Source organism: Sminthopsis crassicaudata, chromosome 3 (assembly GCF_048593235.1).
Source record: "Sminthopsis crassicaudata isolate SCR6 chromosome 3, ASM4859323v1, whole genome shotgun sequence".
NCBI lineage: Eukaryota > Metazoa > Chordata > Mammalia > Dasyuromorphia > Dasyuridae > Sminthopsis > Sminthopsis crassicaudata.
The window spans coordinates 300,031,971-300,320,328 of NC_133619.1; the positions used below are offsets into that span (position 1 = coordinate 300,031,971).

The window sequence follows — 288,358 nt, forward strand, 5'->3', positions numbered from 1 at the left end:
GAGACCTGATATAATGTCCTGGTTTATTTTCCTGGTAAGCCTTACTTTGCTCATCTGTTAAATGGGAATAATCCTACTTTCCCAGCTTCACAAAGGCCATGGTGAGCACCCAATGAATGACCTTACCTGGCACATCCATGATATTAACAAAACTTTCTTCCCTTTCTCTGTGCCTTACCTAGTCTTCCCTTTCAAGTCCTGATTTCTTTGACTCTCCAAGCCCAGAAGAAGATAAAGAGGAGCACACTTCCCTTGCACACAGAGGAATAGACGTGTCCAAGAAGACGGCAAAAGACTGTTACCATATCACAGGTAGGGGTACAAGCACGTGTGAGGTGCCCTTGGGTCCCTGTTCTCTCACTCTAACGACAAATTAGGGGATGCTCAGATAGCATCGATTGGTTTAATCATTAAGACAGAGGACATCTCAGAGAAATGTTATTGACTCCTTGGAAGCTTTAGTCATAATAGGTAGGTGCCATCTGGTTAGAATTCCTGAGATTTCTAAGTTCAATATTTGTTTTCACACAATTTCCTCCTGTACCCTTTCCAAGCCTCAAAAAACTACAATCTAGCAGCTCCTAAAATAAATACATAAAATGCTGTGCCTTCCTTTTTGCTTCTTTCCCAGGAGACCTAATAGTCCCTCATGCACAAATATTTGTCAGGTCATGAAGTATTTTTGGAAAGGTCTGCCTTTAAATTAGTGTACGGGGTTCTCATAGGAGGCAGCTTGGACAAATAATGAATAGAGAGAGCTGACCTTAGTCATGAAGATCTTGGTTTGGGCCTTGTTTTTGACATTTACTAGCTATGTAACCATGGGAAATTAGCTTAACCACTCAGTGCCTTCAAATAATTAATTATGCTAGAGATTTCAGAGAATTTGCTCATCTGCCTTGGGAGGGATATTTTCCTCACAGACAACTAATTCCATCTTCTGATCAATAAAGTCACAGGTCTGGGCCAAAAGGGGAGCAGACTGTTAAAAGAAAACAAATAATATTCCCATGAAAGGAAAGAGTGACCTATTGAAGGGCGGATTTTAGGTATTTTAAGTTTTAACATTTTATTTCTGTGGTCCTCTTTAAATATCCATTTCTAAGATGGTGTGAGCAATTTAAAATAATGGTCAGTAAGAAATAAGGGAAGCCAGATGTAGCGCCTTTGTATGATGAATAGGGTTTGTGTATAACTAATATGACCTTACAGCTCAGCTGATCTTTGATCCAGCATCATTGGCCTCCTGGCTGTTCCTCACAACACACTCCATAACATGACGTTTCGTATTTTGGCTCTTAGCATTTTAAATGGTTATTTCTCATCCCTGAAATGCTTGTCCTCCTCATCTCTGCTTCCTAACTTCCCAACTAAAATCCATTCTTCCACAGGAAGCCTCTCCTGGTCTCCCTTAATTGTTGTGCCTTCCCTCTGTTGATTATTTCCTGTTTATTCTGTGTATGGCTTGTTTGTACATAGTTTATTGCATGTTGTCTCCCTCATTAGATTGAGTTTCTCAAGAGCAGGGAGTATCTTTTGCCTTTCTTTCTATCCCTAGTTTAGCACAGTGTCTGGCACATAGCAAGCTCTTAGTAAATGTTTATTGACTGACTAGAGAGCATCTGGAATATCTTCCAACCATTCTGGCATTCCTGGGAACATGAACCAAGATAAAAAATAAAATGTTTACTTATTAAAATAGAATCAAGACATCTCCTACGTTTATTAGAAATTTAATTACGAGCATACATGTTGAGACATTTGTGAGAGAAATATAAAAGAAATGAACATTTCCAAGGGATTTTCATTTTTTGCACTTTCCAGGATTGTGGTACGTGAATCTTTTAAAATAGTTGCAATCTAATGTAATGTGCATTACCCTGAAAATAATGTAGGCAGTTAGCACTCATGATATGCCAAACACTGTGTTAAGTGCTGGGGCCACAAGGAAAGCAAAGATCCTCCCTGCTTTTGAGGAGCTCACATGCTGATGAGGGAGACAACATGGGAAAAGAAGTCTATATAGTTATATATAGGCATTGAGGTAACCAGGGACTAGGAAAGGTCTTCTTGCAGAAAATAGGATTTTACATGGGTTTTGAAGGAAGCCTGGGAAGCTGAGTAGAAGGCGGGAGAACCTTCCAGGTGTGGGGGGCAGCTAAGGTGGAGAATTCTGTGTAAGGTACAGCAGAGGTGACTGTCACTGGATTGCTGGGGACGTCTGAAAAACAGGGAATGCTTTGCAAATTTGCATGTCAAACAGATAAAGAGGCTTGTAATTTATTGCAAGTATCATGTCAGGGTTCCTTTAAATAATAAATCTAATACAGGATTCAGTTTTCTCATCCCATCCACCAATTGTCTATTACTTTAAACAAGGTAAGCTAGTCAGAAAGCTTCTGTAGCTTTCAAGTGAGCCGTTAGTGACATCTAGTGGTGGGGTCGGCCACCAGTTTTCTTCCATAAATATGGTGTGTTTTTATTTACTGTGGTCTCTGAGAGAGTTTGCATAACGGACAGCCCGGTGGGAAAGGGCAGAGGCCCGAGCAGGCTGGCAGCTCATCAGTGGGTCTCGTTCCTGTCTCCCACAGGTATCCGACAACAAAGCCTCCTTGCCTCCAAAACCTGGGGGGATGGCTGCTGTTGGGAGCAGCACACAAACTGCCCTCTCCTCCTCCTCCTCGTCTTCCCTTCACTCAGCGTCTTTGGGAACAGCGAGTCACCGGTCCAACTCCCCTTCCCTGTTCAGCATCGAAGGAAAGCCAAAGACTGAGCAGTTGAGCTATGGTCAGTCAGCTGTGGAAGAGCTTAGGACACAAGTGAAAGAGTTGAGGACCATCATTGAAACAATGAAGGACCAGCAAAAGTGAGTGTTAACAGGAGTTATCTAATTCTTCTTTTCAGGGGTTTGCTTGTAATCTTGTGTGGGGGGGGGGGTTTCTTCCCTAGAAAGCAAAACCTTAAATTACAAATCATCCCACACTTAGATAAGGTACTGAATCTGAATTGGCTGGTGGCTTAGTATATCCCAAAACTCTGAAAAAATTCCAGACTCTCTTTGAATGGTGTAGAAGGTGGTCTCCAGGCTGGAATGAGCTTTTAGGGATGCCAGACCAAAGGATACCCACAAAGTCCCTTAGATTGACAAGTGGGGTTAGCAGGAAGTGTTCCCCCAAAGCAAGACTTTCTGAACTCTTTTCAGTTCCAGATTGGAGAGTTCCCAGACTTACAAAGGGCAGGGGAACCTTCAAATTATCAGCACTGTCGTACAGTTCGATGACAAGAAGTCTCTGGGGTCCACTCCATTCTGTGCTTGACTGTAGTGTGGTATTTGAAGCCCTACCGTATCTTCCCAGCCTCTGGCTACCCTCATTACAAGCCGTAGAAGAAGTAGAGGAGGAACAGACAAATGCTAAGGCAGTATTTTTATAGTCTAGGTCTTCTCTAGGACATTCCTTCATATCCTCTCAGCTTTTCTGGGGCAGAGATTGAGACAATGGGGATGGGAGGTAGTGGGTAGGACTTAAATATCTTAAAATTAATATTGAAATAATCAGAAAACTTTTAATTGAGTTCATACTCTATGTAGAGTTATTTTTCTATTAGTACTATAAAATAATTTTTATATTATTATTCATAATAATTCATTATAAAAAATAATTTTAAAAGTAATTGGGGCATTGTCTGTTCTCTCAATGAATTTACAATCTAATTGGAAAAAGCAAGACATGAATAGTAAGAAGTAATACTGCCTACAGTATCTTCTCTACTATAATGAATCCCATAAGGGATTCATTATAGTACGTAACTATCTTCCTCATATACCATTTTTATCTTTCAGTCAAGAACTCAAAATGGCTCTCTCTCCTCTATCCAAACTCCTCCCCTGTCCTTCATGGTGCATCATCAGTATTGTGTTTCAGTATTTCTTATCAAAATCCTTATACTCCAGATCATACCCTTTTCAGTTCACTGCGTATGCTGGTCTTCATGTTCCTGCTTTTTCTCATATTGTTCTTCCTGTCTAAAGTGCTTCCTACCTTTTCCTCTGTGGATCAATGCTCAGTTCTTCCATCAAGAACTGGATCAATAAGCATCTCTTCCAAGAAGCATTTTTTTAAAAACCCTAATATCTCAGTATTGCTTTTTATTGCATAGCCCTGTATATTCTTTTTTGTTTTTAATTTTTTTATTATAGCATTTCATTTTGAAGATATATGCATGGATAATTAGCCCTGTATATTTTTATAGCTGGGTTGTGTTTCTTATATGTTTATCTCATCATCTAAATGCATGGAAAACAATTACTTCACTTCTTTTTTGTATCCTCCAACATCTAATATAATATGGGGTATCCAATAAATGCTTAAGGCATATATCCGTTCCAATTTAACAATTCTTTTTCAATATTATTACTTTATTTACAAAGCAATACAGGGTATTTAGGGATACAAAGATGACAATAAAAAAACATCACCTCTCCTTAGGGAGCTTACATTCTACTGAGGGAACATGACATGTTCAGAGACAAGAAAATACAAAAATATTTTTGATAATGGCCAAAAGGCAATGGCAGCAGCAGATTTACATTATATTTATCGGCAAAGATAGCTATTGTGGGCATATCTTTGGTAAAGTCGATATATACATTTTTGGGGAGCAGATTTAGCAACCATTAAATAATACGACTTAGATATATGCAATTTCTTTGTGTGTGTACGTGTTTTCATCTTACACATTTTTCTTATGTTTTTTTTTTTTTTTTTTTTTTTTTTTTTTTTTTTTTTTGAAGAATAAGAGAACTAACAATTGCAGGATCAGGAAATAAATACTTTATACAGAAAGTGAGACCTAAGCTGAACCCTAAAGGAATGTAGGGGTTCCAAAAGGGAAGACTGAGTGAATTCCTGACTATATATAGATGATTAAATGCAAAATCAACTAATTTGTTGAGCAGTTGGAGAAGACTTGTTTTACTTACTATCAATCAGCAATCATTTATTAAGCACCTACCTGTGCCAGGCACTGTGCTGGGTATAAAAAAAAAAAAGGCAAAAGACAGTCCCTCCTCTCAAAGAGCTTATAATCTAATAAGCTAGGGTAGAGATGGACATGGTGTATATTCAAATGTATAGTACCACTAAAGGAACCTGTTTCTTAGGGAATATTATCTTGATTCCATGTGGAGATTTACCAAGCACATTCGAAATAAGACTAATGCCCAGAGGGGGCATTTTAGCTCCCAAAGCAATTGTTAACCCTCAAAAACAGGGCAGCTAGGAGGCATAAGGGATAGAGCGATCAGCTTGGAGTTAACAAGGCCTGAGTGCAGATCTGGCCTCAGACACTGCCTAGCTGTGTGACCCTGGCTGAGTCACTTAACTCTGTCTGCCTCAGTTTCCTCATCTGTAAAATGAGCTAGAAGAGGAATTGGTAAACAAGAAAACTCCAAATGAGGGCACAAAGAATCAGCTGACTAAAACAACTCAAGAACAACAAACTTTTGCAGTCAACTGTGATTATAAACCATTTGAATTAACTCTGTGGTTTTATGGAATGGTTTTGTGTCTTCACAAAATCTGTTACTATTTTTATTATCTTGGGGTTAATATAAGTTTGATTTTGGCTTTCATCTTTAAGTAGAGATGCTAGAATATAAACAAGGGCATTAAAAAAAGAAAATAAGAAAAACTTGTAAGATGAAAATACGTGCAAACACACAAAAATTGCACATATATCTAAGTCCTATTATTTAATAGTTGCTAAATCTACTCCCCAAAAATGTATATATTGACCTTACCAAAGATATGCCCATAATAGCCATCTTTGACTATAAGTATAAGGTGAATCTGCTGCTGTCTTTGCCTTTAACTTCCAGGTTTTAGTCTTTGTGTCTGTTTGAATGTTGGTTATTGTGGTTCTGCTCCCCTTGTTCTTCGTCACTCCTCACTCTGATTTCTTCATGCTCATCTTTTCTTATGGCCCAATAATAGTCTATCAATGTATATAACTTAATCTGTTCTGCCATTCCCCAGTTAATAGATCCATGGTTTTTTTCTCTTCTCAACAGTATTACTAGGAGTATTTATGTTACAGATAAGGATCCTCCCCTTCCTGTTTTAATACTGTTGAGGTATAATCCTAGTGGTGAAACCTATGAAAATGAGTGAATGAGCGTGCATATTTGTGTAACTCTCATTGCATAATTCCATATTATTTTCCTAAAAGACTGGAAAGCATCAGTGATATAATAGTGTTCTTAGTTTTTAACTATATTTGTGCCAATCTGGATTGAATTTTGCTGTATTTTTATCTTTGAAGTGAGATAAACACTTAGGCTTATTTTAATCAGTATTTATGATTATGAAAAAAATAGGGTATTTTCATGAGCTTTTGGATAGTTGAATTTATTTTCCCAAAGGTTGTCTATTTGTGTGCATGGACACCTTGTTCAATTTAAAGACTCTTGGTCTAATAATACTCTTATAATACTTAATAAGGGACTATGTGAGAATCAATTAAATGCCACCAATAAAACTTTTAAAAATTAAAAAAATCTATGAGAAGAAAAAACTGTAGCTGTGAAACAACATATCTTTTCAAATAAATATATTTTAATTAATACTAAATAGCAATTTGGTAAATATGTTATCAAAGTTATAGCACAAGGACATGAGGAAGTTGCTCTTGGTTATGTCATTTAAACTTAACCAAGAAAAACAAAATGTATCATTTCTTTGTAAAATATTATAAATTAGGGAGAATTTAAAACATTACAGAGCAAAAGAAATAATTCAATTTAAATAGTCGAGCTTCTCTTTAAAAACCCCATTTCCTTTCCATTTTCAGAAGAGAAATTAAGCAGTTATTGTCTGAATTGGATGAAGAAAAGAAGATTCGTCTTCGATTACAGGTGCGTGGTAGCACTTTCTGTGGGTGGACTTTAGGGACACATTTGGGGAAGTAAAAACTGGGAGCTAAGCAAGGTGGACTCCAATTGCAGCTGCTGCTAGGTGATGTTGAGCAAATCACTGACATCTTTCAGACTAAGTTTTTTTCATCGATAAAATGACAGGGTCAGGCTATCTAATTTCTCAGTTTCCTTTCAGTTCTAAAGTTCTTTGCATTTGGACAAAGACTAGTCCCAGGATTTTTATTTGAAAAGGAATTGTTCTTTCTGTCTAAACTAGAAAACATTTTACTGATGCCAGTTTAATTTAATTTTTTATTTTTGCTGAGGCAGTTGGGGTTAAGTGACTTGTCCAGGGTCACACAGCTAGGAAGTGTGAAGTGTCTGAGGCTAGATTTGAACTCAGGCCCTCCTGACTTCAGGGCCGGTGTTCTATCCACTGCGCCACCTAATTGCCCCAAACCTACATTTTGATGCTAGGGGCAGCTAGGTGGCGCAGTGGATAGAACACCGGCCCTGAATTCAGGAGGACCCGAGTTCAAATATGGTCTCAGACACTTCACACTTCCTAGCTGTGTGACCCTGGGCAAGTCACTTAACCCCAATTGTTTTACATGTATATGTATATATGTGTGTATGTATGTCTGTGTGTGTGTGTGTGTATACATATACATATACACATATATAGATAGATATAGATAAATAGATATCTATATCTATTGTTTTTATCAATTTTTTTAGGCTTTCAGTTTTCATTTTATTCATATACTAATAGGAATTATCTTTAAAAATTTCCCCAGGTTTTGACCATAAATCATAAATATTTCCCCTAGCCCAAAGTTGAGAAGCACTTTTTAAGTGTCTGCAGCAAATCAGGCATTGAGCTAAGCCCTGGGGATATATTAGAAGGAGGGAAAGGATCTTTGCTCTGAGCTAGCTCACAGTTTAATAGGGGAAGCAATATGTAAACAACTATATGCAAATCACACATAAATAGGATAAATTAGAGATTATTAACAGGGAAGGTACTTCTGGTATTAAGTGTAGCATCAGGGGAGATGAGGCAGCAAGGTGATCCAGGAGATTGAGCGCCAGACCTGGGGTTGGTTCAAATCTGACCTCAGACACTTAGCAACTGTGCAATTCTGGGACAGTGACTTAACTACTGTCTTCCTCAACTTTCTGCTCTTTAAAATGGGGATAATCCCAGAGTTCTTGGAAGGATAAAATGAGAGAATCCAGTTAGCTAGGTGGCGCAGTGAATAGAATGCTGTGCCGGAATCAAGCTTTGAATTCAAATCTGACCTCAGATGCTTCACCTCTGTCTGCTTCAATTCACTCATCTGTTAAATGAGGATAATAATAGCACCTATCTCCTAGAGTTGTTGTTGCAGGGATCAAATGATATATATATATATATATATATATATATATTTTTTTTTTTTTTTTTTTTATTTAATAATATAAATTTGTTGTTGTTGTTCAATTATTTCACTCATGTCTGACTCTATGACCCCATTTGGGGATTTTCTTGGTAAAGATACCTGAGTGCTTTGCCATTTCCTTCTCCAGATCATTTTACAAATGAGGAAACTGAGGTAAATAAGGTTAATTGAATTGCCCAGGGTCACACAGCTAATAAATGTCTGAGGCTAGATTTGTCAGGTCTTCCTGACTTCAGGTCCTGCATTTTTATCAACTTCACTATCTAATTGCCCCAATACTATAAATATATGATATTTTTGTTATTATTATTATATAGTAATATGTAATATATGTGTATTATTAATATATATTATTATTTTAAGAACTTCTCTTTCAAAAGTTGGATTTTTCACTGAGACTTTATTTTCACACAATTAATTTGATTCCTTTTTTTTTTTTTTGGTAGATGGAAGTTAATGATATAAAGAAAGTTCTTCAATCAAAGTGAATTCTTGATAGATGAAATGTTGCATTATTCATCATGAATCTGAGACTCAGATTTCTGCCCCAGCCAAAATAACTTTGTGCCAAATGATTTAAGGTTTGCCTCGACATTTCCCTGTTTGAAGGATTAGCACAAAAAGTTTTGAATAGCACAACACAAAATTCCATCCTAGAGGAAAGACTTACCCGTGGTGTGGTTGTGACTTAAAACTGAGTGGATTGTGCTAACAGCTTCTCTACTTCAAGACCACAAGTGAAATGAAAACTCAGGCAGTTTAGTCCATAGTGGTACTATTTTGATGATATTTTCCATAAATAAAATGTATTTCAGATTATTGGTTTACAAGCTTTATAATTTTATGATTTTTTTAAACGTCTTTTGTCACAAATTCCTATAATGTTTGTACTACATATAGTTAGGATGAATGTTTACTGTTCTTTTTGCTTTGAATAGAAAACAGCCTAATTTTAATTTTTGTCTTATAGTTTAAGATTCTCTTACATATGCAATTTTATGCCCCTAAACAAACTATCACCTTGGAGAGAAATTTTAGCTTATGTATAATATTGTATTTAAAAAAAAAAAAAAAGGATAATCTGGTCTTTGTAATGATCTGTGCCTTCTTTTCACCACCCTCTTGGTTGGAGCTGTTTTGATCCAACTACCATGATTATAATCCATTACGTAAGTCCACAAGAGGCCCTTCTCTTAATAGATAGCTCCTCTCAAGTAGCCAAAGGTCCCTGGAGGTGGCTATGTATTTGAGAGTGCTGTGTCTTACCAGCTGTGTCTTTTTAAGCTGTCCTGGGTTTGGGTTGTTCAAGAAACCAGAAAATTCATCTCTGCTTGTTTTTTCATTAGCCAAGTTAAATTCCTGCCTCCTTTCCTTGCACCTTTTGAGTGAACAGAATATGCATTGCTATAGCAAAAATAAATAAAAGGAAAAATGCAAATAAAAACAAGGGGGAAAAAGTTGTATTTTTTCACGCACAAAATTCTCTGTTGTGTGTTATCATTTAAACTGCATCTATGTATTGCCTCTTGCCTTTGCACCTCTGTAAATCCGACGTCACATAGGTTGAATGGAATTGGGGGAGGGGGGGGGAAAGGAGGGTATGTGTAACTACATTGTAGCAGCTGCTAGTTCTTTCCTGCTTTTATGGATTACTTTTTTTTTTCCTTTGAAAGGAAACTAATGTTTTCTTGTCTGCTTTATCTGTATAGTGGATGAATTGTTTGGCCCCAGAAGATGCCTCTGTTTCCTCATTTTTAATGATATTTGAATATAAGGGTCTGTACTGCAAGAAATATCTATATCTATAGATATATACATGCATATATATGTATATGTATGTATGTATGTGTATGTGTGAATTGGGGAGGGGGGTCTCAATTGCCTTGGAATTAAATGCTGCTTTGTCTTTTTCCTGAGTTTTATATGGAAATTACTCAATACTGATAGTTTTGCACAATCACAAAGAGTGAGAATTGATAGTACTTTACAAAACTCTCCCATAATTTAATTAATGATCATATAAAACATCACAAGTAGATCTTTCTTGCTTTTTTCTCCTTGCCTCACTTCCTTCATCCTTCCTCCACATAAATATCAATTGGTGCTCACCCATTTTGGCATTTTTCTTCCCAAAGAGAATTTCCTTGTATGCTTAGCATTCCATCTCCATGAGAGTCCCCATTAATATAGTTTCATATATGTTCATCTCCAAATTCATCTAAATAGCTCAGAGGAGTGGCTGAAACCCTCCTTATATGGGTCCCTGGGAATGTGATTTTTAAAGAATTTTCAAAGTTAATTGCTAATTTCTATAAAGGCTTTTGCTGTCTGTTATATAAAAAGAGAGAGTGTAGGAGGTTGGGAAGGAGATGTTGGTCGAAGGAAGGAGAAAGGGATGGGGAAGATACACTGAATTATATATTCTTTCACATACTTTTGGAATACTGCTTAGCACCCACCCATGGCTGAATAGCTGCTGTTCACTCTTTATAAAATGAACCTCACTTGATATGTAAGGAAAAGCTTGGAAGTGTCATTTTGGCAAAATCTCTGCATTCAGCATGGACTGATCAGGCATCTCTGAACACCAATTTTTTTTTTTTTTTGGCTTCATTTTATAAGATTGTACTTAGGAGTGTTAAGTATTGTGCTTTGTAAAGAAGATTATTAAAATGAGATTTTGTGAAATTATTTTTGTTCCAAGTTTTCATGGTTCAAAAGGAATGATTTTGGGCTGGATGTAGGCTATTTATCTTCACTCTACATTTTATTATTTTAACAGAACATGATTTTGAAAGCACACACAGTACACCCTCTTAATCTCTGCTCTTCTTTGAGAACTCAAATGATTCATTAAAACCTGTGAATATGAAAATACATTTTTAGAAATTTTCATTTTTATATTTAAAGATAAACAAAATACAAATGATTTGTGAATTCTTTTTTGAGTGGTAATAATTAAATATTATTTGAAGAATTGCATAAAATTACTTTTATTCAAAAACAGTCTACTAAGAGGCATATTGGAATATGTAATTATTTTTTTCTGTTGTGACAGCCAATCTCAATCATTGGATTTTGCATCACATAGAACAGAGAATGAGGCCTTATTGTTTCTTTTCAGAACCAACTTCTTTATGAGAAAACCACATAGTGTGTACTTTGAGTATTATCAAAATTGTACAATAATAGCTCTTAGGTTATGCATTCAAAGCCCTTTGGTATATTCTTCTGGCATTACTGAAATAGCTTTCACATTCAACTTTGTCTGGGCCAATCATTTTAGCACTCATTTAAAAGTCAAGTTGTTTCAGCTTCAAGAGCACCGTATGAGAAGATTTCCATTTTTAATGGGTACAAATAGGGCTGGCAAAAAGCAGCTGACCTTGTGAAGGAGGAACTTGACAGCATCTTCTGAGTTCCTAACACACAGCAGGTAAGTCTGGAGGCTGGGATGGAGCATGATAGTGCCAACAAATCCTGGAACCAACGAAACTTGTAAAACTAGAATTGGATCTACTGCCAACTCTTGGCTATAATTAGGTCCAAGAAAAGAAAATGTCTTTCCAGAATTATTAGTCTCCATCCAACTATAGATCACAGTCCTTTGTGCCTTTGGATCACCTTTGTTAGTTTTTGTGCACCAAAAAAAAAAAATCCCCTAGTGTTCAGTCTTTTGGAGTAGAGTCTCTTGAGATTTATCTAGCCTGGTTCTTAGACAATAGACAGAGTCCTTCACCAACACATACTTTAAGTTTTTACATCTTAGTGAGAACCCCTCCCCCAAAGTTTTCACTAGTAGCCCCTAAACATGATGAGATAGTGTTGAGTAGAAACTTAATGAAGTTTTACTTTGATTATTAATAATTAAGAACAAAGTTTCATTCATGAAATTGTGAAAAGGTTAGTCTTCTAATCAAAGACATTATAAATTTGCCAAGAAAATAATCATTATTTCATATCTTAATAATATTCCTCTAAAACAGGGGTTATTAACATGGGATCCAATGAGCATCCTCCCCCCCCCAACAGAGGATCAGTGGATAGATTTCAAGGAGATCATGAACTTGGATAGGAAAAACATTATTTTAATTTACAGTAACTTTTTTTTTTTTTTGCTTATAATTCAACAGAGCCATTTGTTAAGAGAAATCATGCTGCTTATATATTTTAAAACCATGTTATTATGACCAACTGTTTTCTATGATCTAACTCTCTGAAACAATGCTGTTAGTTTCTGGAGACTTCATTTTGTGTAAAGTTCACAATGCCTCAGTAATTGTGCCAGGACTTTATGTTTTCTCATGATTTCAAGCTTAAATGCATCTTTTTTAATCTTAGGAGGAGGGACACATCCCAATGATCAAAGTCCTTAGCTTCCTGGGAGTTCTCTACATCTCCCCCTTTTTTGTTTATTGAGGTGCTCTCAAGTCTTGAAGTCTAAGATCCTGCCTGTGGACATTGTCCGCAATTCTTTTAACAATAATCAAAAAACAGCTTATCAGAGTAAGTTCCCAGATACAAAAATACATAAGTTAAATTACAGCAAATTGCATTAGCTTCTTAACTGAATCAATTTAGCCTTTTCTTCAACTAGGAATATAGGCTACAACATTCTGAGAAGAGAGTCTATAATCTTTACCATTCTGCCAAGGAAGTCTATGATACCCATAAAAAAGGTGGAAGGCCTCTAACTAAAAAAGGAACAGGCCAAATGAAAAATATTATGTATTTTTTCCCTCGATTTATAGAATCTCTCATGCACTCAATTTCAGAGAATGATGAATTGATTACAAGTAGGAAGTAATGTAGAAACAGGGAAGTGATTGCAACTCTATGGGATTAATAAGGGAAGGCTTTCTGGAAAAATTGAGTTTTGTAAGAAAGTACATGAATCCAAAGAGAAGATTGGATTCAGTCTAAAGATTTATCCATCTGGGAGATAAGCTTTGCATTAGGAACAGTTGATGTGGAATAGGAAGAACTATAGCAGGATACAATTAGGATGCTAAAATGAGGGTGCTTGCCCAGTTTGTAAAGCAATGGGTGAAAGCACATAATAAGGGGTTTAAATTTTATGAATTTAAGTCATAAAGAAAAACACTTTTCCATTCTGTGAATGGATATATTTACAAATCTCTCCTCCATCTTCACTACTAGACCATTAGAACTGAAAGATCAAAAGATTTCATCCATGGGTCATTGTTGGAGTTGTGAACTGATCCAATCATTTTACTAAGCAGTTTGGAATTGTGTGTATCATTTGATCCAGCTGCTAGTTCTATATCCCAAAGATATCCAACAAAAGTGGGGGGAAGACTTTTATGCACAAATATATATGCATGTATATATATATATATATTTTTTTTTGTTTGTTAGTGGCTAAGAATTTGAAATCAAAGGGATGCCCCATCAACTGGGGAATGGCTAAACAAACTGTGGTATACGGTTTTTGTATGGAATGTTACTGTGCTATAAATGACGAGCAGAGTTCACAAAAACCCTGGAAAGTCTTGTCTGAAGTGATACATAGTGAAGTGAACAGAACCAGGAGAACATTGTACATAGTAACAGCAATGTTGTTCGATGAAGAACTGTGAATGACTTAGCTATTCTCAGCAATACAGTGATCCAACACAGGACTAATGATGAAGCATACTGTCCTTCCCCAGAGAAAAAACTGATTGCTGTTTGAGTACAACCTGAAACATGCTATTTTTCACTTTTTCCCTTTTATTTGAGTCTTGTAGGAAATTACTAATATGGAAATGTTTTACAAGTGTTTGCACTTGTATAACTTATATCTGGTTGCTTACTGTCTCAGGAAGGGGTAGAATTTGAAACTCAAAACTTAAAAAACTTTTAAAATTGGAGGGAAAAACAAATTAATCCACATTCTTTGTGCTATAATTGATATGATGCAGAGGGAATAAATTAATTGAACTGTGACTGGATGTTTTCCAGCCCTGGCTATACTGCATGGATTCACTCATTGGTTAAGTTACTCAGTATTCCATTTCCAGAGCTCCTTAGCCCAAGAATAGTACCAAATACTGAAGTGTGCTTCATTCCATGGAAAGTTTTATTGCAATGCAAGAAAAAAAAATCAGGTGAGGTGTGTGCCCTAAACATAATTAAAGCACATAGTTAGAACTAACTCCAAAGTACTGGCTCATCTGCCACATCCCTCTTAACATTGCTGATAATGTTGGCTGAGGACCCAGTGTTTGCCACTGAAGACTCGTCACTCAAATTCTGGGTGACGACTCAGCAGCAGGTGCAGATGAAAGTTAGTTCTCTGAGAGCATTTTCATCTCAGCCTCTGTGCTGTTTTAGAAGTTAAAGTAGCCTCCTAAGGTTCTATTTTTCTTTTTTATCAAAGGACCAGGAATTCAGCAAATACAAACTCAGTTTTTCTAGACAAAATAGTTGTTTGTCACCTTCCTGGAGCCTGGAAAGCTTGTCTACTATCCATGGTACTAGGAAGGCTAGCACAATTGGGGCTCTTCCCCTACTCACTTCCTATGGGAAGGTCAGCAACAGACACCCAGGAGAATGTGAAGGTTGTGGTGTAATAGGCAAGTCCTGTTAATACTGTGAAGAAAACCCATTTGACAGAGTGGATGCATTGTGTCAGAAGTAATCTGACTGTGAGTAGATAGAGTGCCAGGCCTGAAATTAGACAGATAGTTGTTCAAATATGATCTCAGACACTTAACTAGCTGTGTGACCCCCAGCAAGTCCTCCTGTTTGCCTCAGTTTCCTCATCTGTAAAATGAGCTAGAGAAGAAAATGGCATATAATTCTGCTTACCTAGAAAACCTTACAAAGGGTCACAAAGAGTTGGACATGACTGAAACGACTGAACAACAAAGAGCAAGTCATTAACCTATTAGATTCCTCTTCTATGAAATGGGGTAATAATAGAACCTGTCTCTTAGGGTTTGTTGTGAGAACCAAATGAGATAAAATGTGTAAAGGTGTGTAGCACAGTGCCTGGCACATAATAAACATTATATAAATGATAGATGTTACTGTGATCATCATCCCTACTAGCTGTAAAGTCATGTAACCTCTCTTGGCCACAGTTCTTTTTCTTTTTTTTAATCATTCCCATGTTATCTCATTTTTAATCTCCCTTTCCACTACCTACTTCCCTGCTACCTACAGACATGCCCGTGTCTCCCTCATTTGCTTTATCCATCCCCACTAGGTACCAGCATATATTTCTTTTCCCTTTTGTGACTAAACTCCTTGAGAAGCCCTCCACTTAACTTTTCTCTCACTCTCCTTAACTCTACAATTTGACATCCAAGGACATCATTCAACTGAAATTGCTCTCTCCAAAGACCTAATAGTCTTTTATCAATCCTCACCCTTCTTGATCTCTCCACAGCCTTGGACAGTGAATATCTTTCTGCAAGTTCCCACACTGTGTTTGGGTCAGACTGCTGCTGGACTGCACCCAGTCAGCTAACTAGAAAGTTCTGTTAATTCAACGTGGCAGACTTTGGGATTTCTCTTGTGTATCTGGGATTTCTGCCTTCGTTATGAAGGATAGACTAGTTGCTAGAAGTGAAGCCATGCCTTGTGTTTGGGGTCTGAGCCATGCTGCTATTACTGGCTTTTTAATGTTTTACTTTCTCCAGGCCATCCCTACCAGAAAACGCTAACCCAGAGTGCAGTTCCCTTTTCCAGGCCACCCTGTATCTGGGTGTAACTCAGGAGAGTGGATGACAAATCTGCCAGTTTGCACCTGCCTCCCTTTCAGTGACCTGGCTTCTGGGGCTGACCCATCTCAATCTGGGAACTTCTCTTGTGCTGGTGCTCACTCTCTCCCTGGGCACTGGGGCACTTTATTTGTGCTTCTGGCCAGACTTTCCCAGATCCAAAGACCTGCTTCCCTGTGCCAAAATGGGCTGGATAAATGATTGACTGTGACTTTTTCTGGAACAGGGTGTGATCTTGATGCATTTTCTAGAGTTGTTTAGGAAACTATGTGAAAGCAAGATTATTGCTTTCTCCTTCTTGGCTGCCCACACCCACATCATTCCACTTCCAAGAATGAAGACATTTCCCCCTACATCAGACCTAAATTTATCTCTTGCCTCTACTTCTGCTCTCAGAAAGGCAAGCAGAACACATGTAATCCCTCTTCTATGTGATTCCTCTTCAAATACTTGAAGATATCTGTCATCATCTTCCATACTTATCTGCTGTCCTGCCACCACCCAAATCTCCTCTATTACATGAAACCATAATTCTTCCGATCAATCCGCATTTGACATGAACTTGAGACTCTTTACAAATTTGATTGCCCTCCCCTGGAAGTTTTTCAAGCTATCAGTAACCTTCCTAAATTATGTCACCCAGAATTGAACATATTCCCAATACGTTCTGACCAGGACAGAGTGTGGCAGACAGACTTAAATAATAGCTTCTGGAAACTTTGCCTTTCTTCACTTTAAAAGTGCATTGCCTTTCTTGACAGCTTCATCACATTCTTCACTCTCTTGACCTTATAATCTATTTATCCCCTTGGATCTTTTTCAGACAAACTTCTTAGCTATGTCTCCCTCATCTTGTCCTGATGAAGCAGATTTTTTTGAATCCAAGTGTAAGACTTTACATTTATTGCTATTAAATTTTATCTTAATTTCACCAGGTCTTCTGGGTTATCAAAATTTTTCTGTATCCTATCATACAGTGTGTTAATTAAGACCTTGCAACTTTGAGTCATCTGCAGATCTGATAAATTCAATGTGTCTGCCTTTATCCAAAACATTGATAAATTTGTTTCACCAAGCACAGATTTCTAATCTGGATATATTTTTCCCAGTAAACATAAAGTCAATTAATTCCTATTCTTTAGGTCTGACCACTTAATCAGTCCTAAATCTACATAACTGTCCAATTATTGAGTCCCATCTCTCCATTGTGTCCTTAAAAATAACATGAGAATCTTTGTTGGCTAGGCATCAGGTCATGTAGTGGATAGAATGTTAGGTCTGGAGTCAGAAAGATTTGAGTTCCAATGCAACCTCAGATACCATATGGTCAAGTCACGGAACTGTTTGCCTCAGTTTTCTCATCTGTGGAAATGAGGATGAGAGTAGCACTTATCTCAGAGGGTTACTGTGAGGATCAAATGAAATAATAATTATCAAGTGTTAGCACAGTATCTGGCACATAGTAAACACTGTATAAATGTCAGCTGCCATCATTATCATCTTATTCTTAGTTAAAATATTCTTATTATTCTTAGTTAAATTCTTAGTTTATTATTATTTTTCTCATTCTTAGTTAAAATTATTTTTACTAAATTTATTTTGTTAAATTAATGCAGGTAAACTATTAAACTAGGCAAATTAATCTAAGTATCTCCATTGTTTTCTTGATGTAACAGGAGGTTACTGGGTTACATACAGTAAGTACATGAGCAGGGAGGCAGAAATACAGTGGCTGTGGGCACTTGCAGAAGGAGGGAGCTCTTGGTTTGCAATTCCTGATTAGAGAGGAGAGCTCAAGTGAAGCTAGAGTCACCATCCCTCTTAGCCTAAGATTAGTGCTTACATTAATACTTCTGAGTAAAATAAAAAGAAGAATCAGAAAAAAAGAAAAAATTCAATCATAGAATCATAATTACTATAGAAAGAGGGAAGATAGGAGTTCATCTTCAGAGGAGTATAGTGAAGTAAAAAAAAAAAAAAAAAAAAAAAAAGCCTCCTCTATCCCAAAGAGTAATGTTAAATGGCTTCCTGACCAGAAAAAAATTTATAAAACTTTAAAAAGACTTCAAAAATCAAATGAGATTAGGGATTTTTTAAAACCATACAAGGAAAACAAGAAGATTAAGAAAAAAATTGATAGTCTTAAAGAAGAAAATAATTCTTTGAAAATTAGAAATGGTCAAGGGGATCAATAAAGCTCTAAGATACCAAGGAATAACAAAACAAAATATGAAGAATGAGGCTGATGATTGTGCAATTCTATCTCACTTAAATCCAATTCTTCTGCAAGTCAAAACATCACTCAATGATGTCATTGATACTCTTCACAGCTGAAGAATAACAGCAACAGCCTTGTACATAATAGGCACTCAGTAAATCTTTGTTGATTTATGAGCTAACATATGTAAAGCATTTGGGAAATTTAAAGTACCTTATGATGTCAGTCATTATCATTTTTCTCATTATTGACAGCATAGTGTAGTGGGTAGAAACGTTGCTTCACATGTAGGAGGACCTGAATTTAAGCTGTGCTTTTGATATATATTCAATAAATGACCCTGGGCAAGTCACAGCCTCTCAGTGCCCCCAGAAAAATCTCCAAGACTCCTCCTATCTACACTGGTAAAGGGACTTTCCTCATGGGTAATTCTCTGCATCAGTGAGATCATAGATTTAAGTCAGGGATTGGCAAATGACTACCTGAAGTCCAAATCCAGCTGGCCACCTGTTTTGTTTGACAGTAAGCTGAGAATGGTTTTTACATTTTAAAATAAAGTTTTACTGAATTTAAAAATATCAAAAACCAAAATGGGCAAAGGACTGTATTTGGCCCTCAAACTAAAGTTTGCTGATTCCTAACATGAATTAAATTATTATCAACAACAGCAATTTTTATTTATTTATTGTTAGTAAATCAATTAAGTAAAATTTTAATTAATTATAAGTCTGAGAAACAATGATATTATTATGACCATTGTTTATTATTTGTTATAAAGGAAGAAGAAAGTTGGGGCAGATAAGAAAGTGTGGCTAGTTTCATTCAAACCATCACCACCATGGAAATCACAAGAAAAAACTTGTGTCAGAGTAATGGCAAGTCATCTTCCTTACTGGTACATATTTATTTGCTTATTAAGTTGAAACTCCTTTGTCTTACATTCAATACCCTCCACTATTTGACATCACCTATTTTTTCCAGGCTCATTTCATATTACTCCCTGCCATGCAATTGATATGCTAGCCAAAAAGGACGTTATTCTCTTTCCCTTGAACCTACCTTGCAATTTCCCACGTCTGTGCCCTTTCACATGTTGCTCTCTGTTCTTCTTTCCCCTCCCCTCTTTATTTGTTGAATTCCTATATATCCTTTAAAATCTAAATCAACTTGTTGCTCCTGAAGCCTCTCCTGATCCTTCCTGTAGGCAATGACTATAATCCCAACAGGCTACACATAATATTTTGTTTTGCAAGCTTCCTATGAAACCTATCATGTAATAATGAGAGTTATTAGTTAATTGTGTATTATTTATTAGTCTGTAAACTTCATGAGGGCATTTATTGATGATGTTTTAGCTTTGTATTTTTCTTAGCTAAATCATTGTTTTGCACACAAGAGACATTCATAAAAGTTTTTTAAAGTATAAATAAGTATGTTTATATGGATATATGTGTTTATATAGCTGTATCTTATAGATATTTATATATATATTTACATCTGTAGACATAGATATAGATATCCCTATAGGAAAGATAACAAATGACTAACTGTGGTCACCAATATTTAGTGAACATTAATTATTTTTATTATTCACATTAATAATAATTTTGACAACTCAGCATAGTGTAGTGAAACTGATGTGGAGGACCCTGAGTTTGAAACTTAGCTTTAATGCTTACTAATACTTATTCTAATGCAAATAATCTCCCTTTGTAATGAGGACATTAGATTATAGGACCACCGAAGTCCTTTCAGCTCTAGCTATATGATCCTACAATCATTCTAAGCTATGCACCCAATTTCGGTGCATCTGGGTAGCTCAGTGGATAAAGTACCAAGGCTGCAGTCAGGAAAACTTGAATTCAAAGCTGACTGAAGACATTTCTCAGCAGTGTGACCCTGAATCAGTCACTTAACTGTGTTTGTCTCAGTTTCCTCATCTCTAAAATGAGCTGGAGAAGGAAATGGCAATGGTATTTTTGCCAAGAAAACTCCTAATGAGTTTTGTGTGGAATGAAGAGTCGGACATGATTAAGATGATTCAACAACAAATGCACCCAATTGCTAAAAAATGTTTCTCTTTGGGGTTTTAGAAGGCTGCTGGACTTGTGACAGCTTGATCAGCCAACAGCTGCAAAAAGAGTGGGTATTTTTAGCTCCTATTGACTGTGAATCTGAGAGTTAAAAGTTCCAGGAAGCAACAGGCTCAAAGAGTATAGGTTTTTTTTTTTTTTTTTTTTTGGCAAGAAAAGACTAATCATCACACATGTGCCCTGGAGAAGGAAGGGGAATTTATGAGTGAGTCTTTGTGAAGATAGTAGTTTATATGAAGAGAACCAATTGGCAAACATTTATTAAGCACCTACTGTGTGCTACAAATAAGAATCACAAAAAAGAGGCAAAAAATAGTTCCTGCCCCCAAAGAGTTTGTAATCCAATAGGGAACACAATATGCAGATAAACATATACAAGACAAATTAGCTACAGGATCAATGGAAATAATTATAGGGAAGACAGTGAAATCAAGAGCCATTAGGGAAGCCCTCCTGTAGAAGGTGGGAGGGGGTCAATAGTTGCCCCATAGGGGGGATAAACTATGTCTTGAGGGACAGTCAACTATTGACATGCATGGAATCATCTTCAAATAGACAATGGGGTGTAATGGAAAGAATAGTGGATTTTAAGTTGAAGAACCTGGATTTTGCCACTTTACAAGAAATCAGATTTTTTGTTTTTCTTTTATGGAGTGTACCTTATTGTAAAATTTGGGTTAGGTATTTGGTTATGGACTATATTATATAATATTATACATATGTTTCATGTATTTCTGAGTTACTAAACTTTTTCTGTGTTATCTGCTGGCCTTGTATGTCACCTGGGGCTTTTGCAAAATTCCCAAAAATTTTTCATTTAATTTCTTATGTCAACATGTGATATACCAAAACTGCAATGGGGAAAATTGCAGTGTGGAAAGGATAACTATAGGTGTTTAAACTAAATGATCTCCAAAGTCCCTTCTAGTTTCAAATTCTATGATCCTATAAAACAACAACAACAATAACAATAATATCTAGCATTTACATGGCATTTGCAAGGCCCTTGACATGTTATTTTGATTCTTCACAACTTTGTGAAGCAGACCACTTTACAGATGAAAAAGCTTTCAAGAAGCAGCCACAGATATAAACAACAAGCATTTATTAAGTACTTACTATGTCCCTGCACTGACCTAAGCCATGCTGTTATAGGAACAGAAATAAAACTCCCCCCCCCACAGAAATTACATTCTATCAGGAGAGATAATCTATATGTACTTGTTTTTGTTCATTCTTCATTTCTGAAGAGCAGAGCATGAAGTGACTTGCAGATGAATTGGATTTAAGTGAGGCAAAGTTGCACAAAGTCATCAACCTCATTCTCTCTTCCAGAGTCATCGAAGTCCAGTGCTGGACAAAAATCAGGGTGACTAGAGAGGACCCAGGACACAATGGTTGATCTTGGACCCTTTGATGTCTGGCCAAGCCCTAAGTGCTCCATAGTACCTGCCTCAGCCATCTTCATGGCCATTGGAACAAGTTATTGTCATCTCCCCATTTCCCCAGGTGAAGTCTTCCCATGCTTGGAATAGACACCCCCCTAATTCATGTTGGTTACCTTCAACCTGGTACCAAGTAGACACCCGGGATAGATGAACAACCCTGAAAAAAATCTCAGCAAGAGACACCAGAAGTGCTGAGACACCATGGAGAGTTATGGGGGCAGGAGATGGAGAATCATGTAAGTGCAACATTAGTGGATCATTATGGTTGGACTGTGAGGGAAAGAAATGTATACAAAGCCTTGAAAAGTAAAAAAAAAAAAAAAAAGGGCCAACATGTAAAGAACTTTAAATACCTAATGCTGGAGTTTATATTTGATGCTAAGGAAAAACATATAAATGACAAATTAATAATTTCATTTTCACTTAACTGTATCATCTTTGAGTATTTGCCTTGACAAGAAAAAAAAAATTTGTACTTTGACTTCTGGTATGATCAATGTAGGTGCCTTGCTTTCAACAAATCTTCCTATTGATTATTTAACATTATTTAAATATATTATTTAACTTCTTTATTGAGATTAGCAGCATCTTGCTTTATTCTTATCCCAATACAAATGAATTGGAAAAGAAGATAATCAAATTTTCCTCCTACACGCCAGCTTAACTCTCAGAAAAATCCTTTGAAATGTGAACTCTAATAAGAGAACCTCATCTTCAGAAAAGTTGTGAGCTTGTCAGACAGCAAATTGAAAGAAGGTAACTGCATACCTATGCTAGGGTGTTATATCAGTCTGAGATGTGAAGCTCCCTATTCTCAGTATGGAGATGGGAAAAGAGAAAAGTAAAAGGAAGAACTGGTGATGGAGAAACTCCTTCTGAACCAGGTCTTCAAATGATGGGGGGTATCTTCATTGTTTTAAAAATGCTGAAAATATAGCTCAACATTCAAATTTATAGGGACAGTTAGGTGGTGCAATGGAAGAATACTGAACTTGAAGTCAGGAAGAGTTATTTTCTTGAGTTCAAATCTGGTATCAGACACTCCCTAGCTGTGCAAGTCACTTAACTCTGCCTCAGTTTCCTTATCTGTCAGATGAGCTGGAGAAGGAAATCACTCCAGTATCTTTACCAAGAAAACCCCAAATGGCATTACAAAGAATCAGACAGAACTATAGTCTGAACAACAACATTGAAATTTAAAATTCAAAATTTAAAAAAATCACTCTGGTTGCTGTCTGCCATAATCAGTGTGAGTGCATGGAATCAAGTTGATAGTTCATGAGTGCATTTTAGCTGATTAATCAATTTGATATAATCAAAAGACACAGATTGGTGTTAATAAAAAAAATTCTGTACTGGGACTTAGAAGTGTAGGCTCTGTTGTAACTAACTCTCTGTGTGATTTTGGCCAAGTCACTTTAACTAGGTGGACCTCAGACTCCTTGTTTATAAGATGGAGAGTTTAGATTAGGTGATGAACTGAGCTGGGAGAAGGGCCTGGTGCCTGGAAAATTGAGTGAGAATGCTGAAATTTAGGGGGCACCATTAGTACTAAAGTCCTTTCACATTATAAGAAAACACTGGGTTTAGCATCTAGTTGTGAGAATAATTTATTAAAGTAGGGAGCTACTGGCTGTTGAAGCAGTAGCTACAACCCAGGTGAGTTCTTCCTAAGCCTGCCTCTTTGCCAGCCTTCCCAACCTTCTCCTTTCCACCTTCCTAGCAATATTGGGGGAAAGGGAGAGAAGGAGATTGCATTTATTGCATTGTCCTGCCTCTGGACTTTGATGACTCTGGGAGAAAGAGTAAAGTTGATGACTTTGTGCAACCCTGCCTCACTTAAATCCAATTCATGGGTGATCCATGATGTCATTGGTCTTCTTCAAAAACAAAGGAACGATAACAACAATAATTATTTCCCAAAATATTTAACAGTATTTAAAGTTATTCCCAATAGCTTTTCTAGAGCTATTATTAAATTGAACTTAGAGTTTTTGAGCATATACCAACCAATAGCAGGGGAAGAGGGATATAGAGGACGAGAAATAGCCTTCTGTGGTGGTGATGAGTTGTATTTCATTGTGATCCCATTTAGGGTTTTCTAGGCAAATATACTGGAGTTCTAGTTCTTTCTCCAGCTCATCTTATAGATGAGGAAACTGAGGCGAGCAGGGATAAGTGCCTTGCCCAGGGTCACATCCTGCTCAGATATGTCCGAGGTTAGGATTAATTCAAGAAGATGAATCTTCTTGACTCCAAGTCCAGCACTCTAGTCACTGCACCATTTAGCTGCCTAGGAAATAGTCTAGAAGGGTGCTAATGAGTAGAATAAAGTAGAATTACAAATTTGCCATGGATAAAGGAAATGTAAATAATTTAACAGCTGATTCTTAACAGTTTTCAGTATATTCAAAGTTTTTTTTTTTTTCGATTATAAACCTGGTTACAACAGTTGACAAGTATGGAGAGGGAGGCAAGAATTGTAGATATTATATAAGGTGTTAAATGGAATTCTGAGACAGAGACAAGGATTTAGAGAAAAGCAGATAGATCTACCCTGATAGTACTTTTGTTAATTGTTTGCACCTTATTAGCCCCCTCATGATATATCTAAGAAGAGAACAGATAGAAATGAAAGACTGATAGAAAGTAGATCGCATTACCTGAGTTATTCTTATGGTTTTTGACAAGATATATCAGATTCAGGAGTCAAAAGTCACTTACCAGACTAATTATGAATGTTTGGGGCAGGGGCAGATGCTCTTGTGAAGTGACAGTTCCTCTGCATCCCCTCCACTAGTCCTGACAATGTGACATATGTAGCTGAGACTCCTGGATTTAGTTCTTCACTGAGTGGAGAGAATATAGGGGTGGAGGCAGGGAAGGAAGGGCTGGCATACAGCAAAAGAGACACACTTGTCCTCCTCCTGTAATGTTAACTGCCTACCTGCCCTAGCCACATGTTAATGCAACTTGGCATTCTGGAAAGAACTGGATTTTAGACCAGTTTTTGCCCACTTGTGTGACCTGAAGCAAAGTATTTAACCTTCTCTGTAAAGTGAGTGTTTTATTCAAGATGATTTCACAGACGATTATAATTCTATAATAAACAAAGCTCCACCTGGTGTTGCAGAAAATACCTGTCATTTCAGTCTTCTGTATTGTAAAGAGTATCACTGATGGATTTATTGTACCTACAGGACTTCAAGACTGGGGGCACTACCTCTACTGGTGAATTCACACCTTGAATGTACTTGAGGCCTTTCCCTTATTCTTTTACTCAATCATTTAATCAGTCAACAAGTATTTGTATAAAGTCCCCAGTCTCGGAGCAAAATGAAAGGAGTGCTTATTCACAAGGGGAACTCACATTCTAACCAGGGAGACAAATGTATATAAAGTAAATATTGTATAAATACAAAGTAAATATTGTATAAAGCTGATGAACACAAATATCTATAAAGCAGTTAAATACGGAGTAATTTTGGAAGGAGGAACACTAGCTGAAGCTGAGGAGAATCAGGAAAAGCTTAAGGAAAATAACTTTAAGGCTCTTGGAGGCCACTGAGTCCCACTACCTTATTTAATAGATGAGGAAACCAAGGCCTGTATAGGTTAAATTAATTGCACAAGATTATACAAGTAGAAAATGCCAAAGGCAGAATTTGAATACAAGTTCTTTGACTCTAGAATTAGTGCTTTTATCAATAAGAGTAATATATTGCAATTAGCTTAAACTTACTAGATATTTCTTTATTGTCTTTTAGTCTTCTGCAATTTTGATTCTTCAAAGTTTAAAGTGTTTCATGATTGTAATTATATCATACATTCTTCCCTAATACATCCCTGGATGAATACTGATGTTAAGGATATGGATTATTGAGAAAGCAAGTGGCTTGAGGCCACCCAAAGTACTGTACAATTTTCCAAATGAGATTCCATTTGTTCTCTGCATTTTTTAAGAGAACGGTGGATTTTTGAGAAGACCTTAAAGTCTTAACTCTTAAGCATCATCTCTGGGTGGCCAAACTGAAACCACTGTTTTTGATCAAAAGTTGTAAGGCAAGAAAACTAGTCTTGTGTGATTCCTGAATCAGGTCCAGAAGGAATGGTCTCAGAGATCTTTATCAGAGAAATTTGCTGCAATACTTTTTTATTATAGCCTTTTATTTATCAGATATATGCATGGGTAATTTTTTAGCATTGACAATTGCAAAATCTTTTGTTCCAATTTTTCTCCTTCTTCCTCTCACCCCTTCCCAATACATGTTAAATATATTAAAGTATAAGTTAAAAACAACACATGTGTACATGTCCAAACAGTTATTTTCCTGCAATACTTTTTTAAACCAAAGGTTTTTTAAACTACTATTGACCATTTAATCTTAGCTGCAGTCAATCTACACACTTTTTCTTACATTTTTTTTAATAACAAAAATTCAGTTCTCAACCCAATTGAAAGAAAAAGAAAAGCAAAAGTCCTTGTAAATGAGTATGTCAACCAAAACAAATTTCCTCAATGGACAATCCCTATCCCCTCCCAAAAAATGTTCTAATAAGTCCCTTAAATACGTTGGGTCTTTGCCAAGAGATGGGTGGCATGTTTTGTTGTGAATCCTCTGGAATCATGGTTGCTCACTGTATTGAAAGTTTCTTGCCTAAAGAAGAGAGAGGTGAGAAAGAAGTATTCTGATCACCAGTGCTCTTGGTTTGATGAAATATGATTCTGCTTCTTTCCACTGTCCCCCATTTCCCGCCTTTTCTCTCACTCAGAACCCAGTCATAGGTTCTTATTCTTTATGTCCTTTTCTGACCTATCCTCTGACATAAGAATTTGTTTTTGCCTAGGATCAATCCCTCCTTTAATCTACCTTTCTTTTTATTCCCCACTCTCTTCTCCCTTTTCCCTCCTGTTTTTCTGTTGAAAGAAAATATATTTTGGCATGCAACTGTGTATGTATATTGTTAACAACAACAATATTGTCAAGAGATTAGGAGACACTCTGTTTTCCAGAGCTAAGGCCCAACAAGCAAGCTGTGAGCTTGGAATAACACCAATCCTTTGTGCTCCTCTCTGGGTGAGATCTGACAAAATGTATTGATTTGACCACCATCAGATGTTCTCTGAGGGATTTATGATTTTCATATTAATCCATAATTATTTAGACTTGTTGGAGCTTCTCTATTTACCAGAATATCCTGGCCTAAACTTGAGCTAAAGCCAACATGTTGCAGCAGAAAGTGATGGATCAAATCTACTGACATTTAATAATCTCTGCACTAGTAAATGCTAAATGAACTGAATCAGGTGCTACACTTCTGTTCCCACCATGCTAACTCTGGTTCTGTACGCTACTGAATGATCACAAGGCTCAACAATTCCAATAATTTAGAGATTGTTCCCGTAGACCTAAGAATGCCTGTATTATCCCAAAAAATGTGAGACCTAAATGACTGTTCTGGGTTCCACCTTTTGTGAGTTTTATGCTTAAACCTTACCCCTACCATAAACCAAGCCCGATTTCTCAGGAAGGTAGATTTCTGCTTGCATGTATTTCTCTCAGTTTGGAATTAAACTTCTATTTGATTGCTGATGTTCCTGTCTCTAGGCAGCTTTGTTTGGCTTCAATCACAAATATCTTAGAGACTAGTTCCAATCTGGATGACACTATTCTAACTTCTTTAACCAGTTCAAAAAAAAAAAAAAAAGTCCAAATATATAATGATTCCTCCCTCTAACTCTTCCTTGTTAGAAAATTCTTATTCATGACTCCAAATTATCCTTTTAGTCTCTTCCTCTCCCACTATGTAATTTTTTCCTCCTTTCTTTTCTTTCTACTTTTAAGATCATAAACACACACACACACATACACACACACACACACACACACACACACACACACACACACACACACACACACAAAACATCTCTCAGGACCTCTGTGTTATTAGACTCCCTCTATGGTCCCTGATGGTGTTGAGGGGACACAGATATCTCCCTATGTTAAAATATGAACAGTTCATCTTTGCTAAGTTCTTAATGATTGTTCACTCATGCTGATCTTATCTTTCTTCTGACTTTTTTGTATTTCAAGATTTCTATGAAGCTCTTATCTTTTTTTTTTTTTTTTTTATCAAGAATGTCTTACAGTCCTCTCTTTAATTTAAGGTCCATTTTCCACTATGATTATATTCAGTTTTGTTAGGTAAATTATTCTTGGGTATAGACCTATTTTTTTGATTCTTGAATATCATCTTGGATTTCTTTTTCTTGATATCAGGGGTTGCTAAATCTCACGTGATCCTTGGTTTCTTGGGCCTTTAATTCTTTTTTCCCTCTTTAATTATTAAAGGTTTTTATTTTTTTTTCAATTCTAACTTTTTATTTACAGAACATATGCATAGGTAATTTTTTACAACATGATCCCTTGCACTCCCTTCTGTTCCGACTTTTCCCTTCCCTCCCTCAATCCCCTCCCCTAGATGGCAGGTAGTCTTATACATATTAAATATGTTATAGTATATCCTAGGTACAATATATATGTGCAGAACTGAACAGTTCTCTTGTTGCACAAGAAGAATTGGATAAATAAAGGTAAAGGTAAAAATAACCTGGGAAGAAAAACAAAAATGCAAGTAGTCCACATTCATTTCCCAGTGTTCCTTCTCTAGTTGTAGCTGATTCTGTCCATCATTGATCAATTGGATCTGAGTTAGCTCTTCTTTATGTTGAAGATTTCCACTTCCATCAGAATACATCCTCATACAATATCACTGTTGAAGTGTATAATGATCCCCTAGTTCTGCTCATTTCACTCAGCATCAGTTGATGTAAGTCTCTCCAAGCCTCTCTGTATTCCTCCTCTTGGTCATTTCTTACAGAACAATAATATTCCATAACATCCATATACCATAATTTACCCAACCATTCTCCAATTGATGGACATCCATTCATTTTCCAGTTTCTAGACACTATGAAAAGGGCTGCCACAAACATTTTGACACACACAGAACCCTTTCCCTTCTTTTTCTTGGGCCCTTAATTCTTTTCTTGGCTAATGTGTGTACACACACACATGTATATATATATATATATATATATATATATATATATATATATATATATATATATATATATATAATTACCTTAGAAGCTCTGGATTTTTATTATAATGTCTCTAGGATTTTTTTATTTTGGAGTTTCTTTCAGGAAGGTAGTAAATAGGTTCTTTCTATTTCCACTTTTATTTCTGGTTCTAAAAGATCTGAATAGTATTTCATGAAAATATTTCTTTTCCTCCTTTTCTTCACCTTCTCCTCTTCTCTCTTCTCTCTCTCTTTCTGTGTGTCTCTCTCTCTGTGTGTCTCTGTCTCTTTCTGTCTCTCTGTCTGTCCGTCTCTTTCTGTCTCTATCTCTGTCTCTGTCTCATCTCTCTCTCTCTCTCTCTGAAACCCATGCTATCCTGACATGCAGAGATACTCAAATTGTTTTAAATTTTTTCTCTAGGTCGGTTGTTTTGGATAGAAGATAACATCTTCTTTACATCTTTTGATTTTGTTTTAATTTTTCTTGTTGTTTCATGGAATAATTAACTTTTTTTTAGTTCATTCTAGTTTTCAAGAAATCTATTACTTGTATAGGGTTTTGTATCTTTTGTTTCAACTTGTTAACTCTCTTTCCAATTTTCTTCTCTCTCTCTCTCTCTCTCTCTCTCTCTCTCTCTCTCTCTCTCTCTCTCTCTCTCTCTCTCTCTCTCTCTCTCTCATCTCTCTTCTCTCTCGTTTTGTTTTTTTTTCATGCTTTGCTTGGATATATATGAGAGCCATTCCCTTTTCTTTTTCTGGGTTTTTGCCTTGAGTGTTCCTGTCTTTATGGTGTGATTCTGTTGTTGTTTTCTCTCATTTTTCTAGCATTATATTCTATATATAAAATTTACATTAACTATTTGGGATGGAATGTACTGGACTTAATTTTATGTTCTGTTGCAGCTGCTTTCTTTAGCTATTTAGTGTTACATTTGCTCAAGGATCTCAGAGATTGGCTCAGACTGGTGAACTGCAAGCTTTAAGTGTGCTCAAACTGAATCCCAACTACTATGAACTTTGCTGGCTCTTGACCTCAATTTGGTTTTCAGCAATACAAATGGGGACTTGCCCCTTATTGGTCTTCAGTACACTACTGCTGGGCTCAGGCAATGTCAGCTGTTTGGAAAGCTCTGTAGGTTTATAGCAACAAAATTGCAGTCTTCCCTGTGGTCTGGGATTCCTTCCCTGGTTATTCTACAGCCAGCTTCAGACTGGGCTGACATTGAGACTTTGCTTGGATACAGGGGTTAGAGTCCCACAGCTCCTGCTTACTTTTTACTCCTTGCTCAGGATACAACTTCAGGCTCTTAATCTCTCCTTGCCCGGTTCTAATGCCTGGAGGGACGAGTAGCCTCTTCAATCCACAATGGATCTATGACTAAGCTTTAGAGTATGAGCTACAGATTTACCAGCTGGTCCCTGTTCTTGCTTCCTGCACAGAATCAGATTCCCCTGCAGGATCTAAGATCAATCTCTTGTTCTAGGTCCTTGTTTAGTCCTAGCTGCTGGAAGCTAAGTGACTGCAGACCAATCTGTCTCTCTTTACAAATCTGGACTAGAAAAGTGCCTGGAATGGGGGGGGGGGGAGATTCTAGGAAGCTGGTGGAATTTCAAGCTCTTCAGATTCCCCCATTAATAGAACAAATTTGTATCTCAGGCAGAACATAAATTGTTATTAAAAAAAAAAAAAAAATCAAGAAGACTTGGGACAGAACAATCCCACAAAATCTGAAGAAAGATCCCGGGGCTGGGATTAACCTGTCTGAAGTGCAAACACCTCTGGGCTAGGAAACACCAAGTGGGGACGTCTGGGGCTAGCTCGAGTGGCTGGAGCCTCAGCAGGAAAAATCAGATCAAAAAGGAAAAAAAATGAGAAAGAAAACAAAATGCAAGCAACAACAACCACAGAAAAAGTGAAAATGCCATGTTGTGATTCACACTTGGTTCCCACAGTCTCTCTCTGGGTATAGATGGCTTTCTTCATCACAAGATCATTGAAACTCGCCTCAATCAGGAGATACAGAAGAGAATAATTATTTGAAAATTAGAATCAGGTAAGGGGAAGCCAGTGAAGATATGAGAGGCCAAGAAATGACAAAACAAATTATAAAGAATGAGAAAATGAAACAGAATATGAAACATCTTATAAGAAAAACAACAGATCTGGAGAAAAGAACAAGAAAAGAAAATATAAGAATAATTGCATTGCCTGAAAGTTGTGACCAAAAAAAGAACTTTGGTACAATAATGCAGGAAATAATCCAAGAAAGTTGTCCTGGAGTGATAGAATATGAGGGGAAAATCCACCCATCACCACCTCAGTGAGATCCTTTGTGGAAAATATAGAGGAATATTATTGCCAAATTTCAAAACCCCCAGATCAAAGAGAAAATTTTGCAAGAAACAAGAAAAAATATTTTAAATATGCCATAGCTACAATTAGAATTGTACAGGACTTATTAGCAGTTACAATAAAAGAATGCAGATCCTGGAATCATGTCTATTGACAATCAAAAGAACTAGACCAGTGGCCAAAAATATAATATCCAGAAAATTTATCCATTATATTGAACAAAAAAAAATGGATCTTCCACAAATTTGCAGATTTTCAGGACTTTCTATCAACCAAACTCAACTTAATAAAAAAATTTAACATATAAGAGTCAATATCAAAGATCAATTTCAAGGAATTCAACAAGGATAAAGGTTTTATTTTTTTTTTAAACATGGGGAATGTACACTATATGTTTAAGATTCTTATCAACAATAGGGTAGCTCAAAAGAAAGATTGGTAGAGTTAAAGTAAAAATAGTAATTATACAAATGAGAGATGGAAGAAGAATAGACACAGAAATATTAGAAGGGGTAGGAGAGTTCATAGTTCTAACATCAGGAATGGGTTTAATAAGCAACACTATATATATACCATGAAAGGCATGGCACCCTCCAAAAATCTATAAAGAAATAAGGGATGAGGGATGGGCTGATGGGAAAACAAAGGGTGTGGGAAGAAGACAAGGGAGGGTTTCATGGGTGGGTGGGGTGATTAAATAATAGCAAGGCAAGTTAAGGAGCAGAATTAAAAGCAAAATCAGCAAGGATAAGAAAGATGTGTGAGTGTTCATGGAATATGTGTATATGTGTGTGTCTCTGTGTGTGTACATATGTATACAGAAATATATTTTTTTTAACTATGGCCTTCTTGAAGGTGGTGGCGGGGGATGAAAGGGGAAAAAAGAAAAAATTAAGTAATGTGCACAGCAGAGAACAAAAGAACAATATACAAAGAAGTAAAGAAAAAATTAACAATCATGAATATAATTTCTTCTACTAATATATATACTTTCTTGATCTGCTAATTCGTTGTTATGTATTTTGAATCCTTCTCCATGTTCTGCTGGGCATATGACAATGTCCTCTTTTGTTTTGTTTTATTTTGTTTTGCATTCCTTTTCTGTTTTTCTTATTCCTTTTTTTTTTTTTTAAATAAAATAAAGAACAAGAAAAAAAGAAAAGTGACTCACTATAATTTTTTCTTGGATTTTCCAACAAGGTCTCATTCTTGTATATTTTTTAAATCTTTGTAGAATAGGTGTGAAGGAGTTACTAGATTGTATTGCTTCCTCCTTTGCACTATCTTGGCTGGTCTCCTTGCCCATCTTTCTAAATCAATGGCCCTTTTGTTTCTTGTACACTTGCATAAGCAAAGGGAATCCAAATAAAATAAAATCTGCAGAAAATGATGAACATGTTAATCCAGAAAGATATATTCTACTCCACTCCAGCATCTTTTCTCCACTCTTGAGCTCTGCAGATTTTACTAATGCCAGATGGGTAACCTTTCCAGAATTCTGTACCCTTGGACATCTTGGGACTGGAGAGTCTGGTTTGAACCCATAAAATATAAGTTGTTGCTACTCTGGGATAAGATAAGTATTTGTGGAATGAATCTTATGACACTGAAATTGGATCCATTTCAAAGGAGGGAAATGAAAAGAAAATGAAAGCTGTAGAGTCATTTAGTCAAATGCTTATTTGTTATAAAAATTGTGTTTTTTTTTCTGTTTTTTTTTAATAAGGGGGTGTGGTGGAAAAAAGAAAAGCGTTAGCAATAATATTGCCAGCAAACTAGAAGAGAACCAATGAGATATTTCTAAACATGCACAGAAGGGAATAGAAAAAAAAAGTTCGTAAGCAAAGAGAATTTTGAAAGAAAGTGATATTCTTATAAACTTAAAAAACAGTATAAACAGAAATTCATGATTTTGCATGATATTCTTTTTTTTTCTATTCTACTTTGCTTATGGAAATGCTCCTTTTATTTTTTGGTATTCATCAATTCAGACTTTTAAAAGCGCTTCAAAGTTATCCTGTCACAGTTGAAAGAAATCCTTAAAACGCTTCATGTTGAAAAGTATCTGGGAGGGAAAGAGGCAGATATAAATATTTGTCATCATATTAAGACCATTCATCAGGCTAATATATAAGCCGTCTTGTTGTGTCACAGTTCCCTTTTATTCTCCTGACTCAGTTTCCCCAATTGTCCTGTCTCAGTTTTCCTAAATTGTTCTGCCTCAGTTTCCCTGAATTGTTCTCAGTTGCCCTGGTTGCAACCCCCCTTTTCTGCCCATTAGAACTGAGATAAGTAGGGCTGTGGAGATCTGACATTCCAGAAGATAAGACTCCAGATGTCCTATCTCAGATACCTAATTTGCTTTATCCATATCTCTTAAGTCCAAGACTTCCTGGTTTTAGTTGGACACCTCCTAAATCCTCCCAATTTGTAAGAATTTATGGTCCTACCTCCAAGCTCTCAGAACCGGATTGATGGTCCCAGTCTGGAGATTTCTGCTCACCAGAGATTAGACTCCACCCCGCTTTGTGTACCTGCGCTTAGAGCCATATATATGTCATTGAGAACTCACGTTCTCTGTTGGATGCTTTGAGACGTCAGCCCTGGGGGCAACATGCCCCCAGCACAATCTCTGCCTCTCAGAAATCCAAATAAAATATTAAAAACTCTCTAATCTCTATCTTGCCTCGGTTTCTCTGGCATTACAGTCTGAAGGTATCTCCTCTAAGTCAGAGGAGATAGCAGAAGTCCGAGTGTGGACATTACAGGGAAAAGATTCTATTTCTAGAGAAGCAGAACCAGAATGAACATTACAGGGGATTTAAAGAGGGACACCAAAGTGTTGCCTGATTTTACCTTGCTTCACTCTGTTCTTTAAAGCCAGAGAAAGAAGGGATACAAAGGTCCTTTTTAATTCTTAAAATTTTATTTTATCTAATTTTAAAAAGATTTATTAGAAACAATAACCATTAATAATAAATCAAATGAACATACAAAGGATACTTTTTCACTTAGGCTTTAATAAAATAGAACTAAATGAATTCACCAAACACATAGCAAAGAAAATATTGCTTTATGCACTCTTCTGGACTGCTGATTCTCTCCCTTTGCCTCTCTTTTCATTCCTTTTTTTTTTTTTTTTTTTAAGATGTTGTAGTTTAGCACATGTGCTCTGAGCCCACCCTCTGAGGTTGGCTGTTCTATTTCTCCACCATCAACACCACTCCCTCAGGGTTCTAGTGTTCTCAGGGATAGGTCTTTTCTCCGCTTCCTTTGACCCGACTCTCAATAGCTGAGTCCCACCATTTGTTAGGGGACCAGTGACCAGCACCCAAGTTCTATTTAATAGTCATTGCTTGGTTTTTTAAAGGAATATTTATTTCAAAGGTAAAACAAGAACAAACATACAAACATTTCCCTTCCCAACCCCTGCCACTGCAGAAGCGTATGGGAAAAGGGCTCAAAACTTAGCTCAGCTCCTATATAGGTTTGCTTATGCCAAGTGCATATCCAGATGCAACATGATTTCCAGATGAGCCTCTCTCTCAGTTACCGATAGCCTGGGTTTCTTCTTGCTCCTCAGGGCAATGCTACTCCCCTGTTTGGGAAACCTGGACTCCAGAAAAGTGGATTGCCAAGAGAGGTTCCAGTCAGTTCATGGCTGCAAACTCAAACTCTGCAACAGCTGGATGAAGAGAGCCCTCTGAACCTTTCCAACTCACAAGATTTAGCTCCACTCCACTCACCAGTTGTCAAGCTCCCCTAGGAGCACTCAGACAGAGTCAATAGCTGAAGTTAACAGGACTTTTTGAATTCCTCTGCTGCCAGAGTCTCCTATCAACATGTGAGACAACGGGAATCAGTTTCTGAATTCTTATACCTGTTCCATTCATTACATGCTTCTCACTGTCTTTCCAACTTACTCCTTTCCTTATATGCCATTACAATTCTCTTTATTTATCCTTTATATGTAAGTAATATTATTTTGTTTAAATTGCTAGCCAGTTAGGCCTGGTCATAACATGTGTGTGATGTGTCTCCATAATTAATATTTATAGAAGGATGGTATTTCAATTTGGAATATATGATATTACAAATAAATCTTGAAGGATAGACAGAATTTAGGAAAATGTGGATTTGGGGAAAGGAAAAGATCAGTCAATCAATAAACATTTATTAAGCACCTATTATTTGCCAGTTAGAATAGCCTTGGGCATTGAGAAATGAAATCACTAGCCAGGGTGTCAAAGGTGAAACTTGAATTTAGGTTTTCTGGTTTCCTGGCAAACTTTCTTTTTACCACTCCACATTGCCTCTCAGGCTCAGACTTTAGGAAAATTATTTTAACATTCATGTGAATGATAGGTTGAATAGAAGGATGGTAGAAATAAGACTAGTGAGGGGGCTATTTTTAAATTTTAATTTTTTAAGCTCAAAATGAAATTTTATTTTTTATTTTCAAAATATATGTAAAAATAGTTTTAAGCATTCACCCTTACAAAACCTTGTGTTCCAAATTTTTCTCCCTCCCTTCTCCCCTCTGCTCTCCCCTAGACAGCAAGTAATCTATGTTAAACATGTGCAATTCGTACTTCCGCATTTATCATTCTGCACAAGAAAAATCAGATCAAAAAGGAAAAAAAAGAGAAAGAAAACAAAAAGCAAGCCAACTGCAAAAAAGGGGAGAATACTATGTTGTGATCCACATTTAGTAGGGGGGGCTATTTAATAATTAATGTTTTTTATAGCACTATGCTAAATACTTTACAATTACTATCTCATTTGATCCTCTCAACAAACTTAGATGCAAGTATATCCTCTTTACAGATGAGGAAACTGAGGTACAGAAGTTAAGTGACTTGCCCAGGATCATATAGCTAGTAAGTGTTTGCAGCTAGATTTGAATTCAGATGTTCCTGACTCCAGACTTAGCACTCTGTCCAATGAGCCACCTCAACATTTTTAGTCCCACAAGGCAACATGTTGTAATAAATACAGATGTGGTCTCACATGTTAAAAAAAGCTTGAGTTCAAATCTTGTCACTGACCTATACTAACCACACAATTTTCTAAGATTCTAAGTTAGAGAGTAAATGCCAATTTACATTTATAAAGAATATGTCCTCTTTGGGACTTCCCTCCTTCAACGAAATTGCATTATTAGGAAACACTCCCCACCCTCATACCAAGCATAATCCCTTGCATACAATTGGCAGTTACTAATTTTTTTTTTAATAGACTAAATGATTTCAGAGAAGCCTGGAGAGACTTACATGAACCGATGCTGAGTGAAATGAGCAGAACCAGGAAATCATTGTACACAGCAACAGCAAGATGATCAATTCTGACAGACTTGGCTCTTTCCAACAATGAGATGACTCAGGCCAATTCCAATGATCTTGTGATGAAGAGAGCCATCTGCTCCCAGAGAAAGGACTGTGGAAACTGAGTGGGGATCACAACATAGTATTTTAACTCTTGTTGTTGTTGCTAGCTTGCATTTTGTTTTCTTTCTCATTGTTTCCTTTTTAATCTGATTTTTCTTCTGCAGCAAGATAATTGTATAAATATGTATACATATATTGGATTTAACATATTTTAACATGTTCAACATATATTGAATTATTTGCTATCTAGGGGAGGAGGGGGAAATTTGGAACACAAGGTTTTGCAAGGGTCAATACTGAAAAATTATCCATGCATAGGTTTTGAAAATAAAAAGCTTTAATTAAAAAAATAATAAAATAGTTTGTTGCTCAGTCTCTTGGGTTTGGAGCATCCTTTGGAATGTTCATAAAATTAGAAGTATATTGGTCTTCTTGTGGAAATATTTAAGTGAAATTACTTTTTTTGAGTCATATTTTGAAAGAAAACATTTTTAATGGAATCGGTCACAAAGTTATTGTAGCATTGCAGCACTTAGGAGACTGGTTCTAGCGTTATCTGCCCACTCCTAAATTTTAGGCATGTTGCCACGAGGTGGCAGTACTGTGTCACAGTCACATGGCGTGAGCTTCACATCTGCTTTTTCTGAGATTTATGATGGTGAACCATTGACTTGGCTTGCCCAGACTTAACTGTGGGATTTTTATATTTATTTAAAAAAAAGAACAAGTAAATATATGAAAGACTTGTGATTTCTTCAGTTTATGAACTTCCTTTACCAAGACAATCAAGCAAGAGAGGAAAAGGAAATCATTATCATCATATCTAACATTTATATAGCACCTACTATGTACCAATCACTGTGCTAAGTGCTTTATGATTATTATCTCATTTAATCCTCATAACAGTTACCTTGGGAGAGAGATCCTAATGTTACTCCCATTTTACAGATGAGTTAACTGAGGCAAATAGAATTTAAATGACTTGCACAACTAACATCTGAAACCACATTTGAACTCAGATCTTCCTTACTCTGGGCCCAGCATTCTATCCACTATGTTCTCTAGCTGCCTCATTTATTATCAAAGCAAGCACTTATTAAGCATCTCTTATTTGCCAGAGATTGTTTTAGATATTAGAGACAATAATACAAAGAATGAAATAATAAAGGAGATAACAAGTACATATATAAGTATATATTCATAAATAAGAAGTAAAAATACAAAGAAATACAAAGAAGTTAAATAAAAGATAGTTTGGGAAGGAAGGCATTTGGGAAATTAGGAAATAATTTGCATAGAAGATAATGCTTGAGATGTTTATAAAGAAAAGAAGGACTCTGTGAGGTAGAGGTAAGGAAGGAGTGAATTCCAGGCATGTGGGACAGATAGTATAGATAACAGAGAAAAGAGATAGAGTATTGCTTGTAAGGAACTGAGAGAGACTAATATCCAGGATAGGGATTAATATCTAATGAGATTAGTCAGATAGGTAGAGAACACATTTTAAAGGGCTTTAAAAGCTAAACAAAGGAGTTATATTTCCTAAAACCAAGTAGAGGAATCATTTGGTCAGATCTGTGCTTAAGAAAAATCATTTTGGCTGCAAGCTAGTAGAATGACTTGGTGGGGAAACTAGCAGACTGTCACATAAGGTTGGGGAGGGAAAGAAGATTTAGCTAGTCTTTGAGACATGAATAGAGTTCTTTACCAGCTACATATTTCATAGAGATTTGTTAGGATTGTTGCAGGAAAACGCTTGTGATGAGATGCCTTGGTCCCCAGCTCAGAGCATTTCGAGATCTTCTTTTATTACTTACTCACTGGTCTTGGTACATGGCTAAACTAGGTTGAGAGTTACCAACAAGCCTCAAACCTGTTGGTGAGTTAGGGGATACCTACCCCAAGCATTTCCAGGGAAATGGGTGGATGACAAGAATTAGTTCCAATGGTCATGAAGATGGTTGAAGCAGGTGTTGTAGAACATTAGAGCTTGGTCAGACATCAGACACAAAGGACATCCACTGTATCTTGAGCCATCTCTTGTTACCCTACTTTTGTCCTGGAAAAGATTCTGGAAAAGAGAGTGAGACTAATAACAATGTTCAATTCTGCTTCACTTAGATCCAATTCATCTGCAAGTCAAGACATAATCTTGGTGTAATTGGTCCCTTGTAAACAATAACAACTGTGAGATAAAGAAAAGCCTTTTAATTGGCTTCTCAGCCAGAACTGAATGAGCACAAACACAGAAACAGACAAAATCTCTTTTCTCAGATATCTTTCAAGTGCAGAGGAAAAAGAAATGTTTCAAGCCTCTTAGGAAAGAGGTAGCAGCACCTGTTACCTTATCTCCCTATGTGTGGTTCCTCATATATATATATATATATATATATATATATATATATATATATATATATATATATATATATATATATATATATATATATATATATATATATATATTTACCTCTGTTGTATTTATTCTTCCTTGATCAATATGCCTGAATATATCAAAAGATAAGAACCTAATTGATCTAAGTTTTGAAAAGTCAGCAGAACACTCATAGGTTCAGCAAAGTCTGCTAGTGTCTTGGCAACTGAGTTCGGCAACAAAGTAAACCAGCCCTGCCATGCATTGACCCAGAAATGAGGATACTGTGTCCTGGAAACAAAGGAGTGATTGATCCATGGCTATGAGGCATTCAGAAATGAACAAGGTTGGAGGTATATTTGTGGCAACCACTTTAAGTTTGAACTCACTTTCCCCAGGAACCCCAAGTGTTAGGAGAATGCGCCCCAGGATGGAAGGTTTTATATTTCAAGTCTCTTGATAAATTGCAATGAAAGTAGCACAAAAGCAAATTTATATTAATTTGGTTATCAGTGATGTCTAGGAATTATCAAATAGCTAATTGATATTGAGGTACTAATTATTACTGATGAGGAAGATTAGGAGTTAGAATAGCAAAAAGGCATCCCAACCCCTTATGATTACTCTTAGAATCAGTGAGGGCAATTAAAATCTATTTTAGGGGAGACAGGTCCATTGAGAATAATAATTTTTCATTCTGTTTTTCAAGACAGCTTTTGAGGAACCCCATCTTGGGCTAAAACTTCATCTGTTTTTCTTCCCATCATGGCTGGCAATAGCTTTGATAACTTCTGGTTCTCTGAGGATGGGTTCACATATAAACCCTGAGGAAGGAGTATCTTATTGTCCAGTAATATCATGGACTATGCTAGAATCATAGAGGTTCTCTATGAATAACATGAGGTCCACATTCCTTTGGGAATGATGCTCTGAATACTCCAGCAGCTAGCAGACTCAGTAGAAGGCTTTCAGTCATGGAGTTTACTTGCCAGAGGGACCTTTCACCAGTATTCCAGGGCTACAATTAGGCTAAGACTGTGCTCTGCAAGACTACCTGCTCAAAGCAGGGAAAGCTTACTCCAAAGGAATAAAAGAGACAACAGTGACAGATGGAGCCAAAGTAGCATGCAAGAGATTTATAAGAGATACACATCAGGAAAAACAGAAATATCAGAGAGAATATTAGTGTTACTAAATACAGAAGTGATATTATTGTGGGGATATACTATAGATGAAGGCTTCTTAAAGCTTTTTTTATGTGATCTTGGTATATGGGTACATAAAATAAATATACTCTGATGGAGTTGGCTCTTTTCAACAATGAGATGACTCAAGCCAATTCCAATGGACTTTTGATGGAGAGAGCCATCCACCTCCAGAAAGAGACTATGGGGACTGAATGTAGATCACAATATAGTATTTTCACCTTTTCCTTTGTTCCATTTTTTCTTTTTTTAATTTTTTCTTTTTGATCTGATTTTTCTTGTGCATCATGATAAATGTGGAATATGTATTGAAAAATTGCACATGTTTAACATATATTGCATTGCTTACTGTCTAAGGGAGAGGTGGGGAAAAGGGAGGGAGAAAAACTTGGAACACAAGGTTTTACAACTATCTTTGCATGTATTTTGAAAATGAGGAGCTATTAATAAAAATAAATAATAAATAATAAAATAAGTATACAAATCAAACATTTACTGATAATTTTATGACCCCCGTGTTCAATTGCATGATCCCATATGGAGTCCTGAACCACAGTTTAAGAAGCTTTGTTATAGACCACCTGGTCAGAAGAAAGAATTTGAGAAACAGATTTAAAAAAAACAAACAAACCAGGCACAGAGAATGATATGGTGAGAGGAGACTTCAACTATCTAAATATCACCAGGAGTTTCTTTTGCTTAAAGTGGAACAAAATAAATTTGTGACTTGCATAAATGATTATTTCATTCTTTAAAAAATGGAAGATATACAAAGGTACCTATTATTCTAGACTTAATTCTTACCAACAAGAACTAGTTATTATCATTCCTGGCTTATCTCTCAACTTCCACATCCAAACTCCAGCCAAGGCTTATCAGTTTCTCCTTTGCAACTTCTCTCCTCTGATATAGCCACTACTCTATTGCAGGCCCTTGATCACTGCAAGGAGACTTGTCTCAAGTCTCTCTCCACTACAATCGGTTTTGTATTCAATCATTAAAGGGATTTTCTTAAAATGCAGATTGGATCATTTTACTTTCTCTGCTTAGGGAACTCTAGTAGCTTTCTATCATCTCTAGGATCAAATAAAAATTTTCTGTTTAATGTTCAAAACCCTTTATAATTTAGTCTCCTCCTACTTTTCAGTATTCTAACTCCTTTCTAACAGAAATTCTTTGATTCAGAGACACTGGCCTCCTGGCTGTTCTACAAACAAGATACTATCTCTCAATTTTGAGCATTCTCTCTGGTTGTTCCCCATGCCTAGAATGATCTCCTTCCTCTGCTTTGATTGCTGATCTCCCTGGCTTCCTTCAAGTCCTAGCTGAAATTCCATCTTCTACAATCTTTCTTTTAATTTTTCCCTATGTAGCTTGTTTGTATATTTGTTTGCATTTTGTCTTCCCCATTAGATTGTAAGCTTGAGAGCAAGGATTATCCTTTGCCTCTTTTTGTATCCCCAGTAGTTAGCCCAGTGCCTCTAAAAGAATAAGTATATAATAAATGTTTATGGACTGACCACTGAAAAGTAGAAACCTGTATAGTAAATGACACTCTACCATACCATCCATAATATAGAAGGAGAGAGAAATCAGGAATAGTCTAATGTGAATCCTAGATTTTGGGGAAAGCAAATTTTGATGGATTCAAGATAAGTAAGATCTAATGGTCAAATATTTTGAGGAGACAGATGACCAAGGGGACATGAAAACTCTAAAGAATAAAATTTTACATGGACTCACATTTAACACCACATATCAAGATAAGATCAAAATGGGTCCATGATTTTGGCATAAAGAATGAGATCATAAATAAATTAGAGGAACATAGGATAGTTTACTTCTCAAACTTGTGGAGGAGGAAGGAATTTGTGTCCAAAGGAGAATTATAGATCATTATCGATCACAAAATAGAAAAATTTGATTACATCAAATTAAAAAGCTTTTATACAAACAAAACTAATGCAAACAAAATTAGAAGGGAAGTAACAAACTGAGAAAGCATTTTTACAGTTAAAGGCTCTGATAAAGACCTCATTTCCAAAATATATAGAGAATGGACTCTAATTTATAAGAAATCAAGCCATTCTCCAATTGATAAATGGTCAAAGGATATGAACAATTTTCAGATAATGAAATTGAAACTATTTCCACTCATATGAAAGAGTGTTCCAAATCACTGTTGAAAGAGAAATGCAAATTAAGACAACTCTGAGATACCACTACACACCTGTCAGATTGGCTAAGATGACAGGAACAAATAATGATGAATGTTGGAGGGGATGTGGGAAAACTGGGACACTGATGCATTGTTGGTGGAGTTGTGAAAGAATCCAACCATTCTGGAGAGCAATCTGGAATTATGCCCAAAAAATTATCAAACTGTGCATACCCTTTGACCCAGCAGTACTACTACTGGGTTTATATCCCAAAGGGATAAAGGGAATAAAGAAGGGACCTGTATGTGCTAAAATGTGGCAGCTCTTTTTGTAGTGGCTAGAGACTGGAAAATGAACGGATGCCCATCAATTGGAGAATGGTTGGGTAAATTATGGTATATGAATTTTATGGAATGTTACTGTTCTGTAAGAAATGACCAGCAGGATGAATACAGAGAGGCTTGAAGAAATCTACATGAACTGATGCTGAGTGAAATGAGCAGAACCAGGAGATCATTATACACTTCAACAACAATACTGTATGAGGATGTATTCTGATGGAAGTGGATATCTTCAACAAAGAGAAGATTTAATTCAGATCCAATTGATCAATGATGGACAGAATCAGCTACACCTAGAGAAGGAACACTGGGAAATGAGTGTGAACTGTTTGCATTTTTGTTTTTCTTCCCAGGTTATTTTTACCTTTTGAATCCAATTCTTCCTGTGCAACAACAAAAAATCGGTTCTACACACATATATTGTATCTAGGATATACTATAACATATTTAACATGTATGAGAATTCCTGCCATCTAGGGGAGGGGGATGGAGGGAAGGAGGGGAGAATTCGGAACAGAAGGGAGTACAAGGGATAATGTTGTGAAATGTTGTAAAAAATTAATCATGCATATGTACTGTCAAAAAATGTTTAAAAATTAATTTTAAAAGAATAAAATTTTGAAGATTCAGGTAAGAAATGCTTCTGATGAGGAAGGGACACAGTCAACTCATTGGCCAACTCAGATTTTTAAAAGACAAATTTAGAGGATGGAAACAAGAGAGTTAATAGAGTAATAATACTGTAAGAATTGTGTCAGGAATGTGGGTAGTAATACTAAGTACAATAAAAAGTTTGTGTGTGTGTGTGTGTGTGTGTGTGTGTGTGTGTTTTAAGCTTTATTGGGAATAAGAATAGAATCAAAGAGAGACTTGCTTCTTGACTTAGATGAGAGGCTATAATAATGGATAACAATAAGAAATCTGAGCCCCTTAACTCCTATTTTGTTTCTGTTTACTTTTCCAGGGAGATTGATTGTTGAATTGGAAGGATAGAAAAAATAAATAGTAGGGAGACCCAAGATAAAGAAAGAGATCTAGCTACCCTCAATGTGTTTAAGTCACTACTAATGGATCAAATATGCCCTATGATCCTGAAAGAGGTGGCAGGTAATTACTAGATCATTGTTAATAGTTGAAAGGTCTTGGAGAATAAGCTAAGTGCTATATACCACATGATCAGGGAATGTTGTCCTACTTTTCACAAAAGGGAAGAGAGTAAAGACTAGGAAGCTTGACTTCTGTTCCTGACAATATTCTATATTTTTTTAAGGACATAGTGTCTGAGCACTTAGAAAGAAAAGAGTGTTCACTAAAAGCCAGCATGACCTCATCAAGTACAAAGTCATACCAGGCTAACTGTAGTTCCTTTTGAAAAAACAAGATAATAAAACTTGTAAGAGGGGGCATGACTTTAGTGGATAGAAAGATCACTTTAGAGTTGGGAACATTCATGCTCAAATACAGGTTAGCTGTAGAATTCTAGGTGCCCCCAGTAAATTACTTATAATCTTCACATTTGAATCTGTTATCATTTTATGTAATTATAATGTATTTAGTAGAAAATATTATTTGGGAAGAGCCCTTGAAAGATTTTTTCTGTCCAATTTTGCTCAGTCATTTTAAAATCATGTCCAACTCTTCATGATCTTATTTGGGGTTTTCTTGGCGGAGATACTAGAGTACTTTGCCATTGCCTTTTCCTGTTCATTTTACAGATGAAGAAACTGAGACAAACAGGGTTAAGTGACTTGCCCAGCTAATGTTTGAGGCCAGGTTTGAACTCAGGAAGATGAGTCTAGCTAGTCATCTAGCTGCTCTGCCAAATAAAACTTTTTTTTTTTTTTTTTTTACGTCAATAAACCATGCATGTAGTTCAGGCCTATGTTCTCTATCTCTCAATCAGGATTGTCCTTGTAAAATATGATTGATATGGAAAACTATCTATAAAAGATATGATAGTTTACTTAGAAAAACATAATTATTCAAGATAATAGCTTCAGCTAAGTTGCAGTTTACAAAACAAGCCAGAAAGATCAAATTTTTTTATAGGGAAAACAAAAATTAAAAGGCAATTATAGCAAAGGGAATAGCATTCAAATTGGCTATAAAATACATAAAATATTTTGGGATTGATTTGTTAAAACACAGAAAGTACTTGTAGAGATTCAGTTATGGTCTTCCTTAGAGAAATAAAAAACAATTTAAATAAAAGAGTATTCAGTGCTCATGGTTGGATCATACCAATATGATAAAAATTATAATACTATCAAAGTTCATTTACAGTTTCATTGTAATGCCAATCAATCAGAGAGATACTTTATAGAATTTGATAAAATAACAATTCATTTGGAGAAATGAAAAATTTAGAATAGGCAATGAAAAAAAATTTTAAAATAGGAATGAAGGAAAAATAACACTTCTAGACCTCAAACTATAATCTAAAGCAGCAGTCATCAAAACCATTAGAAGCATTGATTTTGAGAGAGAGAGAAAGGGAGAGAGAGAGAGAGAAGGAAGGAAGATGGGAGGGAGGGAGGGAGGAAAAGAGAAAGATGGAACAGACTAGAGAAGGGAAAAATCTCACTGTTACTATCTTCCCTTTCATATTATCTTCTATTATCTTTAATACTGTATATATCTTGTATGGATTTTTTTTTTTTTTTAGCATGTTGTGTTCCCCAACAGAATATAAGCTCCTAGAGGGTATATTCCTAGTGCTTAACACAGTTCCTAATACACTTTAAAATAGTTGTTGTCTGACTAAATGTCAATGTTATGATCATTCTCATGTTTGAGAGCCAGACTTAGTGCATTTCATTCCTAGAGGCAGGGGGGAGGGGTAGGTGGTTGGGGGATGGTCTCTTTTCTTTGCCATAAACTCAAGCCCCCACTGTCTATGGGGCTCAGTGACTAGCAACCCAGTTCCATTTAACCACTTAATATCAGGTTAGCTTTTACAAAGAAATATTTACTTCAAAGACACAGTAAGAATAAATACAGAAATAATCCCCTCCCCTGTACCTCAGGGGTATAATTCCTCCATATCTCACTTTAGTCTCTGGGGAAGGGACGCTCAAATTTTAGCTCAATTTTTTTTTCTCTCTCTCTCTCTTTTCTTTTTTTTTTTTTTTTTTTTAAGTATAGCTTTTTATTGAAAAAACATATGCATGGGTAATTTTTCAACATTGACTCTTGCAAAAACTTCTGTTCCAACTTTTCTCTTCCTTCCTTCCATCCCCTCTCCTAGATGGCAGGTAGTCCCATACATGTTAAATATGTTAAAGTATATGTTAAATACAACATATGTATACATAGTTATACAGTTGTCTTGTTACACAAGAAAAATCGGATTTAGAAAGAAGGTAAAAATAATTTGGGGAGAAAAACAAAAATTTAGCTCAGTTCTTACACAGCATTAATCCCATCAAGTTCAAGTCCAAAATTCAGCTGAGCTAGCCTCCTTGACCCTTAATCCTCAGGTTATTCCTATTAGGCTAGCTGCAATAACCAGCCTGGATTCTTGCATTCCTAAATCCCTATGACTCGATCAGAGATCATAGGCTAGCTCAGATTCCACTTCTTGTCCCTAGAATAGGAAGAAAGAAAAAAATAAAACTTATCAGAAAAGCCAAAATTCCCTTTCGTGGGGCCATGTGCCCAAGAAGTGAGGTATGAAAAAGGCCCTAGGGTCTTCCCTTATTATTGTGAGTGAAGGAGTCTCACTCTACTTTTTAATTCCCTGAAACAGATGCTGCTGCTATAGCTGGAATTATTTTCATACAGGTCTTTTTTTTTTTTTTTTCTTTTTCTTCAAATATAATCACTGCAATAGGAGGTGAGCAAATATCCCATATTTTTGTTTCTCATTAATTTTGGGTATGATAAGATCAACTTTGCCAATTATTATATTTGCTTTTCTAAGGAGAACTTGTGAACTCATCCTTCTATTTAGCTATAATTCCTTCTTTGTTTTGCTTTTTAAAAAAATGAACTTAAATAATTTATTTCCTCCACTATTCTAGATCAAGTATGGAATAAACATTTATTAAGCACCTACTGTGTCAGGCACTGTACTAAATATTTAAAAAGATTAACTCATTTGATCACAGTTTGCCCACTTGTTGGTCAATAGACAAGAATCTCCATTTACCATGCTAACCACCCAGCTGATGTTGAGATGGTTTAAAATGGGGTTTTTATCTTTTGTGTTACATGTGTCATGGGCCCTTTTGATGTTTTTTCAAACATGGCTATGTATTTTTTCTTTCTCAAGTATCCTCTTTTGACTGGATAAGAAATATTTAAGGATGGCATTACTAAGTGAAAAGACCCGGAGAGAAGTGAAATACACTGTATCCAACTAAAACTGCTGGGGATATTTAGAGCAGTGGAGAATGCTCAGGGAGAACTCAAGAATTTTTCCAGGAATCACAGTATACATTTTTAGTTCTTTTTTGTCATTATTTGCTAAAAAGAAAAGATAAAGTCTGTAAAATTGCACCAAAGCACTAGGACCATATTTCTGGATGTAATCAGTGGATACTTTTGTGAGTTTTGAAATGGAGCCAAACTTGGAAATGACTAGTTTAACTACTATTGGTATGGACAAATAGCATTAAGGAAAATAGAAACCTACTTTCAATTCAATTCAATAAATATTTATTTAGCATCTATTATGTTAGAGACAGCCTGCTAAACTCTGGGGATACAAAAGGAGGCAAAAAGCTCCTGACCTCAAGGAGCTTACTAGCTAATGGTGGAGACAACATGTAAACGAATATATACAAAGCAAGCCATCTACAAGGTAAATAGGAAATAATTACAAAAAAGAAAGAACTCCAATTAGGAGGAGTTGGAGAAGGCTTCCAGTGGAAGGTAAGATTTTAGTTGGAATTTAAAGGAAGTCAAGGAGGGTAGTAGTTGGAGTAGAGGAGGGAGAGCATTTCAGGCATAGGGGACATAGAGAAAATGCCCAGATCCAAGAGATGCAGTGTCTTGGTGTGGAACAGCCAGAAGCCAGTGTCACTGAGTCAGAATAGTGTTAGGGAGAAGGTGTATCAATAGAAAGGGATTAGTTCTGAAGGACTTTGAATGCTAATAGAGAATTTTGATTTGATTCTGGAAACAATAGGGAACTCTGGGAGTTTATTGAGTAGGGTGTGTGTGTGTGTGAGAGATCAGATCACTGTTTTAGGAAAATTTTAAAATTTTAGTGGCTGAATGGAGAATAGATCAGAGTGGGGAGAGCTTAGGCAGATCTATCAGCTGACTATTAAGATAATTAAGACAGAAGGTGATAGACATATTTTTAATAGAATGGTGGTGTTAGAGGAGAGAAGGGGGTATATTGGAAAGATATTGCAAAGGTGAAAATGGCGCCTTGGCAACAGCTTGGGTATGGGTGGAATGAGAAATAGTGAAGGAATCCAGGATTATTCCTAGGTTAGGAGCCTGAGAGACCAAGAGATTGTTGTATAGATAGGAGGAGGAGAGGATAGGGAAAGTATAGGATTTAGGGGGAAATACAAGTTCTGTTTTGGACATAATGAGTTTAAGATGTCTTCAAGACAGTTTGAGATAGCTGAAAGACAGCTTGAAATATATTTTTTTTAATTTTAATTTTATTTTATAATTATAACATTTTTTTGACAGTACATATGCATGGGTAATTTTTTACAACATTATCCCTTGCACTTACTTCTATTCAGATTTTTTCCCTTCCTCCCCCAACCCCCTCCCCCAGATGGCAAGCAGTCTTATATATGTTAAATATATTACAGTATATTCTAGATACAATATATGTGTGTAGAACCGAATTTTTTGTTGCACAGGAAGAATTGGATTCAGAAGGTAAAAATAACAGTTTACATTCATTTCCCAGTGTTCCTTTTCTGGATGTAGCTGGTTCTGTTCATCATTAATCAATTGGAATTGGATTAGCTCTTCTCTATGTTGAAGAAATCCACTTCCATCAGCATACATCCTCGTACAGTATCATTGTTGAAGTATATAATGATCTTCTGGTTCTGCTTGTTTCACTCAGCATCAGTTGATGTAAGTCTCTCCAAACCTCTCTGTATTTCTCCTGTTGGTCATTTCTTATAGAACAATAATATTCCATAACATTCATATACCATAGTTTACCCAACCATTCTCCAATTGATGGACATCCATTCATCTTCCAGCTTCTAGCCACTATGAAAAGGGCTGCCACAAACATTTTGGCACATACAGGTCCCTTTCCCTTCTTTAGTAGTTCCTTGGGGTATGAGCCCAGTAGTAGTATGGCTGGGTCAAAGGGTATGCACATTTTGATAACTTTTTGGGCATAATTCCAGATTGCTCTCCAGAATGGTTGGATTCTTTCACAACTCCACCAACAATGCATCAGTGTCCCAGTTTTCCCACAGCCCCTCCAACATTCATCGTTATTTGTTCCTGTCATCTTAGCCAATCTGACAGGTGTGTAATGATACCTCAGAGTTGTCTTAATTTGCATTTCTCTGATCAATAGTGATTTGGAACACTCTTTCATATGAGTGGAAATAGTTTTAATTTCATCATCTGAAAATTGTCTGTTCATATCCTTTGACCATTTATCAATTGGAGAATGGCTTGATTTCTTATAAATTAAAGTCAATTCTCTGTATATTTTGGAGATGAGGCCTTTATCAGAACCTTTAACTGTAAAAATTTTTTCCCAATTTGTTACTTCCCTTCTAATCTTGTTTGCATTAGTTTTGTTTGTGCAGAAACTTTTTAATTTGGTGTAATCAAAATGTTCTATTTTGTGATCAATAATGGTCTCTAGTTCTCCCTTGGACACAAACTCCTTCCTCCTCCACAAGTCTGAGAGGTAAACCATCCCATGTTCCTCCAATTTATTTATGATTTCGTTCTTTATGCCTAAATCTTGGACCCATTTTGATCTAATCTTAGTATGTGGTGTTAAATGTGGGTCCATGCCTAGTTTCTGCCATACTAATTTCCAGTTTTCCCAGCAGTTTTTGTCAAATAATGAATTCTTATCCCAAAATTTGGATCTTTGGGTTTGTCAAAGATTAGATTGCTATTTTTATTCACTATCTTGCCCTGTGAACCTAATCTATGCCACTGATCAACTAGTCTATTTCTTAGCCAATACCAAATGGTTTTGGTGACTGTTGCTTTATAATATAGCTTTAAATCAGGTACACTTAGACCACCTTCCTCTGACTTTTTTTTCATTAGTTCCCTTGCAATTCTCGACCTTTTATTCTTCCATATGAATTTTGTTGTTATTTTTTCTAGGTCATTAAAATAGTTTCTTGGGAGTCTGATTGGTATAGCACTAAATAAATAGATTAGTTTGGGGAGTATTGTCATCTTTATTATATTCGCTCGGCCTATCCAAGAACACTGAATGTCTTTCCAATTATTTAAATCTGACTTTATTTTTGTGGCAAGTGTTTTGTAATTTTGCTCATATAATTCCTGACTCTCCTTTGGTAGATATATTCCCAAATATTTTATACTATCGACTGTTATTTTGAATGGAATTTCTCTTTGTATCTCTTGCTGTTGGATTGTGTTGGTAATGTATAAAAATCCTGAGGATTTATGTGGATTTATTTTGTATCCTGCGACTTTGCTAAAATTCTGAATTATTTCTAATAGCTTTTTAGCAGAGTCTTTGGGGTTCTCTGAGTATACCATGTCATCTGCAAAAAGTGACAATTTGATTTCTTCATTTCCTACTCTAATTCCTTGGATCTCTTTCTCGGCTCTTATTGCCAAGGCTAGAGTTTCTAGTACTATATTGAATAGTAATGGTGATAGTGGGCAACCTTGTTTCACTCCTGATCTTACAGGGAAAGGTTCTAGTTTATCACCATTACATATGATGTTTACTGAAGGTTTTAAATATATGCTCCTTATTATTTTAAGGAATAGTCCATTTATTCCTATACTCTCAAGCGTTTTTAGTAGGAATGGATGTTGGATTTTATCAAATGCCTTTTCTGCACAGCTTGAAATATTTTGGAGGTCAGGAGAAAGATTGGGATGGGAAAGGTGGATGTGGGAATCGTCAGTATAGAGGGTAATTGATAAAATCACCAAATAGTATAGAGAAAGAAGAAGAAAAAAAAATACTAGATTCATATGGAAACTTTTTTTTTTGTTGTTGTTAATTTAAAAAATAAAGATGTTGTACTGGCTACCTTTCCCTTCTATTGTTGAGTTCCTTCCTGAAGGCATTTATTTTGGAGATGGGATTAACTAGGCTGGCCACCCTTCCTTCTTTTCTCAGCTGTGATTATGAATCTCCTGGACTTTGCCATCAAACCCAAACACTTGGTACTTTCCTATTCTCTCTCCCCCCTTGTCAGTTCCCTTTTTATGTTGTCTTACTCCATTAGAATGTAAACGACTGGAGGCTAGAGGCTTTTTATTATTATTATTTTTTTGGCTTGTATTTTTTTTTAATTATAGTTTTTATTTATCAGATACATGCATGGGTAATTTTACAGCATTGACATTGCCAAACCTTTTGTTCCAATTTTTCCCCTCCTTTCTCCCCCCAAGATGGCAGGTTGACCACTACATGTTCAATATGTTAAAGTATAAATTAAATACAATATATGTATACATGGTCCAAACAGTTGTTTTGCTGTACAAAAAGAATCGGACTTTGAAATAATGTAAAATTAGCCTGTGAAGGAAATAAAAAATGCTGGTGAACAAAATTAGAGCGATTAGGAATTCTATGTAGTGGTTCAAAGTCATCTCCCAGAGTTCTTTTGCTGGGTGTAGCTGGTTCAGTTCGTTACTGTTCTATTGGAACTGATGTGGTTCATCTCATTGTTGAAGATAGCCACTTCCATCAAAATACATCCTCATACAGTATTGCTGTTGAAGTATATAATGATCTCCTGTTTCTGCTCATTTCACTCAGCATCAGTTCATGTAAGCTTCTCCAGGACTTTCTGAAATCATCCTGTTGGTTATTTCTTACAGAACAATAATATTCCATAATATTCATATACCACAATTTATTCAGCCATTCTCTGATTGATGGGCATCCATTCAGTTTCCAGTTTCTGTTTTGGCTTTTATTTGTATCCCCAAGGCTTAGCATAATGCCTGGCTGATAGTCAGAATTTAATAAATGTTTATTGCCTTGTATGTTTGCCATGCAGTCCTTTCTATATTACAACAAAATTAGTCTATAGAACATGCACTTGGTAATGGTTATGAATAATGAATAGTCCAATTAAACAGCTAAACATGTGGGATTTTTGTTATCAGCTGGGGCAGCTGTGTGGGGTTGTAACATTTTTCAGGTGTACAAATTGCTGAATGTGAATCAGAGAGGCAAGGACTATATGTAATAGACAAATAGAGAGAACTGTTTATTAGTAGACTAAGTCCTAGTTTATCTCTACTCAGCAGGATTTGTTTTAAGAGGCAGAAATTATTCAAGCAAAATTTCATAATGTGCTGTTTCATTATACTAGGACAGCAGGTCTCAAGATGAAGAGTTAAAAGAAAAACTGTTAGGAAGGTCTAAAATGGATGCTGGTAAAAGTACCCAGGCTTTACTTCTTGGATTAAGGACAAATTATTTTGGAACAAGCATTATTTTCCTTTCAAATCCATAGTACTCATTGAAATAACAGCAAAATGAACAGGTTCTTATGAAAAAAAAATTATCACCCATTGCAAAAAAGAAAAAAAATGTGTCCTGCAATAACATAATATGAAAAAAAACAGTTTTTATTAAACTTCATTTAACTTTTTCAATTTCCTCATTTCTTCTACTTATTAATTTACAGCAAACCTCTGTTTCAATTAATTGGTCACATATGTGTGTTTTCTGTTTAAGGACACACATTAGCTAGGATAGGCAAAGCTCATAATTTCTTCTCTGCCTGAATTGTGCTTATCACACTTAAATTGGCTTAATGTTTTTCTCACATTTCTGCTTTTGTTTTGCATGTCATCATTAAAACCTAATGGAAAACTGAAATCTTTGTTTTCATTAAAAAAGAGAATTGTGTGCTTCTATCTAGAAGGGCGTTAGCTGAATGTTTTTAAGGTATTACATCTAAAGCATTTAAATTACAATCCTTCCTACATATGCACCAAAGTTCATTATAAAGATAATTCTGGTTTTGTGGGACTTGTTGAGGTTGTGCAGTAAGATCAGTTTTAGTAGGTTAGATGATTGTTGAGGTTGTGCAGTAAGATCAGTTTTAGTAGGTTAGATGATTGTTGAGGTTGTGCAGTAAGATCAGTTTTAGTAGATTAGATGATACTGCTCTTACTGCACAACTTCAACAAGTCCCACATTCTTTGAAGGTTTAGGGCCAGAGTACCTAGTCCAAGGTCGCAGTCAGTCATAAACCTACCTAAGCCAGAATACTACAATCAGAGTGGTCTTCTCATTAATTGCCCATTTCTTAGTCCAGTGTTTAAAATTTTAAAATGTCTGCAGGAAAAACTGTAAAATTTATTTCTTAGGGACTTGACAAAGTTTTGACTTAGATGTGCCAACTGCAACGTCCCGACCACCCAAGGTCATTCTGGAAGGAACAGTTGCCAGAATGAATGGGGGGAAGAGAAACTGATGTAGACTGGGAACTGAGTCTTAAGCCTTAAGCTAAACAGGAAGCCCAAAGAAGCTACGAATGCCATGAGCATTTTGCCGGCACGATCCAGCTTTGGTGCGCAGCGGGGCAGGGGATACTTCGAGGACCGCAGGGCTCTCAGTCGCAGATCCGTACCTGTATCTTGCTCCACGCCCAGCCCCTTGCAACTCCACCTCTAAAGGACACTAGGGTGGTTAAAAGAGCCCAGTCGGAGGCTCTGTTCGTTCAGCGCCCCGGGCACTTCTCTCCTCCGGACTCTGCCAGCACCGCCCTCTGCTGACCAGCTAAGGAAGGCTTGGGGACTGCCCGCGGGAGTGAGGGTCAGGTCCGTGGGCTGGCTACCAGCTGACAGCGAGGGCAGCTGAGGCGGTCCGCGCCGGAATCCCTCCTGTTCCGAGCCAACTAGGACATTTAAAAATCAGGCGTGGCGAAGGGAAGCGGGTGGACTGCAAGGAGGACCGACTGGCGGACTGCCGGCCCAAAGCCTTGCGGTCAGGGGTGGAGGGTAAAGGCCGGCCCTCGGGAGGGGACGGGAGGGGACGGGAGGGGAGAGCCGAGCAGAGCTTGCTGCTCCCAGTCGGGGGGGGTTGGGGGGGGAGCAGACTCTCCACCCACTCACGAATTGGCCGCAGCCCAGAGAGTGAGCGCGGGCAGGTGTAGGTTTAGAAGTTTTAATAGCTGCTTGTTGCTTCAGGGCTTTGCTGCTAGCTCTGTTCTCGCCTTGCTCTAGAATTTCTCTTTCCTCTTTCTCTCTGCTACTAAGCCAGGCTCTTGCAATCCTCACCCAAAGCTCGGGGCCGCCTTTTCCCCTTTAGCTCTCCCTTCTTCATTCGGGGACCTTCCTCCTTTTTTCCCTCAGGCTCCTCCACCCTTCCTCCCTTCCTTCTTTCAATCTTCAGCCCAGGTTCTGGTGGCCGGTCACTGCCCTTGCCCCTAACTCTACGTGGGACGTACATGTAAGGGCAGTGGGACAGGGAGGTCCAAGCAACCCTCATGGAGAGCAGCGGCGTGGGCAGCGGCGCTTCCCCTGTGGGGGCTCCTTCGCCCGCTGTAGAACAGCCTCAGCAAAACCAGCCCCAGCAGCCCCAGCAGCCCCACCCCGGGGGAGATGCCGCGGAAGTGGCGGGAAGCGCGCTGGACGGGGCAGGGGGGCTCCCCGAGGGTGGGGAGGGCTGTGGTGGGTGCCAGGCAGGAGGCCGCCAGCGCTCCCTGCGGGCAGTGTATGTGCTGAACGACAGTCCCAAGGGCGGGGCGGGGGGCAGCCCCGAAGTTGGGGCGCTGCAATGCCTCCAGAGGGCATGTGAGGCAGAGGGCGCCCACCTCGCCACCGTCAACTTCGGGGAGCTGGACTTCGGGGAGACTGCAGTGCTGGACACCTTCTACGATGCAGGTGAGAAGCAGGAGAGGCAAGTTCTGGAGCCAGGCCCCATAGTCGTGCACAGTAACTCCCGGCCACTCCGGATCAAAGGATTTGGAGCGGGACTGGACCCCACGGATCTTTCGGTTCAAACTCATTTGCACAGATAAGGAAACTGAGGCTATAGGGGGTGATGTGATATTGCCCGAGGCCACATTTGGTAAGCAGCAAAGGTGGGATTTAAATTAAGGTCTTCTGACCACAAATCCATTACTCTTTCCCTATACCACAGTATGTTCTTATATAATCTAACCTTGTCATTTTACAGAGGAGGAAACTGAGGTCCAAAGAGACTGTGACCTTCACTAGGGCTCTGGAATCTAGGTCCGGAGTCCAATTTCCTGCAGTCCTAGATCCTTCTCAATCTTCTCAATATACATCCCGATTCTCTTACCTTTAGGGCTTTACCTGACTTCTCTACCATAATTTATTTTTAATAATAAACTAGATCAAATGCTTATCAAATCGACGAGACATCACGTGGTCTAAATAGTCATGAATCTTTTGAAAATATTCCTCTCTATCCTCATGTTATAGTTGTTTCATTGACTTATTTCCTTTCTTAAAATTTTATACGTTATTTTTTAAAAACAAGATTCATACTTTCTATTTATAGGATTTTTTTTTAATTGCATAAAGCTTTTGTAGTTTTTCAAGGGCCTTAGTATCCGTTATTTTGCTTACTCTTCAGTTACCTTATGTGAAAAGTCATACATTTCAAAACAGGAACATAATCTTTAAAATTATCTGGTCAAATATCTTCATTTTACAAGGGAGGTTTATTGAAGTATGAGTTGCTCAATGTTACTGATGGCAAACTTGAGCCAATGTATGTAAACCACTTTGCAAACCTCAAAGTGCTGTTTTAGTTATTTCTACTATTAAATGGAGAAGTAGCATATTGTGTAGCCATCATTACTGTACTATAAAATATAGAGAAGATAATATTATTTCCTTTTTGTAGATGAAGAAATTTATACCATAACATCCATTTGTTTAATGTTCTTAAATGTTAGATGTACATGGAAACAAATCTTCACTTAAACCAGTCCTGTTTACATAATCAAATGGGTAGGCTTTATTTCACTTTCTCTCCCTTCCTCCGGTTTTTTTTTTTTTTTTTTCTCTCTCCCTCTCTCCATATACATACATACATCCTTAAAACTGGAAAACCATGCTATGTTAGGGATCTTGTAGATTTCTGTTACAATCACCTCAAATGAAAAATCAGAAGCTAATAGAAGTTTAGTAACATTCTAAATCATTTAGCTTATTACTGAGAGTATTGGGTCTAGAAGGGGAAGGGAAGAGAAGTGAAGAGTGAATAGAGCACTGGGCCTGGAGTTAGCAAGACCTGAGTTCTGATTCTATCTCAGACACTCAGCTGTGTGACTTTGAGCAAACCACTTAACCCTGTTTGACTCAGTTTCCTCATCTGTAAAGTGAATTGGAGAAAGAAATAGCAAATCACTTCAGAATCTTTGCCAAGAAAACCTCAAATGAGGGTCACAAAGAGTTAGATGTGACTGAAAATGACTGAACACTGTGTCAAGTATTATGCTAAGTGCTTTACAAATATTAACTTATTTGATCCTCACAATCTGGGAAGGGTGGATGCTGTTATTAACCCCATTTTACAATTGAGGAAACTGAGATAAATAGAAATTAAATGACTGTCTAAATAAAAAGAGTTCAGATTTGAATTCAGATCTTCCTGATTACACTTTATCCATTGCACCACTTAGATGCCTAGAAGCCTGTTTTTAATTCTTCCTTTGATATTTATTCTTCTGTATTGTCTCTGTACTGCAGTATTCTTGTAAACTTCTTTTCCAACATAGCCCACATAGCATCTGTTACCTATGTATATGATCATCATATTTCTCATGCAAGTTTAGGATGTATGTTATTGATTTCATATTCTCTCCCATTGCGAAGTAAAACAGGTGGAAAAGCAATATTGTGGGCATCCCACTAAATCCAATCCTAGTCAGTGATAACTCCAACAAAAGTTATTTTCTGATTTACCTTGTATATATCTTGTTTGCACATAGTTGTTTGAGTGTTGTCTCCTCTGGTAAACTGTAGCCTCCGGAGATTTGGAAGAATGCAGTTGCTCCTGAGATATCATACTAACTTATATGAAAGCTTAATGGAGTGTGCCTTAAGTTCTTGGCTTCCTGAGAGGCTCTGACAAAAGCCAGGGATACTGTAATTATTATAGTTCTCTGAGAGGTTGCTTTGCTTCAGTTTCCCATCTTTCAAAAATCCACCTAACCTCACAGAGATGTAAAAGTAGAGTGCACTGGATCTATTTTGGCAGAGATTTCTTTTTCCACAGAAAAATGAGAAAGTCAATCTCAAACAACTTGGATTAGGCTCTTCAGGGAAAAAGTCTTTTGACATTACAGTCTCTGCCCTAGGAATAACACTCTTTATCTTCTCCAAACTTGTTAAGGAGACATACTCCAACTAACCCTAGAATTCTCCAGATTCCTTGAATTCATTTAGTTTGATATCAAGTTTTTATATAAACAAAGACAATCAGATAAGTTGAGTGTTAGCAGATAACTGTCTTGGCAATGTAGGCATAGAATCACTGAATGTTTTAGCTGGTAGAGTCTTTAGAGGGGCTACCATCTCTTGATTGGGGTATTTTCACTGGTTAATCCTCATACTTGGAATTTTCTCTCTCCTCTTCTTCTAGTTTCCCTGGCTTCTATGAAGCTCAGCTAAAACTCCACCTTCTATAACAAAGATTTGTCAAGATACCTCCTTCATATACTTAATACCTTCCTTCTAAGTGTCATCTCCAGGTGTATACAGTTTATTTGTACATAGATATTTGCATATTGTCCCTCAAAGCATTGCAACATGGATCCCCACTGGACTTGCAAGCTCCATGAGAACAGTAACTAGAATTTTGCTTCTGTTTTTGTCATTGGGCCCCTAGTATTTAATACAGTATTAATAAATGCTTATTGTTTGACTTAATGGTATTGTTCATCAATCAATCTGCAGGATTTTATTAATCACTTACTATTCATTAGACACTGTACAAGGTGTTGGTTTTATAGAGACAAAAAAATAAAATAAACCTTCTCAGAGAGCTTTAGTGACAATACCAGGTCTGCAACTCATCTAATTTCTGAGGCAATGCTTTCTCTGTGACTGCAAATGCCTCTCTTAGCAATCTCAGAAACCTTTGCTTGTTGGCCATTTCTTTCAAGGAAATTGTTATATAATAGCACTATCTTTCTGAACACAATCTATGTGAGAGTAAATATATGTATGTGTATGTCTGTGTCTGCATGAGAGACAGAAAAAATTTGCTTTGCATGTGCAATCTCTTTTTTGTAGAATGCTGTAAGACTGTATTGCTCCCTTTTCCATCCTATGAGGGATCTTGGAGAAAGAGAGAGGAATCTCTTAGAACCTTCAGTTTCATTGCTAAGAGATTAATTATTGTTGTTTCATGGCGTCCAACTTTCATGATCATGTGAACCATAGAATGCCAAGATTGGCTTTTTAAGTTTTCTTTGCAAAGATAGTGGAGTAGTTTGCCATTTTCTTCTCTAGTGGTTTAAAGCAAACAGAGATTATAGCTAGAAAGTGTCTGAGGATAGATTTGAACTTAGTTCTTCTTGACTCTAGGCCCAGAGCTCTATGTAGTGAACTACCTCACTATCCCATGAGGTTGGTTACTTTGTTCTTAATTTCATTATTAAAAACTTTTGGAATTCTGTGTTTTTGCATTTCTAGTTTAATAAGGGCTTTCGGGAAAAGCAATCATCTAAATCATATTAAAGAATTTTTTAAAGTATATAGCTCTGTTTCTTCTACAAAGGAAATACATTTTATTGCCTCTTATTTCTCATCACTGTGTATTAAAATATTTTAAGTAGTTCTTGTCTATATGAATACTTTAGAAAAACCCAAACAACCTGTAGGATTTCAAGGAAGGAAAATGATACTTTTTCCAGTTTTCATATTTTTGAAGTGTCCATAAATTGATTATTTGGGTACTCCAAACTACATGGACATGTCCAGGCAACAAATTAAATTTCTTTATGAGAAATTGTCAACAATATTGTTTTTAATAGGTTAAAAAAAATCCCTTTTAGAGTCACTTTCCTCACTGGTTCTGGAATGTCTAACGTGAGTTGAATTTTATCTCTGAGGAAACTCGATCATTTGTTGATGGTGTAGAAGAGATTTCAGGCTGTAGTTAGTGAGTAAAGTAGATAGTAGTTAATAGGATAAGAAGATTTAGACCGAGAATGAACATAGAAATCATTTAGTTCAAAGAGTTCCAATTTGTTTGAGTTTGAGAGCATTGTTTTAATATCCCTTAATTTCATGGATCTCCTGTATCAGGGTTTCTTAAAATTTTTCCCTTTGTAACCTCTTTTTGTCAGAGAATTTTTTAAGTAATCCCAGGTACATAGGTATATAAAGTTAGATATACAAATCAAACATTTGCTGATAATAAATTATAATTTCATAACTCCCATATTCAATTATGTAATCCCATATGGGTGGTCCCACAATTTAAAAAGCTTTGCATATAATAGCATTTGTACTATTGATATCAAATGAGTAGAATCAATAGGTAGTATACTAGATGCTCATTGGACCTGGAGTTAGGAAGGCCTGGATTTAATCACTATTTCTTGACAATTACTAGCTCTGTAACTGTGGACAAGTCATTTATTCTATCTGAGCCTATTTCTTCATCTATAAAATTGTGATAAAACACCCTCATAGGATTTTTTTTTTTTTTTGGTAAGGCTCGAGTTAATGTAATTTATGTAAAATACTTCATAAATTTAAAAGTTCTACATAAATATTAACTTTATTAATGGGAAAAATAAAGCTGATGAAAAAACACAAGGCAGTAATACTTTTAAACAAATTTATATTTCATTAGCAACACAGTGTCCACATAAAATGAAAAATAGTAAGATATATGTCTGAGACATTCCTTCTATAGAAAGTAATTATTCATAGTCATGCTACCATTTTCTTGGAGTTAAATACCAAAATCATATTTTTGTGATTTCACATATGGTAATATGTAACATATAATCTATTTTAGGTATATCTATGACTTTATATACATATATATAAAATATACATGGAAAAAAGGAAAGAGTAAAAGATGAAATAAGGAACAAATTACTTAAGTCAGAAAAGAAGCATGGTAATTATCACTGAAAGAAAAAAGAAAACATAACCTATATTGGATTGCTTGCTATCTAGGGAAAAGGGGGAGGGAGAGAGAAAAGTTTGGAATATAAGGTTTTGCAAAGATGAGTGGCAAAAACTATTTTTGCATGTATTTGAAAAAACAAAAAGCTATTATAAATTTTAAAAAAGGAGAAGAAAACTAAGGAAAATAAAAATATAATAATAATATAATGAAATATCTTGGGCAGCAAGCAACTTTTTAAATAGATTCTAGGATTATATGAAAATATATGCATATGTGTTCATAAGCATTGGGTTTGAAGATAGAGACATGAGTTTAATTTTTCAGTTTTGCTAGGGTAAGATACAACCTCTCTAGTCCTCAGTTTCCTTATTGATAAAGTAAGAGGGTTAGACCACTTCAAAGGTTTCCAATCTATGGTTCACAGAGTTCTTTTGCAAGGGGTCCACAAATCCATTTGCATGCTAAGCACTGTCATTTTGATATTTAACTGTAACAAAATATAGCAAGATGATGGTGTAATAAAACACTTTCTTCATATTTGTATAATACACACAGACTTTGAAAGAGAATAGAGCCAATTTTGAGAATCTCATTTGTTGTGTTTAGTGCTTTGGGCTCTTTCTGCCTTTTTAAGACTACAAAAACATGAAATTGATGATTGGTATCTTTATTTAAAAGTTTGAAGTCAGGCAAGGCAAAGGAAGCCAATGTCAGATTTGCTTCTTTGTGTTATTGAGCTGTGCCCAACTCTTTGCAGTCCTTTTTTTTGGGGGCAAGGCTATTGAGGTAAACAGAGATTAAGTGACTTGACTAAGGTCACCCAGCAAGTAAATTTTCGAAATTGGGTTTGAACTTGGGTCTTCCAGCCTCCAGACTTAATGATCTGGATTGGATGGACACTGGCCTCTTTGCTACTTTAGTTCTGGAAAATGACTTGGGGGAGATAAATTGATTGTGCTACATTGTCAAACATAAATTCTTTGAAGTTATATAGTGGGCTGTTACTTTGTTTTATTTTGCCTTTTATACTTTAAGCTCTCCCAATTCTTGGTTACTTTGGCTAATAAAAGTTACATTACTAATTTGTTCCCCCCTTCCTAGTTCTTGATAACTTTATGTTAAAGGAACTATGATATAATTTTTAAAAATTAATATCTGATTTAATATCAAAGTTTCACAATATATATGACACTTGGATGATTTTTGAGGTTCATTAAAGCTAATAGATTTCTATTCAAATAGCTGAAATGAAGCTGATTCAGTTGAATTCTACAAATCTGTAATGTAATACTAGTAGAGACCTTTTCATTTTATGATGCAGATTTGATTTTGGAGGTCATCTTAATATGCTCAATAGCTCCTCGAGGCTTTTGGTTTTCACTTTTTGTTGTTTAGATTGGTAATGATTATGTATGGAAAATTTCAGTCTCTTTATTACCTCTATGAGTTGTGAAAAAGGAATTTTTAGACTGTAAAATACTATGTAAATGAGAATTATTATTATTAATGTGGACTTTACCATCTCTAGTAATTCATGCCTTTTGAAACTCCATTGTGGATTTCTGCAGTTTAGGATTAGATTGCCTCATAGCTTCAGTGGACACAAAATATAGTAGGTTTCTCTTTTTTTTTTCTTCCCCCCTTTTTTGTTTGTTTGAAGATGGAACCTTTGTTAATATTTCATCAACTCATATTTCACTGAAATTGGTTGTCTTCCTGCCTCTGCAGGCCTTGTAGTGTTGACTTTCGCTAGTCCTACATGTTTTTAGGTCCTTCTTACCTTAGAGACTCATGCCAACATCATGTCTCAAAAATGAGAGTGAACATGCTTGAATAAGTGTGATCCTTTCACCTCTGATAGAAAAATACAGATATGATGGATGTTTTTTCCTATAGGTTCCTTTACTTTTCCAGTTGGTTAATGGTCATCTAGTGAGGGGCCCCAACTTTTGCCCTAAGCCTCAAACTACTCAAGTTAGTCATTAACTTCCCAGATGGCAAAACCATTTCTTCCATTTAGCATTGATACTTCTGACCTTTTGCACAAATTGCCTTTTTATATACCTATTGAGTTTTGTTTTCCCTGGTTTTCTAAGTAAAATTTTGTTATTCATTGTTTTTTCTTCATCTATTCCACATAATTTAAAAAGTTGGAATCAAGCCATGCTAATGTGGGGAAACAATTGTTGTGACTCAATAAAGTATCAATAAAAGTGAATAAAAAGTATTAAAGTTGTAAGACCAAGCTCCTAATAGAAATGGTGAAAATATCTATACAAATCTAGTAGTAATACTGGAAAAATAGTCTATAGTATATGGTTTTCTTATATGGGTTAGTTCATCTTCCTATATGTGAATTAAGAAACATATACTTTGTTGAGTACTATAATAATCTAGGTGGCCTTGAGATGGCAAAGGTATTTATCTCTAAGGTCCTATCCAACTCTAAATATGATTTGGATACTAAACTGCATGGAACATGTGGCTATTATCAACATATAAAAGAAAAGATTCCATTTCTTTCTTTTACCAACTTTTTAGACCTAGTATCTTTTCTTTACTTTATGTTAAATAACATATTAATTTCTGACCCAATGTGTTATTACCCTGACACTATAAGAATGATACAAATATTTCATTGTGATTTTGTTCTCTAAGTCAAAAAAATATGCATAGTCCTTTCTTATGTTGAGAGGTTATGATACCCTGTTTCTATTGTTTGGGTGATTTGAGTACTTTGTTGCTGGATCATACATTTAATTATACATGACTGAACTTTAAGGATCAAGAGACCTGGAAGGAGTTAAACTCATAAAACTTATTGAAGCATTAGTCTTTTTTTATACTTTATTTTTAAAATTAATTTTATAATTATAACTTTTTTTTTGACAGTACATATGCATGGGTAATTTTTTACAACATTATCCCTTGCACTCACTTCTATTCCAAATTTTCCCCTCCTTGCCTCTACCCCCTCCCCTAGATGGGAGGCATTCCCATACATGTTAAATGTGTTATAGTATATTCTATGTACAATATATGTGTGCAGAACCAAATTTCTTGTTGCACAGGAAGAATTGGATTCAGAAGATAAAAATAACCTGGGAAGTTTACACTCATTTCCCAGTTTTCCTTCCCTGGGTGTAGCTGATTCATTGATCATTTGGAACTGAATTAGATCTTCTCTTTGTTGAAGATATCCACTTCCATCAGAATATATCTTCATATAGTATTGTTGTTGAAGTGTATAGTGATCTTCTGGTTCTGCTCATTTCACTCAGCATCAGTTGATGTAAGTCTCTCTAAGCCTCTCTGTATTCATCCTGCTGGTCATTTCTTACAGAACAATAATATTCCATAACATTCATATACCATTCTCCAATTGATGGGCATCCATTCATTTTCCAGTTTCTAGCCACTACAAAAAGGGCTGCCACAAACATTTTGGCACATACAGGTCCCTTTCTCTTCTTTAGTATTTCCTTGGGATATAAGCCCAGTAGTAGCACTGCTGGATCAAAGGGTATGCACAGTTTGATAACTTTTTGGGTATAATTCCAGATTGCTTTCCAGAATGGCCGGATTCTTTCACAACTCCACCAACAATGTATTAGTGTCCCAGTTTTCCCACATCCCCTCCAACATTCATCATTATTTGTTCCTGTCATCTTAGCCAATCTGACAGGTGTGTAGTGGTATCTCAGAGTTGTCTTAATTTGCATTTCTCTGATCAGTAGTGATTTGGAACACTCTTTCATATGAGTGGAAATAGTTTCAATTTCATCATCTGAAAATTGTCTGTTCATATCCTTTGACCATTTATCAATTGGAGAATGGTTTGATTTCTTATAAATTAGAGTCAGTTCTCTATATATTTTGGAAATGAGGCCTTTATCAGAACCTTTAACTGTAAAAATATTTTCCCAGTTTGTTACTTCCCTTCTAATCTTGTTTGCATTCGTTTTGTTTGTATAAAAGCTTTTTAATTTGATGTAATCAAATTTTTCTATTTTGTGATCAATAATGATCTATAATTCTCCTTTGGTCACAAATTCCTTCCTCCTCCACAAGTCTGAGAGGTAAACTATCCTATGTTCCTCTAATTTATTTATGATCTTGTTCTTTATGCCTAAATCATGGACCCATTTTGATCTTATCTTGGTATGTGGTGTTAAGTGTGGGTCCATGCCTAATTTTTGCCATACTAATTTCCAGTTTTTCTAGCAGTTTTTGTCAAATAATGAATTCTTATCCCAAAAGTTGGCATCTTTGGGTTTGTCAAATACTAGATTGCTATAGTTGTTCATTATTTTGTCCTGTGATTCCACTGATCAACTAGTCTATTTCTTAGCCAATACCAAATGGTTTTGGTGACTGCTGTGAAGCATTAGTCTTTAGTTGGCACCTGCTTTATGAATGGCCCCTGCATCTGAAAAGACATCCCTAGAATCTTTCTCAAAAAGTTTAGAGCAATTATGTCTTTTTGGAACATACCTCTATGTTTTCACTACTTAGAACCAGAAATGCTTTTTTCATTGGAGACAATATCATATATAGTGGTTAGGTGTAGCTGAAATAGTTCTACTGCTATAGTATTATTAATATAAATCAAGATTCTTTTTAAGTTGGACACAGTGCCTCATGTCTGTAATCTTGCTTCTAGGAGAAGCTGAGAGGGATTACTTGCATTTGGGAGTTCTGAACTCCAGTAGGGTTAAAGATGATTGGGTATCTGTGTTAAGCATAGAACTAAAATGAGTCCCCAAGAATGGAAGGCCTTCAGGCTAAGAAGAAATGACCCAGCTAAAATTAAAGGTAAAAAGAACAGGTTAAAGCTTCTGAACAGATTAGCATTGGGATGGGCTTGTGGGAAGGTATTGTATTTTCAACCCAGAAGAGATAGATAGGAAGACTTAATTCCTTCCACTCCTTCCTCAAAAGGGACAATTTTGAAAAACATTTTTAGACTTTAATTTTTAAATTAACATGTATTCTTTCTCCCATGATCTTCTTCCAATGTAATGGGGGAAAATAAAATAAAAATAGAACCTTTAAACTGATATGCAAGAGGTGACTAGATGATGCAGTGGATAGAGCACTGGGCCAGGAGTAAAGAAGAGGAGTTCAAATCAGACTTCAGATACTATTTGTGATCCTGGGCAAGTAGCTTCACCCTGTTTGCCTCAGTGTCCTCATCTGTAAAATAACTTGGAGAAGGAAATGGCAAACTAGTATCTCTGCCAAGAAAACTCCAATTGGGGTTACAAAGAGTAGTTCATGAGTGGAAAAAAAAAAGACTGAATAACAACAGATATGCATAATTATTTGAATAAATCCTTACCTTTTCCATATCTCAAAATCTATCACAATCTGCATCTTGGATCATAGAACCATGATGAAAATATGCTTCCCATTTCCTGATAGATGATCTATCAGGAAATGGGAAGCATATTTTCATCATGGTTCTATGGACACATGGTGGGTTGATCATTGCCTTGACATAAAGTTTTCAGAGATTTTTTTGGTAAACATTGCTGTCCTTTTGTAAATTAACCTCATAAATATCCTCACTTCACTCTAAAATCAGTTCATACAAGTCTTTCCAGGCTCTCTTTTGTCATTTTTCAGAAATATTGTTATCAGAGTTGTGTTACAATAATATGTTGTTTAAGATGTGAATGAATTCTTTATGGCTTAGCAGAGTATTTCTTCTTTCTTCCCTTCCCTTTATTCCTTCTTCATACAATTTCAGGAATAGGATGTTATATAAATCCTTAGCCCTCTAGAAATCCTGTTCTTTAATTTTAGAATAGTATTATTCAAAGACCTAATGAAAATAACAGCTGGCATTGATATAGTGCTTTAAAGTTCTTTCTATACATTATTTCATTTCATCTTCACAATAACTTCATAAAATCAATATTAAAGGGATTATTATGCCTAATTTACAGATGGAGGAAGCTTCTTGTAGTGGAGAGTGCTGCGCTTGAGTGATAGTCCTGCCTCTGACATGTATGGGCTATGTGACCCTCGGCAACCCATTTAACATCCCAATGCTTCATGCTACTTTTTAGGACTTTGAATTGCAGAACAGGTGCAGATCTGCATGGGTGGACATTTCCTCACTGGAAATTCCCCATAATAATGAAATCACCATTCTTGTCTTCAACCTCTCCCCATAAAGAATTATAGATGAGAATAAGGGTTACATGACTGACTCATGATTATGCAATTAAGGATGAACGAATGAGTGAAAAAAACATTTAATGGTTGCCATGGACCAAGCACTATTCAAAAGCAAAGATATTTCCAGCTTTCAGAAAGCTTACATTCTAATAGAGGAAGAAGAACTTTGGGAAATGGTAGCTAGTTAGGGGCATTTAATCTGGAAAATTAAACTTTGTGTTCCAAGTTTTTTTCTTTCCCTCCTCCTCTTCCTCTTCCCTTCTCCCTCAACAAATAGACAGCAAATAATCCAATATAGATTAAACATGTACAATTCTTCTAAACATATTTCCATATTTATCATGATGCACAAGAAAAATCAGATCAAAAGAGGAAAAAAGTGAGGAAAAAACCCAAACAAACAATAACAACAAAAAAAGGTGGAAAATACTATGTTGTGATCCAAGTTCAGTCCCCATAGTCCTTTCTCTAATGCGAATGACTCTCTCTATCATAAGACTATCTCTAGCTCATTTTATAGATGAATAAACTGAGGCAAACTGAACTTAAATGACTTACCTAGGATCCCACAACTAGTAAGTATCTGAAGTTGGATTTCAATTCAGATCTTCTGACTCTAGGCCCTAATTAGTAAATAAAGATTCCTACAGGCTGCATATTGACTTAGTTTTTAGTAATATTATTTAGTAATATTACTGTAATACTAATAAATTTAATGAATAATTATTAATAATATCTGGGGGTTTTTGTACTTTTATTTTGTTAAACATTTCTCAAATACATTTAAAACTGATTGCAAAGGTACTTAGAAATGTTGTGGACTATATATTTGGCATTTCTGGTCCAGAGCCTGGCTTCTTAAACAATGGGCCGCATAACTGAATGGGGGGAGTCACAAAATTATGATTTATTATCAGTAAATGTTTGATTTATATACCTATTTTATATACCTATATACCCAGAATCATGTAAAAATTTCTTGGGGGAAAAGGGGTCATGAGTGGAAAAATTTAAGAAACCCCCATCTAAAGATCTGAGAGATCAGATGGTTTTCACACAGCTAGCTATGTGTCAGAAGCATGACTGGAACTTTGGTTTTTCTGGGTCTGAGGCCAACTTTCTGTCCACTATGTCCTTTCCTTGATCTTACTATTTGGGGACAATTTACATCAATGTAAATTTTAAAAAGTATTAATGTTTTATTCCAAGAGAAAATTGAATTTTTAGAATTTTAATTTTACTTAGCCAGTCTGTGTGTATGTATGTGTGTGTGTATGTATTTTTGGGGGGTGAGGGATTTGGGGGTTAAATGATTTTCCCAGGATCACAGTTAGGAAGTGTCTGAGGCCTGATTTGCACTTGATCTCCCTGACTCCAGGGCTGGTGCTCTATCCACTGCATACCATCTGACTACCCTCCTCACTACCATGGGCATTTATCAGATGTAGCCCTGGAAATGGGGAAGTGACTTGCCTCTTTTATGCCTTCCCTCATTCTTAAGCGCTTGCTCCTCTTGCCCATCAAAAATGGATAGTAGCATTTTAGAAAATAGGCGGCATCTGAAAGCCTTTGCAGTATGATCCACCTGTAACCCAGAGCAGCAATACAGTCCTTGACATCCTCAGTGGCACTCAAGTACTTGATTGACTAACCTGATTAATTCCTGTTAAATTTTCACCTCCTTATAATCTAAAGAGCAGGTGTAAAATGACATTTAACAACATTCTTGCCTTGGTGACCTGATATCAAATGGAAGGTGATAAGAAGAATTTAATTAGGGGAGGAAGAATTGGAGACCATTCTTTTCACACCAATGGCTTATAGACACAGAAGCCATGGATTTGATTTTGGAGCTCCAGGTTTGAATCCTGACGGCTGTGAATGCTTATATCATGAAGCAATTTAAGAAGCAAGTCCCATAATTTTAAGATAACAGATATCTCTGTTTTGTTCAGCAACTTGTTATTCTGTGGACATCCATGAGGTTTTCTTGGAAAAAAATATTGGTCTGCTTTTGCCATTTCCTTCTCCAATAGATTAAGATAAACAGGGTTAAATGACTTCCTTAGGGTCTCACAGCTAGTAAGTGTCTGAGGAAGAATTTGAATTTTGATCAGTACTCTATTCACTAGGCCACTTAGCTGCTGTGTCTCTCTGTTTACTCATCTATAGAATTAGAGAGTTGGGCTAAATAATCTCAAAGGCTTCAGCATGTTCTAGATCCTAAATTAAAAGGAATCTTGTTTTAAAAATTATCTTACCTGGCTTCATTATTAAATTATGAGTTGTTTTGTTCTTATTTTCCCTGTAGGCTTTAGCCTAATCTAGACATTTAGGAATTCAGCCATTAATATTGCTTGTGTAACAGGCATATTATACTGGTTTGGGATAGCTAAAACAAAATTATTTTTAAAAAATCCTCTGTGTGTGTGTCCTTGTCCTTGAAGAGTCCCACTGTGTGGTAACAGCAGCTAATATTCATATAGCATATTAAATATATTGGAGAGTCATAGCAACCCCTTTTTGCAAAAGAAGAAATCAAGGCTTAAAAAGAATTAAATAACTTCATCAACCTCACCTACCTAGAATTTGAAGGTGGATTCTGTGATTCCAAATCTAGGATGATGTTTTTTAGTACTTTGTACTGCTTCCCATTAGATTAATGCAAATGCATATATTACAGGTTGGAGAATGAGCAAGGCCCCTAGATGACCTTGAATATATTTAAAAACTAGTGTGAACCAGTACAGAATATGGTAAATTATTCTCTACTATACAGTTGCCTCAGTTGTCTGATTACTTTAGAAACTTAATGATTATTTGACAAATGAAAAGAGGGAAAATTACACAAATAATTTTATGTAGGACATATGTTTAAATGAAATAGCATTTATAGTATATAATACTGTTTTACCTCTGGAGTAAAATAATATGGTACACTTTTTTTTCATCACCATTTTTGCAAGCTAGAATGGAGTTTACTGTTTCTTCTATCCTTGAATTTATGATACAAGGAGAGTGCTAGTAGTAAAAAATGTTCATTTTTAAAAATGGGTAATGACTTATGTTTTTTAAATCACCTTTATTTTCAGCTTAAAACTTAAAACTTGGGATACTCAGCTTCCCCCAAAGCCATCCTTTTTAATAAAGGACAAAAAGAAAGAGAAGGGAGTGGACTGGGATTGTTTGGGGGTGGGGGTGGAAGGAGGAAGCATCTCAGCAGAATTATCCAACTCATCTCTGGCTCTGAGAGTGTACACAGTGTTCCATACTTCCATGTAGAGAATCCCTGTAAAGGAAGCAGACTACTCACCTCCTGAGGTGATGATGGGCCCTGGGCGCAGATTGGTATTTGTGTGGCATTCAGTCAATACTTGTTTGGCTAAACCTGACTAATTCCTGTTAAGTCTTCAAATTCTTAAAATCGGAAGAGCAGGTGTAAAATTATATTTCACAACATTCTTGCCTCGAAAAACATTTTTGGAGATGACTAATGAGAAATTTGTTTTGCTTGACTCTGCATATCTATTAAAAGGATTTTGTTTTCTTGTATTTCCTTCCCTTCTCTCAATGAGTGGAAGGAGGAGAAAACAGATTTTTTTTGTTAATTGAAAAAAATTAATTAAAAGAAAATGTTAAGTTGTTGGAGATTTTCAGTAGATGGAGATGGTGAAGAAAGGACTTTTTCTCAACAACTTTTGTTGTTGTTTGATCTTGTCTGATTCTTTGTGCCCTGATGGGCCATAATATGGACCATAGCTTCTGTCCTCCATTATCCTTAGCAGTCTATCCAAGCTCATGTTTATTGCTTCATGATACCGGTACTATCCATCTCATCCTCTGGTAATCCCCATTTTCTTTCACCTTCAATCTTTCCCAGCACCAGGGTCTTTTCCAATGAGTCTTGTCTACCCATTATGTGGCCAGGTTTTCTCTCTTTGGTTAATTGAAGACCCACATTGAAATGTAGAGGCATAAATGGGTTTCCTTTTGAAGATTATCAATACGATTGTAAGTGAGCAAAAGAACAATTTATGTAAGCCAAATAATTCTTTTTTTTTCTTTTCTCAATAGTATTTTATTTTTTCCAAATGTATGTTAAGATCGTTTTCAACATTCATTTTTGTAAGACTTTGTGTTTCAAATTTTTTCTCCCTCCCTTATCTACCCCTTCTCCAAGACAGCAAGTAATCTGACATAGGTTAAACATCTACAATCCTTTTAAATGTATTTCCATATTTGTCATGTTGTACAAAAAAATCAGACCAAAAGGGGAAAAAATCATAAGGAAAAGCAAGCAAACAAATAAAAAAGGTGAAAATACTATCCTTTGATCTACATTCAGTCTCCATAATTCTCTCTCTGGATTATGCCAAATATTCTTATCTTTTTTTCTATATATAGGATTTATGGAAACCAGTTTCCTAATTACCTGAAGATTATCCTGATTTTTGAAAAAAAAAGCATTTGATAAATTTGCTTTTGAGGTGCCTTTCCAGCACTCTATTATGATTACTTTATCAAAAGTAAGTCAATAAGGAAATATGTTTTCCATTAGCTACTTGTTGATTTGCAGTAATTATGGGCTCCTAAAAAAGGATCTTGAATCTTTTTTAGTCATGTGATATTTTATTTCACTCTAAAATTTTATACTAAATCATTAGAGTAGAATTGAGAATGGGAAAAGGAAGGGGGTCTTAATTGCATAGTCCTCCATTTGCAAATGAAGAAATTGAGCCTTGGGGATAACAAGAGTTATCATTTCATACAAGCCTCTTGATTGCTTTTCAAAGAAGCTGGCAATGTGCCCTTGCTACCAACAGCCAAAGCTAAATCTGGTCTTTTGTTTTGAGGAAAGGAGGTACACTCTCCATCTGTCCAGGCAAATTATAATCTCACTGGCAAAGCTTGAGCCAAAAAGGAATGTTATGATGTATGAGTGATGGCAATATTAAGGAAATGTATCTTGAACTTTGATCTCTGTTGTAAAATGCTTGCAACAGGATATTTGCAGTGATTTATTGTCCTGCAGAAGTAGGGTTTCTTGATTTAGGACAGGCAATCATTTGCCCGAGGTCATATAACTAGTATTTGCTACAGTGGAGATTTGGCACCTGGAGGCTGGGTCTTATGACCCCCAAATCCTTTGGTCTTTTTTTTTTTTTCTCAATTAAAGCAAAGACTATCTTGTTCTTGAAATTGCCATAGTTTTCTAGGAAGGTGAGCTATATGAATAATTGTGTCTTTGGGGCCATTGCTTCCCTTCTTTCCCTGTCCTTTCCTATTTCTGGATATCTCTTCAACTGTTTATTAAAGCAGTCCTTCTAACAGGATTTTAAAGTAGCACAAGTTGTAAAACTTTGTTTTGAACATTGAAAGGTAATAGATTTAATACCAACATCTGAATGTTGGATAATAATGATAATAATAATAAAACACAATATTTATATAGAGCTTACTATGAGCCACTCACTGTGCTAAGGACTATACTCCAGAGAAATATTTACATTTTAGAACCCATCATAGATTTAAGGTTAGAATGACTTTAGAGGTCATCTATACTAGGGATTCCTTACTTTTTTGTGTCATTTATCCCTCTTGAAGTCTAGTGAAACTTACAGACCTGAGGAAAAAAAGATTTGAAATGTATAGAATAAAATGTAAACAATTGCAAAGCAATGCTAATCAATCACATAAAGAGAGTGAAACTATGAAGACAGGATCAAAGCACAGCACAGTATTTTCACCTTTTTCTTTTTTTTTCTTTCTCAAAGTTTTCTCCTCCCCTTCTTTTGGTCTGATTTATCTTGCACAGAATGACAAATATAGAAATGTGTTTAGAAGATTTGCACATTTAACCTGTTTTGGATTGTTTGCTGTCTTGAGGAGGGGGAGGATAAGGGAGGGAGAGAGAAAAATTTAGAACACAAAGTTTTACAAAAATGAATGAATGCAGCCACATGGTATAGTGACTCTGGAGTCAGGGGGAACCTGAATTCAATGCACCTCAGATACTTAGCACTTACTAGCTGTGAGACCCTGGGCAACTCAAACCAAATTGCCTCACTTCTGCCCAAAATACATACATAGATACATATATATGAGAAAAAATGAATGTTGAAAACTATCTTTACATGTATTTGGGAAAAATAAGATACTATTTTGAAAAAAAGGATTGCAAAGGGCATAAAAATTTCCCTTTCTTTTTTTCTTCCTCCCTTTTTCTTCTTTTCTTGCCATCTTATTTTGTTTGCAATTTTGAATGGCTTTGAGGTACCACTGATAAAGCACAACGTGTGATAATTACATGAGCCAGTCAAGAAGAATGATAAGCTCACTCTGCACATCACTGAGCTTGGGAGGATACAGAAAAATACAAAAAACAGGCTCTTGCCTTTAAGGAGCTCACTAATGAACAGATTTCTGTTATCTGTACTGGTGTTTATTTGGCCAAACTCAAAGCAATTTTTCTCTCTTTGTCTCTCTCAGTCCCTCTCAAAATTGATTATTTAAAAGTGGTTGGCATTTCTAGTAGTCAGCTATTTGCTTTTTTGAGGCCATATGATGTGAAAACAAAATATTTTTCATTTTAAGTTAACATTTTTGGATTATGATATATTTAGTATAGTACTGTTAGGTGATCTAGTGGATAGAGTGCTGAGTCTGGAGTCGGGAAGACCTGGTTAAAATCTGGCCTTAGATACTTCTCAGATGTGACTCTGGGCAAGAAACTAGGTCTCAGTTTTGTCATCTGTAAAATGAACTGGGGTAGGAAATGGCAGATCACTTCAGTATCTTTGCCAAGAAAACCCCAAATCAGATCATGAAGAGTCAGACAGGACTGTCTCAACAATGGCAAACTTTGTGTGTGTCTCTGACATACACATAATATATATTATGTATGCACAAATATATATATTATATATATATCTTTTAAATTCATAATTTTTGTTTTAGATCTTGACTTTCATAAACCTCTTAAGTTGTTGAATTTTGAAGGATAATACACTTATGAATAACTGCTTCCTTCTTATAATGCCCCCTCATTTCCCCCCTTTCTCCTTACATATATTATTTGACTTTCATTTTAAAAGTCAATTTGGTTTCATTCTGAACTAGGAGAGACTATGGATATCTAGAAGACCTCTATATTTTTCTGCTCTTGATTTCATCTCTTCATGCTTATTATCTGGTTTACATGGAATGAAAAAGGATGGATAGTAAAGAATGATTTTATTTTAATTGCTAATTTTATCATAAAAAATTTTGTCTCCATGAAAATACATATTACCCAAATTCTAGTAAATATGGTCCTTGCTAATAAGGAGCCCAGAATCTAATGAATAACTTTTAAGAATTCTTTAAACAATCCCACTATTTGTGAATTTGACCCCTCTGTTTCATAGGATTAATTTAGTATTATCTAAAATCCTATTTTAATTGAAAATATATTAATATCCCCTCAGGATGAATATAAACCAACAGAGGGAAAACTAGGGGGTAGCTCTGATTTCTACAGAGCATTACATTTTGATTAGGTCTCAAAGTCCTATGTTGATACCTTAGATTCTTTTGTAAAGATATATACATTTGCTTTTTTTTTTTTTTTTTTAAGACAGGATTGTAAGCATACATTCCAACTGGTTTAAAACTCATTGCAGCCAGTATTTAATTGAATTCCAAAAGATAGAGGACAATTTTTCATTCTTACTTCCAAATAAAAATAAAAAATTAATTAGTATCTTTGAGAGTCTGCTTCATGGATTTGAAGCATGCTCAAAAGAAAATTAAACAAGACTTAAGATCAAGTCCAGCCTTAGAAACTTACTAGCTAGATGTTCCTGGGTAAGTCATTTAAATTTTCTCAGTTTTACCATCTGCAAAATGGGTTCTATTTCCTACCATCTTAGACTTGTGAAGGTTAAATGAGATAAATAATGCATAGTTCTTTGCAAACCTTCAACCATTATAAAAGTGTTATTTATAATAATATTAAGATATTGTGTTACTAGTATTTATCTATCCTATTCATTATTGAAATTTGAACTAAATCATTTATTAGCTCTACATTATCATACCGCAGAGCACAAGTATATATTGTAGTTCATTACTGTTTATACCAATGAGAAACTGAGAAAAGAAATAGTAGAATGTAAGTTTTTAGGTGGTACAATGGATGGAATGCTGGACTGAGAATCGGAAGATTCATCTTCATGAATTCAAGTCTGGCCTCAGACACTTCCCAGCCTGTTTCCTCATTTGTGAAATGAGCTGGAAAAGGAAATTGCAAACTGCCCTAGTATCTTTACATAGAAAACCCGAAGAGGGTCAACACTATTTTTGAGGTGAATACAATTGAACTACAGCAATAATAAGCTTCCCAAAGGCAAGTATCCCCAGGTCTGATTCTTAATAAATGTTTATTGATTTATTTGGATTGTATCCCTGAGGTACATGATTTTTCCTATGTTTTTCCCTCTTTCCCTGCCTTATTCCCAATTATTTTAGATGTTGCTGTAGTAGATATGAGTGATATTTCCAGACAGCCCTCCCTCTTCTATCACCTTGGTGTTCGGGAAAGCTTTGACATGGCCAATAATGTTATACTCTACCATGATATTGATGCAGATACTGCTCTCTCACTTAAGGTAAAGTATGCTTTTCAGATCCTTTTATATAACATAGTTTAGGTGAGTGAAATTCTAGTAAGGACTGCAGTGAATCCAGTTGTACTTGAGGAAGACCATATGTTGGAATAATATGAGAGGTAAACTTAGTCCCACAGTCCCAGAGATTTGGTCTAGCAAAAAGAATCTGCCTGCATAGTGAGGATCTTTATTATAAAGCTTGCCACTGAGTTGAGTTCTTTCAATGAAACTCAAAACCACTGAATGCAAGTGCACTTCTGGAAAGTTACTTGTGATTTTTTAACTCATTAGGAACTACGTAATGGGAAGTGACCTCCTGGTTGTTCCATACTTTATATCTCCACTTCTGGCATTTTCTCTGGCTGCTCTCCTCCATTCTGACTATCACCCTCTTTGAGTTCCCTTAACTTCCAACTAAAATCCCACCTTCTTCAGGAAGCCTTCTCTAATCCTTTTTCACAGTACTGTATTCCTGCTCATCCTGTGAACAGCTTGTGCTGTATGTATGTTTATATGTTGTATTTCCAATTAGACTATAAGCTACTTGAGGGAGGGGAATCTTTCTTTTTTTGCATCATTTTTGATATTCCCCAGTACTTAGCCCGGCATCAGAGCACATAGTAGGTGCTTAATAAATATTGAATAAATAATTAAAGTGTATGCAAACCCAGTTTATGAAGTTTGAGGCAATACCTTCCACTCATTTAAGCTGGCCTTACTATCATGAATAATTTACAGCTGGAACATCACCCATTTGAAATTGCACTATTCCTTTAGTGTGTGATTTCAACCATATCTTCAGCCTCCAATTAGCTAATTAGATGATAAATGATACTTGTAAAAATATTTTAAAATATGGAAAATGTTAGCTTCTGCCATTTTGCCTAGCCATTGCTCTGTATCCATATTTAGAGGAAAAATTAGCTCTCTGGTTAGTATTACAAGTAAATTGGATAATTTTTGTGCTATTCAGAAACTACTAAAGATTAAAAAATATTTTTAGTATGTTTTGCATACTAACTTAGCATAGTGTAAGCTTTTAGAACGGTCTTATTTTTAAAATTTAATGCTTAAGTTGACATATCCCAGATCCAAATAATAGTAATATGCTATTAACATTTTAGCAATTAGGTCCATATGATTGTAACCAAAGAAACCAATTAATTTTTATAATTGCAATTCTACATTGGTTCCCAAGAATGCTGAGGCATATTCAAATGAATCCAATGCCAAATGGCACCATTATATAGACAGATTTGGATTTCATTAAGGTTGTTAAATTTGTAACTGCATATATAAGAGTAACATGTTTTTAATATGATATGATTTTAATATGTCTTATTCCTCATTTCAATAAGATAATTAGTTATGGAGCTTAGTGAAAAGTTATATAAGCTGGATAAAAATTAGAAGAGATCATTTTAATGAAATGGGGTTGGGTAGTTAATTATGATACCAGAAATTATTGCTAGTCCCTTCTTTGGGGATTAGAAATTTTGAAGCATCCAAAGAGTATTTCACATAGATTTAGGAGGAAATATATGGGCATTATGACTATTTTTCCATGACTTATTAATTGATGTGTTTCAAGTGTTGAATAATCATTTTCCAAATTAACTAGATAAATTAGATATATCCAAATGGAATCCTTAGAATTCTAATGGGGACTAACCTCCACTCCCACCCCCTAGTCCCCTTAGTATCAGATGCTAGAAGTTGATATGGCTTCAAAATGGCCCTACCTCATGAGGAAAGGTCTATGAATCCAAGAGACTCAAAAACTTGTAAGGGAAAATTAACAGGGGAAAAGGAATGGGGAAATTTCCATTACTTTAAATGATTCTAGCCAGCAATTTGCAGGTAGGTAAATAGCTGCCCTTATAAATTGTTTTTATAATTAATTCTTTTCAAAAACATGTCTTGATTTTATCTTGTTTGTTTCTTTCAGGATATGGTTACTCAAAAAAACACAGTAAGTATTAAGTCCTTAGACTTTTAGCCTTAATTTAAAAATATAAAAGCTACATTGCAAAAATTTCCTTAGGTCTGCCTCAGTAGAACTTTGAAGACTATTGATGCAAAACTACCTGATGTTTGAAGCTGTAGATATGAAGGAAGTAGGATCTTTCCCTGAGGTTGGGGGGAGAGAGATTGGCCAATAAGCACAAACCTTATAAACATTCGCTACATGGACTTCTGGTCTATTTACCGTATTGAGAAAGACTGGAAGCTAAGCCAGAACTGAGAATGCTTGCTAAAGCATTTCCTTATTTTCCTTGTTGGCTGTGTTAGAGGGGATATGTTCTCCAGCCTTTGTTTGGGATGGAAACTTGTAGTTTTTGTAGGCTATGGGGTTCCTTAGGCCAACTCTCATTCTTATAGATGGATGACTTTGATTCCACAGGGGACTGACTACTCCTCCCCTTCACCCCAGAGGATTTTCTAGGGGTACCTTGAGCAGCAAAGGATTATCTTTTTCTAATATTATTGGCTTGAGTCTCAATTAAACCCCAGTTTCCTCCAATATAAATTGCCAGTGACAGAATGTCCTTTATATTATTAATATTCCAGTAATTAGTCCCTGGAATGTGGCTTAGCTGATGTATAAATTGCTCCCTCATATTTGTGTTCAGTCTGCTTCAAGCAGATCTTGCGCCTCACCCTTAGCTGCCCACAAAATCCAGCTCATAGAACATTGGTACCTCAGTCTCTCAACTTTTTAAAGAAATCACTGGGTTATATAACCTAGTCTTCACCTAGCAACTGGAATAAGTATAAAAAAGACAAAATTCATGACTTTAGGCTTGAGAGGTAAGCTTAAAGTTTGAGGCTCCTCTTTCTTCCCAGAAGTACCTACCTTGGAACGCAATTCTTGGTCACAGGCTTGACAAATTACTTTGTGAAGGCATTTTTACTAAGTGTTCTCAGTTTTGGTTCAGAAGCTAATTAGAAAAACTTTTTCAAGTGGTAAGTATATGAGAAAAAAAATACCTGCTCATTCTTTTTTTTTTCCTTTTTCTTTTAAAATGGTATTATATTTTTTTCAAATACATGCAAAGATAATTTCCAAATTTTTCTCTTTCCCCCCTTGCCTCAAGATAGCGAGCAATCTAATACAGCAATCTAATACCTGCTCATTCTTAAAGTCCACATTAGGAAACATCCTTTTGTGAGCTCATAAGGATTGGACTTATTGACCAACCTTCCTTCTGCTCCTGTTATAGAGAGATGAAGAGATTAAATAGCTTTATCTTCATGTTACAGCTTTAATAGGGGAGACTTTTTTTTCTTTTTAATTTCAAGATGGTTTCATGATCTTCAGAAGAGAAGATTCATGTCCATATCCCAAATGTTGGTGATTCTCCTACTCCTACAACAATTTAGATACTGTATTCACAAGTAAAAACCTTCACATTCTTAAACAATAGGGAATCAGTGGAGCAAACATTGGACCATGAATGAGGATGCTTGAGTTCTAATTCTAGGACTACCACTAATTAGTTATATTTCTTAGGAAGAAGAACTAAAACTTTATATTTATTTTTTTTTCCATCTGCAAAATAGTGGGATTTTATTAAGTGAATCTTCAAGGCCTCCTTTTTCTCTAAAATTCTAAATGAATTGTATTGTACTAGGAATAATAAGTAGAATTTAGGAAGACTACAAGGAATGAGTGTGAAAAGCTTCTTTTTAGTGGTAGTATTTTTAAAGCTCTCTAAAGACTACTACAGGAACTTCTTGAATCTGACTGCCAGACATCTCAGCTTTTGAAAGTTCTTACCTTACAGATGGCCTGCATGTTCCATACTTCTTCCCAGTTCTGCTTCTATCTTCTCTCTTATATTCTCTCCCTCTATATTTTTAGTAATTCCTTCTCCTTCTGGTCACCATGTAATTCTTGGCAAGTACATTTTGTAGGTTTAAAAACTTTTTGAAAAAATTGGGAAGCAATCTTTTTGTAATTAGTTTTTGTGTAGTTTCTGGCTTGTATGCCTAGTTTTTGTTCATGTACCTTTAAGGGTCAAGATGGCTACATGCTATCCGAAAAAATTAAAGGATTAAAAATGATTATGAAGTTGGAAAAAAGAAATCAAGAGGAAATTTTCAGAGTTTTCCGTGATTTGAAGGTTAAAAAGACTGAGTGAAAGGTGCTTAATGATAACCTTTAGGTAGCTGAAAGATTACAAGGAGGATAGAAACTAAGTATTCTTCAATCTCCAATATGGCAGAACAAAGAAAAAAAAAGGTGTTTGAGAGAGTTAAGTTAGTTAATAATACAAAGAAGCAAGCAACATGACCTAGAGGAGATCATGGCAATATGCTGTCATATTCCATACCAGAGTGTGCCCAACCAATTTAAAACTAGGAATTATTTAACAAAATAAATAAAAATATTAAAGCAAATAATAATACATTAAAAAAAAAAAAAAAACTAAATCTCTGTATTTTGTTGGGATCTTTCTGGGCAAATTAAGGAGGGGCCAGCATTAGTGGTTTCCATTTCTATTTGAGTTTGACGGAATGGAGAGAGAGTTAGCCTGAATATTTGCAAGACCTTAATTCATGTTAACCATGTGGCCTTGGAAAATCACTTTATGTTTCATTGCTCCTAGTAGCCCTTTTAATGCTTTAAGTTACAGAGTAGGTGCCAATGTACATTTGTTGAAAGTTTCAGTACTGAGAGCTCCCAGTACCAATGAAATCAAAGGTCTTAATGCCAGAAAACAAAAACAAATACCAAACAAAAAACCCGGACAGTATCTTCCTATGAAGGAGGATTAGACTTTAGAATTTAGTATCAAAGTGATATGTGAATTCTCAACCAAATCCTAGCCTTTTGAGAATAATGATTTGCTATCTGTCTCTTTCATTTGAACTAGATAAACCTAGATAGCAAGAGCTAGATTAGATCACCTCCTAACTATTTTTCTAGCTTGATGAATGTATGATTCTTGGTTCAACTCAGATGACATTTTCTGGAATACAGGGCTACTTGGTGTAACTCCAACATCATTAATAGGACTCTTTCCCCCCCCCCCCCCCCCCCTGAGGCTGGGGTTAAGTAACTTGCCCAGGGTCACACAGCTAGGAAGTGTTAAGTGTCTGAGACCAGATTTGAACTCGGGACCTCCTGAATTCAAGGCTGGTGCTCTATCCACTGAGCCACCTATCTGCCCCCCCATATGACTCTTTAATGCTAAAATTCTAGAGCTGAAAAGTCATGGATATAGTCATGGAGTAAAGCATCTATATTAGATGAAATGGTCTGCACACTGGAAAAAGGAGATATTCTTATTTGGGAGCAAGGAGCAGTCATTTAAAATTCTTAGCAGTAACCATATAATATGCTAAGTCCAGGTGAGAGGTAGATAAAGGAAGAGATGTATAAGAAAGTTGGAAAGGTAGGGGGGGCCAGTTTATAAAGGTGTTTGAACAAAGAATTTTATATCTGTTTCTACAAGTGATAAGGAACCCTTGAATTGACTGAAAGGAAGATAATCTGTGGTCTGGAGGATTAATCAGACAAGACGGAATGGGTTATTTCAAGAGTTAAAGCATGAGATGATGAGTGCCTGTGCTAGGGTGGAGTCAATATCGGGGGACAGTAAGGGCTATATGGCAGAGATGTTATGAAAGTAAAAAATAAAAACCAACAGACCTTGGCAACAGATTGAATATGAAGGGTGAGAATTAGCAAGGACTTGAGGATGACATCTAGATTGCAAGCCTAGGAGGGTGATGGGCCCCCAACAGTAATAGGGAAATTTGGAGGAGAAGGAGTTTGAGGGGGAAAGCTAATGAGTAGCAGTTTGGGGCAAGCTGAGTTTAAGGCTGTAGCAGATGGACTGAATAAGTAGATAATGAGAATCATGAGTATAGAGATAACAGAAACCATGGGAGCTGAAGAGTAAAAAGACTCATCTAACCTTTAGGAGGCATAAATTCAACAATGAGTCAGCAAAGGAGACTGAGAAAGAGCTGTCTAATGGGGAGGAGGAAAACCAGGAAAAAATATCAGGAAAACCTAAAAAGAAATTACCACTATTAGTAACTTTGGAAAGAAAGATTTAGGTTGAATGATGAGGTCAGAAGCCAGGTTTGTAAATTTAAAAAGAGAGTAAGAGGAAAGGAAGTGAAGACATGTATTAAAATGGACTTATCAAGGAATTTAACCACAAAGGGGAGATGATAGATGGGATGATAACTAGCAGGAATGACTGGATCAAATGAGAGTTTTTGGAAGATGGGGAAGACATGGGCATATTTGTAAGCAGTAGAGAAGTAGGCAATAGACAGGGAAGTATTAAATGAATGAGAGATTGAGGATAATCAAAGGCAAAATATGCTGGAGGAGATAGGAAGGATTGTAGATCATTTAGGATTGGAGGGCTTTACCTTCACAAGGAAAAAGACTAATTCTTCATGTGAAATATAGAATAATGAAGAGATGATGTAAGTGGTAGGCTAATTGACCTCTGAGGTCCCTTCCAACTCCAGAATTATGCTATTACCATCTTATTACTAGAAAGTCCTTCAGGTTGTCACTTCAGTTTCTGCTGTTTAGGTAGAACTGTGTCCATTGTAGTTCTAGATAAAACTAGTGAAATACCACATTTTTATCTTTACTAGTTTGTTAGTGATAATGTTATTTACACATCTCATATGCCTTATTTGGTCTTTTTTGTTTAATCTTAAAAGCACATTTATATTCATTTATTTTTGTTGTGGCAATTGGGATTAAGTTCATTATTAAATATTTATTAAGATCAGCATCTTTTGTTTGGGCTCTCTGAAATGATTACTATTTTTATTGTATTTTGGTCTGAAAAGGATAATTTTAGTATTTTGGCCATTTTATATTTAGATACAATTTTCTGATCAGCTTCCCCTTTATTTTTCAAAATTAAATGCAAATATTTTCCCTAGCTACTTTGTATAAATCATCTTTGAAAACACAAGGAAATTTTCAGTTCTTGGAAAGGTATTAGGTATTTGCTTTAAGGGCAAGTAGGTGGTATAGCAGACAGAGAACCAACCCTGAAGTCAGGAGGATCTGAGTTCAAATCTTGCTTCACTTAATACTTCTTAGCTGTGTGACCCTGGGCAAGTCACAAAGCTATTTGTAAAAATAAGTGGTAGGCTGGCCTCTGAGGTCCCTTCAAACTCTAGAATTATATTACCATCTTATTACTATGTCTCTTCAATTTCTGCTAAGTGACTAGGAAATTGTATCTAAATATAAAATGGCCAAAATATTAAGTTTATCCTTTTCAGACCAAAATGCAACAAATATAGTAATCATTTCAGAGAGTCCAAATAAAAGATACTGACCTTAATGAAGATTTAATAATGAATTCTCATATAATAAGTAAATGATAGGTAAAATGGATAATTAAAAAAAACAAGGTTAATAATGAAACAACATCAAAACTTTTAGAATTGCAGCTGAAATCGTTCTTAAGAAAAATTATGTCTCTAAAAACATATGTTAAAGTAGAAAAAGAATGGATAAATGTAATGAATATACATTTAAGAAAAATCTAAAATATGCAAAAAAGTAGAAATCTCAAAAATTCAGAAGAAATAAGTTGGAAACCAAAAGGATTGTAAAAATGATAAACACAATTAAAAGCAATTTTTTTTTAAATAAGGGCAACTTCTCTCTTATACACATTAAAAAGGAAATAATTTCCAGGTAATATGTTGAAGTAATAGGTGATGTCATCTTCTTTATTGTTATTATTTTTTAAACAGCTTTATGTATTATATATTTTCCAGCTATTAAATTGTTCTGGCCTTGAAATAGCACACTATAAATTCAATGAAATCTTTGAATGGAAGGTTTTTGTTGTTGTTGATGTTTAAATTGCTATCATGGGGGGCAGCTAGGTGGCACAGTGAATAGAGCACCAGCCTTGAATTCAGGAGGACCTGAGTTCAAATCTGCTCTCAGACACTTAATACTTCCTAGCTGTGTGACCCTGGGCAAGTCACTTAATCCCAGCCTCAGGAAAAACAAACAAACAAACAAACAAATAAATAAATTGCTATCATGAATAAATAGCTAATTTCTAAAGAAATAGGACATTAATTTAGTACTTTGGAGCATACATTCAAAGCTATTTAAATAGAAGTAGTAAACAAAAATTTTTCTCTCTCATGAAGAAATTCTAATGGTCATGCATAATTATGATGATGTGACATTTATGTAACATGTAATTATGTAACATTTATATAGCACTATGAAGTTTACAAGGCTCTTTATAAATATGATTCATTTCATTCCCACAACCTGCAAGATAGGTGCTATTATTACAGATGCTATTTTACAATTGAGGAAACTAATGCATTAATAGCCAGGGCAGGAGAAAAAAAATGCATTTCCTCAAAATGGTATTATTTCTTGACATTTATTTCAACAATTGAAAAAATTTTAAATATTTAATTGTTGGCTTCAAAGTTTATCTCAGCTACTCTTCTTCACTAACAAAAAGTAGATATCTTTATTTTTTTATTAATTTTCTGTTAAATATTTTAAATTGTAAGTAGTGAGAAAATCAAAATTTACAATGAAAAGAGCAATGTTTCAGGAGTCTAAGGACATGGATTTAAATACTGAAACTAATTAATTGTATGATTTGGGCAAGTCATTTAAACTCCATGTGCTTCATATTCTTCAACTATAAAATAAGAGAGTTGGAAAAGATGGCCTCCAACACTTACTAGCTATGTGACTGAAAAAAGTTGCCTCAGTTTCCCATATGTAAAATGAGCTGGCTAAAGAAATGGCAAACCACTCCAGAATCTTGGCCAAGAAAATCCCATGACAGGTCATGAAGAGTCCTACATGATTGAAATGAATGAACAAAAAGGGAGAGAATGTAGAGAGAGAAAAGATAGTGAATCAGGAAGGTGCACCATCACAAAAACCAAGGTAGGTAATAAGGAGGACAAACAAGGTGATCCACATTCGCAAATATTGGAAAAAGGTCAAAGAGGATAAGAATTGAGGAAATGACCATTGGCTATAGCAATCAAAGAGGTTATCTCTGAGAAACAAATTTCAATAGATTTGTCTGAAAACATATTTTAGGCCAAATAATTGAGAGTAAAGGTTCTTAACTTTATTGTGTGTCATGAATTCCTCTGGCAAACACTAGGGCTCCTTTTGCAGAATTATGTTTTTAAATGTGTAAAATGAAACATAGATTCATAAAGAATTTTGATTCCACTGAAATACAGTTATCAAAATATTTTTCCCATCCAAGTTCATGAATCCCCTAAAATTTATCTATGGCCCTGGACCCTAAATTGAGAGCTTTATTTCACATGAGTAGAAACCACCTTTGGTATTCCTTCAAGTCAATAAATTCAGTAAGTATTTATAAAGGCTTGTTCTGCATATAATAGTTTGCTAGGCACCAGGAGAGAGAGATATGATGATTAAATAAGATGATCCTAGTTCATGTGAAGTTTTTAATCCTAGAAGGGGGATGCAGTTCAAACACATGGTTGTGATACAAATAGAGCATGAAAAGAATGGAAGAGAGGCAGATACAGTAAATAAAATTACATCCAACTTTGCAGGGAAGGGGACCCAAGGAAAGCTTCATAGAAGAGGTCACATTTGAATTTAATTTTTAAGGAAAAAATTTCAACAAACAGAAGACCCTTTTCTCTCTTATTATGTCATTGCATATTTTTCATGGTAGACTTCATTAGGATGAGAAAGAACAGAAGTCAAGATGAGCAAAGTACACATCTATTTCCCCCTTTTTAAAAGGGGAACCCTGACTAAATCAAGATTCTATGCTAGTTTTTATTAGTGGGGGCAAGGATTTAAAATAATATGGCTGCATGTTATTCATTGGATGGGATGTAGTTTCTACCCAGAAAAAATATGATCTTGAAAATGATAGCTTTGTGTATTTTCACTTTTATGATTTCTATCTTAATAATCGCTGTTTCTGTCTGTATTTGTATATCTTTGTGGTTTTGTTTCTTCTTTTTCTTCTTCTTTTTTTTTGTTTTCTTTCAATTTGGAGTAGGCTGAAGGTGTCAACTACAAAATTTTTCTTCCTGTCTCAGTACCTCCTGAATACCACAGTGATAATTTGAGAAGAAAAGTATGTAATTCTCATTCTGCTTATTCCTGCTGATTGATTAAACCTATTTTGCTGCATGATGCCAGCCTTTGCTCTAATTACTCTAACATTTTAAAGTTTAAAGGTATTAGAGAATTATGATGGCATAGGCTATGTAATGGAAAGAACACTAGGTTGGAAGTTAGACCTCATTTCTAGTCTTGATTGCTCCTAACTTGCTGGGTAATGTTGGACAAGTCAGTTTAACACAGAGACTTATTTTCCTTCCTATAATTGAGAGGGCTGGATGATATCAGAGATTGCCAGTGATTTGGTTCAAAGGGTTCATGCTAAAAATTCTTCTATGGTACCATAAGTAGTAAATAATTGTCCATTAAATATCTTTTCCTTCTGTGACAAGCATGTTTGGAGCATCTGCATGTTTGAATAATTTTTGGTTTGTTTCTGTATCAGTTCAATGTGAAATCTTATAAAATAGTAAGTATGTGAGGTCTTGATAGATGACATCTTTTAATTTTTATGGATGTTTCATGTAAAATATTCATAATTGTTTTATAGAATTTTATAATTTTATATTTAGAGTTTTCAGAATTATAGGTAAAATAAAATTAAATATTTTGTAATTTTAATTATGTAATACACATTTTAATTTGGATTTTGAAGGACAAGGTTATCACTGATTTTTATAAGTACTTAATGACTAAACCTAAAAGAATGTTATTATCAATATATTAGATTACCTGGGGGATCACAACATTTCAGTGTTGTTGAAATGGAGTTGAAAAACAAAATCATTAGGAACCACTGGACTATATGATATTTAAGAGCTTTTTTAGCACTAAAAATTTCTGATTTCTTGTGATGGCCTTTTATCCAAGTAGATAATAACAACTCAAAATAGTTAAGGGATTATTGGCAAGGTTGTCTTAGAGAGGTCATGTCTTCACTTAAAAAAACCCAAAATCTTTTTTATAATAAACAACAATCATCAATAAATATAAATTTTTGATATTCAAAGACAACCATAAAAAGGTTGTATATGAACTTTGGTTATATATACTTTATTTTAAAATACATATTAAATTTAACATGGTAGTGACAAAGTTGTCCAGTTTGTGTATCCTAATGACCTTTAAACATTTCTTTCTATATATTTAAAAGTTTCTTCAGCATATTTTAAGATATTGATACTCCCTTTTTGCATCTTTATATTAGATACTAACTAAACCACTTGATTATTCAATAATATGATATTTTTATTTTTAGCAATTTTTGGCAGTCTGAAACTATTGTTTGTGTTGGAGATAATTTTTATGAATCTTATGATTAAACAAATAGAAAAGATAGTAAAAAGATTGTTGGAATAAATCTATGACTAATATTTAAGTATTTTTTTTATTATATATATATGTATATATTTTATAATATTATCCCTTGTATTAATTTTTCCAATTTACCCCCCCTCCCTCTATTCCCTCCCCCCGACGACAGGCAATACCATACATTTTACATGTGTTACAATATAGTCTAGGTACAATACATGTGTGCGAATATCATTTTCTTGTTGCACAATAAACATTAGAATCCGAAGGTACATGCAACCTGGGCAGACAGATATTAGTGCTAACAATTTTCATTCCCCTCCCAGTGTTTCTTCTCTGGGTGCAGCTACCTCTGTCCATCATTGATCAACTGGAAGTGAGTTGGATCTTCTTTATGTTGAAGATTTCCACTTCCATCAGAATACATCCTCATACAGTATTGTTGTTGAAGTGTACAGTGATCTTCTGGTTCTGCTCATTTCACTCAGCATCAGTTGATTTAAGTCTCTCCAGGCCTCTCTATATTCCTCCTGCTGGTCATTTCTTAAGCAATAATATTCCATAACCTTCATAACCACATTTACCCAACCATTCTCCAACTGATGGACATCCATTCATCCTCCAGTTTCTAGCTACAACAAAAAGGGCTGCCACAAACATTTTGGCACATATATGTCTCTTTCCGCTCTTTAGTATTTCTTTGGGATATAATCCCAGTAGTAGCGCTGCTGGGTCAAAGGGTATGCACAGTTTGATAACTTTTTGGGCATAATTCCAGATTGCTCTCCAGAATGGCTGGATTCTTTCACAACTCCACCAGCAATGTATTAGTGTCCCAGTTTCCCCACATCCCCTCCAACATTTGTATGACTAATATTTAACAAAACAAAAAAAAAATTCACATGAATCTGAATTTGCTGTGAATTGCTTACAAAATATATTCTTTTGATCAGCTAAAGAAGGAATTATGCCTTTTAAATTTACACAGGCTAACAATTATTAGGATTTCCAATGGTTATTTGCTTGTTGGAGTGGTTATTATTTTTATCACTCCCTTGACCAGTGATTTAAATATTTTATTTATCACGCCATCTTCATTTTTCTCCTTAAGAATTTTTATAGACAACTTGCTTCTGAATTTTGTCCAGTATAATTTGTTGTCATGGATTTTAATTTATTTTTCCCGTATAACCCCATCACCAAATCACAATATTTTTACAGGTTATGCAATATTTCATGAATTCACTTATGATGATCATTTTGTCCTGGGTTGATATTCAAATAGGTTACATATGTACTAAGGTGCTGATTTTTCTTTTCAAAAAGGCTGTGTTGAGTAAAAATTGTGAAGACAATTTCTTTTCCCTTCTCTGACCTATCCCACAATATCAAACTGAAAACCAAGTTCAGAATACTGCTTAGATAAATTCTTTTGCAAACATCTTACTTACCCCAAACTAATTAGTTATAAGCCTTGAGCTTGCATTGACATGTTTTGCCACCTGCCACTAGCCGTAAATAAAAATAAGAGGTCATATCACTTGGCACTGTTGGGCAGTGTTTCCATCTTGGCACCAATGGGTTCTTGGCAGTCTTGTAGGGAGATCTGAAACAGCTAATGTAAATTCATTCCAAATTGAAGAGGATATTCTAGATGAGCTAGTTTTATTTGTTGTTCATTTTATGGATTAAAGAGCATCAAAAGTACTTTATTATGTTATATTTGGCAAATTTTGATGTATGGGAATGACATTTTTACTTTTCATTCATGATTTGCCTGCTAAGATAGATTTGACCACATTGAGCTTTGCTATTTTGATTTTAAGGTTAGGCCTCTTGAGATCTATGTGGTACAGTTAACTGTGATGTGAGGTTGCATTACCTTTTTATTAACAAAAACTTACACTTAAAAATTTAGCTAGATTTTAAATCCTTAGATGACATAACACCATCCCTTCTCTAGAGTTATTTTACAGACGACAGGGAATATATAAACTTTTTTTTTTATCAATAGCTAATTTTACAGGACAATACCCTTGCTTTATGAATTTTTGTGTTATATAAGTGTATTACAACCGACTTGGAGATCCATCCACAATCCTGTCTTTTGTGAATCAAGTTTAATTTTGTTTTAATTGGATAAACACTTAAAGGATTTAAATAATTAAAATGCGTCTTTAAATCAATGTACTACTACATAAAAGTATTTTAATTAGTATAAATAAATATATTCTTTTTTTCCCCTCGAGGCAATTGGGATTAAGTGACTTGCCCAGGATCACACAGCTAGGAAGTGTTAAGTGAGACTAGATTTGAACTCAGGTCCTTCCGACTTCAGGCTGATGCTCTATTCACTGTGCCACCTACCTGTTTCAATAAATATATTCTTGACCTAAATTCTGATACCTTTAAAAATATGCCCTAACCTTTAACTCCTGATCCTCAAATCTAGAGGTGTATCATATCATTTTAAGATGTTTAAATTCTCTTAAGTCTTTACTTTTCTCATATATTTTAGGTTAGAATAGTAAAATTATCATTTGATAAGTATGTTTTTCTAATTTTTATTACTATATTTTTTATCTGAGGATTTTTGTTTTCTCATCTCCTTAAAATTTTAAAGATTATTTCTCCACTTAACATTTTTCTCCTTTCTCCATTTATCAAAGTCCATTTTTTCCTAAAGTCTTTTAGACAATGGTATTTTATTTCTATAATTTCAAAGACTGTAATTTATGAAGGGTTTTCTATTTTTTCCCCCAATGCCCAAAAAGTCCTCTTAGAATTCATTCTTTCTTTTTTCTTTAGATTATTTCTTCACGATTACTATTCTTATGTTTAAAAATAGTGCTTCAAAATGTCTTGTTATCTACATTTCTTATTAAAATTGCTTTTGGTATATTGAAACAAAGGAAAATTCATTTCTTAAAGCATTACTTTGAAATAATTGATAGCAAATACTTAGTCTCTGATTTGGAGATATATAAGTTTCTAATTCTATCTTGAAAACCTGTGGTGTTCCATGGAAGTTTGTGTTTTCCAAAGAAAATTTGCCTCATGATATTATATTTTTCTTATTGGATATATTTCTCATTTATTCATTTTCTTTCTTTTTTTTTTTTTATCTAACAATAGAATAGTCCACTTAAGTATATAGTCTCAAGTAATATTGCTTTTTCTTTTTGATCCATAATTTGTATATGTTGCTATTAATCTATAAATAAAAACACATATTAAGTGCTTAATATGAATCAATGCTGAATATATAAAGAAAAAGTAAAACCATTTCCTGCCTTCAAGGAGCTTATGTTGTTATGGTATATGCATTGTCCATAAGAATAGAAACAAGGTAATTATATAGAGAAAGGTATCAACAGCTCAAGGAAGCAGGAAAGGGCTCCTGTAGTAGTGCTTGAGTTGAAATCTTGAAGGAAGCTAGGAATTCTAAGAGGTAGAAGTGAGGAGGGGTAATGTACCAGGTATAGGGTTAAACTAGAACTATAGCAAGTGTGAAAAAGATTTAGGTGGCTTATATAGATGGATCTTAGAATTCATGGAGTAATGTATAAGAAAAAATAGGAAAGGGTCAAATTGTGGTAGTTTAGGTCAGAGGTGATTAGCTTCTGAACTAGGCTAGTTGCCCTGTGAGAGCAGAGGGGGAGACTCATTTGAGAGATATTGTGAAGTTAGAAATAAGAAGATTTGGCAACCAGTTGGAAATGTGTGAACGAGGAGTTAAAAATGGCACTGTGATTGAAGGACGGTTGTAACTTGGATAGTAATAAGGATGGTCAGAAGAGAAATGAGTTTTGAGGGAATGATAATGATTCAGACATTTTGAATTTGACTTTGATACTGAGTTTGAAATGTTCAAAAATGTTTTGAAATAGGTTATTTAGGACTGGAGCAAAGGAGGGAAAGACTAGGTTTGGACATATACATCTGGGAGTCATTTTCATAAAGACAATAATTGAATTCCTGGCAGATGATAAAATCATATGATCATTTGAGAGAGGATAAAGAGGAAAAAAAAGCCAAGGACAGTGCCTTGTTCTATATCCATAATTAGAAACTAGTTATCAAATTTTCTCTCACTCTTACTTTCTCTCAGATTATATCTGGCTATATAGGTGTATGGATATGTCCATGTATTCAAGTACATGAACACATATAATGTGTGTATTTTTAAAGGATAAATATACACACTTATAATGTATGCTTGGATATGTATTTTCTTTTGTTTATTAATTTTAAATTGATGGTTTGACTGAAAATTTACCTTTATACTCTGTAGCACGAATGCTTTTGCTGAGGAAATTAAAAGTATACCAAAGATTTGGAACCATTTTTAACCCATTTAAGTAATGGTACTATAATATTTCCATTTAAATAAGAAATAAAGCCTTTACTTATTTATTGAAGTAGGATCCAGAAGGACTTCTACTTTTAAATCTTTGGTATTTAGTTGTATTAGTGGTATATATTTGAAAGCTATAAGACCATACAAGTTGTAAAAAAAAAAAAAATCTTTTATCCAGAAGATAAAATTGATTTCGACTGAGCTTTTCCAAACTTATCAACCAATATTTATTAATATATTAATGATAATACAACTACTATTTGCATTTAGTACTTTAAAATTTGCAATGTACTTTACAAATATCTCATCTTATCCTCACAGCAACTCTGGGAGATAGTTACTTTTTATTATCCCTATTTTACAGTTGAGAAAATTAAGGCATATGAATTGTGACTTGTACTAGGTCACCTAGGCAGCCAATGAATGTCTGGGGCTTTCTGCCTCCAATCCAATACTGCTTTGTCATCTATCCATATCCTTGTGCTAAGAACTATGCTCAGCTGAATTAATGGGATTTTATTAGACAATTGAGAAGCAGCTAGGTATAGTGGACAGAATCAGGAAGACCTAGGTTTAAGACCCACATCTGACCTCAGTCAAGGCACTCAACTTCTTAGAAGAATGTGTAACTTTCTTAAACTATACACACACACACAAGTATATCTGAATACATACATATGTGTGCTATATGTGTGTGTATATACCACAATGTGTGTGTATATATATATATATATACACACACACACTCATACATGTGTACAAAATATCACTAGTTCTTCTCTTAGTAACTCTTTCATAGAAGACTAAGAAGGGATAAACATAAAGCATTTGAATTTAAAGAGATCAATTAGTCCACTTTCTTCCAAGCAATATGGATTTTTGGGAATAGAAAGGAAAACTTTTAGTTTGTCAGTCAACCTCTGAGGTTTCTATGTGATACAGCAGATAGTGTGCTGATTTAGGGTCAGGGAGATCTGAATTCAAATCTTGAACACTTGGTAGATTGTAAGCCTGGACATGTCACTCAAGCTCTCTTTCTCTTCAATTTTAACATCTGTAAAATGAGGAAATTGTATTTGATACATCTCTAAGTCTCTAAGAATTTATTTCAGCTCTAAATATATGATTCAATGATTCCCTGTTTGATATGTCAAAAGTTATGATCCTTTGGCTCTTTCTCTGCTACTAGTGTTTCTTTTGGTCCTGGTGGTGCTCAGGATGAATAGGAGTGCCAGGGAATATGGGTTCTGCTTCCTCTTCACCATATCCTAGATGCTCAAAATTTTCTCTTAGACTTAGTTTCACTGGACCCTTTTATTATTGGTTCTTTTAACTTCACCTTGTCCCAGATGGCTGTATTCTGTCAGGAACAGTGTTCTTTGATATAGTCTTTGAAAAAATTGAGAGTATGTTCTGAGATAAGTTTTAACATAGTAGCATTTTTGATCAATTAAGACACTTCACACACACACATACAAAGTATTCAATGCCCCAAAATGCATCTAACAGTGTTTTGGATGCTCTCCATTGTGTTACATATGGAAAATAAGAAGAGAAACATCAAATAATGATCTTCATAAAGCAAGTTCAGCTAATTAGAATATTGCATCCTTTCCTATAAATTATAGTTTGTAAATGTTAATGTATACAGGTTTTGAAAGCATTTAGTTGATGTTAGAAAATATTACTTAATTTTAGTTTACTTAACTTTAAATAATGTGCTATTGAAACAATGTGACCTTACACCTGAAAGAAATTAAGGTAACTTATGGAGAAGTCAGGTCACATAGTATCAGATTTAGCATTTTAAATTCAAAAGATATAATAATCTAAATCTTTGATGCCCTAAAAATCTATGAAATTACATATTGTCCTTATGCTTTACATTTCATCATTGAAATTAATAACTATTCAGTAAAATTAATATTCACTGTCCCTGTTAAGAGCTAAAAGCTCTTCAGTTTTCTGAACTATCTCTTCCCCCCAATTACCACTTTGAGCTATGTCTCCCCTTTTATTGAGGGTTCCTTATGAGATTTATTTTTGTCTTTCTTCTAGGCATCTAGTGGGAATTATTATTTCATCCCATACATTGTAACACCATGTGCTGATTACTTTTGCTGTGAAAGCGATGCCCAACGGAGAGCCTCAGAGTATATGCAGCCCAACTGGGACAACCTTCTGGGACCACTGTGTGTTCCCTTGATGGACAGGTTTATCAATCTTCTCAAGGACATCCATGTTACCTCTTGGTAATTTCTTTACTTTTCCTTTATCCCTGTTGACATTGGAGATTCTCCTGTGGAAGGGGAAGGAGAAGGGGAGGGAAAGTGACTTAAATGAACCAGCATTTTAAAAATTCCTATTATGTGCTGATCTTAAGAATGGTGAAACCTTAGTTAATCAGCACACTTAGCAGAAAAGCTTGTGGTAAATTGAATTTTTTTAGACTGTTTCAATAATTGTTGAACATCTTTCTAGAATGTTCTTTGGTAGCAAAAGGGGTGAGGCTATTGCCTCAGGTGTATTAACCTTGGTGTTGGAGGAGAAGTGATCCATCAGATATGTCCCTGACTCAATGTAGTATAACCTTTGTTAATGTTTAGTTGATTAATTGTGTCTGAGTCTTCCTGACCCTTATTTGGGTATAACTTTAGACAAGTCACTTCAGCATTAATTAAGTTGTTAGTCTAGAGGTTCTCTAAAATTCCTTTCAATCCTAAAATTTTTAATCTATTGGATGTAATTAAGTCTTTCCTTGGTGGTGGAGAATTTCAAAGGATTCTGGGATTATCATTCCGAATGTGAAGGAGCACAGTACTGTGACTTTGGAAAGTACAAAAATTGGATGGAAATAGGACCTCAGGTCATCCTTTTGATATTTATTTTAAATTTAATTTATCTTACTAAATACCTAGGGCAACTAGGTGGCAGGGTATATAAGAGTGCAAAGCCTGGAGTGAGGAAGATTCATCTTCCTGAGTTCAAATCTAGCTTCCGGGACTAATTAGCTGTGTGATCCCTGGCATGTTCACTTAACCCTGTTTGCTTCAGTTTCCTTGTTTGTAAAATGAGCTGGAGAAGGAAATGGCAAACTGCTCTTTGTCAAGAAAATCTCAAAGAGTTGGACATGACTGAAAATGACTGAACAATAATGACATCTAAATACTTGTTAACATTGCTTGGTTTTTGTGTCTTAAGGAAAATTAAAGTAGAATACTGAGAACAAATTCCAATATTTGGGGCTCTAGTTAACTTATGAAGGATTTACCTCTATAAGTTATATCACAAGAAAAATGATTCGTACTGTCTTTCCTAAGCACTTATGAAAATCCTGAATACCAGCAATCTCAATTTGTAATAAATTTGAATAATGTGCTTAAAGTTAATTTGCCTTACTGTCTGTCTGTAATTGTTTTTGTTGTGTTGTTGTGGTTGCTTAGCTTCCCTTCTGCATTGAGAGTTTCTATTACTATTAAAGGGAAAACAAATTTGGGAAAGGAGACCATGTATACCTTCAAAACATTTTTACAATGTTTTTGTATTATCACATACATTGTAGTCATTTTGGGTTGAGCTGTTCTGCTGACTTGTGAAATATAAGGAAGAACATTATTACCTTTCCCCTAATTATTCTTTTATTTCACACAAAATACCTGCATTTGGTATCATTTCTGAGGGTTAAACTAGGTTGGGGGTTCTCTCTGTCTCTATCTGTCTGTCTGTCTGTCTCTGTGTGCATGTCTGTGTCTCTGTCTCTGTGTATGTGTGTCTCTCTCTCTTTCTGTCTGTCTGTCTCTCTGTTTCTCTGTCTCGGTCTCTCTTCCATTTGCGACTTTAACTAATCTGTGGATCCCTTCTCAGAATAATATTTTTAAATTCATAAAATAAAATATTTAGGATTTTGAAGGAAACCAATTATATTAAAATACATTTATCAAAATATTTTTAAAAGCAATGTTAATGGACCCAGAGGTTAATGAGCCTTTCTTCAGAAGCATACTATATTTCTTCAAAATAAGTATCATATTAAAATGGCTTTTCATGCTTATTTCAGGAAACCATAATTTCATCATTGTGGTTATTCAATTTCTAATACAGATTACAACAAGTCTGAACCTTGATAGATTATCTTCATAGATTGCTCATTTTTAAAAAGCATTATTTGTTTTCATTTTTCACTTATTTTTGTTGTAATTTTGTTTTGTAAGCCATTTTGAACTTGATGGGACTAATCTTTGGGCAACTGTTCACCATTAGGTTCAAATTCAAATTACTTCTAACTTTCTAAGTCCTGCTAGAGTTTCCACTCAGCTGTCACAGAATCTAATCATCTTCACACCATGGAAACTTCAGTCTAGAGCTCCAGTGGAAATAATTTATGCTGTGGATATATTTACCTTGGAAACAACAACATAAAACAATAACCCTTAGAAACAACAAAAAAAAAACATAGAAAATTATTTTGTTAGACTTTATAAATAATGTTTACTGTTTTCACAACCTAAAAGTTTGAATACCTTATAGATGGACAATGTGTCCACACATAGTCTACTAATATGCTAATTGATCCTGATATCACTTAGCTGTACAACAAGATTATATAAAAGTCGTTAAGTTTTTTTCAGACTAGAAATTTGACTAAAGATATTACTTTATTAAGTGATTTTGAATATTGAATCAATCAAGGTACTAACAGAATTATGCATTAAACAAAAGGGAGATTTCCTTTTGAAATAGTTTCTATTTGTACCAGGACTACATAGCTGCTGTGGTAACACCAAAGAGATAAACTTCTTGTGCCTCAGTTTCCTCCTCATTCAAATGAAGAGTATTGAACTTGGTAGTCAACATTAAATATATATATATATATATATATATATATATATATATATATATATATATATATATATATATATATATATATATATATGATAGAACAGTTCTATGATTTATGCAATTATCAACAACCCCTAGACATCTAATGGCTGTAAACAGGGATGTTTTCAGTGACCACCTGTACTCTACAAGCACAATCTATGATAGCATTGGATAAGTAGAAAAGGACCTAGATCTAGCAATCAGTGACCACAGGTGTAGACAGTCCAAGTAGTTGACTAGTGCACCCAAGCTACTAAAAGAACTGATCCTTTACCACATGAGAAAACTCATTGTTGGCAGGAGGAATCATTTAGGATGAAAAGGCATGGAATCTCTATCTGCATTAGTGGATGTAGTATCCACACTGGTAAAGTCATGAATATTAACAAAAATTATCAAAAGTTAATTTTTAAAATGAGAAAACTATATTGTTAAAAAAAAAAAAAAAAAAACAAAACAACCCACAAACTTCATTCAACCACAAAATATTTTTCAATAGTCTCCTATATACATTGAGTTAGGTGGGTTTTTTTAGTATAGTTTTATAGTAGTATAAGCAAATAACCTTCTCAGTTATCCTAATTTTCTTTCTCTGCAGATCATTATTTTTCTATTCAATAAAAAGACCTAATGTTGCCCTGTATAATTTAATTGTTTTAATCTACTTACCAAATTGATTACATTATTCATCTTAGAAATCCTGAATATCCCTAAGTAATTTTTCCAAAATAGACAAGGTACTTAAATCAATCAATTATATGGCAACACAAAAATTATAACATCTTTAAAGGTTTTGATCATTGGATATTTGAGAAAGGACTAAGAAAAAACCGAGTCAGTAAATATTTATTAAACTCTTTTTGGGTGCAAAACATATGCTGGACAGGAAATTGCAAAGGCAGAGTCTCATTGCTCAGAGTTTTCATCTCACTAGGAAATATTTAACAATTATCATGGGGAAGGGAATTGAAGGAGGGAGAGAGAAAGGGAGAGGAGAATGTGGAAGGGAAGGGAGGGGGAAAGAAGGAGAAAGAGAAAAAGAAAGGGAGAGAGAAAGCAGAGATGGGGGAAAAGTAGAAAGGAAGAGTGAGAGAAAAGAGGGGTAGGAGGAAGGAAAAGAGGAAGAGGAGAGAACAGATTAGGAGAGAATGGAGAGAGGGAAGGGAAAGGGAGGGAGAGAAGGAGAGAGAGAGAGAGAGAGAGAGAGAGAGAGAGAGAGAGAGAGAGAGAGAGAGAGAGAGAGAGAGAGAGAGAGAGAGAGAGAGAGAGAGAGAGAGAGAATACAGAGACAGAGAGAGAACAGAAAAAAAGAACAGAAAAGAAGAAAGAATATAGAGGGAGAAAGGAGAGAGAGAAAAGGGAAGGGGGGTGGAGATAAAGTGATAGGACAGGGAATATCTGCAGGTCTGTTTGGCTGAGATATATGTATAGCACATGAAAAGAAGTAAGGAGGATAAATCTGAAAAATTACTTGTTGGAGTACTTTGAATACCATGCTAAGAAGTTTGCAACTTATTTGTAGAAGAAATAGGGAACCACAGACAACTTTTAAGAGTCATAGTGTCAATTTGTTTTTTGTTTTTTTTTTTTTCTTTTTTAAAACTGGATCTATGTTTTGATTGGTAGAAAACACTAAGGAATCCCTCAAGAATAAGTTTTTGATCTTAGAGAGTTTTCTGAAGATACAGTATGTAGGTTAGCTGTGGGACTTGCACCCAGCTTTTTTTGACTCCAAGACTAAGTTTCCAGCCATTTCACCACAATTACCTTTCAGAGTTTTAGGAATATAAAATTTTAAACTATTCCCAATTTTTTTAAAAAATTGCTTTTCACATGTTGATATAGTTAAAATGCATATATATTGGGTGTTTAAAGTTTTATTATGTATCTTGTATTCTATTGCACAAAAATGTCAAAGCTAACAAATATTCTTGTGTCAGTCATCTTTTTATTATGTAATGTGTAATTATCAATTCATTTGTTCCCTGAGAGGAGATAGCTAGGGAATAGCAGACAGAGAAATGACAGATTTAGGTGAACACTAAATCCAGGAAAATCACGTCTTTGCTCTAAGCAATGCCCTAGACAAAATTTGGTAGCTAGGTGGTACAGTGGATTGAGTGCCAGGACTAGAGTCAGGAAAACTTATCTTTGTGAGTTCAAATCTGGCCTTTATACTTACTAGCTGTGTGACTCTGAGCAAGTCACTTAACTCTGCTTGCCTCAGTTTCCTCATCTATAAAATGAGGTGGAGAAAGAAATGGAAAATCACTCCAGTATCTATGCCAAGAAAATCCCAAATGGTGTTACAAAAAATCAGACACAACTGGGAAAAAAAATTACTTGAATAGTAAGACAAAAATTGCAGAAATGATCCTGACTTAATGAGGGTTAAAGGTATCGAGGGTTCCTGCATCAATTAAATCAGAGGTCTTGTCTCTTACCTTTGTTTCTAAAGCCATGAAAACTACATTTCTGTTGAATTTTATAGCATAAGCTCATTTGGAGTTGCCAATTTTTGCCAGTGAACAAGAAGATTAGAACGATGATTTTGGATTATCAGATCAGAATTTAAAGTGACTTCTGTTAGTTGGAGCAGTTATCACAAATTGAGTCAGCCTGACTGTTGATTTAGTAATTAAGTACCCCTGGCTCAAATCTCACCTTTGATACTACCTATGTGACCTTGGACAAAACACTGAGTTAATGTTTGCTCCTCTTTAAAATGAGAAATTCAGACTAGATAGCTTTTGAAATCCCTTTCAGTGCCTGATTGTTGAATGAAATTTAGAAAGATTAAGTGAAAAAAAGAAGTATAAATGAATTTTTAAAAAATATAAGTAAATTAAATAGTATTAGATATAGTGGGGAGGGGGAGAAGCCATAGTGCTTCAATATGTTTTTTTTTTAAGTATAATGAAAAGTGAATATGATGAAACAATTCGATGAATAGTTTTCATTGAAGAAGCTTTACTCAGATCCATTTTCTGCTTGTGGTTAAAGTCTACACAAAACCATTGGCTATGTTGAAAAACAGGGAGTGCTTATAAGTATCTTTAAGTGAGTGCATGATAGATTTGTACCCCACTGGTATCTTCCCTACACTTTTATAGTTCAATATATGTCACCCCTCCCCAGCCCTGTGTCCATTTCTAAGTATAAGAAATAATAATATATTTTTTAAGCATAGAGAACTTGGATAAAGATGAGTAAGAAGCCACATACTGGGCCTGTTACCTCAGGGATATAAGTTTATATAAGATAAGTTCAGAGACCATGGTCTTAAATTGTAGAGCTGGAGATTTTAAAAAAATATTAATTGATAAATTAATTGCAGATCTTATGATGAATATTTCTTAATGGTATTTTATATCATTACCGATTATGGATGAGCAGTAGGATTGCCTTGCTGTAGTGAAGAAATAGTTGAAATGAGCATACTTTTGTAGTGGACCTAGTAAGTAAAGTTTCATGGTTTTCTTTAGTTCCATTCTACAGTGAGTAGAAAGAAAGTAGGTAGGTATTATTAATCATGGTTTTAGGTTTGGCAAGGTGTGGTTAGTAATCGAACAAAGGAACTAGGTTCAGGAACAGAAGACTAAGGAGCTGAATTATTTCATTAAGCTTGAAATTGGGAAGGCACCCAGGACATGGTTGATGGCCCAGCATTACTTTTCTATGCACCTGTTGCAAAGAAACAATATACAACAAGATAGTAACAAATAGAACAATTGGGTTCACAATATAGAAATTAGGTTTTTTTTAATAGTTCTAATTGAATCTCATGATTTTGGGAAGGCTTGTTGGTTCAGTATTACTCTATTATTTATGGGAAAAAAATATTCAACTTTTGCTCCTTTAGTCTATGATAAACTGATGGAGACAAGTTGAATTTCATATTAAATCATAGTTTCCTGAAGAAATTTTTTTCAGGGCTGTAATGCACTGTTCACAATTTTCCTACATTTGCTTTTCAATATTTGTTGCTTATAGCATGTCAACCAGAATTTTATTAAATGCTTACTATGTTCCAGGTACTTGTGTGACTCATAATTTGATAATGAACAGGTTGTTTCCTTTAAATTGCTATAATTATAGCTCACATTCATATGGTGTTTTAAGGGGTGTTCAATGATCCTTCCTACAAGTATTCTTCATACCCCCCCTTCTCTGGTTGAGAAAACTGAGGTTCTGAGAGATTTTCTTTCCTAGCATTGCATAATGTTTGTCTGAGGTGGATTTGAATTCACATCTTTTAAATCAAAGTATGCAACACTGCCTCCAAATCATGTCAGAATTTTTCCTAATGTAAGTGGCTCAAATGACTAAAATCCTATTCAAAGAGAATTCTTTCTTTGCCTTGCTACAGAAACTGGATCTTCATCAAGGTAAATATGACATTGCATTCCTTTTCTTCACTAGTGCTTATTTCAAGGAAACCTTGTTAAATGACATTCGGAAAGCCAGAGAAAAATATCAGGGTGATGAACTGGCAAAGGAACTGGCCAGAATTAAACTCCGTATGGATAATACTGAAGTCTTGACATCAGACATTGTCATTAATCTGCTGTTATCATACCGTGATATCCAGGTAAAGACTGACTTCTTAATAATCATTAACCCTCAAATATGTAAGTTAATATGCAGTATTAAATAACCTATGAAGTTCTCTCATTATTGGGCTGGCCAATCAGTGATAGATGAGGGAATCATTTTATAGGTGAGGAAATTTAGGTCTTAAAGAGATTGAGTGTCAAGTGTAATATGTCATAGAGGACCAAGGTTAGCTTTGGAGGCAGTCTAGGTAAGATGTGATGATATGTATTGTTTTCTTGGAGGCTACTTGGGAGAAAAGATACAGCTGGGATAGGAGGGACAAAAAGTCTTTCTGTGTGTGTGTGTGTGTGTGTGTGTGTGTGTGTGTGTGTGTGCATTTAAATCTTTAAATCCCTAGAGCTTTCTGTTTTGATCTATTATGAAAAGGGAAGCTAGAATTAAGTTAAGGCAAATTATAGATCACCTTAGGACTACACAGATATTTTTTCTGAGCTAAGCAATAAAGAATCCTCTCCATCCCTATTATTAGCCTTTAAGATAAGGAGGGGGAAAAAACTCTTCATTGGTATGGTTTTATATTATTGAATGATTCCAGACATTATAAGAGTCAACTTGTTGTAAGTAAAAGAAAAGAAAATTCTCAAAAGAGGTCCATAGACTTTACCCTATGGTAATTTGCTAAAGAGGTCCATGGCACAGAATAAAGAAAGAAAAACACCTGCATTAAATGATCTTTAAGGTTCCTCCAAGATATCAAGTTCTCTAATTATCTATGACATTGTATAATTTGAGTCTACTAATCCAGGAGCTTAGATGGTTGTTCTTTGTAGTATTCTATAAGCCCTGTGATTATAGATATGTGTAGTAAGGTGTGCAACTCACACTTTATGAATGCTTCTATCCATAGTGCTTATAAGCACATTTCCTTTATATGTCTTGTGTTTTTTCTCACTGTGGTCTTTTGCTCATGTTTTTTTTTTTTTTTTTTTTTCCCTCTGCCTTGAAGTTTTCCCTCCTTTTCTTTCTCTATTGAATTATTTCTCAGCTTGTAATGCCCAACTCATATGCACCGAAGACCTACAATCATTGAATCATTAGCTACCTTTTCCTTCTCAGACTTCATGAAACATTTTGTTTTCTACCTCTCCAGTTACTGTTGTTATGTGTTCTTAAGCATCATAATTATTTCCATATGTGTTAAATCTCTTTACTACATTATAAGCTCCCTCAGGGTGGTGTTCTGTCACATATAAATTTTGTATCTTCCTTAAGTCACTATAGACAGCATGAATCAAGGAATGAAAAAATTTATTAAGCATTTATCTTTATGCTAAAACAGTTGATTAAGTACAGAGAATACAGATACAAAGGTAAGAGAGACCCTATCTTCAAAGAGCTTGGTGTCTAATGAGAGAGACAGTACATAAGGGGGAATGGTGATCAGAGAAGCTTGCTTTTGAGATTTTGATTGAAGCCATTGAAAAATTGATTAATTTGATTTGATTCAGATGCATAAATGCCTTTCTACATTTTATTATGCAGATTATAGCAAAAAGGCACAATGAAGTAGGAGAATATGAGCTTAGCTGCAGAGGGAATATCAAGAAGATAATCAGGGCAGAATGTGAAACATGCTTAGGTTTGACTCCCCATAGGGGACCATGTGAATTTGAGTTCATGCACTAACCAGGAGAATGTCGGACCCTGGATAAAAAGAGTTGAGATTAAGCCTCCAAGAATGTGATGATTAAGCATTAATAACTTCCTTGTTGGTGTGAAATTTTTAACTAAACTAAATATAAATGAAGCATCTATTCTATGTAGTGTACTTTTCAGGCACTTGAGAATTCCCACTCAAAATGGAAATGAGACACAGAAATACAGAAGAGATACAAATGTTCGGCCAATTTTAAATAATGGATGGCATTTAAAGCTTTTGACTAGTAAAGAAATATCTGAAAAGATAAGAAAAATATTGTGCTGTGATCTCTCCCTAAAGCCTTCCTTCCTTTTGCTGCCAAGGTTTTTGTTTTGTTTTGTTTTATTTCTCTCTGGTTTTCCCCTCCCTGCCACCCACACCCTAAGTGACATAATTTTTCCTCTTTTTATAATAATATTGTTGGTGTAATCCTTTGGTTTATAGTAAAACCAAAAGTTGTTGGACTAAATTAACTTCTCCATAGGCCTGGTGAAATTGAGAGGAATCAGAGAGAGCAGGAGATGGGAAGCAGTCTGGGAAACCTCTTATATGTAGAGGTTTTGCTTCTTGATTATTAGGGTTAGGCTAAATGAAAGAATAGCAGATAGGATTTTCAGCAATGGCCCAGCCAATCTACAATATCATGGTAACACTTGAACACATGGTTCTTGTAATTATGGAAAGTTGAACTTATAAATCATTATCTAAAGGTAAGAAGAACCATTAGGATCAGTTAGTCCATTTCCTTTTAAAATGAGGAAATTGAGCCTGGGAGGTTGTGGTTTGCCCAAGATCAAAACAAGGTGAGGAGAGGAACGTAAGTTCCATGACTCAAAGTACATTTTTTTTCCATGATATTCAGTTTTCTTCTTAACCTGTTTGAGGGAGAATTGAGTTTTGTTCTCTTTGCTTGAGAAGTGGCCATAATCTTTCCCATGTATTTATGGGAAGACTCAGATATTACGAGCGATGTTCCTGGGCAAGTCATTAACTTCTGTCTGCTTCATTTTCCTCAGTTATAAAATGAAGATAATAACAGAAGAGGATCCAGTAATAAAATATTTGAAAAGTGTTTAGCATAGTGCCTGCCGGATGGCAAATGCTGAATACATGCCTATTCCTCTTGCTAGATTTGCATATTCAAGTAGGGATTAATTTTTTGGCTTTCCCCTTATTCCTATGCCAAAATGATGCTGTTTTTTAAAAAGTAATTTTAATCATAAATTACAATAGAGGAATTCACTGAGGTTTTTTTTTTTTGTAACTAAAAAAAAAAATCTGTTTTCTTTCTTTCTTGCCTTATGACACTTGGGTGCTAGGACTATGATGCTATGGTAAAATTGGTGGAAACATTGGAGATGCTGCCTACGTGTGATTTGGCTGATCAGCATAATATCAAGTTCCACTATGCTTTTGCACTAAACAGGTAAGCATGATCATTTATATGTGAAGTTTATAAAAAATAGCACTCATAGGACTTTTTCCCTCAAGTGACAAATTTAGGTAATTACTATCAGAAGTCCAAGGTTTAATTAAGTTTTTTTCCAAAGAATTAAGAAGTGCAAAAATTTCTTAAACAAAAGCAATGCTTTTCCTTAGGCCAGAGTGAAGTAGGATATAGGGAATTAAAGCCAAAGGAGGCACCTTCAAACTTGACAACTAGTTAGTTTGAGCTGTGGATTGATAACCATGTTTTTGTTTGACTTGGAGGTTATTATTGAGCCCTCCAAGGACTGGCTGTGCAATGGGAGACTTGCACACCTACAAATTCTACTTTTCTCTAGGCTATGGAGGCAGGTAGGTGGTACATAGGATAGAACACTGGCCCAAGTTCAATTACGGCCTCAAACATTTTGTGTTATCCTGGGCAAAAAATCTCTATTTGCTTCAGTTTCCTCAACTGTAAAATGGGGATAGTAATAGCACAAATGAGATAGTATTAGTCAAGTACTTAACACAGTTCCTGGCATATAATAGGCACTTAAAAATAAATATTCCCTGCCTTTCAATAGAGTTATGTTGATGACTCTCATGAGAGGAGGGCTTCAATTTAATTCAACAAGCATTTATTAAGTCCTTAGCATTTGCCAGATATGGCTCTTGATAGGAAGACAAAAGCAAATGTGAAACAGTCCCTCTTTCTAAGGATTTTGCATCCTATGAATATAGTACAATATATATACAGAGAAAAAATATTGTCAGTTAACAATTGATTAAATATTTTGTGTGCTAGTCATTGTGCTGATATAAAGGATATTATCTAAGGATGCATAGAGGACATAAAGAGTATACTGAGAATATAAAGAAAGGCAGAAAAGCAGATTTTGTCCTTAGGAAGCTCACTTTTGAATCAGAGAAAGAAAACATGTAAATAATTATATATATGCAAATATAGATAGACATACATGTGTATAACTGTATGGGATTTAAATGGAAATGGGTGGGAAAGGAACCTTCCAAGAAAGACCTTCTATGGAAAATGGGATTTGAGCTGTGTTAAAGGAAGATGGGAGGCAAAGGTTAAGTAGGGAGAACATGTCAGCAGTAAGAAGAAGGTTTGGAGTGTCATGTTCCAGGAAAAGCCGGAAGGCCAGTGTTCTTTGGTTATATAGTATATGGATGAAAGAAAAGTAGGAGGAGAAAGATAGGAAAAGATAAGATTATGAAGGATTTAGGTAATTTGTGGGAGGGAGCTCCCATAGTGGGGAGGGAGGAGATAAGGAAAGGCTTCAAGTAGGTGGGCCCCTAGTCAGAGCTTTAAATGTCCTAAGGAATTCAGAGAAGAAGAGTTGAGGAAAGAATGCTTTGTAGCTTTTGTAAATAATACATGGAAATAGGAGATGACTTGCTGAGTTGAGGAAATAACTGGTAATCCCATTCAGTTGGAATATACTGAATAAAAGAAGTTAAAGTGAAAAAAGGCAAGTTGAGCCCAGACTTTAAGGGCCTTAAATGCCAGGTTTAGGAATCTTTGTGTAGAAGATGAAAGGAATTTGTTTTTCTTTTAATTAAATTAAACAAACATTTTTCAAAGTACCTATATGTGAAGGGAATTGTGCTAGTAAGAAGAACCAGTCCCTGTCCTGAAAGAGTTTATATTCTGCAACGGTTACACAACATGTACACAGATAAGTAAACCAAGGGAATTTGAGGAGGAAGAGAGCACTAATGAGCAGCTTGGATAGTTTGGAGTCTGGAGTCAGGAAGACCTAGTTCAAATCCAGCCTCAGACATTTATTAGCTTATATGATCCTGGCAAGTCACTTAACCCTGTCTGCCTCAGTTCTTCTTCTATAAAAATGAGTTAGAAAAGGAAAGACCAATCCAGGATCCAAGAAAACCTCAAATGGGCTCATGAAAAGTTAGCCACAACTGAACAGCAGCAAAAAGTACTATCATCTGAGATAAGGAAAGGTTTCACTTGGGAGGTAGCTGCTGAGCCTTGAAGGAAACTAGAGATTCTAAAAGACATAGATGGCAGAGGCAGTATGTACCAATCAATATACATTTGTTAAGTGCCTACTCTGTGCCAGGCACTTGGCTAAGCAATTAAGATCCAAAAAGAGGCAAAAAAAAAGTCCTTGTCCTTGGGGAGCTTACAAGCAATGGGGGAGACAATTTGAAAACAAATATATGCAAAGGAAGCCATATACAAAATAAATAGGAAATAATTAAAGGAAGGAAGGCAGTAGAATTAAGAGGGTACTCTGGTGACAGTTGGTGCAAAGGAACATAAATGGGAGCTTAAATGATGAATTTCAGGAACAGCTGGTAATCCACTTTGACTGGAATGTAGAATACAGTAAAATAAAAAAAGTGTTTGAGTTTGAGGAGCTCACAGTCTAGTGGAAGAGAAAATAAGTAGATAATTATGTACATGTGATTTATAAACAGGATAAATAATAAATTGTTTATAGAGGGAAGGGACTAGAAATTACAGAGAGATTGAAGAAGACTTTTTTGTCAAAGGTGAGATTGGAAGGAAGTCAGGGAAGTGAGCCCGGGAATTGAGCAAAGCAAGTGAGCTGAGATGAGGAAATGGAGAAAATTAAGTATAGTGAGCAGTGAGAAAATATCTAGAGCCAAGAAAAGAAGTGTCCCATTTTGTAGAACAGTCAGGAGGTTAGTGACACTGTAAGATTTTTTTCTCTGAGGCTGGGGTTAAGTGACTTGCCCAGGGTCATACAGCTAGGAAGATCAGATCAGATCTGAGATCAGATTTGAATTCCGGTCCTCCTGAATTCAAAGCTGGTGCTCTATCCACTGCGCCTCCTAGCTGCCCCCGACACTGTAAGATATAAGAAGACTGGAAAGTAGAAGAGAGCTAAGTTGTGAAAGTCTTTGAATATCAAATGGAATTTTCATTTTTAAATAATATTTTATTTTCCCAAATAAATGGATATGTAGTTTTCAACATTCATTTTTTAAAACATTGTGTTACAAATTTTTCTCCCTCCCTCCCTTATCTTCTCAAGACAAATTCTTATATAGATTATATATGTGCAATTCTTTTTTTAAATTTTTTTTTTATTCATTTTTCCAAATTATCCCCTCCCTCCCTCCACTCCCTCCCCCCAATGGCAGGTAATCCCATACATTTTACATGTGTTACAATATAACCTAGATACAATATATGTGTGTAAATACCATTTTCTTCTTGCACATTAATTATTAGCTTCCGAAGGTATAAGTAACCTGGGTAGATAGACAGTAGTGCTAACAATTTACATTCGCTTCCCAGTGTTTCTTCTCTGGGTGTAGTTATTTCTGTCCATCATTGATCAACTGGAAGTGAGTTGGATCTTCTCTATGTTGAAGATTTCCACTTCCATCAGAATACATCCTCATACAGTATTGTTGTTGAAGTGTACAGTGATCTTCTGGTTCTGCTCATTTCACTCAGCATCAGTTGATGTAAGTCTCTCCAGGCCTCTCTGTATTCCTCCTGCTGGTCATTTCTTACAGAGCAATAATATTCCATAACCTTCATATACCATAATTTACCCAACCATTCTCCAATTGATGAACATCCATTCAACTTCCAGTTTCTAGCTACAACAAAAAGAGCTGCCAAACATTTTGGCACATACAGGTCCCTTTCCCCTCCTCAGTATTTCTTTGGGATATAATCCCAATAGCAGCAATGCTGGGTCAAAGACTATGCACAGTTTGATAACTTTTTGGGCATAGTTCCAAATTGCTCTCCAGAATGGCTGGATTCCTTCGCAACTCCACCAACAATGTATCAGTGTCCCAGTTTTCCCACATCCCCTCCAACATTCATCATTATTTGTTCCTGTCATCTTAGCCAATCTGACAGGTGTGTAGTGGTATCTCAGAGTTGTCTTAATTTGCATTTCTCTGATCAGTAGTGATTTGGAACACTCTTTCATATGAGTGGAAATAGTTTCAATTTCATCATCTGAGAATTGTCTGTTCATATCCCTTGACCATTTATCAATTGGAGAATGGTTTGGTTTCCTATAAATCAGGGTCAGTTCTCTATATATTTTGGAAATGAGACCTTTATCAGAACCTTTACTTTTAAAAATATTTCCCCAATTTGTTACTTCCCTTCTAATCTTGTTTGCATTAGTAATGTTTGTACAGAAACTTTTTAGTTTGATGTAATCAAAATCTTCTATTTTGTGATCAATAATGATCTCTAGTTCTCCTCTGGTCATAAATTCCTTCCTCCTCCACAGGTCTGAGAGGTAGACTATTCTCTGTTCCTCTAATCTATTTATGATCTCATTATTTATGCCTAAATCATGGACCCATTTTGATATTATCTTGGTATATGGTGTTATATGTGCAATTTTTCAAACAGAATTTTCTATATGACTCTGAAAGTGATAGGGAACCACTGGAGTTTATTTTGCGAGAGACAGACAGAGAGAGAGAGAGAGAGAGAGAGAAAGAGAGAGAGAGAGAGAGAGAGAGAGAGAGAGAGGAAGAGAGAGAGAAAGAGAGAGAGAGAAAGAAAGAGAGGAAGAGAGAGAGAGAAAGAAAGAGAGAGAAAGAAAGAGAGGAAGAGAGAGAGAGAGAAAGAAAGAGAGAGAGAGAAAGAAAGAGAGGAAGAGAGAGAGAAAGAGAGAGACACAAAGAGAGAGACAGAGAGAGAGAGACAGAGACAGAGACAGAGAGAGAGACAGAGACAGAGAGACAGAGACAGAGAGACAAAGAGACAGAGACAGAGACAGAGAGATCTTCCAGACAAATTATCCAGCTTCAGTTCTCATTAAGGTATTTAATGTGACTAGCCAGCTAGAGGATATGTTCTTTTGAAACAAAAGACATGTGGATGTAGAACACTTAGATGGAGATTTTGTGTAGCCATGGTACACACAGAAGACACCTACATCAGGAGCCTGTTAGGTCAGGGACCATGTGGCAAGGGTGTTCATTTTACTGTGCTAATTCAAGAACCTGATTCGATGGGATTTCTAGCATCCTCCGATGATGGTATCATGTTATAATATGCCGACCTATTCTGAGAGTTACTGTCAGCATTGTCATGTCCTGGCTATTGTTGCTCCTTTCTGCTGGGCTTCAGCTCTCAGGGCCATCCGAGGGACTCTGTGCTCCTAATATTTCTAGTATTAATATCTAGAAAACCTCTCCCCTTGACTAGAGCCAGGCTGACCTTTTTTTTTTTTTTTAAAATTCATAGAGGCAGCTATGAATTACCATATTTGAACTAGATAAGCTAAGAAAAGGCAACAGAAAGTTCCCAAACCAAGACTGTTTGTTCTTTGAACTATTGTTTTCAGGTGTTGATATGAAGACCATGGTCCCATATAGCTATCTATTAAAAGGTCATGAAATTTGTAAAAACAAACAAAACCCTCCAAACCCCATTATGTTCCTCATTGTAAGTCTATATCCCCAAAACCTTTTTTTTTTTTTTTTTTTTTTTTGAGGATTCTGTCCAGAAAATTCTCAGGAACTACGTAGAGGCTGGGTTAAGGAAATCCAACTAACTCTTAAGATCATCTTAGATTTGTTATAAATAAAATTAGGGCAAGAACAGATCAGGTAAAGCATCTTGGCTACATTCTTTCCTTCTTTACATATATCTATCATCTACAAGTATCTTGTATATACTCTGCATATACTATCTATAGTCTCTGCATATACTATTCATCCAAATTTACAAAGCTAATCGGGCATTAGGATTATATGATGGTATTGAAAACCCCATTTTGTGTGTCTATTTTGAATGTTAGTATTAGAACAATTAAGGATCAGAACAATTAATACATGACTACATTTTTCTAAGAGTTAGTTTGCCATCAGTGAGACTTCAGAATATAGTTTGCCATGATTATATTTTTTGCAAGCATACTTCCGTCTCTTCCTATTCATTCTCTCTAGTTGCTTTAAACCATTTTCTTTACAAATTAAGATATATTATATACTTGCTTTTAAAATACCTTTAAGCTGCATATTTGGACTGAGAAAAATACCATTGATAATAGCTTATTCCCTTTTTGAAAATTATGTTAATATATGTGAAATCTCTCATTTCATTAAAATATAAAATTTTTAAATAGCAAAATCATCACTACTAGGATTTCCAGAGTAATTAATCTTGATGCATATTCATTATTGACCATTCTCATGATATGTACAAACTGACTTTTGAATGGGGATGTTGGGTATCTTTTGTATTGCTTGCTCAGTGTTATTTTGGGGTAAGTTCTAGATAAATATTATCTATTATTATTATTGTTATTATTCAGCTGTCAGGTAGCAAATAACATATTTATAACCTCTGCTACCTGTATACTTAAGCAAGACACCCTGGGGAATTCAGAAGTAATCAGTGTTAGATATTATGGAGATTATAAGCTTTAGAAAATTTGTTATAAAACTTGTCAAATTAGTCAAAACTAAAAGGAAAATCCTTAAAACTTTATCATTGTTAATCAAGAGCTGTGAAGATGAGTAAGGGGAGGTGTGGATAGACTGAGTCTCCCCAACCTTGTTGCTGCTCTTCCAGAATATGGAACTCATTGCTTCATTTGTGCATCTTTTTTCATTAAAGGGAATGAGGAAGAAGAAAGTAATACTTCCTGCTGGTATTTTTTGAAAATATCCCTGGGCTAATAGATATATCTCAGTCTTAGTTCTACTATCACCATTCTTCTTTCATTCCTCACACTTTGAATTACCTCATTATCATGCTGCAACCCTCCAGAAAGACCCTAAGGAATCTTGGGGTGGTTAGTGGAGTCCCAGGACTGGAATGAGGACATGAATTTCTTAGGAAGTTTCTAATCTCATTTCATCACGTCACTTTCTATCTTGACAGGTACTCTTTGTGACTCCTTTTCCTTATCTGTGCAGTGAGGAGGTTGTGAATGACCTTTCAGGTCCTTTTCCAACTCTAAAACTATGATCCAGTAATTCCTTAGAATCTCTTTTATTGAGTTCTTTCTCCTCTTCCAGGCTGCCTTTTTGGATAGGGAAAGTACACTCTCAAATGATTATTATTCTTTCCAGCACTTCTGCTTAATAAAGAGACTGCCCCGACCCCCTTGATTTAAAAGGAAGTGTCATTTGTTTTTTTTTAATATTTTGATGACTATTTCAGTATGATTGGTTTTATTTGTAATCGCATGTGTTTTGTAAATTTAAGAAAACACTTTTCTGAGAAGGGGTCCATAATCTTTATTAGATCTTCCCAAAAAGATCAAGAAAAAAAATGTAGTTCAAACTTCACTGGAGCTAGTTATTTATTTAAAATTTAACTACAAAACAGAAACAATTGCCATGTGCACAGCAAAACATGAAAGGATTCAAAATATAAAGGAATATACTTCCATTTTAAGAAAGCCTATGTAATAAATATGGCACATTATATTGAGAGCTGTCCATCTTTTCTTTGCTTTCTTTTAGGTTTTCTTTTGTTCTCTGCGGTGCATTTTTTACTTTATTACATAAGGGGGACATTTTACCTCCCCTCCCTCAAGAAGGCTACAATTAAGTGCAGATATATTTATATATACATGTGTGCATTCCTGTGTATGTGTATACACACACATACATTTATAGATATCTATAATAATACACATACACTCATATTTATCTATGTAGGACTGTTCTACACTTGTTTGTCCTTTGAAGGTAGATAACATCTTTCTTCATAGGGCTAATTCTTTCCATATTTTTCCTGAATCCACCAACTCATTTCTTCACTGGAGTTTTTTTAGAGTAATGGTTCACTGAAGACATTGTCCCCAAACTCTAATAAATGAAATAAATGCTTATTTAATGTTTAATTGATGCTTAAAATTTTATCTTCTCTATGTTGTTTTCAATCATCTCTGATATCTCATTTGGAATTTTCTTGGTTAAGATACTGAAATGGTTTGCCATTTTCTTCTCTACCTCATTTTACAGATGAGGAAACTGAGGCATATATGCTTAAATGACTTGTTCAGGGTCATTAGAGAGTGTCTAAGGCCAGAAAGATGAATTTTCCTGATTCTGAGCCAGCCATTCCATTTATTGTGCTACCTAATGTGCACTATGATACAACATATTTCTGGCCATTTTCTAGAACTTTTATAAGAGAGGTAGTATATTGAAAAGTTATTGGAGTGAGAATAAGAACTGGCTATGTGACATTGGATAAGTCATTTAATTAAATTAACAATAATAGCAATAATAAAATAATTAAAATAAGTTGTATAAAATAATAATAATTGACAATCATATAGAATTTATGTAGTTTATAAGGCACTTTATAGTTACAGAGGACTTAGTTCAATTTCAGGCTTTGCTATTTACTATCTGTATTACCTTAGAAATATCAGTTAACTCTTTTAGGTCCCAATTTACTTATCTATGAGAAGGAGTGCCAAAATCTCACTGTTTTTCCTATTACAAAATCTTTCTTGTGTGTGTGTGTGTGTGTCCATTTTTCTCCTCTTTTATAGTCACCACCCTAGTTTAGCCCCTTATCACTTGTAGAAAGTATTGTAATAGCATAAAAAAACTTTTTTTTATTATAAAGCATTTATATTTTTCCCCTTTATTTCTCTTCTTATTGGAAATAAACACATGTACATGCACAACTCTTTTAAAACACACATAATAAAACAATAAAAATATAATAATCTTCTATTAGTCTTCTTGCCTTAAGTCTCTTCCTTTTCTATCTTCCAAATATCCAAGTAATTTTTCTAAAAGTGTAGATTTTGTCATTCCCCTCCCCCCATTAAACTACAGTGCCTTTCTATTAATTCTAGAATCAAACTAAAAGTTTTCAATCACTTAATGTAACTTATAACCTGGACTCTTCCTACATGTCCAGTTTTCTTATGTTTTACTCTCTAACCACACTGATCTATTTGTTGTTCCCCAGAAATGATACTTTTTCCAATTCTTGGCTTCCTTACCTTTAGACTATCAAAACTTTATGTTTGGAATGATTTTGTTTCTCACTTTTAACTGAATTTCTTTAAAACTTAGTTTTGCCTTCTTTCTGATATTATCTTCTGTTAACACAGTCCTGACTTTTCTTCCACTTAACTTTTTGCCTTTCAGCAAGCGATTTCAGTGATTGCACTAGATTGTCTCTAAAGTTCTCTCAGTTCCCAGAATTCTCATGAAACTTTCTCTGTTGATAACATTCATTTGAAAATGGTCTTGGGTTTCCAATAGACCACCAACTACAATTATCAGGATGAGTCACCAGGATGATATATCAGCTGGAAAGAGCTATACAAGATTAATAGAAGCAACAAATCTAGAATGAGGAGAGGAATAATTCTGTTGCACACTGTCCTGGTCAAATTGTATCTGAGAATAATGTTCAATTCTGGCTACAGCATTTTAGTTAGGATATTGATGAGGTAGATATAGAATATTAGAGGCACAGAGGTGGTACAGTGGACAGAAGACTGGATCTGGAGTTAGGAGGATCTGAGTTCTAATTTAATCTCAGACAGATTTACTAGTTGGTTGACTCTGAGCAAGTCATTCAACCTCATTTTCCTTAGCTATAAAATGGGGATAATAGTAAAGCAAATGCCTCCTAAAGTTGCTGTCAGGATGAAATCATATTTATAAAATGCTTAGCACAGTGCCTGGCATTTAGCTACTATATAAATGCTCGTTGTTGTTTCTTAGAGAGGTGTCTGGGGACACTGACAAGTTGTCCTACAGAATAATACAATCCCACAATTGGTATGAATCAGAAGCAGGGATTGCACCTCATATGTCCAACTCTGAAGCCAGGTTTTTGTCTGCTAAGAGTTCAGCTTAACAGAAGGGGGGAAAATGCTTAACAGCTCTGCAATGTGTGTGTGTGTGTGTGTGGGTGGGTGTGTGTGTGGGTGGGTGTGTGTGTGTGTAAATTTGGCTTGCCCCTTCTTCCTCCTTCTCTTGTTCCCACTTTTTCTCCCCATCCTCTTCTTCCTCCTCCTCCTTTTCTTCTTCCTTCTCTTCCTTTTCTGCTCCTCTTTTTCCTCTTCCTCCTTCTTCTCCTTTTTCTCCTCCTCCTCTTTCTTTTCTTCCTCTTCGTCCTGTTCCTCCTCTTCCTCTCCGTCCTGTTCCTCCTTCTTCCTCTCCTTTTTCTCCTTCTCCTCTCCCCCTTTCCCTTCTTCTTCCACATATATACATATGCCTTTGATACATGCTGATTGTAGTATTGTGTATTGTAGAAGACAATATTTCAGTATCCCCATTCTTTCTTTTTTTTTCTTTTTCCTTCTCCTTTTCCTCTTCCTTCTCTTCTTCTGCTTCCTTCTCCTTTTTCTTATCTTCTTTTTCCTCCTTTATCTCCTTTTGCTTCTCTTCCTTTTTCTCCTTTTCTTCACTGCCCCCCTCTATCATCTTTTTTTAAAAAAGCAGCTTGTGGCTGCTTTTATTTATCTGAGTCAATATTATACTGTTATTGTTTATTATCAAGTATTGCATTTCCTATAAACATTAATACCTTCTTAAGAAAAGATCCCTGGATAGCAGAATCACTTTTACAGTCTGGCAGGAGTTTAGACATAGTTGTACCTAACCATGGCATGTGACTGACTAAATTTCATAAAATGTGAAAAGGCAGTTGCTGGGAAGACATTTTTCATTTTTTGAAATGATAGTTTATTTGAAAGGCACTCAAATCCCTTTTCTTCTGGAATGGAGCCAAATACATTTACCACTTTCCTGTGTGAAGTCCTGTGTAGCTTTGGAATGTCCTTTCCAATCCTTCCCACAACCCCGGCATATCTACAGATTGACATCCTATACATCCTGCAACACCTACTTAGAAATTCTAATTCCTCCATGGTCTTTCTAACTTACTTCCAGTTACAAGCTATTTCTGCCATCTCTTCTTTTAGCCCTCCATACTCTTATGTCCATATTCTAATCTAACTTGGGTAATATTTTCTTTGGAAAGGTTGAAATGGTAGAACAGTAGTGGCAATAGAGAAATTCATGATGGACATGAGCAAGTTTTGATGTAGTACATATTATGACCTAGTTAGAAGTGTTTTTAGTCCTGGGAAGACATATATGAGCTAATGGAAAATGAAGTGGGTAGAACCAGAAGAATATTATATATAGTAATAGCAATATTATAAGGAAAGACTCAGATACTCTGACCAAAACAATGATCCAAGATAATTCCAATGGAACCATGATGAAAAATGCTTATCTACCTCCAGAAAGAAAGCTCTAAATGAACTTTAAATGCAGATTGAAATGTATTTTTAAGACTTTATTTTTATTTTCTTATTTTGTTCATGTTTTCTTTTGCAATATGGCTAACAGGGAAATATGTTTGACTTGACCTCACACATATAATTGAAATCAAAGTACTTCTCCTTCTTCTCCACTCTCTCTTTTGTCATTATAATTTAATATAGCACAATAATATTTTATTACTTTTGTCTACCATAGCTCATTCACTTATCCCCCAACTGATGGACACTTACTTTGTTTCCAGTTTTTGCTATGAAAAAAAATTTGCTGTAAATATTTCTGTCCACATGTTCCTCTGCCTTAGATCTCTGACTTATGTGAATTAGTCAAAAGGCATGCACAATTTATTGTATTTGGGGTATAATTGAGATAAATTGTTTTCTACAATGGTTAGACTATTTCACAGCTTTACCAACAATATCAGTGTGCTTGATTTCCCCTAACCATTCCAAAATTGCTATTTTCCTTTACTGTCATTTTTGCCAATCTAAATGTGAGGGAAAATCCCAGAGTTATTTTAATTTGTATTTATCATGTTTTTCGTGATTTAAATTCTGCTGCAGACACTTGTTAGCTATATAATCCTGGGCAAGTCATCAATCTCTTAACCTCAGTTTTTTTTTATTTATAATTAGGATAAAACAGTATCTATATGATAGATTGTAAAGATCAAGTGAGATAAAATGTAAAGCAGACTACTTTTGGCAGCACACCACATAATTGCTTGAGAGATAAGATATAGAAATTTTAAAATTCCTGTAGGTCCATTGTTTGCAGAACAATGCAGTTAAAAAAAAAAAAAAGCTCGACTCAGTAAAATAAAATGCTATTGTAAAAAAAAAAATCTAACTTCAACTGAGCTACTCTAACATCTATGTTAAAATCACACATGATCTTTTTGGCAGTTGAGCTTGCACAGATAACTTTGTTCAGTGACCTGTGAGTATAACCAAGAGCACATCTTAAATTTTCATCAGAAGCAGAAAGGATGTCTTCACTGAGTGAAACTAAGTAGCAAAAAGATTTTCTGTCATTGTTGAGATTCCCTAAATTCGTCTTTTTGTAGATTTCATGTTCCTAGTCACATTGAGTCTCAGGAGACTAAAAGGTTTACTCACATAAATTGCAAATGATTTGAAAGAAAAACCCAGTAGAAAAAACAAGTGGATGAAAAATTTATGATATCTAGAATTATGGTGAGCAACTAGAATATAACCCATCATATCATTTGGGGTACAGTTGTTTTTTTTTCCTCTGGATTGCTTTGGGAAATTGTTAGTGAATTGAGTGATTTTTAGAATCATGGAAGAGAAAAACATATTAATTTGTTTGGCTTGCCAGTGAATAGCATACTTTTTACTAAACAATGATGGGGAAAAACTAAAATTTTAAACTGAACTACACTAAAATTCTGTTTTTAAAAATGCCTTTTTCATATGCCTTTGTTTTCAAAGGCGAGATAAAGTAAACCATTGACCTGGGGTACTTACTAGCTGTGTGACCCTTAAATCACTTAACCCCATTTGCCTCAATTTCCTCATCTGTAAAATGAGCTAGAGAAGGAAATGCAAACCATTTCTGTGTCTTTGCCAAGAAAAAAACCCTGAAATGACTAAATGACCAAAAAATATAGTGTAGTTCAGAGGTGTTAAAATTCTGTCCCTTGGGTTGCATGCAGCCCACAGAGCAGTTGGGGCTGGAATCAGATTATGATATGATTGGAACATTTTAACAAAATAAAATTTAAAAATGCAATCTAACACAGATAATAATTTAATTCATGTGGAGCCTTTAAAGATCTTTTCTAGTTGAGTTTGATGCTACCCGAGTACTGTGTAAAGAACTATATGGAAGTTAGAAAAGTGCAAATTTAAATCTCATCTTAGATAGATACTGATTGTATAACCTAATAAGTCATTTAGCTCCTCATTTCCTCCAAGGAATTCTTTTTAAATTTTTTTTCCTTTTCCTTCCTTTCTCCCTTTTTCTCTCCCTCTCTCCCACTTCCCCAATATACCAATCTGATATAAGTTAAACATGTGCAATTCTTCTAAACATATTTCCACATTTCATCATGCTACGCAAGAAAAATCAGGTCAAAAGGGGAAAAAATGAGAAAAAACAAACAACAAAAAGATGAAAATACTATACTTTGATCCACATTCAGTCTCCATAGTTCCCTCTCTGGATGCAGATTCCAAATCTACTGAATTGCCTTGAATCACTTCATTAATCATTAAATCACCACATAATTTTGTTATTACTGTGGACAGTACTGTGAACTGTGTTCTCTTGGTTCTGCTCACTTCACTTAGCATCAGTTTATATAAATCTTTTCAGGCTTTTCTGAAATCAGTTTGCTCATATTTCTTATAGAACAATAATATTCCAGAACATTCATGTATCATAACTTATTCAGCTATTCTCCAACTGATAGACATCCCCTCAATTTCCAGTTCCTTCCCATTACAAAAAGAGCTGTCACAAACAGTTTTGCACACCAATATTTCTTTTTGATAAACGTTTGAGCTCTAAATGTTTTTCTCTCTTTCCTATTCCCCCTCTCCAAGACAGCAAGTAATCTGATATAGGTTATACATGTACAATCATGTTAAACATATTTCCACATTATCCATGTTGTAAAAGAAGTAGCAGAAAGGAAAAGCCACCCAAAAAAGTTTAAGAAAACATTATGCTTAGATCTGCATTAAACTCCATAGTTTTAATTTTTAGTTCTTCCAAGTATTATGTGGATATGGAGTTTTTCTTATTCCAGACCTAGGACTCTATCCATTTCCCCAACAAGGTGACTCAGAAGAGAGTGGGATAGAGAGAGTGGCTGGAGGGGTCAGTATATTTATACAAATATTTATAGTCTAATACATTCTCTATAATTCTTAGAGGGGAATGGAATAATCAATAGTCATGGAGAAGTCAGAAGATAATTTTGGCAACAGCAATGATAGATAATTGAAAGAGGGAGAAGAGGTGGATTGTAATGAGCTAGGCAAGAATTCATGGAACCATAGATGTAAAGTTGGGAGGGATTTTAGTGGTAATCTAGTTTAAATCCCTTATCTTTTTAAAATTGCCTTTTATTTTTCCAAATACATGCAAAAATAATTTTCATCATTTATATTTGCAAAATCTTATGTTCCAAATTTTCTCCTTCCCTCTCCCTTCCCCACTTTTCTAGACAGCAAGCAATCCAATATAGGTTAAACACGTGCAATTCTTCTAAAAATATTTCCATATTTGTCTTGCTGCACAAGAAAAATCAGATTAAAAAGGAAAAAAATAAGCAAGCAAGCAAAAAACAAGAAAAAGGTAAAAACACTATGTTTTGATCCATAGTTCTCTCTCTGAATGTGGATGGCTTTTTCCATCACAACAGACTACTCATCTTCTTGGTAAAAACTGTGGCTTTTCTAGATATGAAACATTCCTGATCACACAGATAGTAGATAGCTGAATCAGTATTTGAACCTGTGTCATCTTCAATTCCAAGTCTATGAAGCTTTTTCTGGTGTGGTACCCAAACTTTGAACTAGGATCTCCATTTCTACTAAGTTTTGAAGGAGAGAAAAAGTTTGTTGACTTTTTAAAATCAAGGTAACCCTTCTCCTCTTTGCCATGATGACTTGCCAAGATAAGGATTTTACTAATGGCACATTAATCAGACACATTCTTCCCAACATCAACAGAGTTGTCAGCTGGCAATTCCATTCACAGCTACTGATGACCTGGCCTGAACTTTTTGTTTACTGATGGCTTGATCTAAGTTTTATTTCTCCTAGGGGACATTGCTCTTTCGGAAATAAAAGCCATGCATTTAAGCTCAGACTGAAGAAATGTTAGAGATTAAAACTTCACAAATAGAACATACTAATAATATTTACACCATGTGGCCTTAGCCAGTTTTCATTTGTAGAAGAGGAAAATTTTTTCTCTTGAGTGATTCTGTGATTTCTTTGACTCTGCCATATAAGTTGGTATAAAATTAGTACATTTGCTGCTCCAGCTAAAACCTTTGTTTGTCCATATGTACATTCAGATCATTGGACTTTCTTCTCCATCAGTGAGCCACTTTACTGTATCTGCTAAAAAACTGTCCAGAACTCATTATTGTGCTTTCTAAAGAAGAATAAAAGGGAATGTGATTTCAGGTAGCACATCTTACTTGCATTTAAAGCAATCATTTGATCACATTCCACTGAAGTTGAATGAGATATTAATTTTACTTTCAAGACTTGATGATCAAAGGCTGAAATATCAGCACAGATCATTTGGTATGTTATAAATAAGCAGATTTCAGGAGGCCTGCATGACCGCCTGTGATAGACTGGAAATGAATGTAACTATCCATCAATTGACACATATTTATTAGAAAACTGCAAAGATGTTCAAAGGACATCATGTTTGACGTTCCAGAACCCAGATTCTTAAACTGTGGGTAACAATCCTATATGGGGTCTCATGATTAAATATGGGGGTTGTGCAGTTACATTTTATTATCAGTAAATATTTGATTTATATACTTATTTTATAAACCTGTATACTCAGAGTCAAAATTTCTTGGGGGAAAAAGGGGTCAGGAGTGGAAAAAGTTTTAAGAAGTACTGTTCTAGAGGACATGGTCCCTTACTGCTAGGAATTTATAATTTTGATTAAAAGTTGAATGACCGTGGATTTTCATGTGGGATTTTCACTGCTATAGAGAGTAACCCTCAAAGGTTCAGAATTTATGGCTAAAAGGGATCTTATTTTAAATTTAACCCCCTCTTTGTTGTTTGATTCTTTGTGACCCTGTTAGGGGTTTTCTTGGCAAAGATACTGGAGTGGTTTGTAATTTCCTTTTCCAGTTTGTTTTACAAAGGAGAAAACTGAGGCAAACAGGGTTAAGTAGCTCAGGAGCACACGCTATAGTGTCTGAGGTCAGATTTGAATTCATGAAGGTAAATTTTCCTGACTTCATGAATGTCACTCTATGCACTATGGTGCCACCTAGCTTTTAGATGTTCCATTTTCATAAGATCTCACAGGTAGTAAGGTATCTGATAGGATTTGGACTCCAAATTCTAACTCCATTCCTTTTATTTGTTTGCCGGTTTTTAAAAACATCCATTAAAAAATATTTGAGTTTCAAATTCTTTTCTTCCTCCTGCTCCTCCCCATCCATTATTGTAAGATATATATTATGTAAATCATATTTACATATTAGCCATGTGGCCATAAAAAGCAAGAAAAATAAAAAATAAAATGAAAAAATATGCTTCCATTTGCAGTCAGAATTCATTAATTTTCTCTCTGGAGGTGTATAACATTTTTCATCTTGCTGGCTTTGTTTCTTTTAAGACAACATTCTTAATCAATGCTGGGTGAATGAATATTCTCTTTTTTTCTTCTTCCATGGATATAAAAATAGCCTATAGTTTATGAAGTGCTTCCAAGGGTTTCATGTGATTTTTAAAAGAGTCCCACTGAACAGGTTGAGGGCTGGCATTATTATCTTCAGTTTACAAATAAGGAAACTAGGATTCAGAGAATTTAAATGACTTGCCTCAGGTCATACAGCTGAACTGGAACTCCTATGCCATTTATTATAGAATACTAAATAAAACCAAACTTTGAAAAATGATCATTTTCTTTTCCTCTGCTACCCAACTTTTCATGTAAGTGGAATACAAATCACTGGTCTTTTGTTGATCTATAATTTTAAGCATTTTGTTATTTGAGGGAAAGCTAAAGAAAAAAAAAAAGAGAAGAGGCATAAAAGTGTCTCAGGAGCTTGTGAAAACACTTTTTAGTAGAGCAAACCTTAGTTTACTGGTTTCTATTAATTGACAAAATTTTCATGTTGCCAGAAACTGGCAGCTGGCTACTGCTCACGTTGGTGACTGATTAAACACAACTGAAATATTGGCTTGTTCTTCGGTACCTTGGGGTCTGGAAATTATAAGCAGATAAACAAAGCAGATTTTTAATCTCCAAGGGGATTAGACTATTTAGCAGCTCTCCTTAAAATGGCTTTTAACTGAAAAGTTCTCTTTGCTTTTTCCCTTGCAAATGTTTGAGATGTGTACATGTGTATATATATTTTTCCTCCCAACCACAAATGACTTTTGTTGTAAATGGAAAAAATAAATTTCAAATTAAGAACAATATGGGTTAAATCTAGATGTAACTAGATCCCAAAGGCTTAAAATCACATTGATAACTAAGAATCTCAGGAAGGTTAGTGCAGTCTTTTCATAAATCTCTACATTGGACATCTTACAAAAATTTGACTTATAGTAAATGTAGAAATTTTGTATCTCATTAAATGTTTAAACTTTTATTTTTTTTTCTCCATAGGATTCAGAGATTAGCTTAAGGATAAATGTCATCTGTTAAAAATGTTTAACAAAACTGATTCAGTTGGGGATAGGGTTGGGTATATTGGAGAGAATGGAGAAAATGGACTCTTTATCAAGAGAGACAGTGTGTAAACTGAATGAATAAGAATATCAGGAATAGAGAAAGAATGCATTAGGTGCATTGGGTAGCATCCAAATCAAAAATCTCATTAGAATGAAGCAACTAGGTATCACATAAAAGAGTAGACTTGGAATCAGGAAGACTCAAGTTTAAATTCTACCTCTGGCACAAATTAAGTGATTCTGCATAAAATATGAGTTTACATACATGTATACACATATATACATGGATATGTATGTAAATACTAGCTGTGTGAGCCTGGACAAGTCATTTAACTCTATTTGCCTCAGTTTTCTCATCTGTAAAATGAGCTGGAAAAGGAATGAAAAACCACTCCCTTATCTTTGCCAAGAAACCCAAATGAGGTCATGTGGAGTCAGACATGACTCAAACAACTAAACAACAATGTACATATGTATGTGCATATGTGCATGTTTATACATTTCTTCTCTTTTAGCTTGTAAATTCTTTGAGGACAGAAGCTTGAAATTTTTTTCTTTTATCCCTATTGTGGAGCACATAATAGATGCTTAATAAATGTCTGAATCTTAATGTACTTATTGATATATTTTAAAGGAAAGCAGGTTATTGCTTGTTTAAGCAGAAGACCTAAACTGTTGTTCTAGGGCAGGGTTTTAAAATTTGTATCTATTTTATATACATACACACATACAAAAATTTTCCCAAATTACATGTTAAAAATTATTTTTAAGATTTTTAAAAAAAGATTTGAACTCCAAATTTTATTCCTCTTTTCCTTCCTCTTCTCCTCCTTCCTGGGATGATAAACAATAAGTTATAAATTTGCAATCATGTAAAACATTTCCAAATTAGTCATTTTGTATAAGAAGTCTTGAGTAAAAACAAAGGAAAGAATGTGGAAAATAGCATGCTTCAGTCTGTATTCAAACAATAATTCAAACAGTTCTTACTCTGGGGGCAGATGGTATGCTTCATCATTGATCCTTTGGAATTGTCTTGCATTATTGTATTGCTAAGAGGAATAAGCTACTCCTAGTTTGTCCTACAATGTTGATATGACTGTGTACAACATTCTCCTAGTTCTGTTCACTTCACTTTATATCAGTTCATGTATATCTTTTCAGGCTTTTCTGAAATTATCCTGCTTGTTATTTCTTATAGCATAATAATATTCCATTATAACTATTTGCCACAACTTCTTTAGCTATTGGATTAAATTGACGGGCATTCCCCCAATTTTTAATTTTTTGGCCACCAAAAGAACTGTTAAATTTTTTTTTACAAATAAAGACTTCCCCCATCTATCTTTAAGAAAAAAAAATTATCTTTGGAATATAGATCAGAATGCTGAATCAAGGGATATACACAGTTTTATAGCCTCTAGGGCAGGTTTACCAAAAAAAAAAAAAATTCACCTTTGTTTGCTATTAGTCTTTAATGATGACACATGAATGTGTTTCAGGAGAAATCATGCCGGTGACCGAGGAAAGGCACTACAAGTGATGCTTCAGGTTCTTCAAACGTGTGATCATCCTGCTCCAGATATGTTCTGCCTTTGTGGGAGAATTTATAAGGACATATTCCTTGATTCAGATTGCAAGGATCTGGAAAGCAGGGATTCTGCCATTGAATGGTAAGATCAAATTATATTTCAAATCAATTTGTGTTTTATATGTAAGGTGACAAAATTGCATAAGTCCACCCACACTAAGTATGGCAGTTAGGTGGTGCAGTGGATTACGTGCCAGACCTGGTGTCAGGAATACTTATCTTCCTGAGCTCAAATCCAACCTCAGGCATTTATTGTGTGACTGGGTAAATCACTGAACTTGTTTGCCTCAGTTTCCTCATCTGTAAAACTGTTAGAGAAGGAAATAGCAAACCACTCTAGCATCTTTGCCAAGAAAATCCTAAATGGGGTTATGAAAAGTCAGATACAGAATCAGACAACTGAACAATAATGATAACATTTGTGGGTTTCATTCTCCATAATGGCTAAATGAGAAACATATTTAAAATTCAGAGAATGGTGGATCTGGACTTAGAGGACCTAGCTTCAACATCTGTATCTGAATTTTATTATCTGCATGATTCTGGGCAAATCACTTAACTTCTGCCTCAGTTTTCTCAAAAGGGTCAAACAGTGTGACCCATATGTTGTCCAAACCAGATAAAAATATGATTAGGAAATTTTTCATAAAATTAATAAAAATGCAATTTTCCATTATGAGTCTTTTGGAATTCTCTTGAATCACCATTTTGCTGAGAAGAACTAAGTCCACCATAGTTGATCATCACACAATGCTGTTACTGTGTACAGTGTTTTCTTGGTTCTGCTCATTTCACTTAGCATCAGTTCCTGTAGGTCTTAACAAGCTTTTCTAAAAATAGCCTGCTCATCATTTCTTACAGGACACTAATATTTCATGTATTCATATACCATAACTTATTCAGTCATTCCCCATTTTATGGGCATAGTGTAAACCATTCAATATGAGATTAACAGAAGTCCTTATATACAGTTTAGTAGCTCCTGTTTCATTTTAAGTTTAATTTCATTGGACTAGATGATCTCTTAGGTACTTTCCATCTTTAAATCTATGATTCTGCCAGCTCATGTAGTACTTTATGGTTACCAAGAAACTTATGTGTATGATTGTAATTGAGCTCTTCCATACGGATTTTGCAAAAATCATATGGGAATATGAGGAAATTGAGTCTCAGAATCATTAAATGATCTTCCTGTAGACATATAGAACTCAAATTAGAGTGCCTAGCTACAGTAGGTGCTTAATAAAGGAAGGTGCTGAGAGGTTAAGTGATTTCTTATAATTATCTAATTGATATATGTCATAGGCAAGACTTGTACTCTGGACTTCAAAGTTAGCCCTTTATCCACTATGAATTGTTATCCCTCTCTGAATATCCTTATATCACATTCACTAGAAAAGATTCTTCCTCATCCATAATCCCTATTAAACCTGACTCTCTTGATAATTTAATCCAGTAATTCTATTTTCATCATCATTTGGGTAATCAAGTAACTTAAGGGGTACAGATTAGCGCTATTGTTGCTATTTTGTCACTGGGGAAAACTGAGTCACAGAAAAGGGACCTCTTTCCCATTATATTGTACAGGTGTTAATAGTAGGGCTATAGTGTCAATTTTTAAAAAATTAAAAATTTTCCTTTTTTTTTGAACTTAATAGTATTTTATTTTTTCCAATTATCTGTTAGGATAACCTTCAACATTCATTTTTGTAAGATTTTGAATTCCAATTTTTTTCTCCTTTCCTCTCTTTCCCCCCTCTTCCCCAAGACAGCAAACAATCTGATATAGGTTATTTATGTACAGTCCTATAAAACATATTTCCATAGTAGTCATGTTGTGAAAGAACTCAGAACAAAGAGGAAAAACCACAAGAAAGAAGAAAAAAAAACAAAAAAAAATGAAAATAATACACTTTTATTTGCATTCAGAGTCATAGCTCCCTCTAGATGTGGATGGTATTTTCCATCATGAGTCTTTAGGAATTGTCTTAGACCATTCTATTGCTGAGAAGAGCTAAGTCTGTTAGAGTTGATTATCACACAATGTTGCTGTTACTATGTATTATGTTCACCTGGTTCTGCTCACTTCAGTCAGCATCAGTTTATGTAAATCTTTTCAGGTTTTTCTGAAATCTACCTGCTCATCATTTCTTATAGCACAATAGTATTCCATTATATCCATATACCACAATTTGTTTAGCCATTCTCCAATTGATGGATATCCCCTCAATTTCCAATTCTTTGCCACCACAAAAAATAAAAACAGCTGCTATAAATGTTTTTGTACTCCTTCCCCCCTCTTTATGATCTTTTTGGGATACAGAATCAATAGTGTTTTTGCTAGATAAAGAGGGATGCACAGTTTATAGCCCTGTGAGCATAGATTCAAATTGTTCTCCAGAAGGATTGGGTCAGTTCACAATTCCACCAGAAATCTTCTCTAACATTTATCATTTTTCTTTTCTGACATATCAATCAATCTGATAGATGTGAGGTAGTAGCTCAGAGTTATTTTGATTTATATTTGATTGATTTAGAACTTTTTTATATGACTAGATAGCATAAATTTTTCATCTGAATATAGTTGCTTCATATTCTTTGACCATTTATCAATTGGGGCATAACTTGTATTCTTATAAATTTAACTCAAATTTTCTATATATTTGAGAAACAAGGCCAAAGACTACAGCTTCTGGAAAAAAAACTCATTATTTGGCAAACACTTCTGGAAATACTAGGAAAAAACATGGCAGAAATTAGGCATAGGCCAATATCTCACATATACCAAAATAAGGTCAAAGTAGGTTAATGATTTAGACATAAAGGGTGATATCATAAGCAGATTAGGAGAGTAAGGAATAGGTTATCTGTCAGATCTATAGAGAAGGGAAGAATTTATGAGCAAACAAGAGCTAAACAACATTATAAAATTCAAAATGGATAATTTTAATTAAATTAAAAAGGTTTTGAATAAATAAAACCAATGCAACCAAGGTTAGAACGAAAATAGAAAACTGGGAAACAATTTCAACCGCTAGTGTTTTGATTAAAGACCTCATTTCTCAAATATAATTGCAATTTGTGCCTAAAGCTGGTGTTTAGACTTCTAGATCTCAAAGCTAGGTCCTCCCTGACAATGCATTTACGTGCTTTGAGAGATTCCTATTTTGTCATACAACCTAGCTATGTGATAAAAGTCAAGAAATCTAACATAGTTAGCACATGATCAGATTTTTCTGATCTTTAATCAATGCCATGGAAATAGTGTTAGACTTAGGTCTGGGACTTGTGAATGTCCACATTTACTAGCTACCACGTTCTTTCTTCTCTGCTGATACGTGTTGTGGCAGAAAAAGATGTATGTGAAACAGTGTGTCTAGAGACGGCATCTATGTGAAAACAAGCATATATAAAATTCTAAATATGATATCCTCATCTTCCTTTATGTAGTACCTTTTGTCTCATTCTTTTAAATGCTGAAAACCAGTGACTATTTAGGATTCAAGATACTAAAGCATGATGTCACTTAACACCTAAAATAAGCTTCCACGAGGTGTTCTTTAAATTTTATTTATCCTTTTTGTGTTCTATATCACCTAGATTTCTCACTTTGTACCTACTCTATTTCTAGATTTGTAAAAAGAAAGAAAAAAGAAGTTCTGTAAAATTAACCAGCTATAAAAAGTAAAATATTATATACAATATTCTAAACTTATGGGTCCTCCCCTTCCAACTGGAGCAAGGAATTTTCTTCTCTCTTTTGGGGGTCAAATTTAATCATAATAAGAAGGCAGCCAGTCAATGAAAGAGAGAGAGTACTGGATCAGTATAGTATCATATAAGATAGTGTTTGTAAAGCCCTTTGCAAACTCTAAAGCGCAAAATAATTGTTAGCTATAATTCTTATTTTAAAAAATTATTATTCATAGCATTCAGTTCCATATGTTTTGTCATGGAGAACTTTTAATTAGGAGCCAGAAGAACTGGTTTCTAGTGTCAAATTCATTCCTAGTTGAGTATATCCTTGAGAAGATTAAACTCATTGTGGTATCATCTTCCCATCTCAGTAGACTATTTCCAGTAAATCATTAAATACTATTGGACAGATTTAATGCAGCAGTTCTTAATCTATGGTGCATGGACCCCCACAGAGTCTGTGAACTTGCTTTTTTTGACATTTTAATATTAAATATTAAATAACAATATAAATATAATTGATTTTCTCTGTATTCCTCTGTTTTATTTTGTGCCTTTAAAGACATTGTTCTATGAAAGGATTCAGAGGCTTTACTGAACTGTCCAATAGGTCCATGGCATAGAAAAAGTTAATAACTCCTGCTCTAAAGAGGAAAATCTTTGTGAAAGTATTTTGAGAAGTGTCAAGCACTATGAAGATGTGAAAGATCATATTCAGCAATATCTCTGTTTCTCCAATAAAACCCTACTCTGATGCCCTTCAATGGCATGGAGGGGACCCTGGTTCCTGAAGATGACACTAAGAGATAGTGAAAAATCTGTCCAAAACCTGCTGGCCAGAAACCAGTGTAGTTTAATTTTTGCTCAAGAGACACTACCAGATGTTGAGTTAATGAAGATCACATGTTAAGATATGGAGGAAGACTTTGCAGCAATGAAATCATGTAGTCTCCCCCGTCCCCAAGTTTTCTACTTTTGTAGTTTATTGTTATTTAACCAATTAGAGATTTTTTTTCTAGTTATTTTTTTCTCCCTCCCCCTCCTCCTACAAAACCCAGTTCAAATAAGCATAGTTAAGGAAAATGAATCCTTGTGTTGACCATATTCAAAACCGTGTTCCATCCTGCCTATGAGTCCATCGTTTCCCTGTCATGAAGTGGGCAGCATTCTTCATCTATGGGATCTCTAGAATCCTGGTGCCTCGCTGTCTTAAATATTCCATATAGTATATATAGCATATAATAACTCTGCTAATGAAAAAGATACTTCTGATAGACATATTAAAAATTTCATTATCAGGGCATTAAGGTGGTATACTGGATAGAGCACTGACCTTGGAGTCAGGAGACCCTGAGTTCAAATATGACCTCAGAAATTACTAGCTGAGTGACTCTAGGCAGGTTACTCAACCCCAGTTGCCTCAAACACACACACACACACACACACACACACACACACACACACACACACACGCATGTACAATCAGGTAGAAATAGGGGTCTTTGAGTCTGAGTACCATAACAAAGCAAAGGGATCCATATACACACTGTCTGTTTTTTGACCCCTACTCTCATTCAGGTGATTCAGGATTCATACTCCTTCCTTCCTTGACTCTTAGGTTTCTTTGGTGTGTATGTATACACATGCATACAGAAGTGGCAGTATTTACACTTTTTATAATCTTCAGTGCAGTGAATTGAGATCATATAACTTTTTAAAATAGCATTTTATTTTTCCAAATACATGCAAAGTTTTTAACATTCACCTTTGTAAAACCTTGTGTTCCAATTTTTTCCCCTTTCTTCCCCCCTTCTCTATCCTCTGGATAGAAGATAGCAATCAGAAATAGGTTAAACATTTGCAATTCTTCTAAACATATATCCACATTTGTCATGCTACACAAGAAAAATCAGATCAAAAGGTGAAAAAACATGAGGAAAAAAATACCAAGCAAATAAACAACAACAAAAGGTGAAAATACTATGCTTTGATCCACATTCAGTCTCCAAAATTCTCTCTCGGGATGCTAATGGCTCTCTCCATCCCAGGTCTATTGGAATTTCCTTAAATCATCTCATTGTTGGGAAGAGTCAAGTTTATCACAGTTATATCATCACATATAATCTTGTTACTGGATCATACATACCTTTAATTCAGATTGCACTTCCTTTATCCTCAGTGAAAAATCTAGAATTTATTTCAGCTCTTTTTTTCCTCATTGATCCCTTTGGCAGTGTGGTGAAAACTATCGATCTCTTGTCAGAGTACTGTTTTAATATCATTGAAGGAAATGCTAAATTTAAATTGGTGAACAAAAAAATGTATAATTTTCCTCCTCCAAGCCTATTTCCTCCCCTTGAAATTTACCTAAGAACCCTGGAACTATTAATTCTCTTGTAGCATCTTGAATCAAAGGGATCTCAGAGGCTAGCTAGTCCAACCCTCTCATCTAGTAGATGAGGAAGCTGAAGTCCAGATATGTTGCTTGACAAAAAAAAAAAAAAAAATCACACAGTAATATATATTAGGGATGGGATTTGAATTCAGGTCCATTTGACTACAGAACCAATTCTCTTACCACTGTATTATACTTCTAAGTCTGATCCTTGGCTTCCCTGGGAAAGGTCTATATATAAACTAATAATATAGTCTCCATTGTCACTAACTTGGTTCTGAGAAAACTGTATTCTCCAATCTTCTTTGTCTCCAAGGTTACTATTTTTAAAATGCTATTGCTAGTTCTCTTCTATATTATTTCATTCTCAAAATTTATTACAATATGAATATAGCAGATGGAGGGGAAAGTATCATTAAAATTGTATTTTTAAAATTTTATCTCCAGAGCTTTAAAATATATCTCCAGAACTATTTCTTCTCTTTATCTCTTCATAAGGCTTTTGTGGGGTAGAGTGCAGATTTGTGATTGTATCAATGTGGAGATTATGTGGCATAGAGCTCCCTCAAATATTTTAGTTTATCCTTGTAGTCTTAGAAAGTTGTCTGCTGATAGGGGGCACTGGAAAGTTACATGACTTGCACATGGTCATATATCTATATCAAATTAATTTTTTTTTTTGAAAATGCTCTTGAACTAGTAATTTGTTGTTATATATTTGGAATCCTCCCTGATATGCTGCTGGGCATATGACAATGTTCTCTCATATTGTTTTGTATTCTTTTTGGTTTTTTTTTTTTCAATAAAATAAATTAAAAAAAAAAAAGAAAATGCTTAGTCTACCATTTGGGTTGACTTTAATACTGAACTTTGATGTTTGTCCTTAAAGCCCACCTGAGGCTTATTACCTGTGTGATTATTATTTTTCCTGGGCCTCTATTTTTCCCTCTCAAAAATGAGAGGGTTGGACTAAATAGGACCCTTATGTCTCTTTTAGCTCTGACTTTATGATGGTAATAACAAGAAAAAAAGCATTTTGAAAATGTAATCATAGCAGTGCCTTTTGAAGCACTTTCAGCGTTGCTAATGTTTAATTGTTTCTAATTCTTTGGGGACTCTATGTGGGGTTTTCTTGGCAAAGATGCTGGAATGGTTCGCCATTTCTTTCTTCAGCTCACTTTACAGGTATGGAAACTGAGGGAAATGGAGTTAAGTGACCTTCCAAGAGTCACACAGTTAGTATGTTTGAGGCCAGCTTTGAATTCAAGAAGACAGGCTTCCTGACTTTAGGTCCTATATAGTCTATTCACTGTACCACCTCGTTGCCCTTTTAGTGTAGTGAAAGATTTCCCCCCCCCAAAAAAAAACCCAACAAAAAGTAAAAGTAATGTAAACATTCTGTCCAATTAAGCCATAATACCTCTAAAGATGTGCAGGACCATCTCCCCACAACTCTATATTGAAAAAAGGGAAGCTCTTTATGTTTTACCATTGGAATAGATAGCTGGATTTGACAGCATTGATGAGTTAAATATTTATGAAAAAAAGCATTTAACTTTGAAGAGGATGATTTTTTGGTGGTTGCCCTTGAATATTTGTTTAGCAGAGTTCTGAAGCTAGGAAATAGATTTGTTATTTGATTAATATGAAGAAGGAACTTGAGAAAATGTTTGAGTGATTTGACCACTTTTTTTCATTTAAATTTGTGCTTTCAGTCTGTAGTTCATTATGAGAAAATTTTGTAGTTAACACTGTTATGCTTATCATAATAGGTACCGAAAAGGGTTTGAACTCCAGTCTTCTCTTTACTCTGGAATTAATCTGGCTGTTTTGCTGATAGTTGCTGGACAGCAATTTGAAACTTCTATGGAATTGCGAAAAATAGGTAAAGCTCTTTATGAATCTTATTTTGGTACTCTTTTTAGTAAGTCAGATTTTCAAATAATACAAATTAATCACCCACAACCAATGATATGTTACAGAAAGTGATGTATCATTTGCTCTTTGGTAACCAAGCAGGAATGGCTCAGTGCATCAAGCACCAGACGTAGAGTCAGGAAGACCCATCTTCCTGAGTTCATCCAGCCTCGGATACTTCCTGGTTGTGTCGCCCCATTTGCCTCAATTTTCTCATCTTTAAAATGAGAAGGAAATGGCAACCATTTCAGTAATTTTTGCCAAGAAAACCCCATATGGGTCACAATGGAGTAGACATGCCTTAAATGACTGAACAACAATCCCACAATCAGATCTGTAATTCAGGTCTCATTTGCCCCGCTTCACAACTTCAGAACCTTTCTTCATTATTTTCCTATCCCATTTTTCCATGTCCAATTAGGTGCCAAAACTGCTTCCACAGATTTTCAAATCCATTTCCTTCATTCCACTCATTTGGCCATGCCCCTAGTTCATTCCCTCATCCTTGACTAGTGGAACAGCCTTTTACTTGCTCTCCCAATTCTAGTTTCATTCTTCTACAATCCATTCTCTATACTAGCAAAACCACGGTGTTCCTAAAGCATGGCTTCTGACTATACCACTCTCCTCAGTCTTCAGTGGCTTTCTATTTCCCCATAGTAATAAATGGAAACTCTTCAAATTGATGTTTACAGTCCCTTACAAACTGGCTGTAGCCTTCCTCTACAGCCTTATTTCACATTATTTCTCTTTAAGCATTTTAAGTTCCTGCCACACTGACCCACAGACTGTTTTGTGAAATTGGAAATGCATCTACCACCTCTGGATCTTTGCACAGGTTGTTATTCTTAATTGTAATGCTTCCTCACCTGTGCATGGACCTCTTAGAATCCTATAAGGCATAATTTTAAGGGCCCTTTCCCATGAGAAGTCTATTTTAGAGTTCTCTCCTTCAAAAATTATATTGTATTTATTTTTCTTTGCACATATATTTGCTCCATTCCCCCTCTCCAGAATAATGTAAGGTCCATAAAGGAGGGGGACAATTTTAGTTTTGTGTTGGATCCCAAGCATTTAGCAAAGTGCCTTGTGCCTTGTAGGCACTAAGTGAATGTTTTAAGACAAGACTTTGCACATAGTAGGCACTTAAATGTTTGTTGGATTAAGTAATAGATCCTGAATATCACATGCTCCCAATAACTTAGACTTTATTTAGTAATAGACAGTATGCGATGAAGGTGATGAAGAGAAAGCCAGAAGACCAAGAAGACACGGGATTCAAGTCCTGCTTCTGTATGCTGTATGGCTCTGGGCGATTGACCTCTCTCCTTGCTATGGCCAACTCACTAAGATTAAGTCTCAGAGAAGATGCTGCCTATAGTGATAGGGAGGGAATTTCCCTATGACAATGAATCACTGTGTGATTTTTTTTTTTTTTTTTAGTAGTAATAACTCACACTGACAGTTTACCATAAAAACATCCTTTACCTACATTATCTTACTTGGAAAGGGGAAAATAGTATTGTCCCTTTAAAATTTTTTTTTTACAGATGAGAAGCTGAAACTTAGGTCTAATTCTTTGCCCAGGATCATAGAGTTAGCAACTAAGTGGTGGAAACCCAACTCATACCCTGATCTGATAAACCCAGCATTGTGTTCCCCTGATGTCTATTTATATAAACTAATCTTGACTAAAATTCAAACTTCTAAGGTGTTCGGCTGAATAGTTTGCTGGGAAGAAAAGGAAGCTTGGAAAAAATGAACAATTACTGGGATGTTGGTCAGTTCTTCAACGTGAGCATGTTGGCCAATGACATAGGGAAAGCTGTGCAAGCAGCTGAGAGACTATTTAAACTCAAGCCTCCCATCTGGTGAGTCTGTACAATTCCAGCTCTATTTGTTCGTGATGTTTTTATATAGAGCACTGAATATGGAGTCAGGAATACCCAAGTTCAAATTCAGCCTCAAATGCTTCTTAGTTGTGTGACCTTGGGTACTTGACTTCTTTTTGCCTCAGTTTCCTCATCTATAATAATTCATTTTCCAGAGGTAGATAAAGAATAACCTTCATTATTTGATTAGTTGATTACATTCAACCAAGTCAGGGCAATTAGGATATCTACAGAAGAAATATTTATTCTCACTTTATTACAAGGTTAGAAAACTTACAACTTGCTTTACCTTTTGGTACTTTCATGTGAATAAATTGTCAAAAAACACACACTTGGAGCATTCTTGTGAAAAATAAAACTTTTGCCAGGAAGCTGACTCACAACTCAGTAAAAATCAAACTTCAGATATAATTAATTTTTTTTTCTAATTTCCTATGTTTCTGTTCTTATAGGTATCTGCGGTCATTAGTTCAGAACCTGCAACTAATTCAGCACTTTAAGAAACTCACCATTGAACACTCTCATAGACAGGAGCTGCTTAACTTCTGGCTGGATATAATTTTTGAGGCAACAAAGGAAATTACGAATGGCCTGAGATTTCCAGTAAGATGGTTTTAGGATTGGGGACAGGGTACCACTTTTAAAAACTCTAAAAGACATTTGAGAATATATTTTAAAATAGTTAGGAAATAATTTAGGAAAATTCCTAAATTAGGAATTAGCTAAAAGCTAATTCATTAAATTAAAAAAATAATTTCCTATTATGTTACAACCAATTGTTATAGTGGCTAAGTAAGGTATTTTCAGCCTGATAGTTTTCCAAGTGTGTCCTGGAGTCAGACTGAATCCTGATTGTTAAAGGTTCAAGCACTTACTTCTTGGAACCAGCTTCTTCAATCTTCTGAGAATTAGCTAGAGCCAAGAGGTTGAAACTTGCAGGGATCCTCTTGGAAATCAGCAAAGACTACAAATCAAGGCTTCATTCCTTGTTTTATTAATTGTCTAGACTTAATAAAAAAATCTTAATAAAAATTTAAAAGTATATCTTCTGTTTTCAGAGAACTGGTTATTGAACATCTACTAGCACATCCCCAGTTTTATTTTGGATAAATTTAGTACATTTTATTCAAAATTCTTACATTGTTCCCAAGAGCATCATAGATCTAAAGGTATTAGAAAAATCTAGTCCAAAATATTCATTTCACAGATGAGGATTCTGAGACCTAAAGAGGTTCAGTAATAATAGCCAGTTAATAATAATAGCTGTGAGTAGCTAGATGATACAGAAGATAGAGTGCTGGGCCTGCAGTCATGCAGACTTACCTTGCTGAGTTCAAATCTAGCCTCAGCTACTTCCTAACTGTGTGACCCTGGGCACAATTGCCTCAGGTTGAGCTGGAGAAGGAAATGACCAACCACTCCAGTATCTTTGCTAAGAAAACTCCAAGAAAACATCTTTGGTGTGCTAAGGTCCATAGGATCATAGGACAGGACTGAATGACAATAGGATAAGAAATCTTAGCACTTAATTGATGCTTGGATTGCATCACCAGGGCAGGAGAGGCCTAAGTAATTTTTCCATTTCCTGTCCTTGCTGGGGTGGCTTAGTACATAAAAATCCATGATTGCTCCTTCTTATTTTCCTCAATTAAGCAACAGATTTTTCTGAAATTTTATAGTATAATTTATAAGTATGTTGTATATAATATGTATATGTGTAAGTATATATAATGATATAAGAATAAGTATTGCTATTGCTAAGTTCCTATAGGTTACAAATATTTGTTCTTATTTCAGGTTCTAGTGATTGAACCAACCAAAGTCTACCAGCCCTCTTATGTTTCCATAAACAAGGAAGCAGAGGAGAGAACTGTCTCTTTATGGCATGTTTCACCAACAGAAATGGTAAGAAAAAATAAAGCAATGGCATTCTTCATGCCATTCAATACTCTCTAATCATATATCTGAATTTTAGCTAGCTACCCCAAACCCATAGACTCAGAACAACAAGGAGACCAGGCGTATCCCCTTAACTATCTCCCACCTCTGGGATTTGCAAAAGTGAGACTTTAGCAGAGATTTGAAGGAATCCAGAGGAGCCAGTCAGCTTGGATGAAGAAGGAGAGAGTTCCAGGCATGCGAGAGAACCAGTCAGTGCAAATGGTAGGAACGTGGAGATGAAGTTTGTGAAGTGAGAAACAACAAGGAGACTGTTTATTAAAATGGATAGCTTCTGAATTCTGCTAACCACTGACATAATAAAGCTATAGACTAGAGAAAGCTTTTGGGTAGTGTGTCATACACATTTTGCACAGGAATGTAGGATTTGTATGCTTTTAGAGATATTTTTCTTTTGTGCTTACAAAGACCCCATTCTTTTTTCTTTTATAATATGATTGTTTTATTGTTACATATGTTTGTCCTCTATTGATATATGTATCAATATGTTAGCAGCTTTCCCTCTTCACTTTAAGAATGCATAAGTTTTTTCAAAAAATGATGCAAATTGAGCATGATTTAGAACAAGGGCAAATATAAATACAAATGCCTTCAGAAATAAAACACATATAAAGAAGAGTAAGCAGATTCCAAAATCTAAAATAGAAACATCTCACCAGAAATAGATGGAGTCATGAACATCTCAAGTGTAGACCAGTAATTTGATCCAAAATTTGATGCCAGGAGCACTCTTCTCATGGTTCAGAATTTAGTCAGCAGTCATTGATAATGATGGAGTACTGGCTAATTCACATTTTCCCTATTATGAAAGCCTCAGGCATTCCAAAAAAATAAAGTAAAGAAATTGGAGAATGCATATTTTAGTGAGCACACAGCACTCATTACCTTCTTTTGTTTGATGTGGCTATTTTATGCGGCAAATGGACTTAATTTATTTGTCTTTTTTGTTTGTTTTATAAATATGCTTCATTTGATATATATATATATATATATATATATACATATGTGTATATATATATATAATATATATTGTGATTATTGTTATTGAAATTACCATTTCATTTTTGTGTATTTCTGTTGGGATTGCAGAACAACTTGTGCTTCTTGGTTAGCTTTTTGCTACTTTCTAACATTGAGAGTGACAGTTGCTAAGGATCTGTTGTGAATTATTGAAAAGTGTCTGCTGAAAAACTACTACTAATAAAATATTCATAGGAAACTATTTTAAGTTTTGGGCAATTGTTTTATCCATCATTTAAATTCTATTGTTGTTTCTTGCCTTTAATAGGAATTTCCATGGATAAATAAAATCACTTACTATTTGTGAGAATGCTAGAGGCTATTTTTAATGAGTAGAAGGGTGAAAAGGAATTAGTTAAGATTTTTTTTTTTCTGTGAGGAAATATTTTGTAAGAGTAGATGTTAAGGAAACAATGAAATAAAAAGTGCACCACAGAGAACAAAAGGAAAACCAGAAAAACTGAGGAGCTTTGAAAATAATGTATAGTATTTATTAAATTAAATAGGTTTTCTTGAAATGAAAATTTATTGTTTTATATTAAATCCTCCTCTCTTATCATCTGTTGGATACATGGCAATTTTTTTTCTTTTCTTATTTTTGCATTTAAATTTAAAATTTTTGAAAATTATATATATATATATATATGTAGATGCTAAGAGGAAGCAAGCAAGAACACAGCAAAGTTTTTTCCCCCACTTTGGGAAGCTGCTTTCATTCATTTTCATTGTTTCCACTTATATTCTCAAAAGCTCATGTGTAGTTGCAAGTTTTTAAAGAGAATTTGCCTATTACAAGCAAGGACATCTTTCTCTGTGCATGTACCAATTTAGAGTGAAAGATTACAGATTAAAAAGATACCTTTGTGATGGATGAGTATAGCTCAAAGCAAGAGGATTTTAAAGACAGACTTTTTTTCTGGATGGGCTAGAATAAGGGTGTTCTCCCATCCCGATTTTCCCTCTAGAATAATCTGCCATAGGGGTTCATTTGTGCAAATGCAATTGTTGCTCAAAAATGTATAGTAGCTACTCACTGCCTCAACAGAGGTGGCAAACTCACTTTGTTTGCCAAATGTTGTTGAGAAATGTTTAATAAATGTTATTGAGAAATGTTTAACAAAAAAATAACAAGTATAATAAAAACATTTGTTATTGTTCAGTCATGGGTGACTGACTGTGACCTATTTGGGGTTTTCTTGGCAAAAATATTAGAGTGATTTGTCATTACCTTCTATAGCTCATTTGACAGATGAGGAAATAGAGAGTAAAGAAACAGGTTAAGTGACCTGTCCAAGGTCACACAGCTAGAGTCTAAGGCTGTATTTGAACTTAGGTCTTCTTGACTCCAGGCCTAGTGCTCAGTTCATTGTACCACCTAGCTGCCCAATGAAATGTATGTAATGTTAATTTTGATTTTTTAAATCAGTGTGAAGCCCAAAGGAATCTGTTTGACACCAGTGGCCCACAGGTTGAAAATCAAATTTTTTAGTCCATCATTCAGCAAAAGCCTCTGACCCTGGTCCTTCTACCAAAACCCTATGTGAATTCTACCCTACCCCCCATCTCTCTCCCTTCCTCTTTCCCTTCTTCCCTCTCTCCCTCTTCCTCTCCCTCTCTCCCTCTCCTTCCCTCCCTTCCTTCCTCCTTCTCTCTCTTTCTCTTTGTCTCTGACTGTTTCTGTTTCTGTTTCTCTGTGTGTCTGTCTGTCTTCTGTCTGTCTGTCTGTCTCTCTTTCTCTCTTTCACTCACATACACACACACACCCACACCCACACACACCCATAAATTCTTTTTTATGTGTCTTTCTACAACTATCAAACCCCCAGGAATCATTTCTTTGATGAGGATTATCATAGTTGCAGGATATAATTCACATGTTGTTGTGAGGCTTAAATAAGATATTGTACATAAAGTGCTTTGCAAAATTTAAAGTTCTTTTAAAATGTCTATTGTTATCAATTTCATCCTCATCATTATTTATTCTTCCATTTTGTATCTGTAACCCTGCAAAATTTAAAGTTCTTTTAAAATGTCTATTGTTATCAATTTCATCCTCATCATTATTTATTCTTCCATTTTGTATCTGTAACCCTGTCATACGATCCCATTTCCTACAGTATTGAGCTGTGTTGGTTCTGCTTGAGAGAGAGAGGTTTAAGAGTTTTGAATTATTAGTCATCTTATCCCACTTTCTCTCACAGTTATTGCTTATAAAACCCAGGTAAAATAGTGCTTGATCCTTCTGCAGTGATTTGTCAGCCTCTAATATTTACCCAGACTAGGTTTTTCAATTCCTAATTGGGCCATTTCCTTGTGCTGGGAACTGAATGATGTATTTGTATTGAGTAATATTGTTTTATTTCCTACTAGCTGTCCCCCTTCATGATACTTCATATGCTTTTGCACAAGTGATTCCCTCAAGTCTAGCATAAACTCCTTTCTCTCTATTGCTTGGTAGTATCCTCCTAAAGATATGTTTCAGGGACTCCCTCCTATACAAGATTTTTCCTGATCCCCTCAGTTATTAGTGTGTGTGCTCTCCCCTGCTCTCACTCTTTCTTGCTCTCTCTCTCACTCTCTCTTTTTCTCTTCCTCTCTCTCAATTTATGTTTGTATTTACTTACTTATGTAAGTATTGTTATCCGTTTAGTAGAGTGCACAAAGGATTGGATTTTTTGTTTTTTTTGCATTTTAAAAAACAGAATAGGTACTTATTTTTAATATTTTATTTTTCCAAATTATATAAAAAACAATTTTTAATATTTAAAAAAAATTTTAAATTCCAACTCCTTTTTCTTCCTCCTTCCTCCCTCCCTCCCTGAGGCAATAAGCAGATATTTTATATATGTATAATAAATATAATATAGTTATTTATATAACAACATAAATATATAATAAATATATATTTCCATATCATTCATTTTGTGGGAAAATACTCAAAATTTTAAAAATGAAGTAAGTGAAAAATAGCATACTTTAGTCTGTATTTGGACCATTTTTTCTTTGGAGGCTTATAGCATTTTTCATCAAGAGTCCTTTGAGATTGTATTATTGAAAATAACGAAGTTATTCATAGTTGTTCATCATGCAATGTTGCTATTAAGATGTTCTCCTGGTTCTGCTCTCTTCACTCTGCATGAGTTCATGTAAGTTTTTCTAGGTTTTCCTGAGAGCATCCTATTCATTATTTCTTATTGTACAATAGTATTCTATTACATTCATATACCCCAGGTTGTTTAGTTATTCCCCTCAATTTCTAATTTTTTGCCACCACAAAGAGAGTGCCTTTCCAAAGCCTTTTTTAATGCTTTTGAAGGAATCCTAAGACTTAGAACTGGGAGAACTCTTAAATGGTCTTAAATTCAACCTCCTCATTTGAAACTGAGGTCTCTAAAAGTGAGCTGAATCTTGAAATCTCATAGGAGCTTGTAACACTGCTATGCCCTCGGGTTATGTTACTTGGACCCATCAAGCAATAAGAGGAATATTTATACTGGAGAAAGGAAAACTTAAGGGAGGAAAATTATTTCTTCCATTATTTGAAAGGGGTATCCTGCAGAGGAAGAGCCTGATTTTTTCTGCTTGGCCTCAGAGTTTAGAACTAGGAACAACGAGTAGAAATGGTATAGAGGTATTGCATGTGGGAAGAAGCTTCCAACAATGGGAGCTGCTACAAATTGAAGTGAATGCCTTCTCTCAGAAATGAGTAGGTTCTTCTAGTAGGATGAGGCTTATTGGAGATGGAGATGATTTTGCGTTTATCTTTGAAACCTCAGTGGACCCACAAGTAGGAGATTCTGTGGCAGGTTCTTTTCCAGTTGGCTTAATTTTTTTTTTTCAGTTTTATCTCTCATTGAGTCCAGCTAGAGGTCCTACCTTGCTTTCTTGTTGTGACTATGTCACCTCTCTTGGCAGCCTTTCTTTTCCATTCTATTTCTTTTATTTGGTATGTCAGAAATAAGAGAAGAGGAAAATGAAAAGAAATAGGTTTCTTTTCAAGAAAAATGCTTCCTAGGGCTTTATGCTTGCTTCCCAAGGGACTCTCATTATCGCTCTTCTAGATATGTTGTGCTGCCACTGCTTTGTTAGATTAATAAATTCTGGCCTTATTCTGTGGTTTCTGACATGTCAGTGGAAGATGAATGGTATTATTATAAACTTCTTATAGAAGAAGAGTTTTCTATTACTCTAAAATAGAGACTTTCTGCTATAACTGGAAAATGGATGTATGTCAATTTCTGTCATATTCTGGAATGTATTTATATTATTCTATGTTACTTTTTATAGGCAAATGCAGATTTTAAAAATGTGAAATTGTATCTCAAACTGAGAAAATTTAGCATATGTAGTTAAATATTGAATGCAAAAGGAATGACCCTGTTATGTTAGACTTTGCTGTCAAATGTGGAACTCTTGACTTGTGTCTTTGGTTCCTACAGAAGCAAATTCATGAATGGAATTTTACAGCCTCCTCCATTAGGGGAATAAGGTCAGTATGAATGAAAAATGACAACTATTCACCGTTTTGTGCATTCCATTTCATTTTTGATGGAAACAAAAACTCTCTTTGTGATTTTTCTCTTTACGGGCCCTTTTGTCTCCCTCACAACATCTTGCCCAGTTCTGCATGGTAAAGTAGATGCTTAATTAATGCTTGTTGAATTAAATTGGTGAACACAAACTCAAAGCAGCAAGAGAAACATTTCTCATTTATTTAAATTTTATTCATATGCACATCAAAGACTGATTAGGTAAGTCATTGGGACATTAAGTTTTTAAAAAAATCTTTAAGTGGAAGCAGTTTTTTTTAGCAATTTAATAATTTCCACTAAATTTAAGATTTCTATACCCCAAGTTTCATATATATATATATATATATATATGCATATATATGTAATATTTCTTTTTAATGAACTTTTTTCAGCATATCCAAGTTTGATGAACGGTGTTGTTTTCTTTATGTCCACGATAACTCTGATGACTTTCAAATTTACTTTTCTACTGAAGATCAGTGCAGTAGGTATGTTAATTTCATTTCTGCTTCATTTATTTGAAGTATGGTGATTCTGTTTAAAGAGCTTCCCACAAAGTTGCAGCTTGTGGTTTGAAAGAAAATTGCATTTGTTGAAACTGCTTTCTTAAAATGTTAAAATGGAACTGTAATCACCTGTTTCAAACATAATGTGATAACCCACTTATCCAAAAGTCAGACTTTTGAAAACCTGTAAACACATAAATAAAGGAATTCTTTATTTGCATTAATTGAGATGTAACTACAATTTGATAAATTTTCCGGTCTGGAGTAGACCCCCCAAATCTAAGTAGTAATATCAAAATGAGTAAACTCATCATTATTAAACATTTTTTTCCTTTTTAAAAATGATTTTTATTGATTTTTAAAAAATTTTTACATCATAAATGTTTCCTGATTTCTTCCTTTTAACAATGACAACAGCAACAACAAAAATCAAAACCCACAAAATTAAAAAAAACTTATCAGTTTGTCAGCATATGCTACACTCTCTTTCCATAGTCCCTTAATTCTTTCCTGAGAAGAGAGAAGTATATTTTTGTATTTCTATTCTGAGTCCACATGGATCATTGCAATTAATCTTGAGTTCAGCTTTTTTTTTTTTTAAGTGTTGTTTCATATATTATTGTAGTGACTATATCTTGTTTTCCTGGCTCTGCTCTCTTTGATTTATTTTTGTTGTAATTCAGCAGTTTCAGTTGTGTCTGCCTCTTCAGAACCCCATTTGGGTTTTTCTTGGCAAAGATGCTGGAAGAGTTTGCCTTTTTCCTCCCCAGCTCATTTTACAAATGAAGAAATTGAAGCTAATTGAAATTATTGAAGCTAATTGAAAAATTGAAGGGTCACAGCTAATAAGTGTCTAAGGCTGCATTTGAACTCAAGTCTTTATGACTCCTGGCCTGGTGCTCTTATCAATGTACCTCCTAGTTGCCTCATCTTTATTTTATATCAGTTCATCAAACTTAACATGTTTCTCTGAATTCCTACCATGTCTTTTTAGCACAGAGATTCTTAACCTGCCTTGTGAATTAAAAAAAAAATTGTTGATTGTATTTTGATATAATTAGTTTCCTTTGCAATCCTGTGTATTTTCTTGAACGCATTTTAAAATATCATTTTGAGAAGAGGTTGCTTTTTGATCTTTTTGATAAGAGTTTTTCTATACTGCTTAAAGGTGTTGATGACACCGAAAAGACACACTAGCTCTATCACTGGGAAAGGAGTGGAAGGCAATTTTCAGTGGTCCCTTTCTCTAACTTCATTTAGGGACTTTACTGTAAATTATCCTTATCACCACCTTTTTTCAGGTAATCTCATGTTTTAAGGAAATAAACATTATTCCTCAAAAAAATTATTCCTTTAGAGATTTTTGGTTCACAGAGCTGTGATAGTTCATATAAAGAATGGTTAATTAACAAATAATTATATTATTTAATTAATTCATATATTAGTTTGCCTTAGTTTTTCTTATTTCTTTGTCTTGAGTTTCACATTTTGGTTCCTAGTTTTAAGGTAATGCTATTTACATGAAATTAAAACTTTCAGGTGAAAATTATAATTAGCTGGTTATTCCCAAACTCCAAAAACTTGTTATTTAGAAAAGAGATTTTTCCTTCTTCATTCTACCCATTGCATATATCACCCACTGTCAGTGCTCTTTCATCTGTGATGAATTTAACAAATGAATGAAGGTAAAGATGGGGGAATACAGTTGTTGCACATTTACAAATTCTTTATTACTTTATTACATTTGTTGTTTCCAGGTTTTGCTCTTTAGTGAAAGAGATTATAACAGATGTAGTGGGCTCTACAGTGGAATTAGAAGGAGAGATTGATGGGGATACCTTGGAGGTGAGTCTTGTGTCAGTAGAGATGAAAGGCTAACATCAAGAAGTGATTTTTTTGTCTCTTGCCATCTGGCCTAGTTTGTGTCTTCTATGGCCAACCAAAATGCCCTCCACCAAGCCATATGTGAACTCTCTAAATATTTCATCTTGAAACTTTCCCCAAAATATAATTGAAAAATCTTAAATTATTTTGCCATTGAGAGCTATACTTGAAGTCACAAAGACCTGGCTTCAAGGCCTACCTAAGATACTTGCTAGTTTGTGACCTTGGAATTCTCTTAATCTCATTAGCCCTCAGAATACCTCTTTTGTAAAGTGATAGGATTAGACTCAATGGCTCCTGTGGTCCTTTCTAGTCCTAGATTTGTGATTCTATGAACGATCCAAAGCCTTGAAAAGTATAATAAAGTAATTTGTCTATACATATATATTTGTCAAAAACTAGATTATAAAGTCCATTAGGATATGGATCTTATTAAATCTTTATATCTCTTTTAGCATCTAACATCATGCTCTTAATTGAATGGAATAAAGTCTTTGATAAGCTAAAAGTAGAAAATTATAAGGGGGGGATGGATAGACAATTAGCAGCAGGTTTTTTCAAACATTCTTAAGTCTCCTTTGGCTTCCAGATACAAAGCATTTTATCTATTCAGCAATCAACTCTTCCTTGGCAGATACTAAATTGGCTTGTTCTTCACATTACAGTATGAATATATTTGGAATTATTATATAATTAACCAGATTTATCAGTAATTTAAATTGGTCTTCCCAGCCCCATTATTTATAATTAATGAGGTTTTAATGTGCTTTCAAGTCATATTAAAGCTATACCTCTGGGTTGCTTTAGGAGAAGTTTTTAAATAATATATATTGAGTCTTTTCCTGAAGCACTTATCAGTACCTTACGGTATTATGGAGTTGACCCTGATTTTTCTAAACCCATTGTAATTGGACTTCAAAGTCTGGCAAATTGTACCAAGCCAGAAAGACTCCAAGCAGAAATCGGTGATGGATTTGAGATTTGTGGTGCAAAGTTGGAAGGACTTATTAGAGGGGTGGCTACCAGACAATGAATTTTTTAGCCACAACAAATCAGAAAGATTATCTATTTAAGCTAGAAGGGTTGTGATCTGTATCTATGGAAGGAATATTCACAGTAGTTAAAATAATTTTTAAAATTGAACTTTAAGCTATTTAAGATAAGAACATTAATAAGATGGAAGCTTTTTTTAGAAAGTCCTAGACTTCAAATTCATTAAAATTCATCTAACAGCATATATTAGTGATAGGAACTTCTCTTTTTCTTTCTCTCTTTCTCTTTCCTCTTTTCTTCTCTCTTTCCCTCCCTGTTTCTCTCCCTTCCCCCTCTCTCTTTCTCTGTATCTCTGTCTCTCATTCTTTCTTTCCTTCCCCCTTGTTTTTGCTCTTCCTTTTTTCTCTCCTTCCTCCCTCCCTCCATCCATCATTTATCTATTATCTCTCTGCAATATATTCTCAACTTATTTATCTTTTCTCTCATAGCATATTTATCTACTTGTCTTCTGGACCCTTCTGTACCATTAAATTGGTAGCTCTTTGACTGTGTATTTATTTTGTATCATTTTGCATCTTTTATATTTAAAATATTTAGCCTTTTAAACACTAAAAAAAACAATCAAACACAAACAAACAAACAAAAAATCCTCTCTTAGATCTGTGAGTTTATAGTAAGGAGCTCCTAGTGTGGAAATTCCTTCTAATATAGAATAACAACTCATAATTAGAGGTTTAAATTTGCTCATAGTCTTATATAATATGTATCGGAAGTAAACCTTGAATTCAGGTCTTTCTTATTTCAAGACCAAATCCTTTACAAGATTGCTTTCATGATTTGCTTTGCATATAATAGGTTTAAAATAGATGTTTCTTAATTGAATTGAATATAAAAAATGATCTAAAGTTGATGAAAAAATAGGCCTGAAAATACAAGTTCACTTTAAAATAAAATAATAGATGTGTGTGTAAATAATAGCTAGAAATTCCATACCTTTAGAATGACTGTATAATTTAAAATAAAATGTCTAAGAAATAAGTGATAGTATTATGCTCAAATAACATATTCTTTCTCCTTTTGTGTATCTTTATATATATACATGATATAGATGACATAAATTTAAAAGCTATAATTGCTGATTATCTTTTTATTCAATTATTAAAAGATGTTTTTACCCCAAGCACTGTGTTTCTCAGTTTCTTCTTTTTTTTTCCTCCTAGTATGAATATGATTATGATGAAACTGGTGAAAAAGTGGTCCTGGGGAAAGGCACCTATGGAATTGTATATGCTGGGAGAGATCTTAGCAACCAAGTTCGAATAGCTATCAAAGAGATACCTGAGAGAGACAGCAGGTAAGCAAGTCACTTTGTAGCTGTTTCATGGATGGTATTTTCAAGGCAATGACTGATAGTTTAGGTGGCTCAGGCAGATAAGGAATAATTATTGTTAACATGGATATTGTCTTGTCTAAAAATATCATTGAAGTAAAAATGAATCTTAACTGTATAATTAAAATAGATTAGAATGATGTAAGATATCTTACATTTGATTTGTAAAATGTCTTACTGTTAAGAAAATTAGAGGTAGTCTGACTTTGTGGATAGAACACTGCCCTCAAAGACCTAAGTTTGAATGCTGTGGATGATAGACTGATAAGAGGTGAGCTTTGGCAAATTTCTCAGTCTCCTAGTACTCCAGGGAACTTTCTGAGAGCATTCATTCACTGAAGAGGATTTTTCCCTTTGGAGTCCCTTATACTAATGAAATCACAGGGCTAGTCAAAAAAGAAGGAAAATTATAGTATTTGAAAAGTGATTCTAAGAAGGCCAAGTCTCAGTCAATGCAAATAACGAATCCTGTGAAGCAGCTATGAAATTCAAGTATGCACTATTTATTTCCATTGGGCTAAAGCTAGTGGCCATATTTTATATAATTATAATTTGAAATATTTTATATGATTTATATAATTATAATTTGAAATATAATTATGTTTTGAAATAATGTGAGTCTTTTTAACAAGGTATGTACTCTGAAATATAATGGAACTATTATTTTTCAGGTAAATTTTTTTTTTTAGATCTGAAATATGTGTGTATATATATGCATATACAACATATACATTTAAATAATGTAATGCATATATGTAATTCAGTAATATGATTAAGCCAAGTACTATGTTAAGATCCTGGCATATTAGAATATATAATATTATAAAAATATATACTCTTTTTCTCTCTTTTCTCCTACATTGTACCTATCATTTGGGGTTAGTTTTCTGTCAGTAGTTTTATCTTTATCTTTTCAAATTAATCCCTGTTGAAGATAAGGTATGTAGGTCCCAAAGCAGTGTGTAATTTTTCGACTAGATCAAGTCAGTAACTGCTTTGCATCTTTATGGTGTTGAAGCATTATCTAGGGCACTAACCTGGTGGGGGGGGGGGTGTCAAAAAGTCCATATTTGTCAGAGGAGGAACATTCAAATCATGTCTTTTCTCATTTTGAGATGCTGACTTTAACCACTATAACACGTTCCCTTTAATGTGTATATATATGTATGAATGGAAGCATGATCATGATACAGGATAATCCCACTATCTTCTGTGCAAATTGAATTATAGTTCAAATATTTTATCAGTTATGGGCATGATGTTCCAAAAGAATAATTGAACAAATAAGGTCTATTTAGAGGAGGACAGTCAAGATGGTGAGGCATTCGTAAACTGAATCATCATCATAATAGTTAGCATTTATATAGTGGCTAGTACATGCAGGCACTGTGCTAAGTGCTTTGCAGATATCTCATTTTAATTCTCATAATTATGCTGGGAGGGAGGTGATAATATTAACCCCAATTTATGGGTGAGTAAACTGAGGCAAACTGAAGACAATGACTTGCCCAAGCTTTGCAGGTAGTAAATGTTTGTGGTCAAATTTGAGCTCTGGTATTCCTGACTCCAGGCCCAGCATTCTATCTAGGCAATTCCCTAGCTGTGTCATGATGAACCCCCGAGGAAATTGAGGTCATTTAGTTTAAAGGAAAAAAAAAAGATGCTGGTGAAGTTGGAGGTGTTGAATGAAAGCCATCTTTAGATCATAAAAAAGGAAAATCCTTGATTATTCTAGAGGGAAAAATTAAGATTATTAGGCAAAAGTCTCAAAGAGGCTAATTTTGACTCTGATAAGAGATCATGAAATTTCAAATAATTAGAGCTGTTCATTAAGAGAATGGAATAAAATTGGAAGTGAATTTACCAATCACTGAAAGTATGAATTTTTCTGTGTTAGAGATGAAGGGATTAGATGATTTCTAAGATTCCCTTTCAGAGGCAGCTAGGTGGTGCAGTGAAATAGAGCACTGAGTTTGCAATCAGGAAATTTCATCTTCCTGGGTTTAAATCCAGCCTCAGACACAGTAGATGTGTGACCCCGGGCAAATTACTTAACTCTGTCTCAGTTTCCTCTTCTGTAAAATGAACTAGAGAAAGAAATGGTAAACCACTGCAGTTTCTCTGCCAAGAAAACCCCAGGAGACAGACATGATTGAACAACAGGGCAAAATTAAGATTATTAGGCAAGTCTCAAAGAAGCTAATTTTGACTCTGACAAGAGATCATGAAATTTCAAAAGCTGATTTTCAGCTCTCAAGGGTCAATGATTATCTGTTTCTCTGTTGGCTAGTTGGCACTTTGGTGAATAGAATATTAACCTCTGTCAGCCTGAGTTTCCAGATCTATAAAATGGGATTAGCACCTTTCTCTTAGGGTTGTTATAAGAATCATATAAGAATCACTTTATAAACCTTAAAGCACTATAAAAATCCTAGCAATTATTTTTCTATAATTATTACTATTATTATATACAGATATAATGCACATAATAAAATTTGTACTGAGGCAGATTTACATGTAATGAAAACTTCCTAATAATCAGAACTATCTCAAAATAGAAAGCTGTTTTGTGAGGCGGCAAATTCCTCATCTTTGGAGATTGGACAACTACTTTCGGGAGAAGTTATAGAGTAGATTCTTATTCTGCTTTGGATGGGACGAGGTGACTCCTGAAATCTTTTCTAGCTCTGAAATTCTGGTGTTTTGAGATCTGCTCACAGACAAATTTTCCTTTCTTTTGAGAAGAATAAATATAAATTCTGTGTTCTAAATATGACAGTTGAATATTCAAAGAGTAGTCACCCTGGATGAATTCTCTGCTGGGTGCTTAAATGACATTGAAAAGCATTTTAAGTTGTCTTAAAATTTGGAATAGAATTCATCTTTTTATCTCTGTCCCTATGATTCAATCTCTAACGAACCTTCTCTCCTTCCTTTGCCTGCTTCCTCCTTACCTCTTCCACTAAGGCAAAGCAGCAATTGCTCAGAAATTCTCAAAAAGATTTTCTGGGACCATGAAAGGTTCAATAATTCCCTCAGGATCTTACAACCAACATGTGTCAGAGGCAGAATTGAAACCTAGGTTTTCCTGTCTCTGATGCCAGCTTACTTTCCCTATATGACAACTCTTTAAAAAAAATTAAAAGTATTTTATTTTTTAAGAATACGTGCAAAGATAGTTTTCGACATTCACCTTTGCAAAACTTTGTGGTGACTGAACTTTTAAAGAATAAGAAATTTCAGGACCAAAATCATTTTAATTCCCTTGCTAGTATTTAAAACTGCTTTTGTGGGGAAGTTGGGATATTGCCATAGGAAGCAAACAGTAGGCTGTGGCAGCTCTGTGAATAGGGAGATTCCTACACTTTTTTCAGGAATTGCCTTGTTACCAGCAATTATTGAATATTTTTCTAAACTAACTTTGAAAATGAGTTTATAAGTCATCAGAATCTGAGTGCCTTTGGATTTGCTGGGTATTGGGTGCTTGTCCAAGGAACTCTCCATTTTTTTCTCCAGAGAAGCAATTGCAATGTACTGTGGATGGAGTGCTGGATTTGGTGTCACAAAAACCCAAGTTCAAATATGGCCTCAAAAACCTATTAACTTTGTGACCCTGGGCAATTCACTTAACTTTGCCTTCCTCAATTTCCATTTATAAAATGGGGATAATAACCCTAGGCTATTAGAATAAAAGAAAAAAAAATATGTGTAGAGTGTTTTACAAACCCTTAAAATGCTACATAAATAATATTATTATCATCATCATCATCATTATCATCCTAGGTACTCTCAGCCTTTACATGAAGAAATAGCTCTGCACAAATACTTGAAACATCGCAACATTGTCCAGTATCTTGGCTCTGTTTCAGAAGATGGTTACATCAAAATTTTTATGGAGCAGGTGCCTGGAGGTTTGTGACTTTGCATTACTATTCCAATATTATGAAAAGCAGAAATAAAACACTTGTGTATCTCCTTTCTGCTTCATGATTTTTTTATTCAGATGCAAGGTTTATGAAGCCCAGTAGTGTCTTTTTTTGTGGATCATGGGATCATTGAAAGTCATATTTTCTGATTTGATGTTTGGCTTGAGGGAATGTGGGAAGCGTATGACTGGGATACAAAGGATTTTTAAAAAATAACCTAAGATTGAAAGATAGTTTTGTCCAGTTTGGTGCACATGAAGACTATAATTACTTTTGTGGAAGACATAAATAAAATGTTTTTAAAATCTAATATCTAGCTCTTTGGTAGATGAAACGAAACCTTTTGTGTACTATCAGATATTTATATTTTTCATATTTCTTTTGATGCTTGGTATGTAAATTTAATAATTATAATTTACATTATTATAGGTTACAGAACACATTTTCTCACGATAATCCTATGTGCTAAGTAGCATAAATGTTACATTAGTTACAAATGTTACAGCACAAATCCCCATTTACAGGTGAAGTAACTGAGTACCAATAATGTTTCTTATTATAACAGATTAAGTAAGTCATGGAACTGGACTTGGTGCTGCCTGACTCCAAATCAAACCTTCTTCTGTAGTTTAGGGCTATCTAGTTGGTGAGCACAGTATTATGCAAGGGAAAGACAACTGGACTTTGAGCTAGAAGATCTGAGTTTTAGTCCTGCCATTTATAAACCTAGTTAGTTCTATTACATTGGTTATCACTTGAGCTCCCTCTGAATTGCAAATTTCTCATCTGTAAAATGGGTGTAATAACTTTTGAAGGATCTGCCACCTCATATGACTGTTGTAAGAATCAGATGAGTCTGAAAGTATTTTGTCACTATGAAGTCCCATATAAAGCTTAGTGAGAAGAGAATTGGATTTGGAAATAGGAGTTCTGGATTTCAATTTTAATTCTGATGCTTATTAGGTCATTTGATCTTTCCCTCAGTTTCTCCATCTTTAAAATGGAAAATTAGTACTCTTCCTCCCAAGGTTATTATGAGGATGAAATCAGATAGCATAAAGTGTTTTGCAAACCTTAAAGAGCCATGTATTAGAATAATGGCTAATAGCTAACATTAATATAGTACTTACTATGTGTCAAGTACTGTGCTAAGCACTTTACCATTGCTGTCTCACCTGATCCATTTCTTTGTTCCATTTATTTCACTCATTGCACACTCTTCGTAATCCTATTTTCTTGGCAAAGATACTGCAGTAGTTTGCCATATCCTTCTCCAGCTCATTTTACAGAGGAGGAAACTGAGGCAAACAGAGTTCAATGACTTGCCCAGGCTCATGCTAAGTGTCTGGGGCTGGTTTTGAACTCAAAGAGATGAGTCTTTCTGACTCCAGATCTAGCACTCTAGCCACTATACCCACCTAGCTTCCCTAACAGTCCTGGAGATATGTGTTGTTATTATAATATTCATTTTACAGATGAGGAAATTGAGGCAGAGCTTAAATGGCTTGTCTGGAGTCACACAGCTAGTAAATATCTAAGGTATATTTGAGCTCAGGCCTTCCTGACATGAGGTCCAGCTATCTACTGCACAACCTAGTGCGCACACACACACACACATACACACAAATATATATGTATTATGTATTTAACTTCTGAGTTTTCAGTTTCTTTATTTGTAAAGATAACTTTTGTACTCTCTGCATTATGGGATTGATATAAAGAATATACTTCAAAAATCTATACAAACATCAGTTATTATCATCATTAGAATGAGAGATTATGATGATCATGAGTTGTATTTAGAATCCTAGATTTTGAGTTAGAATTCTGGAAGTCATCTAGTGAGTTTCTTGAGGACAGCTAGGTAGCTCCATAGAACACAGAGTGCTGGGCATGGAATCAGGAAGACTCATTTTCTAAGTTCAAGTCAGACTCTGACATTTACTGTGTGACCCTGGACAAGTCATTTAACCTTATTTGCCCAAGTTTCTTCATCTGTAAAATGAGCTGGAAAAGGAAATGGCAAACCACTCTAGCATCTTTGCCAAGAAAACCCCAAATGGAGTCAAATAAGAATGAAACGCCTGAATGACTGAACAAATAAGTTCCTTATTGCATTGTGAGTTCCTCAGGGGAAGGAAGTGTGTTTTTTACCTTTCTTTTTATTTCCAGCACTTAGCACAGTGCCTTGCACAGAGTAGGTGTTTTGTAAATGTTTATTGATTAACTGTCTAGTCCTACTGTGCCATTTTACAGATGAGAAAAGAGAGGCTCAGAGAGGAAGCAATTTTGCCCTGTCATAAACATCCTACCACACTACTGAAAAGTTCTGCAAGTGAAAAATACTTCTTTGATCTTGAAGAAAGACTAAAAAAGAAGAAATGAAAGAGAATAAAGGAAAGAAGAAAAGTATAGTAGAGGGGGGAGGTACAGAATTTGGAAGAGGACCTATTCAAATTCTGGCCCTGTTCCTTAAGACTTTCATGACTTTGAACAGGTCAATTTTATGGGCCTGTACTACCTCCTCCATAAAAGGAAAATCTTGTACTAGATGGCCTCTATTTTCTATCTCTAGATTTTGAACTATGTCCCTCATCTCTCATGACTTCTAAATATAGGCTATATCTGGCTTCCATCTCTAAATATATTCTATATTGTTTAATTAAATTAGTTTTCTTTTGATAATAGCTAAATTGACATAAGCTGTAAACTTGTTGAAGTTTCAGTCTTATTTAAATTGAATCTTTTCAGCACCTAGCAGAAAATAAACAATACATTTTAATTGAATGAATAAATAAATGAATCCATGCTAATCTAGGTCTAACTTTTTGCAAATACATTTTTATTAGGCACAATGCACAGTTCATTATTAATTGCTCTTATAGAGTGACTGCCAATGATAAATAAAACAACCTAAGGGAAATTAATCTGGATAAAAAGTATGTTTTCTCACTTCTCCAACTGGCTGCTAGTAGAGAGGAGAATATTAAATATGTTTGGTGTACAAATGAAATGTACTCTTTCCTTTATTTCTTCCAGGAAGCCTTTCTGCTCTTCTGAGATCAAAATGGGGCCCAATGAAAGAACCAACTATAAAATTTTATACCAAGCAGATATTGGAGGGTCTTAAATATCTTCATGAAAACCAAATAGTTCATAGAGATATAAAGGTACTTTGATTTTTCTCTTCCCTTCCCTGGTTTATTATAGTCTCATCCTCTTCTTCTAATAGTAGGAGCTGACATTAATCCTTGTCATGAGCATGTTACACACACACACATAGACTCATCACACACATACCCAACAATATGTCATCCACCAATTGTTTCTGTTGTAACCATCCCCGCCATTCTATTTCTCAGCTTCCTAGAAACTTGTGAAAGAATCATGGGGTCTGAATTGTCTGATGGATGCCTTTTTATTTTCAGGGTGATAATGTTTTAGTAAATACTTATAGTGGAGTGGTGAAGATTTCTGACTTTGGGACCTCCAAACGACTTGCAGGAGTGAATATGTGCATGGAGACCTTCACAGGTGGGTAGAATCAATACAGGTTTCTCTAGGGAATTCAGGTACCTTGGTTTCAATTGTGATAAGGGAGATGAAAGTCACGTGAGCAGATGTCACTGTTTGGTAACATATTCATGCATGGAAAGTAGGTAGGCTTCTGGAAAAAGAGTAGATAGAGTGATATTTCAAGTAGATGGTTTGTTTTATAAAGAGAATACTGTTCCTGAGATGATTCATGTTCCAATAGACCTATGATGGAGAGAGCCATATACACCCACAGAGAGGACTATGGGGACTGAGAGTGGATCACAACATAGCATTTTCACTCTTTTTGTTGTGGTTTACTTGATTTTATTTTCTTTCTCATTTTTTTTTTTACTTTTTGATCTGATTTTTCTTGTGCAGCAAGATAATTGTATAAATATATATGCTTATATTGGATTTAACATATATTTTTACTGTGTTTAATGTATATTGGATTACATGCCATCTAGGAGAGGGGAGTAAGGGAGGAAAATGAGAACACAAGGTTTTTCAAGGGTCAGTATTGAAAAATTATCCTTGCATATGTTTTGAAAATAAAAAACTTCAATAATAAAAAAGAAAGAGCCCTGTTCTCACTTTGCCTTGTAATTCAGTCTATCACTTAGTCATCAGCTGCATGCAAATTGCCTGATCTTCTTCCTCTTTAGTCACCTCAAACTCTGTTTTGTTGACACCCACTCAGTCTTTCAACAGTACACATGTAGTAAATATCCATCTCTAGTTGTCTTGATCTATATCTGACTACTGGACCCAGAGGACTCTGGAGGGGAAAATGAGGCAGGTGACCTTGCACAGCCCTCTCTCACTTAAATCCAATTAATTTGCATGTCATGGCATCATCTCCCTGATGTCCTGGTTCTCTTCAAGAACAAAGGACAAACAATAATAAAAAGAAGCAATCCCTGTAAATTTCCTGAGAGAGGCAGCATCGGAATAGTGTTGTTACAACTGATCTTGAATCTAGGAAGATGTGAGTTCAGGTCCCAGCTCTTACAATCCTTTGTTTTGTGTGACCCTGAATTGCTTTACCTCTCATAGCTCAGCTTCCTTCAAGTCTCAGCTTCTAAAAAAAATAGTCTTCCTTTATGTTAGTTCCTTCCCTCCGAAAATGTTTCCAATTCATCTTGTATATCTCTTGTTTACATAAAATTGTTTGAATTTTGTCTCTCCCCATTATTTTGCAAGCTCTTTAAAGCCAGTTGACTTGATTTGAACCTAGATCAAGGCTTCTTAAACTTTTTCTGCTTGTGACCTTTTTTTGCCTGAGAAATTTTTACATGATCCTGGGTATATAGGTACATAAAATAGGTATATAAACCAAACATTTACTGATAATAAATCATACAAATATTTATTTTAAAATAGTTCTTTGATATAAATATAATTTTGCCATTTATTAAAGATGAAAATAAATTTGAATACCAAACAGATGAATGTTCTTGCTTATTTTTGCATAAAGAATTAAATCTTGGTGGAATAGCTATTACTTTACTGTTGCCAAATTTTTTGTAAGCCCTATTCAGTTATGTGACCCCTATATGGGATTGCAAACCACAGTTTAAGAAGCTTTAGTCTAGATAACTCTCATAAACTAGAAGTTTCAGAGAAAGCCCTGGGAGTTCCCTATATCAAAGAAATCACAGGTCCAGTGCCTCCTTCTATTAACTTCTTAAAGGCATCATGATCTGGCCTCAGTGATGGGTTCAAATTCTGATTCTGACATGTACTGATTGTGTGACAATCAAGGCAAGTCACTATACCATAAGCAACTAATTCTCTGAAAATATCAGTTGCAGAACATGAGCCCATAGGCATTTGTAAAGAGAGAGTTTTTATACAGGAATTTTTTAAATGAACAAAATTATAGTCAAAACAATCAAACAAATAAGTTCTCTATGAGTTAATAATTGGAGCTTTCCAGAAGTGAGAAGAGGACCTCAATGGGTTCCCATGGATTAGACACTTTCTTGCAAAGGCTGAATAATTCCTTGATAGATATATTTGATATAATGCTAGGTAATAAAATATATAGAATACTGGGCTTAGAGTCAAGAAGACTTGAATTTAAATTCAGTGTCAGACATTCAATAGTTGTGTGATCCTGAGCAACTTATTCAACTTCTGTTTGCCTCAGTTTACTCAACATTTTTTAACAAATATTTTACAAATTTTACATTTTACAAATGGGGATAATAATAGACCTGCCTCCTAGATTGGTTGTGGCTCAGATAAGATATTTATCTTTTTTAAAATAGTATTTTTCCCAATTATATCTAATGATAATTTTTAGCATTCATTTTTACAAGATTTTGAGTTCAAGATATTTCTAAAGCACTTAGAACAGTGTCTGGCCTATAATAAGTGCTATAAATATACTAGTTGTGTTGTTATTGTTATTATTGTTGTTGTTAGGAATTCTTGTCCATATATAGCAAGTCAAGCTTGCTAACCTTTGAGAGTCTCCTTCAGCCCTCAGATTCTTTTATTTTATTTTGAAAAAAATGTCACCAGCAAGTTGTTCAAAATTGTGGTTGAGTCATAGCAATTCTTCAGATTTCTTACTGCTTTATTGTTATGTAATTAAAAAACAAACCTAATACTATGAGTCTGAATGTACTCACTATTTTTTCCTAATCCCTGATGTTTTATAATAATTGTTTTTTTTTTCTTCTCAGAAATCAGTTTCTTTTGGGATAGGTATTATTCTGTGTTTTTTGAGAGAGTGGATTTTCTCCTCTATGCATGCTCCAATGAAGAATGTAAATATTGAGAGAAAGGAGTTTAACAGATAAAGCCAACCAATCTGACAATGAGAAGACTTCTTAATACTTCATATATTCATGATTTCATCAGTGGAGATATTCTAAAAGAGGATAGGTCCTCTAGGTCTTAGGAGACTTTGAATGACTGTGGTTCAAAAGTTTCATCAGTAGCTAACCTTCTGATTCTAAGCCTGTCTAAACTGAGCTAGGCCAGTCTTTGGGCAGCAGACATACTGTCCACTGCCAGAACTGAATTTGAAGTCTTTACAGTGTGATTCAACCTGCCAGAGATTGTGTTCAGTTGGCAGTGTCTTTTAAACCCAGGGTGACCTCTACCCCATGAAGGAATATTAATGAAACAGCTAATAGGCTTTTAAAAAATATGAAGTGCCTTATAATTATGTCATAACAATAACATTTTAAAATTTCAGAGCCTTTGAAAGCAATGCTATCTGTAACTAAGTAAAGATTTATTATTTGACTTAACATAAAAATGTCATTAAAAAATTATGAAAGTCTATGTTTTTTTTTTTTCCTGCTAGACACATAGAAACAAAAACTTACAGAATGTGGAAGTTGGAAGGGATCTTAAAGGGTAGCAGGTCCAAACTTCTCATTTACTAAATTATTGTAGAAATAATAAAAGTATTATAATTGTTAGCATTCATATAGCACTTTAAGCTTTACAAAGTGTTTTACATGTATTATTACATTTGATCCTCACAATTATCCTGTGAAGTTATTATCTTCATTTTATACAATGGTTAAACTGAGGGACAGAGTATTTAAATAATGTGCCGAAGATCATATACTTAGTAAGTGTCTGGGGCACTCAGGTCTTTATAATTCTAAGTCCCATGCTCTATCAGCCTAGAACAATTAATAACCTTGCTCACAGTTAATGACAAAATTAAGACTAGTTCCTACTTAACTCTATTTCATTTAGACTATTATAAAAGGAGGGTTTTATTTTTAATTTTTGGAATAAAACGATCATTTCTCTAGCATAATACAATAGATATGTAATTACTGATATAATTAAACAGATGATTACACATCAAATTACAAATCTGTTAGTACAATTTGCTATTCTTTTAAAAAATTCAATAAAGTTATATAAATTAATTTTTTCTCCTTTTTGCTTCCCCTCACTATTATTAGACACAACTATATACATATATATGTAAAATCATTATGTACATCTTTTTTTCTAGATACAGATAGCATCTTCATATGTCCTTTGTAGTTCATTTGGATACTTATTATTGTCAAAATTAGTTATTCACTCAAATTTGTTCTTAAAACAGTATTGCTGTTAATGTTTACTGAATTCTCTTGGTTTTGCTCATTTCTATTTTTATTATTTAGTGTAAGTCTAACCATGTTTTTTTTAAGATCAAATTCATGATTTCTTATACAGCATAGTATTCCCCCACAATCATAATACCACAACTTGTTCAGCCATTCTTCATTTGAAAGGCATCTCCATAATTTCCAGTTCTTTGCCACCACAAAGAAAGCTGCCATAAATATTTTAAAACATAGTGATATTGTTGGGTCAAGGGGTTTAGACAGTTTAATAATTCTTTGAGTATAATTTCAGATTGTTCCCCAAAATGGCCAGATCAGACACCAACATTGAATTTGTGTCCTGATTTCTCCACATCCCCTCCAAATTTATAGCCTTCTTCTTCATTATTTTAGCCAGTCTGATAGATGTCTCAAGGTTGTCTTAATTTGGATTCCACCAATAAATAACAAAGTAATTTTCTAGATGAGCAATTCTAGTTTGGGATAGTGTGATGACAGGATGTTTTATCATTGGCTTTGGAGCAGGAGCATTCTTGACCCCAAATGTGCTGAATTCACATTCAAAAAGATTGGCTTGTCATTCTCTTTTCCTCAGTTGTCTCCAAGTCCCACCTCCTTCTTCAAACCATGAAGTAATCAATTGGTCCTTGGTCTGGGAGATCAGAAAAACTAACTCAGAAGAAGGTTATCAAGGTCCAGGACATTTCTTATCTCTCAAGAAAGACAGAATCTGTCTTCCCCAGTCCTCTTCACAAACTAGTCAAAAGTATGTTCTTTTGTGCTAATAAAGCACAGAAATGGAGAGTTAAGAAGACAGTCGTCCTCATCCAACATAAATCCTTTTCTTTCTGGCCTCCTAAATAATAATAATCATTAATATAATGAATAGCACTATATAATGCCTTGAGATTTACAAAAATGTTATTTTGTCCTATAAATAGGTTATCTCCGTTTTGTGGATGAGGAGACTGAGGCACAGAGTAGTTAAGTGATTTGCTTAGGGTCACACAAGTATATGAGTTCCAAGTGTGATAATCACTAGCTTTGTAGCCTTGGGTCACTAAACCCCTTTAGAAGTCTCAAAATGCATTATCTGTGAAATCATAAGTTTGGGCTAAATGATGTCTGAGGTTCCTTTAGCCTCCTATCATCCTGTGATACCATCGATTTTTTTTTTTAGGTGGCACAGTGGAGAGAAAGATGGGAAGTACTCAGGAAACAATCCAGTTCAAATTCATTCTCAGACATTTCTTAACTGTGTGACCCTAGGTGAGCTCAATACTTCATGACCCCATTTGGGGTTTTCATGGTAGCGATACCAGAGAGGTTTGCTATTTTCTTCTCCAGCTCATTTTACAGATGAGGAAAATGAAGGAAACAGAGTTAAGGGACCTGCCCAGAGTCACACAACTAATTTATCTGAGGCCAGGTTTGAATTTAGGAAGATGAATCTGTCTGACTACAAGTCCAGTGCTCTATCCACTGCGTCCCCTAGCTGCCCACTTCCTCCCTTTCCTATGATGTAAATCATTTACATGCAGTCTCTGAGTTTGCAATCCATTTGAAGTATTATCTTGTCCCTCTCTAATCCTGCTGCTTGTTCCTTGTATAGCCAATATTTTCTCCCCCCTCCTTTTTTTGGGGGTGTGTGTGTGTGGTGGTTGTTATTTTCCTTTGCCATCACTTTTCCCCTGGTGCTCTGCTTAAAATCCCTTAGGATTACCTCTGTCTGCATCATAAATCACTTCTCTAGAGTGAATATGCAGACCCATATTTATAGTAATTATTGCAAAAGAAAGTTCCCCAAGGTAATTTTTTTTTTGGCCATGGTCAGTTTGTTCCTTCTGTTTGGCTTAACTGTTCTTTACCATTTATTGCATAACCTTGTAAAATCTGTGTTTAATCAATTAATTTTGGATTAGTTAGAAGGAGCATTGTGTTCCAGGCCAAACCTTTTCACTCTCATTATTGGGGCTTCTGTTAAGCCTGCAAAGGATATTATGTCACAGTTATGTTCCTCTTCCTGAGGTTTCACGGATTTCTTAATGCAGGAAACCTTATGAGACGTGTCTTGCTCAACACTTTAACTGATTTAACAGTTTCTTGTTATGCTTTCAGTCAATCAAGGAGCATTTATTAAGTGCTTACTATGTGCCTGACACTGAATTAAGTGCTAGGGATGCAGAGAAAGGCAAAAAATAGACCTTGTTCTTAAGGAGCTCCCATACTAAAGAGGGAAACAGAATGCAAAAATCTATATACAAACTAGATGTATTACAGGATAAATTGGAGTTTCTGGAAGCTCTCTTTCTGAATTCTCACTGATCTAATTTTTTGGTAGAGATGAGTGGGGAGGTGATCTGGACTTTTGTAAGTTTGTGCGATCTAGTGCGAAAACTCCTTTCATCTACACAGAGCAGCAACTGTGCTACAACTGGATAAATAAGAAGTTACAAAATTTGTCCAAGATCACACAAGTAGTGTGTCAGAAGCAGAACTTGAACTCTGGTCTTCTGGATGCTATTTTAGCTGCTACATTTCTGAAAAAAAATCAGAGCAAGAAAACAGAAGTTTTATTGGCAGCATCACAGGATAGAATACAGCTTTTGAAATGTGTTCCTACAACCTTCTGCAAGTCCATCTTTATTTTTAAATTGATCAAGAAGTGGTCTCAATTTGAATAAAACTATAGGGGTGGAATATAACTGTTTTCTCTGTTTCTTTTTCTGCTTGTTTTCCTCTTGATCTCTTGGTCTCTCTTGTCTCTTTCTCTGTTTCTCTGTCTTTGTCTCTTTGTCTTTCTCTGTTTCTGTTTCTCCCTTGTACTACTTTCCTCTTTAATGCTGTCTTTCAATCACAAAATTTTTCCAAGGGCCCTGAACTTTTTTTCAAGCATACCTCCCAAACTATCCCACTATGGTTTCTTATTGTACTTCCATATTCCTATCATTTCTATAGTAATAGTTTCATTTTTTTCTACTTTAGACTTAATTTCTGTTCTCTATTTTTCTCCACAACTCTGAGTATCTGATTTTCACAACTTTATTCACAACTTTCTTTTATAGGAATTCATTTGAAACCTTTTGCCAAAGAAGAGATTAGACCATATATGCTCTTAAGTCCTAGTACATGATAGGCATTATTTGGGTAGTGAAATGGAAACATACCTGTTTTATATCATTGAGCCCACACAATGAATTGATTTGTTGAATAAGAAGTGTGACTTCCCGTACTCTTTTTTTTTTTTCCCCCTTAAACCAGGCACTCTACAATATATGGCACCTGAGATCATTGATAAGGGTCCTCGAGGATATGGTGCCCCTGCTGACATCTGGTCCCTGGGCTGTACGATCATTGAAATGGCAACAGGAAAGCCTCCATTTCATGAGCTCGGGGAACCTCAAGCAGCTATGTTTAAAGTAAGACTGGTTTGATTTGCTTAAGCACCAATTCCTTGTTCCAGAGACTAAATGTATTTTGTATCTTGAGGAGAGGAATTTTCCTGTTTTGGTTTTTGTAACTGGGACCTTGCTGATCTTTTGGCAACTGGATTTTTTTTTTTCAAAGATCTTCAAAAAGTCTGCTCACCAGATCTTGCCTGCGAGGGTAATCCATATTCATAAATAGACACAACATTTTGCTAACATGTGTTATGGTTTGCCGATGAGGAGGCAGAATCTTTACTGCTGTGTAAATGTTTGCTACCTCTCTGAGATCAGATCTTCATTTCTCTCCCTATTCCATAGAGTTTATGAGAAGAAGGATAACTTCATTAAACATAAGCATACATGCACATGTGTGCACATCAATTCTGTATCTCTGCAAGGCTTGGAAAAAGCCATCTTGAAGATGTGTTAGTCCCCTGTGTTCTATCAGACAGTTGACCCCATTTCCACCCTCCATGAAAAGCCAACTTAGTTGGATCTCAGAAAGCCAAATTGTTTGTGGATAATGGGGCCACAGATTAGTTATATAATGTGATTACACAGGCTATTATTCTTCATTGCCTTGAGTTAGCAACACTCAGACCCCATTTAACTGTCTTCCCTCCTACAACTTTATTAAGTCCTGTGGCTTGCTCTGTATGTCATTTAAAATTAGACACAAAGAAAAACCTGCCAGATATGAATAATCCTTTTCAATAGAGTTCTAATCCCCCTGCTATCTGGGCCCTGACTTTGTAACTCTTGAAAATTTTAATTATGCCAATAAGTCTCTGACCCATGCAGAAAGTATTGACCCTATTATATTATTATTTGTTGTGTTCAGTTCCTCTGCCCTATTTCAGTCTAGCTCTTAGTAAAATGTTAAATTCCATATCTAATTGTGACACTTTCTTTAAAATTAATTTTTCCAATCAATGAAAAGCTGCTTTCTCTTCCTCCTATTTCACTTTTCTCCTAACCCCATTGAAACAGGGAGAAAAAAACTTCTTAAATTACAGAATTGTATAGTAGAGTAAAACAAATTTCCACATTGACATGTCCAAAAAAAGTCTTGATTTGTAATTTGAGATTATCACCTCTCTGGCTAGAAGTGGGGGAGCACATTTCATCATCAGTTCTCTAGAGATGCAGTCATTGCATTGATCATTCTTTCAGAGTTGTCTTTGAAACATTGTTGTTGTATAAATTGTTCTTACCAGTTCTGCTTACTTCATTCTGTATCAGCTCATATAAGCTTACTCAGATGTTTCTGAAACTGTTCCTTTCATCATTTAAAACATTTTTTTTGTTTCAATCAGCAAACATCCACCTTCTAAGCCTCCCACCTCAATCTTGCCCTGCCATGAGAACAAAAGAAAAGCAAAACCTATTACAAACATGTAGGCAATCAAAATTTCCACATTGGCCTTGTCCAAATTTTTTTTGTCTCATTCTATATTCTGAATCCTTCATTTTTCTGTCACGAGATAGGTAAGATGATTCATTCTTAGTCCTTTGGAATTGGAGTTGGTCATTACTTTGATGGGAGTTCTTAGTTCTTTCAAAGTTGTTTGCCTTTGCCAAATTGTTGTCATTTTATTAATTGTTTTCCTGTTCATTTCACTTGGTATTGATTCCTATATTTCCTCTCCAAAAAACTCCATAGAATAATATTATTCCATCATATTTATTGTATCATAACTTGTTCTTCCATTATCCAGTTTATGAACACCCACATTAAATTCCCATCTTTACCACCTCAACAAAGGCTTCAAATATTTTTGAACCTCTTTAGTAAAGAGTTTGTTTTGCTTAGAATTAATCCCTCCTTTAATCTATCCTTTAGTTCTCCCTCCTCCCTCTCTTCTTTTCTTCCTATTTCCTGTTGAGTAAAATATATTTTTTATACCCCAAACTCTGTGTGTGTTTGTGTGTGTGTGTGTGTGTGTGTGTGTGTGTGTGTGCGTGTGTATGTGTGTATGTATTCTTCTTTTAACCAGTTCAGATAAGAGTGAGATTCAATTGTAAATTATTCTCCTTCCTCCTCTCCTTATTTGTAGTGGTTTATTTGTGTAATCTGATTATTTGAGAGAATTTTCCCTGACTTTTTTCTTTCTCCTACATTATATTCCTTTTTCCTCTTTTTCCATTCTTAAGGTCATTAAATAAGTATTTTGTTTTAGCTTTTTTATATATTTAATTTTTCATTAATTATTTACCTTTTTAGGCTTATCAACTTCTATGTTTGAACTTCAATTATTACTCAGGTCTGGTTTTTTTTATTAGAAATGTTTGGAAGTCTTCTAGTTCTTTAAAGATTCATTTTTCTCCCCTTTGAAATATGTTTGGTTTTGCTGGAAAAGTTGATGCTTAGCTATAAAGCCTATATCCTTTGCTTTCTAGAATACTGTATTCAAGGTTCTCTCTCTCTCTCTCTCTTTTTTTTTTTTTTTTTTTTTTTGAGGTACCTGCTAAACTGCATGATCCTGATTGTGGTTCCATGGTACTTGATTCCCTTCTGGCTAATGGCATTATCTTTTTTTTTTTTTTTTTTCCTTTGGCCTAGAAGATCTGAATTTTGACTACATATTCCTGGGAATTTTCATTTGGGGATTTTTTTCTATTTTTTTTTCTACTTGACTCTCTTTAAATTTTATTTATTTGCTTGTGTGTTTAATTAATATCCTCCCAGATCAAATGCTTCTTTTTACATTTGTTTTTAGAACTTTGAATTCTAGATTCTCTTCCTTTCTCCCCATTATGAAGGTACATGTGAAGTTATGTAAAACATTTCTATAAAAGTCATGTTGCAAAAGAAAAGAGTATGTTTCAATCTGTATTCAGACATCATCATTTCTTTCTCTGGGTGTGGATAGCATTTTTCATTTTAAGTCCTTCAGAGTATTCATAGATCATTGTATTGCTGAGAATAGCAAAGTAATTCACAGCTGATCATGCCACAACATTACTATTACTTTGTACACAATACATTTCACTCTGCTTGAATTCATGGAGGATTTTCCAGGTCTTTCTGAGAGCTTCTGCTCATCATTTTGCAAAGAACAATAAAATTTTTCATAATTCCCCAATAGATGGGCATGCCCTCAATTTCCATTTCTTGGCTCTGAGAAAAGAGCTGCTATAAATATTTTTATACATATAGGTTCTTTTCCTTTTTAAAAAATATCTTTTGAGATTCATGTCTAATACTGATATTGTTAGGTCAAAGAATATGCATGATTTTATAGCCTTTTGGGCATAGTTCATATCTTTTGATCATTTATCAATTGGGGAATGGCTCTTTTTTTAAAAAAATAAATTTGACTCTGTTCCATAAACATTTGAGAAATTAAATCTTCCTCAGAGAAACTTGCTTCAGAATTCTTTTTGAAGTTACTGCAAACTGTATTTCTCCCCTGTTTATTCTATTTTCTCTCTTCTTTCACCCTGACTTTCTTCAAAGGTATTTTGCTATTGATTACCCCCTTCAACAATATGCTCTCTCTTCTATCATCTTGCCCTCTTTCCATATGTTCTTCCCCTCCTGTTTTCCTGCAATGTAAGATAATTTCTATACCCACACTGAGTGTTTATGTATGCTATTTTCTCTTTGAACCAATTCTGATGAGAATAAGGTTCAATCACTCTCCCTCTCTTCTAGTTCTCCCCTTTCAGTGTAAAAGCTTTTTCTTGCCTGTTTTATGGCAGGTAATTTACACTATTCCACTTCTCCCTTTTCCATTCTCTCAGTACATTCTATTTATTTATTTAAAACTAAATACAAAATAAGAAAAAACAAAATAGAAAAAGACAGAAAAGGAAAATAAAAAAGCAAAACAAAACATTGTCATATGTCTAGCAAAACATCACAGAGAATTCATATATGTAACAATAAATTTCTATTTAAAGAAAGCACATATAATAATAGAAGAGATTATATTAATTTTTTTCATACTTTTGTTTTCTTTGAATGATTCTTTTTTAAAGTTTTTTCCTTAAACTCTCACTTGATTTTTAAAGACTTTTTGGAGTTCTTCTATATATTCTTCCTGGGCAGATAGTATTTAAACTTATTCTTTGGGGTAGAAGAAGTTGTTTTTTTTTTTTTTTTTTTCCAACTTCACTATCTTCCTCTGAAGATGAATCCCAGTATTCCCTGTTTTCATAGGATGTTTCTGTGGCTAGATTATTTCTTTTTTCATTTTTGAAAAAATAAGAACTATTAGTATAAGCACCTTTAATGCTGTGGTGGTGGTGGGGAATGTTGCCTCTGGCTTCACTTCAGCTTTCCCCTCTGACCTGGAACCCCAAACCCTAAATTCTACTTTCCTGCAGGTGCCCACAGCAAATAGTATCCTTGCCCCACTATCCCTGAATACACAAAATGTGTTGGTTCCATCTTGTCCAGGGCAAGCATCACAGTTGGCTCTGGTGTTCCTAATTGGCTAAGATTGCCTCAGGCTTCCTGAGTTCCCAAACTCAGACCCTGAACTCCTAAAGCTGTCTTAGAGGTAAAATTTCCTGTTATTGGGGCTGAATCTGAACCCAGCTAGCCCCAGTACTCCCATCTTGTGAATACTTCACATTGCCTAAGATGGGGGTCTTTCTTCTGGTCTTACTGGAAGTGCCTCAGAGTCTTACCAAATGGGGTCATGAAGAATTGGACATAACTAAAAAGCAACAGCTACATTTCTTTTCTAATTTTCTTTTCAAGTGCTCTCATTTCATTTATAAAACTTTTAAAATTCATTTATAAATTCTTGTTTTGTCTCTTCTATGCATTCTAGTGGAGTTTGTACTCAATTTCTGAATTTTTCTCTTAGACTTTGCTTGTAGATGTTTTAGAATCAGTCTCTTCTTCTGGGTTTGTGTTTTGAACTTCTCTGACTTGATTATAACTCTTTATTGGGGGAATTTTTTTTATTTGCTCATCTTTACAGCTTCATGACTTCAGGCTTAATGTTAGGGCAAGACTCTGAGATACTTCTTGAGGGAAGGTCTGATATGGAACTTTTACTGATTTCTTGAAGTTGTTGAGTGGTTGTATTATTCCAGTATCTTAAGGATAGTCTGGGGATCTATAAAGTTTCAATGCTCCCAGAGTGGGCTAATCAAAACACAGTCGGAGGGCTGTCCCACTGGTCTGAGCTCTACAAGTTAATGGCATTGGTTTAGGTCTGAGCAACAGCAGACTGCTGCCAGATGCAGCTTCTGGAAAGCTTGATTGGTTCAGTGTGTCAAAACTGTAGGATCTCCTGTAGTCCTAAGATTCCTGCTGTGCTTATTCCTCTGAAGGTCAGGATAGATGCTAGCACTAAACCCCCGCTCTGTTTCTGGGATCTAAATTATAAGGCTGCTGCTTGCTTCTGAATTTGGACCACTTTTCCCAGAAACACCATTGCTCTGCACAGTCTCTTCAGTCTGCCCTTCATCTGTGCTCCAGAACTTGGTAGCGGGCAACAATGCTGACTTTTTTGCATTTACTTTCATAGTGTACCACTCTGGGTCTAGGGCTTCTTCTTGCCCTGGTTACAGAATCTCCTTGTGCACTGAAGTGCTCTGCCCTGGATGCTAATGTCCTATTCCTGTCCCAAATATCCACTGACTTCTGTTTGGATCAGACAAATGACTCACTGCAATTGTTTCTGGATTTCCCTGTTCGAATTTGGTCTGGTGAATTTCCTAGGTCTGTGTGATAGAATTTTATGAAGAACTCAGCTGTTCTGGTTCCTACCAGCTGTTCTTGAATACATCTTTTATCAATTCTGATATCATAGAGTTATTGACTCTCTCTTTTTAAATTTTATTTATTTATTTGTGTGTTTATTTAATATTCCCCCAGTTACAGATCACTGTTTTTACATTTGTTTTTAGAACTTTGAATTCCAGATTCTCTTTCTTTCTCCCCACTTCTCTCCCCATCACATCTCTCCTATTCCATCACATTTTTATACCATAATTTGTTTAGTCACTCTTCAACTAATGTGTACCCTCTTAGTTCTAGTTCTTTGATACCACAAAAAGAGCTGCTATAAATATTTTTGTGTATATAGGTATTTTCCTAATTTCCTGCACTCTTTGGGGTGGTATTGCAGAGTTAGAAGATATACATAGCTAGATAGTTTTGGGGGAGCCTACTTTCTAATTGCTTTCCAGAATGGCTGGTCCAATCACTATAAAATTATCTGCTAATCTCTCAGAAACCCAGATTGAAGTGTGGAAAGAATTTAGCACAGAGACAAAAAACTCTGAGGGGGGGATGGTATAAGACAAAAAAGAAAGAAAGAAGAGGGATTTATTTCAGTCCCAAGCAACAGAACTAGCAGAGTTGAAATTACAAAGAGGAAAATTTAGGGTGATGTATGGAAATATTTCCTAACACTTAGAGCTATTTACAAAAGGACTGGATTGCCTTGGGAGGTAGTGCAGTCCCCTCACTGAAAGTGTTTAAAGTAAAGATTCTATAACCATTTGTGACATATGTGTAGTGGGGATTTTTTTTTTTTACTACAGTTTGGATCTCTTGTCTCTTTCCAACTCAGAAATCTTGTGGTTGTGGGAGCTTGAAAAGTATCCCGTGGATGCCAAATGATCCCAAAGCTAGGCTTATAGAGATTGTAGACAGTAACTGCAGTGTAGGGATTAAAGTATGTCCATTAGGAACAAAATCCCTGGGTTACCTCGGTGGGTAACCTAAGAAGGAATGAAGAAAATCATAGCAACGAGAACTCAAGATAAAAGAACATCTGTTCTGTTGACCTGTTTTACATGAAACAAAATCTAGTAGACAACAGAACAATGTTAAATGCAAATAAAAGCATCTGATTTCAATGCAGAACTGAATATTGGAACTCTTAATTTTAATTGCATTTTCTTGCTGATGTATGGTTAGATTTGGGGGCATTTGTTTAATTTCCCTTGAATCTGCATATAGCTCTGAGATTGTTTTTTAAAGTAAATAATTTGTATCTTTGTTGCCAATAAATGTCAATAAGCATTTATTAATCGCTTAATTATGTGCTAGACACTAATTTGGTCAGGCTGCTAAGGGATGGAGATAACAAAGGCATCTTCTCTCATGGAGCTTAACATTCTAATAGGGGAAGAAAAAGGAGCTGAGAAGTAGATAACCCTTGATGGCAAAGAGTAAAGCATAGCTGGTCCAAGGCCCTCTTTACAATATAGGCTCTGGGAATGACTCACCAGTGGAAGAAGGACCTGAGGGGAAAGGCTGCTAAAGCATGGTGGTAAAGTCTGGAGAGTACTATGTTTAAACTGATAGCTCTTGGCCCTTTTTTCTTATGTGGCCAAGTTGTTCATCAGTATAGTAGAACTCTTTGAAAATGATTAGGTAAACATACTATTGACTGCTGACTGGCTAATAATGTTTGTCAATAACTGTGATCTGTGCGGATTATTATACAATTATTTTGTTTATTAATTATTTATAATTCATAATATTTATCAATAATTTTTGTTTATTATATTTACATTTTTATTATGAACTTAACAAACACAACGACAACAGAAAAAGAACAAGCAAAGAAATATGTGTAAACATGAATAGGAAATGATTAATAGAGGGAAGGCACTAGAATTAAGATGGATTAGGAAAGACTTCTTATAAAAGATGGGATTTTATTTGAGGCTTGAAGGTAGCCAGGAAAGCTTGGGGATGAAGTAGGGGGTGAAGAGGAAGAGGCAGTTAATGTATGCAGACTCAAAGACCTGAAAGAGCAAATAGAGCAAGAATCCTAAGAGGGGAAGATTCTTGAAATTTTCTCATTTCTCAAACATGTGTTAGTCTGAAGAATATAGAACAAGGAGAAAGAAGGGAGTATAGTTGTGTGCATTCAGCACACTTCTGGGCTATTTCTATTAAAACTTAATTAACAAGAATTACTTCTAACTCTCTAGAATTTGATTATTAAAGATTGTAGACACTTCAGCAGTGTTTTTAATTGAAGTTGTGTCATAGTGATTTCCTAGCACTAATAAATTTTGATAATTTGTTAATTAACCTGCCTTATGATTGTTTTTTTGGTGGGGAATCTGTGATTTCATCACTGTAGAGAACACCTGGAGAGAGCTTTCTCAACTAATGCAGAAGGGGTTAATTGCAACTTTACAGTTTAAAGCAGAAATGCCAAACCCTGTCACCTGAAACAGTTCAGAGCATCATCAGAACTAGATCAAATTGTTATTTAGGGAATATCAATTAATAAATATTTACAAAGTGCCTATTATGTCTCAGGCAGCCAGTACAAGTCAAAGGTTGGACTTAAGTCTAGCCTCCAAAACCAGTTCTCTAGCTACTGTATTACAATCTCTTTGATTGTTATGAGTAGTAATATTTTTTCAATAGTTAAAAGAACTGTGGCTTTTTCAGTGTCAGATTAAGAAAAAACAATTTTGTTTGGGTTATAGGGAATTTGGCCTCTGAAAAATAAGTAATCTATGGGATTTGGGACCAGTGGTGGATAATGGGGAGGGAGATTGTATTTATTATGTCTTTGCCTTAGATTGGAAATCAATCCCTTGATAAAGTTTGAAGTAGAAGATAATAACTGTTTGAACATTGGATTTGGCATCTCAGAGACTTACATTCAAATTCCACTTCAGACAACTCGTCAGCTCTGGGAGATTCTGTATGAGTTTCAGTTTCCTTTTATGTAAATGTGAGGATACAGGAGCATCATTGTGAATATGAAATTAAATAATATATGCAAACTTTAAAGAGCTATATAAATGCCAACTGATATGAGATAATATCTGGTAAACAGGAATGGATATTCTGCAGCTTGGTATCATATAATGGAATTGTGATGTCTATTGTAATACTCTAGTGAGGTCGGAGGTATATGTTTAATCATCTGAAAAAAAGAAGAAATTAAAAGTATTGCAAAACCTAAGTTCATCAGAGGCCTTATTAAAACAGATGTTTTACTTCTATCTTCAATCTAGGTGGGCATGTTCAAAATACACCCAGAGATTCCAGAATCACTGTCAGCAGAAGCCAGAGCTTTCATTTTATTCTGCTTTGAACCTGACCCAAACAGACGAGTTACAGCCTCTGACCTGCTCAAGGACACATTCTTGAAGCAGGTGAACAAGGGCAAGAAAAATCGAATTGCTTTCAAACCTTCAGGTGAGTTGTGTCTACAAAGACAAGTCAGAATATCAGTTAAGTTTTGTATTTAAAAAACGAAAATCATGTGAATTACTAGCCACCCCACAGACTTAGCTTTGTTATTCATGCCAAGAAACGAACTGAAGCTGGCTCCACAACATCCCCTACATGTGGAGCTTCACATAATGCTTCCATTTTTATGTCAAAGTTAGAAGGCTGGGTGTAGCATATTTGGGGTTTGTTGAAAATCTAAACAAATGAATGTTTCACATTAATAACAGAGAAGTACATTCATTCTTGGGCAGAATTTGAAGACAAAGATAAATGAGTCTACCTTATTAACATGCTTCATTTTCATCTGTGACCACAAAGTCAGGGCCAGTTGGGTTAAGGAGACAGATTTGGTTCTTTTACATATGCAGGATTTGACATTTTATATTTGAGACTAGCTAGTCTCAAAACTGTTTGCTGAACTAGACCTTGATTGAAGAGTGCACTAAGTTCATTTATATGGTGCTGCCTTCTCTTGTAGTTGGACCCACTACTAGTCACAAAAGCACCAGTTGGTAGATAACTTCTAGCACAATCTAGTGGTAAATAGTCCAGTAGTTACCTCCAAAATGTAATCATTGGTTCTTTTTCATCTGGAGAAATGAGGTCAAAAGTAACAACAATATTAAGATTTTTGACTATTTGTCAACATCTTATATCCAGATTCAGCCTTACTTTCTTGCATGTGTTCTTGGTGCAATAAAAAAGTCAATCAATAGGCTATTTTCTATTTTGCATGCTGGAATTGTGTCTTGGCTATTTATTTATTTTTCTCTTGTTTTGGCTCTGAGCATTTTCTCTGACTATGCCCAAATCTGGAATGCTCCCCCTTCTCAAACCTGACTTCCCTGTAAGTTACATTCTTTTTAAAATAGGAATCCTTTCTCACACTCTCTTAATTTTATTGTCTTTCTTCTGTCATTTATTTTCTGTTTATTACCTTCTTATCAAATCTTCTTGAATGGATAGGAACTGAATTATTTACCTGAGTTCATATCTAAATGGTAAGCCTAATTTCTTAGCTTTCCCATTTCCCCACTACTTAGATTATACTAGGAGTGTATCACTTCCTCTCCCTGTCCAAGGAGAACAAACTGGGGGCAGCAGCAGCAGTGAGCATGGCTCCATATCCCCGGACTCGGATGTGCAACATGCCTTCTTTGAGAAGACAAAGCGGTCGGTGTCAGAAGTGCAAGCTAAGCAACATCTCTCCCAGTTATTAAGGTAAGAATGTCTCCATCACTGCTGTTCTCCTGGGGACAGCTTTTCACACACACATGGCCTGTGGACAAGCAGATGGGCATGGAATCACTAGGAATCAAATGCTTCTGCATTTAAATTTAACTTGCATTAAGTGATTTTTCTTCCATTTCTTTGTGGCACTATGAATAGGATACAGGCATGTTCTAGATCCAGAAAGAATACTGTGTTATGGGACAGACATAGCTACTGAGGCACTTTGGTAGATGGATTGCTCAACATAGAGTAGGGAAGACATGAATTTGAATCCTGCCCCAGATGCTTAATATCTGTGTGACCCTGGATGATTCACTTGCAGCTTCATTTCCCTCAATTGTAAAATGATTATAACACCTACCTCAAAAGGTTGTTGTGAAAAGCAAATGTGAATACATGCGAAGTGCTTTGCAAATCTTAAATTACTATAAAAATTCTAGATGTTATATTGTATTATGCAATCTTTTTTTTTTTAATTGATGCCAGACTCAATAAAACCATTTGGAATTTCCTTGGCAAAGATACTGGAGTAGTTTGCCATTTCCTTCTCCATTTTACAGATAAATCATTCAGCAACTTTTGTCAGGTGGCTGTTGTGTACTGAGGCCAAAGGCAAAAGTACAAGAGTTCTTGCCCTCAAGATGCTTATAATTCCTGAAGGGCATAAAATGTATGTCATATCCTTATGTAAGCATCTATAAAATAGATACACTGATGGGAAGGGAACATTAAGACGTGGAAACATTAGGAGAGTCTTCACTTATTACAAGTGTATCTAACAGAAACAACCATTTTGGCTTCACATTGACTTAGAAAAACACAAATTAACATTATCTATGTTGCATTACATTTTTATTTGTTAAGCATTTCCCAGTTACATTTTAATCTGGTTGTGGCAATACTTGCCAGTGCTACACCTAGAGAAGTGTTTTTTATATCTCTGATGTAGAGAACAGCACCTGAAGTGAGAATGGAAAGAAATTAGGACTATTAAGAGAGGTAGAGTGTGTGTGTGTGTGGGGGGGATTCATTCTAGATTGGGGACAGTTAAAATAAAGACATCAAGATTGAAAATAGAATGCTATAACTGTAGCACAATTTCTTTGGATCTAAAGTTTAGGGCATATTGAGGGGAATAATATATACTTCTGGAAAGGTTAAAGGCTCTGGATGATGATTAACCCTAACAATAATAGGGAACAGTTTATATTTATTGAGTGGAGGAGTGATGCATGAGTTGTTGTTCTTTAGGAAAGGCATTGTTCAGAACAAGGGAAAGCCCAAGGATGGCTTTCAAGGATGGACATTGCTAATAGCAAGCAGATGATTGAGATTTTCCCCCTCCTTTCCTGGACATAGTTATCACTTCCACTATATCTAAGCTGAAATGTTAAAACAATAAAAGACCTTAGAGGTATTCTAGTCAATCCCATCATTTTAGAGATGATAAAACTAATGGGGGTGCTATTAAGTGACTTGCTTATGGTCATGTAATAAATATGTGAGATGAGATTTGAACACAGGTCAACTCTTTCTGGAGCTAGAAAGAGTTACATGGATTCAAATTCTTTCTTCTTCTTCTTTTACTAGCTGTAAATAAGACACCCCAATTCTCTTAGTGAGTCTTGGTTCCTTTATTCATAAAATGAGGATAAGGATATTTACTTTCATTGAGTTGTTGCAAACATTAAGTGAAGATGTGAGAAAAGATACTAGTAGAGTATTTTGAAAACTATATAAATTTGAGCAACTATTATAATGACTTCTTTGAATTGCCTATTTTTCCTGATAATTGGGAGGGAAATAGAGAATTTCTGAGTTGGTTTGCTTGCTTTCTTCTCTTAAAGCCCTCTTTTAGCCAATTTCCTTGACATTTGCTCAAGGTTCTGCCTTGTTTTATCCCCAGCGTTCCTGATGAGAATTCTATCTCTGAAGATCGAAGCACGTCCCCCTCCCTTGAGGACAGAGACTCTGGGCTCTTCTTGCTGAGGAAGGATAGCGAACGTCGGGCCATTCTGTACAAAATCCTCAGAGAGGAACAAGATAAAGTGGCCTCAAACCTACAGGAGTGTGTGGCCCAGGTGAGGAGGTTTTAGAGAGATCTTTTTTAGGGAGACATTTTGTTCCAAGGACATTTCTTCAGAGACCTCAGTTTCCAATAGGAGCAGCCAATGAGCAGAAGTAAGGCCAGACTTGCTCTTAACCCATAAGAATTCCTGCATTTACAATAAACATAATGACATTTTCAAATCATATTCCTTTTCTTTCCTCCTTCTTTCATAAGGTCATTTTGCCAAAGGTCCCCTATTACAATGATACTGGAACTCTACTCTTGTGATGGTGAACTAGCACACTCTTGTGGGAAGTTCAAATATAGGTTGATGATAGGAATCAGAGTTCTTTAAATCATCTCTGACTTCCAAGATGTATAACTCTGGATAGCAGGCCAGCACATTTGGAGAGCATGAATCCAAGATTTCCCAAATTCCTTAGGATTCATAGCTAAGTTAGAAATGATAGAATCTGCCTCCCTCATGGGGTATTTTGTAAATCTTAAAATTTTAAGAGGGAGTGAAATGTTAATATATAACAATGATGATGATGTCATAATGAAATAATAAATAAATAATATAAAATAAAAATGAATTGTACTAAGGCTGTTTCTTTTTATTCTCCTGTAGAAGATAAATTTACAGATTCTTCCATATTATTCCCCTTCCATTCTCAATAAGTTCCATACCTGGCTCACAATTTTTCTTTCATCTCCAATTCCTGCCCTCATACTAGAAGATTTTAATATATGTCTGTTTTGATTGGCTCACTTATAAATCTGTCATACAACCTCAACTGGGCCCTCACTGCTGCCAGACAACCCTACTATATCAACTATCCCACTCTTCAGTGGTTCTTCCAAACCTTTACAAATCTCCTCATATTTCTGATAGCTTCCCCTTCCCCCATTCTCTTAACTGAGATCTTGTCTTATAATTGATTTTTAAAAATTGAGACCATTTTGCCATGAAATCCCTCTTTTCTTTTCCTCATCTAATCCCTCAGGTATCTAGCATTAGATCAGAGTCTACATTGTTTTAGATCTAAAGATGAAGCAGTTTGCAAAGGTTTCTCTCATTATAATGAGATGTGATCAAAGATAAAATTATTTTTAATAGCAGATTTGTTTGGGGGCATGTAAATTTATAGTTTCAGGGAAAAATTTTTGATTCAATGTACTGTTGCATTTAGTGCAGGTTCTTTTTTTAAGACTTGAACATAATCATGCAGTTAATTTTGTTTTATTTTCTCAGAATTCCGAAGAGTTGCACCTCTCAGTTGCCCACATCAAGCAGATAATTGGAATTTTGAGAGACTTCATCCGTTCCCCTGAACACAGAGTGATGGCATCCACTATATCTAAGCTAAAAGTGGATCTAGACTTTGACAGCACTTCTATCAATCAGATTCATTTGGTACTATTTGGATTTCAAGATGCTGTAAGTCTTTTGTCTGAGCCTCACTATTGCTAAAGAAATTTAATGAGCCAGCCCAGTTAGCTAATAATTGATATCATAACAGTCTAATGAGATGCTCCCAGGTCCTTCCTGCCAGGGTAGCTGTCTCTTCCTTTTTCTGTATTTTCCCAACTCTTGAATTTTTGAGTGAGTTGACTATGCACAAATACAAGAAGCATGTTCATTTAATGTCTCTGCATAATCTCATATGCCATGGACACAGAGTATGCTTGTGAGATTTATGAATAATTTCAAATTTGACAATGTTAGTGAGATGGCCAATATAATTATATTATATTATTATCATTTGTCAATAACTATAGCAACCAAGAAGTCTTTCCTAACAAACTATGTTTTGATGAGAGGGAATGGAGAATCACATAGTTGTATGCATTCACCAACCCATATAACAGACTGGTCTAAGGCTGTTTTAACATGATTTGTTTTTTTCCCCTACATTAATTTTAGGTGAGCAAAATCTTGAGGCATCATTTAATCAGGCCCCACTGGATGTTTGCAATGGATAACATCATACGTCGAGCAGTGCAGGCTGCTGTTACTATTCTCATTCCAGGTAAAGCTACACCCATATAATTCAAGTCTAGGCTTCAACCTGCTGGTGAAAACCTTGATTAAAGCTCAATTAATCAACATTTAGTAAGCCCTATATTAAGAACTAAAGATATACAAGGGGAAAAGACAGTTTCTATCCTCCAGGAGCTTAAAATAAAATGGGGAAACTCAAGATCTTCCTAAAAGTTCTTATAGCTTGGGAAGGTTTATTTTTCTCTCTTTCTTTTTTTCTATCCTGTTTGTTATTCTCTCTATACCTTGACCATGACTGTAATTATTTATAAGAGTGGATTAAGCTCAACAAACATTTGCTAAATCTTTGCTGTGATTCCTTCAGGGATTTCTTTTTGTATTCCCAGTGCTTAGCACAGTGCCTGCCAACAAAGAATGTGCTTAATAAATGTTTATTGACAACTTCAGAGTCAGGAAGCCTCGGTTTTAAGTCCCAGGATCTACACTTTTGATGATGTTTTAGATGTAGGGTGATACTTTTGATTGACCCCTCAGGGCTCAAGACAGCTCTCTATAATTGTAATTGAAAATAAAACAAAACAAAATAAAACAAACAAACAAAAAAAGTGCTCATCTACATTAATAGAGAAAATTATTCACCTGTATAGGGTCCTTTTTAAACAGATAAAACTATAGGTCTGATTTAAAAAAAAAAAAAGTGCCAAATACTGTATTCTTGGGGCTGCTAATATAAAGATGAGAAAACAAAGAGTCCAGAGTCCTTGCCCTTAATGAGCTGGCATTTTAGTACACAGAAGGGGGGAATAAAATGATTATAGAAATGACTTCTCCTGTTCCTTAATGCAAGTTTGCCCTAAAGAAAAGTCCTCAGTTTTCTGCTCTTTCATTTGTACCTGTGGACAATTTAATTAACTCCCCTGCCTTCAATTTTCACCCAGCAATTCTTTAATCCAATTTATTAGTCCTGATATTTTCTCCCATCACATTTCCCATTTCTAACTATCTGTTGGATATGAATCCATTTTTGTGTCCTGCCAGCACCTAAAATTCTACATGTCTAAAACTAAATTCATCATCATGAAGTTTATATAAAGAATTAGAAAGCACTATATAAATGCTAAGTGGGAATATTATAAGAAATAAGGTTTTCCCTTCTTGAATTTTTGAAAGAAACATCCATACAGTAAACAAAAACCGTCCCTCTTACATTCTTTTCTTAAATCCTCTGGACTACTCTCATAATTGATACTCACAGGTTGAGTCCCTATAGAGCACCTGCTACTTTGAATTCTTAGGGTAACTGTTTGTTTGCACTTCTAATACAAGGACTGAAAGCCCCTACTGGGTGTTTCACATTATCAGTCACACTAGTAGACACAATTTGTAGCTGAAACTACAAATCTCTTTATTCTTATTCTGAAGGCACAGCAAGCAGCTCAATGTGAACTCATTAGTTATTGCAGCCCTTCAAACCCATGTACCTTAATGCCTTCCCCAAAGAATATGAGTCAGACATACAGAAAGCTCGAAGAAAAGACTTGGCTTTCTTGTGGTATTTTCTGCTATACTAGAGGTCCCCAGCATGGAGTGAGGAGGGAAGGAAGGGTTTGGGAATTAGGAAGGAAGAATTTTCTAATGGGTTGATTGCCTAAGTTAGGTCCTGAAAGCCTTCTTTCATTATTTGAGGTTTTATGAATTCTCAAAACATGCTTTCCAATGAAAATTCAGAATTGATACCTTTATATAACAAATAACACCATTTTATATTATCACTACCATGATAACAACCCCCTCCCCCATGCTAGTAGGAATAATTAAGTTAAATAAATTCAATCAGTGAAATAATGATACCCCTTCCTTAATTAATTATAATGTAAAGAACATGCCTTTACTAACCATCCTTCTGATTCTCAAGCACCCTACTATCCCACTGCTACTCTAGCAGCAAGCTATCTCTTCATCCACATTTCCTGATAAACATCAGGTGGTCCTTTCTTTCCCCTCCATCTGGCCAGAGCTTCGAGCACACTTTGAGCCAGCCTCTGAAATAGAAGGAGTAGATAAGGATGCAGAGGAAGTAGAAGAGGATTACCAGCCAGGAGATCCAAATGGAAATGATGAACCCAATGTTGCTTCTGGAGTGAGCAGGGCTGGATCTGTATTAACCCTGGAATCTCAACATCATCAAAAACTTAACCTCCAGCTGAGCAAACTTAGACAAGAAACCAACAGGTAAGGAATATATGCCCAAGAGGAACTAAAGGGAAGATGCTGGCCTGACTCCAGGGGGAGAATTTTCTGAGTCAACATGGGCACAATAGATAACAATGTTAACAGGGGTAGGGGGATAGGGGAATCAACATGGCTGAGTTTTGGGGGGATGTCTATGACATTAGCATTGGGGAGTCATTGGGAAATTAAGGGAATATAAAACGGGGAAACAATAAAATGCTTATTTTTTTAAAGGATAGACCCTCTAAGTCTGATTTACTTATTTGTACTTGTATTTGTACTAAGACGGGGACAAGGACAGTGATTCATTATAAGAAATTTGAGCACAGTCCCTTGGAAAGAGCATTTGGCTCTGTGCTCAGAGGATCTCTTCAGTGACTTATCTATTGTCTCTTGAAAGTGAAGTTCAAATCCTCTTGGAGGACATTCAATTCTACTTTTGATGCTTGCTGCCTGTGTGGTTTTGCACAGATTACTTAATCACATCATTTCTTTCATGAGAGGGTTGGACTATAGTTCTTCCCTGTTTACAATCCTACCAATCTGAGTTACTACATTCTTTCCAATGGATAGTTTTAAAGCAGAGGTTCTTACTCTGGGATCTATGAACTTATTTTTAAAATTGTTGATAGCTGTTTTTCAATAGCCATTGATTTTCTGTGTAATTCTATGTATTTGACTTTTGTCCATTCAAAAACATTAAATGAGAAGAGGTTGTAGCTTTCATTGTACTGCTAAGGGGGTGGGGAGTGAACTATAACACAGAAGTTAAGAACCTGTTTAGAGAGATGTGGAAGGGGGGAAAGGTTATTTGACTTGCCTGGAGTCACTGAGTTCACTGTGTCAACAACAGTGCTTGAGCCTGGATCCTTCTGGCTTTAAGTTTAACTCTCCCAGCATTATCACTACAATCTCTTTCATCACTAGCTTATAAATTCCTTGAGAACAGGCTTTTTGTCTTATCTTTGTATCTTCAGTGCTCAGGGTAACATATTGCTTTAAAAAAAAAAAAAAAGCTTAATAAATATTTGCTGAATTTCTTACCTGCCCTCCTTATACAACTCCTAAGAGTGGAGTTCTCAAGTGTTTTTAGAATCATTAAAGTGGGCATTCAATATCTTTTTATTAACAGTAGTCTCATAGTAACATTGTGTTCTTGTTAATTCAGTCATTTCAATTGTCTCCAAGTCTTGGATTTTCTTGGCAAAAATACTGCAGCGGTTTGCCATTTTATAGATGAGGAAACTGAGACAAAGAGGTTTAATGAGGGTTAAGTACCTGCCTGGGAGCACACAGCTAGTAACTTTGAGGCTGGATTTCAACTCAGGTCTTCCTGTGCAATGATTCACATTCTAAGTAGAATGATGCCCTTACCATCCCCAAGCCTCGCCATTTCCCACCCTCCTTCTAGCCTATGACTTGTGATTTCCCATAATGATAAGTTTCTGTGCCAGGCTGCAACACCAACCCCGGGCAAGGTCAGGAAGGTACGGACCCATGAAAGCAATGGCTTCTTAACCAGGGGAACCTCAACAGCCTTGAAGGAGGATTTACTTTTTGTCTTTGTTCCACAGATAACGCTATCAGTAGGCTGGAGAATTCATGGTGTAACCCACACTGGGAATGAAATTGTGTTGCTGCTGATTTGATCTGCTGACTTTATTTCTTTGCCTACAAGTGGCTGCCAATAATGTCATCAGATCATATTGTCTCAGACCCTCATTATTTAAGAATTTTTTTTTAGCTTTAATGTCAGATAGCAAACCTAAGCATTAATTTAGACTTCAAAAGTAAATACTTTCAAGACATTAGATAGAAGTCCTTCCTAGGAATATATACTGAATAGCAGTTTCTCAGATGTTCAAAAGTCAAGATTGGGCATTAATGAAAGTCAAATGTATGGGGATCATTTCCCTAAAATGCAAGTTAAAGCACCAGACTGGGAGTTAGAGAGCCTGGATTGCCATGAAAGAGTTGGATTATGGCCATCTAAGTTTCAGAACTATAATTCTAGAACCCTTTGCTGATACATCAAAAATCCGAGATTTCATTGGTTTGGGAAACCTCAAATGGGAACTCCTGCTATATTGGTCATAGAGTATCAAAGGTGGAATATAAATCCGGTCTTCCAGATTCCAAGGCTGGTTTTACCTGATGAAAAGTTATGTAGAATTAATGAGAACATCACTTAATTGAGAATACCTTTTACCAGTTTGGCAGAAGGTCACTAGTGAAATGTCCCAGGTATCTGTGTTGAGAGTATTGAATACTTATCAATGACTCAGATAAAATCATCATAGGCATTTGGGAGGAACAGGTTGCAACGTGGTGGAATCAGGATGATATAAAAAGTTTCTGACAGATTGGGGCATTGTACTGAATCTATTAAGACAAAATAGGGATAAATAAAAAGTTTTGGGCACACACACACCAAACCAACTTCACACGTATGGGGATAGGGGGAGATAAAGTATTTTGCCTGAAAAAGATCTTTGGTTTTATGAGTCAGCAGTTTGTGATGTCAGCCTGAAAAGCTTATGTGATCTTGAGTTGTGTTAAGACAAGCATTGCTTCTGAGAAATGGGAGGCAATATAGTCCCTTTATACTTAAACCATGTGTAGATTGTGTTTGCTTTAGGGAGCCACAAACAAGGATAAGCTAGAGTATTAGAAGTGGCAACCAGGAATGTGAAGGACTTTGAATTTGTGTAGGAGGATAATTTGAAGGATTTGGGAATGTTTAGCATGGAGATGCCTCAGGGATATGATAGCATTCAACTTTGTGAAGGACAATCAGATGGAAGAGACTTGTTCTGATGATTCTAACAGAGCAGTAAAAGGTTCATTGGGTACAAGTTCTAAGGCCAACTTTGGTTTGATATCAGGAAAATCTTACAAATGTCTAAAAATGGAACGAGATGCCCAAGGTGACAAGGGCTTCTTACTCCTTAAAGTCTTTAAGCAGAGATTGGCTGACCCCATATTATATATATTATATTATGATTATGATATGGGTTGAATTTGATGGCCCTAAAATCTGAAATTTTGTGACTTAGTCTGATGGAGAAGCAGAAGAGGAACATTGGATCTATTCTACTTAGTGCTGTTTACATGCTTATTTTCCTAGTAGGAGCTGAATCACTTGGTTTCTTTTTTCTCTGTTAGAGTGAAATCATAATGGCTTTCTTTTTTCTGTACTGTGGACACTTCCTTATCATGCTGAGTTGACTCCTTTTAGTAAACTTTTGGGAGGGCCCAGTTAGTATCACATTATATGTGAGCAGGCATGGTGATATTTGTTATTGAAAGGAACATAAAGACTGATAAAATCACAAATCTATTGACTATAGCTATGCCTAAGAAGTATAATGGGCATAATGGTTGGAGAGCTACACTTGGAATCAGGGAGACTTGAATTTAAATCTTACCTCGGATAAACTCTGTAACCGTTTTTAGGTAGACAGGTTTATGTGAACTTTGGTGGTAAGAGTTTCCACAAAAAGTGTCCCAAACCAGTGAAATTTAGGGTTCTTGATATATTGGTAAAGAGTCCCAGAATCATAGATCTAAAACTGAAGGGGACCTTCAGTTTGCAAGGAAAGGGAAATTGAGGTCTAAAAAGGGAAAATGACTCACCCAGTTACAATGTAGTAAGTGGCAGATTGGTGATTGGAATCCAGGTGTTCTGTCTACAAATGTATGCTTTTCTTTGTTACTGTCTGTTCAACCTAATGTAATTAATTGGTTCCATAAAAATTTGACTTGAGGGCAGATAGCATTATAGGTTAAATATATAAACAGTCTACAAGGATTAAGGAGATTTCTGAGGTACAGGCCATCCTAGGATGGGCTTGTCTCAGCTTTGAGGTCTTAAGACATAGAACATGATGGCAGAGATTATTCTGTTATCTTAAGGTTATTATAAAATGACAAACAGTTGTTGGAGCAACATGGAACTAGATATACCTGTATTTAAAAGTTTAGTGGAAGAGTGGTTATTCATTGAACATGGGTAAACAATTAGAAAAAGGGTCCTTTAGGGTCAGGATATGGTTCAATTGCCACCCTAATCTGTCCCCTACTAATTCTTAGACCATTCTTTATTTTTTTCTACACAAAGAAATGTATATATATTATATATAACTTTTTTATTTTTATATTTTTAAATAGGCTTTTGGAACACTTAGTTCAAAAAGAGAGAGAATATCAGAGTTTTCTACGGCAGGCTCTTGAACAGAAAACTCAAGAATTGTATCTCCTTCAGTTACGGTCCAAATCTTCTGGTGAGATAATTTTCTACTTGCTGAGATTTCGGTGCATGCTATATGATGAAGGGATGCACATCTGGAATGCCTGGGTACTCAGCTGGAGGGGGCAGAGTTATAAGGTGCTTTGATCACCTTTTCCACTTTTTAAAAGCATTCTCAAAAGTTTTCTTTAATAATCCATCCCTGAATCTTATGAGGAATTACGTCAACTTCATTGGTCTATAGTTTAAAATATACACCTCATTCCTTTTTTAGAAAGCTGTAAAAATCAGGCGACTTGAAGACAGGCTCTCTCTCCCACCATCTCTTCACTGCCATTTTTTCACTATTTTCAATCTGTGTTTTCTTATTTGAAGGTGATTCTCTCTGACAGAAAACAAAACAGAAAAGGAATTGATTAGCTCCAAGTTACTGTTTTTCTGTTAGCCGTTTACCACTTTCCCATCAGTTCCCATTCCTTTCTTGACAATCTTTTTGTCAACAGCCCATGATTGCAAAAGGTCCTTTTCTGGTCTTTATAATGTTTGCCCTTGTTTCTATCTCTTAAACATGCTTCTTAACTTCACTTACATTATACATATACACACACACACACATATATATATATAACATTGTTAATTAGAAATCACATAATCTAATTAATATCACAATATGCATTCACACTGGAATCTTTTGTGAACATGGGCTTTGTAATGCTTATTATGTTGGAGCCTCCCTTCTTTACAGGGGAGCAGGACATTGGAATACCAACAATCAGAAGGACTTCTGAAGCCCAGGGCTGCCTGACATTTCAATGATCCTTTGAGAGTGAATTCAGCCAAATTGGAGAAGCCTGTAGCTACCAGAAACTACTCAACCAGTCTTGACCAGCTCAAGGCAAACCTTCACCTGCAGCGCAGACTCAGAACCCTGTTCACTACTTCAAAACCTTTGCTCCTTGGCATATCGTATCTACAGATATCTTCTCCCTTAACTCCCACTCTCTGCTCAAAAGCCTCTAAAAACTATATTATCTTTTCCCATTGCCCTTTGAGCAGCTGAGAACTCTCCTCTGCCCCCTTGCAAGTTATTCTTCTCAGACAATAAATGCACTTGTAATCTATGATCAGCCTCTTTAAATTTTAGGGTCTTTTTGGGCCTGGGAGCAGTCTTTCTTTTACACTTTAGTTACTAGTTATTCCTTCTATATTGTGAGGATTAGGGGTGCCTCCCACAATCTGGAAAATTTTTAAATAACAACACATTTTTTTGACTCTCCAATTGTAGTAGTAAAGAAATCTAATTTTTTTTTTCATTTATAGGTTGTTTATAGCATCTTATTATAAAATTTGGATAAGTATTTTATCATAGGCTCTGTGTCATCTGCTGGCTTCTACAAAACCTCCCTCCCACATTCCCATCTAATTTCTTTTTTCTTTTCTTGCTGAGGCAATTGGGGTTAGGTGACTTGCCCAGGGTCACACAGCTAAGAAGTGTTAAGTGTCTGAGACCAGATTTGAACTTGGGTCCTCCTGAATTCAGGGCTGGTGCTCTATCCATTGGGCCACCCAGCTGTCCCTCTCCCTCCATGTAATTTCTTATACTGGCCCATAATTATTGAAACTGCATGATGTGGAAGGGATAATTGTACCATCTTTTGTTCTTCTTGGTTATTAGCTAGGAATCAATAAGTACTTACTTATACATTATGTTACTTACTAGGCCTTATGCTAGAGGCTGAGGATGCAAAGACAAAACAAACAACCAAACAATCTAATACTTCCTCAAGAACGTTATATTCTACTGGGGATATGTATATGTGATGAGTTAGGGTTTGGGGAAAATACACACATATAGAAAATTAAATTTAAAAAAGACATAATTTCCAGGGGAGGTCATGTTTGATAGATTGCTGCCTTTATGTTGCAATAAAGTTTGTAAAGTGCTTTTTTATAAATATATCATTTGGTCCTCACAAATACAGTGTTATCCCCATTTTACAGATGTCTAACGTAAAGGAGTTATCAACAGAATCGGGGGACACAGTGAATAAAAAACATTCATTTACATGTGGCTTCCCTAAATGGAATGTAAACTTCGTAAGGGAAGGGACCATTTTTGGCCTTTCTTTTTGTGCCTATTGCTTACTTAGTTCACAGCCTGCTGTTTAAGAGGCTACATAAGTATCTGCTGATTGATAGCTTGGAGTGAGATAAGGACATAGGTGTGAGGAAACTGAGCATAGAGACTAGGGAACTTCTGCCTTATTTCTCTTAGAGAATATAGAATATTAAACTGGGGATAAGTACCTGAGCAAGAGGAGGAAGTTAGGGAAAAGCAGAGGCAAGGCTTTGGTTCTGTCTAATGCTCAAAGTGTTGTAGTCACCAGGTCCCTTCTGTTCTGGGGCTCGCTCCATTGTTGATCATCATCTTTGTCAGAGTGGGAGTCACACTGGTCCTGGATGGAGGACTTGGTGTAAAGGGAGAAAGGTGGTAGGACAGATGGCAAGTCCCTGGTCCTTCCTGGTGGTTGGCACAGGATCAGTGAGAAGGCCTAGCTAGTCACAGAAGGGAGGTCTAAAATACTCATTCACTGCTCTGCTTTGGACATTTACAGGATCCTCCGCCCAAGTATCCATTTCATTTTCTTTGTCTTGCAATATCTACTCCTATTTGACTGGACTCGTTTACCCAATGTGGAACCCCCTTGGTTTATCTGCTCATGTTTTGAGCCCTTTCTTTCCCTTCTGCTCACTTTCTGACTCTTTCCCTTTCCCTGGAGGTAGACTTCAAGCCATCTCTGTCTCCTCCCACATACCTACCCTGTCCCAGTTTCTCAGTTATCTGATTGCACTTTATTTGTGGCCCCAAGTGTCACAAGTAAACTTCTCAGCCAGAAACATTTAGCATTAATAAGATTTAAATCCCGGTCCTCTGACTTCCTAGGTCAGTGGTCTTTTCATTGCCTCAATGATAGCAACTGATGATCTGATCTGCCATTTAGCTTTTGTGACTTACCATGGCAAAACCTTAATTAGCTTCCATTTTATATCTACATTCAGCTGTGGCTCCTTTTGAAGAAACCACACTTAGTGTTATATAAAATTATTTTTAATTGTTACAGATAATCTGGTCACTCCAACACGACCTCTTGAATCACAGGTACACAAGGCAGATAGTGAACTCACAGACTGGTTGAAATTACAAGGAGCAGATGCTAATACAATTGAAAAGGTAAAATATCCACAAAATTATGGAAAGGCTAGGTTCAAAAGTTGATTCCCTCTTATATATTTGGTTTTTCTTTCAGATTGTTGAAGAGGGTTACACGCTTTATGACATTCTTAATGATATCACTAAAGAAGACCTTCGATATCTTGGACTTCGGTAAGAACACCTTCAAACCAAAGCTGGAAGAAAACCAGCTAACCCAGAAAACCTGAAACTAGAGTGAGGAATGGTTTAGCAATAGAAATGGAGGCCATTGGGTCCAGGAAATCATAAAGGAGAGAAAAGGACCCACATGTGCAAAAATGTTTGCAGCAGTTCCTTTTATGGCAGCAAAGATTTGGAAAACGAGCAGATGCCTACCAGTTGGGAAATGGTTTATGGGAAGATAATAGAATATTATTGTTCTATAAAAATAATAAACAAGCTGATTTTAGAAAGGCCTGGAAAGATTTACATGAACTGATACTGAGTAAAATGAGCCAGAACCAGCAATATGTTTTATACAATCACAGCAAGAATGTGCAATGATCAACTATGAAAGACTTGGGTTCTTATCTCTCCCATGGTTCTCTCCTTTTGTTGACTTCTCTCCCAACAATTCATAAAGCAATGTATATTAAAAATAAATTTTTAAAAAAAAGGAAAAAAAGAATGAAGGCCACTAACACTGTTAAGGGCCCTGTTGGCCACATATTGACTCAGAAAACTTAAAACATTGTTTCTGAAAGTTTAATTAGATAACAGCTGATGGACCATTGCCAGGTGATGGGCAATAGCCTTTTCTATTCTTTGTTCAGTATTTCCCAATTACATTTTAATCTGGAATGTTGCTTACCAGATGTGACTTTTGGGCAGCATGTCTGACATTTATTATAGAGGGACTTTTCCAAACCTGGAATTCTATAATTCTTTGGCCACTCTAATATAAAAAGAATATACTTAATTCTGAAAGACAAATTTTTTACTGTTTGATAGAGCTTTTTTTTTTTTCCCTACATTGAGTTCCCCTTCTAACCAACCACTTTCTATTCAGCCTATCATAATTTGAGTTGTTTGGCAATGGCACAGTAATTAAATAATGTTACTTAATAGAATTACTATATTCCTGACCTGACTTAATTAGTAGCATTATGCTAACTTTTAATGACACTAACAGGTCCATAAGAAACCTTACTTTTTTGCTATCTTTAAATTAATCTGAGGCAGCTAGATGGTATCCTGAGAGAAAGTGGTAGACTTGGAGTCAGGAAGATTTGTATTCGAGTCCTGCTTCAAATAATTAGCTGTATGATCCTGAGCAAAGAACTTAAAAAAAAAAAAACAAACCCTTCCTCAGTTTCCCAGTCTATAAAATTTGAATAATAAATCCATAACCTTGCAGAGTTGTGAGGCTAGAGAGCTTTTTACATATCTAAATATGTATTGTTGGACGTTCAGTTGACTGTGTGGATGGTAGGTTAAAAGGAGAAATCTGAGGCTGGGAAACCAATCCAAAGCTCTTGATTAGGCAGGAAGGGGGTCTGAACTAGGGATGCTATGGGAGGAGGCAGCAGACAGAAAGATTTGGCAGCTGACTGGATAGATGAGTGACTTAAAAGTCGGGGATTAGTACAAGGTTGTAAGCCAGATAAATGGTGCCCTTGACACAAATGAGATGCATCAAGCCTTAAAGAGTACCCTGGATCCTTGAGTTTTCCATCTTAAAAACTACGCTATTGAGTGGAGAATGACTAAGGCATTACTTTTTTTTATTCCTAAAATGAAGCACTTCCTGAGATACTCTTCATCTATTTTATGAAACCATAATTATACCACACTACTAGATTATGCTCCTTGGATGATTTAGATTTATAATAAGTGAACCATGTTGACTAAACTAATGCCAACTCTAACCCTAAATACCTAAGTCACACCCTCTAATGAATTGTTAAAAGCTAATGACTTAAAGATCAGAACATGTGTCCGTTTGTTTAATGAGACCTTTTTTTCCCCCCCAAATCTTTATAGTGGTGGTCTTCTCTGCAGAATCTGGAACACTGTCTCAAAGCACCGACAACAGCCTTGTGAACCCTCACAAATCAAACATCTGATTTAATCACAGTAAAAACAAAACAAAAAACCCAAAAAAACTGTGGGAATGAATGAGTTAAACATTCCACATATTTCTGTTAAACTTCCTGTAAATATGTATACAGATTTTGCTAATTTTTACGCATTATTGTTCAATAGTTTTATTGTTCAATTAAACAAGTAGTTATTTTACAAAAATGGATGGTATTTGGAATATATGTAATAATGATTACATTTATGTAAACTGAAATATATAGATACAAGATAATTTTATATATATATAAAATTGTGTCATATCCAGCTAAAGGAATCTTGGTTTAAACATGCCACCTGAATTTTTTAAAAATAAGATTTTAATTTACTAATTGAAATATGTATATTTATGTTTTATAGCACTTGCAGGGAGAGTGAAAGAGGAAGAGGTATAATCAAATAACCATCAATTGTTAGTACTGCACTTTTACAGATAAGCTATTTTAAACAATCAGTATAGGAATATTTCTTATTGTTCTTAAAAACTTGAAATTTAAATGTGAACATAGTTTTCAAGAGAAAAACAGCTTTGTGTTTACTTACAAACAGAAAGTAAATTATTTGATTTTTTCCCACTTGTTATATTTTTAAAACATGATTTGGTTGGGAAAGGAAACTCAATACTCCATCTTACAAAAACATAAAGGTAAATAGAGTTGTTCTAATAAAATCAGTCATAGTGACATTTGACAGAAATGTTCATTTTAAATTGTCATGTTATTATAAATTATGTTTTGAAGACTAAAAGCATTTTTTCCTTTCTGAGTGTATCATTTTTTGGAAGAACTGAGTAAGTAGAGTTTCCCTCAAGTTCACAAAATGCTAATTAAGCAAATAAAGAAAATGTATGTTAAGGGTTTTGTGCTTGGGGATAATGCATTTTTCTCCAGCTATGTCACTTTTCCCCCTAGTTTTTCTAATCTATTTTTTTTTAAAGGCAGGATTAAAGTGTAAAATAACCACACAAACTAGTTAACTGGTTCTATTCCTTTAATAAAACAATTAACATAATGTATAAATATAGCATGGATGTAACTAGTTACCTTGAATTTAAGGCATAGTATCTTCTAATGACAATGCAAAATGTTTGGTTTTGGAAGGTTCACCCCTTTCCTTAGATCTAACAATTAGTTTCTTAAAACTGAGAAGATAAATTTCCATTAAAGGCCTTGTATACATTCAACACATACTTCCTTTAGCTGACAGATTTGTATTTGATCCACTGATTTGCTCCTCGAACTTCAAAAGGTGTATCTCTGGAGTAGATATGATAGCCTAATTCTTCCAAAGGTGGTTCTGGATCCGCTGTAGCAAACTGGGCAGCATCCTCAATCTCTTTCCTTACTTCAACATCAATTTCCTTTAAAAGTCAAGAGGATTTGAATTAAACAAACCAACTTTAATTAATTGACTTAATTAAACCAATATTCTTTAAGTATTTACTATGTACAAAATGCCATTAGCTGCTTGTTGATTACATGAAGGATGGTGAATGGTACTTCTATTATTTCTACAAATTAAAAAGATAATACAGGCTTATAATGAGAACTAGATGTGGCAAAAAATTTCAGTTAGAGTTAGTATTTCAAACCATTTTTGAAAATGCTTACTTTCAATGGTACACTGTTTATAGTTTCAGTCAATTGAAATATTTCTGTGATTTTATGTAAGAATCTAAGATTCTTACATTCAAAATTTTATTAATAATAAATTCTGCTATATTTGAGCAATAGCAGCAGCTTAACTGAGGAGCTTCAGTTAAAAAAAAGAAAAAAAAGAAAATGATTGCTTCCTGATTTTTTAGGTCTGGAATAAGTCCTTTTCTAGGGTTTAGGGGTAACTTTACCTCAAGCTTCTTCCCCTCTACTCTTTTCCCTCCCTCAGGACATAAAATATATATATATATATATATATATATATATATATATATATATATATATATATATACCCAGGAACAACAACAAAAAAAGGCAAACTTGCTCAAACAGGAATGTTAGACTACTGTAAATTGATCTTACCTTTAATTCTTCAATACTGGCAAGATTGTTGTTAACCATTCTGTCTTTTAGAAGCATGATAGGATCACTCTTACTCCTCACTTCCTGAATTTCTTCCCGAGTACGATAACTGTGTTGTAAAACAAAGATTGTAAAACAGTCATTATAAGAGAAATTCTTCTAGAATAGGAAGTGATAGCATTGCAAAATATAAATCACACACATTTGGTCAATATATTAAAGCAAAAAAAAAAAAAAAAAAAAAAAAATCTCAGAAATTTTGCTATCTTTTATTGAAATACAGGGAATTATAATTCAAATTGTTGACTACATTTTGATTTGTCAGAAAAATCACTAACTCAAAGGAAAAAGAACCTGACCTAAACATTTAGAAAGTTATTAATTTAGTCTTTAGTATCTAGGGGATCACAATCTAAAAGGAGATACAGAAGTAAGGGAAACATGTATGCAGTAATTATTGATAATGGGGGGAGTAAAAGTACTATGAGAAATTTGAGAGATCATTTTTACCTATGGGATAAAGAAGCCTTGAAAGAAGGGATTTCAATAGATTAAGACCGGGGGACAGCTGGAAATTAATTCCAGAAATGATTGAATCAAAACTAATAGGGAACAAAGTTTAGTTTGACAATAATGTATTTGATATGTGGGTATGTATACTATGACATAAGACTGAGGGAAGCGACACTTTTACATATCGTACAAAACCCTAGAAACAGAATAAAGTATCGCAGCTAATTCATGCTACTCATCCCTTCCTGTTAAATTCACTATCTATTTGTATAGCCAGACAAATGACCAATCCCATCCACTTATAGACTAATTCTAGTTAACTTCATTTAACTGAACAGAATCTGGACAATTAATATTCTTTCTCTGCAGAATCAAACACTTTTGAATGATCATAGATTTAACTTATGAGACTAAGGCAGAACAGATAAGTACAGATTAGATAAGAAATCAAAATCTGGATTCAAATCTTGTCTCTATATGACCTTGGGCAAGTTACCTCTCAGTATCTCCTAAAGATAATTTTTTTCCTCAGACTTTGCTTAAGAACTCCACAAGGGAAGCTTTTTTTTTTTTTTAATTTAATAGAACTATCCTCCCATGTGTAAATTATTTTATATACACAGCTTTTATAGCATTGATTTCTTATTGCAATGAAAATTAGCATAATCTATACTGTTGAACTGCAATTACTGATTTTGTTAGTATTAGATATTTAAGATGTAATTTGTCTGTTATATTGATATCTGTAACAATTCAATGGAAGGAAAAAGCACCAAATGATTATCTGGCACTATAGATCAAAAAGCCCAATTGTTGAAATTTCCCCTTTTTCAATATTATGATGATGATGATGATGATGACGACATGTATATAAAACCCTAAAGAACCTTTCTCAAATTTCTATTTTAAATAAAATTAGAGATCACACTTAAAGAGTCCTCTTATTATACCTGACACCAGGATCACTCATGCTGTGTCCATGATAACGATATGTCTGTAGTTCCATCAACATGGGGCCCTGCATGATGAAGAAAACATGAATGAAAAAAGAAAACAGGATATGTGTTTCAAATATTTTTTGGGTTCAAATGCAGAGATATATCTAAGTTGGGTCTAATTTTGTCCTCTGAAGTCCCTCTTAATACATGAAACAAAGAACAATCTTTCCCATTCTCCAATTTCCTTTTATAGGCCAAGCTAAGGATCATGGCCCAGAGTTTGAATGAATCTTCAAAGTTATCTAGTCCAATCCTCCATTTTACAAATTAGGAAATTAAGATTCAGGGAGGTCAAGTGATTTACACAGAGAAGTGGCTCATGATCTGAACTTGGATCCTGTAAGCTTAAGTTCAGAATTCTTTTCACTGGTTATCCTAATTTGGATGTTCCTTATACTACTAACATCATTGCTCAAATGTGGGACCTAGAACAGAATAGTACTTCAGATATGATCTGATATGGAATAGTAGAACTATCCTTCCTACTGTAGGATCCTACTTTCTAGGGATTAATTTATTAGATGGCTGACTCTTCTTGAGCTTGCAAGCCAATAAAAACCCTTGATACTTTGGGGTAAAGTGCATTTCTTCAGATAATCTGGTCACACCACCTCCTGATGTTTCATATGTGTGATGCTGACTGAATACAAATGCAATAGAAATATTTATCCCTAAAAAATTTCCTCTGTTGGATTAAGCTCACCATTCTAGACTGAGAATGAGATAGATAAGACCTTGGGATCCTTATTCTGCCAACCAGTTTATAAACAATTCCACCCAGCATTGTGTTAACTGGAAATCTACTAAATGTTACGTATAACTTTCATCTAATTTCTCACTGTTGGTCAGAATCAGGTACAGAAAAATAGCTTCCTACTTTCAACCTTCTAAAATTATCAAATAAGGCCAAATGACTAATAGTTACTCTGTTTTTTTGGCTGCTCCTCTCTGATAATAAACAGCTGCCCTTTCCCTTCTAACTAGTTTGTTCTTTTGAATAAGGCATACGCTTCCAGAGCCATATTCCTTTGGTCTATGTTTCCTCCTCCTTATGTTAGAGTCTCTAGTTCATTACCTCTTCAAATGCCTTGCCACCTCAGACAAACACAAGACAAAGAAGTGTTCTATAATTCTAAACTCTAAAATTTCTCCAGCAATAATCTGGTCCTTATATTTTCACCTTTGACTTATTATCTCTTGACTGTTCTCTGCCTTCACTCCAATCTCCAGTCATTCCATCCATCACTTCCTGCTTTTTCCAACCAGGATCCTTGCTCTGTTCACTCTTCCCTTCAAAATCTTGACCCTAAATAAAGGTAACTATGTATTCTTGTACTGTCTTATTACCATTCATTCCCTTGCTGAGCCACAATCCTGGCCTACCATCAATTTCCTTACTTTCTACTCGAATGCTGCTGAATACCTTTGCATAAAGCACACAACTTATGCTGCCTACACAGGCTTGGATCAGAGCGGTCCTGACTGCTCTTTGTTCCTGGAAACAATGTCACCAGGAAGCAATGTTTTGACTTGCAAATAAACTAGCTTTAAAAGTGGCAAGGCTGTGCAGCTGTACAAGGCTAGCAGTCTTTTGAGTCTAATGCCAATAGGCAAATGAAAATGGCCCCAGATGTAGTGGGAGATCTCAAGGTCTTTCCCAGATCTCAATTTGTCTAAGACAACAAAGAGACAGCCTTGTTTGATTTCTTTCTTTTTCCTTTTTTTAAAAATTAGCAATCTGGGATAAGACCTTCCAAAACAGAAACAACTACAACTCCATCCATTTAAAAATCCTTTGCTGGACTATTAGCCCTCAGAGTGATTGTTCTATACAAACTCCTGAATCTTTGTCTCCAGTTTTACACCTCCTGCTCATGTCACAATCACTAGCAATATTATTTACCAAGAGTATTATTCAATACTCTTTTGAAGATATCTCTGTCCTAATGACTGAACATTATTCATCATGTTCTCTCATTCTAGCCAAATTAGTAAATTTATTCTTCCTCATCTATATTATTTTTTTTTTTCTCTCTCATCTCTGTGCCTCTGCTTTTTTCTTTAGATTGTGCCCCAGGCTTGGGACAATCACTTTGAATCCATACTTTTAAGACTCAATTTAAATGCTGCCTTCTACAAAAGATCTTTTTCTGACTACCCCATTGATTACTACTCCCCTCCTCCCAAAGTCACTTTATATATTTTGTATTTACTTATCTGTAAACATACTGGTTCCCCCCAGTAGAATGTAAGCTTCTTGAGGACAGGTAGTTTCATTTCTGCCTTTGTTTCCCCAATGCCTAGCATAGAGCCTGGAACATAATAGGTATTTAATAAATGCTTGATGATTAAACTAAAATGAATCTTTACCCATACTTTCTACAAAATGTTTGCATGATTGATCTAAATTCTAACACTTAATTTCTATTGCCTTTAGAAAAATTTTAACCTTAAGGAATTCAAACTATACAGTTATAGCTTATTTTAAATAAGGAGGAAGAAGTGTTCTATGACACATTAATATGAAAGTCATTCATTTGAATAAAACTTAAAATCTGCATTCACTGAAACTGATTAACAATTTGGAAAGTATTTTCAAAATCGCTGAATTCTATTGCATATTAAAATGTTATATTCTTTATATACATTCTAGATAAAACATGCCTAAAATGCCATTGTTTTGGAAAGGTAAAGAATGCTAGTCACATTTAAGAAGCAGCAAAGCTGCCCTTTCCCCTCATAGTTCATGCTGTCTCTCAGTACTAATGTCTTATCTTTAGAGCCTTCTTCCTAGGTCTAGGGATAATATTCAACCACTTGCCTGTTGATTCTGCAGTTCTAGGACTATTGACAAGTCAGCCAAGAACAATATCCACCTACTTCTCTGTAACCTCCAGCGCCTTTTCTATTGCTGGCCTGCTCTGATAAGAGCTCCTCTTGCATTTTAATATCGTCACTGGGTTTTCCAGGACTATTAAGCCTCCTTTTTGGACTCCTTTGCCTTTTCTTGCCTAAGTGGACCTCCTGGGACTTTGTAAAATACACCCTTATCATATATCACTAAGAATGGACTTCTAGGATGGGCCTTTTGACAGTCTAATCATATCCCACTCTCATCTTATTTCAACCTTTTTCCGCAACTAAAGACTGCCTGGATTCAATGGTTAATTTACCCCTTATATTATCTGTACCTCAGTGATTCTGAATCCTTAAGTTGCCAATGTATAAATGTAGTTCTCCATCTCCAACTACTTCTTTACTCTCATCTACTCCTAGATCTGCTTACTCCTTCCATTACATCCTCCAGAATAAGTATTTCATAATAAAGAAATAACTTCTTCCTTTCTTACTCAGTTCATCTTGTGGAACTGACACCTGGCTTTCTCTTGATAAGATATTCCTGGGTACCCTTTTCTAGCACCGATTCCACTTTTGTGGAATTCACTGTTTGTGGCAGGGAATTTGGAATACTCCTAATCTCTCAACGCTACTTCCAGATTCTACCACCTCATAAAGCAGCCTTTGCTATAATCAGGCTACACAAATTTACCAGTGAAATCAGCCTGTGGTGATTTGTTATTTATGAACATTTCCTAGATAGCTTTCTTGACCCTCATTCAGTTGAGTGTTTTGAGTCAGTTTCTCTCTACCCATCTTCCTATCTAGAACACCAGTGTTCCTTCATATTGTCCAACCTGCCAGGCCCTTAATCTATGTAATTCACATTTCCTACTCCTCAAGATACACAGAGATGATTATAATCTTGGTCCCATGACCTACAAGTACTTCACTTCCATCTTCCAAATTTCCTTATCTGATCATAGCCTTTTATTATTCCTTCTGTATTATAATCCCTAACCCTGTTCTTGGTCCTGTGACCTGTTTTTTGAGGCCATTACCTACACTAGAGCCTGACTTCTCAATACAGCAAATTTACAGTATGCTCTATTCTCTAATCTTTTGCTAGCTTGTTCTACAACTGTTCACCTGCCAAACTACAATTCTGGAATAATCCTAGGCACTTCATTTGCAGGCTAATGAATGAAGCTAAAGAAAACACAAAAGTATTTTTTGGGGCTGACTACAATTTTATTTCACTATATCTTAATTGGGCTCTTACTGAAGCAAGGCAATTATTCTACTCCTCCCTGATTTTTTATTCTACTTGTCAGCAATTGATTCAAATCTTTTACTTCTGATTTCAAGCCTCCCTCTTTCCTCCATCCTCTATGCTTAAGATTTCACCTCATAATCCATGGAAAAAATTGAAAATATTCACCCCAAATTCCCCTTTCTCCTCATTCCATATTAAATTGATGGCAACAAAAGCTGGCCCACTGAAATGGATTGTCCCACAGAGAAAACACCAACAGAGCAGCTTAGTGTGACTGTTCTGGAAACTGAAACTTGCCTTTCCTTGGGGAAACACTTTTAATACCTATCTCCTCAAAATAGTATGAGACTCAAATGAGATAATGTGTATAAAATACTTTTAACAGTAAAACACTTCACATTAATATAAACTATTGTTACTGTAATATATTCTCTGCTCTATTATAATTTCTCCTTAATTTTCATCTCTTTACTTTCTTCATTTCATTACTTTCTCAAGTGTCATTAGTAACCTCTTACCCAGGAGAATGTCAAAGAAAACATAAAGCTTCAGAGTAAAACCAAAGGGTTTAAAAAAAAAAAAAAAAAATTGACTGAGGCCAAGTATTTCCCCTAAGGTTCTGAAAGCACTTGGGTAATTTCAAAGGTCAATCTTCAGGTTCTCTCTCTCTTGGTATCTATGATTTTTATTTAAGGGTTGGGGACTGCTAAACATAGAAAGGTAAGCAAAATCTCAATCAAGTGGTTGGTCCAATCTTTCAAATTTATTCCTAATAACTTTTTAGGACAAAATCTTATGTCCTTTATTTTGATAATTGCTGATCTACTGAAACCATATAATTTGTAGCCCCTTGCCCCTCCCCCCCCCACTTCCTACCCCTGGCCTGAAATAGCCAAATCCCACGTCTATTTAGGAAACTTATTTTAAGCACTGCTATCCTAAATTCTTGACTCTCTTATAACTCTAATGGGCTAATAAGGTGATGAGGCAAGAATTTGGAATAAAAAGGGAAAAAAGGGTTGGGTAAAAGCTGTTTTATTCTCTGTAATTGTACCTAGTACCTAGCATAGTGATTGGCACATATTAGGTATTTAATAAATGTTTCTTGATTTGACTAATAGGGCTACTTTCCAATGCTAAGACTGGCAAAAACAATGTGAAATACTGGATCTGCTTATAATGAGATGGAAGGGGAAGAATCCAATGGCCTTACCTTTCCTGATCTACAGTAGGCAGCTGCAAATTTTGTTGCTTCACGAACACACAGAACATCCATACCATCTACCTGTTATAAACCGAGAAAAATTACAATCTCAAATCCAGTACAATTTTACATTACTTGGCCAATGTGTTAAGATAACAAGAATTAAGTTTATTTAAGAAAAACATGTTGGAATTAGATGTAATTAATGTGCTTACCCTTATTCCTGGAATAAAGTCTCCTCTTTTGTAATAGTCAGTGCTGGCTGCTGCTCTCTCTACAGAAGTTCCCATTCCATATCGGTTATTCTCACAAATGAAAATACAAGGCAATTTCCATAAAGCTGCCATATTGTAAGCTTCAAATATTTGACCCTAAAAAAATTTGCACAGTTCAAAATATGTTCCTTAAATTATTATTAAAACTTCTCCATAACTCCCACTTATTTAATCACTTAAAGGGAAGCAAAATACTTTACACTCATTTTATGCTCACAACAACCCTAAATGGAAGTTTTTATCCTTATTTTATAGATGAATAAAACTGAAGTTAAGTGATATGCCTGGATTATTTATTTGATAAACATTTGAGGGTAGAATTGAACTGAAGGTCTCCTGAGTCCAAGTTTATGTACTATATAACATATCACATTGCCTCACTAACATTCTTAAAAAGATGCTACTCTACCCAGGGGAAATATCCTTCTTTCTAAGATCCAGTTGTTTTAATCAAACTTTAAGAATAACTTATAGCTTAATAAAAACTATATTGCTCTACAACAAAGCAATTCACCAAATAAATCAGCATCTATAATTAGTTTTTGCTTAATGTAAGTTAAACACTGCTCCCCCCTTGCTTTGGGAAGAGAGCACAGTGATGCTACTGCTACAGCCTGGAATAGGCAGGAAATATTTTTCCCAAAGTGAAATTATATAAAGTAAGAACTGTCTTCTTTCACTTTTAAATTAATTTAGTAAAGAGCCCATTACAGAAAAGATAAATCTAAAAAGATAATTTAGCTTAAAGCTCAAGTTTCATTCCAAATATTACTATTGATTCCCAGGATAAGACAGGTCAGAGAGAGGCCTGCTAAGCAGTAAGGAATATTGGGAACATTGTGATCTTAGTCTAATCCCTGGCAAATTCTCCTAATGATTAAAAAAACAACAACAAAGTGGACACACCAGTAATATTAAAATAAAAACTAAACATGTCAGATTTTGTTTAATGATTCCTAGCAATAAATGGGCATATAATTTCTTTTAAAAACTTAATTAGTTCAACTATAATCTATTACCATAATACTAAGAAAAAAAAATATCCACTAACCTGATTAGCAGCACCATCTCCATACAAAGTCAAACAAATCTCATCTTTTTCATTGTACTTACAGGCGAGGGCAATACCAGCTCCTAGAGGTACCTAAAATTAAGAGCAGAACAGAGCTAGAGCAAACCATCAGAAGGAATTAATATCTGAAATGCACGGTAAATAAAGTTTGGTGTTTTTCTTCTGACCCCATTAAAATAATTTTCAGAAAATGAAGGAAACACAAGTAAATGCAATGTCAGGTTTTTTCTTAAATATTACATTATGAATGTTAACAGAAATTGTAATAAACACTTTACAAGCACAACTAAAAATTATTAACTGTTGGACAGCTAGATAGTACAGTACATAAAGAAATGGCTCTGGAGTCAAAAGGACATGAGTTCAAATCTAGTCTAAGATATTTAACACTTATGAACTGTGTAAGTCACTTAACCCCAATTGCTTCACTCCCCTCCCCAAATTAGGTGATTAGCCATCATTTCTTGATAATTTATACTCACTGGTGAGACGAGAGTATAAAATAGTAAGATTAGTTCAATTATAAATGTCTGGAAATATAAGCAGATCTGTTCATTAATCACTAAGGCAATATCATTAAAACTACTTCATTTTCTCTTCCCTACCCCCTCCTATCTAGTAGATTCTGACTACCAGTAAGGAAATCTCAGGTTTCTGTGATTAACTTAAAGCAGATAATAATTGAAACACAAATCAAGGGTTGACTTCATGGCCTATCTAACAAAGAGGTTTGCTATTTAAAGTATCACAAGATTAACATATTTCCAATCACATTTTTTTTTTTGCAAACAACAAAACCTGGAGTTTTAAATGGATTGCTCCAAAGTCACAAGTGGCAGAAGTGAGATTAAAATCAAAGTCCAGACTCCAAAGCCAAGAAATCAATCATGAACATTCAGTAAATGCTTATTTTATATGTTTGAAGAGATAAAGACAAAAGTGAAATAATCTGTCCTTAAGGAACTTAGATGGCAATGGGGAGATAACATGACACTTGAATATTATATATAACATACATAAAGCAGGATGAAGAGGGGATGTCCTAATGGCTGAGGGGGTAGAGTTGAGACAAAGCATTTCAGATACGGGAGGGAGCAAGAATTTATCAAGCACTATATGCTAGGCAGTGTGTGAAGCACTTTACAAATATCTTATTTGATCCTCACAATAATCCTGTGAGATAGCTTCTGTTATTATCTCCATTTCACATATAAGGAAATAGAAAAGGTCACACATCTAGTAAGTGTCTGAGGCTGGATTGAAGCTTGGGCCTTCACTCCAGGTCCGGGGCTTGATCAATGGAGCCAAGAGCTCTCTGGGAACCAGCCAATATGAGAGAGCAGAGAAAGGGGGTGGAGCAGCAAATAGGCCATGGGGCAGGTAGTCAAAAGTAAATAAACCAAGAGGTGAGGGGGGGGGGGCTATAAAGAGCACAATTTTTCTTTGATTCTAGAGTTGTAAAAGAGAGATTGTGGAGGGGAAATAATGAGCAATGAATGAAGGAATGATTTCAATCAGGAAGACTGAAAAGGAAATGCAATGTGTGTACATGCACATGAGAACATATGATACAGTGCTCAAAAAGAGGCTGTTCTATGAAGACCTCAAAGGAAAATTTTCTTTTTGAAAAGTCTCGTGTCAAGATCAGGCCTAGGAAGCAGCTGTAGAATTTTGTTCTTCCATCCACCCCAGGAAACTCTGGTGACTCAGAATACCTGAGCTCCAACAATGCCATTGCCACCGTAGAAGTTCTTGGCGTACATGTGCATAGATCCTCCCTTTCCTTTAGCACATCCCCCTCTTCTTCCTACAAGTGAAAGATACAATTATCTTTACAAGGTTTCATTCTTTAGAAATCTAAGCACAATTCCACTTATTCAGCACTTGCCTATTTCTCTCTAAACTCAACCATTCAACAGCAAATTCTCTGCTGACAGTGGGATCTTCTCCTATTTCTTGGCCTTTCTCTGCATTTTCTACCTCCCACGGTGCCCAGACTGCTAAGAATTTACACTGGTTCCAGATTCCACCCATTCTCTTTGTTCATACTCAGCTTTAGAGTCCCAGTGACAAGAAAAGTAGTAACACAGGAAACAGAAGTAGGATTTCCAGGGATCATTTATGATCCCTTAAGGGAGAACTAATTTTAAGTTGGACTTTTTTAAGCAATCCCGTAGTGTATCAAAGGAGACAGTTTCTCGTGCCTGTCTCTTCATGATCCCATAATACAAAGAGCATGAGGCTCTTCCAACCTGAGGGGCTCATCTTACAATATCATTTCTTTTTAGAATTTTAGTACTAGCCAGTGGATTTTCTTGGCAAAGTCAAAACTAGGAAGGTTTGTCATTTCCTTCTCCAAAACAGACAATATTTAGGCTTTTCCACCTTATTTTGTCAGTTACCAAAGGATAAAGCAAAGTATATTAAATAAGCTAATCTCAGAGGCAGGGAGATGAGGTCCCATCAAACAAACAAACAAACAAACAAACACACACTCTCTTTCTCTGGCTGTGGGATCCTAGCAAAGTCAATCAACCCCAAGACTACTCTACCTTCTCTGAAGTTAAGAGATACAGTGGTGTTAATCTTATGAGTAGAGGAAGAATCACACTTTTGGTTCCTATACCTTAATATTCCAAGTCATCTCTAATTTTTTCAGGTTGGTGCAGTGTCAAATGGGCTACAATAAGACTCAAAGGACTTGTGCTCAAAGCCACTGTGCTCCATACCATGGCATGAGATTGGGGCCAAGTTACCTATCTCCCTTCTTTCTCCCTCAACCCCTTAGATCGTTCATCTAGAAAATGAGATGGCTGGATATAATGACCTCCATGGATTCTTCCAGCTCTAAATCTATGACACTATGATATTGCCCTTATGTGCATCCTAATCCACAGATTATGTATGATCTAAAACTTGTTGGCTAGGTCACAACGGCCAGAACATTTGCCAGGACATGGCTCAGAGGCTTCTTAGCCAACCAAAACCCATTAAGGCACAGATTTTTAGAGTCTCAGATATTTGCCAAAATGTGGTATTAGAGGATGATTATTATTTAATTCTTACTATTAAAACTTTGACATTGTGTCACCAATTCCCATTTTAGGAATAAAATTGGGACACTGTTAAAGCCTTGAGTTTATTACTATGCAGGGCAAGATAAGATGACATAAACACACAAAAATATACCCATCCCCATTTCAAAGAATCTTACCTTGTAACAAAGTATTTTCCTTTTAAAGAGAAAGTTTCTGATATCATGTCTTCTAACAATCATTTCATAGGGAAAAAACATAAAACCTGGGACTTTATGATAATTACTTCAATACTTATCCTTTTTATAAAAAACAAACCTGTAAGCTCTGCCAGAATTTCTCGAACAGGAAGTCCACGAGTATATGTAAAGCCATGAGCTCGATAGGCTGTAATAACATGATCTGTAGGATTTATGCCAGCTTCAAGCCCCATACAACAAGCTTCCTGTGTTAAAGAAAAAAAGGGATCATTAGGGAATTTTTAAAACATTTAGCTCTATCTAGGGAAGTAGAATAACTAGGTTATTTATAAGAATTTAAAACATACGATGGCAGAACACAAAATTTCTCTTCTATAAACTAAGTTCTGTCCTTTCAAAAGATACCCTTTGCCCCCCTCCCAAATGCAAAGCTAATCATACTAAAAGCATGTAAACAAACTCAATATAGTTCTTAAATCAAGTGGGGGGAGATACTAACAATGTCCATAAATAAAAAATTCTCAAACCTGCAAAACTGAGGAATTGAGCATTTTAAGTCAAAAGTTTTCAAATTAAGCAAGTATAAGACAAGATTAAAAAAAAAACAAAAAAACAAAAAAACACCTCCTTCCCTTCTGCCTCAATTCTAAGAACATTAGTTGATATCCCCATTAGAATATACAAAGCTTGAAAGCTCCAAAGGTACAGACACATTTCAGGATAGCTCTATATTCACATAATACTCCTACCCTATTAGAAATTAGTGCAGGTAAGGGGGAAAAAAAGTACAAGCTAAGTCTTGACCCACTCCCAAACACCCTAAGGTTGAAGGAGAAACAAACCAAAAAATGGCAGGAGTTATGGAAATTTGGTACAGCAGAAGAACTAAATAATTATAACTGACTTTAAAATTTGCATTACATATCATAAAAAGATAGCATTTTTAAATGCTTATTTATACAATTATCTTCCTGCACAAGAAAAATCAACTCAAACAGGGTAAAAAAAGAGAGAAAGTGAAAATGCTATGTTGTACTCCATATTCAACTTCCCACAGTCTTCTCTCTGGATATAGATGGCTCTCTCCATCACAAGATCATTGGTGGCCTGAACTGTCTCACTGCTGAAGAGAGCCTGTCCATCAGAACTGATCATCATATATTCTTCTTGTTGCCATATACAATGATCTGATTCTGCCTCATTTCACTTAGCAAAAAGACATTACTTTAAAAATAAAAGTTCCCTATAGTTCTTTATATACTAGATTAACAAGTTTCCTACTATTTGGTTTTTGGTTCAGTTGCACTGTCTACTGGTTGACTTGAATTGAGCGGCATTTTTGTCAAGTCGTTTTCCCCCCCCCTTCAAAACAGTTAAATAAATAAAAACGATCAATTTCCTAGTTTTTTTAAGGAAGGTAAAAATAACTGGTTCAATGATTAGTACCATGAAATTGCTAAACTTTATTAACTCAGATGCTATTTAATTCATTTTTTCTGACTAAAAGACCCTTCCACACGAATTACTGAATTCACAAGATAAGAGCTTATCTCAAACCTTTAACACTTAATCATAACAGGTCTTAAAATTCAACTTTTAACAAATATAGATAACAATATCCAAATATCACATTCTTACCAAATTTCTACTCACCTGACCATCATACAAGTGGCAGAACCCACGGATAATCTTTTGCTTATATAGCTGGTCTGCTTTCAATTCCATCCGACGGACAGTCTGCATGATCTTATAGTATTTGAGTCCTTCCTCTCTAGTGAGAACTGCTGTAGTGGGGGGGCCTTCCTCAAGCCGATGAATATCACATTTCTGGAAATTTTATTATTTCAGTGAAAATGCTGCCAATATGTTCTCAAATTTACCTCAATCATATAAACAGCCAAGTAGCTTCTCTCAAAATGTTTCACAGTACTTTTGATCTCCTGTTTTCCTAAAACTGAACTTAAAAGTAGTTTAACTCTTTAGAAGGAAATACAACTTTTATCTAAAAATATCGAGTTGTTCACTGACTATCAAGGAAACATCCATAGAAATGTCAATCATTTTCTTCATCAAATCAAATACCAAAATTTGTTATTATGACTTCATTTTGACTATTTAGCCACTCATTTGTCTTACCTAGAAATAAGGAGAATAAGTTAAAATCTTAGCTAGAAGCAAAATTTTTGAACCATAGTTTCCCAAAATAAAAAAGAAGTTAATAGATTATGTTAACTCACCCACCATTTATCAAGTATCTTCTCTATGAGGCATACATGCTAATCAAATAACCATACCAATAAAAAAAAAAAGGCTCAAAAATTCAAAAAGGTACAACAAAGCATCTTCCTTACCTTAATATCAAAGGTAGCATCATTTGCAAAGTTACGGGATGCCAGTAGCACTCTTCCAACCTTCAAAACAAATGTATTAAGTTTAGTTTTTTGAGGCTGAAAAAGTAGTAATATTTGAAAGGGTTGATCTTTTATTATCATTATTATATCTATTTTATCCTTGCCTGCTTCAACAACTGACTAGGGCTTTGTTTCCAGAATCATTCATCCAATAGTTATGATTCAATCAATCCCTATTATGTGTTCATTTTTGTTATGAAATTGGAGGAGATAGTTTTATCCACTAAAACCATATAGTGAGTTGGATCAGAGAGATAAAGATGCACATTAATGAAAAATGTGTCAAGCCAATATTGAAGGTCTTGGTTTGGTTCTATTTACTACTTAAAACAGAAAAAATAAACAATGAACTTGACCTTCCAAATAGGATATATGACATAGACAAAAATATGTTATTACCTACTCAATAATACTTGTCATGATCTTTTCAATAGAGTTAACAGGCAAAAATAAAATGAGATTAGTGGACTATGGTACGGTACTGTAATATGGTAGGAAAAATGTTGGAATCAAGATAGCTGGATTAGAATGCTAACTCTGATCAAGTACTACCTGTGTGACCTTGGCTAAGCCACAATCTCAGATCCCTAAGGTGAAAACAATATTTGTAATATCTCAAAGTTGTTATACTACTGTAGAAATGAGAATTATTATATATAAATGAGTTCGGATACTGAAACAACTAAACTTTCAGTTCAACTCCCTTCTTCAACCCTTTCCCCTATACCTTACTTATCCTATTAAATGGAGTTTAAGATTAGATTAGGTGCTCTCTGCATTCCTTCCATCTGAAAATATTTTCTCTTGGTTGAATATTTAAAATCATACAAGCTATCAAAGTTAACTATGTTTGCCTACTAATTGTTTTTATAACAAATTATATAGAATAATTGTATTAGTACAAAATGAAAGAAAACCTGCTTGAATTAATTCATTTTTCCACTTTTAATTTAGAAAACAATGATGAATGAATATGTTAAAAAATAAGCAAGTCAAAGATTATGTTTACTAGAATGCAAGAGTAGTTCTGACAAAGTTCAAAGAGAAAAGCTGTACTTAAGGTAAGAAGCTACAAAATCAAGTCTGTGTGAATCTATTTCTGATCAGCAAATTATTTTAAAACAAATGTAATCTGACCACTTAGTTTCTCTATTTAAATAGGCAAAAAACATTTTTCCCTTTGAGACTTCTTTGATAAGACATGTAAACAAATTACAAAATTTGTTAAAAATCCAACTTGTGAAAAATTCCTTTCAGGTAAAAAAAAGGGAAATTTAAAAAAAATTCAAAACCCTAATGATGGATCTTCTACTTCTTTCCACTTTTCACTACTTGAAGAAATGGAGGCTATAAATTAGACCTCATGCAAATGAACAATTTTTTTTCCTATATAAAAAGATAAGTCAAAATTAAACAGATTTAATTAAAACCAGTTAAGTAAATGAGTCTACTTTTATCTGAGTGTAATTTGATATTGAGATTACTTATTAAGTACTCTGTAAAAGGTCATAACTAGTCAAAGATAAATCCAGAAATTTGCTTAACATACAAGCAATCTGTTTTAGCTCTACAACTAGAGAGGCGATACAGTTTTAGTGAAATTTCTAAGGTGGGCACAGTGAGTGGGTGGAAGCAACAGTATTGGAAATGCCTGTAGCTTCCAGGAATACTTTTGCCAGGCCAGAAGGACTTTTCCCTCTTCCATACCAAAATGCCAGAAGCATTGGAAAAGTAGAAATGTTTCCACAAATTGCCCCTAAATAGAAATAGTCAAACTTTGGAGATTTGAAGGCAACTATCTGCCCTTTTAATTAATGATAAATTACTAACAACCAAACATCAAAGTGAATTAAAAGTACTTTGTTTTAAGGTGTATTGATATAAAATGTTATACCTAATATAGTTTATCAAGCCAGGATTTGGAAACCACTACGATTTTCCACATTAAAATGAATTCCTTTTAAAAATAGAAGTACCTAGAATTTTTTTTTTAATCTACATTTTGCATCAGGAAAATATTGTTTGTCTCTTGAAGAATCTAATAGCTGATATTATGACTAGTTTGTATGAAATCTTCCATTCAAATCTTATTTTCATGCCTCTCATGGCATATGGGTGAGCAATCACAGACTCATTGAAGTCTAGCCAACTGAATAAAAGCAATTTGTTGACTTCAAATAATAGACTTCAAAGAGTCTATTACACACAGTTAAAACTACACTAAGATTTTGGGAACACCCTAAATAATAAACATTTCCCTTAAATTCACATCTTTAATTTCAAATCAGTATATCTAGCTATATAACCTATCTCGAGGATTTTTCTTTAAAATCATGATGATGGAGCAGAATGAAATCATATTTTTAGTCTAGTCAGTGAAATTTAGTGCAAATAAATGTAGTAAATTCCATAAGCATTTGATATATTAAAAAAAAAAAAAAAAGCTACACCAATACAAAATAGAAAAGATAATTCTGAATGTAACTTATTTTTTGGTCAGATTTACCTAATTCTTAGAGAGAAAGATCTACACCATTAGAGTAACATTACTTATTTCTACCTGTAATTCATTTAACTTTTCCTTTAAAAATTTAGAGGTTATAGCATTTGGTACATAGGTTTAGTATTGATATTATTTCATTTCTTATGATACTTTTAATTAAATCTATTAAAATAAATTAAGTCACTTTTGCTATCCTTGCTTTTTTTTGGCCATCAGTTGAAACAAAATAAATTCTATTCTAACCTTTATTTTAACTATTTCTCATAAAAACATATTGCTGGATTATTCTGGTTTTTAATCCACTATTTCCATTTTATGGGTGAGTTTATCCAATCCACATTCAAAATAACAATTACTAGCTGTGTATTTCTCTCCATTATACTTTTCCTCTCTATTACTTTTTTCACCCTTTTTGTTATCCATCTCCTCACAAGTCTGATTTACTTCTAAGTACTCTCTCCCCCCCTTAAAAAAAAAAATTTCCCTTTCCCATATCTTCTCCCCATCCCCAATGTCAAGAGAAAATTTTTTTTTTTTAAAAATTGGTATCTTACCTCACTAGCAGCTCCCTAAAGTAGCAGTTGGGGGAAAAAAATAAAGAATTTTAAAATTAATTATTTCACATAATGAAAAGTCTTTAAAAAAAAAAAAGATGAAAAGGACCCAACACCTTAGTTGTGAGCAGTACTAAATTTCTTGCTGAGGCAGTTGGGATTAAGTGACCTGCCCAAGGTCACACAGCTAATACCCAATACAGAATTTTTTAAAGTAACAATAATAGTCCAAAAAGGGCATTATTAAAGCTAGCAAAACCAGCTTCAAAATGAAAACATTAAGAATCTCATCTAACAATAAAGCACTCCTATATAAAGTACACCTAAGTTCCCTTTTCAGTTCCATGATGCTATTCTGCTAGTATTAATTTAATAACCCGTTCCCTAGGAGTTAATATTATTTATAAAAACTAATAGTTAATATCACATACTGCTACATATAATTAATTTTGCATGCTTTGCTTTTAAAAACAACTATTATGGCTGAGCTACCAAATAAAAAAAACTTAAATACTTTACATTAATGAAGGCCTTAAAAAAAAGGAAAAGTAGAATTATTTTATCTTCACCACCCAGTTGCCCCACAACCCACTCTGATCAATACAATCTGCACTTTATGAATAAGAAAACAAAAGGGAAGGGAGAATAAAATATAGAATAGAATGTGACACACAGGGAGTGATCTACTCACAAGCAGAGGAACAGAATAAAATTCCCTCTAATAACTGCAGGTTCTGGACTCCAATTATACTGGATAACATCAACAATAAATACCACAGTACTTCAGTAAGGGTCATAAACAGTTGTCTCCTTTAGCCTCTACTTAATTTACCACCAAGATTTTAAAAGGTATTAAAAAAAAAAAAAAAAAAAAAAAAAAAAACTTTTGGCAAATAAATATGTATACATCCCTGTTCCATTTATATCATCTATCCTTTACCCACAGCAATTTTTCATAATATAAGTAAACTGGTTTACTAACAAATGATGTGAGGCCAAGACAAGAGTTTCTTTCTGGAAAAGAAAAAAAACAAGCACTTTGCAAGATTTCAGTTCTCATATCTCAATAATCTTCACAATGGACAATAAACACTTGTCACTAAAATTAACCAAAGAACTAAATCTGGAAATTTTTACTCACAAACCTGAACTGATATTTGGAATTTTTCTTTTTGATTTAAAATATCCTGCCACCTATAGGAATATTTAGACAGATGACGTACAGATCTGCTTGTTTCCTGGCCTCTCAAGTAATTTGTGATAATTATCAAGACTGATAATTCGGTGAATGTAAATAATTGTTTTTTGACTAGAAACTCTGAAGGTCTTCCCCCTTCCAGATGTTTTTTCCCCTTTGGATTAGGCAAAAGAGGCCATTCTTAGCCTCAATTCTTAGCAAGCCTTAATCACTGAATGAGTGAGGCCTCAAACAGATTCAAGATTTTAACTAAAAAGGGCAAGGTCTCCTTTTGTACCAGGGCCATTTCCAATCCAACTCACATGTCCCAGCATCACCTCCCTGAAATAATGGTCTTCTTTGAGAATGAAGGAAAAATATTAACCTTGTCATGATTTCTATAACTATGTATTATATTCTCTCACAATCCTGGAATAAGCCAATTTTGGACAGGTATTTTAAAGATCTCTTCCAGAGTTCAAATCTGTACATATAACTGGGAACTAATTAATGAAATAAATAAAAATATACTAAATTGTAGAGGAAAAACTAGCCAAAGTACTATCAAATAGAACCATGTGTTTTCCTAGGCAAATTATACTAAATAATTACATTGATAGTATATTTTTCCTATATACTAAAACTCAGATGTTTTGTAATATTTGATATACATTTCTGCACATGCACACGTGTATGTGTCTCTCTTTCTCTCTCTCTCAGAAAAATCTTCCTGGGGAAGTTAGATGGCACAATGGATACAGCACTGCACCTGGAGTCAGGAGGTCCTGAGTTCAAATGCTGCCTCAGACACTTTTAATACTTACTAGCTATTAGACTTTGAGCAACTGCCTTGAAAAAAAAAATTTAGAAAAATCTTCCTAATGTCTTGCTTGAATTGGGAAAATGGAGAGGAGGTTTTGGTGGAACAGCTATGTTCTTCCCTTTATCAAGGACCTTCTTAATTTCTACAATTCCATTAAAAAATTTGCATCAAATAGATCAAATATAGGCTATAGAGATTAAGGCTATTTTGTGATAAAACCTCCGAATTCCTAGTAAATATTAATGTAAGAATAATCAACTGGTTTAGAGACAGGTGTTAACTACGTTGATAGCAAAAATATACACTGCCAGCTTCATGGTGACAATTATCGTGAAGTTAACCTTTGTTAAAGGTTTAAAATTAAACTTCTCAATCCGAGATACTGAATTAGGATAGAAGAATAAATGGCACCGTACTTTTAAATATTTTTCCTTTAGTAAATTAAAATTTTATTTTCATTTTTTTATACTCTGTTTCCTCATTGCAGAAAATTTAAATATGCAGTACTAGTGTTAAAATAAGTAAAAGCAATTTATACTTACTTACATTTAAATGATATTAAGACTTTCTGTTCATTCAAATATTAACATTGTGATTTTTAGTTTTCCAATGCATTTCAATCTCATAATAACCTAGTTTGTCATTAATTGCTGTTTACTAGTCCTGGAGTAGAACTGTAAGACAGAGGAAAACCTCCACTATGAGGTGAATCCTTTTCGGTCAATCTATAGAACAGGGATTCTCAAACTATGGCCCGTGGGCCAGAGATGGTCCCCTGGGTTATGGCAAAAGGGCTGAGACAAGAGTGTGAGCTTTTGTTTTTACTTCAGTCCGGCCTCCCACAGTCTGAGGGACTGTGAACTGGCCTCCTATTTAAAAAGTTTGAGGACCACTTCGAAGGACATGAACAAGAAATGCATAAGATGAAAAGATATGAATAGGTAGTAACTGGTGCTAATAGAGAAAGTATCCATAATCATAGCTCACTAAAACATGTTAGAACGAAATGGCCATGAAAACTGACAAGCATTTCTTGTTTCAGCCCTGCCCAACTCTTCCTGATTCCATTTGAGGTCTTCTAGGCCAATATGGCATTCCTTTCTCCAGCTCATTTGACACAAGAGAAAAGTGATTAAGTGACCTGCCCAGGATCAGAGCTAATTAAATGGTTGCGGCTAGATTTGGTTTCCCTGATTCTAGGCTGGTTCTCTATCCACTGCACCACTTAGCTGCCCTTTAAGAAGCATGGAAGATGCTGTTCTAAAAATAGAAATAAAGAGCAAGAGTAAATTAAGGAGACATTAAAAGTAAATGCTGATGGTTGCCATGCCTGTAATCCTTGTTCCTGGGGAGGATGTTGATAGATTGAATCTGTGACTTGCAGAAAAGACTTACTTTTCCTGGGCATCTGAACCAAGTCTATCAACACTACAAAACCACAGTGCTGCCTTGGGAGAGATGGGGAGAGCTAGCCTCCCTTCTAGATTTAGAAAGATCAAAGGTCCCCATAGGACCAGTGAATGGCTTTAACAATTCCAGCCATAATTCCATAGATAAGAGCTCTATAGAGAGTCAGTTCCTCCTCCCTCCCCAAAAGTAAATGTATTTATAGTTATTTTAGGTAACACATCATTTATTCAAAGTCCTAGGGCTAGAAGAGACCTCACAGACCATCTATAGCACAACTCTCATATTACAAATGAGAAATGTGAAGTCTAAGCATGCTAAGTGACTAGCCAAGGGGCAGTGCAGGGAGTGGATAAGGTGGGAGCCCCTCCCAGGTCCTCAGACTCACAACCAACGGGTCCCTAAAAGTTAAAAATATATGCAATAGTTTATCTTTCCCTTCCCCCGTATCATTTAAGACAGGTAAAGAAAGGGTTGTGACCGTTCCAACTGTTCAGTGATGAAGGGAGCCATCTATGCCCAGAGAGAGGCCTGAGGGAACTGACTGTGGACCCCACATGGCATTCTCTCTCTCTTTCCCTTGTTGCTTGCATTTTATCCTGCTTCTTTTTTTACTGGTTTGGTTTTTTTTGTGCAGCACGATAATTATATAAACATGTATGCATATATTTAATTTTACATATACTGGACTACTAGTGACTATTTAGGCTAGAGCGTGGAGGAAGGGAGGAAAAATTGCAACACAAGGTTGTGCAAGGGCTAATGTTAAAGAATTGTCCATGCTTACGTTTTAGAAAAATAAAAAGCTTTAATAAAAAAAAAAAAACAACAACAAAAGAAAGGGTTGTGTATAAGCTGGGTGAGGTTTTCCCACACTGCAGTTTAATCTGCTGGAGAGTGTGTACAGCAGAGAAAAGATTGCATCAAATCCTAGGGGGATTACAAGGCAGACTCAAATCCATGCCTGTTTTTGGTGGCTGAGGTCTGAGTTCAAAGGTCACAAAGTGGTTGTGAGGATGACTCCCACACTAGTCCCTTAGAACTGTTACTAAGCAGATTTCATCTTCTTCCATTTTTTTTAACCCTAGCCTAAAAAAACAAAACAGTCCCCTTAGGTCTATTTCCCTTTGAATTTGCTGCCAAGTAAGGTTAAACAAAGGGGAGAAGTAGCCGAAGGGTAAACTGAGCTAATGAGAGCAAAATGGCAGGCAAGAAACACTCTAAAAAGTAAACAGTAATACGTGGTCGAGACCATTTCTAGAGCTTTCCTTGCCTACCCGGATCTTTCCGGCAGCCCCGGGAGAACGCCTGGGGCCCTTTCGGGGATGTAGCCACGGAGGAGGAAGCCCAGGCTCCGGGGGGACCAGGGCAGAGGCAGGGGGCCTGAGAGCTTTCCCTGTAGCCCTGATCCTGTTTTTTTTTGCTTGTTTGTTTTGTTTTGTTTTTTAACAAGCCATGGAATGGGGAGCAGGGGGGAGGATTCCCAGGCTTTCCATCCGTGACCTTGCAAGAATCAGTCAGGGTCTCTGGGTGCCCCCTCTGCAGAATGGGAGGCTGAAGCGCTGGGGTCCGAGGGGACCCCGCCGATCTCGCGCTCCCACCCCCGAGGAGTGGGTGTGGTGCGGAGCGTCTAGGTGCGCGGAGAAGTCGGGGCCCTTTAAACTCCGGAACGGGAGAGTGGAGGCGTGTGCAACCCTAACAACCTTCCCCCCGGCCCGGCCGGGCCCCGGATGGGTCCGCCGCCAGGGGTCCAATGAAGGCGCGAGTCTGGAAGGCCTGCTCCTCTCCTTCCCATACCCCAGGCCGGGCGGAGCCCCGTCCCTTCCCAGCCTCTCCGCACTCACCGGCTTCTGGGAGGCGCCCGTCAGCACGCGGGAAACGACCGCGAGCATTTTTCGCATGGAGCGGGAGCCCGAGCGTATGCGGCGGCGGCGGGGCTGCTGGCCAGGGAGCGGGAGACGGCGCCGGAGAGGGCCGCGTCCGGAGTCTCCTTGAAAAACAGACAGCGGCTCCGAGGTCTTTTCTGGAGAGGATGAAGGGAAGGAAAGAAAGGGAGAGCGGAAGTGACGGCACTGCGCATTGACGTCGCGCCGCCACCGGACCAATCCGAGGAGGCCCAGGAATTAGCCCCGCCCCTCAGCCTTCTTTAGCTGGCTGCCTTTAAATTAGGGACGCCGGGCTGGCTGTCACTTCTGGAAGATTTCTGTGATTCCGGATCTTGGTTGGAAAAAAAACAAAACCAATCACATCTTTATTTTCTCTAGTTTGTGGATTCTTTCGTAAGGCTCTGTATGTTGTGTGCAGCGGGGGAGTGCGCAGTGTGTTTGTTTTGTGTCCGTGTGAGTTGTGTGTCCGCCAGCTGAGAGAGAGGCGAGAAAAGATATTTCTAAGGAGTGTTCTCCCAGGAAAGCTTAATTCTTGCCAGGAGGGAAGCAAGAGGTTAGGGGCAGAAGTGGGAATTATTATGTGCAGCTGCGAGTCTTTGCGGTTTTCTCGGTAAAGATACGGGAGCGGTTTGCGGTTTCCTTCTCCCGCTCGTTTGGCAGATGAGGAAACTGAGGCAAAGGGGGGCGAGTGATTAGCCCAGAGTGACACAGCCAGCAAGCCTCGGAGACCGAATTTGAACTCGGCGTTTCCCGAGGTGAGGGGATATGGAGCGACAAGCATACTCCCTTAAATATTGTTAGTCTGTGACAAACTGGGTTCGATCTGCTCTTAGCAGTGCTGTCTTTATTACGAAAGGAAGCCCTAAGTCCCATATCCAAGGCTTGACTCCCTTCCCTTCTTTTAACAAAAGTCGCAGAAAGCAAAACACAATAATGGGAGAATATATGTACTAGACAACAGAGTGAGGGAGCCCTCCTTGGGAGTGAGGTAATGATCTAGAGAGAGTTTCGGTTCTCAGCCAGGACATTTCTCTGACTGTAGCAAGCTGAGGATAGGGTTTGCCAGCTGCCCGACTGGCTTCTTCCCAGAGTTGTTGTCTTCCTAAGATCTAAAGCAGGGGTTCTCTGAGGGCCTTTATACGGCCCCTGGGTTATGGCAAATGGGCTGAGGGGCGGAGACAGAGTGTGAGCTTTTATTTTTACTACAGTCCGGCCCTCCAACAGTCTGAGGGATAGTGAGCTGGCCCCTATTTAAAAAGTTTGAGGACCATTGATGTAAAGGAAGATTGGAAAGACCCTTTTTTTTTTTTTTTTTTTTTTTAAGCTGGAAGCCTTAAAAAAAGCCAGGATTTCTCTTCTCTTAAGCTCTTATTAACAAAATGGCAAGTAATACAGAATTAGTCCTTCTAACCATAAATGTGAATGGGGCAAACTGCCTCATAAAGAGGAAGCAGTTAGCAGACTGGATTAAAAACCAGAACCCTACTATATGTTGTTTACAGGAAACACACTTGAAGCAGGGAGATACATACTGAGTAAAGGTAAAAGGGTGGAGCGAAATCTACTGTTTCAGGTAAAAAGTAAAAAAAGCAGCAGTAGCCATCCTCATCTCAGATCAAGCAAAAGCAAAAACTGATCTAATTGAAAGAGATAAGGAAGGGCATTATATCCTGCTAAAGGGCAGCATCGATAATGAAGCAGTGTCAATATTAAACATATATGCACCAAGTGGTGCAGCATCTAAATTCTTAAAAGAGAAATTAAGAAGAAATAGCAAAACTATAATAATGGGAGACCTCAACCTTGCACTCTCAGAATTAGATAAAACAAGCCACAAAATAAATAAGAAAGAAATTAAAGAGGTAAATAGAATATTAGAAAAATTAAGTATGATAGATCTTTGGAGAAAACTGAATGGAGACAGAAAGGAGTACACTTTCTTCTCAGCAGTTCATGGAACCTATACAAAAATTGACCATATACTAGGACATAAAAACCACAAACTCAAATGCAGTAAGGCAGAAATAGTAAATGCATCCTTTTCAGACCAAAATACAATTAAAATTACATTAAAAAAAAAGCCAGGGGAAAATAGATCAAAAAATAATTGGAAACTAAATAATCTCATACTAAAGAATGATTGGATGAAACAGAAAATCATAGACATAATTAATAACTTCACCGAAGAAAATGACAATAATGAGACATCATACCAAAATGTGTGGGATACAATCAAAGCAGTAATATGGGGAAATTTTATATCTCTAGAGGTCTACTTGCATAAAATAGAGAAAGAGAGGGCCAACGAATTGGGCTTGCAATTAAAACTGCTAAAAAAAGAAACAAATTTAAAAAAACCCAGTCAAACACTAAACTTGAAATTCTAAAAATAAAAGGTGAGATTAATAAAATTGAAAGTAAAAAACTATTGAATTAATTAATAAAACTAAGAGTTGGTTCTGTGAAAAAACCAACAAAATACAAAAATCCTTAATAAATCTGATTTAAAAAGGGAAAGCAGAAAATCAAATTTTTACTCTTAAAAATGAAAAGGGAGAACTCACCACTAATGAAGAGGAAATTAGAGCAATCATCAGGTGTTACTTTGCCCAACTTTATGCCAATAAATTCATAACTTAAATGAAATGGAAGAATACCTTCAAAAATATAGCTTTCCCAGATTAACGGAGGAAGAAATAAATTGGTTAAACAGTCCCATCTTAGAAAAACAAAAACAAAAACAAACTATTAACTCCCTAAGAAAATATCCCAGACCAGATGGATTTACATGTGAATTCTACCAAACATTTAAAGAACAACTAACTCCAATGTTATATAAACTATTTGAAAAAGTAGGGATTGAAGGAATCCTACCAAATTCCTTTTATGACACAGACATGGTACTGATGCCTAAACCAGGTAGTTTGAAAGCAGTAAAAGAAAATTATAGACCAATCTCCCTAATGAATATTGAAGCTAAAATCTTAAATAAAATATTAGCAAAAAGATTACAGAAAACCATCCCCAGGATAATACACTATGACCAAGTAGGATTTATATCAGGAATGTAGGGCTGGTTCAATATTAGGAAAACTATTAGCATAATTGACTATATCAATAACCAAATTAACAAAAACCATATGATCATCTCAATAGATGCAGAATAGAAGCATTTGATAAAATCCAACATCCATTCCTAATAAAAACACTTGAAAGTATAGGAATAAATGGACTTTTCCTTAAAATATTCAGGAGCATATCTTTAAAACTGTTAGTAAGCATCATATGTAATGGGGATAAACTGGAACCATTCCCAGTAAGATCAGGAATGAAACAAGGTTGCCTACTATCACCATTATTATTCAATATTATATTAGAAATGCTAGCCTTGGCAATAAGATTTGAGAAAGAGATTAAAGGAATTATGAGGAAACCAAATTATCACTCTTTGCAGATGATATGATGGTATACTTAGAAAACTCTAGAGAATCAACTAAAAAACTATCAGAAGTAATCCACAGCTTTAGCAAAATTGCAGTATACAAAATAAATCCACATAAATCATCAGCATTTTTATACATCACCAACAAAATCCAAAAGCAAGAGATAAAAGAGAAATTCCATTCAAAATAACTGTTGATAGCATAAAATATTTGGGAATCTATCAAAGGAAAGTCAGGAATTATATTAGCAAAATTACAAAACACCTTCCATACAAATAAAGTCAGATTTAAATAATTGAAAAAATAATTAGGTTTCTTGGATAGGCCGAGAGAATATAATAAAGATGACAATACTACCTAAACTAATCTATTTATTTAGTGCTATACCAATCAGACTCCCAAGAAACCATTTTACTGACCTAGAAAAATAACAATAAAATTCATATGGAAGAACAAAAGGTCAAGAATTTTAAGGGAATTAATGAAAAAAAAAATCAAATGAACGTGGCCTAGCTATACCTGATCTAAAACTATGGTGGTTACCAAAACCATTTGGTATTGGCTAAGAAATAGATTATCAGTGAAATAGATTAGTTTCACAGAACAAAATAGTCAATAAATATAGCAATCTAGTATTTGACAAACCCAAAGATCCCAACTTTTGGGATAAGAAGTCACTGTTTGACAAAAACTGCTGGGAAAACTGGAAATTAGTATGGCAGAAACTAGGGATGGACCCACACTTAACACTGTACACCAAGATAAGATCAAAATGGGTCTACGATCTAGGCATAAAGAACTAGATCATAAATAAATTAGAGGAACATAGGATAGTTTACCTCTCAGACTTGTAGAGGAGGAAGGAATTTGTGCCCAAAGAAGAACTAAAGATCATTATTGATCACAAAAGTAGAAAATTTTGATTATATCAAATTAAAAAGCCTTTGTACAAACAAAACTAATGCAAACAAGATTAGGAGGGAAGCAACAAACTGGGAAAACATTTTTACAGGTAAAGGTTCTGATAAAGACCTCATTTCCAAAATATATAGAGAATTGACTCTAATTTATAAGAATTGACTGTAATTTATAAGAAATCAATTCATTTTCCAATTGATAAATGGTCAAAGGATATGAAGAGACAATTTTCAGATGATGAAATTGAAACTATTTCCACTCATATGAAAGAGTGTTCCAAATCACTATTGATCAGAGAAATGCAAATTAAGACAACTCTGAGATACCACTACACACCTGTCAGATTGGCTAAGATGAAAGGAAAAAATAATGATGAATGTTGGAGGGGATGAGGAAAAACTGGGACACAATGCATTGTTGGTGGAGTTGTGAATGAATCCAGCCATTCTGGAGAGCAATCTGGAATTATGCCCAAAAAGTTATCAAATTATGCATACCCTTTGATCCAACAGTATTGCTGCTGGGCTTATATCCCAAAGAAATTCTAAAGAAGGGAAAGGGTCCTGTGTGTGTCAAAATATTTGTGGCAGCCCTTTTTGTAGTGGCTAGAAACTGGAAAATGAGTGGATGCCCATCACTGGAGAATGGTTGGGTAAATTGTGGTATGTGAATGTTATGGAATATTATTGCTCTGTAAGAAATGACCAACAGGATGAATAGAAAGAGGCTTGGAAAGACTTACATGAACTGATGCTGAGTAAAATGAGCAGAGCCAGAAGATCATTATACATTTCAACAACAATACTGTATGAGGATGGATTCTGATGGAAGTGGATATCTTCAACATAGAGAATATCTAATTCAGTTCCAATTGATCAACGATGGACAGAATCAGCTACACCCAGAAAAGGAACACTGGGAAATAAGTATGAGCTATTTGCATTTTTTCCCCCAGGTTATTTTTACCTTCTGAATCCAATTCTTCCTGTGCAACAAGATTTTTACCCATGCATATACACTGTCAATAAAAAGTTATAATAAAATTTTTTTTAAAGATTTAAAACTGTTTGTATCTGTCTTGTCATAATAGTCTACATTTGTATCCTTGTAAAATGTAAAATATCTGTCTTGTGTTTGTATTGTAAGCTAGATTCTGTTACCTTAAAAGTTTTTAAAATGTAGCAGCCAGCAAGACTTCTAAGGAGAGTTTAGAACTCGGGGAAAGATTTTTTTTTTCCTTTGCTGAGGCAATTGGGGTTAAGTGACTTGCCCAGCACCACACGGCTAGGAAGTATTAAGTGTCTGAGGTCAAATTTGAACTCAGGTCCTCCTGACTTTAGGGCTGGTGCTCTATCCCCTGCACCACCTAGCTGCCCCAAACTGTGAAAGATAAATGAACTTTCATACTTTAATCAATTGTTCTAGTAAGAGGGACTAACTCCCAAGTTAGGCTTTACTTGGAATATTAATAGTCAAATAATTAAAGTTTATAAAACTACTAAGAACATCTTATAATTTGGAGGTTTGAGATTTATCATTTTAAAGATTTCAGGGGAGAACTCCTAGGACTTTGGGAGTTCCAAGAACCCCTTTTTCTGAAATATCTTAGCAAGTTTGGGGTATCACTCTGTAGAATTTGTTTCAAAAAATAAGGATTTGGTTTTATAAAAGTTTTAAAAGGAAATGGCAAAATTAATAGAATCCTTGTTCTAGGGCAATGAAGGAAAACAACTAGTTTAGAAGTAATCCCAAAGTGAAAAAATGGAGAAAAAATAAGTCAACGATTTGCACTTTATAGCAACATCTTGTTTATCCTTCCTTGACATTTTACCATTAAAAGAGAAAAGGTTGTTTAAACAAGGAGATTCCTGTGATTTCCCCCAGGTCAAAGATCTTCTCTCTTACCCTAGAAGAGCCCAAGATCTCATCCCAGACCAGGTTCCCAAATATGGATGTTGGAAAAATACTGGGAAAATGAAGGAAAGCTTAAATTACATTCCAAATGCAGAAATTTGTTAGCTGTGTAGTCTTAAGCAAGTTACATTATCTACTGGTCCCAGTTTCCTGATTTGTAAAATAGTGCCCACCACCCATAGCTGTTGTGAGGATCAAAATTATATAACGATTATATATAAAGTGCTTAACACAGTGACTAGCATATGCTAAACACTATATTATTTCTTCAATTGAATGTAATTATTCCATACCTGATAAGAGTAAAATAGGTTAAAAATGCCAAAGATAATAAAATTGAAAATATATGGAATAATTTGGAAATAAAATTTATATCATCTGAAGTTACAAGATATTGTTTATGGTTTTATTATATTTTTACATTTCTTTATATTGTGAAATTTGAAAGATCACTGTAATAGAAATGTTGTAAAGAGATAGAAAATAGAAAAAAATAGAAAAAGTTGTAATCCAACTTTTTAATTTGCATGCTGTTACACATGAATTGGGTTTTTAAAAGAATGTTATATAAAAAACAAATATTTGAAAACTAAATATTTAATGAGGTATATTTTGTTATAAAGCAGATTTCCATTTGAAGTTATTGGCTATTATGAAAGTATCTAGGATACTTTAAGGAAGTACTTCAACATATTAATGATAAGTCAATTATCAGATATTTGGTATATGTCTGAAGCCCCAGAGTATGATTAGTTTTAATTTATAATTAAAGTATAAAAGAAATAACCAATGTTAGAAACATCAGGAAAAATACTCAAGGCCTAAGATTTGGTTAGTGAAATTTAAGGTAAAAATTCCTGGGATTGTAATTTTTTATTGTTTTGAGCTTTGATTAATAGGGATAGTTGTCTGAAAGAACATGAAACCAATAAGAGAAATTGAAATGTGCTGTATGCAGTCTGGGAACTGTTAAAAGTGGATATCTGTGCCTATGAAAAGTTTGAGGGATGACCTTGGTAAGGCAAGATACAATACTACTGACTTTATTTCCCTATTGTGATATTTTCTTCCTGAAAAGAAAATGTCTATATAGTTAATCTGAGCCTTGCTTTTTAACATCTCATGACCTACATGATTGACTGTCAAATATGATTCACACCCGGAATTAAACAGAGCTAAGGAAGTTTTCCCTCTTTTATGATACATGATATTATTATAACTTTGTCCCCTTTTTTCTTTTTATATATAATCTATAATCAAGAAGTTTTGTAAGTACAATACTAAATCAATTAAATATCAGATTGATAATGCAACATCTCCAAATTATTACAATAGGATAAACATCTTACAATTTTAATCTAAACATGTGGCTAAATTATAATATAGGGATGGTATCTTCATAAGGGGGAAATGATTAACCAAAGTAATAAGAAAAATATATAATATGAAAATGTTTCTAATTAAATGGAATAGTGAGTTTTGAGAAAATCAACAGGATTAGACTTTTCTGTATATATTTTCTATATATCTATATAAAGATGTACATGATTGACTATAACTTGATTCTAACATAGTGATGTCATTTTGGTCATCTTCAAGAAGAAAGAATAACAACCAATCAATAAATGTTTATTGAATTGAATTGAAAAATGATCAGCTCTAATGATTAGATTTAGCTTTCATCTCAGTTGTTAGTGAATGGCATTTGAAGACTATCCTATTATTTTGTTGTCTTGGTCCATTGCAGTTGCTTCTTGGGAGCAATATGAAAATTGTCTGTTCATATCCTTTGACCATTTATCAATTGGAGAATGGCTTGATTTCTTATAAATTAGAGTAAATTCTCTACATATTTTAGAAATGAGGTCTTAAAAACAACCTTTAACTATAAAAATATTTTCCCAATTTGTTACTTCCCTCCTAATTTGTTTGCATTAGTTTTGTTTGTACAAAGGCTTTTTAATTTGATGTAATCAAAATTTTCTATTTTGTGATTAATAATGATCTCTAGTTCTTCTTTGGTCACAGATTATTTCCTCCTCCACAAGTCTGAGAGGTAAACTATCCTATGTTCCTCTAATTTATTTATGATCTCGTTCTTTATGCCTAAATGATGGACTCATTTTGATCTTATCTTGGTGTATGGAAACAGACACAGTTTTAACAAAATGCACAATTACAATCTATACATAAGCAAAGGGTTATTAAGGCACTATAGTGTTGCTAACTGTAGTGTGCTCCTAGCCTGATCCCTTCCCCAGTGTCCATAGATCCATCTCCTTATGCCAATCTGGCCTGGGCAAATGTCCTATTGTAAATTATCTGGATTTTTTCACAGGTTTCAATTAGGCATACTTTTTGATGTACTTGGAGTTTTTTGGGAGGATTGGGATTGGGATTGTGGGAACTTGCTATACTGTTTACTATTATTCTATATTGAAACATATATATATATGTAAATATATACATATATACACATACAGATAATGCATAAGTGTGTATGTGCATAAATATATATTTGTGTATATAATTATAACTTCAGGAATGAATTAATATCCTACCTTCACTATCTTATGGCCAGGACATGTATCAAACATGTGCCTATACCTATGTAGCCACTCAGCTCTTATGAAAAAGCATTTATTGTGTCATCTATCAATCCAAGGAGGATCTTGAAACTTCTGATTGACAATGGCAATTCCAATGAAATCTATTCACAAGTTTCCCTGACCATAGGCATCTCCTTTAGATCCCGGACACCTCTGGAAGATTTTGAAGTACAATTATAGCCAGATGCAACCAGCCTAGCTGAAATCCCAACAGTGTTTGGGTACAGGGCTGCAGCCATACCTAAAAACCAATCAGAGAAATCTAAAACTTTACACAGGAAAAAAAAAATCATGGTCCAATTTTCTCAATCAAAACCAGACTTTTTTTCAATTGTACAATATAATTACATAATACCATTGTGGGAGCAAGTGTATGATTCCAAGACATGCCAACAAATATCCACCTACAATTATGTAGTTTCTCTAAATTAGTGAAAAGCCAATGATTATGTCATCTATTCTTCCAAAGGATGTAGTTATACAAGAAATCCCTATTTGGAAGGAAACTAAGCTTTGACTTAGGTGTAAACCAGTTTTCACAAAAGGCCTTTCCATAAAGATCAAGTCTATTTTCATTTCCAAAATTTTATCACAGATATTCTCTTGATTTCCTACCTATTGCTTTGGGTCTTATTTGGAACTGTTCATCGTGCTCCTCCATTACATACATTCCCTCTTCACCTCTTGTTTTCCCCTTCTTTTTGTAATAGTTTTCTTGCATTAGATTGTAAACTCCTTGAAGACAGGGACTGTTTTTATTTGTATTCTCATTGCTTAGTATAGTGTTTGGCACATATTAGATATTTAACAAATGTTTTGACTATAATAAGAGAACAAGTTCAGCCTGATTCCAGGGCCATGTTGCAAAGCCAAGATTAGAATCAACATGGTTTTGCTTTTGAGAATAGTGATCTTTTCAATAGATCATGGTGGCTTTGAGGATCATTGGCAGGAATCAGGAGGAGATGGATGTGAGTCACAAAAAAAAGAGTAAAAAGAGTAAATTATCATAAGGATGGTAATGAGCAAAATTAGGAAAGAATGCAATGGGACCATTTGCTATGGTTGAAAAGCAAATTTCTCTGGATTTGGAAAAATCTTTTGTTTTTATCTCCATTTATTTCTTGAAAGTGAGAAAATAAATATTTTCCCTTGAGAAAATGGAATGCTGACAAAGAACTTCAGAATTATGATTGTCCCATAAGTAGTAAATAATAAGATGAATTTATACCTTAGTAATTCCCTAGCTTAATTTTTTTTCTCTTAAAATTACATTTTCAAGGTGAATCTCAGTATAATCATATAGTTTGATAGTTCACTTTGAGCAGTCTTATCACAATTGGAAAAATTAAAGTAGCTAGCCTCTTCTGCCCTTGACTCTATTTCTTCCCTTGCCTCTATTACTTCCCACCTTTATGACAATCTATTCTAAAGAAGAAAACTTATAAACTCATTTACATGAAGGAGTGTCTGACTGGGAATATTGCCACTTTACCTGTAGCATCTTAGCAAGAACTGAAGCCTTAAGTTAAAAGAATGACATTTTCTACAGATGAAAAATTAAAAGATCAAGTCATGATTTTAGGTGGTACTTTTAGTCCCAAGTTGTCTTTTCTCACCCTACTATCACAAAATATTCAAGTTTAATTCTATCCAATTTCATTTGGCTTTAACAAAATCACCCAAAATGAGGATCACCTGAACCCCAAACTATATCATTTTATTTTTGGTTTAAATTTAATGAAATACATTTTATTTTTGAGATAATTTGTGAAGAACTTTTTGATGTTTTTTGGTCAGGTGGAAGGCAATTGGATTATTTATCAGATATCAGATCTGAGAAGCATGAGTCTAAATCTCTTCAAAACTTGGGGTGCTCTCAGAGAAGAGTCACCCGGAATGTACTAACCCATCAACTGAATTCCTTCCATTCCCTATCTGTTCATCCAAAAAATTTTTCACCAAAAGGAGCTCAAGGATAGGAAACCCTCGCTGCTGTAATTATAATGGGTAGTTATAAGTTTTCCCAATTGGGGAAGACTTACTAAGAGAGAAAAAAGTTTTTTATTTTTATTTATTTTTATTTTGAAGAAGTTTCCAATAAGCAGCAATTGAAAAAATAATCCCTCTGCTTAGAAGTGGCATTCTCTTTTCCTGAGAAAACAGTTTCATCATAGAAGTCTAAGTACATTTTTTCTATGAAACCTTGAGTTCTGTTTATCAAGGACCTTGCTTTCCCCTTCTCCCTTAGACTTTACAGTAAGGTAATACTGTAGTGCCCAAGGATGACAAATTTATTTACCATTAATATAAATTTCTTGGGCAAATTTACTTCCCTCTGGATCTCAATTTCCTAATCAGCAAATTCCCAGGGGTTCAATTAAATGCTCTCTAGGACCTTCTATAATTCAAAATCTATTATGCTAGAATCCAGTTTGTCATAGTCCATTTATAGTCAAGGTTTGTCCTCATTGTAATTTTGGTTAATATAACATGAACTTCATGACATAAATCTGGGAAACATTTGCATAGATGTGGTTAAACCCATGAAAGCCAATGAGATAATCAAATGAGTGAAGAAAAAAGACCAAAGAATTCAGCTTTGGAGGATACAGAGTTAGTATATCATAGATAAGAATCTAGTATGGGACATTTAGTAGTAGTTGAAACTTTCTGATATTTTGAAATGCGAGAATAAAGAAGTAGCATGATTTTTTAATGCTATAATTTGGGGTAATTGCATCTTGATTATTTGATACAATTGAAGTCTTTATAAGACAGTCTTATGAAGAGGTACCAATTAAATTATATAGTTGGGAAGGCCAGAAATGCTTAGGAATCATTTAACTTGAATAACATCTGCCTGACTAAAGACTAGTCAGATTAAAAGAGAGCAGAGAACAATGAGGGAAGCTTTTTTTTTCCTGTTTCTTATGAACTTATGCATTTACCTGTATTTTATGGCATTAGAATGTTAATGCCATTGAGGTCAGGGACAATATTTTATGCTCACCCCATAACAGTGTCTATCACGTTAGTAATGGCTTAATAATACTTGACTAAGAAGATCCTTAACCAGTTTCACTTATGAATTCCAAGGAAAAGAATGCTTGGTGAGTCCCTAACTACTTAAAATAACAAATGGGACACAAACTCAAGACACAAATTTGAAAGACACATAAGGAATCCGTTACAAAAAATAAACATTTTAATTTAGCTTTTACTTCTACTTTGAAATTTCTCTAAGAGAGACTTGAATTGTGTCCTTGGTCTCACTGGCATTTCTTCTACATTTATCTTGTTTGTCAAGGGTAATTCAAATGGCTTTTGGGAAGAACGTGATTTTCTTTCCTTGAGATGGTGACGTCTTGCAAGTATGAAGTCCAGCCAGGTGACTTTTGGAAGCACCAGGTGCTCAGGGTCTGGTTTGGGGCATGATGGAAAGGCTGATGAAGGGCTTGAAGGCATAGTTTTAGTGGAAAGGGAGTCTGTGACCGTAGAAATGGGATTTGGTTTTTGCTGGGGCACTTTAAGGTAAAATCTCACTTTCTTCTCCTCTGAATTAGGTAGAGATGTTGGTATGGCCAGCAATTGTGCCAAAGAAGAACTTTTCATTCCATCAACATGGGGACAACCATTTGGAACCCATGAAGCACAAATTAAACAGATTGTATAACTAGCAGACATATGTTGTTCAGGCCATTGGGTAGATCTGGGGCATCCCCTCATTTGCCATAAGCGAATCTGATTATAGATATCTCTCTTTATTTTCTCCTCAGGGATGGAGCTGATGATTTTATCAACAACTTGAGTGGTAAGAGTTATTCCCCCTTCGAGGGTGAAAGGCTTGATTTCATTTAAATACTTGAGAACATCTCTATTCTGCTCAGTCTGGATCTGCTGTTGGCTCCCAGATTGAGCCTCTGCTTGGATGGAGCTGGGTGCATCCTCAGCCTGTTTGTAATCACTTGTTGGAATCTCAGTCTGTTGTATGGGACCAGGAGGAGTTACCTTTTGGTAGTACTGGCTTATTGGATCTTTGGCCTGAGTGCTCAAAAGTTTTGGGAGTATGCCATATTCTTCCTTTTCCATTGGCATTTGGGTTTGGTAGCTTATGGTAGGGGAAGGAATCTCTTGGGCATCAGGAATTGGTGGAGCCTCTGAGAGGTGCTCATAGGTCGGCATAGTAGATTTAGTATGGCTATCTGGGCCAGAGTAGGTATTTAGCAATAGATATTTAGTTGGGGATTGACAGCGTGATGGAGTCCTGCCAGGTTGGTTAATGGAGGGAAGAGAAGTAGCTTGATTTTTAGTGTGGTCCTGGGAAGGGAGTACGGGTTTGGCCTGCGGCTTAGAATCCAATGTATGTTTAGTCTTGTGATAAGGACTATGTTTGGGCTTGGCCATCTGACCTCTTGGCAGAACAACTGAGGAGGACTTTTCACTGGGTGTCATTAATGCATCTCCCCACTGGAACAGGTCTACGGGAGCTGCTGTCTTACAGCTCAGGTCTGGGCTAATGTGAACTCTATGGTGGTCAGGGTGTGGTGGTGGCAGCTTATAAGTGTCCTTGATCTTGTCATCATGGTTGTTTAGGGACTCAGTCTTATGGCAAACAAGGGAGGACTTGTGTGGTAAGGATCGATGTCTGAGACAGGTCATCTTCTCCGTCTCGGACCAGTGGTCTTTTTTGGATAACAGTGCAATCCGATGTGATGGACATGGTATTTGCACTGATTGGGTATTGTGAGAAAGGACCTTTTGAGGGATCTGGACCAAAGGTGAAACTAAAGGAGAGATAGTAAGAGGTAATTTATGATTATTATTGTTATTCAGTCACATCTGACTCTTCATTTCTCCATTTGGGGTTTTCTTGGCAGAGATATTGGAGTGGTTTGACACTTCCTTCTCCATCTCATAAGTGACTTGCCCAGGATGGGCCACATAGCTAGTAACTGTCCAAGGCCAGACTTGGTACTCATGAAGATAAGTCTTCCTGACTCCAGACCCTGTGGTTCTCTTTCCAATGTGTCACCTGGCTAGTGAAAGGGAAAGGAGCTACCATACTATCACAAGAACAGAATAACAACTGTGGAATAGGGATGAGGAGGAGGAATGATGGGCAGAGATCTAACAGTAGTACTGCCTTACGTTCCTGTGCTTTTATCTGTACTAGTTTTATAACATCTACACAAGAATCCCTTAGCACCCACAGCAGATTAATATTATCCCCATTTGGCAAATATGCATATATATGTATATATATAAACATAATAAATAATAAATAAAAATAAATAGTAATCCTATAATACTTTAAGATTTATAGAACATTTGGCATGCTATCTCATTTTATCTTTACAACTACCCTGGGTAGTAGGGGTTATTATTCTATCCGTTGGTAGTAGGGGTTATTATTCTATTCGTTTTACAGATGAGAAAACTGAAGCAGGTAGATGAAGTTGAATTGAATTAAAATTCAGTTTTTGATCTAAGTTTGGTACACTAAATATAATTGTTATATCAGCTACCCAATGACTTCTGTACTTAAAAAGACTTTTTCTATGAGGCAGGCAGTGTAAGTATTATACATAGGACTTTTTAGAATGGCATAGGGAATGCAGCAAGTATGGTTAATATTTAAATAAGACAGTCAACATTATAATGCATGGAATGATTAAGGGCTTTGCCCAAGGATATATAATCAGAAAGTAACAGAGAATTAGAATCCAAATTTGCTGATTTCTTGACTCACATTCTCTTTCCATTGTTTTATAGTGGTCTTGAGGAGTAGGAAGTTTGGTTCAGATGAATAAAACACACACACACACACACACACACACACACACACACACACACACACACACACATACTCCCACCCCGCACCCTATTACCCCAACCCTCCACATATTCACAAGGAGGGATGGGATAGAAATGGCTTGGAGGCCCATTTGAAATGACTAAAAAATCAAATTTCTCACCTTCGGAATATGTCCTGAGTTTTCTCCCCATTTGTCCACTGAAAGATTTCCTTGAAAATATAATATATTAGATAAAGTATAGAAAACAACTGATTCCAGTGACCCTTTAAACAACAAAAGACAACACCTCATGTGATTGCAGCCTTGGAACATCTTTTTTTTTCAACCAAGGATTCTTAATTTTTTTTGTGTTATGGTTCCCTTAGGAAATCTGGTAAAACTTAAGGAACCCTTTTTAGAATGTCTAAATTTTTTTCTTTTTAAAATATGCTAAATTTCTGAGTTTTGTGAAAATGCAGATGCTTTTTTTCCCCCTACTTAAGTTCATGGATCTTTTGAAATTTATCCATGAAATCATTAGGGGTCTTTTTATTTTAGATTAAGAATTCCTGATTTAAGAGTCTCCCTGTCAAGACAAATCCTGGAAATTTTTATGAACACAATTGTGAAAAACTTTTCACACAAATAAAAGTCAGATTTAAACAATAACAGAAAGATAAATTGTTCATGGATAGGCCAAGCTAATATAAAACAACAATTCTACCTAAATTAATCTACTTATTCAGTTCCATACTAATCAAACTGCCAAAAATTATTTTGTAGAGCTAAAAAAAATGCAGTTCATCTGAAAAAATAAAAATTCAAGAATATCAAGGGAATTAATGGAAAAAGAATGGTGGCCTTGCAGTATCAGAACTAAAACTGTATGACAAAATGGCAGTCATTAAAACCTTCTGCTATTAGCAAAGAAACAGAGTGGTGGATCAGTGGAATAATTAGGTACTCAAAACACCATAGTCAATGACTATAGTAAGCTATTCTTTGATAAACCCAAATACTAACTTCTGGGATAAGAATTCACTACTTGACAAAAATTGCTGAGAAAATTGGAAAACACTTAGGCATAGACCAACATCTCACACCTTATACTAAGATTAGTTTGAAATGGATTCATGATTTAGACATAGTGATTCTAATAGGAGAGCAAAGGGATATTTTACTTGTCAGATCTTTGGGGAAGGGAGGAATTTATGACAAAACAAGAAATAGGGAACATTATAAAATTTAAAATAGTTTTGATTACATTAAATTGTATAATTTTTGCATAGATAAAACTAATATGGCCAAGATCAAAAGGAAAGCAAAAAGTTAGGAAAAATTTTACAGCCAGCATTTCTGATAAAGGTCTCATTTCTAAAACATATAGAAAACTGAGTCAAATTTATAAGAATATAAGTCATCCTTCAATTGATAAATGATCAAAGGATATGAAAAATTTTCAGATGAAAAAATTAAAGCTGTTTATGGTCATATGAAATATAATGCTCTCAATCTCTATTGATTAGAAGAATGCAAATTGAACTCTGAGGTATCATCTCACACCTCTCATATTGGCTAAGATGACAGAACTAGATAATGATAAATGTTGGAGGGGATGTGGGAAAATTGAAACACTAATTCATTGTTGGTAGAGTTATGAAAATGATCCCATAATTCTGGAGAACAATTTGGAACTATACCCAAAGGGCTATAAAACTGTGCAACCTTTTGATACTCCTGAGTCTGTATCCCAAAAATGGTAATAATGCAAAAATGTTTGTAGCAGCTCTTTTTTGTGGTGACAAGGAATTGAAAATTTAATGCATGCTGATCAATTGGGGAAATCTGGATGAGTTGTGGTATACGAATGTACTGGAATATAATTGTTCTATAAGAAATGATGAGCAGACTTATTTCAGAAAAGCCTGAAAAGACTTACATGAACTGATGCTAAATGAAGGGAGCAGAACCAAGAGAACATTGTACATAGTAAGAAGAAGATTATGCGATGACCAACTGTGATGGACGTGGCTCTTTTCAACAATGAGGTGATTCAAGGCAATTCCAATAGACTTGTGATGAGAAAGCCATCTGCATCGAGAGAGAGAACTGTGGAGACTGAATCAAAGCATATAGTATTTTCACCTTTTGTTGTTTATTTATTTATTTATTCCAACCCAGCCTTAGAACTAGCTGTAGTTCCCAGGGAAAAGTCACAACTCATGTCTACTTTGGTTTCCTTAACTATAAAATGGGGATAATAATAACACAGCCTCCCAAATTATGAGAATAAAAATGAGTGCCTGGCATATAGTAGGTGATATATAAATATAGCTTTGTGAAATTATTATTATTATAGACATGCTATACATCAAAAGCAAAAGGTTGAATAGGTAGATCTAATTATTGCTTTTTAAGCCCTTCTCTTTTTTTATCCCCACCTTTTCTTAATTCTGATCATTACTCCTTTAAATTATTAAATATATATTTTGTATTAAGTTTATGGTTATGTAAACAACTGAAGAAAAACAATTAGAGCTAGCTTTCATGGGACATTTTAGCCTTAGATTTAAAAATGAAGCTCCAAAAAATAGTATTCAGTGGTTTCTGTGATGCCCATGCCCCTATAATAACCTGTTTCTATTTTTATAATGCAACCTATTATCTTTTAGTTCTCCATCACCCACATTTCCCAATGGACACCTTTATTCTACCTATTCTCCCAGAGAATCATCCCCTATGACAGAATATAGAATTAAAAGCCCCCCAAAATTTGTTCTCCCAAATTAACTGCCTCTCACAAGGGGCTGACATGATATTCTGTGTTCCATACTTTTAGGCCTTAATTGTATAAAGAACAGTGGGAAGGTAAGTTCTCATATCTCCTCTTTGGGACTTTGCTTCTTCTATAATAACACTTATTGTCAAAAGCATTTTTCTCTTGGCTTTTAAGACCAGTTTTAAATCTAAAAGTGCTTTCTTTCACAAAAAGATCCCAGAGGCACATAGGTTCAAATGTCAGCAATGTTATCTTAAAATTTGCATCCATCCCATACTTTTATATTCTCAAAGAATAATGAAATGAATTTTATTGTGAAATTGTGGAAAATTTGGAGATACATTCTCTTAGGAAACTGGAAACAAATTTGGGTTATCATAACTCCAGAGACATAAGTTTGAATCTTCTAGACACTCTTTCCTACCTCCTCTGCAGTCCATTTCATTAGATCTCTCCCTCTTATCCCTCCCATAAAAGATCTTTCACTACTGGGAGAAGTGAGAAGAGCAGGAGTCACAGGTGGTCAAATATCCTAATCCTAAGGTCAGTCAGATACCCAGTGGACTCAGAGGCTTCCCTTTAATTTGGTGGAGACTAAATTAAATAGGAAAAAAACAACAATAATTCAATTTCTTTAGCAAAATAGTTTCTCCTAAGAGGATGCTATGTAAAAGGTTGAATTAAAAATTCAATCAACTTTTTAAAAATTGCAGGATGACTGAATCACAATGGTTCCAACTTAGGGGATCTGATATCATTCTGACATCACAAAGTGTCACTTGTTCATTATTGCCTGATATTAAATGGAGACTCAAGTGGTAACACTTGCCCTATGATAGATTTTCATGGTAAATCATAACACAAACAACTACTTGAACTTTTAGCTATATTTAAAATGGAATTTCTTTTTCATTCTTAATTCCTCTTCATTTATTGCCCTTTGTGACCTTAATACAAGATTCAATATTTCTCTCAAGAAGCAGAGTTCAGTTCCTCTCCCACCTGTTGTCTCACTTACAAAATGTCAGCTCTATGAGAATAGGAAATGTCTCTTTTCATGATTTTGACTTGCCCATCCTCCTTCCCTCCTTCAGTCACTGAACCAGGCCAAGTGCCTTGGAGAGCTTACTGTCAACTGTGCCTAAAAATACAATTGATATGTTTTAGTGTTAAGCTTCCTCAATGTTTAGGGTAATTTACTCCCTCAGCATGCCAACCTCTTTCAGGTACAAAATATTCCAATTTAAAGATGGCTTTTTAAGATAAAAAAGTGGAAAATGACCCTTTTGTACAAAAAAAAATATTCATAGCAGCTCTCTTTTCTCAGGGCAAAAAAAATTTGGGAAGTTGGGGGGATGCCTATTAATTTGGGAATGGTTCAATATATTGTGGTATGTGTTTGTGATGGAATATTATTGTTCTATGGAAATGAGCAGGTTGCTCTCAGAAAAATGAAAACCTGGAAAGTCCTCCATGAACTCAAAGTGAAATTTATTATATACAAAGTAATAGCAATGTTCTGGGATGAACAATTGTAAATGACTTTGTATTCTCAGTAGTGTAATCATCCATGACTATTGTGAAAGACTTATGATAAAAAATCCTATTCATATTCAGAGAAGGAATTGATTGTATCTGAATACAGATTAAAGCATTCTTTCTCTTTTTAAAAACTTGATTTTTCTTAAGGGTCTTTATTTTCATTAGGGTGGGAGATCTATGTTTTCTTTCACAACTTGACTTTTATGGAAATGTTTTGCATAACTTCACATGTGGTTTCTTAATAGTGGGTGGGGATAAGGCAAAAAACCGTAGAACTCAAAAAATTTAAAAATAATGTAAAAAAATATTTTGAATGTAACTGGGGGAAAATATTAAATAAATTAAATGAAGATGGCTTAAAATTCATTTTAATAATTGCCTATATATCCTTTATCCTAAAGAAACCATTTGAGAATATAATAAATAGTATTTGGAAATAGTAATTCTGGACTAGGCAGTTATCAATAAATTAATAAAGCATTTATAATGTATTTATTGTATGTTTGGTATTGTTTGGGTCCTTGGATGACAAAGAAGTGAAAATTTTCTTGTCTTCTAGGATTTATGGTTTAACTGAAGATAGTAACATAAAAAATTGATACAAAGCAGACAATTTGGCAAAGTGAAGATACTAAGAGCTGGGAAGGATCAGGTGTTCATGTTTGAAGGTAGTGATTGAACTAACTCTTGGGCCACATAACCATAGATTCAGAGCTAGAATGACATTTTGCAGACTGAGGAAAAAATCTCCAAGGAATAGAATGATTTAGCATGGTTACACAACTAGCAAGGGTCAGAATCAGAATTTGAACTCAGGTCTTCCTGACTCCAAGTCCAACATATAGTTTAACCAATACACCAAGAAAGTAAAGTGAAGTGGAATGCACTTATGGAATAAGAGATGGCTAATGCAGAGACATAGAGATAGGAGATGGTGAGTACAGCATATGAGAAACATGTTGAAAGATATCTAATTCGGCTTCATGTCCATGAAAGGAAGTAGTACTTATGTGACATGACTAAAAAGCTAGTTTGAAACCATATTGAGGAGGATACATTAAAGGGTAGTAGTCTTAGTGGTATTTTAGGGAAGTCACTAGAGCATATTCTGAGTAAAGGGCCATTTATTAATTAATAAATGATCAGACCATTGCTTAGAAAATCCCTTTGGCCACTATATAGAAGATGGAGAAGTGACTAAAGGCCTGAACTAGGGTAAGTTGGTTGATTAAAGAGGTGTGTGAGATGTGGAGGTAGAAATAGAAAACTATGGCAATTAAATGGTTATGTGGGATGAGAATGAGGAATCAAGAATGACATTGAGGTTTTTAATGCCCAAGAGCTGGAGTTCTTAATTTGTATGTGTGTATATGATTGACACAGTTTAACTACCTGATGCAGTCTATGAATCCTTCTCAGTATCACATTTTTAAATTCATGAAATAAAATACATAATATTAAAAAAGAAATCAATTATATTGAAATAGTTTCTAAATTAAGGCAAAAACAAACAAGTTCACAGATCTCAGGTTGAGAACTGCTGAATTGTAAGGATGATAGTAGGCTGAACAGAATTAGGAACATTTGGGAGAGGGATAGGATTAGTGAAATGATAACTTATCTTTTTATCTAAAAAAATTATGGTATTTTATTTTTCCAAAAATATGCAAAGAAAGTTTTCAACATTGACCTTTGCAAAACTTTGTATTCTGAATTTTTCTCCCCCTTCACCCTCCCTCACCCCAAGACAGCAAGCAATCTGATACAGGTTAAACATGTGCAGTTCTTCTAAATATATTTCCGTGTTCATCATGCTGTGCAAAAAAAAAAAAAATCCCATCAAAAGGAAAAAAAAACAGAGAAAGAAAAATAAGCAAATAATATCAACAAAGGTGAAAATACTATGCTTTGATCCACATTGTCTCCATAGTTTTTTCTCTGGATGCAGATGGCACTTTCCATCCCACGTCTGTTAGAAATGTCTTGAATTAACTCTTTGTTGAAAAGAGCCAAGTCCATCATAGTTAATGATCCCATAATCTTGATACTGTGTACAAAGTTCTTTTGGTTTTACTCATTTCACTTAGCATCAGTCACGTAAGTCTTTTCTTACATGAAGGACTTTTCTGAAGCTTTTCTGAAATCAGCCTGCTCATTATTTCTTATAGAATATTCCATAACATTCATATGTATAATCTATTCAGCTATTCCCCAACTAATGGATATCCACTCTATTTCCAATTCCTTGCCACTACAAAAAAAAGGCAACAACAAACATTTTTGCACATGTATGTCATTTTCCCTCTTTTACGATCTCTTTGGGATGCAGACCAAGTAGGAACATAGCAGGATTAAAGGGATACAGTTTTATAGTCTTTTGGACATAATTCTAAATTGCTCTCCAGAATGATTGGATCATTTCACCCTTTGCTTATAATAACTTATATTTTAATAGGTTTATTTTGAGATGCCAGGAGAAATCCAGTTTGATAGTTTAAAAACAGAGGTTTCCTTTTTCCCATTTATTATAAGGACCAATTCTGAGACTTATTTCTCCATTTAGGTTTATTGGTCAAATGCAAATGAAAGATAGACTTCTTTGGCTACCTGGTGATAGTTTCTTTCTTGTAATATTGTTTTTAAATGGATAAAATAAGACATTGGGATTACAAAGCAAACCAATCATATGAAAATACAGTTACTTAAAGGCATTTAAAAATATATGCATGAACCTCAAATTTAGAATTCCTTCTACATAATGACCTGAAGTTTACTCCTTTAGAGACTTTGGTTTTTTCCTTCTTCCATTTTTTGCCCCAAGAAGATATATCCCATTTGTACCTGCAAACCTTAGTTGACCTTTTTCTCCCTACACAAGGCTGCTACTTCAAGGTTGCTTACCTGTAAAAACTTCAAGAAGATCAATAAACAGGGTATTTCAAATATTCCCAAAAGGATCAAGTATCATGAACCAATTAAATTCCCTATGATACCTGAAATACCTGAAATCTTCTCCAGGATGGGATTGAATAATAATAATAATAAATAATAACAATAATAAAAAGTAAAGTAGCTAAATTTAAAACCAATGGGCTGAGAAAAATAGCACACTCTCTCTTGAGAGTCTTGTGTTCTGGGATGCAAAGAAAACAGATATACTTTCCTTTAACATCTGGACCAGGACTAAAGCCTTTGATTATTCATCTCAGATGAGACACCTCAAATACCCCTGACATCACAAAGCAGTAGTTGTTCTCAAGCTGCAGTTGAAATTACCCCACCCATATCTGGGGAGATTCAGTAGCTTTATAGGTTCCATTTGCAGTATTGCTAACACAGAACATGAGCAGTCCTGACTTGAAATCTTTAACAAACACTTGATTTTCTATTGGTTCTCAATGACAAATTTCCTAGCAATATCGCCATTTTCATGCAATAGAACCCTACCACCTTCAGCTATTTAACCTAAAAATGCAAGAGGTTTAGAAAGTACAAAGCTCCTGAGGGGGGAAATTAGAACTTGACTTTGTATCTGACCTTAGGGAACATTTATAACTAGGTTAAGGGTACCAAAAAGAAAAAAAAAAAAAAGATTTTATAGTCTTGTCCCTAGGGGATTTGGAATCTAGGTTAGTTAAAAAGGAGATTGACACCTTATACAAAGATAAAGTCCAAGTAGGTATGTGATACATATTAAAAGGTCACATCATAAACAAGAAAAACATGGGGGAAATTACCAGTCAGATCTATGGGTTGATAAAAAAAAAAAAAAAAAAAGAAAACCAAATTACCAGTATCAAAAATGAAAAGGGTTAATTTACCAATGAAGAGAAAATTTAAATCCATAATTTGAAGCTATTTTGTCCAATTGTGTGCCAATAAATTTGATATAACCCTCATTCCTATTAGAAACACTAGAAAGCATAGGAATGAATGGAACTTTATTTAAAATTATAAGTAATATTTACCTAAAATCATCAGCAAGTATTATCTGTAATGGTGATATGCTAGAAGCCTTCCTAGTCAGATCAGGGGTGAAGTAAGGATGCCTATTATCACCTTATTGTTAAATATAGCACTAAAAATGCTAGCCACAGCAATAAGAGAAGAGAAAGAAATCAAAAGAATTAGAATAGGCAGTGAGTAAACAAAATTATATATTTAAAAATTAATAATAATTAAGAACTTTGATAAAGTTGCAAAATATAAAATAAATGCACTTAAATAAATACTTCTTTTTATTACAAAGTCCAGCAGCAAGAGCAGAAAGAGAAATTCCTCTTAAAATAACTGTAGACACTATTTCAAAGTCCGATTCTTTTTGTACAGCAAAACAACTGTTCAGACATGTATACATATATTGGATTTAATTTATACTTTAACATCTTTAACATGTATTGGTCAACCTTCCATCTGGGTGGGGGAAGGAGGGGAAAAATTAGAACAAAAGATTTGGCAATTGTCAATGTTGTAAAATTACCCATGCATATATCTGGTAAATAAAAACTATAAAAATAAAAAAAAATAACTATAGACAATATAAAATTATCTACAATTTGTGAAGACAAACCCCAAACTATATGAACACAATTATAAAACGCTTTTCATATACATAAATTTAGATCTAAACAACTGCAATAATATCAATTGCTCATGGTTAGGCTAAGCCAATATAATAAAAATTACAATTCTACCTAAATTAATGTAGTTTGTGTCATGCCAATCAAATTACCCCCCCAAAAGAATATTTTAAAGAGCTAGAAAAAAAATCACAACAACATTTTTATTTTAATGTTTTCTTCTCCATTAGAATGAAGGTTCCTTGGGAGCAGGTTCTATTTTTACTTTTTTGCTATTTTCCCAGGACTTTAGCCTAGTACTTGACTTGATTAAATAAGCACTTAACAAATGCTTGTTTTTAATTTGTTGTTTTAAAATTTTATTTATATCTTCTGGAGAGAGACAGAGACAGAGACAGAGAGAGGGCAGACACCAAATCAGAGAACTGCTGTGTGATTCAGTATAATTCTGGGCAAACAGGCATCTTCTAATAGCTGGACCTCCGTGTGCTATATCACAGCCCTGGGCAAACAGACAGACACCAACCTTATGGGTGCCTAAGCAAACAGTCAGTTGCCAGCATTGGGCCCCTACCATATGCTTCAGTGTGGCTCTGGGGAAATTGAAAAGCATCTCAGCAAATGCAAGAAACCAGCACTAGGATCCCAGGTAGCACCAGATAAGCTGCCAGACCACTATGCTTTCTAGCTTTGCCAGTCATCTCCACATTTCACTCAGCATGAGGTATTCCCAAACGGGCCTCATAGCAACATCAGTGTAGTCCTATGTAAACAGCTGGGGTCTGTATTCCCTAGCCTAAGAAGCCTGAGACAGTGCCACTTCCACCCCTGATGAAAAGACCAAAACTCAGATCATAATAATGTCAAAACAGCTATGGGCAAAACCCTAAAGAAAAATGGAAAGTAGTCTCAAGTCCAGAAAGAACTCATGGAAGAACTTAAAAAAGAAGTGAGTTCTTCACATCTTGAACCATAAAATTATTACTTTATAACTAGTCTCCCACAAAATAACTTGGTATTTTCATAAAATTATTCTACTTCACCATGGCAGTGGTTAGTTTTGAATAAAGTGTAAATATCTTCAGGCCCTCTCTGTGGAATCTACAAACAAGAAGCACTAGAAACTGCCTGGTTGGTGGGCAGCTGGAGCTACAGGAACTTTTACCAGACAGCTTCTGGGATCAGAAATCCAAGTAGAAGATTGAAGGGCTGTCCACTGTCAAGAGATGCCATGTAAAGCTTTGTTGACCAGATGCATCTAGGGCTGAGGTTCTAAGAAGGAGCTAGCACAGGCCTAGTGAATACAGTAACAAAGGGGTGGGGACTCTGCCAGCTGTGGGTACTTGTAGAAATGAATATTTTTTAAAAACTTCATAGAAAATAGAAAAGCAGAAAAGAAAAAACAAAACAAAACAAATTATCATGTGCCCAGCAGAATGTCAGGGAGGATTCAAAATATAACAGTGAATTTCCAGTTCAAGAAAGGATATATAATAGTAAAAGAAATCACATTCATGACTGTCTATCTTTTCTTTACTTCTTTGTAGGTTGTTCTTTTGTTCTCTGCTATGCACTTTTTTACTTTCTTTTCCCCCCCTTTTACCTTCTTCCTCAAATAAGCTATAGTTAAGCACAAATATATTTAATAAATGTATGCACACACACACATACCTGTCCACACACAGACATATACAAATACACACACACACATATATACATATACATTTATACCCATCCATAGACCCACATACATATATCTAGGTATATATTCATGCTAAAACATGCATACATATCTACATGTACTCAAAGACATATACATACACAAATTTACCCAAATTTTTTCATTCTTTATATTGTTTTGTCATTTCTTATGTCTTATAGCTTTACTGACTTCCCCTTGCCAAATTTTAATTTCCAAAAAATTATTTTTGAGACTATCTCCTTTTCTAGTTGAATAACTTTTTTTTTTCATAATCTTGTTTTTCTTGGATTTTTTTTTTTAGTTTTTTTCCTCAGTATCTGTCATTTGATTTTTAAATTCTCTTTTGAGTTCTATAAATTCTCTCTGGGTAGGGAACTGTTTCATGTTCTTTGAAGTAGAAGCTTTTTTTTTTTTTTTTACTTCAGTATCCTTCTTGAAGATGAACCCTGGTCTTCTTTATTTCCATAGTAAGTTTTTATGGTGGGATTCTTTCTTTTTGGCTCCTCTAATCATGGGGTGGGAGGGGGGAATGGTGCCTAAAGAGAAGGCTCTTTAGCTCTCCATTCTGACCAGTAACCCCAAGCCCAAAGCCCCATCTTCCAGCAAGTGCCCACAGCTATCAGTGCCTTTGCCCCACTGCTTCTGCACTCACTAGGGGGAGGATCTTTCTCACTCAGGATTGCATCTCAGCAGCACATCTGAACCTGGCATTCCCAATTAACTGAGGTTCTCTCAGTTTTCCTGTACTCAGGAACCAGAAGCTATTCTGGAAGTAAAAGTCCCTTTTCCTGTTAGTCTTCCTTGTCCTGAGACTGAGACCTAGAGCAATATATGAACAACACAGCAAAGTCCTGCACCCAATGCCAACAAAGAATCTCCTATAATCTCCTTCTGACAAGTTTTTGATTCTCTTGTCTGTGTACTGAGAGCTCTGGAAGCCACTGTCATATGTGAGCTGATTCGGTTGCCTCCAAGGTCTGATTCATGTTTGCTGGATTGTTTACTCTCATTGCAGTAAAATAGACTTTTCTTCTTAATTTGTAAGTTGTCTTGACCAGAAAATTGTTTCATCCTATTCTTTGCTTGTTTTTGCTGGTACAGAATTTGTTTTGAGATGTATTTTTAATGCTGTTTGGAAGGGAATTTGGGAGAGCTTGCGCAAGTCCTAACCTTTACTCTGCCATCTTGGATCTATCTCAACTTCAAATTTTCAGCACTTTCAAATTATTCAAATTCTTAGGCCACTGAAACAAGGGTACCTTTAAAAAGAAAAAGAAGAAATCAGCAAAAAAAATAGTTACTAGTCATTAAGATAAAGGGAACAAATTTCATGGGCAAGGAATAAAGATTAGAATATTAATAAAAAGGAATTTTTTTTGCTTATGAAATTCATTTTTACATGCAAATATATACCAAAACCATTGTCAAAAATTCCTGAGCTTTTAAGATATGGTTATTTTCATTATAAAATATCTATATCAAAATATTTTGAGGATATTTATATTTCACTGGGTTTGAGGAAAGCTTGGAATTTTCTGACATACTCTGCCATCTTTTCAGAATCCTCTCAGATTTTTTTCATTGTTCATTCAACTCCCAAAAGCTTACATGACAGTGTAGATAATCAATAACAATCTTTCTAACTGCCAGTACCTTTGGTAGTCTTTTCTTCTTCATTTTTTTCTTTCCAAATTTATTTTATTTATAGAAGAGTAAGAAAAAAGAAAAACAGAAAAGAAATACAAAACAAAAGAGAGCATTGTCATGTGTCCAGTAATACATCAAGGAGGACTTAAAATATATAACACAAATACCAGTTCAAGAAAGTATATATATATATATATATATATGAAGAAATTATATTCATGAGTGCCCATCTTTTCTTCCTTGTAAATTGTTCTTTAATTCTCTGCTGTGCATCTTTTTTACTTTATTCTTTTTTTCCCCTTTCATCCTTCCATACCTCCAAGCAAGCTATAGTTAAGAAAGAATATATTTATATATACATATGTAGATATATATACACACACATACATATACCCTCACATATAGACACACACTTATCTTTCCTATCTCTGCTGACCCTTTGCTTTAATTCTGCTCCTTAACTTGCCTTGCTATTACTTAACCTCCCCCCATCATGGATCCTTCCCTTTTCTTCCCTCATCTTTTGCTTCCCTGTCTGTCCATCCCTTTCCCCTTATTTCTTTATACATTTTGGAAGGTACTATGCCCTTCCTCGTATTTATGTACTCACATTTCTTGTATCCCATTCACTATCCCATTCATAGTATATATATTCACATTCCCAATGTGAGTAGGTTTTCAAAATTCTGAATCCTCCTCTCCCCTCTAATGTTTCTATATCTATTCTTCCTTTGTGCCTCATTTGTATGACAAAATTACTATTTTTATCTTAATTCTGCTGTAGTCTTTCTTTTGAGCTGTCGTATTGTTGATAACAATATTAAACATATGCTATGAACTTCACATGTAAAAAAAAAAAAAATCCAAACAATTTGTCCTATGCTGAATTCCTTGAAATTGATCTTTTATATTGGCTCTTATATGTTAAAATTTTTATTAAGTTCTGATTTGATTGATAGAAAGTCCTGAAAATCTATAAGTTCATTAAATGCTCATTTTTTTCTCTTTTGATATTATAGATAATTTTGCTGGATATATATTTTGGCCACAGGCCTAGTTCTTTTGATTGTCAGTAGATATGATCCCAGGACCTGTGGTCTTTTATTGTGGCTGTTGATTAAGTCCTTTAAAATTCTAATTGTAGCTCCAGTATATTTGAATTATTTTTTCTTCTTTCTTGCAAAATGTTCTCTTTGATCTGAGGGTTTCAAAATTTGGTAATAATGTTTCTATGTATATTCCACAAAAGATCTTGTGGAGGTGGTATTGGTGGATTTTTTTCTATTTCTACTTTCCCTCTGTGTTCTATCAATATAGGACAATTTTCTTGGATTATTTCCTACATTATTGTGTCAAGGTTATGTTTTGTCATAACTTTCAGGTAGTGCAATTATTCTTATATTTTACAGGGAGCCACTTTCTGTTACTCTTTGGGGTAGAAGGTTTTTTTTTTTTTTTTTAATTTTTTTTTGTTTGTTTTGCTTATTTCAGTGTCCTTCTCTGAAGATGAACCCTGGTCTTCCCTGTTCCCATAATATGTTTCTATGATGGGGGGGGGGGTCTTTCTTCTTTGTTGGTTCTCTCTCTCTCTCTTTTTTTTTTTTTTTTTTTTATATAAAAGGGATTAGTGTAAACATCTCTAATCCTGGGATAGGGGAGATGGTGTCTCTGGCTTCAATTCAGCTACCTTCTCTGACCAGGAACCCCAAACCAAGAGCTCCACCCACCTGCAAGTGCCTGAAGCCAGCCCTGCCACACTTCTTCTGCACTCACCAGATGAGCTGGTTCCTTCTTGATCAGGGCTGCCTATGGCAGCAAAAGCTGGGCCTGGTGCTCCTAATCAGCTGAGGTTCCCTCAGTCTTCCTGGACTCAGACCAGGATTCCACAAGCAGTCTGGGAGGTGAAAGTTTCTGTGCTTCCTGCTGAGGCTCCAGCCATACTCAGCTAGCCCCAGGGTTTTCCATTGCAGAGCTATCCCAAAGGTGTTTGCTTTTTAGGTGGGTTAATCCCTGGCCCTGGGTCTTTCTTCTGATCTCTAGTTGTATCTGGAAGACCCCAGTTCTTCTCTAAATCTTTTTGATTTCTCAGAGTTTGTGTTCATCCTGAAACACAAATTTGTTCTATTTGTGTGGGAAATTTGGATATCCAGAAATTTACCAATCTACTCCACCATCTTCCCAGACTCTTTTCTGGGGATTAACTAGATTATTTAGCAACAACCATTTTTTTTTCAGTTCTTTTTGAAGTTTTTTTTTTTAAACTTCATTTTCCCAGGAAATTTTTTATAAGTTATCTTGTTTTATTGTTGGCTTGAATAAACCTCAGAATGATTGATTATTCTCAACACCAACAGATACTGGAATTTCTCTAATAGTTAGAGAAGGTGTGCTTTTTAAATGTCATAACTTTTGCATGTTTTCTTAAAAAATCTATATAATTTATAACTAGTCGATCAGTGGAACAGATTAGGTACAAAAAACAAAATAGGGTACAACTATAGAAATCTAGTGTTTGACAAAACCAAAGATACCAACATTTGGGATAAAAATTCATTATTTGAAAAAAACTGTTGGGAAAACTGGAAATTAGTATGGCAGAAATTAGATATGGATCCACACTTAACACCATATACCAAGATAAGATCAAAATGGGTCCATGATTTAGGCATAAAGAATGAGACCATAAATAGATTAGAGGAACAGAGGATAGTCTACCTCTCAGACTTGTGGAGGAGGAAGGAATTTATGACCAGAGGAGAACTAGAGGTCATTATTGATCACAAAATAGAAGATTTTGATTACATCAAACTAAAAAGTTTCTGTACAAACAATACTAATGCAAAAAAGATTAGAAGGGAAGTAACAAATTGGGAAAATATTTTTACAGTTAAAGGTTCTGATAAAGGTCTCATTTCTAAAATATATAGAGAACTGACCCTAATTTATAAGAAATCAAACCATTCTCCAATTGATAAATGGTCAAAGGATATGAACAGACAATTCTCAGATGATGAAATTTAAATTATATCCACTCATATGAAAGAGTGTTCCAAATCACTACTGATCAGAGAAATGCAAATTAAGACAACTCTGAGATAACACTACACACCTGTCAGATTGGCTAAGATGACAGGAGCAAATAATGATGAATGTTGGAGGGGATGTAGGAAAACTGGGACACTAATACATTGTTGATGGAGTTGTGAAAGAATCCGGCCATTCTGGAGAGCAATTTGGAACTATACCCCAAAAGTTATCAAACTGTGCATACCCTTTGAATCCAGCAGTACTACTACTGGGCTTATATCCCAAAGAAATACTAAAGAGGGGAAAGGGACCTGTATGTGCCAAAATATTTGTGGCACTCTATTGTAGTGGCTAGAAACTGGAAAATGAATGGATGTCTATCAGTTGGAGAATGGTTGGGTAAATTATGGTATATGAAGGTTATGGAATATTATTGCTCTGTAAAAATGACCAGCAGGATGGATTCAGAATGATTTGGAGAGACTTATATGAACTGATGCTGAGTGAAATGAGCAGAACTAGAAGATCACTATACACTTCAATAACAATACTGTATGAGCACGCATTCTGATGGAAGTGGATATATTCAACATAAAGAAGATCCAACTTACTTCCAGTTGATCAATGATGGACAGAAACAACTATACCCAAAGAAGGAACACTGGGAATTGAATGTAAACTGTTAGCACTACTGTCATCTACCCAGATACTTATACCTTCGGAATCCAATACTTCATGTGCAACAAGAAAATTGGATTTACACACATATATTGTATCTAGGTTATACTGTAACACATGTAAAATGTATGGGATTGCCTGTCATCTAAGGGAGGGAAGGAGGGGAAAATTTGGAAAAATGAATACAAGGGATAATGTTATAAAAAAAATTACTCATGCATATATACTGTCAAAAATTTTTTATAATTATAAACTTAATTTAAAAAAAGAAAAAAACTATATAATTTATAATATGACAATCATAATAATAATTGAAACAACAAAAGAGACTAATGAATTTTATATATATATATATATATATATATATATATGTAGCCTGAGATTCAGTACTTGTTTCAACTGCTATACAAGTAAGCAAAATAGGGTGAAATTGAGAGTGGAAAGAGAAACAGTATAATCCAGTTTCATCTCATTAAGTGTTAGGATTACAAGGTGAGAACTCAGGTTATCTGGGCAATTCTCTAGCTCAGAATCACACCTTTAGTTCCCGCCTTTAGGGGGAGTTTACATCTTTGAACTTCTGAAAAAGAGTTTACACAACCTTTAAAAGGAGCAAGTTCATTGGTTGAAGTAATTTTCCCAAGCCCCATTGAGTTCTCACTACAATCTCTGCGAGGATAAAAGAGGGCAGCATTGGGTCTGCTCTGGGACAGAATTGGAACAGCACTCTGGAAGGAGAGGGTCTGGCTGGAGGCTCCAGAAGCTTCCCAAGAAACCTGCACACAGAGGAAAAGATTTTACAGAAAAGAGATCTCCTCCCAGAGAAGGATTATAATTGAAGAGACAACAGGACCTTTACAATTTGGCGCCCAACATGGGGCAAGGACTTTTTGCTTATTCTGACAACGACTTATTCTGAGCCCTTCAGAGGAGCTAGCCTGAACCTTCACAATTAAGGTCTTTTTTTTTTAAAATCAGCCTAGGAGTCTTTGAGAACATGTGGCTATTATTGTAAACATACACACACACATACACGCATGCATATACAAACAAATTTCCTGTCCTAAGTAATTCACTCAGCATTTTTGATTCCAATAAATGGGTTCTGTGATCTCTTTCAATATAAGACTCTGTGATGCTGTAGTCAGTGACCAAAATAGTTATTTTGGGTTCTGACAATGTCTTGTATTTCCCAGAGCACAACCCACACATACTGCTAATTTTTGATTTTGGAATGACATGAAATGATGTGGCTTTCCTGTGAACATCATTTCAAGTCTGATGTTCAGGTCTCATTTTGGGTAAGTCCTCTTGGAACCATTAGATATTTATATAGAGAGCCTGGGAATCTGTATGAATGGATAAAACCATGCTTTCATAGTTTGGGAGGCTTTTTGTTACTCAAGTAGACTTGAGGAAGGTAGGAGTATGGACCTGAAGGAATATGATGACCCTGAAATTTTTAATTAGTTTTTTTGTGCTTGCTGATGAAAGCCAAAATACCTTAAAGTCAGAGTGATTTTTGGGAATAATGTGAAAAAGACGCACTATGGCAATCAGAAAAAGGGCCAAATTAAAGGATACTTGAACCATAAAAGAAATAGAGGAAAAGAGCAATACTGATTCTGCTGCTAACAGTACTGAGAGATAGAGTAAATGCTTGCAAGCTCTCATTTGCTGAACTGCTGCTCTAGTTTCCAAAAGATCTTGGCTCATGGAGGCTTAGACCATGATGATTTCCAGCCCTCCTCTTTTTTATGGAGGGAAAGCCACATTTCCCTATTTGGATTACAAGGTAAAGGGCCTACTTTTCTAAAATAGCTATTAGGTGTTAAACTAAAAGATACATGAAAAAGTCATCCCTCCTCTTAATAAGGAAGAGATTCTTGTATTAAGGAAGAACAGTAGTTCATGAAGCTCTCTGAGGGTTTTTCAAATCCCTCATACTCATTCAAGTATTAAATTATGATATCACAACATTTAATTTTATAGAACTTTTTTTTTCCTGAGGTAATTGGGGTTTAATGACTTGCCCAGGATTACACAACTAGGAAGTGTTAAGTGTCTGAGACCAGATTTGAACTCAAGTCCTCCTAACTTCAGGGCTGGTATTCTATCCACTGTGCCACCTAGCTGCCTTTCATTAACTCTTGATTGTGAACTATTTATGCAGAGATCTATGCAGGGAACTTATACTACTAATAATGTATTTGTTGGACATCTGAACTGAGAGGAAAATTAATTGTCTTTTTCACTGACCATCCTTTTCTCTATGGCTATGAAGATGAACATATTTAGCAGATATTTAAAATATTTATTTAATTTTTCCCAAATTACATGTAAAATTTTTGACATTGATTTTTAAAAGTTTTTAATTCCAAATTCTCTTTCTTCTTGCCTCTTTCTCCCCCCACTTCATTGAGAAAGCAAACAATTTGATATAGAATAGACACTTTTTCAGGTCTTAATGAACTTAATGTGTATAAACATACAAATATATTCAATGAAGATCAGACTCACTGGGATTAAAGGGGTGTTCAGTTCAACTCAAGCAGTGTCCAGGAAAGGCAGCAAGAGGGTCTTAATCATAGCAGATTGGCAACTGAGACCCTTGGCCCAGGTTCAGTAGCAAAGCATACCAGTGGGACAGCCTCCAGTCCCAACCCAGAAGGAAAATTGGCAGCTTAGGAAACCAGGCTGTTGCTGGAAAGACCAGATAGGGCTATCTCCTGCTTTGAGCAAGACACTAAACACAAGGTCACTGTGTGCAAAACCAAGGCTCAAAGTTGCATAAGAAGCTTGGAACAGTGCTTCCTGTACCTCAGAAGCAGAACTTAACTTTAAAAGTCACAAAGTAGGAAAAAAGAAAGAAAGACAATGAACAAGATAAAGAAAAGAACTTTAACCACAGAAAGCTACTGTGGTGACAGGGAAGACCAAAAGACCAACTTATATGAGGATAAAATGTCCACGGGGAAATCTAAAAGAGTGATATGAATTGGTCTCAAGCCCAGTGAAGCTTCATAGAAGCACTCATATGGGATTTTTAAAACCAAATAAGAGAGGTAGAAGAAAAATTTGGAAAAGCAATGAGAGGTATTCAAGAGAGAGTCAACAGTGTAGAAAAGGAAGGATAAAAATTGGCTGAAGAAAACAATTTCTTAAAAAAAAATCCAATAAATAAAACAATACCTTGAAAAGTAGAATTAGTCAAATAGAAAAAGAGATACAAAAGATAAAGAAAATCAAACATTAAAAATTAGAACCAGGTAAATGAAAACTAATGACTCTATAAGACATCAAGAATCAGTCAAACTAAAAAGAATGAACAAAATAATATAAAATATGTCATTGGAAAAACAATTGATCTAGAAAACAGATCCAGAAGAGACAACTTAAAAATTATTGGTGTACCTGAAGGCCATGATCAAAAAAGAGCTACGATAGCATTCTTCAAGAGATTATCAAGGAAGCTGCCTTTATATACTATTAACAGAGTAGTCATTGAAATAGCCATTGAAAGAGGGTGGAACCAAGATGATGGAGAGTAGATACATCTTTATCTGAGTTCCTCCTAGTGTACCTCAGATCATCACCAGATCAAGTTTCTGAACTGTTTTGGAGTGATAGGACTCACAAATATGTGGAGTGTAACAAATTTCCAGAAGAAGATATTTTGGAAGAACTTCACAAAAGGTCTGTTTCAATTGGGCAAAGGGAAAGGCTATTGAGCACAGATGCAGCACAAGGAGTCTGGGCAGGGAGCCAGGACTTTGTGGCCTCCTGAACTGGTGAATCTACTTGGAGGCTTTTAGACTACTCTGTCCTGGTTATAAGCTAGTGAAGCAGCAGATTATCTGTGAGACACCCAAAGCAAACTCAGAAAGCAAATAGTGAGCCTTTGAACCCAGAAAAGCATGGGACCTGGCCATGCCTACCTAGCACCCAAAGTCAGTTAGCAGCATTGGCCTGAGGGCAACCTAAAGTGGCTGTCACCCCTTTGCCTTAAGACCAAACCTCAACCTTTAAAAAAATGAGCAAAAAAAGCAAAAAGAATTCTGACCATAGATAGCTTTGATGGAGAGAGAGAAGAGACCTCAAAATCTAAGGATCCTAAAGGCAAGTCCTCTCCAGATGAAACCCCAAAGGGTGATATGAGTTGGTTCCCATTTCACAGGCTCTCTTATAAGAATTCAAAAAGAATCTTTAAAGAGAGCTAGAAGAAAAAGGGGGAAAGGAAATGAGATCTTGGCAAGAGAGTTTGGAAAAGGAAAAACAGAAATTATCAGAAGAAAATTCCTTAAAAAATAGATTGGATGAAATGGAAAAAAGCATATAACTCCTTACAAAATAGATATGAAAAAGAAACCAATTTTTTGAAAAACAGAATTTGTGAAATGGAAAAAAATGCAATGAACAAAACACCTAAAAGTTCAATTGACCAAATAAATGCAAAAGGAGATAAAAAAGCTAACTGAAGAAAATAATTCACTAAAAATTAGAATTGAACAAATAGAAGTGAATGACTCAATGAGACTTCAAGAATCAGTCAAACAAAACCAAAAAAAAATTTTAAAAATAGAAGAAAATGTAAGATAACTCATTGGAAAAAAATTGACTTGGAAAACAGATCTAGGAGAGACGGGACTTTCTGAAAATAATGATGAAAAAAAGAGCCTAGACATCATCTTTCAGGAAATCATCAAGGAAAACTACTCTAATGTCTTAGAACCAGGGGTTTAAATAGTCATTGAAAGAATTCACTGATCACCTCCTGAAAGAGACCTGAAAATGAAAATTCCAAGGAACACCATAGATAAATTTCAGAATTATCAAATCAAAGAGAAAATATTGCAAGCAGCCAGAAGGAAACAAATCAAATATTAAGGAGCCACAATCAGGATTACTCAGCAACAGCTTCCAAATTAAAGGATTGAAGGGTATGAAATTTGACATTCTGAAAGGCAAAGGAACTTGGATTGTAGCCTACAATCAATTATCTAGCAAAACTGAGCATTATCTTTCAAGGAAAAAGATGACCATTTAATGAAACAGGTAAGTTTCATTTATTTCTGATGAAAAGGCTACAATTGAATAAACAGAGAATTTGATCTTCAAATGCGGAACTCAAGAGAAACAAAAAAAGGTAAAAAGAAAAGAAAAAAGTAACTTTAAAAAAAAAGTTAAAAATATTATATTCCTATATGGGAAGATGATATGTTTAATTCTTGAGATCTGTATCTCTGTTATGGATATACTTAGAGGGTGCAAGTATAATTTGATTTTATTGTAATGATATAAAAAGAAACTAGAGGGGGCAGTTAGGTAGTGCATGGATAGAGCACCAGCCCTAAAGTCAGGAGGACCTGAGTTCAAATGTGTACTCAGACACTTAACACTTCCTAGCTGTGTGACCCTGGGCAAGTCACTTAACCTCAATTGCGTCAGGGAAAAAAAAAAAGGAGGAAAATTGATTCTATTGGAAGTAGAGGAAAATTGACTTAAAATGGGGTAAATTACATCTTATGAAGAAGTAAAAAAGACCTATTACAATTGAGGGAAAGAAGGGAGGGGGATGAACATTGTGTGAATCTGATTTTCATCAGATTTGGCTCAATGAGAAAGTATCAGACCTATTTAGCTTCACAGAGAAACTTGTATCACCCTATAAAGAAATAAGAGGGAAAGGGAAAAAGAATGGGGGAAGAGCTGTAAAAAGGAAGGACTGTTTAAAGGAGGGGGTGGTCAGAAGCAAAATTCTGGGGAGAGGGAAAGGGGAAAGGAAAGAGGAAAATATAACTGGGGGAAAAGAAGATGGCAGGAAATATAGAGTTAGTAATTTTAACTGAGAATGTGAATGGGATAAACTCTCACATAAAATGGAAGTGAATTAAAATTCACTTGGATTCTGGATTAAAAGGCAGAATTCTACAATTTGTTGTTTACAAGAAACACATTTAAAACAGAGTGATACATTCAGAGTAAAGGTAAAAGGCTGAAGCAGAATTTATTATGCTCCAGCTGAAGTAACAAAAAAAAAAAAAAAAAAAAGGGGTAGCAATCCTGATCTCAGATCAAGAAAAAGCGAAAATAGATTTAATTAAAAGAGATAAGGAAGGAAAGTATATCCTACTAAAAGGTACCATAGATAATGAAGTATTATCAATACTAAACATATATGCACTATATAGCATCCAAATTCCTAGAGAAGTTAAGAGAGTTACCAGAGGAATTAGACTGAAAAAAGATATTAGTGGGGGATTTCAACCTTGCTCTCTCAGTACTACATCAAATCACAAAATAAATAAGAAAGAAGTTAAGGAGGTAAACAGAATTCTAGAAAAGTTAGGTATGATAGACCTTTGGAGAAAATTGAATGGAGATAGAAAGGAATATACTTTTTTTCTTGGCAACCTATACAAAAATGACTATATATTAGGACACAATAGCCTCAAAATCAAATGTAGAAAGGCAGAAATAGTAAATGCATTTTTTTCAGATCATGATGCAATGAAAATTACATGTAAGAAAGGCCAGGGGAAAATGGACCAAAAATTAATTGGAAACTGAATAATCTAAACCTAAAGAATGAGTGGGCGAAACAACAAATCATAGACACAAGTGATAATTTTATCCAAGAGAATAACAATAATGAGACAACACATCAAAATTTATGGGATGCAGCCAAAGCAGTTCTTAGGGGAAGTTTATATCTCTAGATACTTGCATAAAATAGAGAAAGAGAAGATCAATGAATTGGGCTTGCAACTAAAAAAGCTAGAAAAAAGAACAAATTTTTAAAAATAATTAAATAACAAATTTGAAATTCTGAAAATAGAAGGAAAGATTAATAAAATTAAAAGGAAGATAGCTATTGAATTAATAAACAAAAGAGTTGATTTTATGAAAAAAATCAATAAAATAGATAGACCTTTAGTTAATCTGATTAGAAAAAGGAAAGAAAGCAAATTGGTAGTATCAAAAATGAAAAAGGAGAGCTTTACCAATGAAAAGGAAATAATTAGGAGTTATTTTGTCCAACTTTATGTCAATAAATCTGATAATCTAAGTAAAATGGAGGAATATTTCAAAAGAGGAAATAAATTATTTAAATAGTCCCATTTAGGAAAAATAAATAGAACAAGCTATTAACTAAGAAAAAAATCTCCAGGGCCAGATGGATTTACATGTGAATTCTACTAAACATTTAAAGAAAGATGAATTCTAATACTATGCAAACTATTTGAAAAAATAGGGAAAGAAGGAGTCCTAAGTATTCTTTTTATGAGACAGATAGGATGCTGATACCAAAACCAGGTAGGATCAAAACAGAAAAAAAAATTATAGACCAAATTCCCTAATGAATATTGATGTAAAAATATTTTTTAAAAAGTTAGCAAAGAGATTACAGCAAGTCATCCCCAGGATAATATGCCATGACCAAGTAGGATTTATACCAGGAATGAGGGCTGGTACAATACTAGGAAAACTATTAGCATAATTGACTATATTAATAATCAAACTAACAAAAAAGCATATGATTATTTCAATAGATGCAGAAAAAGTTTTTGATAAAAAAATCCAACACTCATTCCTCGTAGAAATACTAGAAAGTATAGGAATAAATGGAGTTTTCCTTAAAATGGTCAGTAGTATTTATTTAAAACCACCAGCAAGCATCATATATAATGAAGGTAACCTAGAACCATTTCCATTAAGATCAAGGGTGAAACAAGGTTGGCCACTATCACCATTACTATTCAATATTGTATTAGAAATGTTAGCTTTGGCAATAAAAGAAGAAAAAGAGATTAAAGGAGTTAGAGTAGACAATGAGGAAACCAAATTATCACTCTTTGCAGATATACAATGGTACACTTAGAGAATCCTAGAGAATCAGCTAAAAACTACTAAAAACCATTTCATAACTTTAGCCAAGTTGTAGAATAAAAAATAAATCCACATAAATCATTGGCATTTTTATATATATTACAAAGTCCTGAAGCAAGAGATACAAAGAGAAATTTCATTTAAAATAACTTTAGATAATATAAAATATTTAGAACTCTACCTGACAAGACAAAGTCAGGAACTATATGAACACAACTACAAAACACTTTCCACAAAGTCAGATCTAATCATTTGGAAAAATATCAAATACTCACAGGTAAGCTGAGCACATATAATAAAAATGACAATACTACCTAAATTAACCTACTTATTTAGTGCCATAACCAATCAAACTTCCAAGAAATAATTTTGTAGATCTAGGAAAAAATAACAAAATTCATCTGGATGAACAAAAGGTCAGGAATTTCAAGGGAATTAATGAAAAAAATGCAAATGAAGGTGGCCTAGCTGTACCAGACCTAAAACTATATTATAAAGCAGTAGTTATCAAAACAATTTGGTCACCAGCTAAGAAATAGAATAGTCGATCAGTGGAATAGGTTAGGATCACAGGATAAAATAGGTAATAACTATAGCAATCTAGTGTTTGTCAAATCCAAAGACCCCAGCTTTTGGGATAAGAATTCACTATTTGACAAAAACTACTGGGAAAATTGGAAACTAGTATGGAAGAAACTAGGCATTGACCTACACCTAACTCCACATAACAAAATATGGTCAAAATGGCTTCATGATTTAGACATAAAGAGTAATATTATAAGCAAATTAGAAGAACTTCAAGAGTTTACCTCTTAGATCTGTGGAGAAGGAAGGAATTTGTGTCCAAAGAAGAACTGGAACTAATAATTGAACACCAAATAGATAATTTTGATTATATTAAGTTTAAAAGTTTTTGGACAAACAAAACTAATGCAGACAAGATTAGAAAGGAAGCAATAAGTTGGAAAAATAATTTTATATTTAAGGGTTCCGATAAAGGCCTCATTTCTAAAATATATAATTGACTCAAATTTATAAGAATTTACGCCATTCTCCAATTTGATAAATGTTCAAAGGATATGAATAGACAATTTTCAGATGAAGCAATTGAAACCATTTCTAGTGATATGAAAAAGTGCTCTAAATTACTATTGATCAGAGAACTGCAAATTAAGACAACTCTGAGATACCACTATATACCTATCAGATTGGCTAAGATGACAGGAAAAGATAATGACAAAAGTCCCAGGGGATGTGGGAAAACTGGGACACTAATACAATGTTGGTGGAGTTGTGAATTGATCCAACCATTCTGGAGAACAATGTGGAAGTATGCCCAAAGGACTATCAAACTGTGTACCCTTTGATCCAGCAGTATTTCTACTGGGCTTATATTCCAAATAGATCTTATAGAAGGGAAAGGGATCCACATGTGCAATAATGTTTGTGGCAGTCCTTTTTGTAGTGGCCAGAAACTAGGAACTGAGTGGGATGCCCATCAGTTGGAGAATGGCTGAATAATTTATGGTATATGAATGCTATAGAATATTATTGTTCTGTAAGAAATGATCAGCAGGATGATTTCAGAGAGGCAAAACTACATATTATTTAAAGATTAAACTATTTACATTCCTAGATAGGAAAATTATGTTTACAATTCTTGAGAACTGTATCTCATTCTATAAAGAAGTAGGAGGAGAAAGGGGCAGAAAAGAGAGAGACTGGATGGAAGGTAGAACAAAAACAAAGATAGCAGTAAGATATCATGCTAAAATTTCTGCAATGAATTCCTTGGAATTATCAGTGTTAAAAATTATATACTACCCACATGTTCAAAAACATTTATTGAAGCTCTTTATGGTGGCACAGAATTGGAAATTGAGGGGATGCCCATCAGTTGGGTAATGGCTGAACAAATTATGGATATACGGATGTAGTGGAGTATTATTGTTCTATAAGAAATGATGAGCAGATGGATTTTAGACAGATTTTGCTCTGCTCAGCAAGATAATTTCAAAAGATTCATGATGGAAAATGCTATCCATACCCAAAGAAATAACTATGGAAATAAATATGAATGACTATTGAAGCATACTATTTTCACTGGTTTTTTTCTTATGGTTTTTCCCTTTTGTTCATATTTTTCTTTTACAACATGACTAATGTGGAAATATGTTTAATAAGGCTGTACATGTATAACCTCTATCAGATTGCTTGCCATTTTGGAGATGAGGGAAGCAAGGAAGGGAGGAGAAAAATGGAAATCAAAATCATATAAAAGCAAATGCTGAAAATTTTAAAAAAGATTCTAAAATTATGAGTAAAAGGATAAATTAAGTGGCCAAGGCATAAAAAAATGAAAGCCAAGAAATACATTCATATAATACTTTTCAGGGAAGGAATCTAAAGTTGATTTAAAAAAAAAAAAAAAAGTATTCTAAAGGTATCATCTCATAAAAATAAGTGTCTGAACACAGCTCCTCCCCACCCCAAACCCTCAAGCTCCAGCTATCATTGATTGTTATTTAAACCATACTGATTATATTTTTCTGTATTAGGGGACCCTAAGCACCCCAATTCCATTTAGTCATTTAAGTAAGTTTATAGAGAGTAATACTGACATCAAAGGTTTAATAAGAATAACACACAAAGATTCTCCCCCAACACCTGGTGAACATAATTACATTACCTCAGCCTTCAGGGAGTGAAAGATACACAACTATGCTCAGTTTCTATATAATCTACTTTCAGTAAATTCTACTTCTAAAGCTCCACCTTGGCTGGTTTTCTGGCTTTTCAGGGCTTTCTGATAAATTGGATACCACATCCAGGTAGAATCCTAGATTCAAGATCTCCATGGCTAGAGTGCCTTACTAACCAAGGACACTCCAGCCCCTCTTCCTAGAAATGAAAAAAGGACACTCCAGGGATACTCAAATCCCAAGCCCAGAATTGCAAGTTGTTTTCCAGCAAAGAATGCTTCAAATCACTATTTATGAGAGAAATACAAATAAAAGTAACTCTTCACCTCATAAATTGAGAATTGACAGAGATATTCAAAGATGGACCCTGATTTCTGAACGGCTGTACTATTGCTGAAGCTATAAATTGGTACAATCAATTTAGGGGAAAAAAAAAAAAAAAAAAAAAATATATATATATATATATATATATATATATATATATATATATATATATATATATATATATCTGGTAAATAAAGGGCCTAAAATATCAATATTCTTTTATGGATCAAGAAGCTCTGTTACTGGACTTATAATTTAAACAAGCCATTGATAAGGAGAAAATCCCCAAAATACATTTTTTAAAAACAGCATTCTTTTTGTTAGCAAATAATTTTCAAAAAGCCAAAGTCCATTTATTGGCAACTGAATAAAAATAGTGTTACAGGAATGTAATAGAATATCACAGTGCTGTAAAGAATGATCAATGTGGGTAACATGGAGAAACAAGGAAAGTTCAAGATGAACTGATGATGCAAGGTGAATTACACAAGTCAAGAATATAATATACACGATAAGCACAATAAAACAATAAAAATGCAAGATATTAAAATAAAAGCAGAAACTTAAATACTTATAATATTTTTTAAAAAGAGGATAAATTAGTAGAAACTCAAGAAAAATAACTTGAAATATAGGGGTAAGTATAAGGGTTTCCAAGATCAGAAAATAATAGGAAATATGCTGTGTTTTTGCTTGTGATGTTTTAAAATCAAAACATAGTTTTCTACCTTATATATGTATAATATTAGATAATGACTATGTCTATATACATATATATGTAGCTACACAATATTCTATAGACAACTACAAATTTCATACTATAAGATGACATATATAGTACATATACAGAAACAAGTTTATATTATATATATAATATGCACATGGCAATTATTAACAAAGAATATTAATATATATGTGCAAATATATGTTTACATACATATACATGCTACTATTTAAAAGTAAAAAATACAAAATATTTTTATTAGGTTATGAAACACTTTTTCTTAGATTCAAAACATTGTTTTAGGTTTTCATTTCTTATAGTAAGATTTTAATTGGATTGTATTCTGTTCCTATTCTAAAGAAATACTACCTGAAATGGTATTTTTACCAACATAATGGAAAAAAGAAAAAAGAATTGGTCAAGATAAAATCAGTACAAATATAGAACAATAAAAGAATGCAGATGTCAAGAGAAGATGAGAGATCTTAATGCAATATTGGAGCATTTCTAAAGAAACTACATATGAGATACTGAATTAAGACTGAGAATGCCACGGGTACTTCATGTTCATTATTAAATGGTTTCTGCTATTATTAGATATTAAGCTCTTTGTGATCAATGCCTCTCTTTTATTATTCCTTGTATGTAAGTATAAAATGACTGTTCTAGAAAGATTTGTGTGTGCTTGATTGTGTGGTAGTTATGGGGAATCAGATTATGAAGGGCTTTGAATGGCAAACAGATGTTTACAAACTTTTCCTTGGTGTTATTGGGGGAAGCCAACTAGCTTGATTGAGTAGTGAAATAGATTATACTTGATGGTGTCTGCATTTAAGGGAAGTGACTTTGATTAAAGATAAGTGGAAGAGTAGGAAAAGATTTGTGGCAGGTAGACCAATGAACAGGTTATTGTAATATTGTAGCCTGTATATGGGTTATGAAAATATAGAAGGAAAAAACCCAGCAAGATAGTTGGCATAGATTTTTGGATGATAAAAATCAATAGCTTTTGTTGGCAGTTGATAGATATAGAGAATAACAAAGTGGGAGATGTTAAGAATGACATCTTGGTTGTAAGCACAGTAGGATTTAGGAAAGGAAGGATGATGAAGCTCTGTTTTAAAAATATTAAATTTAAGAAGCCTATGCTATCAATGATAAGCTAAATCAGCACCTACCTAAAATTCCAGAAAGATTTTTGGAAAAAGAGTTGAAGAAAATAGCTTCTTCCCACTCTAAGACCCCAAATACTTTCAAACATCACACCAATGCTTTCCAATGGAGAACTGGATCCATTTCTGTTACCATGGAGATCAACTAAAACAGGTGCTTTGTGATGTAACACATGGCATTAGCTGCAAGGAATGCTACTTAATGAAGAATGATATTAGGGTACTCATAAGAGCTGTCCAGCTTCAAGATGTTAAAATTTTACTTACCATGTTCTTATATTCATAAAGCTTTTATTTATATCCCCCCCCCCACTTTCAGTGTCTTATACTGCAACAGTGCACTTTGGAAAGAAATTAAAAGGGTTACTTTCTCTTAAGAGTGAGTCAGATGCAAGGTCTGTCTTCCAAGTGAACATTAATTTTAAAATCCTGTCAGGTTATTTCTAAGTAACTGAAACTTTAAATTAAAACAATGTTTCATAGAAACATCTGAGATCACTGGTGTCAGCAAAGATGAACCTTTGAAGGAAAAAATTATCAGTTTATATCACAAGATTCTGAATATCATAAAGGACATCTTTTGGTATGCAAGTTATGGTCCAGGAGAATGCTCAGGTTGAAGAGCAACAGGGATGAAAAAAGATCAGGAATACTAATTAGTAATCAGATTACTTTTTGATGTTATCCTGCCTGGAATAATACGAAGTCAGCTAAAAACAATGATAAGGACATTACCCAGGTTTGGTTCATATAACATGGAAAATCAAAATGGCATAAGAAGAAACATGCAAGATAAAATCCCAAGAACTATAGAATAAAATGATTTTTTCTAGTTTAGTCAGTTTGATACTTCAAAAATATCAAAAGGAAAAGAGAAATAGATATTAAAATGTCAAAAAAAGAAATAAAAAGAAAAAGAAGTTTAAAGAATTAGAAATTACCAAAAATACTTTAAAAACCAACATTAAGAAAACAGGATGAGAGATGTTAAATAATTTAATTTTAGACAAAGTTAAAAAACTATCTTTTATTAAATACTGCATCTATGATTAAGATACTTACTTTCTCATCTATATTTGTTTTTAAAAGCCCAATTGTCAGTTTCAGGCACCATCCAAAAATCCATGTACAATCCCTAAATTACACCAAAGCAGGGATTGTAGAGTGGTATATACTTTCAGATAATTTTCAAAAGATAGGGTTTCCCAGTTTTATTTTTAACAGTTTCACAATTTCCTGTAATATATAGTACATTTAGGATAACCCTGTTGATTTTCTTGTAACTTAAAGCATATGGTTTTCCATGAACTAGTTAGTTATGTTCTTTGAGGCTCATTTTACAACATTGCCAACAAAATTATAAAGATTCACTATTAATCCATCCTTTTGTATTTGCATACTCAGAATGTATACAGCATCTATACTTAACTATACAATGATGCACAATTTATTTGAAAGCAGCATGCCCAATCAGTATAGACAACCTTTTGAAAATCCATATGATGGAATCACAGAAAGCAAAAGATCGATATTCTCTATTGACCCAGTCATTTCAGAGTCTCCAAAATGGATATCCCAGGTGAAATGCTTTTTGAAATTGTATGAGTCTTCCCAACCAAGATTCTCAGTTAGTTGTTTTAAAGGATTCTTCATATTCCTTAGTCAGAATGTTGGTCAAGAAAAGTTAAGAGATCACCCCATTGTATGCCAGGCGAACACTAATGAGAACTATTCCATTAGGTAGTTCTGATATTCAGGTGACCATGAAGATGGCATCTCAGAACAAAAGGCCTTGGCTTGATGGATAGGAAGGAAGGTTGCAGAACATACCACACTGTACAGATAGATTCTGCAAAGGTGAGAGAAGGGAGACAGGAGTAAACTTGACACTAGTACAAGATGGGAACTGTAATTCAGACCAAAAGACAAAGGAGGCAAGGTCATTTATGTGGTATGAGAGGGACCATAATTCTAGGGAAGGATAAGCTTGTTAAGATATGAAAATGTAACTTGGTCTGGAGACCAGTTCAGGAGACAGGAAGGAGGGGACAATGACTCAAATCCTAGGGTAACCTTGGACAAGGATGAAGTCAGAGAGGCAGACACACTGTTTTTCTTTGCTGTCCTTAACTGTGTCAGGAAAGGGGTCAGAGCCTCAAGGTTTAGTGCTCTTTTCCAAACTCAGTTTTGCCCAGATCTACTAGCAACAAAAAGGGGGGTATGTTCTATTATCCAGGGCTTAACACTACCAACCAAGATCCTCTATCTAGCTCCTCCATAGATATTAGCAATAGTCAACTTTAACCTTTCAGACAAGTTAAGTTTTATCCTGAGACTGAGAGCAGGGGCCCAGGTTGCCAGTGTAACTAAGAGATGTGACCTGGATGGAATTTAACTTTAATCAGTAAGAATTATCAAGTCTGGATTGCTTCATTGTCATAAAAGCAGATGGCACCAAGCAGCATCAGAGAATTAGTTGGTCAGGGGAAGTAGCTTATGGGGGTATTTATAGAATAAACTATTGGTTGGGATTTATCAAGGCTATGAAATTATACAAGGCTGATGGGACCCCACATTTTGAAACATTTAGAAACTAACAAGGCTCTGCTGGTGCACCAGATTTGGAAATATTTTGCATGATTCAAACTTCCCTGCACGTGGTTAAGTGGGCAACAGCATCTTGTTTTTCTGTCCCCCCTGCAATTAGTTTCCCACTCAAGAACTAACAAAGGCTCTGTGGGCTATTTTATTCCATGCAATGGTGGCAGAGGAGAACTAAACAAAAGAAGTATGAATTAAAAGCTTTGTAAATGATCATTGTAGTTGTGAACAAGACTGTCAAATCTGTTACTGTCTTATTGTAATGCTGCTGAGGTTAAAAGTACTTTGTACTTAAATTGTTATGCACACATTTTAACATCTTGATGAATAAAATCATATTCCTGTCAAAATAATGATAAAAAAGAGCATGCCCACAGAATAGAGTATAGTCCCTCCTTGGCAGGACTAAGCACGGAGCTTATCTTTGTCCTCAAATCTTTCCTCTTTTGCCAAACTGATATAATAGAATTTTGTGTTCTTCTGTTCTAACAATAAATCAATAGTCCTAAATCTTCTAGCTTTGGAATCTGCCTCAGGAAACTCATGCCCATTCTATTTGATTCTGACTACTCCTTTGTCAGATAGCTTCTGGCCTCAGGAACCTTCCACAGATCAAACTCCTGACACTGTAGTGAACAAGAGCACTTCAATTCATTGCTGACTGGTAATCTTGTCAGTAATAATCTTTATCAATGGAGAACCATTCCTTCTTAACTATGAGCCATAGAATTAGCATATCTATGGTAGAAGCTGGATAAATGCATCTCTTTGCTTCTGTTTCTGCTGAATTCCCTTACAATTCAGTCCACTTTGTAATGGCACAGTATTATTTACAATAAACTTTGCTCCTTGACTAGGAGATGGTTTCAAGTCTGCAAATTATTTTGAGACATCTCACAACACCAATCTGGGACCCCAAACTTTTGGGGACCCTCTTCCCAACCTCTACAAAACCACTTTAGTTCTGAAACACTAGCATCAATCATCTTCCAATCTCCCAGTTTTGTTATCCTATATATCTTTTGTCATAGGGTTATTCCTCAATTTCTCATTCTCTTTCACCTCCAACATTCAAGAGATTGCCAAGTTGTCTATTTCTACATCTCTCAGATTTGACATCTTCTTTTAATAAACATAATAATCTCATTAGGTCAAGTTCTCATGAGTTCTCATCTGGATTATTACAACAGATTTTTAAAATAAATTCCCCAGTTACACATAGAAACAACATTTTTTTTTTCTGGTTAAACATATATGTTTTTTTTTTTTTTTTTTTTTTTTTTACAAATTTCCTTATGAATCATGTTGGGACATAAAAATTGAAACAAAAAGGAAAAACCATGACAGAAAAAAAAAAACACAAGAAAAAGAAAAAAAAAAGTGAATCTAGTATATGCTGATTTATATTTTTTCTCCATAGTTCTCTTTCTGGATACAGATGGTGTTTTCCATCTAAGTTTATTGGGATTGCCTTGGGTCACTGAACCACTGAGAAGAACCAAGTTTTTCATAATTGATCATCACACAATCTTTCTGTTAGTATGTATAATGTATTCCTGATTCTGCCTGTTTCATTCAGTATCAGTTCATGTAAATCTTTCCAGACCCCTCTAAAATTAGCTTGTTCATCATTTGTCATAGAACAATTATATCCCATTACTTTCATATACCATAACTTATTCATCCACTCTCCAACTGATGGGCATCCACTCATTTTCCATTTTCTTGCCACCACAAAAAGAGTTGCTACAAATATTTTTGCACAAGTTGGTCCTTTTTCTTCCTTTGGGATTTCTTGGGATTCAGACCCAGTAGTAGCTCCAAACTGTTCTCTAGAATGATTGGATCAGTTCACAACTCCACCATAATAATCAGTGTCCCAGTTTTCCCACATCTCCTCCAACATTTATCATTATCTTGTCTTGTCATTTTAGCCAATTTGAGATGTGTGTAGTAGTATCTCAGAATTATCTTAATTTGCATTTCTCCAATTAGTAGTGAGTTAGAGCATTTTTTCATGTGATTAGATATAGCTTAAAATTTTTTTCTTTTTTTTTTTTAAATTAAAGCTTTTTATTTTCAAAATATTGACACTTGCAAAACCTTGTGTTCGAAAATTTCCCCTTCTTCTCCTTACCCTCTCCCCTAGATGGCAAGTAATCCAATATATGTTAAATATGTTAAAATATATGTTAAATCCAATATATGCATACATATTTATATAATTATCTTGCTGCACGAGAAAAATCAGATTAAAAAGGGAAAAAAATGAAAAAAAATGCAAGCAAACAACAACAAAAAGAGTAAAAATGCTATGTTGTGGTCCACACTCAGTTCCTACAATCCTCTCTTTGAGTGTCTCTCTTCATCACAAGATCATTGAAAATGGCCTCAATCATCTCATTGTTGAAAAGAGCAATGTCCATCAGAACTGATCATTGTATAATCTTGCTGTTGCTGTGTATAATGATCTCCTGGTTCTGCTCATTTCACTCAGCATCAGTTCACATAAGTCTCTCCAGGCTTCTGTGAAATCATCCTGCTGATCATTTCTTATAGAACAATAATATTCCATAACATTCATATATCATAACTTATCTAGCTATTCTCCAATTGACAGTCATCCACTCAGATTCCAGTTTCTTGCCAGTACAAAAAGGGCTACGGCTTAAATTTTTCATCTGAAAATTGTCTGTTCATATCTTTTGACCATTTATGAATTGATATTTATGAATTTCCATCATTTCTACTTCTACAACTAGTTCATCCTTGTTGGGAAGAACCAAATCTGGAGTATCTTTTCTACTTGTTGCTTTTCCTACTCTTTGTAAGATAAAATCCTACAAGTTATTAGTTTCTTTGCACTTGGTAGAGAAGATTCCAGTGAATATATAAATAATTTAAATTTCCCCTTGTTATTATGTTGTGCCAGGCATCTGGCTTCTCAACACTCAATTCATTTCTTCCTTTTGTCCTTGTATAATCTGATGGCAGCCTTGTTTCTACTTTTGCTTCTGCAAGTCTTCATCAATGTTTCATTTATAAAAGCAGATGCTAAGGCTTTTGGAGAATATAAATTCAATCCTGATATTTTTCTATAAATGATTCTTTTTATCATAATGAGGTTTCCTTTTTTCATTCCTTTTTATTTTTTTAATGTTAAGGTTTTTTTTTCCTCTTTTAAATAGTATAATTTTAACTTTTGATTTTTTTTTTTTATTCCCTTGATGCATGGCAAAATTTATTTTAGGCTTGTTATTCCTTTCTTTGGGTTTTGAGAATTAGTTCCGTTTTATTTCCTGTTTTTGTCTTATTTAATTCTTCGCCTCATTTTATCCTTTCAGTCAAGTAAATTTCTCTCTCCTTCATCTAATTTTATTCATTAGTTTTTCTTTTTAAATTTTATTTTTGAATCCCTTTTCAGAGAGGATTTTTCTCATTCTTCTTCATTATCCATACTCTCTTGCTGCCACCTTTAACTTCTTTTTCTCTGTTCTGTAGCTCCTAAATTATCTAGTCCACTATTCTCTGCATTTCTTACGGAATCAAAACTTCTAAATTATCTGTTCTGGGCTCTTCCTTCTAGATATTTTATGCCAGAGATTTTCCTTTTCCAAAGTTTCTGATTTCCAGAAGAATTTCAATTCCTGCAAGTGACAGAGGGTGTACTACCCCATACATAGTAAAACCCTCCCACTCCCCACCACATTCCAGACTATTCAACATTCCATTTATCTATAGCTTCTTCAGTTTTACATTCTTTTTCCTATTTGCCTGATATTCTTCTCTCTGAGTCTATGCCCTTTCAGTCCAAGAGGTGCCAATGACCACCATCGGTTCTACCTCACCTCTTGAGGTAGGCTAAGGGAAATTTTTAAGCTTCAAATTCACCTGACCTTACTCACATAATGTCCCCATTTCCCTTTTTGACATTTTTTTTCAGCCATAGAAGCATTCATTAGTGCAACCTCCTCCCACCACCAAACTAAAGGCTCTCTCCTTCCTTCTTAATCCTTTTTCAAAACTTTCTCTCTCATACTCTCACTTTTCTGCAAGCTGTTCTTTTCTTGAGAGACCACAGGGTTCAGCTTCCCCTCTCTGGTAGCCCTTGATTTGACCTAAGTATGTCACACTTCTTTATCTTCCTGCTCCCCTCCCTCCTTTTAGGCACCTTCCTATTTTGTGATATACTAACACACCTTCTCAAAAGCTTTTATTCACTTGTAAGCAGGATATTACAAGGTTTTGTCCATAATGTCCTGGGCCCAACTCTTTATTGTCATTTCCACCTGACTGGCTCTTTACATATATTTAGAAAGAAGTTTCTTACTGATTTCACTACTCTCATTCTACTGTTGGTGTTGTGGTCTGCATTTTTTATTAGAGAAATTTTCAGATTTTGTTTTTCTTTATATATTTGTTTTTCTTTCATTTTATTATTGAATGCCCATCTTTTTCCATTTATAGTTAAGCTCAGATTTTCAGGGTTGGATATCCCACTCTGAATCTTGAATTCCATTCCTTCATTTTCTTTGGATGCAGAGACTCTGGAAGGAGGAATTGGAATCCAACTGAATTCAAGTCCAGGTCTACTTTTCCTATGTTTTTACACCTTCTTATAGAGATCTTTGGCAATGGCTGTTGAGGCCTCAAAACATTTTCATAGACAGGCTTGGATTTTTATGGTACTGAAGAGAGAGGAGCACTGGGGTTTGGGTTTGGGTTTCTTGGATTTGGGTTCTTGGGTCATTTAGGGTAGCATCACTCTTGACAGCATGTGGGCAATGAGAAAGGGGCTCTGTGTGGCCTCAGGGTAGGTGTGATTTCATATTTCTTCTTTTTAAATCTTATTTTGGGTTCTGGTGATCTAGACCTTTAAGAACTAAGGGAGTTTTTTCCCTCTGTTATAGCTTGAGGCAGATTAATTTGTGCCCTCAAAAGAACAATCTTGATATTGTCCTATCTTATTCCTTTTAATCTTCATAACAAATGTTGAAATCATAGCAGGTGAAGAGTGAAAGTTTTTGTCATGGCAGTACAAAATATATAATATATAATAGGATACAAGTATGAAAAATCTTACTATTTTAAAGGTATGTTTGTAGTCATTTTCATTTTATGCCCAGCTAAATGAGTTCTTAGGCTTACTACCCCTTGCTAATAGTTATGTATATTTGTGTATAAAATTAGGTCCTTTAAAGTATCTCAAACCTTGAGGATTATATCCTCAAAAAGGGAGATAAGATAAAGATGTCATTTCTTTTTAATTTAATTGAGCGTTAAACTTTGAGAAAGCAATCAGGCTATAGTCAATAAGGGTTGAACAAGATGGCGCAGAGCGGAAGGAGCCTCGCCCCTGTGGACTACATGGCATGTCTGAGATGGGCGTGACAGTCCCTGGTAGTTCAGTATGATTGGCTTAGAGAGATCTTGCTATAAGACTATTAAGACTGCTGGGAGAAGCTGGGCGGAGTTTCCATTAACTTGGCTCCCTGTCTCTTCATTACTCACTGTCTCCGCATTATTAGGCCTTGAGCTTCTGCATTATTCACTGGAAAGCTAAAGATTTAGGAGCTCTTATACATTTGAGGGTCATTCGGGAGTTTGTTGAGGAGGTGCAGAAGATATGTCCTTGGGCAGCTCACGGCCCCCCAATGACATTCTTGGAAGGTAGTGGGAGAACAATTGACCCATCTTATTTTAGAACAGCCAGGGGAATTGTTCACTGCCACCTTCTTCTTATGCAAAGTGATTAAAGAGTGACTGAGGAAGGAGGTTTTCCGACGCAAAAGAGACAGTTTACAACTGGGAGTCAAACTGAACACTCAGTGCTGCTAGTTCTAGGGAGGTAAGTCCGGAGAGGTTGTATCCTGACCTCTCTATGGAAGGAGAGAAATGTAAGGGGAGAAAAAAGGCAGTGCAGATGCTAACTGCAATAGACCCGCTGGAAAGGAGGCTGCAGCAGTTTCAAAGAAGATTGAAACATTTGGAAAGTAAAACCTTACTTGTGAAAGGGGGCGATCTGCAGGACTTGCAAAAATGTAACTCTGAGACTCTTAGTGATAAGTCTGCGAAGGACAGGGTGAAATTGGGTTTTGGCCCTGAGACAGTTACTGAGGAGATAATGAGCACACAGGAGCTTTGTGACTGTGAAGACTTCTAGCGAGCAGGATCGTGAACGTTTTTTTGATACGGAGAAGCAGGTAACTTTATAGGACAGGAGAAGGAGACATCTAGTGGTCTACATGGAGACAAGCAGAATACATTTATAGGAGGCAGAGCAGCGCCACCTGGTGCCCATACTCCTATACAACGGATGATTCAGGACTTGAAAGACCATTGGCGGAATTTGGGTTCCGGTGTTATTCCGTTTTGGAGACTCCGAGACATGAGGGTGCCCGTCACAGGTCACACGCTGCTGTGTCTTCGAGCTCTATTGAAAAGGGCGATTACAGAGGATGGTTTGAGGTCTCCATGTGTTAAGCTCCGACTGAAAGGACCGGCAACTTTTGTCTTAACTTTTAATGATTGGAAGTTAGTGTTTCAGGCTATTCTTAGTCCAGGAGAATGTTACATTTCTCAGCTTATTGGCTGGAGAGTGCGGAGCAGTTGCACTTGCATTAGGGCTCATTATGGCCCTAATGCTCAGAGATACCACGATCAATTGTTTGGAGCTTACTCCGGTGATGCTCTGCCATTAAATTTGCTATAGAAACTTACAAAAGACTAGCCCGAGTGTTGAGAGGGCTTCCCCAGTCAAAGGGGAAGGAAGGCAAACGTTGACTTCTTTGAAACAAAAGCATGGGGCATCTTTTGTAGATTTTTGGGCTAGAGTGCAGGAGACAGTAACTAGGATTATGGAGATGTAGAAGGGACTGTGGTGGTGATAAAGATATTCTTAGGAATGGCTGTAATGCAGACTGTAAGAGAGCCGGTTTGAAGAAGGAGGCGGGCATTGATGAGAGAGGTTGGGAGTGCTGTTTATGTGGTACAAGTAAAATCTGAAGCTTATCAGCAGACTAGGAGTGGTTAAGAATGCTACTGAGAAAAGTGCTTTAATTGTGGGAAAATGGGTCATTTTAAAAGGGACTATAGGGTAAAAGGCTACCCGTGTAGAGGTAGAAGAAGTAGGGAGGGACAGCTGGGTGGCACAGTGGATAGAGCACCAGCCCTGAATTCAGGAAGACCAGAGTTCAAATCTGGTCTCAGATACTTAACACTTCCTAGCTGTGTGACCCTAGCAAGTCACTTAACCCCAGCCTCAGGGGGAAAAAAAAAAAAAAAGAAGTAGGGAGCCCCAGGGGAGTGGTGCTAAGGCCAGGGACACCATGTCCACGATGTGAAAGACAAGGAGAGTCCCAGTCAGAAAATGTTAAACACGATGGTGGGCGACCTTCCAGCCCCAGGACAAAGGAGCAGGATGAAATTTCACAAGGCATCAGCTCAAAGTTGGGAGAATCATCCCAAGGAAGCAACTGTGGGCCTGAGACAGCAACATCAGAACTTAATAGCTCTCAGACCTTCCTCCAAATTTTAGAACTGCATAGTGGAGGATACTTTTGTGTTTCAGCTTTGACCACAACATGCTGCCTTTACAATGTAAATTTCACATACCTGATGACAGCATAGGCCTGTTGATTACTATTCCTGAGAAAATATTCAGGTCTTATTCCTTTTACACATTTATTTCCTTCTAAACAAGAAGTTTTATTTATACTTGTCATTAATACTAATAGTGGAGATTTTACTATAGACAAAAGGTCAAAAGGTCGCTGTCATGCTCATATTGCAACAGAAAGGGATTAAATTATGTAAGGGAGAAAAGGATCAACCTGTGTATTGGACTCAAAGAGTTAGGGAGAGTCAGTTACATCTCACAATCATAATAGAAGGGAAGCCATACACAGGACTAGTAGACACTGGTGCTGATCGTATGTGTTTCCTTCTATTAGCTTTTTTGGCAAGATTCTTGGCCTTTAGGTGAGCCTCTAGAGGTTTATGGTATAGGTGGAGTACAACCAGCAATTGAATCTTTGAGGCCATTGAGGTTTTGAAGGAAATGCTAGTGATATATGGCCTCATGTGGTGAGGGATTTACTTATAATCTTATGGGGAAGGGATCTTTTGTCACTTACCACTAATGCAAATTTTAGTGGGGCCCCCTCTTGAGGCCATTATAGAAACTCTACAAATACAGTGGGTCTCTCTTCAGATCCCATATGGATTGACCAGTGGGCCTTTACAAAATCAAAATTGACAGCCCTACATAACATGGTTCAAGAACAACTAAAATTGGTGCATATTGAAGAATCATTTAGTGCTTGGAATTCTCCAGTGTTATAAAGAAGAAATCAGGAAAACGGAGAATGCTTACAGATTTGAGGGCAGTTCATCTATGACCACTATGGGTGCTCTTCAACCAGGCCTTCTATTACCTAATATGATACCAAAAGATTATAAATTGTGGGTCACTGACATCAAGGACTGTTTTTACAGCGTTCCCATTAATGTAAAAGATAGACATAAATTTGCATTTTCTGTACTTTCCATTAATTTGACAGAACCTTCACACAGATATCAGAGAGAGTGTTACCTCAGGGAATGAAAAATAGTCCCACATTATGTCAGCGGTATGTAGGTTATTCAACCGGTTTGGCAGAGATTTCTGGGAACAATCATCATACATTATTACATGGATGACATATTGGCTGCACATTTGAACTCTGATATATTGGAATATATGTTGGCAATGACAGTTACAGAGTTTAGGAAAAGTGGATTAGTTATTACAGAGGAAAAAGATACAAAGAAATACTCCCATAAATTATTTGGACTATCAGATATATGACACATATATAAATGTAAAAACACCAAAATTTGATTTGAAAAAGGTGACTACTTTAAATGATTTTCAAAAAGTAATAGGGGAAATTCAGTGGATCAGACCTAAGTTGGGTATAATCACCAATCAGATGTCATTTCTTTATGATTTTCTGAGAGGTTCATCTGAATTACATTCCCCTAGGAAATGGACTCCGGAGGCAGTACAATATTCTGTTAGGTTCTTACTAAGTACTAATGAGATAATGAGATATTAGATTTTTACTAAGTGCTAAGTTGGTACTTGATAATTCTCTAGTTCCGGCCTTTCCTGGGGAAGAGCTTGCATGCTTAGGAGGAGCAAGCTCATTGGTTGAAGTAATTCTTCCCAGAAGCCCTTGCATTATCCCACGCCCATTCTCCGGGAGGATAAAGAGGGAAGCACTCCAGAGATAGAGAGTCTCTGCTTTAGACCAGGCTTGATGAGGCTCTCTGCAGGAAGGGAAGTCACTTCTCTGGATGACAGTTAACGGCAACTGTCTGGAGACAACGGTTCTCTACAGGAAGAAGAATCTGCCTGAGAGATTTGAGTTGACACAGCAGATCTCCTCCCAGAGAGCAATTGGCAGCTTCTGGAGACAACAGCACTCTACAATATTCAATTAATTGAAAGTTTATTACAGAATCAAATGACTGAAAGGATTCAAGAACAGAGTGATATTGAGGTCTCTATACTCCATACTATAGGATTGCTGATAGGTATTATACATCGAAAAGAAATTATGTTAGAGTGGGTGCATTTACCTCAATTTAAGAATACAACTTGTCAAACTTATGCATTGTTGTTGGCCAATACTATTCATAAGGCTATTGGGAGAATTCGTGCTTTATCAGGAAGAGCTCCTAGTACCATTCATACACAATATACCTCACAACAAATAGAACAGTGTGTTCATGAGTTGGTTGAATGGCAATCTATTCTAAATCAAAATTTCAAACATGGCACTACACTTCCTTTTGCAAAGTTGTTATAACATGTCTCCATGGACATGGACAGAGAAAGCTTCTGCTACCCTTTTTTTGGGAATTACTGAAGCCATCAAAGATAGGAAAGCTGCTTTATACATTACTGAATTGAAGAGATTGAATAAATTCCAGACAATGTTTACATCTACTCAACAAAATGAGATTTTTGTGTTGATCAAAGCCTTATGTTTTGATCAGCCATGCAATGTTATTACTGACAGTTCATATGCGCGCTTAGATACATCATATGTCCCCAACAAAGGGGATGTCATAACTCAATTAACCCTTGAAGCACAATTAATCATTAAAAATGGAAGATCTCAGTTTTATATTATGCATATCAGCTTACATAGCAATTTACCTGGTCCACTTACTGAGAGCAATGATATTATTAATAAATCTCTTACAACTTTCTTTTTTGATTCTTTGCCTCAATATGCCCATACTGCCTCCTCTGTCATAAAAAGCCAAGAATCCAAAAGGTGTGAGTCCTAATGATATCTGACAAATGGATGTCACCCATTTCCTTTTGGGAGGCAGAAATATATTCATGTATGTGTTGATATAATTTCAGGATTTATTATTGGAACAGCTAGGAATGGAGAGGCCTTGAAGAATGTTCAAGCACATTTGTTGTATTGCTTTGCCAACCATGGTGTTAGCAAAGGATTTTGATTTTGAAAACAGATAATGACCCTTCATATACTTCTAAAGGGTTTCAAGACTTTTGTTTTGAATTTGGTGTTAATCATGTTACAGAAATTCCACACAATCCTATGGGTCAAGCTGTAGTAGAAAGGACTAATCGGTATTTGAAGATTTACTTACAAAACCAGAAAGGGGGAGTTTCATATATGGCTTCTTCTAATAATAAATTACAAAGAGCAATTTATGCTCTGAATTACTTGAAATTTGATGATAAAGAGCCATGAAATTTCAGCCATGAAATTTAAAGTTGAAACAAAAGACTGAAAAAATAAGATCATAAAGCAAATTATTAATCATGATGACAAATTAGAAACTATAATGGACCATAGAAAGGTCATGTGGCAGAACAATAATAAAGAATGAGGCATGGTTCAGACACTGTACTAACCTGGGGAAAGGGTTATGTGTATCCACAGGTATAGAGAAGTGTTGGATCCCAATAAGGAAAATCAGGATTGTGGATTCTGGCAAAGATTTCACAGGGCCTCAACAGAGAAGACAAAGATTCCTCTGTAGTTTTCAATGCACATAGACAACAGGTTTTTTCATTTTTGCACTTGGAGACTTGAAGGGATAGATGCCCTTCTTAACTATACTGGCCAAATGCGACACCATTCATTATGTTTGATAGGTAAAAAATACAATATAACTGTTTATCATAATAAGTTTCAAGATTGTGATATACATCATTGTCATCAGATTATGTTTAAAGATAAGGAATATGCTGAAACACTTGTATCATGTCATAATACCTCACTCTAACCACTCCTATATAAGTGCTTCTTCATGGCAATTATATGTCACCAATAAGGGTGTAGCAATAAAGAATTTGGATAAATTGATTCTAGCTGTAGGGGGACATACAGTGCAACTGATTCTTATGAATGTGAAGAATGGTGATTATACTAATAAAATCTCTTTTACAGCACAGATATGTTCAGGAAAAGATCATGTGTTTTTAGTGGATCACATTGGGAACCAATCACAATTAATTGTGTATAAGGCTGGAATATTCAATTTTACTTGTTTAAATTGTAAAGTTTGGCAATGTATAGGACATGAGATTACTGGAAAAGTTTTTAACAAAAAGATGTATTTCATGTGTGGTATTGGGAATTACTACAAAAATCATAATATCATTATAATACCTTTTGCCTTACACCAAAGAAATATAATGAAACTCAAATGGACTGGGAACTGTTAAGAGCTCAGTCACATGGGCTCACACCAAATAATGTTACCTTGGAATTATGTAGATTGGCGCAGTTGGTGTCTGGTATCGATTTTGAAGCTGATGCTCAGATACAGCCTGATGTGGTTGCCAACAAAATCTTGAATTTTTTTTATTTGTAAGGGGCTGCTAACACTCAGGTATCTTTGGACAAATGCATGGAACGTGATTCAGGTAAACTGAGGGCATTGCTGTAAGGGTTGAATAAGATGGCGCTGGGAGGAAGGAGCCCCACTCCTGTGGATAACAAGATGGCTTAGAGTGGAAGAAGCCTCGCCCCTGTTGACTACATGGCATGTTTGAGATGGGCGTGACAGTCCCTTAGTATGATTGGCTTAGAGAACTCTTGTTATGCTGATGTAACTAAGGATTTAAGACTGCTTGGAGAAACTGGAATAAACCAGAGTTTGCATTAATTTGGCTCCCTGTCTCTACATTACTCACTATCTCTGCATTATTAGGCCTTGAGCTTCTGTTGGTCAGAACAGGCCTTTCTTATCTATTAGCAAGGGCCTCTAGGGGGCCATAACAGATACCCTCAGGTCCCTATGTCCAAAGAAGACAAGGAAAACATTGCTTTCATCAGTCCAAGGATTTAAAAGTTAACTGACTGTTGGAAAGCTAATCATATAAATATAAAGTTATTGAAAGATTGGGCATCTTGCCTATTGCAAAATAGTCCCAGAGAATGTGGAGTGGTGCTGCTATTAGTTGGACTTTCTAATGAACAGATGGAGAAAACTGGACATTCACTTAGAAAAAGGCTGAGAAAAAGAGACTGTCCATCCGATGTGCAAAGACATTGTCATCTAAGTATGGACAAAGGGAGTGAGACAGCCAGTGAAGGAAACTATATTATAGGACAAAAGAACTGAACACGACTGTTGCAGAGGATGCTACATATTGTTGCAGAGATTCAACTATACTGATAGTCGACCTGACATGGCTACCTGCTCAGGTGAGGATGTACAATCATGTAATGATTCTAATGATTAGCTCATACCACTTACTATGGTATAGGAGCAGAGAAATCAATCAATGACAAGTCAATGATGAAGTTATTAGACCAGTCACTAGGCTAAGTTATGTTACAGGTAAATCTGGAGATATACTTCCACATATCTCTAGGTTACACATGTCATATAATTCTAGAGATTATTGTTTGGGAACGGTGCTAGACCACCTTTCTCAAAATAACTAATCAGAGACATCTTCAGATACAAAGAGAAAGCATTTATTTAATCTCTGCAGGGAGAGACCCAGACACACCTGGGAGCCATCCCAACTCCCACCATGTGCTGCTGGAACCTGGATAGCTCATAAATGCCTCTCATTCAAATAGCTTTTCTAGGATAGATACCAAAGAATGTTTCTCCAAAATTCTTGCTTTTGTTTCCTCAAAGGAGTAGGTGCAATGGGTAGAACATTGTGTCCTTCAGTATGATCTCTCCCAACAAAAACCCTAGAGCCTTACAAGGGAAGGCTTTTACCCAATTAGTACAGGTATTAACAAAACCAAAAGCAGTGTGAAGCCCCTGCAAGGGGCACATGTGCAGTCCCTTTGAACAGTCTTTTCAGAATTTACTTGCCTGGAAGCTATATGAGGGAATCCAGGAATCAGAAGTTGGGGAATTAAAGTTGCCATGGCCAGGGGCAAACAATCAGCAACAGGAACAGCTGATCTGTAAGCCTGCTTCTCTTCACCTGGAGAGAATTCCCCTTCATTTAACAAACTACAGAAACCTCTCTAGGTCCATGGATAGCTGACAGTAATTATTTTCTCTGCATACTTAATTGGGAATTGTTTGGCTGTCAAAAATCCTCTTTCTTTCCATATATCACCCCCCATAATCATGCAAAACATGGAAAAAATGCACTTGAAGTCAGTATAGACCTTTGATAAGTAAGCAAGGGGTCTAGGTTTGGGATTCCAGAGATCCCAAGGACTTAGCTTTGCCTTTCATCAGCATAGAGTGTAAAAGACTTTAGGCAGATTAGTTTAACTTTTACGGTCCTAAAAAACCTTAGCCTAATCAGGACCTCACAAAATTGTCTGCTTTCTCTCAATGAACAAAAGGTAAAGTAGGACTGGACCCAAATACTTGGATGAAGTAGGCCTTTAGATAAAGAAACTCTAGCCCCAGGAAACAAAAAAGTTAAAAATGTTATAATAGCAACCAGAGAATCTGCCAGGGCTGGGCTGCAAATTAAAATATTTATATACTTGTATTGTGTTTTACATCTTCCACTGATCACTCTCTCTGATTACAGAAATTTGCTATAAGAGGAAAAATCAGGGACATGATTTACTTAAAGTTTTTACTTCAGTTTTACTTTACATTTACTGTTCTAATTTTTAATAATTTCACCTTAAGCCAGACTCAGGAATAATCAGGTGTTTTCTCTTTCAAAAGAATACCACTGGGAAATTGAATCAGAAGGATCCTACCTTCAGCAGAGGCCAAGATCATCCTTCTAATTCATTTCCAGATACTAACTTCCATCTGTAACAACTTCTTCTGAGTAGCTTGTGGCATATTTTTTTCAGATGGTGGATCACTGGCTTGATGATCTATCAGACAATTATATCTGAATTTAAAACTCCAAATAATATCAACTGCAGTTCCAAGAGATTTTATCTCCTACAGCAATTCTATTAATCAAAGCTTCAGATGAATCTAGTTCTCAAGGATCACAGTAAAAAATTCATCCTACAAAGTTCACAGCTTATCTTTCATATCTAAGTAAATGATTCTAAGTTCAACATTACACAGATCATTTTGCTTTTAAAATACCCAATACAAATAAAAAATCTAAATATTGTCTATAATAGAAACATTTTTGAAAGGACAAAGGCAAAAACTATTATTCTCAGAGTCCCTTTAAATAATGGTACAACTTTAAAATGACTCAATACAACCAATTAAAAATCATACAGAATATCCTATTTCTACAGAAAAACCTTTCAGAATTAACATCAATCTCTTCATTCTAAAATTTAAAAAAATTAAATTTTGGAAATAACCCTATCAAATTATCAGATTAGGCTAAAATTCTGCTCTAAGGTATTTTTTTTAAATCATCATATTTCTTAAACAAGGAGACTATTCTGCATTTAGAGAAACATTAAATATTTGCTGAAGACAAATGGGATACCTTAGTAGAAATAAATTGTTTTCAGAAAACTTGTGGTTCCAACAAACCTTTGAGAGCAGCTATAAACTTGAAAAATAAAATATTCAGTTATTAACACCATGTAAATGTAGGCTGTTCCTTTAAACAGTATAAACAATTAATGTTTCAATCAGCAAGGAGCTATAGTTTGTTAAAAAGCAGTTGCACCACACTTAATGGGGGGGAGGGGGAATTAGGTTGTTACATGACAAGACCCTTTCCATGTAGCCACCCTTCTTCCTATTCCACCATTCTTCCCCCCCACACTTTTTACAGCTTTTTTTTTTTTTTTTTTTTTTTAAACAGGATCCAATCTGCCAGCCAAAGATAGGCCCCAACCTTTCCCCTGGCAAATGGCAAATTCACTGGGAGCTTGCACCTTCTGTCCCTCATTTTCCAACAAGCCATTTTTCTCTCTCTTTCTTTCTCCTCTCATGCTATCTCTTCCTCTATCCCATCTCTATCTCTTGATGCCTACATATTAAATTCTTCTCCTACATACTTTAAACACACTCCCAAACCATTAACCTTCTAACTAGATGTTTCATTTAAGCTAATAATTGCTTTTGCAAATCAATCTTTCTTGTCCCTTGTCTTTAAATCATTTTAAGTTTAAATTTTAAGATTCACAATTAAATAACTTTGAACTAAATTTCATAAAACTTATACATATATCCAACAGAGCTAACAAAAATTTTAAGACATAACTCATAGTTTACAAATACTTCTAGAAAAGTATTATATCCATCTTATCATCTAAGTACATACCATCTAATCAGGAAGATACAAACTCCCTAAAGATAAGCTTCTGACACTTTGTTTTAATAACCTATATTTTAACTTAAAATCGAATCAAACAGAGCTTTAAATTCCCAAAGATATAAAATTGCTTTTTTGCTAAAGTGATTAAACATAGTTTCTTTCTCTCCCTCTGGCTCCACATGGCCTATTGCAGTCAGGGAACAAGGAAGGAAAAAAAAACTATTTTCACTCTCTCTTTACTCTCTGCACTCTCAATTTAATTGAATTGCTTTGGAATCTTGAAATGACCAATTGCCAAATTCCCTAATCATTATTCTCAATGGATTTTTCCAGAAGTTCCAACTTTGGCCAGAGCTGGAGCCCACAGGAAAGTCAGGCTTTTCTCTCTCTTTTTTTTTTTCCCTAATAAATTCTAGCTCACAAAACAGACATGACAAAGACATTCTGCACAAAGACACAAACACAGACCATCCCTTCCCCACTTTCCCACATACAACAGAAATACCCAAATGCAATTTCTTTTTCCTTTTTGCTCCAAAAATTTGAGTTGGACTGCCCCTTCTCAGAGGAGCCAATCTCACCTCTGGTCTCCAGCAAATTCACAGCCAACTCTCCCCTTCCCCTTCCCTCCCCAGGGTAGCTTGGCAGACCAGGGCCAGAAGGAGTTGCCTACCTTCCTAGCCAATCATAGAGCGCCCCCATCCTGTACTTTTAACAGAATCCCTTAATCTGGATCACCCAAGGCTTGATGATCCCAGGGCCTACAAGGATAGTTCAAGGGCACATTAACAGCTAGTACCTCTGTAACGTGCTCTCCTGGCAGTTACAATTACTAGTCTGTCCTAGACCCACCAGAGCACCTTTGACCACTGTCCTTTGCAGTGTGAGCTCTACCCGGCTCGCCTCCTCTGAGGCCTTCTAAGGTCTCTGGCCACAATCTCTTGAATCTATAGCTTAGTAACCGGTAGCGCACTCAAGAACAGCCACGTGTAATCTTAAAAGCCTTTATTATACCTACTCACATAATGCCCTAACTGATGCCCTGACGTGTTGGTTCCCTGGTGAACACCTGGTCAGAAGACCCACGTGTTCACTACCAAAACCCTTACCTCTTTTGGCTACCCATCTTGGCTTGGCCACCCAGGCTAGGGAGCCAGAGTGAAGAGCACCAGGTTAAAGAGGGCGACTGCTGCCTGCAGTGGGCTTACATAGGGCCTGTGAGGTCACACACACAGCCAATCAGCGAGAGAGTCACCCATTACGAAGCTATCTCAATATGGCCAGGATCCCGCCCAAGGGCAGTCCTAATATCCACAGAAATTATTTCCAGGCCTCAATCTCCCGATGCACTGTGTCCTCCCATTTAAAGGGCCCTTACATACCTCTAGGATCACACATGCATAAGTTGCCTGCATGTCTCATGTCTCACCCATGTTTCATCTTCAAAGACTTGTATGCCTTCTGTTTGTATCTGTGTGTATTGTATCTACCTAGGCCCATTCTTCACAGAAAGGGAGGCTGAGAGTGTTGGATTGGAGAACCCAACCTGGAGCCTATCTTGAATCATAATCCCAGCCATCTCTCTAGGAAGCCAGATCCCGGACAAGCCCCCATAAACTGTGTGGGATGGGTACAAGATCCCCTTTCTCAATTAACTAATCAGAGACACCTTCAGGTTCCTGCAGGGAGAGGCCCCAACACACCTGGAAGCCATCCCAACTCCTGCCATGTGCTGGTGGAACCTGGCCAACTCTCATCTTGTCCAGGACTTAAAAGCAAAAGATTCGAGCCTTCTCATTAAATAGACTAAAAGGACATAACCATCCTTGACCAATGGTCACCAAAGTTGTTGCCTGCTTCTTGTAGGTCAAATTACTTCCTGTTCACTAACCTTCCTGCATCCCAGAGTTCAAGACTGGGAATAGGGATCATTTGACTTGCTGAAACCAGAGGCCTAAAGTCTCATCTTTCTACTCTGGGTATAGGGATCATGTGTACTAAGAAATACTTCATCCCATCAATTCCATTCAATATCATGGCATGTTTATTGCTATGTGAATTACTGTATGTCTGAATATGCTTTTTTTTATTTTGCTGTCATGTTTATTAAAGTATGTTTGTGTTATGTTCATGCTATAGCAATGTCTGTCAGTTATTTTGCATATGTGCTAGTACTTATAGATAAGTACCTGGCATATTGGTATTGCTGCAGCTAGCTAGCTTTGCTTCATTAGTTAGTCATACTTATTGCTTTTGATTGGTTGCTGTATACTATGGATTTCCATGTACTTCTGAAATGTCCATGTATTACGTTCTATATGTAATTAGGCATGTTATCACTATAGTATTTCTCAAGAAATGCTCCGTATAGTTCCATATTTACTGTACATATTGTTAATGTCCATTTGTTTGTTTTAGTTTCAACATTACTGAAGGTTTAGTTGCCTGAGACAACAGGGAAATAATTCTTGCTGTTTGAAAGCACTGATGTTTGTATTTATTCTGTATATTTACAGACTTTGGACTTGCTCTAGCTAATCTTTGCCCCAACAGAGGAATGTAAACTCTAGCTCAAAGGCCATTGGGTTGAGATTTCTTCTCATCCTTCATTATGAGATGAAGACCTTGTCCTTCATGAGGGACAGAGTGAACTTGGTGAGAGCTGGAGAGCTCCAATATTCTTCAATCTTCTTTCTTTGGGACTTTTCAAGTTCCAAGTTGCATCAGGTGATTCCAGCTTCCAGCTTTCAGAAGGAAGATGGAAGAGGTCAATTCTACTTTAGGATGCTGAGGGAAAAGACTTGAGAGACATGAGAAGAGGTGGCAATCTCCATCATGTCCCTATTCTCTGTTTGTTACAGTTGTTCCTCTATTTAACAGAAAAGTGCCCAGACAGGATCATTTCTGAATCCATCGTACACTGATTGGTGGTACCACTCTGGGCCATGATTATCTGGTGCTCTGTGGTGTCATAATGACTTCAGGTTGTAGAGAGGTGCAGTGGCTGAGGATATATACCTAACCTTCCCTTCATCACCAGAATACAGACCTTTGGGAAGAAAGTGTCATTCTTCTGGATATTTTTTTAATTACTTTCTTGAATCCTGATGTTTACTCATCAGAACTAAGTCTTCCCTTCAGGGTTGATGCATAGTTAACATGGTCACAAGGCAGAAGTGGATATGGGATCCTGATCTTGGAAACATCTGAAGTAGTGTTTCCTGTTATTCCTGCAGCTCCGACCAGTGAGATGTCCTTTGAAACCAAGGCAAGAGAAGGGATAAAAGGGGTTAGGGTCACCAGAGTTTTCCAGAGACAAATGTGCTAGACTTTTTCTTGGGTCTGAGATTGGGAGTTTGAGCAAAAGGAGGAAAAACCAAGTAGCAGACTTGAAGGAGAGAGTGATTAAATTAACTACCCTAGTGGGTGTACTCATCATCTCCCTCCAGATTCAGAGCATCTCCCATATTGATCTCTGAGAAAAGGAAATTTGTGAAACTGTCTGAGGGAATTAAATGAGTCTGCTACAATTTAGGTCAATACTTTTGGAGATAATTTTTTGATAAGACAAAGCATCTTTGTTAGATAGAGGATTCAGAGAAAGGTTCAATCTGGCTTCTGACATGTACTGAGTGTTCCTAGATATATCCCTTCCATTTTTGGTGCTATAGCAGACTCTGGAAGTCTGTAAATTGCAGGATACTTGCCTATATGCATTGAATGAAGGCATTTCCTGCTGGGGAATTCCCTACACCAATGATTTCAGAGATCTAGACCCCCAAAAGTAAGTCCTTATACTCTTAAGAAATAATTAACGCCCCCCCCCAAAAAAAACAAAAACAAAACAAAACAAGGACTGTGCTAAAACATGGAGATATGCATCAAAAGGAACAGTTCTTGCTTTAATAAAACTTACATTCAGAAAGGAGGAAGCAGCAGACAAAAGCTATTTAAGAGGTAAGGGAATATGCTTGGAGCAGGATAGATTCTAGACAAAACTGAAAAAAAAATTAAAGAACTTAAAACTAAAAGAGATGGTGAGCAGTTTGGTCAATTTCTTTATTTACATGATGATTATGATGATAGCTAACATTTATGTAGTACCTACTATGTGCGTGCCAGCCACTGCTAAAAGCTTTAGAAATTCTACCTCATTTCATCCCACAACAATCTTGAGAGATAGGCACTATTATTATCCCTATGTTATAGATGAGAAAACTGGGACAGACAGGTTAAATGACTTGTTCATGATCTCACAGCAAGCATTCACTGGAAGCGTACACACTAGATATCTCTGAAGGCCTCTACCTATTTCTATAATCTGTTCACTGCTAGACCTCCCAGAGTGTAATTTTTTAATTCATTCCCCTTACCTCACTAAGACCCTGAGAAACACAAGGCAGCTGTTTGGTTTAATGGCTTATTTTTTTGGGTAGCTTTTATTACCACATTGGAAATTCTTAACTTTACAATTTGCAAGCTGCTGATTGTTGATGGAATACCATGTGCCAGTGTTAGCACTACGATTTCTTGGTCCCAGAAACGTGTAAATTGGGTTAAATGTAATGTGGCAGGCCATCTACACAGTAGGTAATTCCTAAATCCAAATATGGCCATGCATATTCTGCCTTTAGCAGGAAAAAAAATCTAATCTCATTTTTTTCTGTAAAATACCACATTCAAAATGTTATACTTCTTGTGTGGAGAGAAAAATCATTAAAGCCTAATTCCTGTCATCGTATTCTTTAAAATATATTTCTTAAAAGAGAAAGTAGTATTGGGAGGCAGCTATATGTTGTATGGGGAGAGTAGTTGTTCATCCTATCTTCTTTAAGAGCCTCAATGACATCATAAGGGTGAAGTCTTGACTTAAGTGTGAATTGGATTTAAGTGACGGCAAAACAAAATCATCAGCAGAGAAAGAGCTACACTTGGGGACTGGAAGATATGAATCCGTATCTTTCCTCAGATACCAGTTCATTCAACTTCTCTCAAGTTTGTTTCTTCATCAGAAAAGTGAAAATAATAGCACCGTGTTAGTTGACAATATTTACAAAACATTTTATAAATCTTAGTGTTTTCTAAATGTTCGCTATCAGTATTGTGAGGATAAGCTAAGGCTTTCTGGGAATTCTGAATTTGCACTATCCCCAACACCACCAGGATTTGCTCTTGCTCATCCCAAATCAAGGCCTCCAGATATAGCGCCTCCTTCATCCCAGCTGGGTTTAAAGTTTGACCTCTTCCCATTCCTCTTATACCAGTGTTCCCCACCCCTCTTCCTGTCTCCACCTTTGTGCCTCAGAATTTTGGTTACTGAAGAACAAATGCCCTGTTTCAATACAGCCAGATGTTCACTTATTTCTGTTCACCTCTACTTTATGGCCCCAATGATTCCAATCCAGATCTGTCCCTTTTATTATGCCCTCTGGAACTCCCACTCAAAAATGAATACACTTTCTCTTATTTTAGACCATTTTCTTTGTTGTTCCTTCCATTTTCTGGTACTCATTGACCTCTGGCTTCCTCAAGATGATACTATCTTGACCATCCTTTCCAGAATTAGTTCTTTTTCTCATATCCCCTAGAATATTACTGGCTCCCTATTGCCACTTTCATATTCCTTTTCTTCTCCCATTTCCTCAATATTTCTTCTCTGTTAAGGTTCACACTATTAAAATTTATCAACTAAATCTAGATCCTGGTAGCTATGATACCTACCATCTCCCAGAGACTGTTGTTCATTCTTTCTTAATGAATTGTGGCTGACTCAGAAGATGTGTCTCTATACCAATTCCTGTTCTCCTACACTAAGAGTCTTCAACATACTTGTCTGATGTTCTTTCAAATAATCTTAACTTTTTATTTTCTCTATCTACTCATCTCCTGTGATTCACTGCACTGTACAAAGAAAATGGTTATATTCCTGGTCCATACCCATAAGTATTCTACTTCTAATTCAAGAACTCCAAAATTCCATTTACCTAATCATAATCTTTTTTATCATTCTATTTCTTCTTATGCATTTCATTATACAAATTCATTTTTTTAATACTCATTGTGACCTCCAACTCCTATACATTTTAGGATTTTTGTAGGTCATTACACCTACTCTTCCTTTCACTTCTCAATCCCTCAGCGATTGAATTAAACATTTCTTTAATCTATTTGACTTTCAAGTCTCCCTTCCCCCTTCTCTTGTCCTCTATCCTTTGTCTTACAGTATGTAACTCATACCTTGCCAGACCTCAACCTTGGATAACTTCCATTATAGAACTTCTCAGTCTATCCCTGGAACTGAAGAAAGTCACAAAATAAAGTTTACTGGATTCACTAGACATTTACGCTATCTTATCTCAACTAAACCTTCACTAGACAATCCTTTTTTTTTTTTTTCCTCATTGTTTCTCTACTCCACTTACCATAGCAACTGTTCTAAAAACTATTCTCTTGAAGCCTATTACAACACCCTCATGCATTCAGTTGTTGTCAAACTTATTTTCCTCTCCCTCTAATTGAGACCATTTGTTGAGAACTTCCTTTTTGGCTCTTTTTCTTCCCTCATACTCCAATGATAATATTAGTTCTTCACTCAGATTCTGATGAAAAAGATAACCTTTCTCCTGGCCAAAGCCAGGAGCTTTCTTCATTCTTCAATATCTCTCTATCTAATGATTGTTTTCCTGCCTTCAAATATTTCTTAATATCCCTAATACTTTTAAAGAACCTTTTCTAGACCCAACCTTCCCTATTAGTTATTCGCAGTAGTTATATCTAACTATGGTACAATCCCTTGTCCTTGTCTTTATCTCTTCTCTTCTCTTCTCTTCTCAGCTAAACTTCTTTAAAAAGTCATCTACACTTTTTGTATTTGTTTCTTTATACTAATTCTATTTTAAGTTCTCTTTAATTTGACTTCTAATATTATCTAGCTTGACACCACTTTCTCCAAAATAATAATTGATCTCAATTGTCAAATAACCTTTTCTCCATCCTCATTTGTTTTTAGCTTTTTGTGAAATCTAATCTGGTTAGTTACTTTTTCCCTTGGATAGTTTTCTTGGATTTTCCTGTTCTTGGTATTTTTTTCCTGATCTTCCTCCATGTTACTCCTAACTGTGCATGTCCCTCAAGGTTTTGTTCTAGAGCTTCTTCTGTTTTCTCTCTATACTATCTTACTTGAGGATCCTGTCAACTTCCTAGGGTTAAACTGTCTTCTCTATATAGACTATTTCTAGATCTGTAGATCCACTCTGTGTCTCTATTTCTGTATCACCAACTAACTGCCCTTTAGACATGTGGAAATGAATGTCCTTTAAGCATCTAAAACTTAGTATCCAAAAAATTGAGTCTTTTCCTCCAGATCCCAGACCTCTTCCAAACACTTTCCTATTACTTTCAAGGATACCATAATTCATAGCCTCTGTGTCATCTGTCACTCTTTACTCTTCATTTTCCCTCAGCTCACATATATCATCCATCCTCCATTCCTGTTTTTTTGTTTTTTTTTTTCTTTGTAACACTTCTCAGATACATCCTCTCATTTGCCCTCCCAGAGCCACAACCCTACTTCAGAGACAATCCACTTCGGACCTGGAGCTCTCTCCAGGACAATCCATTCTCCACTCATCTGTCAAAACTATCATTTTATAGCAAAGCTCTGCTCACATAATTGTTCTACTTGCTAAACTCCAGTGATTCCCTGGACGTTTAAAACTCTTTGTAACTTGGCCCATTCCTGTCTTTCTCACATATTCTCCAAGCCTTCCATGATCTAGGCCTGTTGGTCTATTTATTGTTCCGTAAACTAACCCATTTCCTCTCTGTACCTCTGTGGCTCCCCAATACCTGAAATGCTTTCCTTTTTCACCTCCATCTTCTAGAATTTCTGCCTTCCTTCAAAACTGTCTGAGCACTTCCTTCTGGAAGAGGATTTTCCCAACCCTCTGGCTGCTAGGATCTTTCCTTCTAATTTTACCTCATATCTATTGTGTACATGTTTATGTAAATCTACTTAGGTTCATGTTGTTTCCCATAGTGGAATGTTAGCTGCTTAAGGGTAAGCATTAATATTTGGCACATAGTAAATGCTTAATAAATACTTATTAATTGATTAATTTGCCAACAGTTGCTAGGATTCCTGAAAAGGCCATAAAAACTAGACAGATAGTGAAGGCATTCTGTTTTGTATAGTTACAAGACTTTTTGTTAGCCTGCAGAGTAACACAGCCCTGTCCCTTATACTAAGTAATCATAGAGATAATACAGACAACTCCAATTGCAGGTAGACCAGGACTGAACTGGCTAACAGGAAAATAAAATCTGAGTTCTAAAGGAATTTTGAGGTATGTAGTTGAAATCTGGGAATTTACATATAAAGAAACAGATTCAGAGAGAGGGAGTAATTTGCCCAAATAATTTGCATAGGCAGTAATTTTTAGAGCTAGGCCCAGGTTCTTTGAAAACTTAGAGATCTTAGTATTAACAACCTGCCTCCCTAGGACATCTGCAATATAAGGATAAACCCAATACTTCTCTATTTGGGTCAAAATATTTCAGAATTTAAGTCTGGTTCCTTGAGAAATGATATATGACAATTTATTCTTCTCAGAAGGAAAAAATAGATAATTTTAAAAATTACTTTATTTCTGCTGAAGACTTTTTCATTTCTTACTTAACTGGGAAACATGTAGACACCACTAGAATTGGACTATCCAAGGTTGGGTTTGAACTTCAAGTCTTTCAACTCCAGGCCTTGTACTTTATCTGCTACATTGTCATAGCTGCTGTAAGAGTAAAAATATAAAACCAGAAACTACAGGCTTATATTTAAACTTTTCTTGTAGAGCTTCATTATTTTATCTTAAGATTTAAATTCCTCCTAAAATGAAGCATAGTATAAAATTATTTTTAATTCAGTCATGTAGTCTTATACATAAATGACTTTGCCATTATTGTAAATAGTAATAAATTGAGGATCAAAAAAGATGGATTAGCAATGGCCAAGGACAATCATAACTGGATTTTGTTAATATCTTATTTTCTTAAGGAAAACCCTTCAGGAGGTGAATGCAGAGAAAAAGCAACGCTTTATTCAAAAGGTAAGAATTCTGGTTTCCAAATGTTTCAAATGGGACTCCATTATATCTTTCCTTCATCTTGCCAACTTTTTTCTTTTATCTTTATAAATGGATGGCTCTGTTTACTCTTTTTGTGACTCTCACCCATCTCATTCTGCGTCTTGTAAATATTCCTCAAAAATCAGCATGGTCTGGTGGAGAGATTATGGTTCTAAAAATCAAAAAAATGTAGGTTCTAATGCTAGCTGTGCATCATGGTTTTAGGCAAGTTGACCCCTATGAATAGTAATTTCATATCTTGCCTTCACAATTGATTACCCATTACACAAGTTATTTTAACTTCTCTAAGTTTATTTCCTTGCCTGTTAAATCGGCACAATAATACCTACCATGACAACTTCATGGATTTGTTGTCTGGATCATATGAAGCAATGTTTAGAAAACTGCTTTGACATTTGTAAATTATTGTACAAATAGAAGATACTGTGATTATATGGTTCCAGGAGCCAAGATGATGAAGTAAGTAGCAAATTGCCAAAATTTTCCCATATTTACCTCTTAAACAACCATAAATTAGAATCCCAAAACAAATCCTGGCATAGCAGAACCAAGTAAAGAGATAGGGTGAAAAAATCTTTAAGGAAATTTAAAAATTTACAAGAAAAGTCTGCTCCATTTGGGTGAAAGGGAATGTAATCTAGGGCGGGAAGCATCTCAGCCAAATCAGAAGCAAGCCCCACCTCAGCAAACTTGTGGGAGATCCAGAGCATCAGTATGATGGAGCAGGCAAATACTAACACCAGGAATCTACCATGTGCCTCAATATAGCCAAGGGAAAACAAGCAGGCTTCCAACTCTGAGAGAAACCCTGTGCTTCAGTATAGCCCTGGATTAATAGACAGCCTCCAGTGGGATTACTCTATATTCTTGGGCACAGCTCCCAGAAAAGAGGAAACCTCCAGGGGTTAAGTGCTTCAGTGTAGCTCTGGGTAAATAGGTCAGTGCCAACCAAGCAGTGACTAAGAAAACAAGGGCCCCTGCCATTTGCTTCAGCATAAATCTGAGCAAACAGGCAGCCTCCAGCAGCCAGACCACCATGTAGTGATGGAAAAGCACAAAAGCACATCATCAGCCTGGCACACACCAAACCACTGGGACCCCAGTTCAGCATTTTTCTACCCCAGGAGGAAAGTTCAAACTTAAAAGGAAAAAAAGCCAAAAAGAGGAGCAAAAACAACAAAAAAGGAATCTAACCATAGAAAGTTATTATGGTGACAGTGAAGATTAAGATACAGACTCAGAAGAGCATAACAATGTCAAAACGAAAAACCAGAAGGTCAGAAAAAACTCATGGAAGAACTTTAAAAGATGCTTAAAAATTATTTTATGAGGTAGAAGAAAAATTGGAGGGAAAATGAGACTGATGCAAGAGAAAGGAGAGTCAATAGCTTGGAAAAGGAAAATGCCACCTAAAAAGTAGAATGGGCCAAATATAAAAGAAAGTCCACAGGCAAATTGGGGAGAAAAATCCTTTAAAAGTTAGAATTGGGCAAGTGTAAGCTAATGACTCTGAGACATCAAGAATTAATTGAGATCACAACATAGCATTTGCACTCTTTCTATTGTTGTTTGCTTGCATTTTTGTTTTTCTTCCCAGGTTATTTTTACCTTTCTAAATCTAATTTTTCTTGTGCAACAAGAGAATTGTATAAATATGTATGCATATATTGTATTTAATATGTACTTTAACATGTTTAACATGTATGGGACTGCCTGCCACCTAGGGGAGGGAGTGGAGAGAAGGAAGGGAAAAGTTGGAACAGAAATTAATGCAAGAAACAATGTTGTAAAAATTACCCATGCATATGTTCTGTCAATAAAAAGCTAAAAAAAAAAAAAGGATTAATACAAGAAAATTAAAAAAAAAAGAATTAATTGAACAAAAAGAATGAGAGAAAAAATATAAAAAGATAGAAGAATGAAAGAAGAAAATCTATCATGGGAAAACAATTAACCTGGAAAATAGACCCAGAAAAGACAATATCAGAATCATTGGAATACTTGAGATCTATAATTGAAAGGAGGACCTGGAGATCATCTTTCATGAAATTATCAAGGAAGACTACCCTAATGTTCTGGAAACTGAGGGCAAAATAGGCCTCTGAGATCTAAGATCAGAAAAGAGATCCTAACAAGTAATCATCAAAACTATCTTTTATTGGCTAAGAAATAGAGTTGTGGATCAGTGGAATAGATTAGGTACACAAGACATAGTAATCAGTGACTGTAATTAATCTAGTGTTTGATAAACCCAAAGATCCTAGCTTTTAGAATAAGACCTCACTCCTTGACCTCCCCAAAATGCTGGGAAACTGTGAAGCAATAGAAAACTAGGTGTAAATAAATGTCTTATACAGCAAGAAGATGTCAAAATGGAAGGATGATACACCATAAATAAATTAGAAGAGCATGGACTAGTCTACTTGTCAGATCTATGGGAAGGGGAAAATTTCATGACCAAATAATATAGAGAGCATTACAAAATACAAAATGGATTATTTTACTTATATTACAAAGATTTTTAATTAACAAAACCAATTCAACCAAGATGAGAAAGAAAGTAAAAAGTTGGGAAACAAACTTTAAAGCAAGCATCTCTGATGAAGGCCTCATTTCTCATATATATAGAGAATTAAGCCAAATATTTAGGAATTCATATAGAACATGAATTAATATTTAATATTCACTCCCCAATTGATTTATGGTCAAAAGAGATAAACAGGCAGTTTTTAGATGATGAAATAATCTATGTTATAGTCACATAAAGAAGTGTTCTAAATCACTTTTGATTAGAAAAGTACAAATTAAAATTAAAACAACTCAAGGTACCACTGCACATTTATCAGAGTGTTAGTATGACAAAAAAATGGAAAATGACAAATGTTGGTGAAGATATGGAAATGCACTGTTGTTAGAATTTCACAGTTGATGGAACTGATCTAACCAGTCTGGAGAACAATTTGGAACTAAGTCCAAAGGGTAACCAAACTCTGCATATTGTTGGTAAACCAACAATGCCACTAATGTATTCCAAAGAAATCATAAAAGAGAGAAATGTACAACAATAATGTACATGTACAAAAATATTTATAGCAGTTTTTTTGTGGTGGAAAAGAATTGGAATTGAGGGGAAGCTCTTCTATTTGGAAATGACTAAATAAGGTGTGGTATATGAATGTAATGGAATACTATTGTACAATAAGAAATGATGAGGTAGATTTCAGAAAAACCTGGTAAAACTTGTATGAACTGAGGTAAAGTGCACTGAGAAGAATCAGAAAAACACTGTGCACAGTTATCAATATTGTGCTATAATCCTCTATAAATGATCAGCTCTTCTCAGCAACACAATGATCCAAGACAAGTATAAAAGACTCACAAAGGAAAATATATTAAGATAAAGAACCAAATGGACTCTGAATGCAGATTGAAGCATAATTTTTTTTTACTTACTTAATTCTTTTTAATGGTTTTTCCCTCTTTCAAGCTATTTTTTTACAACTGTGAAACTAGAATAGAAATATATTTTAAAATGATAACACATGTACAATCTATGCCAAAATGTCCATTATATAAAGAGATGGGAGGAGAGAAAGGGAGAACAATTTGAAACTCAAAATCTTGTATAAATAAATGTTAAAAATCTTGGCATGTGATTTTTTTGGGGGGATTAAATATTGTTAAAAATAATCTTATACATTTTCCAGTTTTGTTTTTTATATATGCTATATGTGTAGTGCAGTTCTTTATCTTTTCTATTCTAGGGAACTGAGCACAATAACAGAAAATTTAGAAGAGTCCTTGGCTAGTGAAAGTGGTAAGTTTCTTCATTTTTTTTTTCTTATTGATTAAATTCTATGGTAAAATTATTGGAAGAATATTGAGATGAAAATTTTTTTGGTGTTAAATATTATTATCAATATCAGCTTAATCTAGAGAATATTTTCAAAATGATTTTTTTGAGGAATTCTCCTTGAAAAAGAAGAGTACATAATCATAGTTAATCTCAAATTTAGAAATTTTCAATCAAGACAATTCATGCCTTGGACACTCTCAATGCCCTGCCAGAAAACTTCTTCTATTGTTGACTCATGAGTCTCTGCCAAAGCATCCTTTCTAACTTTGTACCCCCAAAACAATAGATTTGGCAGCTCCTGATGGCCAAAAACACCTAGAGCAGAAGTATTATTTTTACTTTTCAGTTTTCTCTTGTTGTCTAAAGTACTTGGGTACTCTGAGTGCTCCTATTCAGTCAGTATGCATTAAATAGACTTTTGTAGAAAAGAGAAAAATTTTATTCATTGAATTGTACTAAATCACTTGCTTTGGAGAAAAGGCTCTAGCTATATTAATCTTTCCTTCCTTAACTTTTCTTGGACAATCGATATACATGTTTGCTGAATTCATTTTAATACAACAGAAAAAGTCAAACCTTTGTTATACAACAATGACATTGAAAATTAAACTTTCGCCCCCTTTTAACTTTCAGAATTACTTGCAATTGACTTATTAATCATGAATGTTGACAAGCCACCCCCTTGAGGAGTAAGAGGTTGTTAACTCCTCTGATAATAATCAGTTAATATTTATATAGTCTTTAGGATTGCCAAGAACTTCACATAAATTATCCTTTTCCTTCTCAAAGCATGCCTGACATGATACTGTTTTTATTTCAATTTTAAAGAAGTGGAAATATTCTGAGAAAGGCCAAGTGACTGGTCCATGATCTTATAGCTAGTTAAGTGTCTGAGGCTGGATTTGAACTTAAATGTTCCTAACTCCAATGCCACTTTTCTATGTTCTAAGCCACAGATTGCTGCTTTTGAAGTTTGGATCTCTAAGAGAATCCTTTGATTTGTAGGATTTTAGGTGAATGTCATTTGAAGCAACATAATTGTTGGTATATAAAATGAATCAGGCTTTTATGCCACTAGATAAACAACCTTTACAAAAGGTGTTTGGTGAGACTTTGATTCTATTCTGGGTGTTCTCATTTACTTGTGCCCATTCTTGGTGTTGGGAATAGACTCAATTTTCCCTAAGGAATTAATTAGTCATCCACTGATCGTAGGCTTTCAAGGCCAGGGCCTATATGATCCAACAATGGTGCATAAGGAATAGTCTGAGCACACGTGATGCAACTCTCTGGCTAGCATTTCTTTTATCTATATCTATATTTATATATCTATATAGCTATATATCTATATCTATCTATCTATATCTGGCTAGCATTTATTATTTATATGTATATTATATATTTTTATTCTTATTTATATATATCATACTGACCATTGTTCTGATGACACTTTTAGATTGCTCAAATCTAGATTTGTATGCATCATGGATGCATGTGCTGGGAGGAGGGTTTTAAAAGGTCATAGAGTTCAGCTACCTTATCTTATATGAGAAAGTCAGTTCCAGGTGGCAGCTGAAAATGCCATTAGGATACTGTTAGTGTTTTATTCACTGAATTACTCTTGCTCCTAGAGATAATAAGTGATGAAAAATCAAAGGAAAGCATTCAAAAGAAAAGCAATAAAAGGAGGGCTTTTTCATTCTTACGGTAAGATTTTTGTGCATTGATAACAAAATTCTACTGATCAAAACCATGTTTTCCTAGCTTAATTGTTTGGTATCTGTACAACCATATCAATATTGCTCATGGTAGAGTCCTTTTAGTTATAGAAAATTATTCTTATATGAGCCATTAAGTAGAGGAAAGACTATTGGAGGAGAAATCTGAGGGTTGACCTGGGTCCAAATCCTAGCTCTGCCACTTTTTTTTTTTTTTTTTAAAACCATGAATATAATGTTGGTCAAGTCACTTAACCTCTCTAGGCTTTCCTAGATCCTCATCAGAAGTAAAGAGAAAATTGGACTAGATGACATCCAAGGTCCTTTCTTATCCTAAAGGTATGATCCCACAAGCTTTCCAACTTATAGGGCAAAGTCCAAGAAGCTGTTTTGATCATGTGCAGAAAAAAATGACCACCAGCTTGAAAATGGGCTTATAGAAAAAAACTGGGCAAATACTTAAGAATTTCCTTTTGAGTTGAAGATAAATCTTCTATCAGTGAGGTAAAAATGTTTGCTATTTGTACATACACCCACACACACATATACATACATACACACAGTCATACATACATACATTCTTATACAATATACATATACACCCACAAAACAAACACACAGATATGCACACACATATATATTCAAACAAGCATTCACAAAAACATATGTACTCATTAATATATAACTACAAGTTCATGAACACATTCCTACACACACACACACACACACACACACACACACACACATACATCCTCACAATATATATGTACATACGGAAATATGCTTATTCACACATATACATATACACAGATGCAGTTACATATAGGACACCCTATCTTTTTTTTTTTTCCTTTCTTAAGGCTGGTTTGGCTTTCATATATACTCTGTCTATAGAAAGTTTGATTTTATTATATTATTATATTCATGAAAATAAAACACTTTCTCATGTTTTAATTTCAGGTGTTTCTTATGGCTAAGTAGAAAACATAAAAAAAATAAAGAACAGCCAGTTTCATCGCAAGATGAAAGGTATTTTCATTTTTGTTTATGGCATGTTAGTGTCATTTTTTTTTTTCATTTCTTGGCATTTGTAATTTTTCAGGCATTGAACTATCCCATGAAGTTTGTGTTATGAGAAAATAGGTTATTCCTACTTATGGAATCCATATGTCTACCTCCAATCTGTGAGGAGACATGCTCTCAGAGGTGCTTTGGGTGCACGGAACGGTGTCTACCTTTACTTAGAAATAAGAGTAGCAGTAGTTTACCAGTTTAAAATACTAGAAGACATGGTATAGTCACATATTCAGATACACCTGAGCCCACATATAATACTTGATGAGCACTCTTGGATCTTGACTTCTCCACGTGGACATTTACTGACAAACATGTTGTGTTGGTCTCACTGGAAATTTATCTTCTGAAATGTTCTTTGCCCTTCATTGCAGGTCTTAAATTTGTGAATTTTTGCATAATGTGTTTATTTTTAAGTATCCTTCCATAATGGTAGGAAATATTTTATTTCATCTTCCTTATTTTTCCTCAGAACCAAAGATGAAACCAAACAAAATGTTTCAGCAGTCACAGCATCTGCAGGTCAAACCACTTTATCATGTTTAACTCCTAAAAAATGTGGGAAAAAGTCCAAGGAATAAAATATAAGGAAAGTAAATTTTTGTCACCAAGTGTTTGTCTTAAAGATTTAAGCATTTTTGTTTTCTCATTTTAACTAATCAGGCTATCACT

General features: G+C 35.2%; 4 protein-coding genes across 8 annotated transcripts in view; 2 read left to right on the forward strand and 2 right to left on the reverse strand.

The window, feature by feature from the left end:
- SH3KBP1 (SH3 domain containing kinase binding protein 1) overlaps positions 1 to 9,180 on the forward strand; it is a 445,745-nt gene extending 436,565 nt beyond the window's left edge. The window contains 5 exon segments of the mRNA XM_074300969.1: positions 183 to 290; positions 292 to 312; positions 2,592 to 2,866; positions 6,850 to 6,913; positions 8,802 to 9,180. Coding sequence (XP_074157070.1) covers positions 183 to 290; positions 292 to 312; positions 2,592 to 2,866; positions 6,850 to 6,913; positions 8,802 to 8,843 — 510 coding nt within the window. The 3' untranslated portion in view covers positions 8,844 to 9,180.
- Positions 9,181 to 53,971: 44,791 nt separating this feature from the next.
- Positions 53,972 to 186,622, forward strand: MAP3K15 (mitogen-activated protein kinase kinase kinase 15). Of its 2 annotated transcripts, none has more exons than XM_074300970.1 (29): positions 53,972 to 54,767; positions 74,704 to 74,843; positions 76,792 to 76,815; positions 92,690 to 92,883; positions 99,935 to 100,103; positions 103,088 to 103,194; positions 122,401 to 122,571; positions 130,353 to 130,465; positions 132,209 to 132,368; positions 132,842 to 132,992; positions 134,187 to 134,294; positions 139,808 to 139,857; positions 140,293 to 140,388; positions 142,164 to 142,251; positions 144,504 to 144,637; positions 148,457 to 148,584; positions 151,639 to 151,769; positions 152,028 to 152,133; positions 159,489 to 159,646; positions 168,617 to 168,800; positions 169,880 to 170,057; positions 171,976 to 172,150; positions 173,375 to 173,560; positions 174,047 to 174,152; positions 176,140 to 176,356; positions 180,527 to 180,639; positions 183,728 to 183,837; positions 183,914 to 183,990; positions 185,842 to 186,622. In XM_074300970.1, exons 1-29 carry the CDS (start codon positions 54,371 to 54,373, stop codon positions 185,927 to 185,929), a joined length of 4,059 nt encoding a protein of 1,352 aa, XP_074157071.1. In that variant the 5' UTR covers positions 53,972 to 54,370; the 3' UTR covers positions 185,930 to 186,622. The 2 variants fall into 2 exon arrangements, with proteins under 2 accessions (XP_074157071.1, XP_074157072.1); XM_074300971.1 differs by having other exon boundaries at positions 169,919 to 170,057.
- Positions 180,488 to 210,310, reverse strand: PDHA1 (pyruvate dehydrogenase E1 subunit alpha 1). Of its 4 annotated transcripts, XM_074300975.1 has the most exons (13): positions 210,086 to 210,280; positions 204,835 to 204,849; positions 201,718 to 201,777; positions 201,020 to 201,193; positions 199,485 to 199,611; positions 197,847 to 197,938; positions 196,111 to 196,203; positions 195,000 to 195,155; positions 194,794 to 194,865; positions 189,419 to 189,486; positions 187,956 to 188,064; positions 187,128 to 187,297; positions 180,488 to 180,990 (listed from the first exon to the last, which is right to left on the reverse strand). In XM_074300975.1, the coding sequence occupies exons 1-12, from the start codon at positions 210,140 to 210,142 to the stop codon at positions 187,133 to 187,135; spliced, it is 1,188 nt and encodes a 395-aa protein (XP_074157076.1). In that variant the 5' UTR covers positions 210,143 to 210,280; the 3' UTR covers positions 180,488 to 180,990; positions 187,128 to 187,132. The 4 variants fall into 4 exon arrangements, with proteins under 4 accessions (XP_074157076.1, XP_074157078.1, XP_074157073.1 ...); XM_074300977.1 differs by lacking the exon at positions 204,835 to 204,849 and having other exon boundaries at positions 210,086 to 210,310; XM_074300972.1 differs by lacking the exon at positions 180,488 to 180,990 and having other exon boundaries at positions 186,910 to 187,297.
- An 11,900-nt stretch (positions 210,311 to 222,210) lies between these two features.
- Positions 222,211 to 225,082, reverse strand: LOC141559511 (uncharacterized). The gene is made up of 2 exons (XM_074297364.1): positions 224,990 to 225,082; positions 222,211 to 223,798 (listed from the first exon to the last, which is right to left on the reverse strand). Exons 1-2 carry the CDS (start codon positions 225,018 to 225,020, stop codon positions 222,225 to 222,227), a joined length of 1,605 nt encoding a protein of 534 aa, XP_074153465.1. The 5' UTR covers positions 225,021 to 225,082; the 3' UTR covers positions 222,211 to 222,224.
- Between the last annotated feature and the right edge of the window lie 63,276 nt (positions 225,083 to 288,358).

What these genes read in the sequence shown, in the direction of transcription:
- MAP3K15 (XM_074300970.1), top strand. Translation starts at nt 54,371, where the DNA reads ATGGAGAGCAGCGGCGTGGGCAGCGGCGCTTCCCCTGTGGGGGCTCCT. An exon ending in TATGCTTTTGCACTAAACAG is followed by an intron (nt 103,195 to 122,400) that starts GTAAGCATGATC and finishes AATGTGTTTCAG; the next exon opens with GAGAAATCATGCCGGTGACC. An exon ending in TATTTGGATTTCAAGATGCT is followed by an intron (nt 173,561 to 174,046) that starts GTAAGTCTTTTG and finishes CATTAATTTTAG; the next exon opens with GTGAGCAAAATCTTGAGGCA.
- PDHA1 (XM_074300975.1), bottom strand. Translation starts at nt 210,142, where the DNA reads ATGCGAAAAATGCTCGCGGTCGTTTCCCGCGTGCTGACGGGCGCCTCC. An exon ending in ATGCTACCTTTGATATTAAG is followed by an intron (nt 201,194 to 201,717) that starts GTAAGGAAGATG and finishes TAAAATTTCCAG; the next exon opens with AAATGTGATATTCATCGGCT. An exon ending in CCAGTATTGAAGAATTAAAG is followed by an intron (nt 187,298 to 187,955) that starts GTAAGATCAATT and finishes TGACTTTTAAAG; the next exon opens with GAAATTGATGTTGAAGTAAG.
- LOC141559511 (XM_074297364.1), bottom strand. Translation starts at nt 225,020, where the DNA reads ATGGGGAGAAAACTCAGGACATATTCCGAAG. An exon ending in ACTCAGGACATATTCCGAAG is followed by an intron (nt 223,799 to 224,989) that starts GTGAGAAATTTG and finishes TCTCTCCTTTAG; the next exon opens with TTTCACCTTTGGTCCAGATC.